The sequence below is a fragment of the Pseudopipra pipra genome, chromosome Z, assembly GCF_036250125.1.
Source record: "Pseudopipra pipra isolate bDixPip1 chromosome Z, bDixPip1.hap1, whole genome shotgun sequence".
In the NCBI taxonomy this organism is placed as follows: domain Eukaryota; kingdom Metazoa; phylum Chordata; class Aves; order Passeriformes; family Pipridae; genus Pseudopipra; species Pseudopipra pipra.
Window position 1 is genome coordinate 24,456,251 of NC_087581.1, and position 288,358 is coordinate 24,744,608.

A 288,358-nucleotide genomic window follows, 5' to 3' on the forward strand; every position below is an offset into this window, starting at 1 on the left:
ATGATCCCTTTCACTAGAAAATACCTTTCTTTTACTTGGTGACTCCAGAGTCCTATATAGGATCCTCCCCATGATGCTCAAGATAGGCCCACTGAACTTGAATAATGGAGGCAGTGATTCTGGGAACCCTTCCATTTAAAGACTCCATCAACTGCCTGTTTTAGTTCAGAAGCAATGACATGACTGCAGTCTTTCTTGTTTCCATGACCTGCTGAGTTGAAGAGCAGGTGAGCTGCTGCCTGCGTCTGGTGACTGAGAGAAAAAATGTGGCACAGCCCTGCCTTCTAGTACCTGATGTGTGGTCAACCTAAATTGCTGTAGGACCAGCTCATCTCTACACCTAGTACAGCCACAGTCTTCTATCAAGGGCATATTCCTAGAAGGTAGCAGAGGAAAATGCTGCCTCATCTATCTAGTTTACCAGCACCAAACAACACCCACCCAGAAATCAAAATTTGGCCCTATATTTGATAAGGCTGTGTGCTAGCAATGACCGTTCTGAGTTTCTTACTCACATTCATGCCTGTAGCAACTCTTATTCCTCCTTGAGCACCCTTGTGACAAAATGAGACTGAAAAAGCTAAATGAAGAAGCAGCTTCTTCCTTCTGGCTGTGGAAGAGAAAATGGGTTGATGGACAACTTGTTAGTCTTGTTTCTTCTGGACAGTGCAAGTTCCTTTTAAGTGATGGCAGGTGTACAAAAAGGTTATTGGGAATGTTAATAACAGGTTGGCAGTGAAGGAAAGGTTCTGGTAGCTGTTGATAAGGAATCACAGAGGTGTCTTTTGCTTTTGCATTTTCCCAGTATATCCTCATTTGCAAAACCTCATGGGCTTCTTCACAGGGAGCTTTATAAGGGACTTGAAAAGAAATAGTCCCTAGAAATATCCAGCAGGGTCTTACAAAGTATAGGAAATAGGGAGAAAAAAAGCTAGTATCAGAGGTATAAATATTGTCTGAAAGATGTTAGAAGAGTCCAAGTGGCTCTTCTGGTAACTGGATTGCCAGAAACAATTGGCATAGATTGCAATGGGTGTTTCTTGGATGCTCTTCCATCTCCAAAATCTGTGCAAGTGCTCTGGAAATGTTGTGAGGGTGAGGACTCATACTCTTACAGTCTGGACAGGAAATGCTCTTGCAGTGTTTTGACTTCACTTGTTGTGCCTAGATGACACGGAGGAATGCATGAAAATGAGAAATGATGAAGCAGAAGTGGGGATAAACGCATTAATAAATAGTGTTTTGTATCTTAGAAGGTTTTTGTATCTTAAATAGAATCTTTGCTCAGGTTCAGAGGGAGGAACATGGAAAAAACATCTTGAATTTTTCCCTCAGTGTTGGCTTGTGTTCACCTGCCCCGGCTATGCTTGAGCTGTGAGCAAAACTCTTTGAGAAGAGGGACCCTTCTAAAAATGGGAAAGTCCTCTGAAAAAAGAGAAATGTGCCAATGAAGGAAACATGCTACAAAACATACAGTGTCCTGACAAGTTACTCTTGTGGCCAGTCTGCACTTTCAGCTACTTTTCTACATAAATTTCTCACTGAAAACTTTATCAGTTTGATCACATAAATTTTCAGAAGTAGGAAAGCTTGATGTTTATGACTTTGCAGCACGGAAAGAATAGGAGAAATATTGAGAGAAAAAGTTTTCTCTTCTCTCTTGGACCTCTATGTAAAGATTTCAAGCTTACGGTAATCTTCCCAGCATTAGTCACTGGGAATTAGTATGTCCTCTCCAGCTGGTCTAGATGCTGGGTCACAGTATAAAAACTAAATAGACTTCAGTAGAATGCCTAAAATTCATTTTCTTTTTCAGATACTTTCATCTCACACATTTCATTGCGTTTTTAGGCTGGCAGGTTTCCTGAGGGCAGCTATGGTTTAGATTTACAGTTCCCTGGCCAGTCTGATTCTGAAGAAAAGTTGTAACACCTGTAATGTAATACTGTTTCCTAAACGAGTGAAAAATGTAGTGGTCTGAAAAGGAAGCCTCTAAACTCCAATAATCACAATATATCACGTATCTCTGCACCCCACTGTGGCAGCCAAGAAACAGTTTCAATTCCCTTTCCCCTGTCTCCACCCACTCATTTTAAAGAAACCAAACTTGTCTCGTCATGCTGGAGACTTGCCTTTAATTTTTTTTTTCTGGGCTTTCTCCTATTCAGGTTAGGCTGGAGAGACTCTGGAATTTTTGGAATAGAAGGAAAACAACTGTGTGACAATGCAGTGCCTATTCCTTACTACTTAAAATAACTAGATATCCTTGCCATGTCCTGCCAAGCACTGGACAGCCAGATTTTCCCTATTCAATATTTATGGGCTCTCATATATGTGCTGAGGGACAGCAAAGTGTGGCACAAACTTCACTGAGAATGATGCAAAATTTAAACTTTAAGCCTCCAAGACTAGGTGATCAGAAACAACACCAAAGGGTATTTTTAACAAAAGGACAGAAGTGTCAAAGACAGAAATGGTGAGTCAGGAACGTGAGGAACACCACAGTTTCCTCTGAAAAGGTTCTTGTGCTTACAGTATATTTTGTTTAATCGTCATATTTAGAAAATGCTCACTGAAATAATGACTACTGTTATTCTCCCTACCCCCATTAGTTTTTATAAGATCCTTTATGAGCTTTTACATTTACTGCAGCTTTCTAGCTTCCTTCTTTTCAGTTTTCCACATGCCTCTGTAATTCTTGTTACTAGACCATTTGAAAGTAGGAAGTTAAAGCTATTTCTTGGAAAGTGCTTTCGTTAGGAGATTGGTCACTGAAATGTAAAGATTGTGTTGCATATCTCTTTTGTGTGAATGAGAGGTGTAAATAAATTTATAATGGTAAGTAAGAAAAATGAACAGGCCCAAAAATTCTGAATAACTGCTTGGAATTTCTGATATTGATATACATGTTTTTGTACAGAGACATTCTCTCTTCATCAATGGCAAAGAACTTTTCAGCCTTCTAAGAGTGTATTCATTAATAATAATTCAAGCTGCTGCTGGTAGAAATAGAAATTACTGAATTGTAGAAGTACTTTGAAGCTCACATACCACATTTCAGATCTGATTACTTTCCCTACTTTCTGTACCCTTATTGGATGCTTAAGAATCACAGAAACTGTGTGAGGTTTCTAAACTAAAGCCATTTAACTTTTAGTGCAGAAAAGAGCTGCTTCCATAAGAAGCAAGTTAGCAGCTTACTTTAATCTTCCACTCATGCTGTTTTTCTGTGTAACCCCAAAACTAGCTCTATATCAAGCTTTAAGCTCATTTAGATTAGCTTCAGATCTGAAACTACACTTTGAAGGAGCTTATCATGTATAATTGCTCTTCAAACCAAGCAAAAAAGGGAAGGACAGTGAGATCGCAAGTGACTTCACTCACTGCAGTGCATAGGGACCTTGGGCCAAGGCTAGATCCAGTATATTTCTTCATAGCTGGTTCTTCTTGGCAGCTGCAGCTGATGCCAAGGGAATGCCTGTAAGCTGGTAAGATCCATCACCTTAATCTGTTCCTAATGCAGGGCTGACAGGTTTAACCACTGCCACCACCCTCTATGAAGCATGTCATTTAAACAGTGGCTTTAGTGTCCTTCATGCTTTAAAGAAATGCAGTCCTGCTTCGAGCAGGAGACCAAATCTGTTAACTCTCTGAAGTCTCTTACATCCTGGATTACCCTGTCACTTCTAAGTTTTGGTCACTTTGTGGTGCAAGAAGCTAAGGTCAATTAGAAGAACAACTGGACTCTCTGCCTGTTTGAATATAAATCTATGCACGAGACAATGAAAAAATCATGTCTTCATGTCCACTGTAAAATACTAGACAAAATTTCTGAGAGATGAGAGCTGTAACATTACAAAATTTCAAGACACCAAATTGCCATAGCACTACTCCAATGCCTTCTTTTTCGTCACAGTGGGCATGACTTCTCTCCCTCTGTGCCCCAAATGGCAGCAATATGAGCAACACCATGTCTGATAAAGATCAGGACCTCATGAAGGGTTGGGCCTGCCAGCATTCACTGAATATTCAATCCACACATGGTTTTTAAAGCGACCTAGCCCCATTTCAGGAGCAGAAAGTTTAGGGAGACCTGAGATAGATCAGATACTTCACAAACTTAAGCTTCAAAGGATATCACAAATATGCAGATATTATTTGCTTCTGTATTTGAGTGTTTGGAGATCCACGTCAAGAGAGAAGTAGCAAGATGTCACCCCGGTGAGGTGGGGTGGTATCAGGCTGGCCTGCCTTTGTTCTATCTCATTTAGAGCATGCTTGCACATGCAGGGTATTTGGGCTTGACAATACAATTCTCTTCATCTACCTTAGGCATCTACAAACCCTGAAATAACCTCTCTTGAATTATAGGAGAAATAGATGGATAACATTCCGGAGCCTTCAGTGAAATATAATACTTATTATTCCTAGAGTAGAGAGAACAACCCTGTAACTCAAATACAGAAGACTTGAAAGAGATAATGATTTTTCAGGTGACCTTTTATTTAATAAATTATTTTATTTTGTTATCAACACAAGAGCAATGTTAAAAAATTAATGCTATTGAAAATGATTAACAAGCACCTGTGACTTAGTATTGTGTAAACAAAACAGAAGTTGGACTAAGAAAAAAATCTACTTTAATCTGTGCTGTTTAACAAGCATCTCCAAAGAGCTCATTCCAAAAAAACAGTTTTCACAACTGAGTGTTCGGGAGTGCGCTGTCAGAGAGAATGCACTGAAATGCAGCATTGTTCCCTTAGGCTACTCTGCTTTCAGTATCTTGTGCTTGCATGGTGTCAAATGGAATTGCTAGGAAGTGCTGGTAGGCTGTCACCCTACAGCTTGTATGGAGTTTGTCCCACAGACAGAGGAGTGGGACCTACAGCAGTGTTAAAGGGAGGTGAAGATCCCTGAGTAAAGGAAACAGCAGGGTATGATCCATCCTGTTACGGCTATTTGGCAATAAAACCAAGCCCAGGATGTTGACCACATACGGTTTCATTCTCCAGGCCGTAGTTCTGGCATCATCGCTAAGGGCATCCCGGGTAGGGTGTGGAGAATTAGCAGCTATAGACCTAATCATGGCATTCATAAGTCCCTCTGGGCACTGATTGCTCTTGAAGATCACAGAATCACAGAATGACTGAGACTGGCAGGCACCTCTGGGGGTTGCCTGTTCCAACCCCACTGCTCAAGCAGAGCCACCTATGGCCACTTGCCCAGAACCACATATAAGCAGCTTTTGAGTATCTCCAAGGAGGAAGATTCCACAAGATTCCAACCTGTGCCAGTGCTTGGTGACTTTTCACATAAAAAAAAAGTTTCCTCATGTTCAGAGAGAACCTCCCTTGTTTCAGTTTGTATCCATTGTCTCTCCTCCTGTCACTGGACACACTGGAAAGAGTCTGCCCTCCTCTTGTTTGCTATCTAGTGTCCACGGTGTGATTGGCTGGGGAGAAATGAGTATAACCCCACCAGCCTCCATGCAAGTGAGGACTGTTCTTCAAGAAGTTAACTTGCTTGGGCTTCATTACCAGCAAATATAGTTTAAAAAAAGTTGTATCTGTTCACTATATAGCTTGAAGAAAAGTTATCCAAACCTCTTTACAGTTCTACCCACATTTCAGACAGGATTAGCCACTGCTATTAATTTGTTGTTCCAAGGAGACAGTAAAAATTTAGTTGATGTTTGCAAGGTCTGTGTTTTTACCAGTAAAGGAAATGGATACCTTGTTTAGAGATAGAAGATAACAGCTTGCTTCCTCCTGGCTTGCCTGTCTGCTACAGCATGGACCTGACCTGGAGCTGAACTCCAGACTTTGATTGAGTTGCAATGAGGGTTTTAGCACCTCATTACGACTAGCTTTTTCCCACTCATTGGAACAGGATGCCCAGGCTTAAGTCACTATCCATGGAGGTATTTAAAAGATGTGGAGATATGGCACTTAGGGATAAAGTTGAGAGGTGAACTTGGCAGTGCTAGGCTAACAATCAAACTTGATATGACAGGTCTTTTGATGATTCTATGATCCTATGAATGTCTTTCCAAGGACTCAGATGGTCAACATACCTGAGGCAAAACAGTCTCCGGTTGTCATATTCTATCAGCTTCTGTGGCAGTGTGAGGTGGGTTATCTCAGCAGCCAAGCTCTTGTCTAGATGTTTGCTCAGTTCTCTCCAATGCACAAGAGAAGAGAATTGGAAGGACAAAAGTGAGAAAAAGTCATGATGAGTTGAAAAATCCAAAGTAATGCTAACAAATGCAAAGGCAATCATTTGCCACCTCCCATCAGCACACTGATGTCCAGCCAGTTTCCAAGCCTCTGATATTTGGAAAAACTCCCTGTCCAGTTTTATTGCTGAAAATGATGTTTTATGACATGAAATACCTCTTTGGTCAATTCGTGTCATTTATCCTGGCTGCGTTCCCTACCAAATCCTTGCTCACTCCTAGCTGGTTCATTGAGAGGGTGGAGAAAGAAACAGAAATTCTTCATCCTGTTCAAGCACTGCTTAGCAGTACCTAAACATCATGGTGTTATTATCATTATTTTGGTCACAAATCCAAAACACATCACCTTCCTAGCTGTTGTGAAGAAAATTAATTCCATCACAACCGGCCCCGCTACTAGCCGGAGAAGTTGCCTAAGGCACCAGAACCACAGTTTGGCTCTGTGTATCTTCAAGAGCTCAGTAGCATGGCATGTAAGACAGGAATCCCATATGTTCATGTCTGCAGAGAATCAGTCTGGTATTTTATTAAATTCCTAGGCAGTGTGGAGGTAATGTCACCACAGACAACTTTATGTATATTTAGAATAATTATCTTCAATCCAACTGTAAATAATATTCCAGAAAACAGTGTGTCCAAAGTAGGACACACATGAAAAGGCATGAACTCTGACTTTTAATGCATTGCATAATATTCTCTTCAGACAGATATGCTGTGTTACCCTTGATTTTACTAGTCAAGGGTAGTAACATCTTTGTCATCTTTGTCAACTCTGACTATTGCTGTCTGGAGTCATCAAACAGCATCACAATAGTTGAAAAAAAAAAAAAAGGACAAATTTTAATCCCAAGTGTGGCTAGTGATGTTCTGTATACTGTTTGTGAAAGGTTATCTGTAAAATCCAAAATGTTGTCTTTGACAACCTTAAGCTGCTTGTTAACCCACTGTGTTGCTGCTGGAATGAGCTGGGCCTCAGTGCTAGTAAAGTACCCAGTTAGTTACTGGGAAAAATGTGGCAGAAGGCCAAATAAATTATAACTTATCTGACCGAATCATAATCATGCTGGCTAGTGTAAGATAAAACAAGCCCAAAACAGGAGAAGACCACAAGCACCAAAAATCCGAATCAGAAAACTATCAGTAATCCATGCTGTACAGATTAAAGTTGGAGAATTAAGACTTTCTTTAATTTCTTTATCACCAAAACATCTAAGATCAGAGAAGTTTATTTCATCTGAACATCTCCACTCCATAGGTCTTTTCCAACTTAAACTATTCTGATTCTGTGATTCCACACACTCAGGTCAGTATAAAACAGTGTCATTTGACTATGGAGTATCTTCTAGGAAGGCATTCTGTGGGTGAAGCACTGCTTGCTTTGATAATTCTCTCCAGCAGCTAAAAATCACCAAAAAATGAGTTTTCTTTAATATTTTAACATTGCTGCCTTTATCCTTTAGGCAGACACTGTTGTGACTTTCTCTACTGAAGTAAAGGACTTTTGAAAACCCAGTGGTTTATTTCCACGGAGGTATTGGTAGACTGTAATTAAGCTTTGTCTCAATCTTTCTTTTTCTCTATAACTTAAAATCATTAAAGACTTTAGGAGGAGATCTCTAAATTCTTGCCAGAAGATGCTTCCTCCACTCCATCAGATTGTTTTATGGCTCTTTTCTGTACCCTTTCCATGTCTGAAGTTTGTATGCATGCCTGAGTGCTGTGTGTGTTAACTTCAGAACAGTCCAGATGCCCAGTATCTAGCTCATCAACATTATGCTCAGAGGGAAAAAAATACTTTCAGCTGCTACCCACTTTTCTTCTTTATCCATTAAAGAACTGCAACAACATATTTTGTCTCTGCATTGACAGATGGATTTCTGTAGTGCTGAGACTCTTCACACTGCCATCCACACTGCAGCCCAGTTTTCATGACTTGCAGACCTTTTTATGGCCATGACCATGCACTAAATGGCCACATCAAAGCATATTTTGTATTAATAGTTCAAATTTTCCAAACAATCCAGGTTGCATGAATGAACATGCATACATATTTGTGTGTCTATAAGCAAGTATCATTTATATTATTTATATATTATGAATTTATGTATTTTATAGATATGATGTGCTATATATTACATATATGCGTCTTACCATACCAAAGAGTCCCATGGTTATTTGCCACCATACCAGTTTATGTCATGCACAACTGTTATGAGCTCCCGTGCCTGTGGATCTCTGCTAGACATACAGCCTGATCATCTGTCAGAGGCAGCTCTACATATGAGTTAAGGATCTATTGGAAGAGCTGGACTGTCATAACACAGAGCAGAAAGATGAAGTGGCAGGAGATGACAAAGCCCATATTTTTAGTTAAAATTGAATTCTACTGTGCTGTAACTCGGAATTTTTCAAACTTGCAGACTTAGCTGTTTTAAAGTCAAAAAGCTTAGCAGAAGTGGCACTCACACCGAGGCTCTTGTACATTGTCTCCTCCATCATTTGTTGAGGCTACAGTTCTAAAAGAATGTAACTGAACATATTATAAATGTTTAATTCCCTACAGCCTGTTCAACGCAGTAGCAATGTGAAAGTCATCTCCTTGCCACTCTACTGCTCTGCCTTATTTTTCTCACTCACTTTCCAGTCCTTGCATCCAGCCTTAAGATTTCATCTTCAGCTTCTAGAAGCTGCAAAAATCTACTAAGCCCTTCATTTTAACCAGTCACCCCCTATCTTTTGCTAGTTGGGATGGGATCTCATACCTGCAGACCTGCACATATTTTTGCTTGAACAGCTCCATTATCTCAGACCCACACACGCACACCTCTATACAGGGTCCAGCCACTAGAGGGGACAGAGCCTTACACTGGTGTGAAAGCACCTCAGATAAGATTTTTTGAAATACCTCTTTCTGAAATGAGGCCTGTTCTTTGGGAGAAAAGCAGTTTAGACAGGAAAACAAAACCTTTTTTTTTTTTTTGAGACTTTTAGGTTGATGACACAACAGCTTGTCAAGAGAGGCAGGCATATGTGCCAAGGTGTTATTCCCCTTCACCAAAGGCAAAGCATCATCTTTCTCTGAAGGTATTCTGCTGGGAATGGAAACAGTCATGTTTACTTTGATGAAGCACTTTCGATGCTGGGAGACAAAGGAGTGTCACACAAGAGTTGGTATTAATATTCAACAGTCACTCACTTTACCTCCTGTCTTTTGAAGGGTTGTAGTTAGATCCTTGCCATGCTCCAAAAGCTAAACCCCTTCCTGATTCTTTACCTCAGCTCGGTTTGCTTTCTCTCTCACACAAACAAATAAACTTTGTACACAACCAACATAATGTATGCAAAACTTTTAATGAACCTAGTGAGAATTTGTCATGGATGTAAAATAACTAATGATTCCTGCACTGCGTCTCTTAACAGTTGCTTGGTTGCTCCCATTCTGTGTGCTGTGATTGTGCTACTCTATAACCTCTCTGGCTTAATTTGTCTGGAAGGACACAAGCATATTCTGCCATTTATTAACTGGCTGGAGGGCATCTGAGAGTTTTGTAACTGAGTAAAATAAAGCTTAAACTACAAAACTTGGACAGTTTAGCCTGTGATTTGAAGTCATTAAATGGGAACTCCAGGGGATGCACCAGCTTCTGTAATGGCTATTGAAATGCTGTTTTGGGGAAACATGTCAGATCATGCAGTCAGCTACACTTTAGCTGGAAATGATGAAAACAAAGAGTATAGAATTTACATTAGTGAATACTGGCAGTATTGGTGTGACTACAGTTGTGTGGGGATATGAAGCTGCAGTGAGGGTAAAGAAGCATTAACCAAACAAACTAACACACTTTGCAGTTCTGTCATTCATTTCAATCAAGGTAACATGATGAGAATTTCTGTGATGCTGAGGGATTGTGATTAGACTTTCTGTGGTGCTGTGAGTGAACTGATTTTCAGGCTAGGAAAACATAGATTTATTATCTGGTTAGTAACTTCTTGAATATACAACATGTAAAGCTGTAACACTGTGCCTTAAAAAACATGTTAAGTTGAAAATACTGCTTCAGCTTGGATCTAACAGTGCTCTAATTCAAGTACGCAATAGAAATATTAATTAAAAGACCTCAATGGAAAGAAAATAAAAAAATGTGCTAAGCTCCTTCTTAGCACGTATCATTGCTACAGCTGGTCTAAGAGGTAAGGGGCTGTTAAACCCAAGACAGTGAGGGACAAGGAGAAGGTGTTTCTCTATACACTGGGGGGAAAAAAGATTGCCTACAGTAATTGTCAGAGGTGGCTCCTGTAGTCATCATTAGCCATAAAATAGAAAAGACACAGATCTAAAACTCTCCAGGACATGCCAGCCTTAAAGGACATTACAGGTAGTGATTAGACAGAATTGCAGGCAACTGGCAGCATTGCAGTAGCCAAGGAAAATTTTCATCATTAAATGCAGTCTTAACAATGTGTTTCCTGTTTGATCTTTTAGTAAATTTCTTCCATTATCATGAAACTATGGCTTTTAAGTGTTCACTTATTTGCAAAACTTAAATGCTGTTAGGGCTAAAAGATCAGACACAAGGCATGCCATTCCCCTTGGAATGGATGCCTTAGAAATCCCAGTTTGAGACCATTGTCATAGTCACCAGCATATCCTAGATCTCCGAAGGCTAGAGGTTATATCTAGCTGGAGATAGGAATGGTAGAGTTTCTGCATAAAGACCTTTTTATGCTGATCAGCAGAAAGTGATGACATTCACGAGCATGGATTTAATGTCAATGCCTCAGGAAACAGACTGTGATGGGTGAAGTACCAAAGCTTGCACAAGCCATGACCTTGTCACATGAACAGTCACACTACATTTAGCAGTACTACACAGAGAAGGCATTGGTAAGCATGGATACATATTCTGAGAAGTGTTCTTTGTTCTTAAGACACAAATCCGCTTTTTATTTCCTTCTTCCCTTGAGTCTGTAGGGGACTAGACTCTGTAAAGGAATATTTTGTTCAGTTGCTCAGGTGCTATAAGTTTCTATTAAATTTTCAGGTTCTTACCCTTCTAATAACCTCAGGCCTCGGTTGTGATGCTGGGGATTAAATCGTGCACAGTCTAACGTAAGTGTTTAAGAGTGTCTAGTACACGAGACTAAACATTTTGCAACAAGATATGAAATAGCTTGGTAAGTGTTACTTTCCTCCCCCACCTCCAGGGCTTGGTAGTTCACGCTCCAGGTATTCAAGGCTCAACTCCACTCCTCCCTGGCTGTATAACCTCAGCTAAGGCTGCTGTAGAAGCTGCTTGCCAGTGACAAAAAGCTGTGTGAATGTCTGTATAAAATAAAAAATAAGTTTAACAAAGGTAAAATTATAGGCTGGGGATCAAGGAATCTCAAGTACACAAGAGGAAAGATAGCGACATGAGCAGGAATAAGATTCTAAATGAAAGAAATTGAGAGCTGTTTTCCAGATTATTGGGTGTCCTTGGTATTGATGGAGCTGGTAGAAAAGATATTGGGTTGTGCTGTCAAGGGTTTGCTCTAGGGAGTCACAGCAGTGAGTACTCTTCCCCAGATGTGGCCTACTAGGCCAATGAAGGCTCTTTGGATTCGTTAAAAGAGATGGTGAACATAGCTTTGTCTCATAGCATATAAAATCATAGCTGTATGACATGTGCTGGTCAGCAAATAGTTGCAGTGTACTTGCAAAGTTGTACATATACTCTTGCAGAGCCTGACTACAGACACCTGAACAAATGAACCTGAAAGAAGGGTGACAGCAGCAAGTGACAGAATCTTCTCCATAAAACATCACCCCCAAGCCATTTCAGCACTGACAGGCTGTATATGAAGCCACCAGTATACATGGAGGACATTTTCACAGAGGCATTGGGATTTACCTGGTACAGAAAGCCCAGAGTCCCTTCCTGGGTGGCTTTGATAAGGGCTTTAACTTTTATACCAGATATTCTGTGCCTTGCTTTTTCTGATTTATTAACAATATATAAATGATCCAATATTTGGCTACTGCCTTTAAATCAAAGGATTTTCCATTCTAAATGACAAGCTTTGCATTTTATGTAGTGTGGCTTAGGCTTTAATAAGCCTTTACTATGTCCATATATCTTACCAACACTCTAGGAAGAAGCTTTTGTACCTATTATAAATTACTTTGGCAATGGAATGACCACATCCACTGACATACTTGAGAATGTGATGCTGCTACCCCAGGTCTTGGCAAGCACACACAGAGAGGGAAGCATTTGTATTGCAGTCACACCAAAAAGGGAAGGTGTGGGCTAGTGGTGGGGGTGCAGTTGTGGGGGATGAAACCTCCTGAATCCAGCAATCTCTGCTGTGACCAAATCTCTGTGAGCCATGTGAAGGTGTTCAGCTCTTCTTTCTCAATTTTCTCATCCCTCAAAAGGATATTTTAATTCTTTCTTCCCTGGAAAGACACAAGAATTGATCAATTAATGTCTGTAAAACATTAATCAATGTAAAAGAGAGAAACACTCTGTAAGTGCTGTGGTTGATTATCACTATTCAGTCTTTCAAAGGAGCACCAAAATACATCTAGCCTTTGAGCTCAGCTGGATCTCTGGATTGAAACTGAGAACGGTATCTTAAAAATTCGGGAGATATTGTGTAACAGTCTCTGCAAGCACAGCAGGTCAGTATTTGTTGTGTGCCCTGAGCTGCGTTTGCCTTGCTCTCAATTCTTTTTGCTTTGCCTGGGAGTATATTATTACATTATCAAGAGTTAAGGTGACTGGTCATTTTACCCATTTGTTTCTAATTTCTATGTATTCCTCCTCATTCTCCATTAACTCAAATATCAGAATGTTATTTTTGAAGCCACTGAGAGGAATGCATTACAGCTGCATTCTCCCAGAAGACACCTGTTTGCAGAAGTCCCTGACAGGAGTGTTTGGCCCATATGAGCAAGGACTGTGGAAGGACAAAAAATCATGAATGCATACTGAGCAAATCCCAGCAGTGATGCCTTTTCATCCCCTGGCAGTGATAAATTGATTGCCAAATGTCTTTATCTATCCACAAGATATTAAGACCATTTCTGGTAGCTTATGACAGTAATTGCTTCTTTGGCCTGTTTTGTACAGGTACATGAAGCAAATTTCTCATCTTCAGGCCTCAGATTGTGGATGTACTGGAGAGGGTTGTTCTGCATTTTGTGGGTCTAGATCACCTGTGATGTGGATAATCTCACCTAAGACTTTTCCCATTGGAATCACCCTCGTGAAAGCTTCCAAGGTCCAGTGACTGGGTAGCTTGAGAAAAAGTAGTGTGAGTTTGGGCCCCTTCCTAATTGTTGTTTTCTACTGCAATTATATGTGCCCAAGAAGTTATTAATAGGGAATGGATTGCTCATTCTGCTAGCTGAATGTCACCACCAAGATTCTCAAATCATGAATGTTGTGATCCAAAAAGTCCCAAAGAACCTTTGTGGGAAGAAAAAGTCATTACTTAACTGTAGTTGGAGCTAGTACTGCTAATAGGCTCCTTCACAGAAGGAGAGAATGGAAAAGTTGAATGGGATTGCATGGTTTCTAGATCACCTCATTTCATGCAACACTCCAGAAAGTTTCTAAGTAGCAGGAGATGCAAAGTACAGCTTTATGAAGCTTACAGCAATCCAAAGCCTCCAGGAAAACCCAGAGGATGTCCACAGACCGAAGGGCAAAGGCTGATGCCATATGAAATTTAACAGCCCTCTGCAATAAATGCAGTCCCCTGAGACTGCTTCTGCAGAGGATGGGATATCCACTCCTTGCAAGAAGATGAATCTAAAGTCTCTGGAGGACTATGTGGTTCACTAGGAGCCAATGCAGCAGGCTTAGCTCCTTGCATCCCTACAAACGGTGCTGTCAAAAAATCTCTCTCAAGCACACATCAAAGATGTTCCCAACAGCCTGGTGCACACTCCCCTGCTCAAGCGGCAGTCTATATCCTCATGTTCTCTATCTCCAGCCAGCTGTGCCTCTGTCTCCTGTTCTCTCTCTGATTACCCTACAGGTTCACCAGCAAAGACAAATTACTTTATCTGGACCTCAGTTTTGGGTCTTTTTCAGCATCCATCTGGGAACTTTGCAGTAAGTGTCAAAAAAATAGATCACTTTGTATTGTTTCAGTTATTGTAACTGAGTAAAATGCATGGTTCATCTTTAATTTATAAGTAAACATGGCACTAATTTTGAATTTAATTAATTTCTAAGTCAAATAAAAATGCCTCATACTCACATCTGTTCAACTTTTCCTGATTTGATGCCAAGCTATTGTTACATCAAACTATTTCTGATTTTGTGCTGGGCTTTTGTACTTTAGATGATGATCTACTTCTTGTTTTAACGGGTGTCTATTTTGATGTTAATACATTATCTGACACTGCATTGCACCATCTACTCCCCGAGGCTAAAAAAATTCCTTGTTTACTTTTCAAGAAGTGTTTTCAACTTCATATGTATGATCACATGACCACCCTGACCTTTCTTAGTGCTCTAGATAATATGTCAGTTTAATGAAAGAATAAGTTTTCTTTGTGATTTATTTTTTCCTGTATTAGTTTTCTTAATGAACCAGGGTGGATCTGTGCAGCTAGATCAAACTTGTGCAGCTTTTACTGATTTAAATCATAAAGAATATAATGTGGGACAATACCATGTTTTAAGTAGTTTGCCAGATGGCTACATGAACTGGGGTGTAATTCAAGTGAATCCTCTGCTATTACTTGCCTCCATGTGTGTGTTTCATGAAAGATCATTCATACATTATCAGTGGATAAAAGAATTAGGAAATTTTCCATCAGATCCATATTTAGCATCACAGATAAATTCTCTTTTTTTTTCCTTTTGCCCTACCAGTTAATAATTTTATAAGCCTTTTAGCTAAATGCCAAATCACTGTTCAGTGACAAGGCAGCTGGTCTTGCTTATGGAAATATACTCAAACATACTTAGGTCTGGAAACAAACTCCGAAATCTTGTATGAGTGAGGTCTTCGGTTCATTTTTCCAGACGTAATCCAGAGGGCACACAGACACACAACACTGGAAAAAAAAAAAACACTCGAAGAACCGGATCATTTCCATTTAGGGTAGAGGTTCAGGTCAGAGCCCATTCCACCCAAAGTACTTCACCTTGTCTTCACCTCTAGCCGGAGCACAAACAGGTGGGGTTTTTCTTCAGAGAAAGATTATTGCCCTTCTCATTGAGAACATGTGCCAGGGCAGAAAGAAACCCAGGTGTTTCTCACCGATGAGACTTAACAGCTTTTTTCAAGAGATGTCAGTGCTTGTTCTGCATGTGAGTATCAGGATTCTGTTGTACAGCAGTATTGAGTACTCTGAGAGAAACTCAACAGGCACTTTGCCCACTGGTTGCAGTGGGTTCAGCCTCCTGTATTCATCTCAGCTGGCAGACCTTGTCCAGGAGGGAGAACCTACACTGTGCACAGCCCAGTAAGAATTGTTAGGGAAGGGCTGCTGCACTCACAGAACCAGCAGTACACCAGTCCAGGTGCCACCCATATCAGTCCAGGTGCCAAGGGGGAATCCACACTGCCCCCTCTCCAGCTTCAGACAGGGGTGAAACCTAATGCACTGCCAGCCTTACGGCTGTGCACACCATTGTCCCTCTACAGTCCAGGGCTAATTTTGGACCTGTTCTAGAACATCATATTCATCAAAACTTCATGCTGGTGGAAGAACAGGTTTACATACATTTTTGCCTCTATCTACCTTATTTTGTGCTTCTTTAGCACAAAATTAGTCCTAAAATTATCTATTTTACTCATGGCTGAATTGCATATCTGCTTTTTTCTTTAGGGCTAGGGACACATGAAAGTTGCTTTGTGCTTCTGCTTCCCAAAGCATATTCCATTCAGATCTGTGTAGAGTACAAGTTCCTCATAGCAGAATGAGTCTCTTAAAGCAATACTGAATGTGGTCACAGACAATAAAACAATAGTCCTATTTAAAGGGCTGCTGTGGTAGCTCTAATATCAATAATAATATCTTCCATCTTCAGACATAGAAATATTGGTTATGAAGTCCTTAGGACAGCCTTGCCTTTACTGTCTCAAAAGCAATGGTGACATTAATGGATGGGAAAGGTAGGGTAACCCACACTGTGCAAAATAATGCAGATGAAAAACATCTGAGTGCTTCCCTACCCCCAGGAAGGATGCAACCTGAGATAGGAACATGTGTGTGCTGATTTAGAATAATATTTCCTTCCTATGTTAGTCTCTATGAAAATGCAAACAGGTGTTAGACAGCTAGTGTTACATTCTGACAAAAGCTATTTCAACAACATGCCTGGCCTTGCCCCAGCTCAGGGACAGTGGAAGGAGCCAGGAGAGATGGAAAATAATAAGCAAGCTCCACCTAGTTGTGCTCTGCAGCTCACCAAGGTTTTAGGGATCGTTTTCTTCCCTTGCTTTGCTCCTCTCCCCTCCAGTGGATAACACTGAGTGTCAGCGGCTGATCACAGGGAATGGAATGACACTTTGGGCTATGCCAAGAGCTGGAAGCATGCTTGCTGGCAAAGCAGAGGTGACAGGGTACTGCTGGGGCTGTCAGCCCTACCCTGCTGCCAAGAAAAGGTGCCAGGGAATAACCCCTTGAGTTCATTTACCTGCCCCAGGGCCAAATCTTGGCGCCCGTGATGTGTCTGAGCAGGGGAGCTTGGGAGCACGTTTTTCATAACACACTTGCATCAGTCATGTAAGGAGAGAGGAGGAGAGGAGGGGCAGATTGCCCAACTGTACACTGGCAAGCAAGGGGCCAAGCAGGAGAGGCGGTGGCTCAGCAGATGTTTGGGTTGTCAGGCTGGCCTTGCCTGGCGTCAGGGCAACACCTCTGTGCTTGTTGGGGAACAGATGTGTGTGGCTCCAGACCACTCAGGTATATGTGTTTGCCAGGAGTACATGCTGGAAAAAATGGAATACAGCCCACCTGCCTGCTTTCTCAAGCCTTATTTAGGTAATCCAAAAATATGCAGCCATAAACATAAGACAAATGCCAAAAATTTAGCCTGTTACTCTAGTTTTTAATTTTTTTTGCCTTTCCTTGAAAGGTAGTTGGCCCTCAACCAGAACAAGGAGAATCCAGCCTGCAGGCTTCTGGTATTTATCAACACAAAACCTTTTTGGACCCAGCATCCAAAACCTTTCTGTGCATTGCTGAAATTATTCAACCCAATAACAACATGCATCCATGAATTCCACTGGTGAGGATTAAACGCTGATAAAATGGGGAAAGTATGTTGCCTTGTGCACAGTAACAGCAGCTCATCACTTAGCAATTCTACACCTAGACCACTTGCAACATTCAGAGTGGCTTAGAAATATGTGGTCCTGAAAAGTGTCTTTTTCTACTTGCAATTTCCTATTAAAGGTATATTGGGGAAGGAAGGAAGGAATAGCGTTGCTATCCCAGACCTATGAGTGTAAAAGGACCAAAAAGAAGTTCCTAGTACTGCAACTGGTGAACGTTGGATCTGCTAATGGATTTAATACAGCTCTGCATTTACATAATTTAGCTGAGAACAGAATTTAGCCTTGTTATTTTATTACATAAAAGTGATTGGAGTCCTGGATGAATGTCTGAACACTCAGACATTTTTTCCCTGATTATCTAGGGCAAAAAAAAAGGTGAAAAATATAGTGGTTTTATAATTTGATTTTTTTTTAACTCTAATTAAAATTTTTTCCTTAGGAGTGGAGAGAGAAAAGGTGCCCAATTAGAGTCCATTATAATTCTCACAGAGATATAATTAAGCAGGAAGATCAATAAAAATCTCTTCTTGCTGGACTGTTGCCACTTGAGGGACAGACATTTACGAGTGAGAAAAAAAATCCTTTCCCCAGGGAGTACATGATAGTGCTTTTTTTGGTAAAAAAATTTCCCTTGATTTGTCTTTCCAGTGGCCATGGTACGCATGAAGAGTACTGTCCAGGGTTTAAGAAGAAAAACAGTTTTGCTGTTACTGAAAAATTGTGTGAGTGTATACAGAAGTTTTTAATTAAAAGTAAATTCTATAGGAAATTGTTGACTTTTCCAAAGCATACCAGAACTTTTTCTGAAGTGTTTTATAGAAATTTTATTTTTAATATATTCTTGTAACAACTAGAAATACCTTAAATGGGTGAAGGCACTTGTTTTCACAGCCAAGTTTGGTGCTCTACCTGTAACAGCGTGCCTTGGATGACATAAGCATAAATACACAGTTCACCATCTGCCAAGTCCCTTCATTCCTAACATATATTCTGAAAGTATGTTCTTTGGAAAGGGCTAGAGTAGTTCCAGTAATGGCACTATGGTGTCTGAAAATGCACTTTACCATAATGTTCTAGGCAACGAAGGCTGAATTACAGTGAAAATCCTGGAGAAGTGCTAAGACATTCTCTACTCATGGCAAATGTGTTCTTCCTGATTAATGTTTTTATAATAAAATACTATGATGATTAGGTCATTAATTTGAAAAGTCCTAAAAGAGCTGATGCTCCGTGGCATCATTTGTTAATGTCTTTTCTTCACTGTAAAAATAACCACAACGATGACAGCAGATCTCTTAAACTAAAATGTTAGTTTCCTTAATAAAAGATAACATAATAATGTACATCAGGACATAATAGTGTGCATCATATCCAACGTTACATTATTTCCAAAATTACTTTCTGCTATAAATAAGATTGGCCAAAACATAGTGCTGATATACTTAACAATCTTAGATGCCTCATCAAGTAATTCCTATTAACTGCTGTCTGTATCTTTTTGCTTACTATTAGTAATCTATTGCCAAGGAGTCCCTTCTAACCAAACTATGCTATGATTCTGTTCTGCTTTGCTGCTAAGTTGGAGGTTATGGAAATTTCACAGAGCAGGTAATTACCAAGCAGATGAAGTTACCTTCAGAGAAAGGAACAGAGAAAGAAAAAGACAGAAGACTCTGGTAATCTGCACTTCAAGACAAATAAAAGATGTGTTCTGCTGTTCCAGTCTTTAATGCTTCACTGAAATCCCTGAGGGGTATACTACTGGCCCTTTTGATGTTTGCTTGTAGATCACAGCAAACAGAAAATGTGTGAGTAATGAGAATGATCAAGGCTCATTTGAACACAAAGATTGTTGTTGATGGAGACTGTGTAATACCACTTTTTGGCTGTGACTACAAATATCTCATGAATACTTGAAGAACTGGGTTGCATCATCAGCACTGAAAAAAACGCACAGTGCCTGCATTTGCTGTCTTCTCCTTTTTTTTTTCTTTTTAATTATTGTTGCGGGTAATTATTTGTAGAAAAGAGGAACGTGTGGAGAAGGAAACATGAAGGAATTAACATGTAGGTAATGAGTGCTGTGAGGCAGTCCTTAGCACTGATTGTTCTTTCTCAGACAGGCTAGAGACTGTGGTATAATCTATTTTAATGTTGTTGGGTTGTGGCTTTTTGGGTTTTTTTGGTTGGTGACTTTTTTTGGATGGTTGGTTGATTTGTTTTGTTTTATTTGGAGGTTTTTGGTTTTTTCCAAGCTGGATCAGAAGCAGTGGTAAGGATTCACTCGGACAAGAATATGAAAAGTTGCTCGCTGTCTTTGTGCTAATGCCAGTTGCCTTGTGAGTTCAACAGGACTCCTCTAAAATGTAGCAATAGAAATACGTTATGATTTTTCTTGGTGAAACCTATATAAGGATTCTAGTCCCCAAATAAAATGCTTGTGTTTGGGGCAAGGAGGTAGTTTGTTTTCTCCTTTTATTTTTTCTACTACCACCTGTTAGAACATAATGGAAGTGTGTTTATTTTGAGGGGAAATCTAAAAAATTAAAACACTGTAAAAATCTAGGTGGAGCAATTCAGCAGTAGCCCTAAGGTTGCAGCATTTACAGGGATGAATCCTGATCTACACACTTGGTTTCTGTCTGTTTATTAACGAAGTTTAAGTTTTGAGAATTAACTTCTCAAAGTTAAGGAGAATTTGATAGTTAAACAGAAGGACATCTTTTTGTGCCTAATATATCTAACTTCTATCTTTGTAAAGATTTTTCAGATTCACAGGTTTTACAATCTTAGATATGCATAGAAAATGTGGTGTGGCTTCATGAACAAGGCCCTGGAGAGGCTGAGGTCCTGCTCCAGCCTGTGACTTGCTTGGTTTGGATAATGCAACCTAAAGTTGACTGTGAACCCAAGCATACATTACCTAGTCTCCTGAGGACAGTCAGTTTGGTCCCTTATTTCTCCCACAGGGTTGACTGGATTTATGCTTACAATTCTCACTTTCTGGGACAAGCTACAATTATCCTGATGGAGAATGTGGTCACTCCGGGGAGTGTTGCAGCTGGTGCGGATTAGAAAATCCTCTTGAAACCTGCCTTAATGGCAAGGAAGAGACACTTCTACTGCTGTCTCCTAAGAATGGAAAACAAGGCCACATGGTTCAGAGCAGAAGATGTAACTTACCTTTCTCCTTTGTTACAACCAGAATGTTCTCATCCACAGCCCACAGGGACCATCTCATGTCTGCAATCTCTTCACATCTGACCTCCTTGAGCACCATCAGCCTTCATCACTCTCATCTGACCTGTTCGTCTTCATTTCTGGCAATGCCTTCCCTAAGTAACCTTGCAGTTTTCAGGAGGAGGTGTAGGATAATGCATTTTTAATTTGTTTGGATGAGTGTGTGTAGTTAAGGAACCCTTAAATGTAGTTAAGTAAAAAAAAAAAAAAGTTGGTTTAGGTAAAAATTTATCACTGCAGGTTTGCTAAACACACAAGTTGTGCGGTAAGGTCAACACTCTGGAGGGCAGGAATGCCATCCAGAGGGACCTTGACAGGCATGAGAGGTGAACTTCATGTGTGAACTTCATGTGTGAACCTCATGAAGTTCAACAAGGCCAAGCGCAAGGTCCTGCACTTGGATGCAGGCTAGTTGGAAAACGAACTGAGAGCAGCCCTGAGGAGAAGGACTTGGGGATGTTGGTGGACAAAAAAACTCACCATGACCTGGCAATGTATGGCCACAGTGTAAAAGGCCAACCATCCTGTGCTGCACCAAAAGCAGTGTGGCCAGCAGGTTGGGGGAGATGATTCTGCCACTCTAGTCTGCTCTTGTGTGACCCCATCCAGAATACTGCATTCAGCTCTGGGATCCCCAACATACGAAGGATTCAGACCAGCTGGGGTGAGTCCAGAAGAAGATCACAAAGATGATCAGGGTGTTGGAACTGCTCTCCTATGAAGACAGGCTGAAAGTGTAGTGTTTGTTCAGCCACGACAAGAGAAGGCTGTGGGGAGACCTTATAGCACTTTACAGTAACTAAAGGGAGTTACAAGGGAGCTGAAGAGGGACTTCTTACAAGGACATGTAGTGAAAGGACAAGGGGGAATGGCTTTAAACTGAGAGGGGAGGTTCAGATTAGATATTAGGAAGAAATTCTTTACTATGAAAGCATTCGGGCACTGGAACAGGTTGCCCAGAGGAGTTGTGGCGGCCCCATCCCTGAAAGTGTTCCACACTAGTTTGGATGGGACTTTGAACAACCAGGTCTAGCAGAAAGGATCCCTGCCTATGGTAGAGGGGTTGAACCCAAATGTAAGGCGCCTCCCAACCAAAACCATTCTATGATTCCATGATTGGAAACATAGTTGATGAGCTTACAGGAAAAACTACAGTCAAAACACTGTGAGGATGTTAGACAGAAGAGAATTTCATGAAGGGAAACTGGGATATGACCTTTCAGTCCTTTTTTCTTAGACCTTTTCATGTAGGTAGATGCATTATTGTTAGGTAGAGTTCTAGTTACTCTAATGTCAGTTTGCTGTGTTGTCACCTATGTCCACACAGTGGTGCGGCATCTAGAAATATATGAAGAGTTAAGTTCAAGTGTGTGCTTCTTGAGATAAAAGGGAGAGAAAAACATGCTGAGAACAATGGGAACAAGGCCAGTACATCATCAGAGTATTTCCCGCCCTGCTCACATGAAATATAAACGGAAGAATCAGCAAGTAGAAGGCAAGAATAATAATGAAAGGTATGTTCAGTACAGTTGTATTTTATTTGCAGTATGATAACTAAAAGAATTTGGAAGCATCCTTTTTTGGAAAACAGCAGATCAGGAAAGCCTCTTGTCAGAAAAAAGAATCTGAACTCTTGAACACAGACACCTAAATACACAACTTGCAGTCATCCCCAGGCTCAAACATTTAGGTTGCCTTTCCTCTGACAGAGAAGTTAATGAGCTAATAGCATAAGCAACTAGCCTCAGCAGATTATCTATTTAAAAGGCTGGAAATGAAAAGCTTAACACCATGACTTTGGGAACTCATGAAAATACCATTAATTACCAGGACCATCTAGTAGCTGGTTCCCTCTGAAGTTTCCCTCAGGTTAGCTGGCACTTGGCCCAGGGCAGTTTTACCCAGTAAAGTGATTGATTAGAGATCTTGGGGCCGAAACAATCTCAACCTAATCTCAAACTTTCAATGGCTAAGGAGGCTGGCTCCCTGGCATTGAGCCGTGCCATGGAATGTGGGTGCTCAATGGGCCACTTTTGGTAAGCAGTTGCAGAATCGCTAATGGCTTACTTTTTTACTCAATAAAAAACACATGAATGAAAACTATTAGCCCTTATTATCCTCCTCCTTCCGAAGGAGGATAAGCTTAAATTATTATTTTTTCCATCACCTTCACTCTGATAATTTGAAAATGGACTCGAGAAAATTTGATAGGGACACATTTCTCAAAAATAACTGAGTGTATAGAAGTCTTGAGGGAAATTGAAAGTCGATTACAGGAGAATTTTCAACTGGTTTCTCCACTAATAGCAGAGAAGAAGTAAACTTCAAACGCTACCTTTTGGGCTGTCTGGCCATCAGCTGTTATCACGTAGGTAAACTCGAACCTCATGTAGTCTCATTTCAATAGTACAGGGAGTAAAGGAGGTATTCCAGAAACACAGAAAGAATCTGAAGGCAGTGCTGTGTAAAGGGTAAAGGGAAAGAAAGTTAATTATTGTATTTATTTTGCAGAGACATAGGACATAAGCCCATACAAAATCAGGTTTACTTCCTTGTTCTATTGAACTTCTTTTAAATGCAAAATAATAGGTATCAGAAGCAAAATAACACTTCATCAGATGATGCTTCAGATGTAAGACACTATATACAGTGTGGAATGTCTGTAGCTTTTAGACTTTACTAGCACAGGTTTTTCTCACATTGTTAGGTGTGAGCAGGAGTTGCATTGTTATTTCATGATATTATACTGCCAAGTGCTAACCTTTCTCAGAGTAGAAAATGCAATTTTAGGGAAAACAAAATGCTTCTGAAAGCTGGTCATATGTCTTTGAGAAAAAAACCCCAACCATAGATATCCTGTTGCACTTTTCCAGCTCAAGGACATAGTTAACCTTGAATATAGCTGATCTAAGGCAAGACATCTCCTGGGGCAACAGTGTTCTTTTTCCTCAGAGGACTGGGAGCTAATGATCCAGTCTCCAAGATCTTTGGAGAAAGGACCCACCTGCAGCCCCTAGTCACTGCTGACTGCCCCTGCTTTCTGGGGAGCGTGGCAGCCTAAACAGATTCAGAAAAAATCTGATTGGCCTGTTACATTTATAATTGAGGAGGGAAGCTTGGAGGTTTAAGCTACTGTTTCTCCAAAAATTTCAAATGCTCTGCCTCTTTCTTGTGAAAGGACTAACTCTGTTATTGCCAAGAATTCTGTGCAAGATTTGAACAATCTGGCATTCTTTTCTGTTAATGTTCCAGAACTTTAAAATGGTTTGACCATTTCCAACACACAGACAAGCTTCCGTACGTGTAAATGGGCTACTTTGCTGGGGCATCAGAGCTGTGTAACACTTAATACTCCTGTCTGTGGAACCTGGCAGCAAAGAGCTGCACAGATCTAGACGTTCTTTACTTTTGCCAGTTTTATGTTGCACTCATCATGAAATACTCAATTGCTTTTACTCATGCTTATAAGATTTATCTTTCAGCTATATCTTGCCTGGGCTGAGTTAGGTGGTCCAGCACATGGATTTGGATTTGAAGAAGGTTTGGATTTGAATTTTGAAGCTAACCTCAAACTGTGCCTAAGGAGTGCCAAATGGAAACTCACACTGAGATTCAGTGATATTTACCGAAGCTACACAAGCACATGTTCTCATTTAGGTCAGGATTAAATACCAATGGTTTTCATAATTTTTAAGGAGATGACTTCAAGAATAGAAATGATGATGTTGGTGCTCAGTTGAGATGTAAGGAAACTCAGGACTTGTCCTCAAATAAGGCCCTTGAAAATGTTGTTGTGAGCCGTAATGTGAAAGTGTGTCCATACAGTGTATTCAACCATCTTCAGTGATTGTTCCAGCCTTTTATATTCACTTTGATAGCAGGATTCACAAAACAGCTCTCAGTCTTCAGTGTTTCTGCTAGAGAAAAAAGAGTCTGTCTTACCCATTTTAAAAAGTGCTGTCCTATCTGGCTCTTCAGCCAGAACATCTGAATCACTCAAGTTCCCTTAGTCTCTTTTTTATAAATCCCACCCTCTCACCAGCTCTGCTCTGTGAAACTCAGGCATGTAAAAGAGTTACAAAATAAGACATAGTAAATAATCTTGCCTAATTTCACTCTTTCTTTCTAGGCAGTCAACACCTGGGACTTTTAGACATTGTATCAATTAAAAAAAAAAAAAAAAGAATTATTCTGTCCTCGGATGCTGATTATGAATGGCAGCACTTACCAATGGGCAACAGAAAAGTCCTCATGTCTCGATCATATGCATTCTTTGTATCCTTAGAAAATGCAGTATCTCCTAATCCTTTAAATAAGAAATGACCTAGTTCCTCTAAATGGGATCATTAAGAACTCAAGTGTTCTAGGTATAAATTCCTGTTACTACTGTGCACCTTAATTTACTATCATAAGTGAATCCCTTTCTGTTGCCAGTTACTATTCAGCAACAGCAATTGACTCTTGAAATTATTCCCACAGGTTTGACTTTGCAAAAGACACTGCAGTTTACACCTTAGTTCCCTAATTAAAGACACAATGCTCAATAAACCTTGAAGAGCTACCAGTTGTAAGTTAATCTCACCAAATCCCTGTCGACATGGGTTTTGTTGCCTGATAAGTGACCGCAAATAAGTCATGCAAGGAGCGCAGAATGAATATTGAAGTCATATGCTACTGAAGCTGAACCAGTAAGAATCGACTAAAGAAACATACCCTGTGTAGACAGGGCCTTAACAATTTGTTGCGGCTCAGTGCGCAACATCTCAGCACACTGTTTCACCTCAGTGAAACACCACAGGTGCTGCAATTACAGGTACCAGCTGGGGCATGAAATAGCAGGTGAGGTTGGTGGAGGAAGGACAAATGGATTTTAGAGAACTTGTCATCCTTCTCCCTTGCTGCTCTCCTCTCTGCAAGCACAACTTGGCCAAAAAACAGCTCTTGTCAACTTAATCAAAGTCCTGGCCGTGACAGTAGTTCAAGAGCAGAAATTTTGTTCTTGTTGTCTTTTTCCCCCCCTGTAGATTCAAGCCCTTAAAAGCAACCAAGATTATAAGCAGATTTATTATTTATTTGACTATAGCAAAGCAAAGCATTTTTATGACAATATGCACTCTGCCTTGTATTTAAATTGTTCTCTTATCAAAGTGTGGCTCTCTGAAAAAAAAAGACGCATAATTTCACAGATGCTCCAACTAATAACACAAATATTGTAAGACTGATAGGAAGAATGACTGTAGGTGAAAAGTAGTATTAAGCAAGCGTCTCAGTTAAGGTTATTGTGCTTCGATGAAGTGTGCTCTTCATTATGTCAAATGGGAAAAAAGTTCTTGTGGAATTATATCAGAACTGTTATTCTACTTTTACTACTTTATTTAAGCAGAAGCTTTCAGTAATGAATTAACATTTAAGCATCAAGGAAAAACAATATAATTCTAAATAATCCATAATTTAAATAATCCACCTCTTTTGTACCAATCCCTTTACCTTCTGCATTAACTTTTTCATGATAAAAGGACAACATAAGAAGGGTTGCGCTGTCTCAAAAGGAGAGTGCATCAAGCTCAGCAGCCCACTCCAATTTTCCAGGAAAGCATAAGAACAATACAAGCATATCCCCCTGCCATGTCCCCAAGACTCTCCCATTCTTCACTTATTTTCTGCACAGGTAATTTCCTTAGCCAGATGCGATTTACTGAGTAACCTTCTGTCTTCTAAAGATTAATCCCATCTTCCTCTGATGAAATGCAAATGTTTTGTAACCACAGTTTCCTTTGGGAAGCAGCTTCATGCATCAACCTCCTTACTGAGCAAAAAACATATTTCATTTGTTTTAAACTTGATTCCTTTAATAGTCTGTGATTTCTGTACTGAAATAATGTTGTCCTTAGGTCCAAGAGAGTCTATGTAATGGGTCTAGCTGAGATTTTCCCCATAAGAGTCCTCACAGCACTGTACTTTGCATTGGTAGCTACAAAGGTGTTGATAACACACCAGTGTTTTGGCTACTCCTGAGCAATGCTGGCACAGCACCAGCACTGTTTCTCCAAAATTCTAATCCCCATCAGCAGGCTGGGAGTAAGCAAGATCCCACAACTAGGACGTCTAACCCAAAGTGACCAAAGGGATAGTCCAGAATATGACATCAGCTCAGATATAAAAGTGAAGAAAAGGAGAAGGAAGGGTGGGGAGCAAGGATGAATGTTGGCCGTTCTGAACAACACTATGCATGCTGAAGTCCGGCTTCCAAGAAAGTGGGCAGACATTGCTTGCTTATCGAAAGCAGAGAATAATATTTTTTCTCTCTTCCCTTGTGCTTTAAAAACTATCTTCTCTCAACCTAGGGGTTGTTTTCCATCTTATTTTCTCTCCCCTGTCCTGCTGAGAAGGGGGAGTGATAAAGTGGATTTGTGGGCACCTGGCTTTCAGACAAAGTCAACCCGCCACAGTCTAGTGAAGTATTTTGAAAAGATCTGCACTGAAATTTCATGGATCTTGTACAAGATCTTGTATCCCTCCTATGCAGACTTTCACATCTGTGGTGTAATGTCTACCTGGTGGCTGCTTACACATGCAGAGCACTGCTATGCTGGTACAAAAGTTTACAACAGGGTAGCAGAAAGTAAGACCAACCCCAAAATTCTACCTGTGACACTTGCTAGCACTCCACCAGTTCCATATACCGATAGGTTTCAGATGTAGGGCATGGCTTATCCATTCGTTTCCCTGTGTCTGGGACTAACCATGAGCAGCACTTCAGTGCGCTGGCATTATCCTCCTCTGACACTGAAAACAGCACACATCCAGCAGGTAGGGGTCTGCCCTTAGGTGGATTAACTTGCTTGGTTAATCTTAAACACTCTCACGAGATGCCAGAGATTACTTTTATTTCAGCACCTGATCACTATGAAGAGAAGTACAGCATTACAATAGGTAAAATACTAAAATGCTTTTATTCTTTAAACCCCAGGAATGAGGATCTGTGATGATATTCAAAGGTAAAATAACAAACAGAAATGAAAATACTACATCTCCAGATGGCAGTGAAGTTCATTTAATTTGAGCACCTGAGGCACAAAATGAAAAAGCAGAGATGGATGTATCAAAAGATGACTGTAATTCTCTCTTTACCTCAGAGAGGCTGTTCATTAAAAAGTCAAACAATACATCCTTAATAGTAAAATAACAAAATAGTCACAAGCATGACATGAGCCAAGTAAGGAATAAATGGAAGAGAATTATGCCAAAAAATCTACTTTGTGTCTAATTTGCAGCAAGATTAATTGAAAGAACAATCACAGGAGCATCACATCAGATCTTTGGCTTTGCTGATAGTGGCCACTAACATTCATGCATCTGCTGTCTTTTTGCTCCTTACAGTTTTCCCTATCCATGCTTGGTAGGTCAAAAGCATGTTTTATCTGTACTGCAGGAGTACAAAGCTGGCTTCTTCCACTGCGCCAGTACACAGACATGTGCAGTCCCACTTCTGTGGAGTCTCAGCTACAAACACCAGAGGAGACAATAGAAACAGGGACATCAAAGACAAACAAGGTCAGTAGGTAGCGTGTGAAAAACACAGGGACTTTTTCCCTGTGTCTGGAGCAGTGAACTGCTTGCAGGAGCACCAAGTACTGCTAACTGATATGAACAGAAACTTACTGTGTGGTACTGGGAAAAGAGCAGGGGAAAAGATCAGAAGAAAAGGGCAACTTTTTATAGGTTGTAACCAACCCTAGGTCTATAGATGCAGGGAAGTCTGGAAAGTCCTGTCTCTTGTGGTGGAGATCCATTACGCAAGTCTGCTTGACCAGCTGATAGAGGGGCAGCTTCCCAGACAGAAAAGAGCAAGGGAAAACATAATTATTCTTCCGGGTCCAGCGTGTATGTAACTTCTCACATATTTGCACAGTGCATCTGAACAAGCATATCAGGATATGGGTAGGGACTAAGGTTGTCCTTATATCCTCATAGGAACCACTGCTCTTGCAGACCTGAAAGACCACTGTTTAGCTGGGCTCCAGGAGCACTGGAGGGATACTGGCAGGACATGTTATCTGATGCTATGTGTCAGTGAACCGTCATGATTACACTCACGGGGCATCATGCAGCTGCATCCCCTCTGGCACCAGTGCCACTGCCACCTCAGGGAGCCTGGCTGCTCTCGGAGCTCAGAATCTGGGCTACTACACCTCAGTGCTATGGGTTCTTTTGCCTGACTTGGTCCAGACCCTCAACCAGGAAGAAAAGGCTATTTTGCACAGGCATAAGTGACCACTCATGGTGCCTTGTTACGGCAGAGGCTCTGTGTTCTCCTTCCCCCTCCTGCAGGAGAAGGGGTACTCCAGTCCTTGTATGCAGAAGTAGGCTTATCCTTGTTTAAAAGGCCAAAAACAAACACAATTTCTGCTCCTAGGGATTGACAAGGAGTCACCTGTCTGCTGGTCACCCAACACAGTAAAGGATGTCACTTTTTCTCTAAGAAGCCAGAACAAATCTATTGTCTGAGGTAAGCATTTTACATGCGACTGCCAAATGAGCATTTTACATGTGACTAACTGAAGTTGGCAGTGCATACTACTTTGCTGAAGGATTGTACAGTCTGAATAGTCTGTTGTGTTGTTTAGAATCAAGGACATAACTGCACACAGTTTGACACCTAATCAGTGGTTCATCTTATCAGTGCTGGTCTGCAGCAGCTGAACACAGATCCCAGACAAGAGTTTGCTAACTGCCCACCAGCAATTGTTGAGTGATAACACATGCAGTTCCCCCGTGTTTATGCAGATACTCAGATTTATCTGACCGTTTTATACCCAAAAGCATGATACACAGTAATTAAAATTAAAAATGCTTTGACAGTATAACCAAATTAGAAAGCTGTAAAAAGCAATAATTTCAAAAAATACAGATCAATAGATAAACCAGAATGTTGCAACAGAGAATATTTTAATACAAGACTGTTGTCCTAGTTAGGACAGCTGAGACCAGTTCATCATGGTATGGGTGTAACCCAAAACTACATATTCTACAGACTTCCATGCCATTTCCCAGAGATTGTTAGCAGTAGAGGCCTGTAGATGTTCCTGTCCTCATACCCTTTATGGAATTCCCTGCTCTGAGGGAAGGACTGAGCATTCCTGCCTGAACGGGAGAATATATAAACTTGGAGTTTCGGAACCTTTTTACCACTCGTGGGATCCAGAGGAAGACTGCAGCTCACCACTCTCAACCAGACTGCAGCTCACCGCTCTCAACCAGACTGCAGCTCACCACCCTCAACTGGACTGCAATCACCACTTTTGACCAGACTGCAACAGCTCTCCCACCAGCAGGTTTTTTCCCCTCTCCCTTTACTTTGGACTCGGGGGGGGGGGGCAAGAAACACCACTTTGTTCATGCCCCAGGGTGCTGGGTTATACATTTAGGTTTTGTGGGTTAAAACCAAATTGTTTGTCTGTATAATCGTACTTATTGTATTATTTTATTAAATTGTTATTCTGAATTATAATCTCTCTTTTGAGTTGAGTTCATTTCCCCTGCTGGTTAACTTTTAAACCAGCACAACAGTTAATGCAAAGCAGCTCTTAAATATAGGCTCAGATTCTGACTGGGAGGAGAGTAATTTTCAGAACTATAATCAAGGGAAACTGTGAGATATTAAAGAGGAAAAAAGTCTTCTAGCTAAATAAGGAGTAAAGGGAAAAGAAAGGACAGACCCTTTCAGCTGGAACTAAAACTCCCAAAGAGGTGAGGGGGTGGGGAAACATGCTGCTGTTCAGAGTTTTCTACCCCATGTCTTCTCCAGAGTGGAGGGGTGAGTGCTAAAGCATCAGGGAAAAGTTGGAGGATGCTTCAACCCTGCCTCTTATGCAGAGGGGAATAAGGTTCAGTAAGGTCCCACCCTCTCCTGCTTTACTCTGTAGCCATGCAGTGCCCCGTTTTGTGCCCCCAAAGCCAGGGAAGCATAGTGCCTCTGGTTCTCACACAGTTTTGCACCAGAGGCCAGGTGAGGGCAAACTCAATATAAAAAAACCCCCCGATGACTAAGCCACAAATCTCTGAGATAAATCCCTTCCACGTTTCTTCTCTTAAGAGTTTGCAGCTATTTACTTCACTGAGTGAGCAAACACCTGACCCTGAGCCCTTTAAGCAGACACTGTGTCTCAGTGATAGCTTTGGAGCATGTCTTCTCTGCTGCCGGTTTACAGCCAACCATCAGTCATGCTGCCTGTGGGTGCAACTGTCCCTCTGGCTTCTGATGTCAGACTGGGAGCTATGATATCTTCAAGGCAGAGAAAAGTCTTACTAAAGAAGTTTGCAAAGCTGAAAGAAGCATTATTGACTGTTTGAAATAATATTTTCTCCCACAGTAATAGCTGTACTTTTTTCTCTTTCTGTCTCAGCTATGGACTGTGAGGGCTAGGAATGACAGGTGGATTCAGGAATGGCAGCCTGGGAGAGGATTTAATGTCACTCCCTGCTTTAATTTCCTGCACATGGGAAATTGTTCCCACCAATGCAGATTTTTGTTCCTAAGACATTTTTGTGTTCTCAAAAATGCTGTCAGTCAACAGATTCATTTCACCTCTACAAGTCCTGTTAGAGTCCTCTTGGGCTTTCGGTGCACAGTTCTGTCCAATAACAATGATAAGGAAAAGGTAGGTATTGTAAAAAATATTAACGTAATTATATTACAGAGAAAGGTAACTTTCTATGACAATTAAAACAGTTATCTGAGATGTACTCACTACCTGTGCACTCAGCTGTGTGAAACACCTTCTTATTCCTTCTTCAAACTGGCCAAGTTCACTAGGACAGGTGTTGTCTTTCTGTTGTTGCCCCATGCTGGCATACATCCTGGCAGCTTCAACAGGATGACTAGATTTACTCTGGTCACTTGTAAAAACAAAACCTACAAGAGGCTATGAAGCTCAGAGCTGCCTATACTGAGCAGCAACCTGACTAAATAAACAAGTGCAAAATCTGACTTTCCCGGCTCGGTGTGCTTAATCAGATGGTTCTTGGAAAAGCACAGCTTTTGCGGATGAAGACAGGAGTGCTGTGTGGCCATTCATGGAGAGGTACACTTGTGCAATGCTTGTCAGGGCTTCTCTTCAAGGAATAACTTATATCTGCATTGGATTTACCAGGAGGCAGGCTGAGCGTATTTGTCCCTCTTGGGAACAGCCTGTACAAAATGCACTCTTTCCTTTCCAGAACATACAAATAATTCATGCTTTTTTAAAAAATCAAACCCAGGCTTTATGGTGCTGGTCTCTCTCTCCTGCAAAATAAACTTTCAAGGCCACAGCATCTCTTAAAACTGTACTGATGTCTTGGAAGTATAAATTTTTGTTTGTTTATGTGTGCTATCAAACACATGAGGACTGACTGATCACTGCATCAACTCTATTGGCACTGGACAGCAAATTCTTAGCCCTGGATGGAGCTTTGTAGGTGTAACTGCAAGACAGTAATGAATGTTTGGGTTCACTAACCCTCATTATTAACATGATTATTTTCTTTTGCTAGTAGAAATGAAGGGTATTTTTTGCCTTGCACCGCAAAAGCTTGAGTTTGCAAAACGCACCCTCTGAGGTGACATGACAGTAGCTGAATATGGCAAGCTTTGTTTCCTTGGTGGCAACATGACCTACTGTCTGCTCACTGTTATGCTGAGGTCCAGGAGCAGCATTTCATTTTGGTGATTGCTCTGGGTTCACTATCCTGTCTTGAACACAGGGCTTTCCAACAGCTGCAGCATTTTGACTGTTCTTGATAGGTAACACATGAAGGGGAATTTTTAAATTAAATATTGCAACAAAACGTGTCAGTCAGTGGCTAAATTCTTCTGGAGAGAAAATGCTAACCAAGGTCACATTGCTGAGACTCGTCTGTGGAGTCACATGTGCCTACTGTGTGCCACAGAGTGTTCCTAAGCTCCAGAGTCACATCTGGTCATAAGTATGCAAATATTTATGAGGGGGGAATGCTTTCAAAATGCATTCTATCGTTGTCATACGTTATTGAAAGAACTGAAATGGAGGTGGCATGGGTGGGGAGGAAGTTAATTAAATGGACAGTAAATAGCTATTAATGCTTGCATTCTAGTAATGCAATTCTACTAGTTTAAACCCAGTATGTTATCTGTCTTTTGTATCTCCTGCATCTACTTTCTATTTCATCTGATTTTCTATTTCATTATAAATGTATACAACGCTCTGAGATAAGGCAGCTTTTTCGTCTTTGACAGGAAAACATTCAGAAGATAGTTGGTGTTTTGGGGTGTCATTTTGTTCTTACTAGCATAAAATAAAAACTGGTTTGCTGCATAGAGTTTTCAGGTCTTGCTGAAACTACAGTAAGGATTATGCATAGGGGCTGCTGCAATTTGTCAAGTGTGGTCCATTTCACAATCAGTAGTCAGGGACCACATTTTTTTCAGATCTCGGGTGAAAAGGAGGGCTGCATTGTGATGGCACCTGGAAGCTTCATCTTGCAACAATTTATGCATTTATGCATACTACTGAAAAGTGAGAAAGGAAAAAAGATAGCGTTTTTTGCAGAGAACTTAAAACATCCTGCCACAGGGATGGCAGGAAGACAGATATGATGAGACAGCCTGAAGAAACAATGTCAGGGAGCCTGGTGACTTATTCCAGGCATTTTTTTTTAATGTGTTTTCTAGGACACAATTGTTCTAGTTTTGCTCACCAAAAAAAAAAAAAAAAAAAAAAGGCTCCACATGATGCTGCAAAGAACTTCTTCAGAACTATTCATGCAAGTTAGTCAGTAGAAATCAGCCCTTGCCTTTTTATGGAGAATTAAAACAAGCAGGGGCGTCTGAAGATATTTTCTGAAAAAAAGAAAGAGAAGGTGAGAGGAGAGTAAGATAATATTGAATAGCTGCCCTTCAAATCACGAAATCCTTGAAATTAGCCCCTTCTTTCTTCCCACTCAAGAAATTGCCCAATAGATTTTGGCCAAAGGTGATGCATTAGGGCTAGCAAGGAAGACCATAGATGGTACTTCATGACACCTGACTCAAAGGTGTTAAAGAGTGATTAGGGAATAGCCACCAGGGAATGAGGCCTTCACTGCTCTCTAGTGCTGAATGGAGAGAGAAAATAGGACCTAACACACAGCAGCCCATTGTATGTGTCCTAGATTTTGCTGTTAGTGACTCAAAGGTGGTCTTGGAGGGTAGCATGAAATCAATCCCATGCATGCCTCTTCCAGGGGGCTTCCAGTGGGCTTCTTGCAACCAACGCTTCAAGGTAGGGCTAGACCCATAACCCACACTTCTACTGGTCTGGGGAATATGGGTTTGGACCTAATGACTAGTGATTACGCTAATTTTGGGATATTCACCTCAAGATGCTTTATAATGAACGGCGTGCATCTTCAGAAATTGGGCCTATGCAAACATTTCAGACTGAAGGAGACAGAAACACAAGCCAGTTCAGAATGACTGCAAAAATCCAGGTCAGTGATTCAAAATACTGACTGTTCATCCTCATTTGTAAGTTTACCATGAAATCAGATATCTTGAGGACTTTCACTTTTTGCTAGTTAAAAGCAGTGTGATAAGCAAATTTTTTTGGTGCGTGTTTATAAGGCATTGAGCTTTTACACCTGCATGCAAAACAAAATAAATATATTTTGTTACTACTTTGAACTATATAGCCACTTCTATTAAAAGCTCCATGCAAATAGCTATCCTTTGTGTGTCATATTTTTTTTTTCCAAGGAAGATTATAAATAGTGTTTAGGAGGGAAACAGAGTATTTTGCAAATGAGCCCAGATGGAAAACTAACAGATGGCCTAGTACTGTATTTTGTATGTTCAGCCCTATATTTAAATTAAAAATTTTCATAATTAAGATGAAGGTCTGTAACAACACTAGCTACTTTTCCTGTGACAGCATCATATATCACATGTATCACAGGTATGAACTGCAGACTTTTCATAAAATAGTGGTAAAATATATATACAAATCTTGCTACACTACTCATTAAAACAAAGCAGAGGAGTAAAACGTAATTCATGGAAATCAGAGAAAAGGAAAAATAAAAACCTTTCATACAAATATACATCATATGATAAAGATGTCTACTACCATCTGGCCTTTTTCCCCTGTAAATTGAATGACTCACCACCTTACTTGGAAGGGAAAGGAGAAGGATCACATTTGTTATGTGTCTTCAGCCAAGAACCAGAAGGCCAGTAGGATTTTCCTACTGCATTATCTAAATGAAATGAGATTCTTAAATTTTAATAATTAGAAGATTGGGAAAAGATAAACTGTGGCCTTACACAGATATTGTCATCTGAGAACTGAATCAAGAGAAACGATTTACGTTATATTTTCCTCCCATGAATGTAGGTGTTACTGCAAGAGATTGCTGCTAAAGGCTGTACCTTGTACATGGTCTAGCAGGTCAGGGGATAGGGATACAGCAGGCAGAGCAAGGGCTCTTTTCTCAGCATGCAAACTCAACCTGTGCTGTCTACCATCCACAGCAGTGATGCAACACAAGAGAGATGCAACAGCTACATTAACAGCCAACAAGCCTCTCTACATCAATGTTGATGTAAACAAATCACATGTTGATTTTTTTCATGTCATCTGTGAAAGGAGGTAAAAGGTGCTCATTTTACAATAAGTAAGCAGGTTCCACTGAAGTCAGTTGCAAGTTGCACTTGTTCTCGGGCCACACAGAGTTCAGGAAGAGCAAAAAAGGCTTCAGAGCGTTTCCTTCTTCCTGCTGTGCTCTCTGAGGAAGTGTTTTCCCCACTTGTCCCAAGTCAAGAGCCAACCATCCAGCCATAACTTTGTGGTAAGCGGGACTGCCTCTGTACAAGACACAAACACTACACAAATCTACCTGCTAGGTATATTTAGTTTCATCAGTGTTCAGCAAAAATGACACTACCAGGAGACCTTAGGCTACAAGTCAGCAACTCACTGGGCTTATAAATCATTCACAGTGGTAGAAAATATGTGCTTTGTTATCAGATAGCTTCTTCTATTGCTCTCACAGTCATATATTGCTCTCACAATCATAACATGTAAGTTATGACCAGCTCATTAGATAGTGTGACTCATAACTATCATGTCTCATTTTCCAGTGCTTCCTCTCCCTGTGGAGGGAATCTGATGTGCAGCAAAGTATCTTGTTTTGGTAGGGAAAATACTATTTTTTTCATATTTTGCTGTGTATACATTAGCAAAGGAAAGCCTGAAGCTGCATGCCTTGTGCTGGAGCAGAGCAGGGTATCTTGTGATAGTCATTCCCACATGTGGGAGGACAAGGAGCACAGGTATAGGTCAGCTCCAGGGACAGCACAGACAAGCTTGCCCCTTTTGAGGGGCAAAAAATGGCTTGAAAAACACAGGCATATACACGAAATTTATAAACTTACTATTTTGGATTAACTACTCTGAAAACAGAGAGCTCTTAGGTTTTCATGTTGCTTTCATCAGCCAAGCAAGAGGCTGATTCCTTGCTAGGCAGTTCTGTGATAACGCTGTCAGTCTCTGCTATTCTGGAATTTTCTGTGTAGATTTGACATTTCTGGCAGTAAATCTTAAAGTGAAATGGCCACTTATTAAATTCTTCCTCCCTGCTTTTCCTCCTGTGTGCGTTGCTGATCAGTGGCTGCAGAGACATCTGCTGGCTGTTACAATTTTTGAGTATGTATTAATTATAAGGAAGACAGAAAATTTCTCAAATAACATTTAAATTCTTTCATAGATTTCTGTCTCCTGACATTTTTTTAATTCAGATTTGGCTGATTTATGTAAGAGAGGAGTAAAAAACTCCACTTCTTACAATAAGGCATTACTCCCCACACACTGTCCTGCCCCCCACATTGACACTGTTAAAATTTAAACCAATTCCACCTTAAAACTCCGAAATTATCAGCTAATTTACACCATTCTGCAGCCCTGGTAATAGAAGGTACTGAAACACCAGTGTGATAATCCAGCAATGTGCAATGTAATCTGGGTTCCCAAGGCAGGTGAATTTCCCTGTGAATCAGTTCTGCACAGAGATTTGTCTCTTCTATGCTTAATTACACCTGTCCAAATATTCATTTGTTTATCATTGCCAAATAAATTTTGTGGGCTGTTTGTGTTCCCAGAAGGCACATTTCCATATTGAGCATTTCTCTGAGAATGAAAATGTCTTAGTCATTAATTCAAATGTGACAAACAAAATAGTTATTATTCTCTTAATTGAAATTACATGTTTATAAAGAAACTATGTGGCTTTTAATGTAGAAGACTTGAAAATCCAATTGCTTCTGAAAGATGAAGGAAAATATATTTTCACTTGAGTTTGCTTTGTAAATTTTTGCTGTGTTTTGTTATTTTTTCAGTTCCAGAAACCTCTAAGACCCTGCTATGCACATTAGCCACTGATTTTATCCCCACAAGGAGAAGATGATGGGCTGTTTCCTCATGCACACTTCCTCAGCTGGAAAAGGACAATTCACAAGGACATGTGCCCAGAAGGGCTTTAAAACAAATGTTATTGTCTATGGCACTGTATTGGGTCTGGCTGAGATGGAGTTCATTTTCCCCACAGCAGCCCTCACAGAGCTGTGCTTTGCATTGGTAGCTAGAAGGGTGTTGATAACAGTGTTTTGGCTACTGCTGAGCAGTGCTGGTAGAGCATCAGTGCTGTCTCTCCATCATTCTGCCTTCCCACCAGCAGGCCAGAGGTGGGCAAAATCTTGGGACATGACCAGGACTACTGAGTCAAAGTGATCAAAGGGATATTCCATACCATTCGATGTCTGCTCAGAAGTAAAGGAAGAGGAAGGGGGGTACTGATTATTTACGATGTTTGCCTTCTAGAGCAACTTCTATGCAAGCTGAAGCCTTGCTTCCTGGGAAATGGCCCACTGCTGATGGGAAGTAGAGAATAAAATCTATGAGGTTTATTTCCTTTGCTTGAGTGAGCACCCTTTTGCTTTTGCTTTAATAAACTGGTTTAGCTTGACCAACAAGTTGTTTTCCATCTTATTTTGTCCCTCTGTCATCCTGCTGAGGAGGGGAGTGACAGAGCATCTTAGAGGCTACGTGGCTTCCAGCCAGGGTCAACCCACCACAGTCACATTTCATGGAAAACTTGTAAATAAAAGGCTGGACTTCAGTGCTATCACTCTGCATATGGAAATGCTCCAGCAGAAGCCTAAGGGCTCCACTACTGGTTGAGTACACCTGTGACTGCAGAGAAGCACAAGGGCATGGTAGACAGATTCCAGCTGCCCAAGCCATGCACAGCCATGCTTTTCCTTCCTGTTCTCAACAGCTTGTTGCACAGTGAGGAACCCAGCTGGCATGTGAGCTTGATGCTGTGATACTATTTCTCAGAGGTACGATTTTTAACAATCCCTCTCTCTCATAGCTGAGAAAGAAGAAAGGAAATGTCAAAATCTCCTACTAGTAAGACATATGAAGAAATTCACGATGGGAATTACACCTAGCTCACATTAAACTGAAGAAGACAACATTAATGGCTGGACTAGATGATCCCCCTGCCTGAGACTGGTTTTTTTTCCCAACCTAAAAGATTCTATAATCCATATAAACACAAGGTCTCTTAACAGTTCCACAGAGATTGTGTGCCAGACCATTGCCCAGAGGACCTATCCAGGAGATGGGCTATACCCTTCGGGTAAACATAACGGATTTACCTTTTTCCCTATCCCATAAGTATATCCTCCTCATGGATGTAGGAGCATGGTCTTTCTGTGACTGCTGTTCAGAATAAAATCACTCAACACTTTTAATAGTACTCCAGTTCAAAGGATCATCACTGCTAAGATGTCCTTCCCCTTGACTGACACTTCTGTAACATTTATGGTGGTGGACCGTCTCTCCCAGAGCAGGCTGAGGCAGAGTGTGATAACCATGGGATTACCTGTGATGTGGAAACTTGTTCACCTCAGTCTTCAGAGTAGTCTTCCATGACAGGGCTTTTATCTCAAGGACTGCTCAGATCAGAAGCTGGATTTAGATGATCATGTTAGATGCAAAACAGTATTTTGAGAAATGTGTGCTCAGGCACTGTAAGTCCCTAAAACTGGTTAGCAGAGGGGAGGAATTGCTAGGTAGTAGCTTTTCCCCAGCTAGATTCAGAAATGGCTGTTTTAGGGTAGGTGTTTGAATACTCACTTTCACAGAGACTATCCCGCTGCTAACAGACCCATCAGATGGAAGACTGTCAGTGTGACAAATAAATATGCGAGGGAAAGATTGAGGACAGCTGCAGATTTTAGCTTAATGACCCCAACACAATTGCACAGAGAGGCAGGGAGACCAGATATTGCTGTGTGCAGAAATTTAAACATGGGAGAGACGTAAGGCTCAACAGCAGGTGATGAGATCTGGGGAAAGACCGTTTCCTTCTTTTTAACCTTGGGACATCCTTTCTTAAAGCATTCCCCAGCTGCTTCAGTTCACAAGTAATGAAATGGTCATTTTCACACATGATACTTTTCCCAGAGTTCTTCACAGGTGAAAAGTTTCAGTTGCTACTAAACCTGGAGTTGTGTGCTTGATCTGGGAAGAGGAGGAAGGTGAGGATGAGAGGAGGATTGTTTCACGGCTTGAAGTAAACAGCAGAGCTCTGAAGCATCTGCCTCACTCCTTTTCCCTTAAACTTGCACATCCTGTCTGAACCTCATTGTCCATTTGAGAAAGCAAATCTGTCATGATGGTCATCGTGTTTTCTTGCAAGGAGAATTTTGTTTACACATGGAACCTGTATGCTGGTAAAAATTTCTCTTCCCTAAAGAAATTGTTTTATTCTGTTTTGTCTTGAGCATGTCTCAGGGTATTTTTAAACATCAAATCTCGAATGAGTGGTTTAACTTATTAAAAGCACTTTAACTAGTAACAAAAGAGGAGTAAAATCTAAGTGGATTATTTCACAGTACAACATGTAACACAGATGCTAATGGAACCATGATGCTACTGCCTTTTGTTTCTGTTCACCGTGATATCCCTCACCTTATGTAGGAGTTTCTGCTCCTTGTGGAAAACAGAAAAAGATTTTTTTAAACTTACTTTCAAGTATGGCTCTATCTGAATCACTTTGTTTCAGGAATTGAAGTCTACTGCCAGTTTCCAGCAGGAATTTATATCAGGATATGTGATTGTGAGCATCTGTCAAGGTTAGCCAAGGTGAAGTGAAAGATTCCTCTTCTGCCCCGAGGGGAAGGTTGTACTTTTGCATTGGGCAGGACTGCCTCCAGTCTTGCAGCCAGTCTAAAATTCACCAGGGCTTGACCCTGCTTATGCCTGCTGCAGCTGACTCCATATATATATATATATGGATATATAAACTCTGATATACTGAAATGCACTGACTGGTGTTGGAGGCACAACCCACTGTTACAGGCAGGTTTGATAAAGATTCCCTCTCCTGGTGCACTGTTTTGGGAGCCTGCAAATACCAAGTGAAATCAAGGTAGAGGTAAAGACACACTTGGAAACAGCAGACTGTGTGACTGCTGAGCAAGTGAGTGAGTAATTGTCGTATTCCTCAGGTTTGCTTGTGGGCTGGAGGGTTGGAGTCTGTTCACAGAGCTTACGATCAGTGCAGGGATTAGAGCAGAACTTGACGCACAGGCCTGCTCTCTGCAGAATGGTGACTGTTGCTTGGTGAGAAAGTTTATGCCTTAAGGTTTTCAGTTTTCACACAGTCACGGTGGGTATTGCTCATAATGGAAATTCAGCATCAGATCTCGAACAAGCAAGTCACTGAGACTGAAACTGCCACAGCATTGGGCATAAATGCTGGCTAAGTCCATCATTTCTAAATGCTCTAAAAACAATGTGACATGCAAAATTAAGCACAGAAAGATTTATGCATCAAGTATTTCCCCCTGTTTAATAAAGATGCAGTGAATATCCAAGACACTGCAGTTCGGATTATATGACAGGTTATGGTACAAACAGAGCAAACTTCAGGAGAGATACTGAGATCTGTTTTGTTTCCTGAAGCAGAACAATGGATCAGTGGAAATGTGACAGGCCTACTGTGGCCAGGAAATGAGGGTTACAGAGGAAACTACTTCTGTGGATGTACTTTACAGATCTTTTTCAGATTCTTAGAGCAGAATGAAACTTGTTCTCTCCTGTTGTTATGGGAGAAAAAAATTCCCCAAGTTAGATCCTGAAGTCCATTTTGTTTAGTGTTTTGGAATCTTCCTGAGGAAAGGCTAAATAAAAAGGTTAATAGGACAGCAGGATTTTACCCAAGTTTTAATACAGCAATGTTGAGGATGACCACAACCATCTGAAAAAATTCTTACCCACCTTAGTCTGGGACAGGCAGCTAGGTGAGTGGCACTGCACAAGAATTCATGTCCTCTTTCCAGGGTCCTCGGGGAATGCATACACAAAGCTTTTCTCGTTTCCTAAAATAGTGCATTCCTGGGATGCTGACTAAAGGTTCTGTGAGGAGCGCTGGGGTCTCACAAAATTCAGCTGGCGTGACTCAGACTGCCCACTTGGCTGAGGCTGCTGCCACCTCCTCTGCCTGCTGTGCTGTGCTCCTACAGCCTGACTGGCTGGGGTAGCCTCAGAGGGCAGATCCATGCCTCTTCTGTGCTAGCCCTACCCCTCTTCTCATATTTTATGGTGGGTTGCAAGGGTAGTTAAGCAAGGCAGTGTTTCTATGAAATAACACTGCTCCAAAGACACTGCATTTTACTCTTGCTTCAAGTCACATTTTCGGTATTGTCCTTGATGGACACAGCTCCACCACTGTGCCTGAAGGAATCCCTGTCCTGACATCTTTTGTAATGCAAGGCTTTGGGAACAGACACATAGCAACTTGAATACAGTCCCTGATGGCTAACACCTTGGTTAGCGGACTCCCCAGTCTGCAGTAATTTGCACAGTTTGTTGTAGGGTTTTGGCTCTGCTTCTGCAATAGATGTGTAACTGAATTGTATTCCTGGCATGTCAGATAATTACAGCTCTCTCCCATAAAGATGTCTTAAGGTTTTCCAGGTACCTGAGATAGACATCTTAGACAATCTTTCTACAGATAGCTCCTAAATCAGGCCCGCAGAAACAGTTTTCTAAGTCCTGTGTCATAGCAGGGTACTGGAGTTTATAATAGGTAGAGATTAAATAAACAGGAGCAAGCTGTTACCTTGTCTTTGTTAGGATATTTTCGAACAGCTGGGATGCAGGCTTTTTAAAAGCTGCCATTTTTACCTTTTCCTTAGAACTGATCTTTCAGTCTGCAATAAGGAAAAAGGTGATGATTCTTATTTCTGCCTTGGGCAGCATTGTCTGTCTCTAGGGCCAGGTCCTGCTAGAGAGAAAGCTGGGTACAGCTCTGTATCCCTTAATTTTCCCTTGTTCCCACACAGTGAATTATGAAGGAGCACAGCTGCCCGCAAAGCACTACTATTACAATGCTGCAATCAACTAGGTAGTTTGAAGCTGGAAAAAAAGCAGTCACCCCTGGCTTCCCATTGTTCCTTGGGCCTTGTGCTTTGCCCAACAGGTTACTTTGTGATTTTGCACTGTTTCTTGACAAAATATACTAAAAACTTTAATAATGAGCAGTCAGACCATCTCTTTTTGAAGGGCTTTTATTCCTATTTTTGTAGGGGCCTCACAGTTATCAAAGTGATGTTCTTCCTGCTGTCTCTGAAACAGTGCACTGCAGAATCATTACAATGTGGTCTGTATTTTAGGGCAGGAGATACTGACAGAACTTCAGCTACAGGTAAAAGCAGTGAAAGGACAATATCCTGTTTAAAATTAGATTTGTTTGTACAACACAAAGAAAAACCCCATTAAAAAGTTAATAGGTATAGCTGGTTCTAAACCACTCTAGTATGGGTCTCTTTCTTTTTCTTGTGGAAACTGCTTTTCTTAGTGAGCTGCAGTGCAGTCACACACTGCACTGCTGTACCCTTCTCCTTGTGCAGACGTCCTTGTGTGTTGAGCCCTTGCTACTGCCACACAGAAGAACAGAGTCAGTGCTGATCTCTTCCTTCTGTCTTCCTGCAGTGCTTCAGCTTTCCATGTTTTTGGAACTTTTTCCTTCTTGTTTTTTCCCTCTTCTTACACTTCCAACACTGAACCCTATTTTGCGATCTCTAGGTTTCAACTTCCTCAGCTGATTGTTCCTTCTAACACTATTTTCTACGCAGAAAGGGTCGAGTTGTGTTTGTCCTGTTTTCAAGACTCCTGGCATTCTCTCTTGTTCCGAGAATCACATCTCCCTTCTCTGCTCATCTTTCCCCTTTATTGTCTCTCGGAATTCTTCCATTGAAGAGGAGTGACACCAGCCTCCTCTCCATTTCTCTGGCATACTACTTTTATTCCCTTCCTGGCATCAGATTTAAAATGTACCTACTGAAGCAAGCGTCTCAGCTTTTTAAAATCTAGTCTTCTATGCAGAGAAATCTAATAAACAACTAAAATCATCCTGGTTGTTTCCTCCTCTTCCTCCTCTTATTTTTCTTGAAGCAGGTAAAAAACCCATTTATATAAGTTTATGCCACAACTGAAATGTTTTATCCTAATTCCTAACTGATAAAGAAATGTTGAAAATCTACCTTGATAGGGAAACAAACATAGATCATATCTACTCTAACTCTCAAAAGCAAAGTAGTAATAGTGAAACAAAATTATTTTTTAACCTCATGTTTCTGCTGCATTTATAAATCAGAGCAATAATACCATTTTAGCATTGAGAGAAAGGCATTACAAGACTGTTTTCCTCTCTACTTTATGACATACTTCAATGCTGAACCAATTGTAATTAGCAAACTACCCAGTGAAAGCAGTCTTTTCTTCAGTTTGCAAATAATGAATGCACTAGCTTACATTCTGACAGATTGCTTTGCTCATAAAATTTTGAAATATACTTTGTAGACATATATAAACTCATTATTTGTCTACAAAGAATTTGCTTCAACTGTCCGTCGGTTGAATATCCCTTACTAGGGGGTCAGCAGCAAAAAGTACAAGAAAATAATTTTATTTTCTTACTCAGAAAGCAGAAAAGAGTAGCAAACCATGCGCAGCACTGTTAAATATGCAGGTATTAATGAATACAGCTATGAAAGGCCACTTTCAAAAAATATAATCTGTGTAGGAAAGTGAATGTGACAGAGTCATTGTGTAACTCAAGATTTAAGAACATGCTCAACAATAATTATACCTTCTTTTCTTTTTTACCCCCCTTTAGTGACATTATCTTTTCTCTGGTCTGCTGCCCATCTCTGCTGGACCTCCCTTGTTTATTATAAAGTAAACTTTGCAGGATGGCGTTTTTGGATGGAACACAGAAAAAGCACTCTTTGTATAATAAAAACACTGTGAGGGAGTCATTTATTGGATTGGCATGTTGTTTTTGCTGCTTGAATGGCAGATTTACAGGCCTTTGCTATGTAGGTATTTATTGCTGAGATGGGGAGGAAACTGAATCATAAACATGTCGGTGACTTTGAATAAAAGCTAAAGAAGTGCTGAGGTCATTCTAGAAGCTTGTGCTTGCAGAGTGCAACAGAGTGTTCAGCAGAAGACAAATACTTTCCTTGGCCAGCAACACTAGAATCTGCTCAATTAATGTTATTAACTATTTTTTGTTTCTATGTTTCTACAGAAAAACAGTGCTCTTCTCTTCCAGCTACTTTGTCTGCAATTTACCTTTCACAGAAAGATCCTTGGGATTACAATTTGAAAAACTGTAGTGGCCAAAGTGTAATTGAGACCTCATCCCACTGCCCAGCCAAAAATGTTAGTTTGCATAATTAACTCTCATGTTGAGAGGCATAAAAATCCCCATATTAAGTTGCTTACCCATTCCAAATACTAGTGTAAGAGGTGGGATTGGAACAGTAACGAGAGGAAGCCCATCAAAGTCAGTAGCTGCTCTACACTTCATGCTTGTGTGCCTTCTTGGGGCACACTTCTCACCCACCAAGATGTGTCTCCTGAGAGAACCTTGGCTGCTCAAGAAGTAGAGCGCAGCCGTTTCTTACAGCACGCTGAGTGAGGAGTCTAGGGAGAATGCTAAGGATTTTGATCAACATTAGCCCTACATGAAGTAGACATGGCTGCTTAAAAAATGTTTAAAAATCTACAGGTTGCTAATACCACTGTAGGAAACTAGATATTTTGCCAGTAAACATAAACACCTCCAAATATTCCCCCATGTTTCTACCAGGAATATGACAAAGTTCAGGGCTACATGTTACTTTTGGGTTCTCAAAGCCTTTGTAGCAGAACTCATTATCATCTTATGGTAGCAGATGTTACCACCAGAGGGAAAAAATAAAATTAAAAGAACGTTAATTTTTGCTTAATTTTTTAAATTGTGATGTACCCACATACAAGCATCTCAACTAGTTTTAGTAAATGCTCACAAGAATACTGAAAAATACTGTGTTATGAGCCAAACATTGAACCTCATTTTATACAATAAGGAGAATAACCCTCTCTGCAAACACAGGTCAGCAAGATGCTTTGGGTATCTTAAGAAATTATTCAACCTTGTATGTATGTATTTAGAAGACAGTGTACAGTATGCTCATTTTGTATTTACTATCTGATCAATGTCCACCTTCAGCCTTTCTTATTCCTGATGTAAACCTGATATAACCCTAAGGATTACTATTTCTGTACATTCAGTATCTTCACGTTGCCATAACTGCACTGCAACAACAATAAATTATTTACTTTATTCAGAAGTAATTTACTAAAATTTGATGTATAAAACCTAATCTTCCACTGTTTTTGTTTGAAGGTTCTGTATCCCAGCTCTTCCTATACTTGTACTAATACAGGAGAACAAATACACGTTTCAAATAAGGGATTTCTTTCACCTATCACTGAAGGTCTGTTTCTACCTTTGTCCGTTTCCTCTCCAATGTTGCAAAATTAACCTCTTCACGCTGACTTCACCAGCACAGGGCAGTCCTGTCCCCATCATGTCACCAGGGTAAGACTCACATGCCAGAAGCCAAGATTACACAAACATAGTATTTTAGAGTTCCACACCTAATTTCAACGCACTTTAAAATCCAGTACTTGTGCAGCCTTCACAACTGGTAAAGTCACTGATGAAGCATGAGTTGTGAAGCTCATGTTCTCTCTTCGTGGCTGAGACCTGATGTGTGTGAATAGTCACCTCAACCAACCTATTCTTTCAGACTGGAGAATCTTTGTAATAGCCCTGCTTTGTGCAGGGTCTGGATCAGATGACTTTCAAGAGTGGATTCCAGAATTTGCACAGCAGTGGAAGGGAAAGACCAAGTTCTTGTGATAGGCAGGATCATGGTACCATACTACCCTTCTCCCACCTGTGTCACCAGACTAGGCTAAACTGACAAAGCTATTCTGAAACCAGCAGCAGTAGGAAGTTTTAACTGTGTAACTCAAGTGCCTTCTGTTCACTCTATGAAAGAAATACTTTATTGAATTCAGTTCTCCTTCCGAGGAGCACTCCATGCTGTAAGAGATAAAAAATAAAAGCTATAATTTATAGCTTGGCTATAAATGAAGCAATGGCTTCATGGCCTCCTTGAAACCAGTATTAAAAATGTACTAGTCGAGATTTGCAGCAACTATCTGTTGTGTATGATATGTAATCTGCATTTACCATAATGACTTTGAGGAAGCCTGTTTGTGTGACAGTCAGGTAAAAGAAAGCACAAGGAGAGAATTTTCCCCGTTGCTTCTGCCTCAAATCAGCCCTCTCAAATCCCCAGCAGACTAAAATAAGAAAGAGTCAACATAAGTTGCTTTCAGAACCCTGGGAATGTGAGTTTTCCTGCTGGAGTGATAATTTGTTTTCCTCCAGGCAGAACGTATCATTCACAATTCCCAGTACTGGTGTGTTTTCAAAATCTCTTTTTAAGGGAAAAATATACCAATTAGCTCAGTTTGTGATTTGCCAGGTCTTAATCCATCAGTGGAGATAGGCAGCTCAACACCTGTAAAAGCTGGCTTGTTATGTAAAAAGCTGGATGCTGGACTCAGAATCGTGTTATCAAGGTTCTTAAGCTCTACCCATAGGTCTGCTACTGTGTCCTAGGAAATACCTCTTGTCTCTACCTCTGACATAAAAATAATCCCTGTACTGCCTCCTGAAGCATTGTTGAGACTTAAGGGGTGCTTTATATAGAAGTGCCTCTCTCAACTGAAAAGCTTGGTGTGCTCAAACCAAGCTCCTGAAAGCTGAAGGGTAGTGTGGCAACCAGTGAGAAGCACAAGAAACACTAATGCTACATCACATGTCCAGCAGGATTGCTTCCAAGAGCGCATAGGTGCTCACATGACCACAAATGTGTGTGTCCTGAGCTAAATCCAGCCTACCACTCCCAACTCAAGCCAGTTGCATTCTGGCACTGAGATGATTCATATGGTCTGTGTCAGGCAGTTCCTTTGGACGGCAGACAGTTACATGGTGATGAAGTTGCTCCAAATATTTTGTGTTTTGAAAGCCATGGCCTTCATTTGGAGTACAGGAGGCTGCATTCAACTCCTCTGTCTACTGAAACTGACTTGAAAGAGCTTGGTATGGAGTGTAGGTGTATGCTTTTGCAAAGATCGGCCTTTGAGACTAGCTCTCTCCATTAAGAGAGAGTAAATGGAAAAAGGTAGGGAAAACATGGACTTCTAACTCAGTGTCAAGGAAAACTAAATGAGGGCACCACAGGCAGTTGCTTAAAACTGATGAACAAAACTATCTCTGATATCTACATGCATAGCTATTTTGAAGGTTGCAATCAAACAAAGTGTAGAGATTCTGTGGTCTATTCAGAAGCATTGTTCTACCTTAGCTACTGCCCATTTGCAACATTAGATCCAGATACACCATAGGAACAACCTATGCCATGTTTTCTGCAAGCCACTATCCCAGAGCACCCAGGGGCAACTGCAGAAAGAGAGAATGAGAAAGGCATGGGGGTAAGACTTCTTGCTGCACACCACAGCTTGGCACAGCAGGACCCATCGGCAGGCCTGCCTCATCAGGTGGCCAGACACCTGCAATCATTGATCAGATGTCCTTCAAATGCCCTCTAGTGGCCGTGGCTCTGCCTGGGACCACGTCCCCTTGGTACAGATGGAAAAAAAGTAACACTTTGCATGCACATGCAAAGCATCACTTGAAACATGTGTGGAAAATGCCAAGTGCCCAGTACCCCCACTTTTGGTGCTGCTGCACACAAGGTAGCGTCCAACAGTGTAGTTTTCTGCTCCACCAAGCAGAAGAACTAGTTTGGGAGGAAAGTAGCGTTCCAACACTGATGGAGGTTCAGCAGGTCCTCCTTGTGTTTGCAAAAGATACACTGCTGTTTTAAAGACCACTGTCTGAGGAGAAATTTTCTCTTCTTAATCTTTGCTTAAATGGAGACATAACACTCCAGGCAACAGAGGATATGAGGCTCCATGTCTTCCCCTGAAACAACATGGTCAGAATCCAATGAGTAAAGGATCTACTATAAACATCTCTGGAGTCTGCCACAAACTGAAACTCTGCCACTCTTTGAACAGTGAGGTTCTGTTGCTGAAGGTCCTAAAGGGTGACTGGGGAATCTTGTGCAAGAAGTGCAACTCAGTGAAGGAATTCAAGGTACTCTATGAACTGCAGATTTACTTAGGGGAGTCAAAAGGGAGCGACAACCCCCCACCTTCGCCGTCATCATCGAGCACAAGGCTGGTTTCTGAAGTCTCCAATATGGCTGTGCAGTCTCCACTTTCAGCTGAGGGCTCTGTCTAACCTACAACTGAAGTTTTTAAAGATAGTATTGGCTTGGCTTCTGTTGCAGAGGATCGTGAGAAATCCAACTGCTGTGATTATGAGAGTCAGCACAATTGATGGGGAGGACAACTGGACATCCCTCTGATAATTTCTCTAGATTTCTCTTTTTTCTTTTTTAATATTTTTGACCTTTTAGTATCACACAGCTGCTATTTTTGACTTGCAGACCAGTATTTACCATCTGGTCCATTGTTACCTCTTTGTTAGATAATGTTTGGGAGCAACACAGCTCCTGCTTGGTGGGTCTATGACTGTAGAGTGCTTTTGTAACCCTGGGTTTGGCGTTGCTAACTTCTACACCTGCTGCAGACCTCCCTAAATTATTTGTCAAGTAATTTCAAACTTGTGTGTGAAGAAGGAGAGTTATAGAAATGCTGCCTCACATCTTGGTTCTCTGCAGCTGTACTGAGAGTGTAAGCTGTTTGGGGCAGAGATCACTTCTTAGAGCATTTGTTCAGCCTGTGGCACAATGAGATCCCCGAGACCTAATATTTTCCTGCCCAGAAAAGCAGAGAAGAAAAAATGGTGCTGCATCCTTATGTGAAGACTGCCCTGATCTATGCTGTGTGTGGATGTATAAATTACAACAGATGATGCACTTAGCAATTATGTTCTTTGCATACTTAAGCAGGAACAAGAGCTCCCAAACTGCCAATATCTCTCTCGATTCTCACCAAATGGCTGCATGTCACACGGTCACACAGCAAGGGGGATCAAGGAAATGAGAGAAATGACAGAGGAGAAAGCTTCAAGTGGGGAGTTACATCTCTCTCCAGTAGGGAAATGAACAACAGAATCTTTTGTACAAAAGGTTGAAACTCACTTGCTTTGCAGGCCTTTTCTTCTTCGAGGGAGTTTGGTTTGAGCAAGAGACATTTTAAACTAGCTCTGGAAGATGAAAAATGTCTTCAGCTAACCATGCCTCAGAGCGCACAGGCTGAGGCTGTTTATATTGTGGGCTGCTTTTTTAGCCAGCTCCATTTTCTGCCCTTCCTTTTCTGTCTCCTGGATCTTCACATAAAAGAAGAATAACTCCCCTAAAAAAAAAAAAAAGCCACAGACAAACAAAAACCCTAACAAGAAAAACCAAAATAAAGGATACTCTTGTTCTTCTGGTAGACCACCTTACTTCTGAGAATTTCTGTGATTCATTCCATATGCTGAATTGCGCCCCTCTGCTTACACAAGAACCATGCAAGACAGTAGGCAGTAGGGCAGAAGATGTTACCCTTCCCCACTGTTGGACTTCCTACAAGCTCTCAGAAAGTTTGAGAGTATAGGAGCTGTGTGTGGTTTATGACCCCAAAAGCTGGCTTCTCCTAACAAAGAGTTACTCCTGCCCTTAGAAAGCTTCACACTGACATTCTGATGAAGGAAGACTGCAGTTTCTACAAGTGTTGATAACTAGATAATGTTTTACATCACCTGTGACACAGTCTTTTTTGAATCGTGGCATCTGGCATCTGCTGTCTTTTCAGCTTTTCTGCAGACTTCAGGAGAAAGAAATTCTCGGCTTCATCTGCATGTGAAAATAGGTTGAGACCTCCAAACTCAAGACATTTGGAAGATGACAGAATTTGACATGAGTCAGCATGATTGGCAGGTCAAAGCATAAAGCTGGCTCTTGCAGCTCAAAAGCACATGGTAAATTGGTGGAATTGTAAAGCTCATAGTGACACAGACTGTGTGGTACATTTCTTGATATTCCCTCTCTATACAATAACCAGAACAGTTATCTGATAGCTCAGATTAATCAGACAACATCAGGGCTCAGAAAGGGTGGAAGAAGACAGAAAGGGAGGTGACTCGACTCTGACAGGTAGCCAGTGAAGCAATGAACCCAGGTGTGAAGTCACTTAGGGCAAGATTTTGAAATGACACACCATGTGGGTGGTGCTGCGCTCTGTTCGAAAACTGGGACAGAATTTTTGCAGTGGAAACAGCTGTTTACTGAGTGATTTTTAAAATCTGGCTCTTGTTTAGCTGTCTCCATGGGAGCTGAGCTTAACTGAAAACTTTGCCCTGACTGGCCATGCCGAGCACTTTAAAACTAGTCCTTCTGCTCTTTGGAAATCGCATCAAATGTTATGTTCTACAACTAGCTGAGATTTCTTTGTTTTCAATGGGAAACTTTCCGAAGTACTACTGTTCTGTGTCCTACATTTTTTTGTTGTTGTTGCTTTCTTTTTCAGCTGACACAAACGTCAGTGCCTGCCAGTCTGTTCCAGGCTCTGTATGCCTCTGTGGTTACAGCCTGCTAATTCCTTGGCTTACATGCCAGAAGGCAGAAGTAGCTATCTATCACTTTGCTATTTGTTGCCTTTTAATCCTGGTCTGAATGAATGTGTGCATCTTTCAGCCTGAGTCCAGAATAATGCTAAAATTCAAGTCTCATCTGCAGGAGGAACTCTGACCACCAAAAGCCTCAGCCAAATCTGGGGCCTTGTTGTACTCCTGTTGTGCAAATAAAGCCTGTATGTTCCCTGCAGAATAAACAGACAATATTGACATGGAGCAGCAGGAGAAACAGAAGGGATGAAGTGTTGAAGCCACTTAGATAAGGGTGCACAAAGTATGGATAGTCAAGAAGGGGACAATATTTTATCAAATTACTATCCCTGTGTTTCACAAACACAGCTGGACAAGCGTGTTTGGTGCATACCATCAACTTCAAGAATCAGTGAAGGGTTATTAGCAGCTAGTGATAAAAATGAGATAGGGGATTTCAAACACAGGGAGAGGAGCATATAATAAAAGTCTTTTATAAGGCTGCACCCAGTTATTTATCAGGGGTGGCTGCCATTTAAAAAATGAACTCTTTTGGCAGAATGCTGTGATGGGAGAGGTGTCTGGACAGAATACCTCCAACACCCATATCAGCTGCACACTGCCGGGAAATGTGGTTGGTGCTGTGTAGTATATTAATGCATTTGGATGCTCTTGCCTGCAGCATAGGAACATGAAAGCACCAGCAGTGCAAGCTACATGATTATGATGTGACTTTAGGGCACAATATAAAATCCATGGAAATAAGCTGTTGAATGTGTTCAGCAGTCTGAATCCAAAGGGCCAAGGCATTGCAGCAGGTAGCAATCTAAATCTGTCTGCCTATGAAACCTTGGTCTTATTATGGGCAAGGAGTCATTTATTGTTTCAGTGAAGCTGAGGAATGGTGGTAAATAGGGACCCAATGCCAGCTGGAGAGTATGCAGATAATTCTGCTTTCATATAAAAGGTGTAAGGCTGGTCTGAACCACTTGACTGCCTGGGTAGAGGACAAATCTCCCTGTTGTTAGCTTCCTGTTGGCTTCCTGCATCTGAAATATGTCTGCTTCTGGGCAGTAAAGTCAAAGCTAAGTGTTTGACAAAAACAGGAGAGAGACTCCTCCTGCTCTCCATGAATGCGTGAAACTCCTTCTGCACCACTTGTGTCTGTTCAGAAGAGAGAAGCCAGCTTCTCCTCACCATGTACCTCAACAGACTTCATTCCTGTGGTAACCCCGTCTTTCCATTTGCATGCAAAGTATGATTTGCACTGCACTGAACACTGTTTAGATTGGCTATTATGTGATAAAATCATTCTGGCGGGGGGGAGGGGGTAAGCGAGGGAAATCTCACCTTGTTTTGCTTCTGCTGTCTGAGTCCTGAATGGGTTTCGGCGGGGGGGAGGAGGGCGGTTCTGCGGTAGGGGAGGAAATTGAGACACAAACGAGAGAGGAAGGACCAGCAGTGATTGCTGCTAGGGAAAAGAGCCTTTTGTTGGATAAACTTCATAATGTTTTATGCACTCTTGTTTCCCCATTTATAACAATACTGCCTTAGATGTTGTCCCTGTGACCAAAACCTCGACTGTAGGAAAGGGTGTCTCTCCTCCTGTCTCTGAGTGATAGCAAAGACAGGCTGCACGCTCCACAGGGCAGATGGTGTCTGAATGGCTTTTTGGGGTCTGCACTGTGCCTACTGTCAGGAGCCAAGCCTAATACTTTAAAAATTGAGCCCTTTCTGTAGGAGATGCTAAGTTTACTGTTTCTTCAATATATCCTTGATGTAGTCCTGCTAAATATCTTTTTTGTGAGTGAATCATAACAAAAGCCTGGTGTAGATTAGAAGCTGGGCTCTCGTACTGGACATTGCTAATAGCCCTCTTCTGATGAAAGTTTTGCTGTGGGTGGCTTGGTTCCAATTTGAAGATTTCCCCTCCTGTTTCTTCAGTATCTCCAGGATAGGGAGAGGAATGTGCTCCCTGATGTGCATTCTTTCCCACTGCTATTTCTGGCTATGCTCAGTCTGCTTCACAGTGACTGGACCAGTGTGTTTAGTTAGTGAATAGACTGCTATGGGAGATTAAACAGATTTCCCTACAGTGAGAGAACAATATCTTGTGATCATTCCGTGGTTGGTTGGTTTTTGGACGTTTTTGTCCTTAACAATTTCACAATAATGGAGTTTCACATGTCTTAAGCTCAAATTCATAAAGTTCAAAACATGCATCTGGTTTTGTGCAGCTTACTATTACAGCAAGAGATCCACTTCTGAAGATGGATATATAGAGATGCTATGGAGAAATATGGCAATGTGACATGAAACCCAGCACCAAAGTTTGGGGAGGAAATCTCTGACACAAACACTGGCCTCATGCTTCATCTTCATGCCTTCCTGTATTTAGGAAGGCCATTAGATATTTGCACATGGGACCTGAGAGCTTCCTCTGTAGATTTCATTGGAATAGATGCAAGAATGAGCCTTGGGGACTAAGAGGGAGCAAACCTTCTCCCATGATAGAAAGCCATGGAACAAAGAGTGAAAAAATTAATCCCTTCATCTTGAGATTTACCACTCTCACCCTTTGGGTGGCTGATAATGAAATTTTGCTTGTCCCCCTCATTTTGCTTTTCCATCTGCAATTTTGTGCATGTAAAAAAAAATCCTATCTGAAAACCCTCAGAGGGCACAGCTCTTTCCACTGATCCATCCACCAGTGGACTATATATGGTGCCTTCTGCTCTCAGAGGACTGCATCTTGTACAAGAAAGGTGGCAGAGCCTGCATACCACCTCAGTCTGCAATGTGCTAGTGGAGGAAGCTGTTGAACACCACTTGAGCAGCAATCAAAGTGTGAGGAGAAGGCCTGTCCTGCAAAAGTCCCAGAAGCAACCTCTGTGCTTCCCTCCCTGGGCTGTCCTCGTGCACAAACACCTGCTGCTGTTTCATCCAAGATAAACAGGCACCAGTGCTGTACAGCCAGGATCAAACCAGATCATGCATTCTCCCACATACAGTGAGGAGGATGACTCGTGGGTGATGGCAGGTCTGCAACTTAAAAGCTTCATTTAAAAATTGTTAAGACTGTTCTTAGTCAGCTGCTAAAACATCCTCATGAGGACAGTGGCAATTAGGAATTAATATTTTTATGAAACAGGAAAATAGTTTCAACCAATGCCCAAAAAATAGAATGCAAACTAGTCAGAAGGTGGAGAGATTTATTTTAATGGCCTCTCTGTTCCTCTTTGCTCTTCTCAGGATATAGCTAGCACCAAAGAAAATCATGCATACAGGAATCAGCCAAGTCAGTCCTCTTACAGAAATTAAAATCTCCTGTCCCCGTAGTGTAAAAGAATGAGGGGCTGAAGTGTATAATCTAGGGTCTTCATCCCAAATCATATGACGATATTAGGAATTATATTGCAAAATTATTGGTACTACAGACACACAAGAACAATCTCCACAGTAGACCTTACAGACAACAATCTTTCTTTACCTAACTGAGATGCAATACAACAGCAATAAGGTAGCTTTGTGGATAAATAAACACGTCCATGCCCTGAATTAGCAGGGAAAATAAGGTTTGTGCATATACAGTAAAGTAGGCACACATTGCAAATTTCTCTCTATATATTCTGTTAACACCCGGAGAAATGTACTTCTATTTAAACCAACTCTGGTGCATATGACAGGAATTCTGCAGCTGTCAGCGGTGTTATGTACTGCAAACACCACACATCCATTGTAAAATCGTGCTCATTATAAGAAGTAAAATACAGTACCTGAGTCTTAACGGGCATACTACTAATAAAAATGGATTACAAACATCCTTGTTTGCTGAACAATTATTCCAGGGAAGAGACTGATTTCAGATCTTGCCTCACTGACTGAATGACAGAACAGGTATTTGCATGTAGTGTCTCTGACCTGGTGAAAATGTTAGAAATTTTATAAGTTTCTTTGGTTTTTTTTTTTTTGCTTTAGCTATGTTCAAGCACAACTCTAATATCTGTGTTATTTCTCAGGAAAAAAAAAGAATATCAGAAAAATTTAATATAACTTATTGAATCAGAAGTCTGTATAATCATAAAATTCTCCACATTTGAACATGATCCATTTTTCAAATGTTTATCATTGAGGCTTTGCCGATAGGGCTGTTAATGAAAACCCTGACTTTGTGTAATGGGCACACACTTTGGTGATGCAGTGGTGTTTGATTTTATGGCAAGCTTCAGTTGTAGGCTGCTTGAACTCCTTAAATAAGCTCTTACTTTCTGCTTAGCTGTTATGTGCAGAAAATGTATGAAATATTTCAGCCTTACCTGTGTCCAATTCTGGCCTCTACCTACATCCAAGCTGTCAGCACTGTGTACCAGACAAGCCCTGTGCACATCCCACGACTGGCAGCCTCATTTCATAAAATCACAGAATGGTTTTGGTTGGAAGGAATCTTAAAGATCATCTAGTTTCAATGCCACTGCTGTGGGCACCTTCCACCAGACCAGATTGCTCAGGGCCCCATCCAGTGTGGTCTTGAACACTTCCAGGGATGGGGCATCCACAACATCTCTGAGTAACCTGTTCCAGTGCCTCACCAACCTCACAGTAAAGAATTTCTTCCTAATATCTAATCTACATCTATCCTCTTCCATTTTAAAACCATTGCCCTTTGTCCTACCACTACATGCCCTCAAAAGAAATCCCTCTCCAACTTTCTTTTACTCCTTTTTCTTCAGCCTCTCCCTTAAAGAGCCCTCTTGTTTAGGCAAAAATATTGAAATAGTGTGTTCTGTTATCCAGAAATCATATGAAACAGGACAAAGAGCAACTTAACTGTACAGTTTCAAGGGGAATGTATCCTGAAGTCTTGCAAGTTATCTCAACAAAGCCTGCTTTAAAAGCAGGAAATATAAAAACCCAAGCCTGATATAACAACAGTTGATTTCAAGGATTCCCTGTTGTTCCCTATGAGATCTAGATTCTGCCTGAATTTAATAGTGACGTTTCTTGTTGTGGGACATGTTTGGAATTTTTTCTAAACTTATACCCCAAATGTGTTTCAAATGAGGACCATTTCACCCAGGGTCAAGAAAAGTGCGAGGAATTTCCTTTAAAAGGACCATTTGCATCTGGAGGAGCAAAACCATTGAAAACAGGAGCGAAAAGTACATTTCCAGTGCTCACTGCCTCCCAAACAAGTGAGATGTGGCTGGCAGTGGATGGTGGGACCATTCATCTCATGGCCAGTGCCTCAGGATGTTCCCCATGCAGTCTGCAAGCAGGCTGCCGTATCCATGGCAATAGGCGACTCAGCTGCTAACTTTTCAAGGTACAGAAAAGGGAATTACATTATTTCATTCTTGATGTAATGGCTGCCTGGTTGGACACTTACAGCTAGTAAACAATAAACTTTGGGTCAGTTATTTCTTGGCAGCTAATGGCCACCTGTGCTAAAACCTGTCAGTTTCTGAAGTAATTCATTACGTGACAGAAAATGGCCTTTACATCAGTCATGGTATCAACACAAAAGTTTTGTTCCAAATGTAATCAGCTTTATGATACTAATGCTGCTTCTAAGTGAAAACTGGAGTTGCCTAGTAAGTGGAGAAATGCAGTGGACACATAGCCTAACTTTGGTACTTGCAGTGAAAGACTCAGCTTGTGTGGACTGCCAAAAGCCACAATTAGAAGGGGAGAACTAGTTTTATCTTTCTAAACAGAACACACTATGTCCTTTACAGCTTATATTTTTTCTGAGGATCTGGGGAAAAATGGAAACACAGGACCCCACTTCAATACTTACCACATTGATTCCACTTTTACAAAATTATGGATGAAGTATACTTCTTACCTGTAAGAAGCCGTAAAAAGAAAAAGCTTTCCCCACAGCCCATGTATGGTATTGGTAAGAGCACACGTATGCAGTTCTAGTCAGAAAACATTAAAATGACAAGAGTAATTTAATATCAAAAAGAATCTATTTTCAAGTTTTAGTATGTGCCTAATTTTTGTTCTCACATGCAAGCTATAAATGGCAATTGGTTTGTATACATGTGAAAATTTGTAATAAAGAAGTGCAGGAAGACAGTCATCCTCTCTCCTCTTTCTTCTCCCAACACCTTTCTTCTGCTTTGTTGAGGAAAATATTGCACTTAAATTGAGTTGTATACTAAATGTATTACTTTTTTTATCATTTGAATCAATGGAAGAGCTTTCACCATTGTAGCCAAAGGTGAAGTAGCAGGCAAAACTCTCACTCCCTGAAAGTTTTGGAGCAGCAAAGGAGGGATCTTTACTTTTACATACAGAATGGCAGGATGGAAAAAGAGAGGGATGATCATGGGAGAAAGAAAAGGAGAAGAATTATGAGGTAGCCACATTGGCAAATGGAAAACAGTTGGTAATTGGAATTTCATTACACAGGGAAATTAAAAGATTGAACTTGAAAGTAGAAGCCAAAGGAACAAGAGTGTAGAAAGAATTAGAAAAAAAATTAAAAGACTGAGATTGAAGGGGGTAAAATACTGCTTTTATTGCCTAGTGTAAAATGTGTATTAATGTTTCAATGGATGCCTAAATTCTAAGACATCACAACGAAGGGATAAAGGGTGGAAGCATTATATCATACCATACTTTTAAATGAATCCAGGACCTCTTACAACACATTCATATATACATATATACATATATATATATATGTACATACACAGAGGGAAAGATAGAGAGTGAGTGTGTGTGTGGGCGTGTGTGTGTGTGTGTAACAAATACCTGGAAATTCACTACCACTGCAGAAATTCCTGTCAGATTTACCCACTTCTGCAGAATTGCTTCAAAGTCTGTCTTGTCCTTACTAACAATGTCTCCAATGCTCACGGTTTCTGAGGTGAAAATGGAAAGGTGAACAGTACAGGAATCACAATGTCTTTCGAAATTTGCTGACAGCCTGAAGAAACAATAGAAAGGTATGTACTACCTGAATTCTGACATCTGAAGTTAATACCCTGCATCTTATTAAAAATAAGGACAATAGAAAATTAAATATATTACCCCATTGTTATGAGATTTACTGAGTGCATAATTAAACTACTAAAGCATTTCTGTATCTGCTACAGTGCATTGCAAACTCCAGAAGACCCTCTATGAAGACAGAACTGGTTGCAAGGGGAACACATTTGAGACCTGGTGGCTTACCAGAACAAAGGTTGGCAATTTTTGTCATTGTGCAATGCTGTGCCCTGGTCACTGAAAATTGTGACCTTGAGAAGATATAGTCACACATATCTGCAAACTCACGCTCCTTGTGGCCTTTAGGGTGATTCATCAGATACTTTTGCAGGGAGACTTTAAAACAGAGAAAACCTACTTGGACTTGACATCTGGTTTTATTTCCTTCAAAAAAGAAGTGACTTAAAAGGTCCTCTAATGGAGGTATATGTCATCCCACCGAAAAAGAAAATGACTGAAGCGAATTACAACAGTTATTATGAAAGTATGAGGTCAAGAAGTGCCAGTGTTGTGCAAATGACTTATGTGCAAGTCATTTAAAGGGAAAGTTTTGACTGAAAAAGGAACAATGGAATGATCATAAAATGTCATCTTTTTGAAACTCAAAAGACCTACTTATTTTTGAGCACAGATTAGGATTAATGTTTTATAAATTAAAGAAGAAATACAGAGGTTTTCTCTCTAATTATTGTTCAGGGGACAACACTGAAAAATAAAGTAACCATTGTTTTTAAAGCAAAATTGTGCTCCACACAAACTAGGCATATAGAATCATATCTTGTCTGTAGTGCTTAGTGATAACTGGGCTTTATCCATCTCTACATCAGACAAAGTTCAGGCCATGCAAAATTTCTTTTCATAAACATCCTACAAATGAATGTATCCAAGGAGAAGAAAATGAGTGCATGTGCAAAACTAATTCTTGCAATTGAGGTATTTGGGTTAATTCCATGTGAAGATGGTATAGTTGGGCCATCTGTACTCTACAAATAAAAATTAATCCTAAAGTGGATGAATCCCTCAACATCTTTAAAAAATGAAGATTTTTTTTTTTTATGTTTTGGAGACTAAAACTGGGCTCAAGCTGTATTACCTAATGGGCATTATGCACTACCTAATAGGCAAAAATGTGAGTAAATTTGAAATCCTCCAAGTCACTGTACATTGTTTCTAGTGGCAAGAACTTCCTTCTCTAATATCACTGATAGCACCAGTATCACAAAGTAAGTAAGTAGCAAGTCATTTCAAACAGCAGGTAATGACCGTATTGGTCTTTATTCTCACTTGTGCCAAAACCCCTTTCACACCAGCCAGGGAGACTAGAGAGTCCTAAAAGCAGCACTTTCCCAGGTGTTGAGCAACCTTAATGAACATGAAAATTAAACCCATTATTTGAGAGAGGGAATGATAAGTCTGGTTGCCAATAACCCTCACACAGATGTCTCATTCACTGGGAGACAGAGATTCATCTTAGCTAGGAGGGGAAATTATTCCATTAGCTGCAGAAGTCAGGGAAAACCACTTCCAAATAAGGTGGCACTGTGTCCTTGGAAGGAAGGAGAGCCTTTCTCCCACTCCCCAGTTAGTTTTGCAGATAATAAAAAGTTGTGGGGGAAAAGAAAAGAGAGAAAACAAAAAGAAAGAATAGTTCTTTCTAAAGCTTGAGCACTGGTCATCTGAAGGATCTACTAACTCTGCAAGATAGTGCACTGAGCAGACAAGTGCAGCTGAAGATGCCTGCAGAGACAGGAGAGGAAAAGATAAAAGAGGAACAGAGCTGACAAAAGCTGAGAAAATATTACTAAAATAAAGTTGGAGGGGAGAAAGAAGCAAAAATAAAAGGGAGAAAAATGAGACTAAAAAAACCAAAACAACCAAACAAATAACCCTACAGTCTCAAAACAGATGCCTGCAATAGGAGTTTTGGCTCCAATATAGTACAAGTCTGAGCCTAAGAGAAAACAAAAAACAAGACACACGGGGATACTTTCTCTTTCAATTTGTCCTTGTTTGTTCCATGTCCTGATTTTACTTCTAAAAAGGGAAACTCTCTGGCTCAGAAAAAGCCTTAAACGTTCTCTGCTGTTGCCACTTACTCTCTCATCTCCCATCCCCATTATTGGAGTGTTTTCACTTTGACTATCCATCTTTTCTCTATCATCAAGTAGCTACATTGAGTGCATAACCTGGGCACAGTGAGATTTGGGGGCTGGCACTAGGGAGAAAAGGATGGCAGTGACACTTAAAATCCACAGTGATCTCAGAGGATTATTTCCCAGAAGAACTGCACATGGGCATTAGACACCTCTTGCACTGAAACATTTTCTGGTTGTGCCTTACACCCAGAGTACAGAGGCAGTAACCTCGGGTAACTTGAGCAATGCTTCACTAACCTGGTGCAGTACAGCTTCCATGAAGGTCTGCTGTTCCCTGCAGCCTCCACTGAACCAAGCCTGGCCCCACTGGCACTTCAACACCCCGCTCCACTGCTTTGCTCTACCTACAGAGGGGAAGGGGAGCTCAGTCTTGCACGGTTCTCCAGGCTGAGTGTTTGCAGACTCTGTTTGAGAAACCCTCCATATCCGACCTTGGAAAATGTGCAGCACTCTTCTACTGTGCAGGTGTCCCGGCTGTGAGGGTGGCCCAAGGCCATGGGGTTTAGTGTGTGAATTATATTCCCCACCCTCATAAAGGACATGCATTTAATGGACCATCTGTTTATGGTCTTCTCATGGTCTACTAATGTTCCTGGCAAAACCATGGCTCCCGCTATGTTTTAGGTCCTTTTCCCTCAGATTCAGTAATGCACTTAAATGTGTGATGTCAAAATCTTGATACAATAGTATGGGATAGAAAAGGCTGCAAGCTAAAGGGGAATTATACATATATCTGAGATGATAGCAGCTATTGTTTCGCCTAATGTCTACCCAACCCTAAACTGATGCAGCAGATGGAGGAAGGGAAAGCAGGTTACTTGCCTGCAATATAAGTGTACTGACAAGCTTTGCTTTGCCAACTACCTCAATGACTTGCCATGCTTCTGTTACAGTGGCTTCTAAGAGGACATGAAATTGAAGTTTAGATTGTGATTCATAAGTGCTTCTTATATCAGAAGAGTGTGCTGAAAAACAAGTGTAGCTGCAGGTATAAGTCCTCAGGTTATAAAATAATTATTTTGTAAAAGGCAAAATATTTATCCTTTGGATACAGAGAACAAACAGTAAGTCTCGATCAGAATCTCGTAATAAGAAGCACCTTGAAAAACCCCATTATTTGTATAATCAAGTTATTTGCTCCTCTGTGGCTTTAAAACAAAGAAAATTCAAACAAAAATTGCCGTCTTTTATTTGCTTCCAAATTAATGTTGCCATTTGCTGTTTTATGACTTCACATGCTGTTTCATTCTGAGCTTTCACATAGCACTTGTGAGACTGGGCCATCTTAATTTTGCTAATGCATACTTAAAATCAGATATAAGAACTTAGGAAACTAGGTGTTGAGTTCCCCCAAATACATGCCTCTTAAGGACTGTCCTGGAAGCACTGAATCAGAGCAGTCAGAAGTCAATCCTGCTTTCAGTCCCACTGGGCTGGATTTGAAGAAACAACTTTTTTTTAAACCTGCAGAGTTTACTACTAAACTACAGATTTTTCTGTGACTTATGTGTGATCCACAAATTTGTACCTGTTTTGTTGCAGGCTGCACATAAAAATAATTTCTACAGTATTTCTTATTACATAGCAATAATTACACCAGCAAACATTTTAATTTCAAAGGCGGGCATGAGATAAGATTAATGAGGGCCAAAGCCATGTGAAACAGGATGAGATTCAGAGTTTACAAGATATTGGCCTAATACACCCTAATACACTATATACTGTTGCTTTTTTACCTGACAGAGTTTGTAGCTAAGCATGTGCAATGAACACAGTTTAAAGGTGTGAAGATCTGACTAGCCAGGAGCCAAGCTGTTTTAAAATTGTCTTGCTGAATACCTTCTAAAAAATACACCACCCATATTCAAATCTAGACAAGTCTATGTGTGGCTGGTTTAGGCAAGAAGAAAATAGTTTTGCCCCACCTTGAATTTCTGCTTTCCAAAAATCACTTCCTTTCTGGTGTCCTGTACTGTAATCAAACCAGCTGTGAACCCTGTCCTCACTGACCACCACAACACACTGTCAGGTAGGGGATTCCACGTCTGCATCGAAGCAGTGATAATGCCGGCACAGGGATACAGCTGCAGCACCAGGGCTTTAGCTCCAACACCTCTCGTCACACCTACTTGTTATGGCCCAGAACAAGGACTTGCAAGCTCCACAGTTAACACTCAGGCTTCTTGTCTGAGTTATTAGGATTTTTCTGCTTCTCGTGGTGAAAGCAGCATAATAGCTAACTGGGCTTGTCATTCCATCCCAAGACACGCACACCAGCATGTTTACACAGGAGCTGTGGGATGGAGTAAAGAGCTGAAGGTTGCTTCAACTTGTCCCAATAAGTTTCAGTGGTTTTGGTGCATTTTGGGTGTAGCAGAAATGCTTGTACCTCTTTGACCTGCACCAGAAGTAATCTGCTGTTCATTTAAATGATACAGTTCTTTTGTGAGATTATTTGAAAAATAATTACAAAGAAACCTGTGCTTGTCTGGGATCTAAATCACTCACTAGCACTGAAATGAGTTTTTGGTAGGTACCACTGCCTGCCTCACCACTGCACACCCCCAACAGCCCCCTCACATGAGGGAGCATGACTCAAGGACTCGTGCCTTCCTACCTGCTTTCTCATGACCACCATTTCCTTCTCCATTTCTAGATCTCTGCTGGCACTCTACACAACCTGAAAGGAAAGATGAAAAGTTGCCACGACAGGACAAAGGTTCAGGGATTTCATCAATGCTGGTAATATACCATGGCCCCTGTCTCTGGTATTTCCCTCTCATTACTGTTGCTTTCACTGATCCTTTTCATGGCTGCCCTTTCATCTGCGTCATTGTCAGCCTTCACCACTGTCAGCCTTTGCAGACATGGTACCAGTCACATCCTTTGTGCAGCCAGTGCACCGGATCACTAACTTCCTTCTCGAGATGTCCTTGTCAGGCACTTTAAATTCAAATTAAGTATGCCTTCACCACACCTCCCATCTATGAGCGGATTCTAGCAAGTCCTGTGGTACCAGCCAGGTAGGCTGGTAGACATAGATAGACAATTGTAGGGAAGCAATTCATCCTGATTCTGATCCCCTGAAAACACTGTTCCTGTTTTTACTGTGTGTCACATTTAGCTCCTTTGTGTATGTTTTGAAGATCTCCCTATAAATTAAAAAAAAAACACAAAACCCCTGGGATTAAAGCATCCTACTTTTCCAGTCCTCCAGCTGCCGTGCTGCCATTGCAAATCAGTAGGTCACAGTTCTGTATTCCACGCATCAACTCAGTAGCGACAATGGAGCCAAATGGAACTCCTCTATTCATTTGGTTTCTGTGGTCTAAGAGCTGCCAAGTATTTGACCGCAACTCTTTGGCTTGTGTCTACAGCCTCCAGGACCCTGACTTGGCTTGCATCCAGCTACTAGCTGAGCCTACAACAGCTTTGCTGCTGCAGACAGCACAGGCAGTGTGCATTGCTTTGCTGCTGCAGACAGCACAGGCAGTGTGCATTTGTCTCACTAAGGCCACAGGCACATTACTCTCAGGCTGGATCTCCAGTACTCAACAGGTCTTGGGGAAAACAGGAATTCATTGAGGGATAGGTTCGTTTTTGCAGAAATATCTAACAGCTGTTTTTTAATTTCTGTTGCCTTTCCCACATAATGATGATTTCATCTAGGGACATCTATAATAACACCGAACACTGTGAAGGAGCTTTCAGAAACTGGGAGACCTAGCAGAGACAGTTTAAAAGGCACACTAATCCACCAATCCACAGTTCAAATGTATTGAACTGTGAAAAAGTAAAAATTATTAAACTGATTTGAAATAGTTTCTAAGTCAGTGGAGCATACTGCAAACATCAGCCCTTTAGTTTTATAAGAAGTGTGCAGTTCTCCATCACCCTCACCTTGGTTTGCATCACAGAGCATGGATCAGTCTTCCCTTGGATGAAGCCAAATTAGAAGTTGCACGCCAAGAGTTCACCTAATGCACTCCTGCCCCAAATCAACCTAGGGGAGCAGAGTCCAAAGCAAAAACCCCACAACCCTGACATGTGCATGTTGTGTATGTGGATCCTTCGCACCAGCTGTTTCACATTGTAGAACCTCTCTTAGAGCAGTAGAAGCAGTCCACACCACCTTATAATGCAAACACAGCTTATCACAAGCTCTTTTGTTAAGAAGCTGAGAGTATAAACAGAGCACTGTAGGAGTAACCCTTAGCATCTGCTATCCAAGGGGGAAGATACAGATAGCTCACCATCTGATATTACTGCTACTATTAATTATAGTAGTGCCTAGAGGCCTTTGATAGGCATTAGGCCACTATTATATGGACTTCTTGGACCTAATAAAGCAGCCCCTACCTCAAACAACATGAATAGAAAAAATATACTGAGCTACAGACTATTTGTAAAAGGAGCAAGACAGAAATTACTATTGTGTTATACATTTCTTCAGACTAGGCAAAATGGGGTTAAAAGTGAAAAATTACTTTGGTCTAACCCTCACCCAGATTCAAGTCTACCACTAAACTGCTGGCACAGTTAGCTCATCTCAGCTGAAGCCAGCCTTGAGAATGTAGAAATGTTGGAGGTTAGGAGCCAGGTGGGATGGCCAAACTGGGCAGGGAAACCTCCTGCAGCCTCTCTCTGCCAGCTGCTGTTTCTGAAAGCCTTTGCCAGGAATCCTATGCCTTTCTAAGCTCTAAATCCACCCCTGACAGCAACTGAACGTCTTTGATTTGTATGAATAAATTTCAAAATGTCCTGTGATTACAGCTTCATAATATTCTGGAAGCAGATGGCAGGCACAGATGACACTGACTGTAGTTGTAAGTGCAAATAGGAGGTGGCAAAGAGGAGCTGGGAGAGACAGAGTTGGTTTAGGAAAACTGTGAAAGAAAAGGAGCTCTTATTTTGAGGATGCAACCAAATGATGAAAGCAGGTAGGGAGGATTCAATTACCACCAGGAGAGAAACATAGGGCTCTGCTTCTTGAGCACAGTACAATGTGTGCTTAAATATCTTACTAAATAGAAAAGAGAGGGATAGAGAAAAAGACATTAATACACTCAACTGCCCTTGACCCTTAGAAGTGAAACTCTGCTCTCCCAGGAAATAAACAGCAGTAGTAATTTCAGAAACTAACACTCAGCGCCTGAATAAACACACACAATAAATCTCAGCTCTCTCCTTACTTCTGGGCCAGCTGACAAAGTTCACTAGTCTGAGATAAAGCTCTTACTTTCCTAAATCATCACAGGAAACAAAGTATTTATCAGCTGATCCTGCCAATGTTTTAAAAATCATCATAGCCTCACTGCAAACCTTGAGGTGATGTTTACTTTATTAAGATGCAAACGGGAATGTGAAACCACCCATGGTGCTAAATGAGGTTCTTACAATGTCTCTTCGGAATACTTTCACTCTCACTCCAGGCAGCAAGGAGAGATTATTTCCTTCTGTTTACTATCTAAAGAGTTAAGTAATAGAGAGGAAATCTCTTGCAAGTCACTCAGTGCATCTTTTCCCTCTCTCTACCCCATCCCCTTCCCAGCTTTTTTTTTGAACATAGCATACATCAAAGTAAAAACTGACATGCAGTTCCTTGAAGCTCTCTACAATATGCTTTTCAGTTTTGGAAATTTCATTTTCTACCTTATGATGATTACATGAGAGAGGATAAAATGCTTGCTTTGGGGTTCATCTTAGACAGAGATATAATAGACTTTGCAACTTCCCACTGCAATGGAACAAATTCTTCTGTAGATGGGCAGGGGGGAGTAGGTGGTTTAATTTATATTTGAGCACATGGATATGGGTGGAAATGCTATATAGAGAATATATGGAAGAATGAAAAGGTGGAGAAAGAGAAAAAAAATTGGTGGCTTAGCCGGTGAAGTACTCACTTTTGTTCTAGCTGCAGTCTGCCCTAGTTTGTCAGTCCCACTGAGCTGCAGCTGTCCATATACACACACACAGAGACACACCCATAAAATCCCAATTATTAATAAATAATTCATCATATTGTACAGTTTTTCCTCAGCTAATTCCCAGGAGTGAGACAGCATGAAGACTGAATCTGCCTTGTACCAAAAAGTTTGTTCTTCCAGGTGCACAAGACAAGACAGAGATAATTTCAAGCATGCCCTGCTGTACTGTATTTCTTGTTTGCATTTTCTCTTTGTGGGACACTGTTGTTCAGAAGGGACCACACTGAAGCTGATAAATTTACCTTACTTCCAGTTGCTAAGTAGGAAAAAATAGCTTTGTGTTGCCCTGATTTTCCTTTCATGAAGTTTATAAAAATTCCAGATTGCATCCATACCTAAAAAGGAGAAGGCCATCTGCTCAAAACATCTGGCTTATACATGTTTTCACACCAATCCCTGAGTAAAAGATTCTGCTCAGGTGTGCCTATCAACAGCATGAAGTGCTTTGTCTCTCCTTTAAAGACATCTTTTAAATTACTTTGGTGTCTCAACATGCAGGTCTACCTTCATGCATGAATAGCCTTCCTCTGCCTTGTCAGAGTGGGGAGATGTCAATTCCAGAGATGCTGGGGCAAAGCCTGATGGAGAGCACTGTGAGGTCTGGGAAGTGGCTGGGACCAGGACACTCCTTTCCTGTGCAGTGCCACTCATCATCCTCCGTCATCCCTCTTGCTTGCTCTGGCTTGCTCCGTTAGCCCAATTAGATAACCAAACTGTTTCTTAGAGACTGACAGTGCAGAAAGCAGACTTCTGAGTACAGTTCCTCTATACCCCAAATGTGCTCTTGATCAGAGTAGATCAATCACTGAGAGCAGAGAGCAAACTGAGGGACAGGGTAGAGCAAGGTTAGGCAGGATGACATCATGGAAAATTAAACTTCAGGTTCTCCTTCAAGGCCATAGCCAGTAGGTTCATTCCGAGTACGAAGAGCTGACATTGATGTTGAGCTCCAAAGTGGGCACTCAGCTAGATTGAGTGCACCTAGATCTGACAGACATCTGTGCAGGCATTATCTAGGTAACATGGTGACAGTTACGAGCTAGCTTACCACCTTGTCCATTTCACATGACCCATGATCTTTTGGAATTTAGCGACGCTCCTTGAGAGTCTTTGTAGTAGACGTGGCACTTGCACTTTGTAGGCTGGTTGGTCTGCAAGACTGGAGCCCTTCAGTGTGCTGTTTAGCTTGGCTGACGGCCACTACAACCTGTGCTCTGGCACTTTGGGTGACCCACCTTGGTATTTTGTCTGTACATTTGAAGGATTTCGGTTATGGTGGATTGATTGCATTTTTGCGTTTATACCCCAGCACTGATCTCTGGCTGTTGGCAGACTGATTCCTTCCCACAGCTGTTCATCCAGCATTCAGACTTACATCCTGACAGTAAAGATTGAAAGACCTTTCTTCCAGCTACTCCTACAAATAAATAGCAGTATCATAAGGAGGCAAGAGCACACTGAAAAAACTTAAATCAACCCCACGTGCAATCAAGTTGTTCACACAGCAAAGCCTTACCTGACAAAAAACTTCTTTGTTTCACTTGCATTTCACCAGCTTCTCTAGCATACTCAGTCACACCTTAGGAGTGGTGGGAAGAGGAATGGATGCATTTGTACAATTTTAGCACCTACAAAGCTGGCAAATTTGAGGAAGTTTCACAAGTAGCCCTGCTACAGTGTTGGGAAAACACTGTCAAACTCCAGGCACTGACAGAGCCAAGTGTTTATCTTAATGTGAATTGTCCCCTTTATCAGCTTTCCTAGGGATTGCAGTATCACCTTGCAAAAATTGACAATGTCACCTATGCCGATTATTCCAGGGTTTCCACTTGAACTGTGGTACTGAAACACAGAGAAAAAGAGGTTGTTTCTGGATATCAGGACATCACTAAGCTTTAACCTGTGACCCAAAAGCTGTTTGACACATATTAGAAAAAGTATTGGGTGTACTGAACCTTTGCCACATGGAGGCTTAGGCTGCTTCTGAAACACAGCTCAGTTCAATTTCAAAATATTATAATTTTACCTCAAAATAATTGGACTGTAACTTCTAGTAATTCAGGAGCTGTTTTACACACCTGAGCTGTCCACGGGGAAGGAATGGGATCGTTAGTTATGGAAGGTCATCTTATTAGCCCCCCCATCAATAAATTCTACTGACACAAATCATCCTTAGCTCATATACATTTAGCTTTTCAATATCCTTTTTATCCTTATAAATAAAAGAATTCTCCAAGTGCAAGCATGGCCATGGACCAGGCAGTCCTGAGGAGTGGTATCAGCCTAACGGTTTAGGAAATCCAGACCTCAGTCTGGTTAACTTTTTTAAAAATATGTATCTACATTTCCTGTAACACTGACTTTTGCATCTCTTTAAAGGTGTGGAAAGGCTTTCAAGAGTTTATTATAATTCAGCCAACATGAATGCCGTAATGTCCTCAACTGCCTGTTTCTTTCCTTTCAATGACAACTTTATCTGTGACTCTAAAACTCTTTGCTTTTCAAAATTGCATTTGTGCTCTTTCCCTAAGATTTTATTTGTGGCATATTATGAGCAAACATGGGGAGAAGAAAGGAAATTAACTGTGCAAGTTAGTCCTTGGCTTTTTCATCCTGCCTCAATGTGTGTCTCCTCTACCTGAGTGCAGCAGCCTGGATTTCTCGTGGTTCATTTCAGGTATGTAAGCTGGCCTTGTATTCATATGTAAATCAACTTCACTGATGTAGCATTTGAACATACGTATCTGGTTTATTAAAACAGTTTACTTCTAAAAACTTGAATGTTACAAAAGCAGTAAATCTTCAATATTAAAATCCCACAGTATACAGCCTAGCTAGAAAGGAAAAATCTCATGCTGATTAGTCTAATTGTCCACTAGTAACAGACATATCTCCTTTATTCTGATGTATTATTAGAATTGTAATGGGAATTGTCTAAACAGCCTCTTCTTGTTTTTTCTTTTTTACAGCAGAACATCAGCATCACTACCTTTTTTTTTTTATGTATTCCCTATACTTTGTATAAGGCTAAGAGAAAGGAAATAATGACTACTAATTTCATGTTTCATTCATTAGAGGAGTATCTGCCTTGAATGACTTCCTAATAAAGTAGAACGGAAGCTTTTATCTTTGACAGGAATTAATGAATAAGCAAGACAGCTTTTGAATGAGCAGAAGATCACCAAATTCCATACTTTTGCATTAAAAAACCCCAAATGTATACATTAAAAAAAATTAGTGTTGAAGGTCCATAAAATGTGAGACCAAGAAAATGTCATCACTTTACATTTTATTTTCCTGTCTATTCTGAATTTCCCAAATGTTGTTAGTTTATTTATGGCTGCATTGTTCATTTGGGATACCCTATTATTAAGACGTAGTCTGGCCCAGACCTCCAGTTCCATTTTCATAGTTTAGGTGGTATTTGTAATGGTTATTTCAGCTTCTGTCTTCATAGGCAAGCTCATGTCCATCCATTAGTGCTTGGGGTAAGCTTGGAGCATTCATTGAGTATTGTTAATTCTGTTTTTCCCAAGGCTGGCAAAATCATTATATGTTAGTCACACTATTTCCATGCATTTTATTTTTCTCCAATGACCTATGCTATTTTTCTTTGATCAGAGTCAGCATTAACAGGCTTCATAGAAAATCTTGGCAGTAAAGATCATATTGTACAACTGATTTCAGACTAGTCTTGTGTGAATGATTTGTAAGAATCCACTTGCTCTGCAGAAAGGTGGAGTAGCTATTACCTGGGCCTTTATTTTTATTTTTTTATATAATAAGATTTGTATCAATTAATTAGTGGCCAGTGAATTTTAATCTTCCCTTAGTGGGAAGTTACAGGCTAGTTCTATGTTGGCCTTCTCATCTTGAATCATGGCCTGCAATCAATACAAGCATAACTCTTGGTTCAGCCTGCAAAAATTGACATTTACATATACGCATTTCAGTAATAAATAATTGCTTTTTTCTCTTATTCTGTGGTATTCAGCTTAATGACAGCCTATAGGATTTACTATCTCCATCTGCAAGTCCTATACAGGCTGGATAATTTCAATCAATTTCATTAGTTCTGTGATACCTCCACGACTAAGACAAAATCTTTTTAGATGTATGCTATTGAATAGTTCAGTACAGTAACTCACCTTCTTTAACAGGAGTTACCACAGGTTTATTACAATTTATCTGAAGGCAGGAAAGTGCTCTTTGCCCAGCAATTGAAGAAGGCTCTGTGTGTGTGTGTGTAACGTCTTTTTTCACGTCCTTTTCTAAATTTCTGCAACAACTCTTGATAGAGGGGAGAATGAGGGGAACAATTACATCAGACAGCAGGTGGTTCCATCAGGTTGCTCTTCAAGAGGTAGACAGAGCCATTGCCAAAGCATTCACAATGACTCTTCCAAACCCATTTATTGTGATAGCCTAGAGAAATATCACAGCTTATATCTAACATCTGAAATGTCAGGCCAAATAAAACGATGGAATAGTAAGGCCAGTAGAAAGAAACTGAAATATAATAATGCCAGAGCCAATCTAGGTTGCAGAAAACTAAGCCAGAATGGAAATTGGAAGAAAGCTTATCATAGATTCCCCAAATGAGGAAAAAGATTCATTCTGATATTTAAAATATTTATTAGTGTTTCATCAGTTCTTTGTTGGTGAATGTAGTGCTATATAGGCTGTTATCTTCAGACAATTTAAGCTTTCATTTGTTATGTGTACTGTAACTTGTATTTTGGGGATAACCCATGAAACAACAAACAATGCACTATGCATCACTCTAACTATTGGTAATAATATCCAGCATGCACGTATTTTCCTTCTTCATTGTGAATATGATAAAGTTAATCCAGTCCTTTCTTCATGAACCACTGTAATACTCAAAGCAGAAGCACAATATATTCTCAAGCATAAGAGTGCTGATAGAAAATCTACCATGCAGAGTTAATTCAACATAATATGTCAGTCAGTGGGTTGTGTAAATAAAAAGAAACTGTGAGAAAGGCACTTGTCGCACTGTCAGAGTCATGCCTGACCCAGCAAATGACATTTTAAAATGCAAGGAGTACACTGTAATGACAAATCACCCTGTGTAATACGTAATAGAAAGGATACCATCAAAAATATTTATATTATTACAATACAAAATAAAAAGTGTCTTGTTTTTCATGCTGTGACTTCCAATCCTATTGACAATCCACAATATATGATGCAATAATGATTAAGGAGGAAGAAGCAATAATTAAAACAAAAATCACAAGGTAATGGCAGATAACATTCAAATGCAGAGAACGGTGGAGTGTGTGCAGACAGAGAGAATGGGCTTTGCCCACACAGGAAGGAGACGCACAGGCTGGACAGCAGACATGAGCTGACTCGCAGTGCACATTCTGTTTCCAGGAACAATGTTGTTTTTCAATCTGGCAAAAATTCAAGACTCCAAAACACTCACACCATTTTCTGAAAGACTAAAGTTTTGTATAGCCTTATGCAGTCCGGCCTGTGGTATAAACATGTTCAGTCCTTCCAGATCATGTAAAGGAAACAGCTCACCTAAGCTAATTCATAGTGCAGGCTCACATTTTTTTCCTTCAAGTATTGTGGAGGTCAGGCTAATACAGCATCTTCATACCGTCTTACAAAAGAAATGCAGTTGCTGAGCATGCCTCACAAAAAGCATAATCAAGTCTATGCTTAATTCATAGCATGGATGTAATTTAGCTCAAGCTTCATGATACTATATGCTTTTCAGTCACAACTGTCAATGCCCAAAGCCAGTTATTCAGTTACACCTGGAGCAATGATGAGAACAGGTGTGTTTTATTTTTCAGTAGTGCTACCCCTGAAGGGAGGAGGAAGCACTTTCTTCATGGTGGTATAATGGTCACAAGCACACAGCATTGCTTGGAAGCCCTGAAGAATTCTGACAGACATTGATCCCTTTTGCTGGTGATACAAATTCCTTCATTGGACTTGCATATACTCTTACCAGATTTGCCAACAGGGTAACCTTGTTCATAAACATCTAATAAAATACCCAAAAAACATGGAAAATATTTCCATTGTGATTCTCCATATCTCTTTCATGAATCCTAAAAATAAACAAATGAATAAACAAATAAATAAATAGCCTGGAAACGCATGTTCTCTTCTGGCATTTAAAAGCACAAGGGGAAAAATACCCATTTTTTAAGATGATACCCTTCCAGCTATTGCCATCTCACCTCCTATTGCATCATCAGTTTAACAGCTTTCTTCACAGTTGTTAGAATTAATGATAGAATCATAAGCTCAAATGAGCTAATGCTTTAATTCTCAGAGTACTTGGGGATTTAGGCACATGCTTCCAGTTAAACACATGCTTATGTCTTTTCACAGTGCCACATCCATCACTTCTGTAAGCAGATATGCCTTCATTAGAAGAAAATAGATTTGCTTTTAACAGAGAGGATTTGAAGCTGCTCTTATGAGTTTTTATATCAGCTTTGATTTCTAGCCCAAGCTGTTTTATCAAGAGTGACTGGTAAAACCATCATATGTCACAACTACGTGGGAAGGGACAGAAAGAGTAAGCAAATAATCAGGAAGATGTGACTTTATAGATTTACAGACCACTGTGACAGGGAAATAAAACCACAGTTGAAAAGTCTTTGTCAAAATCTCCACATTTTATGAACTGGAGTGGATTGAACCTCAGTTTGTAAGTCGAGCTCCACTGACACAGGAAGGCACAGAAGGAGATGCGTCTTTCAGGTTAGAGGCCATGGATCATATTTGTCTTAATAAATCAAGACAGAAAACTCTAACTTTATTACAAGTTTGGAAACAAGTTCAATTCTGAACCTGGGATTAAAATCAGAGCAGGGTCTGCTGAACAATATTCAGCTCGGCTCTGATTGCTTTTGCATATTCTGATCTTGAATCCAATCAAAAACTCATGCTGTATTACTGGTGTATGCTATAATAACATTTACATGTCATTTAACAGTCCCAAGATTATGTCTAATACTGTCTGATAAGTGTCCAGGTAACCCTAATTCACCATATGAAAATAATCACTGATATTAATGAATCTGTGTCTGCTGCCCCAAAGAGATATTTCCCATGCTTAGTATCTGTAGTCTTTGGTAAACTATTCATATTCTATCTCTTCTTGATACTATTGAAAAGTTTATTTACTGACATATATATGCCAGTGTTATCTGCATTCAAATGCCAGCTGGACAAAACATTGGCTAGAGAACACTAATTCAAGAAGAAAAAGGTTAGGTGGTATCTCAGCTTGCCCAAGTAGGAAATATTTGCATTTTTGTATTTTCAGTGATAGTGCACCCAAGGTAAGGTATTAGTGGCCATGTAACACTAATCTTATAGGTTACTGGGAAATACTTGTTATACAGTGCTATACTATGTCAGTATTGCAATGTAGCTACTACTCGCTTCTCTACAGAACTGAAAATACACAGATAAAATCCAGTATTTGCTCGAGTTCAGCATTCAATTTTTCTATTAAATTATAAAGAAAATCTTTTATTTAAAGCCAAGTTAGTTTTGTCCATTGTTATTGATACATAGTTCTTCTGTCCAGGGGATAGAAAAAATTAAACACTTTTAACAAAATAAGTGTCTTGGTGCCTTTTAAGATATGAGTCCTTTAGACATACAGTTGATAAAAAATGTTGTCATTATAGAGATGCTAGTCACAGTTCAATAGACAACCTTTCAAATGAGTCTCTTTTCTTGGAAGGACAGAGGGTGAAACCAGTACTGATGGCTACACGCAATCTGGATCCGGAAGCATCTGTATGAAAGCAGTTCTATAGATACAAAACCCATGACTTGCCAGTTGTCACAAAACTATTTTGCCTGAATATTATAGGATTCCTCTCTGCCATTTTCCCTCTCAGAAGCATCAATGACTCTTTTCTGTTTTGCGGGCTTTCTCAATAAACACTTTTGGCATTAGTAACTTTATGCATGTAAGTGAAAATCAGTTCATGTTAGAGGTCTCCCTGGCAGGTTCCACGGAGGACTAGTACTTTAGGCAGGAAGTGTTCTCCATTAACTCTGGTCAGCATGTCAGCCACACATAGCCACTTCATCACTCCCTCAGGGTCAAACAGGGAGAGAAGAACAAAAGCAAGAAAATTCAAGGTTTGAGATAAAAATATTTTAAAAAGGGAATGAATGAGTTAGAAAGAAAACAACAATAAAACAAGAATAAAACAAAAGCAAGTGATGCAAAGAAGCCACTTACCTTCCACAAGCACACTGATACTGATACCCAGTTAGTCTCCAAGCAATATCTACCTTCAAAAAAACCCAAGCCCTTCTCATCCAAGACATTCTAAGGCGTGGGATATCCGTTCGGTCAGTTTGGGTCAGCTGCCATGGTTATATCCTACCCCAATATCTCACGCTCCCCCAGTGTACTCCTTTGTGAGAGAGAACTGGGAAAAGAGAAAGCCCCAATGCTGTACAAGCCGTGCTCAGTAACAACCACAACTCAGATGTGTCATCACCACTGCTTTCAGTCACAAATCCATAATATAGAACTATCTAGAAGAAAATGAACTCCATACTTCCATCCCACTCAAACCCCATTGAATATGTTTACCATTGTATCTGTACTCTGCATATTCGATCCTTAGCAAGTATGGGACCTGCAGTCTGATCACACAAAGCAGAACTGCTCTGGCTGCAAGGAAAGAACACTAGAACAGATTCTTATTGGAGAATCAGTTTCTTGGGCTGTGAACATCATATAAATAACATTTTCTACTTCTATTATAGGTTATAAATCCAGGAGTGGAATTTTTCTTCCCCTGCTCCGCTGTGGGAAGAATGGAGTTCAAATAGGGAAGGGGGAAGGGAGTCAATTAGCTTTACAAAGGGTCTAGCCAGCAAGGCCACATTCCTAGCTAATGGCCCATTGAAGGCTGGAGTGAGGGGGGGGAAGGAGTTTGGGATTTCGGTAGCTGGCCTGGCTCACGTGGGGAGTTGCTGGCCACCCTCACACAGGACAGGTCAGCTTTTGCTGAGTTCTCGCTCTGGGACGGAGACGGGGGGTCTTGTGTGCGTGCTTTTGGAGAGGAGGCCTGGAGACCGGTCTTTCTGGCTTCCCGCCCTGGTCAGCCCTGACTGCTGGCCTCGACCTGCAGGCAGGCTGTCTTTGTCTCCAGCCCGGACCCGCTGCGTTCTCATCGGAGAGTTTTTGTGCTCACCAGGAGAAGAAAGGAGTAGTCTTGGGACACCGTCATCTGAGGACAACAGTGAGTTTCGTGGGGGTGAACTGTTTTCCTTTCCCCCTTTCTTCCATTGGGAGAAGGGTCCCCATTTTCTTTTCAGCTTCTCCCGCGATCCGAGACCACCCCCAGACCCCTCCCCGTGTGGTGACCGCCAGAGCCCGACAGCGCCCCCTGCAGGGCAACACAGAGAACGGCAGCTCTGCTCCTCCAGCGACACAACAGCGCCCCCTGCCAGCCGTGGTTAGAACTGCGCTACAGACAGAGAAGTGTTCATTCAGACTTTTTCTTTTGTTTGAAGGGGACTTCTGGGTACAGGACTATTGTTTAGTTGTTTTTATGTTCTGTTACTGTTCTTGCCAACATACATATATCTTTTAATAAAGATATTTCTTCTGTTTTTTCCACACTTCCTTGATTAAAGCTCCTTAATTTTGAATTTACAATCGCTGAGAGAGAGAAGTTTGGTCTATCTCATAACTCATCCTCTTTGGCAAACATTCCAGTCTCTTCAAACTGAGACAACTTCCTTAACCAGATTTTTATGGGCGTAGCATTTTCCTCTGAGAATTATTTTTTCCCCAGCTAAATGAGGCAAATATTTTTAGCATTTGATATTCAAAATCATGGGTTTACAGTTTTCCTCACACTTCCATCTTTCTTTCAGGAGAAAGGAATGCACCTCTTCCATGAAACAGGAAATCCACAAATGGGCAGTAAAACTTCTAGGTTGGAAAGAACACAGTTGTTTGAAACAAGCAAGCAAAATGCTATTAGCAGTCCTCATCCTTCTTGATAGATGTCTTGTCAAGGTGGTTGGAGTTTAAAGGCTATCTCATTATTCACCAGCATTGACCAAGAAGACAAGGCAAGGACTGGAGTGATTCAGTGGTCCTGCCTCACTCCACATTGTAGTCTCCAGAAAATGAAGAATTTCTCTGCCTGTTCAATGCTCCCTGCTTCCATGGACTCTATAGTATAAGGCTTTGATCCACAAAAAGCTTCAATTCCATTAGTTCATGGGTTTTAAATATACACTCAATGAGCTGTCCTGAAAATTGGTATTCAAATGAGTTACTCTAAAACAGTATTGTGGGTTAACCGTAGTAGGCAGCTAAGCACCACATGGACACCTGCTCGCTTCCTCACCACCAAACTAGTTTTATGGGGAAAGATAAAAAGAAAGAGCAAACCGAAGAAAGTTCATGGGTCAAGGTAAAAAACAGTTTAACAGGCAATGGAGAAGCGGAAGAAGAAATCTAGAAACAAAACAAAGCAAGTGATACAAAGACAATTACTAACCCCCTCCCATGCTAGATAGTGCCCCACCAGTTCCTAAGCAAAAGACAGCTAACCTACCTAACTTCACCCTTCCCTCTGCTTCATTGCTGAACACAACAAAATATTGCATGGAAATCTCATTGGTCAGTTTGAGTAACCTGCCTGGTTGTGTCCCCTCCCAGCCTCTCACACATTCCAATCTATTCACTGGGGGCAAGAGTGAGCAGAGAAGGCTTTGATGCTGTGCAAACACTGTTCAGCAGTACCTGAAATGCTGGTCTGTTATCAGCACCACGGGAGCTGTTAGGTGAAAATTACCTCCACCTCAGTCAGACCTAGTACAAATGCTTCAGATCAGTGATTGCCCCAGGGCAGATCATCTTAACTCTGGCCTACCTGGCAAACACAGGAGTCTTTTCAGTCTGGCCTTTGACAGTCTCCTTGCTTTCCACTGTTATCATATGTTACATTTTCAAAACAAAGACAAATGCCTTTCTCTCTCCATGGAGTGACTGAAAGATAAATTGCTTTTGCAATGAACAGATGTAAATTGCTTGAAATTAATTTTTCTGACATAGCCTGGTCCTGCTTCCCTGAATAGGATCTTCCATTTCTAATGGAAGCTCTTTATAGGGATTTACCTGTAGTGTAGCCATTTCCAACTATCCTGTCTTAATAAAACAGTAAAATTGGATTGATTTCCTATCTTCAGTTCACTGATCATAGCTTTGACAAATAGGCTTAACTTGTTCAGTTAAGTTCTACCCCAAGTAATGTGTGCTTGATGGGAATTATTTCACTGTCACTGAAATTCTAACCTCAGTTACAGTGACAAATTCCTTTGAGGTCACTGGAGTTGCAGTTGGTCATATCAGGCCTAGTGCAATCCTTAATGTTTACCAGAGCTAGCAAAGCCTCAGTAGCCCTGGGCAATGTGATGGCTCAGGGTCTTGGGTTTCTATCTGACTGTTTATAAAATGACAGTTGCCATGGTATCTGAGCACCTCTGGAAAAGCAGCTTGTTGCTGCAGGCCTACAAACAGTCTAGCTGAGCTCTAAAAGTACTATCATGCCAGGGCTGTTCAACAGCATGTAGGCACTGGCCTGAAAATAAAATGAGTTAATTTGAACTCGGCTTCTCTGTAAGCTGCAATTTTGAACTTCCCGAAACTGATAAAAACCAAGAAGCCTGGTTCCTTGTTTGATGAGCTAGTCCTGTTGCAAAAAAAAAAAAAAGAAAGCAGAATGTTACCTGGACTGCCAGCTGTGTTTAAGAATGAAAATTACCATATCAACTCTCTTCTGGGTTGATTCATTGGCAGCAGTATACATTCAGGTGCATGTTATAAACACTATCACAGCACTGGATCCCTTTGGAGCTGTAGGCACAGCATAACCTATCAAAGAACCTCTGAACAGGCTCAGGCATGACTTGGAAAGCAAAGTGCTCAGACCTGTCAAACCAGCTGCAGCCTAGGCATGGATACACACTTAGAGTACCTTATGAGGAAGACTCAGATGCTTGAATGTAAAAACTGGACATACATGAGTGCACCACACAGGGGGCCTATGCACAGAGGACTGAATGACTGGAGAGCAGCTCGTCAGAAAATGTGCCACAGGTCTGACTAGACTATGAGTTGACCACACACCAGAAGTGTGCCCTTGCGAAAAACATCCCAGTAGTATCCTGGGTTGCATTAGGAAGAGCATTGCCAGTAGGTCAAGTGATGAGTGAGTTTCTCTCTGCTCAGCATTGATGATGCACGTGCAGATGCTGGGTTCAGATCTAGGCTACACTGAACATCCTGGAGTGAGTCCAATGACAGGCCACAAATGCAATGAAGGGAATAGGGCATCTTTAACAGAAACAGAGGCTTAGAGAGCTGGAACTGTTCTGCCTGGCAACGAGAAGGCTCAGAAGGATCTTGTAAATGTGCAGAAATATGCAATAGAGGAGAATAAAGAAACCTGAGGCTCTTCCCAGTAATATCCAGTGAAGGGAGAAGAGGCAGTGAACACAGATCAAAATAAGACATTCCATTTAACCATCAGGAAAAAAAAATATTACAGCAAGGATGATCAAACACAGGTTGACCAGAGAAGATGGTAATCTCTGTCCCTGGAGATATCCAAGCCAACTGGACACAGCCTTGAGCAACTTGTTGTACCTGACTCTGGTAGAAGTGCCCACCAGCTTCAGTGACTGTGATTCTGTTGTCCTCATGGGTTGAATGCTTTCATTTAGTTTCTAGTTGCCTAAATTCTTCTGTGTTAAGTGACTTAGCTATTCTGTTCTGACTGACAACCTGTAAAACAAGGGCAATACTTGCTCATTTTCTAAAAATTACAGAGAAAGGTCAAAAATGCTAGTTAATATCATATTTATCCCAATCTGTGAGTGAAATTTTACAGTGGAACAAAATTATAATTATGGTCGAGTATTTGCAAAAGTTAAGATACCTGCTCAGCATATGAAATGAGGTGTAGCACATAGAGTTATACTATGTCCCATGATCAGAGAGACACTGTAAGTCGAATATACTTTCTGAAAAGGTTTGCAACAGAAACAGTTGAACAGTACATGAAGAAAACTCTTACTTTACATCACTACAAGAAAAAGAACCTGCTGTATATCTGAGGACTGTGGAAAAAAATCATCCCAGCAGTGGTGAAGAACTAGGGAAGGAAAAATGGCTGAGTTTAATATAAATTTAGCTAGCACATTTCTACCCAAACTCATGAACGTATTTTCCCTATTGAGAGTGGAAGTCAGTATATTTAACTTCATTTTCACTGGGTACAGGTTAATCTTTAGAGAAAGCTTAACAAGTCTCGCATCTGTATCACTTCTCCTTTCAAAAATCTTAGACAACTTGTGTAACATCTCTGAGACAAACATCTACAAGAATTGTTTTTCTCTGTTGAGGAAGCATTTCAGCATGATGCATGCTCAATTTTCAGCACTTGCAAACTTGCCAACAGAGCTTGTTTATACATGCCCCTTCCTCCAGGCACCACCCAATCTGTCATAAACAATGGAAATGGGATGAAAGTCTGCCTGTTTTCACCTACTCAGTTTGCCAGTTCAATTTAAATCACTCTGCAGGAGTGAAACCTTAAATAATCAACAAAAATGGGAACATCTGAGTTCTGGTCAGCTTTGAATCTCCTCCAAGAGCTTCTAAAGAAACTGTGCTTTTAAGCTCAAGTATCTCCCTTCTGACTGAAGAAGGTGAAATAAGACATACGAATGATTTATCAGCATCTATGAACAGATCGCTTATGGAAATACTATAGATAATGTAACTGCAGCTACAACAAGAAGGACATGGACCTGTTGAAGCAGGTCCAGAGAAGAGCCACAAAGTTGATGAGAGGGATGGAACACCAGTCCTATGAGGATGGGCTGAGAGAGCTGGAGTTGTTCAGCCTTGAGAAGAGAAGGGTCTGCAGAGACCCTATAGCAGCCTCCCAGTACCTAAGGGGAGCCTACAAGAAAGCTGGAGAGGGACTTCTTAAAAGAGCATGTAGTAATAGGACAAGAGGGGATAGCTTTAAACTGAAAGAGATTAGATTTAGATTAGTTATTAAGAATAAATGTTTTACTATGAGGGTGGTAAGGCACTGAAACAAGTTGCCCAGAGACATTGTGGACGCCCCATCCCTGGGAGCATCCAAGGCCAGGCTGAATGGAGCTCTGAGCAACCTGGTCTAGTGAAAAGTGTCCCTGCCCATGGCAGCCAGTCTGGAACTGTGGAATCTTCAAGGTCCCTTCTAACATAAACCATTCTACGATACCATTATTTTCTCTGGTGCTATGTCGTTACTTTAGGCAAGAAAACTTTCCCTTTGAGAAAGATTGTAAGATTAGGCCCCATATTTCTGTGACTAATAGTCATTAAAAATGTTGACCCTGATTATCATTTTTAAGGACCTGGCCTTAGTTGCTTATTTAGGCATTGTTTATTGTTGAGGACATGGTCACCCCTTCAACAGCTTCACAAAAAAAGAATGGGCCCTATTAGACTCAGCACAATATTTCTTCTTTTCTTTTTTTTTCTAGATGGTTTTTTATGCTCTGGCTTTCAGGGTTCTGCAGAATTAGGGATATATTTTATAAGGCTACATCTCTGTCCTGTGCTTAAGCAAGCCTTGGCAGTGAAGCACTCACTTACACTGGGGAACAAGCTGGCAGGACATATTAGCAGAGCTTTAAACTAGATTTGGCAGAGAAAGGGGATGTTCTACTTGGTATTGGTAAGGAACCAGGAAACAACAGCACTTTACGGAACAGCAGGGAAATAAATACCTATAAATCATCCCAAAGGAATCAAAGAGGGCTCATCCCAAAAGATGAAGAAGTTGACGCCCAGCTGAAGTGCCTCTACACCAATTCTCATGCAGCATGGGTAACAAGCAAGAGGAATTGGAAACTGTGGTGCAATTAGAAAACTATGACATAATCGCTGTCACAGAAACATGGTGGGATGACTCACGTGAGTGGAGCCCTGTAACTGAGAGTTACAAGTTTTTCAGAAGACACAGGCTGGGAAGGAGGGGTGGGGGTGTTGCGCTCACGTTAAGGAAGGGAGAGATTGTGAAGTGCTGTTTCTGAGTAACAGCCATGAAAAGGTCAGGATGCAGTAGGTGAAAGCCAAGGACAGGACCAACTGTGGGCTGCCTGATCAGGGGGAGCCTGTTGATGAGACGTTTTGCTTCAGATACGGGAAGCATTACAATCACAGGTTCTCATTGCAATGGAGAACTTCAACCACCGCGACATCTGCTGGGAAAGCAACACAGCTGGCTCCAAGCCATCCAAGAGACTCCTGGAGTGTGTAGAGAACAAATTCCTGGTACAGGTATTAGACAAACTAATGAGAGGTGAGGCATTACTGGACCTGGTGCTCACCAATGCAGATAGGCTTATCAAAGGATTTAAGACAGAAGGCAGCCCAGGCTGTAACAATCACCCTGGTTGAGTTTGTGATCTCATGGAGCTTCAGCCTGGCAAGGACAAAAGTCAAGACCCTGAAATTTGCAAGAGTGAACTTCTAGCTGTTTAAGGAGTTAGTGAATGAGATACCCTGGATAACTTTCCTTAAGGACAAGGGGGTTGATCAGAGTTCGCAACTCTTTAAGGCAGTTTCTCTTAGAGCACAAGAGTTCTCTATCCCAGTGTGTAGGGAACTGAGCAAGGCAGGCTGGAAACCAGCATGGCTGGGTGAGGATCTGCTCTTCAAACTGAGGAGTAAGAAAGAAATGCACAGCTGGTGGAAGCAGGGACATGTGACCCAGGGAGACCACAGGCATATGGTTCAAATGTGTAGGGATGGGGTCAGGAAGGCAAAGCTAAAGCTGAAACGGCTTTTGAAGAGACGTGAAAAATAACATGAAGAAAAATAACATGAAGAAGGGATTCTGTAATACATAGGTCAGAAAAGGAAGGCCAAGGAGACTGTATCCCCTCAGTAAGTGAGAAGGGTGAACTGGTGGCAAATGGAAGACTGAGATACTCAATGAGTTCTTTGCCTCTGTCTTCTCTGTCAGTCAGACTTCCCAGTTTCCCTCAAGTCCCTGATCCTCTGAGCGGGTGTGGGGGGAGTGAAGCCCCTTGCATTATAAGCAAAGAACAGATTCAGGATCACTTGGTAAAGCTGAATAGCCACAAGTCTATGGGATCTGGTGAGATACATCCCAGGGTCCTGAGGAAACTGGCTGATATTTTTGCCAAGTCACTCTCCATCGTACTTGAAAAGTCATGACAGTCAGGCAAAGTGACTAGAAAAAGGGAAATGTCACTCGACGCCCAGGCTGAGACATATGGGCTTCTTCACCTTGGAGAAGAGAAGGCTCCAGACAGACCTCATTGCAGCCTTCCAGTACCTGAAGGTGGCCTATAAAAAGGAGGCAGAGGGACTTTTTATATGGGCAGATAGTAACAGGACAAGCAGCAATGATTTTAAACTGAAAGACGGCATGTTTAGATTAGATGTTAGGAAGAAATTCTTTACTGTAAGAGTGGTGAGACACTGGCACAGGTTGCCCAGAGAAATTGTGGACACCACTGAAAGTTTTCAAGGTCAGGCTGGACGGGGCTCTGAGCAACCTGATCTACTGAATGGTATCCCTGCCCTTGTCAGAGGGGTTGGAACCAGATGATCTTTAAGGTCCCTTTCAACTCAAACCCTTCTATGATTTTATGATCATTGTCAGCATCTTGGTACTGTTGTGAACCTGAAATTATAAACTAAATGCCTAGTCTAATGAGAAGGAAAAATGATGAAAGAAAGATTTCTGTTTGCCACTTCTTAAGTACAGAGCTTAACAGACATTCTTAAAACAAGATGTAATGCCCAAGGAAATACGTGCTGACATATTAATTTAAAAATATTGTATATTTTATATGCACAAACAAGGAAGCAGTGCCTGGATGCTTCAAGAAGGGCAAAATGAAAAACTGATTCCTGACTCAATACTTGTTCTACCACTATTTAATTAAACAGTAGTCTGGGCTCAGTAGCACATCATTTACCAACTGTACTACTTAAACACAAAAGTGCTCATTTTATTATACCACATCAGTTGTTATGAAATTTTAGAGGATTTTTTGTTAATTTTCAAGTTTTGTGAATTTGTCAGAAAAGGTACTAACCCACAGTGGAGTATATACTGTAGTTGAAACTGTGGGAGTGGTAGTATCAGTCTCATAAAATTACTTTATTGTCTTTTTTTTCAGAGACTTCTGATGAACAACTTATATTCAGATGGTGCTCAATGTCATTAATACTCATTCTTGTGCAAAATAGTGTGCTTTTCTGTAGTCATACTAGGTTACATTTCCAATCATAAAGCTTAAAAGGAAAATTGTACCCAGCTATAAAAACTTCTTTTTCCTATGCAATGACAGGTGCATCAGAAAAACCAAAATGACATGGTGGGTCAAAAACTATTGTTTTAGGCATGTTAAGTTCTCCCCTTCATTCAAAATTCTTAGGAAAATGTTACAGGAAAAATGAAATTAGAGAACTAACTTGACCAAGAAATCATGAGAACTTTCTGAAGCAATTTCCCACGCATTGTCCAACTGTGGTTTGTAAGCTAAAACGAAGAATGTTCTTGCTTAGAGAGGGGATCTTGTCTTTCCTGTCATTTCTATGAGCTAGAAATATGAGTCTGAAGCATCAATTTCTTTACTCTTACTCACAGAGAAATTGTGAGACAATACTGTACAAACAGATGAATGAAAGGAGAATACTATGAACAACTAGATTATCCTTTTGGAGAACATCAGGCATTGCTGGCAGAAAAATATTTGTTGGAATGGTGTTAAATTCCACTTTTTATAGGAGGACAAATACAATGTTAGGCTCAGAGCAAAGCATTTTTTTAGTGCATTTCTCGTATATAGATTTCACATTCATCAGATATCATTCTCCATTACAGAATTCAGAGAAACATTTCTGTTAGGGATTTCAGGATTCCTTTACTACATATGACACAAGAAACTTATTAATGTATTCTGTAATGTGCAATAAATCAGTCTGCCACAGATTAGAGGAACCCCACCACTAGGACGGTGGTACCATGACCCCGGTTGTGATCATGGCAAAGGTGTCATCTCATTTCCCAAGAGTTCCTTATTTATCCTCATTGTTCCTGGCTGCAATGTGTGCATCAGAAGAATCTTCTCAAACAAGAAGCATGTAAAAGGAATGTTAATAAGAGGTCAAAAAGTATTTCTCAAAGAACTTGTTTGAAACCAGACCATTTGAAAATTATGGTTTTATCTCATTAATATGCATCATCTTAAACACACAAATGCTGGCAATTTATGGGTGGAATGATAGATTCCACTTTGAAAGATGATTATTTTTATTTGGAAGCGGCTGAAGAGGAATCTGGTTTGGGCAAACCCAGTGCATAATGGGGTTTGCTTCAAAGGTAGCAGCTGTGAGGACTGCAAGATAGGGGAGAATGAACTGCTGAGAGGGAAGCAAGGAGGCATGCTGGATGTGATCATCCTGTGATGCATTCTCCCAGCAAAATAGAGAAGGCTATCTTTGCAAGGAGTAGACTTTTTGTTTAAGATATGATAAAGAAAAGCCAATCAAACTTGAAGGGAAGGAACCTTTATAATCACATCCCTGGTTTCACTCATATTATCATAGTGATCATGAAACAAAGAGCAGATCACTCTTCCAAAAGGATCACTGCGGGGAGCTCCTAAATCAGTGGACCAGTAGAGAAGCTGTCATGGTAAGAAGTCTGTCTTTATGGCATACTGGAGTTTATACCAGCAGCTCACGCAAATTTCTGTTCCTAATTATTGTACTTATGTGAGTTCTTAGACAAATGTTATCAGGAAGATACGGAGCATAACTCAGCTCCAGCTGTTCTTAAGGGAGACAAAATTTATTTCTACCAAAGAATTTTAAGTACAGTAGTGAAAAACAAAGCACATTTACATATTTATTTTTCAAAAATAACAGCATAAAGATATTTTGTAAACTTCTTACAGCAAGACATCTCACATTCTAAAATTTCTTCAACTTTAAAACTGAGTTGTAAAAATCTACAGATATTTCCTAATCTTACATAAATATTTGCTGAATAACATGATTTGACTTCCATTATAGAGAATCATACAATCCTATTGACTGCCTTAATGACTTTTCTTAAAAAGTATCTATCCCTACTGAAGGTTCTTCCAGTTTAGGAGGAGAAAATGACCTCATCTAGAAGCATTAAAAATGGGTCTGTATGTCATATGTTATATATTTAAATGAATTTTTAAAAGCTCACCCAAATGAGTTAATTTGGTAACAAATGCACCTGCTTCATTTGGGCTCCAAGATGGAAATCTGTAAGCATGATGAGTGTTACATACTGCAGGCAACCTTATCAAAGTACAAAGACTGTCCTGTGTGACCAGCAGTTCTACATGGGCTCATCTGAGGCTGTAACACTGCTTCCACTTGCAAATTTGGGTGACTGGTGTCATCTATGACAAAAGAATTCAAACTCCAACAGAAATATCTCGAAATAATTTCAATTATCTTATTAATGTAAGCTGTTAACCTCAGATGACAGGTCAGCTTATGTCTGTGTTTTAATATGCAGTATCTGTTTTAGTTATGTCTAAGATTGTCACTAATTGGAAGTAGAATTTTCTTTGGTGGTTGGGTTTTTTTGGTTTTTTTTTGTTCTTTGTTGGTTTTTTCGTTTGGTTGGTTTAGGGGGGTTTTGTTTGTTTGTTTGCTTGGTGAGTGGTTATTTTTCAAACTTGACAAAGTTTGTCAGCTTTAAGCCAAAGACAACCTCCTATAAATTCACACTTAAATAAAAAATTCAGGAAGAAACTCTTGTAATTTCTAACATAATAGTCAGAAAACCAACATAGCACATCTTATTGCTAGATCAGGCTTCCAAGTATCTGCAAACAGAAATATGAGACAATGCCTCCCTTCCTGGAGTTCAGTGGCACTTCTCAAACACAGCACTCCCCAGAATCACACTGCTATTCAAGTGGACAAAGAATTCCAAAGCCTTATTTCTCTTCAGTGAAAGACAGCAACTGCAGTGTATGCTGCAATACTGTATCAAATTAGCCCTAGTGGTATCTAGACACGTGAAACTGGCTATGTGCTCTGCCTTAGTTTTAAGACTGCAGGTTAATCTACCGAAAAAAACTTTCCAGGGCCAAATGTTCAAAAAATGAAAGAATTTAGAACCAAATAATTTTAAACAACTAATTAATTAAACACAACTTTTTAAGCTTGAAGAATACTTGGAAGCAGATGAGGGGTTCTTCATGCATACTTTTTGTTCCTTATTTTAGAAGATAGTTCAGAACAGATAGTCCAGTGAAATAACTAAAAAAAAAAAAATCCTTGCAGCAAACGTAATGTTTATTTTCATCTATTTTGGCTCACCAATAGAGTTCCAACTCATGAAGATTTTCAAAAGAAAATATTTTAGGAAGATCATTTTCTGTGGAGTTGTTGCAATTTTTTTACAGTATAGTTGAAGCTTGTTGGTATTCATCCAGCTTTAGAGTACCAGCAAATTTAGCAACCTTGGAAACACTACAAGAAAGAAGATCTTAAGTATAAGGATGTTTGCTTCTATAGGATTTCACTTGAAACATAAGGAGACTTAAACCTTTTCCCCTTCATTAGATTTGTGCATATTGCTTTTCAAATGGATCTGCAGATGAGTGCACCACCACTAAAATCCCTGCTGGAGCTGCTGTGAAAGACAAGTGATCTGTTGGAAAGATTTTATTAATTTTATGGTCTTAGATAAGTAAGAGGCATTACAAGTGTTAAAGCAGAGTAGTCATTAAAATTACAGCTGAGACATGATTAATTATCCTCTCCCTGTCACCTGTGCTAGTCTGTCACCTTTCTCTCTGACCTGTTTCTGTTCTTATTTCCTCAGCACTCTGTGGATAAAATTTGTATTGGTGACATCAGTGATGCTGAGATCAGAAATTGGCTCTTTGCCTCTATTTTTCCATGCCTTCCCTCTAGTTTGCCTTTCCCTGTGCTCGTCTTCAAAGATGCTTCACTGCAGTCCTCAGTGCTTTGCAGGTATCCTTGACTACAGCTCACATTCCCAGTCTCTGGCCAGCTGGAGCCGGTCTGGATAAAATCCAGATCAAAAGCAGGTGGCTAATCAGCAAATCAGCAACTTACTGGCACACAACAGAAGTGACTCAGTACTTCTTTATCCCCTATTTTCAGTCTTAAATTTGGCCAAAAAGTAGTTGTGGGTGGTGGATCTTAAAGACAGTAGACTGCTAGTCATGTTGAGCTGTAGCAATTGGGGGGAAAACAACAACAACAAAAAACAAAACCAAAACCACGCCCTAATAATGGCTCTTCTGGAATTGAACAGAGTTGCAGACTTGCTCAGCTACATGGCAAACCCGCATAGCCTGATATTGCAGCTGATTTGTAATGTGCTTTTTGGAGATGGCATGAAAATAACTTTGTAATGCAGAAATCTATGACTGAACGGACAGCATAACACCTATGGGATTAGAAAGAAAAAGTGTGGTATTTTAACAAACCTTTAAAGACACTAATTGCATAATAATGTAACTGTATCATGAGATTTGTACTCCATTTATATATAACCCATCTGGAGTAGGTTCTAGGCACAAAGCAAGCTGCTATGAGCACAGTGATTGGAACATGTTTACAAAGCCCTGCTTGTATTTGAAATCAAAGTACATCCTCCTACAAACATTTGCACCCCATGAAGTTACTCAGCAAATTGTTACAAAGATAAGTCACTATTTATTTTCACTATCTATTCTTGGAAGGCTTGTTTTCTAAAGAATTTTTACTAAACAGAAACAAATTTAAAACCACAAGTTTTTAAACCTAGCTGTCAAAATTCTTGTTGATAGTAGTTGTTTTACAGAACGGCTTCAAATTATCCCTTTTGTTCTCATCAAGTAATTAATGCAATTATTGAACTGCAAGGAGAAATTTCCCATATCAACACAGATTCAACATTTCTGCCAGTTAGACCATGGGATAAAGAGTTGACCTTTGTGTGCTGTCCAGCTAGTGTGCTACTAGTTTCTTTCTGTCACGGAAATTGCATGCTGTCTTTGTGCATTCAAAGTGGGGATTATCTATCTTGCAAGAATTTAGGTGCTTGGCCAAATTACATTTGCAACACAAGAATATTATTCTCCACAGTATAATTGCAGACATAAGGAAACACTGCAGGAGAAAATTCACTACTGTGGCTTGCTGAGCTAGAAATTCTACCATCATGTGTCAACACAGCTCCATATGCCAGGAGTACATAATAAGAAGGCCAGTGTTACCCTGAACATGAGTATTGGTACAGTTTACTCAGTCTAGCATCCAATGCAATTTAATGCTGTTTTCTTTAATCCAAGGTATAAAAGTATTGAAAGCAGTATTTCTCAGGAAAAGAAAAATATCGTAGCTATGTACAGTATAGTTCCATAATGCTTTGGCAGCAATTCACTTGCTGTTATCCAAGTTAAAAATAAAAGAATTTTCAAAAAAGAGAGACAAAGCCAGATCACACATGTACACTTTCAGAAAAAAGTAGGGAAGGTTCCACCCATGGCATTTCAATTCCCATCTGCACTAACATCTTTGCCAGTTCTTGAAACCAGTGCTTTGATTTTCCTGAGGGTCTCTGTCAAAGCCTGGCCAATATAGCTGCAGACCTCCGTACCTAACTGGTTTGTCGGTTGTACCACTGTTGCATCACACAATCCTTTTCTACTCACTAGTGCCTAATAATAGCTGCTGTTTTTTGAGTAAAATTACACAACAATGTAACTCACCTACATGTTGAATAATGCTTGCCTGGAAGAAAGCACTTTAGTAATGACTGAAACTTGAGATCTCTGAAGGTGGAATTCCTTATTCCTCAATTCAGCCTCTCACAATTGCAGCAGCATTAAGGTACTTGTTTCTTAAATTAGTATAACACTGTTTTAACTGTAACAGAAAATAATTGTGTACATGAGCCATGGCACCATGTTAATAAAAAAGTAACTTGTTTACAATCTCTACAAAGTCTGCTTTATCCATGAGATCACCCTCTAACCAACTACAATCATAAATGCTTCCATTTGAAGTCACTTACACAGGATGTTCCAAAAACACCTATCAGATGAAACAATGCATAGAAATAAGTTTTGAAGTTATATACCAGCTATGAGGAAAACCTGCTGCAGCCATGAGAAGGGAAAAGAACTGGCTCAGTCAAATGTGCTTCCCACTAGCTGCAGGAACCTCCATTTCACATTCCTTCACCTGAATTTTTTTCCATCAGTTAGTTTTAACTTGGCTTGTTTCTTATTTCCATTATGGCTTTTTCTCATTGATACCACCTCCTGTGCTTCCTCTGGTCTTCACTGCCTTTCCTCAGCTACTCCCTCAAATAAACAAAAGTAATTCTTCTTCCAGACAGACCATGCATACCAGCCAGGAACTTACTGAAGTAAGCTTTCTGGTTTCAGGTACCTATGCACATTTAAAGGCAGATTAACAAACCAAACCAAACCAAACCAACAAAAAAAAAAGACAACAAACCCACAAAAATGAAAACCCAAAAACAAACCCACAGGAATTAGGTATAGGAAAGAAAATGAGTATTTAGAAGGAGCAACATTCTTTATTGGGATCCTTCATTCTTCAAAACGGCCAAATTTGTCTCGTTTCATGGGTGAGAGTACAGGGAGCAAGGAATAGCAATGATTATATTAATGATGCCAATTATATTAATGAGCCTCATCTCTAGATTTGGAAGAGTAATATAGTATCACACCCTGTGTTATTCTCTGTGGGTGCTGACTATACAGTAGTAAGACCCACTGTCTCCAGCGTATTTAGGTTGTTCCTCAGCAGTCCATGAGTTTTTGATAACTGGCCTAGAATGGGATCTTCCTGCTATTGCCCCTACTTGTGCATATGGTCCGATTCCTCTATTCCAAAATTCTTCATGTTGTGACAAACACAGGTTTTTCATGCCAACTTGCCAGGCAACATGAAGAGTAGAAGTCTGTCCAGCTAACCAATCAATTTTTAAGTGGGCAATTTCTACTTAACTTTTGGGACGGTTTCTGAATCTAACATGCTGCTAGTGCATCTAGGGTTAACCTTCCAGTTTGGATCTACCCTCTGCAAAGATTTGTGCCAGACCTTTGCTCTCAGGTGCTCATGGGGAAAGTCCTCCATGTAGTGGCTTCAGAAACAGACATGGCTGTGCAATCTCTGTTTAGATTTAGCTCCTTCCTAGATTCTAAAATGCAACTTGTTCAGCCTCTTGGAGTGAAAAAACCTGGCTTTTGGCCCAGACAGACAGTAACTTAGAACAGCAGACTACCTGCTTTATCTGGGATAAGACAGCAATAATCACTTGCTTGAGCAATCTATACAACTGGAAGAGTCAGTTTTACTTCCCACTTGCATAACCTTGGCTTATGAGGAAAGAGTTAGAGATGCAACGGAGTAGCAGAAACAAACAGGAGCAATAAAAGTACCAAGTCCTTTTCTTCTCCTCGCTGTCCTATGCCATGACAGAAGTAGCAAGCTTAGTCCCTTGCAAGCCCTCCCTTACAGAGGGGAGAGAGATTAGAGACATAACTCTAATCATTACTTCAAAACAATTTTCCTATTGCAAGAATCATTATCACTTCTCCTCAAACAAGAGAAAGTTATGATAATAAATCCCAATTTATTAACAATAACGCCCCATTCTTTTCTAATTACAAATGAAATAACTCAGTTTGTTTACAATGGTGCAGGATAATGAATGCTTTGCTAGAGATTCCCATGTCTTTCACACCTATTTCAGGCCTTACACAACTTTGTCTCCAGTTAAACTGTCCTAGCTTGCCTTTTTTTTTTTTTTTGACATTACATCCCTTACATGTAGGGCTATAATAGCGTATTTTTTGTAACAGATTGTATTTGTTTTCTTGTTCTGCTGTGTTCTCTTGCACAGCACTCCAGTACTGGTTTCCAGTTATCTTTTAAATATGACTTTATTTGGTTACTGGGGGGATGTTTGTCTTGTTACTCTTCTATCTCAGATTGCTTGCATCTACCTGCTCACAAATTTGTTTTCTTTCTTGCTAATTATTCTTAATGCATCCAGTCTTAGCGGAGGTTCAGAAGTTCAGCAGCAGAAAGTAGGTTCTCTGTGGTTTTTGAAAGGCTTCTGAGAAAGTTCAATACAATTACGCATCTGTGCTGCTTACTGGTCTGTACACCTCACATACTAACACACATGAACCTAAATGTCAACGTACACTTATACCCAGCTGTAACTTTTCATAAAAATCTTACTGGCTTCCACAAGCACCCAGGCTGACAGCTTCCTTTGCTTGATAATTTGCTTACAGCACTGGGGCCAGTGAGAAGGTAGATGGCAGTCAGGGGCAAAAGGTGCACAGCCATAGTACTTAATGTTATCGTTAGCACACATTAGAATGGACAGAGGCAATAGTGAGACAGGGGATTGTGCCCCTGATACCCTTAGAAAAATCCATTTGTCCTGCTAAATAGGAGGTAAATACAAAAGGCCAATAAATAATACAGGAAACACCTGAAAAAATTATGAGCATTATGGACAAAATATCAACCTAGTTTCATTCCCCAAGATATTAATATCAGGCTCTTCGGAACTAAGGAGTGTAAGCTTACCTACTTCATGGCCTTCCCTGGAGTGGAATCACTCTGCTTTCTAAAGTTTCCAATTGGAGATGATCCATTTAAATGTATCCCTTTTTATTTACTGGAATTAGCAACTGCACTAGAGTCAAACCCCTCTCAGACAAACATCTCTCCAGTATAAACCCACAGTTGCCTGATTATTTATTTTCCTTGATAGTTGCATCTTTTATCCTGAACAAATGAATTCTGATGCATTAAATACATCTACTTTCTTCCAGATATTAGTATATTAAGATTCAGTGGCCTCTTTCTCCTCATTATATTAATACTTTTCAAGTACTCCTAGGTCATTTAAGACTTTTCATGATGCCCCTCCAACTATTTCAGATAAGAAATTAGGACAACTTTTCCCCAGATTCCCCCACCTTCTGCAGGAATTGATCTGACAGGTTTTTTGCTTTATTTTGTTATTACTCTTAGCAGGTCTTTCTATACAAATTTATAGTAGAAAAAATCCTCATTAATTTTGAAAAAATATCCTAGGTTTTTTTAGTAAGTGGTACATTTTCAGAAATCAAGAATGGCTGGCTAACTGCATATGTTTTATACACTCTAGAGAAAGTGAAAGTAGGAAAATAATTTCTGTTTCCTGACAGTTGATAACAGAAGTATTTGAAAACCATTGACAGAGGCCTGTTACACAGAATTTAACTCTTCTGAGTACCTTTTTACCAGAAATTGGTTATATTCACACAGTTCAAAAGCAGTATCCAATTCTGCTCCTTTAGCCATAAAAAGCATTAAAAAATCAATTTTGTAACCCTATTAACAGCTTTTCATTAAAATATAATTCTGATTATTCTCTGTCTTAGGGGTGAAAATAAAGCATGAGGCTAGATACATCAATGTTTGAGACAGTTAGAGGCTTTCAGACTCAAAGACTTTAAAAAGTTCTAAAAATCAACTGGACGGAGAAGAACATGTTTTGAATGTGATAATGGTCTCACGTATATTATATTCCACCTGAGTATTAAAGAGTGCATGGAAAGAGACATAGGGCTCTGACTCATAAGCATTGCAGCAAACTGCTGCAGCAGTTAAAAGACATTACTAACACACCGACCAAACAGCCAAGACAAGGGAGCGTCCCAGCCATCGTGATGTAAATTCTCTCCAGCAGGCTACATTTTCTCTTCAAGAACAGCACAGGGTGACTTTGTGAAGTGGGCAGTAACAGAATTTCCACATCCCTAGACATCCACAAAGCCTCACTGCAAAAACCATCACTCTATGCTTTTTACTTAAGAGGTTCACACCTCAGATATCACAGGTTAAACTGGAACAGCACTGTCAAACTTAGGCCCAGTAGTTTATCTCCACAAACATTTAAGAACCTAATAGGCCAATTCCAGGAACATGTTGTCCTGGTTGTACATAACAAGTTGTTAGTATGATTTATGGGAGAGGAAGCCTACCCATGGGGTAGTGTTCTATTTAAATGCTTTATTTCAATCTACTAGAATTTGTGTCACAGCTGCAATGGGAAGAGTGCTATTTGAGCCTAGTAGAACCTTGAAGAGCTTAGCAATTTTTCATTGGAGGCATCTAGCAAAGCTGGGAAGAATAGTCTGTGTTGAGCCCCAAAATTTTGTCTACTGACAGGTTTTTTTCTGCATTTATACCTAAGTTTCTGAAACTAAAAAAACCTAGATTTTACAAGGGATGAAGACAGTATGTAGCTACAGCTGTTTTGAGAACTTTATTTATCAGAGAGTAACTATCTCAGCTATCTCAGCTAGCTAACTTATCATTTTTTGCACAAGACAAACTGCACAGTATCATTATCACCACACCACCATGAAGCTGTCAGGCACTTTGTTGTGAGTTAACTGAAGTACATGAGTCAGGTAGATAAAACATCATGTATTAAAACAACACTTTGTAAGTGTTGTTAAGTTTAAAATGTACAGGTTACTGAACAAGATGGCAAAGGCCAAACAGCCCCTAGTTATCAGACAGACAGCAAGCAAAGTCAGTGCAATAATGAACACAAAACCCTTGCAAGCTAAGGTAGCAGAATTTATACATAATACACGAGGAAACATGCAAATAGTCTGAACAACTCATTAGGGTTTCTGAAAGGAACACAGATATCTTTTTAACACAGAAATGTTCCTGACTAAGCTAGGCTGTGAATTTATGATTATTTAACTGTGTTATTAATCCCTTGTATGATTTCCTGTTTATGGCTGGATGACCGTTTCTTGAATCAGCTGTTTTGTCAAATTAGATGCCACCTTCAACCATCTCCAACATCACTACAGAACGAAGTTTTCTGTAATGTCAAAAACACAGCCTGTAGCAGCATTACTTTGGTAAAATCTGATGGGTTGGCTCATACTCTAGAATCATAGAATGGCCTGAGTTGAAAGGAGCTTTAAAGATCATTTAGTTCCAACCCCCTGCCATGCTCAGGGCCACCTTTCACTAGACCAGGTTCCTCGAAGCCCCATCCCATCTGGCCTTAAACACTTTCAGGTATGGGGCATCAACAACTTCTCTTCTTCTGGTGCCTCACCACCCTCATAGGAAAGAATTCTTCCTAATATCTAATCTAAACTACTCTCTTTCAGTTTTAAACTATTCTGCCTTGGCCTGTCACTTCATGTCCTTGTAGAAAGTCTCCCTACATCTTTCTTGTAGGACCCCTTCAGATACTGAAAGGCTGCAGTTAGGTCATCCTGAAGCCGCCTCTTCTCCAGGCTGAAAAATCCCAGTTCTCTCAGCCTTTCCTCACAGAAGTGATGCATCAGCCCCCTAATCATCTTGGTGGCCTCTGGACTCACTCCAACAAGTCACGCTGCCGGTCACGCTGCCTTTGATGCAGCCCAAGAGGCAATTGCCTTTCCAGTCTGCACGTGCACTTTGGAAGATCACATCCAGCCTCTCAATTTACCTCAACAGTCAAAATTAAGCTGATTTATCTGAATTCCTCTGTTAAAGTGCGGTCACGTGAATTGCTATGTCAGCAGATCACTGGAAGCAGTGACTATAGTGAACAGCAGTGGCAGAGAGCTGACATCTACTTCTTCCATTGGCATTACTGAATCTAGGCCTGTCCTGTACACCATCCCATCATGAATGATTCATTTTGGCTTCCAGATCAATTGTCTAAGGCTAAACAAAAGCAAATTATTCTTATGCCTTAACTAGAGTGAACACTAAATTAGAAAAGGTCTGCATATTGACGAGGCCAGTATATTCTAGCTGAAATAAAAACTCCCTATCTTAAATCACGTACCTTCCTTCTCAAGCACCATATTTCATGTTCATGCATATGATTTAGTGACGAACAAGTACAAATAGAAAATAAAAATATCTCCAGAGTCCTACTTACCTATAACAGCACGAACAGAACAACCTGAAGGCTATATCTTGCCATTATTCTGAAAGTTGAAAAGCAGCAGAGATGGTCGCAATTTATTCAGGCATCTGATAGCCACTAGAAAAAAGTTACTCATCCCAGGTCTGCTATTTGCCTTTGGTACTTTTGATCAAATTGCGTAACTGAGAAGATAGCAGTCACTCATCTGGGAAAACTGTGTTATAGCACACAACAAAACTGCCCTTGCACACTAAAAACATATTTAACAAAATACTGAAACAATCCTCTCTTAATAGACCACTTCCCTGCCCATTTTACTGTTTCGTTTTCCCTTATCATCATACTCACTGATTTTTAATAAAATACATTTTTGAGATAAGAAGGCTAATGAGAAGTTCCTGGACTTGTCTCAAATGTTCCACCTTCATGTAGGAGAGAATCTCAACACACTCTGCTACTTCATACAAAATAGTTTTTTCTTTGCTTGACTTATAAAACTTACCATTATGTTCTAATTTTATTTAGTTGTTATTGTATTACGTCAAAACAGACATCATGACTGAAAAGTTGCAAATATATTCTACCGCTCAAGAATTTAAAAAAATTATTATATTGATATAGCCTGTGCTTTGCTTATGGATTCACAACCTTGTTATCTGAAACACAAGCACACAGTGAATAGGTAACATTATCCCAGCAAAATACTGTGAAAACAGAAAAAAACCACTCTACACTTTCTCTTCAGAGAATGAGAGTTTCTTTTTTGTCTGTGGTATTTCATTTTTTCACTTGTTGCCAGGAAAAGAATATCCCATCTTTCATGCAATGAATTTAAGTATGAGGGAAAATGCATATCTAGCTCAGATTAAGTCATGTTAGCAGCAGTTAGAAAATTTATGCCAAATTCAGCCTTATTTTGGTCCCATTTGGTCTTAAATATGCTTATATCTGGGCAAAACCAAGTCTGTAATTCAAGAAGATAAGAAAGTACTCATAAGGGCCTCTCAAACTTTTTAAAAATGGTGAGCAGTAGTTTATACAAACAAATAGTTCTTAGGTATTATAATTGCACCTTGTAGTCACTATGTATCACACTGGCATAAACAACATTGATGAAGGAAAAAAATATTCTGGAAGAATTTTTTTTCATTTGCATTATGATAAGTAACTATAAAAAGGAAGAAGGAGCAAAGTACAAAAACAATCATGAGCAAAAAGAGAGGAACAAAAACTGGATTAGACAAAAGAAAAGTGCACAGAGGAGAAAAGAGCAAGCTATGGCAAATCCCCCATATTAAAAAATAATCTGAGGATTCAGGTTTTTGTAATTGTGTCCTCATGACAGCCACACTTGATATACAGAACAGGCATAAGATTACCCTGGAATGTAACTGATTTATACAAAAATTTCAGAGCAAGTCACACTTTCCAGAGGCCCCCAATATTCATTGCCTTAACAGATTTCCTTTCTAATCCAACAGCATACTGCAGAGTAGAACATACACTACATATATATAATAGATGCCATTCTTTGAGTAGTGGCTTGGCTTGAGTGTTATTAGAAGAAAAAAAACCACTGTCATCTATACTCACTTTTTCACTTTGACTAAATTGAATCACCATAGTCTTCATAATCATACAGCAAATAATTTTTTCCCCAATCTAGTACATTCACAACCTTTGTTACTTATTGGATCAAAATTCTACAGTGGTAGTTTTCCTTATGTATTCCACCACTGCCCTGCAATTAGCATGATGCTAATAATAATTGCCTTTTGCAATCGGATATGTCTGTCACGGATTGGCCTCATAAGCCACCAGCGCGCCTGTAGCAAATGTGGATAGAGCCTTCCCAAATCTTCGTTCGCGAAGCCCAGCCATGAAATAAGGAATCCCAGAATAAGTTAATCACCATAGATTTTACCTGTGTCTGGTACTCGGAGGCAAACTCAGGGACTGTTTAAAGATAGGTAAATTCACATTTGCAGTAGGAGCACTATTAACCACAGGAAGAATAGCAAAATCGATTCTCTGAGAACTTCAGGCTTCACTTTAGAACTCTGGGTTTGCCCCACTGAACAAAAGTTGTTTGACCACTTCCAGCAGGTAGTTTAACAGGACAGGAATAGCCAGAACTAGAAAACAAATTATCTTATTAAGGCACACGAAAAGATAACGGGATGCCAGAATCAGAACAGGTTAGCACCCAGGAATGAATGCTTAATAACTGAGGACACATCAGAGTGCCAAAGAAATCCATTCTGTGCATGGTTCTCTTTAATAGTCTTTTAAATTTCTTCAGTAATGAGTATGTTCACAAAATCTGCATCTGACAAAAAGCTAGTGGGATTTGGTGAGCACCTTACAAGAGTGGATTGGAATGGAAAATGCTGTTGAGAAATTACAGAGAAGCTAAAAAAATTAAGATAAAATTCAATAAAATCAAGTGTAGAGTTACAGTCTTGTAAAAAACCACACACAAAACTGAAAGTATCTGCTTAGGAAGAACAACAGCAGCCTGAAAAAAACAAAGTGAGAAAGAGATCAACACCACTGTGTACTTCTCCTATCCCATAAAATATGACATCAAACCAAACTCTAGAACTTTATCGACTACAAAATAAATAGGAACAGTAGCACATTATCACTGCAAGCCAACCACCTTTCTCACACACAGACTTTATTCCGGAGAGTATTCAGAAGGCTCTTTTGACCAAGGAGATTGTTATTCCCCTCTAACTAGCCTTGAGAAGATCTCAGTTTAGTATTATCTTTTCAACATCACACTCACAAAAACACCTTGAGAGTTTAGAGCAAATCAAGCTACAGGCTCTATCTTTTAAAACTGTGAAGGCAGATAGATGAACATGTACGTATCCAGAAAAAAGGCTGAGGGAAAAAGTGCATTGAGTACCAAGCACATTCATAAAAGTTGTATTAGAACATAAGTTTTACTTTTAAATTTAAAAGTAATTAATTCTTCCGTAAGAGAAGGAAAACCTCAAATCAGCTTTAACTTTGTTGTCAATCATAACAGGCTGAGACACATCCCTTCAATGGAGTATGGCACACTCATATCATTACATACTGAAGAACAACAGACAGATGAAGAGTAACCTTCCCTCTAGGATTCACTTCCTTCAGGAAAACTACTGTTCCAAATTAACACACAGGTCATGAGAAGACTACTGGAGGTCACCTAGTCCAACCTCCTTGCTCAAGCAGGATGCCCTGGGGCATGGTACTCCTGATTTTGTCCAGACTGCTTTTGAATATCTCCAGGGAAGGAGACTCCTCAACCTCTCTGGGCAATCTGTTCCAGTGCTCAGTCAGTAAAGAAGTTCTTCCTCATGTTCAGGTATAACTTCCTGTGTTTCTGCATTATCTCTCATCCTATTGTTCAGTATCACCAAGAAGAGTCTGGCTCCATCCTCTTGACATCCAACCATCAGATATTTATACATATTGTTGTGATCCCCTCTCAGTCATCTCTTCTCCAGGCTGAATAAGCCCAGCTCTCTCAGTCTTTTCTCATAACTGGGGTGCTCCAGCTCCCTCATCATCTTTCTCACCCTCCACTGGACCTGCTCCAGGAGCTCCATGTCTCTTGTCCTGAGGAGCCCAGAACTGGACACAGCACCAGGGTTGAGTAGAGGGACAGGATCACCTCCCTCAACCTGCTGTTAGTGCTCTTCCTAAGGTACCTCAGGACCCCATTGGCCTTCTTGGCCACAAGGACACACTGCTGGCTCGTGGACAGCTTTTTGTCCATCAGGATCCCCAGGTCCTTTTCCACAGAGCTGCTTTCCAGCAGGTCAGCCCCCAGCCTGTACTGGACCCTCCATTTGCCTTTGCTGTATTTCATACAGTTCTTCTCTGCCCATCTCTCCAACCTGTTGAGGTCCTTCCAAAGGTCTGCACAGCCCTCTGGGGTATCAGCCACTTCTCCACCCTTGTGTCATCAGCAAACTCACTGATGAGGCCTCTGCCCCTTCATCCAAGTCATTGATGAAGAAATTAAACAGTACTGGACAAGTATTGACTTTTGGTGGATCCTACTAGTGACAGGCCTCCAAGTAGATCCTGTGCAACTGATTATGACCCTCTGGGATCTGCCATTCAGCAAATCCTCAATACACCTCACTGTCCACTTGTCCAGCCCACACTTCCTGAGCTTGCTTATCAGGATATCGTGGGAGATAGCGTCAAAAACCTTGCTCTAAGTCCAGGTAGATAACATCTACTGCTCTTCCCTCATCCACCCAGGTACTTGCCAATCATAGGTTCATTAAGCATGATTTCCCTTTGGTGAATCCATGCTGACTAGTGCTCATCACCTTCTTGTCTACCACTTGCATAGAGATGGCCTCCAGGATGAGATGTTTCATCATGTTTCCAGGGACCAAGGCAAGGCTGACTGGCCTGCAGGTCTCTTGGTCCTCCTTCTTGCCCAGTTTGAAGACTGGGGTGACACTTGCTTCCATCCAGTATTCCGGCACCTCTCCTGACTGCCACGACCTTTCAAAGATCTGAGAGTGGCCTCAAAATCACGTCTGCCCGTTCCCTCAGCACTCATGGGTATATGCCATCAGAGCCCATGGACCTGTGGATGGCAAGTTCGCTTCTTTATGATTTTCCTGGACACGTGAAAAAAGTATTTTTGTTCTGTTATTTATAGAGAAACATGAGCATATTGGAATCTTCTAGCTTAAACCCTTTTTCACTTGCCAGCAAAGCTAAAGCAGCTGGACTTCTAGGAATTGGTTGAGACACTAAAAAATACTCTTTTCTGCTATTTCTGCTGAAGTGGCTGGAACCTCTGACAGACAGTTGGTGGCAAAGAGAGAAATAGCATCACTAACTGTTACAGCAGGGGTTTCAGGGTGGTAATGGTGAGGTTGCTATAAACATCTGCAACTCCCTAATGGCAATGACCTTCTTTTGGTATAGGTGTTTCTGCAAGAGTTCCAGTTACATCAGTTTCTAAACCAACTTAATTATATTGCTATCATTCCTCACATAAACAAGCTTTAGTTGCACAACAACGTATCTATGTAGTCAAAGCGGTATCTTTTCTCATCGTGGTACTTTTTCTAGTTTGAAAATTTTATGTGCCATTTTACTCTTCTTGGCAGCATCCAAAACATTAATTCAAGTTCAGGGCCTGCATCTTTTTTTCCCTTTGCTAAGCTAGATAAATTAATAGGGGGAAAACCAATTTATCCTTTAGCATGGGATTATTCATCACATTTAAATATACATATACACGAAGCTTCAGCTACTCAAGTCTCATAGGGAAGCCTTATTGACCCTACCAATTAAGACTTTCATGTCAGTTGACCGTGCGACCCTTGGAAAAAAAAACATATGCGTTCCCATTCCCTCAGTACAGGTTACAAGGAGATTAAATGGTACTTCATCAAAATGCAAAAAGCCTTCAGACTGACACCAGCAACACCCATGTTCATGTTCTCCCAAAATTAAATTGGATGCTGCAACCTTCCCAAAAATAAACATAATAATTAACTAAATATATGCGTTTTTATCCCAAAGTCAAGTGAACATTTTTTCTTTTGCCTGAAAGATTTACTTAATTTTTTTTTTCTTCTCTGTATGCTTTCTACCAAAAAGAATGGCTTGACCTGATTTAGAATGGTTTGAGTGCTGCTGAGTCCAACAAGCAGTTGAGCTGTCTTGAAAGGAAGCTTCCCCTCCATTATTTAATGTTTGTTTTCTCTTCTGCAGGCAGAAAAGGCAAACAGTCCTCAGATTTACTCTGGGGAATAGAGGAGGAAAAACAAACCACAAACTCAAATGGCTACCTAATGAGAGTTTCAGTAAGGTATTAAGAGGAAGAAAGAAAAAAGATTAAAAAAAGGATCTCTTTACCACTTTCATTTTCATTAGCATAATTTTCCAAGAATGTTAACTACATTCCTTTATCTCTTAGACACCGGTTTGCGACTCATAGCTTAAGACAAAGCTAAAAGCAAAGCTATAAATTACACATAAAAAGATTTACATAATGACATAGACTATTTTGTATACACAGATTTGAATGTTTCAGTTTCTTTGATTTTGTTCCCAAGTAAATATTTTTCACAGACAAGGGTGAACTGAAAATGTAGTCTTTGAAACTTTTTATTTTATTGACACTTAGTGCTGTCCAGTTAGCTCTGATTCTTACACACTTGTCTTTCCGCATTTCGGTAGTTGACTTTACATAATAAGTAAGATAAAGCGAACGACTAAGTTGGAAAACTACAGAAACAGCAGTAATTAGGATTGTATTGCCAGCATTGTAGCTTGGTGATTACTGCTCCTATTCGAACCATGAAAAGTGCTCCAAGCTAAACACCACGTAAACAATAGCTGTCACTTAAAGACCACAAGGTGTATTTGGTGCTCCCAGCACTGCTTCAGGTCCTTAATTAATCCACCTGGCCACAGCAGAGAAACTTCATGTTAAACTCGGTCACCTAAGCATCTGTAGTAGCTTCTGATTTTAATATTGAAGTTCCTACGAACATTTTTACTCCGTAGTAAAAAGTGAAATTCACAGTAAGAGAGATACACTAGCTTCAGAAGAGCAAATACCTCCCATATGACAAGATCTTAAAAAAAAAATATAACTACACGCACGGTGGTCTGGCTGAATTTTTTTTTTGTCTCTAAAACTGGTATTCAACAAAAAAACCCCTTTAAACTGGCGGGCCCAGTACTTTAATGAAGTACTCAATCGCCTGTTACACGAACAGCTAGCTTGTGCAAACAACGTGAGAGCTCTGCAGCCCTGCAAACCAGGTAAACGATGTACACCATAAAAAAAACCCAACAAAAAACCCCAACAAAACCCAAACAAACAAAAAAAAAAAAACCAAAACCCCCAAAAAACCAAAAAACAACAACAACAACAAAACCAACCCCCCCCCCAAAAAAACCCAAAAAACCACGACCACCACCATCAAAAACAACACAAAAAACCCACACAGAAGTACGGCACCAGCACGCGGAGCTGGAAAGTGTACTTCTATATCAGCTGTAAAAACCTCCGCGGACGAAAGCAAGCAAGACGGAACAAACATAACTGCACTATAACGAGAGATCTCTCCTCTCGGTCGGCTTTACGGTCTCCGCCGACACTCAAGCAGCTGCCCCAGGAGGGTCTGCGGGCAGCCCCGGGGCTGCCGCTGGAGCCGCCGCCCGCATGAGAGACCGGTTCAGCTAGAATGCTCTCGGCATTCCTTCTCTTGTCCACGACAGCACCCTCTGAGAGAGAGGACGGCGGGCGTCCAAGTTTTTGTTCCCGACTTTTTTTTTTTTTTTTTAAAGGCAGGGGACACCCGCCCTGCACACATACACACACACAGAGCCCAAATGCCAGGTACTGCAGACCTCAAGCCCATCAGCCTGGACCCCTGCCCCCTCCTTCAGCGGGGCAGGGGCACGGCGCAGTTCCGGCACCTTCTCCACCTCTTCCCCAAACTACTCCCGCGAGTGCCGCCGGCGCCCTGCCGCCGCCTCCGCACGGCAGGCGCTGCTGCCCCTCTCTCCCCCCAGCAGATACGAGCTGGGGCGCGGCGGAGACACACGGGGCACGGCGCCGCACGGCACGGCACAACCTCCTCCCCTGTCCCCGCACCGCGGAGCCGAGCGGAGCACACACCCCCCCCCGGCCGCCAGGCTGAGCGACAGTCGCCGCGACCAATAGAACAGCCCTTTCCGCGCAGGGGGGCGGACACTCCCTGGCCGGCGGACCAATGGGAGCACCGCTTCCTGAGCAGTGGCGTCCGCGAAGGGGGGCCGAAGGAGGGGCAGGAGTTTAGGAAGAGGAGGGAATGGCTGTCACCAGTGAAGTCATGTTGGTAATCTAGTCCCTCGCTCCGGTTCCGGGCTCGGTGACTCACCGAGGGGGGAGAGGAGCGATACCCAGCACGGCGCTCCGCCCGGGCGGAAGGTAAATACAACTTACAACTCGGTCCGCCCCCCGCCCGCTCCCCGTAGCCGGCACGGTCTTTCATTGTCGGCGGCCGCGCCGGCTCGCACCGTGCCCACCTTCCCTCTCTCCGTCTCTGCCCTTCCCCGCGCACGGCCCCGCCGGTCCCGGCCGCCGCCGTGCCACCTGCTTCCTCTCCCCACCTTCCCCGGCGCCTGGCCCTCCCGAATATTTATATGTCCCAGTGGGTGGAGAGAAGAAAGTTTTGATCCGGTATTATTTTGGAATAATCGTGATGCGGATCTCCGGGGCGGGAGCGACAGAAGCCCCGCGGCGTCGCCGGTGGCTGACTCGTGAGTCAGCGGCACTCTCGGTCTTGCCGCCCAGCGAGCGTGTCACGGGCTGCGGGCGACGCGGGCACGGCAGAAACAGATCGTGGGGAGAGACAGCCCGCACGGACGGGCCGAGGGGGCCCCGCCGCGCCTGCCGGGGGTCGCAGGGTGAAGTTCACGGTGTCCGGAGGCGGCAGAGCGCGGTGCGGCGGGGCTTTTTCTCCGCCGTGGCACACGCTGGCGCAGACCCAGCCGAGGAAGGGGAAGTAGGGAGGCACGAGCAGGGAGGAAGATGGTGCGCGAGAGAGCGGTCTCGCCTGCGAGGAGAGTAGCGGCGTTCCCCGGCAGAGCCAGGGAGGCCATGATCCGGATCATCTCCCTGCCTTTCTGTCACAAGCACTGCACACAGCGGGGAGGGGGGAGCAGCGGGGGCTGGGACTTCGGCCGGCAGACTGCGGCTCCTGTTGCTTTTAGGTCTCCTGTTTTTAACTGTGCAGTCACTCCTGCTGTAAAGGTGTCGCGGTTCACTTCCCAAAATAGCGTGTGTCGTCGTAGCCCTCCCGTTTTCCCTGCAGAAATCCCGCCCTCCAAGCGGAGTAGAACAAAACATGCGCTACAATTTTGGAATCGCCTGCCAAGCAAAAAAGCGTTTTATTTCCGGTGTGCGCGGAAATTTATTTTTTTTTAACCGGGCCGGGCGGGAGCGAGGATGCACGCGCGCGGATGCTCAGGTATCCGCAGATCGGCTGCACCTATGTCGGGAGAGGGGACGGCGGTGGTTGGCACCTGGAAAAGTTCTGTGCCCTGCCGGAGGCGGGGGCGGGCGGCGGGGCGCTGCTGCAGACACTGCCGGGCGGGGCCAGTGGGCAGCGGAGCCCGTCCAAGGGCCGCTGCGGGGCAGAGCGGGGAGGCGGCAGCGGGGGCGGGGGGTGGCCTTTCCCGTCCCTCCGCCTGTGCGAGCGGCGGCGGATCAGGAAGTCACCGCCGCCGCAGACAGGCGCACAGACATGTTTGGTCGGCGTGACATGGTGGCGGAGGGAAGGAGAGGCGGGCAGGCGGGCCTGGCCCAGCCCTGAGGCATGACCCGGCTGCCCGCCCGCCTGCCGCCTCAGAGGTACGGGGGCCGTGCTCGGGCACCGCAGCCGCTGCTTCGGGGATGGGCGGGAGAAGGCGGCAGCGGGGCTGCATCTCCAGGCAGGGGCGTTTTACAGCCTGTCGACCGGGGAGAAAACTTTCCAGAAAGGCCGGGGGGGGAAAACAGGGCCCTTCTGGTTGTGCGCGCCCGCCCCGGCGCCTCTGCGGGGAGGCGGCGGGTTGCCCGGCGCCGAGGCCTGCGCGCCGCCCGCCCTGCAGGGCCGGACCCCGCGGGCACAGCGGTGCGGCCGCGCACGGAGGGAGCGGCCGCCCTCGCCCCGCCGCCCCCCGGGGCTCCCGGGTCGCGGGTCCTTTGCCGTTGTGCCCGCGGTGCGCGGCGAAATGGAGTTTCTTATGTTGTCTCCTCCCCCCGCCTCCCTTTAAATTTATGATGGTGGAACAACAAACTGCGCACGGCTGGAAAAGTTACAGCTCTTCTAAACTCCATCTGAAGTTACAGTTAACCGATTGGTTTGTTTTTCCTTCCCCCCCTCCCCACCCCAAGCGTGAGTTGTGGTCAAGTAAAGGGAGTGGCTAACTGTCTGCATGACTACACAGATCACCCAGAATTTTTTTTTTTGGCATCTGCCGTTTATGTTTGATATTCAGACTTAGATGTTAACGCCGCTCTTTTTAGGATGTATTTTTATGAATATTTAAATATGAGTAGGTAAGTAAGTAACTAATTGAAGAATTGAAGAGATAAGGTGGTTGATGATTTTTCGTTTGTTTGGATTTTTTTACCGTTTAAGTATTCTTCGTGCTTTCAGTAAAAAAAATTGATCTGGGGTCTGTGACACAGTGTTGTTCCGTTTGCATTCTTTTCCTTTTGGCTTTAGTTTTCTTGGTTTTAACCAAAGCCCTTAAGGCTCAGACGATAAACTCTCTACCGGAATTTAATTCCTTTGGTAGTATACCAGTTACATGTTCGGGGTGGAGCAATCTCTTCTGTATAAATTACTATTGTTGTGCAAATACAGGCACACTTTCTCTTTGGGAACCTAATTGCTCTATTACTGTCTTTGACTTTGTTTCTTTTGTCCTTTTGTTATTCTAGGGAAAAAAAGTTGTGTACCAGAAGGATAAGGTTGCCTTAAGGCGGGTTTTTATGTCCATGTATATCAGTAATAGAAAACAAAAAGACTGTATGGATAATGAGTATTTAAAAATTAAAGAGTATCATACAGAATATGTGGACTTGCCAGAGGTGAGGGTAAAGCTTCATTATATGCAGTCGTTCTCTCATGAGTTATGTCTCAGCTTTAGGACTGGTATTTCTGTGGTGTTTCATAGAACGTGTGCCAGAAGACTCTGTTCAAAGCAGTCTTAGATCTTTTCTTTTATTCATTTCTGAAGTGGTCTGTGAGCGTTTCTTGTAAAATTTGAAAAATGCTTTCACCAACATCTGAGGCCTGAAAATTGACAAGAGAAAACGTCCTCCAGCTAGCATACTTACACATTAAATGTATTCTTGACAAAGGCCTGTTTGAAATTACTATCTGCAGGTATATTTTCTCAGGTTTTGTTAGACTCTTGAAGTTAAGGTCAGAATGTGCACAGTAGCAACTTAAAAAAGTGTCTACACTTTTACCTGTTTTTCACAGTCCTAATTAGTAATATTGCTGTGAATTAGTGATCCTTTTCAGAAGCAGACTTTTCATATGACTGAGAACATTTTTGCAAATTACTTGTCAAAATGCCTGTTACGTTTCTGTGTGTTTTGAGCTGCAGTTGAAGTTCTTTATGTGTAAAGAGTGTTTCCTGGAGCTCCCTCACTTTTGAAGTGTATCTGAGTAGTTTTTATTTTTTTGATCCTCTAGTGGAGTAGGAAACACAATATTGTGGCATAAAGATCACCTGCCATAAAATTGACAACAGAGAAAACTCATGCCTTATTTCCAAGATAAAATAAGGACGAGTGAATAAGGGAAAGAAGTAAGGCTTAACACAGCTTTGGTAGTTTGTAAATGTAGCAGAATAAGAAGAATAATGCTGAAAAGTTTCTTTGTTTCTGACACATGTAAAGTCATAACTTCTCAGCTGTAAAAATTTTCCTGTTTGTCTCCACTTGGCAGAGATTATTTCCTATGTATCACTTCAGTGTTTGAGTACCCAGATGCATCATTTAGAGGTGGGGCCTTTGAGAAAATGTTAAAAATAAGTTTGTTGTTACAGAATTAACACATTTTTCATCTTTTCATTGGTATTTTACAGTAACTAACTTGTATTTAAACCAATCTTCTCCCTTCTTTCTCCTCTTCTTCCCTGTTTAAGTAAAGGCAAGGCCTTTCAGGAATATGGTGCATTCCTTTACTTCTGCCTGCCTCTCATTATGGCTTTTGTTTTTTAGAATTAAATGAGAAGACAACATTCAATAATTGTGATTAATACCTGTAGTAAAGCTCATGGTATGAAAACTTAAATCTGTGACCACTGAGTGGTGTCATATATCAGTTTTCTATGCCTGAAAGTGGAATTGACATATGTAGCAAACATGAGCGTGATCTTAGACATTGCCTGATGGCAGTTAAGAGTTCTCAGTGCAGCTATCTGCTCTGTTTTCCTCCAGGCTACTGTCTTCTGCAGCAAAGCCATCAGAAAGGATCATATGTCTGTGCTGTAGTGTCCGGCAGCATAGCTTAGCTTAACTTGAGTGAACTCTGATTTGTGATTATGCCTTTTGACAGTCTGCAGTACATTCACCTCCCAGCTCTTAGGCAGTCATTTTTTGATGCCAATTTTAGCATTTTGTAAGAGGGTAGGCTGTAAGTTAGAGTAGTTGAGAAAAGTTGAGCTTTGTGAAAAGCTGGAACATCTACACAGCAGAAGTAAGAATTTCTACAAGAATATTTGAAGATGGGGAGTATTAGACTATCGTCCTAAAGTAAACTCCATGCATGTGAAAAGGGATCTTACAGTACTCCACAATGAAGTTTCTGGTATAAGCACACCACTCATTTTGCTAGCCTTGCTGAGGTGCATGCAACAGTTTTTGGTAGATAGCTAGACAAGCAGCTAAAGCAGTGTGCAGAGTTTTTTTTTTTCTCTGGCCTAAATGTCTGGATAAGTAATCAAGGTGCAGCATTTCTGGTTCTGTGGTTTGTAGTTTAAACTACAAATTCCGTTACAGAAGGTTTTCAAGTTACAGTGAAGTTACTCAGATGAGTATGCAAAGGCAGGATCTCAGCTGTTAGTGTGTTTGGCTTCTCTTATGTGAACTGAATATAAGTTAGTTGAAGATTTCACTCTTCACAGGTTTTTTGTTGTTTGATGTAAACCTGTTTATTGATCAGATGACAATAGTAAAAACATGATAAAAGTTAATGAAGAACGTCCTGTGAGGTTGTACAATACAAAATACAAAGCAATAAAAGTTTACTTCTAAGCATGATAAGTTATTTAATGATGATGAGCGACTGTTGTTACTAATCAGTTCTTTTACTTTGAATGTATTAATTTGATTAGCAGATTAAGCAAGTAATACAAATCAGTGACAGTATCATTTTATACTTTCTGTGGTAGTGTAATAAAGGTAGCATATAGCATATCACAAGTACTTTAGCCTGTAGCATATCACAAGTACACATATCTTTTCAAAACAACCTGTGAATCATGACCAGTTGGAGGTGTGTGGGAAGAAGTAGACTGTAATTATTTTTCCATGAAGACAAAGTTACAGTCAGCTTTGCAGTATCTCTGTAGCTGTTGTGTGGGTCCATATTTCCTTTTCATCAAAGCTAAGTGGTACAGTTTCCTTACTTTCCACTATGTATCTAAGGTAGGGGATCTGGCCAAAACATTCTGGCTGAAGTTCAGTTTAGGCTGACAGGAAAGGCAGAAGTTATATTGGATGGTGAAGGGAACTAGCTGGAAGAATTATAAATTCTTACTGCTCCATCTGTTCTTAGACTCAGTGTGTGCCCTTTCAAAGCAGTCTGTAATCCCTAGATCTGTTTGGGTGTACAGCTGGTCTTGAATTCCAAAGTAATGGAAATGGTTTGTTACCTGCTGTGTTTTAGTTTGGGATCTGCTAATATTGCATATTTTCCTCATGCAAAAAAACCCCATACTTTTGTTACCTTTGTGTTTGTAGCAGGTTTCTACTAAAATATATATGTAATAGACACACTGAATTGATGGAGACCCTGTTGTACATTGAATTAGCTACATCTACAAAACTTTCTAGGTGTATATGAAATGATAGTGCAGAAACATTTATGCTTAGGGAATGTTATTTCAGATTCTGTTTAGGATATTGACTGTCCTAAACCATTTGATCTTGAAGTAGTTGAGCAAAGATCCTAAGTCTCCATCTTCAGCTCTTGGGTTTGTGGCACTTCTTTGTATTTGGATCTGGCTAAAGTTACATTGACAGTTGATAGATGCTTTTTCCCCTTCCCTGTCTCAACTCTAATTGTGTCCAGAAGAGGTGGAGAAATTCTCTCAGACCATGGGAAGAGCTGTGTGATTCACCACAGCTAATTCAGTTGCCAGTAGTTTCATTTGGGACTGTTTATAAAAGAGATTTGGTCATGTTGATTTAAATGAAAACTAAGAAGTGATAAAGGCTTACAGTTCAGGAAAAAATACATCCTTTTTGAAATCCTGTGAATAACAGTGCTCTCATGAGGGTTTTGAGAAAATTGTAAGATTGGACACTTGCGAAACAATTGAACAATATGTAATGCATTTGAGAATGAGGGCCAGCAGCCTTGTCATTTGGAACAATAAGATGGATTGTTTGTTTTTTCTTTATTTTACTGTAGCCTTTGTAATCTGTTGGAAACATTTACTTTTTTTTTTTTGCCCTTCTTCCCCCTCACTTTGTAGTTCTAACAGGCACTACTCATTAAAAAGCAGTCCAAACAAATAGGTCAACACTAACTTTGGCAGGGAGTTGGCTTCATACTGCTTTTTTCATTGCTGGCACCAGAATTTAGCCAAACTAATACCAATGCTATCTGCATGGAGCCTGGCCACTGTTGCACCTATTGTCCTTTTGTAGATTTTTGCTTTGACTTTAATGAGACTTTGGTAAGGACCTAGAGGAATTAGATACCTAGCTCTTACTGAATTTTAATGAGAGCAGGGTGCCTAATTTCCATGGGGTTTTTTATACAATCTCAGACTTAATAAATGCAAACTAAGCTATTTTTGAAACATGTTAAATCATATTAAAACAGGTACATTCTGGGAGCAGATCCTTAGTTGAGAGGGCCATTTATGATGTGTTCTGGCTTAGAGCAGTGAGTGTTGTTTTAATTTTGTGGACTACTATTGCCAGAGAAAATTGCCTTGTCTCTTTATTTCCGTGGCTGTCTTCAGACAGGATTTATTACTTGCAATTAAGTAGTATTTTCCAATGGTTTATGTTCCTCTGATATAGATCTTATAAATTACTTTTTTTTCATGAAGTATGTTCTTTGACATACTGATCTCTGAATACGTGTGTGTTTAAGACAATTCAGAATTATGTGAGATGGGGTGAATTTGTCTTCTCTCGAAGAAAGATGGTGAAGGAACTTGGTCTGGTGTAAGTGGTGCAACATTCACCTCTGGTAATTATTGTTTCTAACAGTTTGGGCACTTGCTATTCCTATTAAAAAGAATTTAAAAATTTTCAAATTTGTGTACAGAACATGTTTACTGTGTATGTAAATGGCAGTGTAACTAGTGAAGCTGCAACTGGACCCAGTTTTTATGGAAACTAGCAAGTTGATTTTGAAGTAGAGGTGAATAGAAGTGTAGATTTTGATACTCGTTTTAATGCATAGATGTAGGTAGATGTCATTTGTGAACTAACATTTTTGGATACTATATGCTGATAGTTTTGTAATTTATTGTGCTGTGGTTCTGTATACATTTTTCTGGGGTGGTGGTGGTGGTGCTAGGTATCTGCCTTGTTAAGTGGATTGAATTTGGCTTATAACATGTAGAGCAACTCAGTTGTGAGAGTGTCAGTCTTAGATTTTGCAATGTATTGTGATGATTGACTCATGTAAGAACTATTTGTTGTGTGGAAATGTGTGTTGTCCTTCATACAGCTGAACAGTAAGTCTCTTAGAGGAAGTTACGGCATGGTATTTGCAGTTGTGAACATTTGATAACTTGATTCCTTTTGTGGTCGTGTTGTGGGGTTGTAGGGAACTAATTATTGACTTTAGTGTTTTGAACTGAGAACCTTCACAGGCACCTCCATGACTTACCTTGCAAGAAAACAGGGTCCCAAGGTTTCAAGTCATAGAAGCACACGATCATAGAATATCCTGAGTTGGAAGACACCACAAGGATCATCCTGCACAGAGCAGCCCCAAGAATCACACCATGTGACTGAGAGTGTTGTCCAAGCGCACCTTGAACTCTCTCAGGCTTGGTGCTGTGACCACTTCCCCGGGGAGCCTGTTCCAGTGCCCAACCACCTTCTGGGTGAAGAACCCTTTTCCTGATATCCAGCATCCAACCTTCCCTGACACAACTTCATGCTATTCCCTTGTGTCTTGTCACTGTTCTCCAGAGAAAAGAAATCGACACCTGCCCCTCCACTTCTATCATGAGGAAGCTGTGGATTGTAGTAAGGTCTCCCCTCAGTCTCCTCCTGGCTGGACAAGCTAGGTGACCTCAGTTGCTCCTCATACAACTTCTCCTCAAGGCCCTTCACAATCTTCATTGCTCTCCTTTGGATGCTCTGTGATAGCTTTTTGTCTTTCTTATACTGTGTCACCCAACACTGCACACAGGACTCAGGGCTGCCCCAGTGCAGAGCAGAGCGGGACAGTCCCCTCCCTCGACCGGCTGGCGATGCTTTGCGTGATGCCCCCCAGAACATGGTTGGCCCTCCTGGCTGCCAGGGCACTGCTGACTCATATTCAACTTGCCATCCATCAGGATCCTTAGGTCCCTTTCCATGGCACTGCTTTCCAGCATCTCATTCCCCAGTCTCTATGAACATCCAGGGTTTCTGCAGAATCTAGCACTAGAAGTTTTTTTGTTAAACTTCACATGACTGGTGATTGCCCAGTCCTCTAATTTGTGGAGGTCTCTGTAGGGCCTGTCTGCCTTCGAGGGAGTCAACAGCTCTTCCCAATGTTGTGTCATCTGCAAACTTACTCAGTCCTGCAGCCAAGTCAATAAAGATGAGCGGTGTGTGCTTGGAGCCCAGAAAGCCAACCACATCCTGTGCTGCATCAAAAGAAATGTGGCCAGCAGTTCCAGCAGTTTGAGGGAGGTGATTCCCCCCTCTATTTGCCCTCTGCCTGGACACTACCTGGAGTGCTGTGCAGGTCTGGGGTCCTCAGCACAAGAAACACATGAACCTTTTGGAGCAGATCCAGAAAAGGGCCATGAGGTTGAGGAGGGATGGGTGGAGCACCTCTCCTGTGCAGACAGACTGAGAAAGGAGCGGTTGTTCAGCCTTGAGAAAAGGTTTTGCAGCCTTATTGCAGCCTTCCAGTACCTTAAGGTGGCTTATGAAAAGGAGGCAGAGGGACTTTTTATATGGGCAGATAGTGACAGGACAAGCAACAATGGTTTTAAACTGAAAGAGGGCATGTTTAGATTAGAGCTTAGGAAGACATTCTTTATGGTGAGGATGGTGAAGCACTGGCACAGGTTGCCCGGAGGAGTTGTGGATCTTCATCTCTGGAAGTGTTCAAGGCCAGGCTGAGTAGGGCTCTAAACATCCTGATGTAGTGAAAGGTGTGCCTGCCCATGGCAGGGGGGTTGGAACCAGGTGGTTTTGAAGGTCCTTTCCAACCTAAACCATTCTGTGATTCTATGTTGAAGAGTGCTGGGCCTAAGATAGACCCCTGTGGAACTCCACTAGTGACAAGTCACCAGCCTGATGTTACCCCATTTACTGCAACTCTTTGTGCCCGACCTGTGAGCCAATTGCTCACCCATCACATGATGTGTTTATCCAGCTGTGTGCTGGATATTTTGTCCAGGATGCTGTGAGACACAATTTCTAAAGCTTTACTCAAATACAAAAAGTTGACATCACCTGGTTTCCCGTGTTTAACCAGGTGGGTGATCATAAAAGGAAATTAAGTTTAACAAGCAAGACTTTTCCAGCATAAAGCCATGCTGGCTCTGACCAGTGACTGCATTATCCTTCAGGTATTTTTCAATACCTCTCAGAATAATCTTCTCTGTAATTTTGCTGGTGACTGAAGTGAGACTGACAGGTCTGTAGTTTCCAGGATCATCCTTCTTTCCTTTCTGAAAAATTAGGATGTTAGCCAACTTCTGGTCAACTGGGACCTCTCCAGATTCCCAAGACTGTTCAAAAATCATTGAGACGCGCCTTATGATGTCAGCAGCTAGCTCTTTGATTAATCTCAGATGTATTCCATCAGGCCCCATGGGGTTATAGGGGTCCAGCTGGCGTAGCAGATCCCTCATTAACTTCAGAGTCAGCTGGGAGTTTATCATTATCACAGCCTTGGTCCTTCAGCTCAGGGCACTGTGACCCCCCCTTTAGACCATCATCGGTGTGGAAGGCAAAAAAGCATTACACTTCTCTGCCATGTCTCTGTCCCTGTTTGTGAGGTGACCATCCTCATACTGTAACAAGCATGCAATCAAGGAGGGCATCTTTCCTAGTCAGCTCCCTTAGTACCTGAACCACGAAGTAGCATCCAGCTGTTTTAGGAATTTTCTGGACTTGTTTATGCCAGGTGTGTGGTGTCCTTAGTTAACATCTGGCAAGTTGAAGTAACCCATAAGGACAAATTTGGAGGTGTCCCTTAGTTCCTTGAAGAATTGGTGTCATTGTCTTGGCTAGGTGTTCTACAGTAGACTCCCACAATGACATCTGCCTTATTTTTTTGTCCCGTAGTCCTAACCCAGGGGCTCTCAACTGTGCCATTGCCGGCTGTAAGCTCCATACATTCCAGCCCCTCCATTACAAACTACATCACCCCCCGCTTCGCCCACCCTGACCTAAGGCGCATGTGACCATCCATCATGGCACACCAGTCACAGGACTCATCCCATCAGGTCTCACTTATGCCAGTGATGTCATATATCTGGGACTGGGCCTATGCTTCCTCTTGCTCATTCCTCATGCTGTGTATGTTGGTATAGAAACATCTCAAGTATGGTTCATTGTAGCCAGCACCTTGTGAAGCAGATTGATCTTATTAGCACTCAGTTCCTCAACTTTTGGCTTGCCATCCCATTGCTTATCACTGGCAGACCTGGTTTTGCCCTTTCCCTCCTTCCAACCTAGTTTAAGGCTCTGTCAATGAGTTGTGCTAGCTCTCATGCTAAAGCACTTTTTCCCCCTTTGAGAAAGTTGTATCCCTTCAGGTATCAGAAGACCAGGTGTTGTACAGACCATACCACGATCAAAAAAACCACAAATTCTGCTGATGACACCAGCTTTGGAGCCACATGCCCCTTGGAGGCAGCAGACTTCCCTGTGGTTTTGGTCCGGTCTGTATAGCAGGCCCTCCGTTCCCCTTAGAAGGGAGTCATCTGTGACAACTACCCTTCTTTTTTTTCCTAACTGGGGCAGTTGTGATGAGGGGGTAGGCTGTCTTGCCCCAGGTGGCTCCTCCTTTGCAGAAGGACCTTTGTCTACCTCATGAGTTGACTGTCGTTCCAGTTCCAGGGCCTCATGCCTGTTGTAAAAGGTATCAGTCCTACTTGTCATCTTCAAGTTTTCAGGAGGAAGAGCCTTCCTTCTGCTGTGAGCAGTAACCTCTTGACTGACTGTATCACAGGATTCTGAGTCCACCTGCGTCTTCACCTCAGTGGAGGTTTGAAACTCCTGAAACTGTAGCATCTCTGAGAGTTATATGTCAAGCTCTCGCTGATTCTCATGAATGCTGTACAGCTTGTTCGCTCTGTCATTTGGCTCCTTAATCTGGCGACACAGCTCATTGACAACAGCACATCTTCTGTGAAAGGAATGATTGTCAGTCCCAGCCTTATGGAGAGGCGTTAGGCACTCCTGGCAACCTGGGTCGCGGAGAGCTACATCTACCATGAGAAGATCTGGCTGACTGGAGGCTTCTGACACTGCTGTGACTGGTGACTGGTGCAGTTATGGGGAAATGAGCTCTGAGGCATGTCAAAACCATACTTGTGGGAATGGTTACTTGTAGTAAGACTGCGCTCTTCACCAACTGCTGGGTGTGTTCAGAGCCCTGCCAGTGTGCCCTGGTTCCTCTCACTATCTCTGGGCCCCTTATGAGAGAGTGGGAGCAGCCGCCATTCTTGCTGGCTCCACTCACACCGAGTCAGCTGTTCAAGGGCAAGCTGCCAGCTTCACATGGGTGTTGGTGCTCTCCTGCGCTTCCCCTTGCTCCAGCCGTGCTTGCTGCGATCCATGGCTCCGCACCAGAGCTGTTGGCCTTGGTGAGGGGTGACTGGGAGCAGCATAGCCATATTTAAATCTACTGCTGTCACTGCTGGTGCTCTGTGGGTCTCTCGGGCAGACAAAAAAAAGATCAGAAAACAGTCTTGATAACCCTCTTAATGCTTGTTTTGCTGCGTTACCGTGAGTTTTATAAGTATGGATTTCAGGGCAGTTGTCGCTTTTCAGGGAGAGATTTTTGAACACATAGGTCACAGAGGCGCCCCACTGTCTTGCCTGCTTTTAGTAGTGCTGTGCTTGACCCCATATGACGTGTCTGATGTTAGCAAGTTGGTTCAACTGCCGTTGTTTCTGGTAGATGTTTCTCATAGCATACCAACTGGGTTTTTTTGTGAGTAACATACAGACATCCAGAAATGGACGGGGAACTATCAGGATCTTTATCCTTCTGTTGGGCTTGTAGAAGAATGGGCAAGCCAATGGGCAACATTAAGGATCATTTAAGCATTTTCTGCTGATGACAGCGTGCATGTGTGTGTGTCTGTGAGTAACAATTGCCTGTAGATTTTATTAAATTTTTTTCAGTGCCCCTAATGTCACATAGAAATTGTGGTTTTGTTTTTGTTTTGTTTTCTTTTGTTATTAGACCTATTCTGCTAATTGAAAGGAGACAGAAAATAGATGTCCACGCCTACAGACCCTGGCACCATGCCTCATCCTGGTCCTTCTCCTGGACCAGGACCTTCACCTGGACCGATTCTAGGACCTAGCCCAGGACCAGGGCCATCTCCTGGCTCCGTTCACAGCATGATGGGGCCAAGTCCTGGTCCGCCCAGTGTCCCTCATCCAATGCCAACAATGGGGCCTACTGATTATCCACAGGAAGGCATCCACCAAATGCATAAGGTAATAGCTTACAAGTGAACCTTATTTCCCTAAACTTCTCTCCACTGATCAGAAAAACGACTTACTACGTTTAGAACCTGCATAACTGCTATTACACATTGTGTATCACCTGCAAAACTTCAGCTACACTCCTACTTCTGTCTTTATTACTAAATATTAGTCACATATCAGATTAAACAGAGTTTCCTTGTTCTTAGTGGACTAGTTTGAACTATAGAGTTAATAGTTTGCAAATCTTCGTTTGTAAACTGTACTTCTTAGTAAGATAGATATTACTAGGGAGAAAAAATGAATTACAGTGTTAAAACCCTAAGGTAGACTATTCTAACCCTAAGGTAGACTATTCTAACCACTTTTTTTTCTTTTTTTCCCTCTTGTCTATTTGTACATATCATGTGTTTTTGGGATGGTTTTTAGTTTTGCATGAAATTGTTATTCTTTAAAAAAAACCCCAAACAACCAAACAAACTAACCACCAAAAAACAAAACCTAGTATTTTCATCTCTTAAAGGGTTTGTTCTCTACAAATTTGTTTACTCTTCCATACTGAAAATGTGGTTTAAAAATGAAGACTCCATCTTATAAAGGATTATGAAACTATGTCATGTAAAACGTGAATAATTGGACTTCAGTGGTGGTTGTTAAACACTTAAAATTGCATGTGTGCTTAGACTGTCATTAATCTTTTTTACTTTGAGGAAATACTTGCTTGTGTGGAAATTCTTCTGTGAGAACAGTCTCTTTCCTCTTGTCACTTTTGTTTGGTTGTGTACCAGAGATTTAGAGTTTAGAAGAATTTCATTTGCGATGTTGTTCTACTCAGAAATACGTATTAGCAGCTTACAGAGTCAACATATTGAAAACCCTTTGGTAACTCTTGTTGATTCCACTTGGAATTGTTATATGCATATAGAGAAATTTATAAGAATAGTTTTAAAGTAATATAAACACATTTTAATTTTCCTCATCTTATTCATGTTGACATTTTCACATATGAAGCAGTTTCATTTATTAAAACAATGTCCAGTCAGGAGGGACATGACACTACTATCTTTTACGTGAAGAAGTATATATTTTTAATAGCACAAAGACAGCTGAAGGAAAGGAGGCCATCATCCAGCTGCCCATTTGTACTGAACTGTGTAATCTCTTGAGAGTACATGCAGTAACTACAACTTTTTCATTTGAATCTTGAAGCTTGTGATTTAGCTGTTAGCCAGATTAGACATTTGCAATTGGCATTTCTTTGGTTTTGGGGTCAGTTACAGCCCAGCTTTCCAGATCTCTGTCTTCAGACCTCATAGCCAGGGTTCCTACACCCTTCAAATTCTCTGATTTCTTTCTGTTTTTAAGTGATTCCATACCTGTAGAAGAAGACAGTGGCACCAGGAATTTTCCATAGAATGGTTGAATGCCCCACACATTATGTTTTTAACTGATACATCCTGTTATATCAGCCATTTAATCCTATGTCAGAATTAGAAACAAACCAGCAAATGTCATCCCACAAAGGTCTTTCAGAGACTTCAGAAGGCATCTCACAAGGTTCTGTGAGCCAGAGTAGAAATTCTCCCACTGAGGTGGCATTGAAATGTTTTGAAAAATGCTCCACAAAGAGTCTGGATAGCTAATTCAAAGATCATCAGTCAGTATAGCTGTAATAAATTACTTTACCTTGACTGTGATATTGGAACAAAGACTGTAACTTCATAAGTCTCGCTTCACAGCCTTGCTGCCCTCTAAGATTGCCCATTCACAGGTTCCAGCATGTCTTCATGTGTATGACTGAGCAAATGAGTCTGTTGAGGTGATAGAAGTGAAAAAAACCAAAAAAATTAAATTAAATTTTGGTTATTTTTTCAGTCTAGATGAATTTTCAGGTCTGTTTCCCTGTGCAACCCCAGAAATAGTGTATTGTGATGACTGATGGAAGGGTCTGTTTAAGAAGTGCTGTGGAAGGGGGCTTCCAGACTATTTCAGTGTTGTTCCAGGTAATTAAAAAACTGGTTAGCCACCTGCATTTTGACCAAATACATGTTTTTTTTCTACTTGGTGCTATGTAAACCAGTTTGACTTTAAGTCATGATGTAATGTAACACTTTGTTTTTTCTAGTGAAATGGAGTAAAAAATGGCAGATGGCACAAAAAGTGTCCCAGTTACACAATTACTTGTGGGGTACACATCCAGTATATGCAATGGGATGTGGTTCTTTTAAAATGAAAAAACGAAGTAGTGAAACAACTTTGTTCTGTGCTAGATGTTTGTCTAGCTTAAAAACAATAATATGATGCATAAAAGTTTTAAAAAATCTAAAGTATCAATCAATAGCTGAAACGCTGAAACAAATTGATATTAATAAATCCTAATTCCCAAAGTATGTTTACTTAATGACTGTTAATATGAAAACTAAGTACTGTGTATTCACTTAGTAACCAGAAACTCTCCACAGGAAAATTTACTATAGATTTACATAATGTAGTTTGGATAGAAACAATAAAGTAACTATTTTTCTTGATAGTTTCTTAAGTAGTCTTTTGACTAGCAGTCAAATTTTCAGGAAAATACTTACAGTTCCAAATTTTACTGAAGAGTATCTTGGATGCATGACAACTACATTTAAGGAGAAGTACTTAGGAAGTCTCTGGGGGGTACCACTAAATGGACAAACCATAACGGTCTCAGAGAGTCTTTTGAGGAAAAAATACTTGGAAGCTGGAAGATATTAAAAGAAAGCATTGTTACATTGGTTGCTCTAATCTTGCTTTTCCTCAACATCCACATGGAAGTTCCTCTGGGGGCAAAACATCAGGTTATATGATTTTAGTCTGAACTGATCAAGCCTTTTACACAGTACCCCACAACATCCTTCTTTCTAAATTTTAGAGAGATTAATTCAGTAAGTGGATTGTTAGATGAATGAGAAAGTCATTGAACAGTTGCATCCAGAGGGTAGTGGTCAACAGCTCATTAGGGACAAGTGATATCCCTCAGGGGCCCAGTATTACTTAATATCTTCACTGATGACATAGACAAAGGGAATGAGTGCACCCTCAGAAAATTCGCAGATGACAGCAAGATGAGAGGTGCAGTTGTCACACCTGAAGGATGGGGTGCCATCCAGAGGGACCTGGACAAATTTGAGAAGTGAGTCACGGGAATCTCGCGAGGTTTAGTAAAGACCAAGTGCAAAGTGCTGCATGTGGGTCAGGGCAACCTCTGGTATCAATACAGGCTAGGGGGTGACAGATCAAGAGCAGCCTTACTGAGAAGGACTTGGGAGTGATGGTGGATGAGAGGCTGGACATGACCCAGCAATGTGTGCTCAGAGCCCAGAAAGCCAGTTGTATCCTGGACTGAATCAAAAGCAGCATGGCCAGCAGGAGAGGATTCTACCCCTTTGCTCTGGTGAGATCCTGCCTGGAGTGCTACATCCAACTCTGGAGTCACCAGCCCAGGAAGGACAGAGTGAGTTGGAGTGAGTGCAGAGGAGACCACCCAGATGATAAGAGGGTTGGAGCACCTCTCCTGTGAGGAAAGGCTGAGAGAATTGGTTTTGTTTAGCTTGGAAAAGAGAAGGCTTTGAAGTGAACTCATTGCGACCTTCCAGTAGCTGAAAGGAGCCTACAAGAAAGGTGGAGGGGGACTTTTTACAAAAGCATGTAGTGACAGGGCAAGGAGGAATCATGCCAAACTGAGGGTAGGTTTACATGAGATAATAGGAAATTCTTCACATGAGACTGCTGAGGCACTGGAACAGGTTGCCCAGGGATCCCCCATCCCTGGAAGTGTATGAGACCAGGTTGAATGGAGCTCTGAGCAACTTGGTCTAGAGAAAGGTGTCCATGTCCATGGAAGGAGGGTTGGAACTAGATGATCTTGAAGGTCGCTTCCAACCTGGGCCATTCCATGATTCTATGATACAGCTTTCTGTATGCTCTTACACAGTAGCTGTGTAGTAACTGGTTAGTTATGTCTTAGTTATGACAAAAGTATAGCTTTTTAAGTTGCAGGGTTCTCACTTGAGGGTGGATGTAGTACTGTGAACTCTTGGTTTATTTTCTCTTTCAATTAATTGTAACCTGATGATAATCACTTCTTTTATGAATTTGTAAAGGGGTGTAAATGATTACTGACTGCAGAAGAATTACCGTGATGTCATGGACAATATTACTGGTTTTGGTGAATGAGAGAAAAAGGGAGAGAAAAAGTTCTTCACAAATATGGTAGTTTTTACTAAATATGTTAGATGTTCCATTAAAACAGAAGGCAAATGGTTTCTCATTTCAAATATTGTTGGCTAACAGATGTATGCACAGTAGGCGTTCTGAGAATCATAACAGTTCTGCTGTGATTCTGGAAGTAACACCTTATTTATCGGCAGGCATGTTCCATGCATTGTTTTGTTTGTGTCTGCATTAGTGAATAAAGAAAGGAAATATCAATGTCAACTTCGAAAAATCAAGAGAACTCATGTAAAATGGTGATTCAGTGATTTGTAAGAGGTTAATGGAAATGTTGGCCAATTCCCTACTGCAACGACAGTCAGACTGGTTGTCCATCAGTGATGCATTCAGTTATGCTGTGTAGTTATGTGGCAGTTACATGACAATGCATTGCTGTTTGATCTCTGTAATTTTGTTTGTTTTACAGATGATCTAGAAGAAATCTAGTTCAGTACTCAGTTTTTGATTTTAAGGCTGTTTTCTTGGTTGGTTTTTAAGAAGGGGGATGGAAAGAAAGACACTGTAATTGGACAGTTTACCTGGAAATAGGTCAAACCATGATGCAGTACTACTGTCTGTTAGAAGACCTTTGTTACTAAATTCAGAGTAAAAGCACTGTAGGCAGAATGCTTCTTATGCATTAGACATTGTGTAAGTCTGCCAAGAATGTAGGTGTGTGCTTGCATTCAGTTGAAGTTCATCCCTCACTCTATTTTCTAGAAGCATTGCTTATATATCTGGCCTGTTCAGTGCTTGTCCTTACTGGGACCAATCAAAACAGTAATGTTTACTCAAAGTTGAGTATGTCTTACGTTCCTGTTCTCCTTTTGTCATATTAAAAGAATAAAATAAAACAAGTGTCCCAGTGGGCTCGTAGTGCTTTATTGGTATCCCAACAATGTCATTGTGGAAGATAGCTTTAATAATTTATAGAGGACTGAAGAATTTGCAGAAATTACATTGTGTGTAAGGTTCCTTCTGTAATTTTTAACCTGTTACATAGATTTGAAGTTATCCTCTGACTCTGTAACTATACAGTGATTAAAAAAGTTACAGAAAATAACTGTTTTTCAGTTCTTTTGGTCCACTGCTGTTCCCTGCTGAATTGTCTTCCCTATTTTAGATGTTTTGTCCATAATCAATAGAAGTGCTTTTAGATGAAATATATTCTTGGAAATACCAGTCTCTGCATACACTAGCAACAGTATGATCATTAAAACTAATTTTGTCTTCAAAGAAATTTATGCTATCTTCATATTTTGTAAAAAACTGATTAATGAGTTCTAATGAATTTAGTTTTCATTTTTTTCACAGCATAATTTTTGCAAACACACAGAAGCAACCCCCTTTCTTCCTTTATTTAGACTCCTTTCTATAACATTTGAAGCATTTCAGTTTTCTACAGTTTTTTTAATGTGGGTAAAACTTATCTTACAAAACCCTGTCCTTTTGATCAATTCTTTCCATAGAAGCATTCCTTCAATTCATGTCTTATTGTATGATCATGTTTCTTTACCTCTCTGTTCCTGTTCGATTTTTTTTTTTTTTTTGAGTTCTCTTTGTGAAAGGCCCCATATTTGTTTTTCTCTTCACTGCTGTTCTTTGTTAACACCAGCTCCTTTCCCCACCCTCTGTGTGCTGGTACTTCTGATGTATGCATGCTGTGTCCCATCGTAGTCCCATCCAGAGCTGCCTGGATTCACAGAGGTTTCATGGCTGTCACCTATTAGTGCCATGAAACCCAGCAGTCACACCACAGATGTGTCCAGCTAGAGCCTTCTGTTCTGGAAATCAGATCAAATTTCCTTCGCAGTTTCCTTCTCCTCTTGGTGGCTCTAAAGATTTAGTCCTTGACACATACCATGACAAAATGTATCCAGCTTTACAGGTGTTTTGGTTTCTGTACTACTCAGCTAGCGCAGGCAGAATGTGAACTCAGTGTTCTCTTCTGTGTTGGTTATCTTTGTAAGTCGGGGCAAAGAGAGGGAGGGATCTTCATGCCTCAGAAAAGGGCATTGGGATTTATTTGGTTAGCGAAGTGGAACTATTTTTAATGTGTCAGTCATCTGTCTCAATGTTTCTGCTTCATATCCCTAGTTCTTGTAATCAAAAATAGCTTCTTGAGTAGTGCGTGTTTTTCAGATACAAGTTCTTTTCAAAAATATTTTTATACTGTCATGACAACTAAATGATTTAATGAAACATGAAAAATCCATTTAACTTCTCCTTTTTCATAACTTTCCCCCTTTTAACCCATAGTTCTGATACAGAAAAATTATAGTGAAATCCTTAAAAAATGTTGATAAACAACAACAAAAAGAATTCCATATGTTTACAGGTGCTTTCAGTCAAATCTGAATATTGTAATGGAAAGTAGAAAATTTATATGAAGGGTTTACAGATTGAAATTTAGAATTATTTTTTACTTTGTAGAAGGCATGACCTATCTTTAGTTCTGTTTAAACTGAGTCATGTGAAACAAATTACTCAAAAATAAGAAATGTGTCACTTTTTTTTTCCTGGGTTGACATAGCTTCTTGCACTCTCTTTTGGTTAGCTCTCTGTATTTTCCACTGTAGTAAGTTATTTTAACTCTCATTTTATAAAGAATTCTCAATAAATAAGTGTGGATTTAGATGAAACAGACAGCAAGATCTCCATTAACAGTAGGGTTTAGTAAGAGCAATATTTAGTGTGAGTTTGTGCATGTGTTAGAGAGGGGCAGAGCTGCATATTTCTCAAGAGAGTGATGTCAGGCTGTTCCTTCCCAATGCAAAGCCTTGCAGAGCTCTAAGTTAGAAGCTTAAGCTCTTCCTAGTTAGGGGTATGATGTAATTTTTGCTTTTAGGTAAAACTTAATTATTTTCTTAAGACATCTTCTTTATGTTGTTATTTTCCCCCTATTTTCACTTTCAGATTCCTTCAGTTTCTGTAACAGAGCCTTTCTTAGTGCCCAGCATGCGTTCAGCATGTTTTTTGGGCACTTGGACCTGTTTTGCATTTCAAGTACCCTGGGAACTGTAGTTTTTGATGAGTGAATGGGGTGACAGGAACTACAGGGAGCACAAGTATTGTTTTCTCTTCCTTGACTGCCTATCCGTTTTTTGCCGGTAAAGATGAGGTTGTCTCCTGCAATGTTCTCCTTGTTTTTGAAGAGAAACAGTTTTTGGGACATTCCAGTAGAGCAATGACTGAAAGGGCAAAGTTTGTGCTAAAAATAACTCAAGCGAAGCCACAGGCTGTACTTTCATAAGTTAGTGTGTGTTACACTGCTTTGTAATATGAGCCCAATACACTTTGTGTGTTTGTATTTGGACAGTTTGCCTCCCTGCCATTGCCAAACAGTTCATAAGAAGAGAAAAAAAAAAAAAAGGTAGAAAAGAAACAGGGAACAAGCAGTCTAATGGTGTTCTGTTTTTCCTCAGATGTCTGATTCCAGGTTAAAAGTTTTCATTGTTTTTACTCTTCATGTGTTTGTTTAGATTTTGAGTTAAAGTCCTTCAGATTTTTATAGTGGATTGATACATTATCTCTGTATAAATACTTATTTTGTTTTCACAGTCTATTGATGGCTTGCACGAAAAAGGAATGGTTGAAGATGTTCATTGTGGCTCCATGAAGAGTATGCGACCTCCTCATCCTGGAATGGGCCCACCTCAGAGTCCAATGGACCAGCATAGCCAAGGTTTATCCTTACTGTGCATGCTGTGTGATTTTGGGGTCTCTTTGCTCCACAAAGAGTCTGTAGTTGCATGTAACAGATTTCCAATTATTTCCTTTCAGCTTTGCTTGGAAAGGCTGAATCCCTTTGCTTTCTGGCGCATCCATCAGTCATGTGGTGGAAAATAGCTGAGGTTCAAGCCCGTGACTGGGACAAGTAATTCAACAAAATCTATCACAGATTTCAGTTCACATCTCTATAAAAACCTCCATCTAGTTATCTCCTATCTTATGTGACTATCTTAAATGTAAATGTATTAAATATGATTTCTTTTAATGCTTTGGTGAAGAAGTTATAAGAGAGAAGAACCCAAGCAAACCTGGAGAAAGTTCTTTAACACTCTTTTAAAGTGCTGATCAAAGTTCTTTCCAATGTTTTTTATGCCAGAAAATAGAAACTCTTTTTAACACATTGCTACATGCCTTCTTTGTGTGTTATAGTCTGCAACATAAAAGGACATGAGCCGCCTGGTATGTTGGAAACACCTGCTACTATTAATAAGTTCAGCAGATAAGGCTTTGTATATTGCATGGTTAATTATGTTACAGCAACATCTGAAGAATCCCAAATGAAATTAGGCTCTTGGTGTGACACACTACACAGATCTATTAAGAGGTGCTCCTTGTTTGATGTATTTACATGTTTGTATTACATAGGATAAGAGAAATGTTGAAAGGAAAAAAACAGCTACAGATCAGCAAAATGACTGAGCCTGAACTGCTTTGTGACTTTTCAGTGGGATGTGACTGAACCACTAGTCTTTAATTGGTCAGCTGAATCCCATTCTGGGACCTTGATAATTAGAAAGTAAATTTTTCATTAACCCTTTCAGTATCAGTTAAGTAGAATAGAACTGACTTTGCAGAGGCAAATTCTTCATCAGGTGAAACTTTCTCATTGATTTCAACAAGATGCAAGCATGATCATCTGAGAGAAAAATTTTTACTTGGCTTTGCATTCAGAGGACATTTTACATGTGATGAAATGAAGAGAGCATTTAGTCTGATGATGAAGATGGATCAAATTGAAACATGTGCTGAAAATACAAGAGCATGAATTGCAAACGCTTCAAATACAAGCAGCTTCTGAGTTGTTTTCTTATCTGTGCTGGCTGAGATTAGACTTCCAGGTAGTTTTGCTCTGCAAAAAGATGACTGTATTTGTAGCAGCTCTGTCAGGCTAAAGACTGCAGATCCCTGCTCTCTTTTTGGTGTATGGTGTCAACTGTTACAAGGTAAATAGACATTACTGTAGAGTTGTAATGGGGAGCAGGCTTTTAAAAGAAATGGTCAGAAAAGCCCCCACATGTTCTAATATTTCAAATACTCTTCTTGACATCATAGAGGAATGTTTTAGCTTTCTTTGCCTCCATGTCTCCATTTTTTTATTCTTACACAATTATCTTTTCCACAAAAGATGGTGATGGCACTTGGAGCTGTTTTGATACCAGTTGGGCAAAGTCCCATTTGCTAACCTTGTATTTTCTCCCCGTTAGTTTACAGATCCAAGACAGAAAACCAGGTTCCTTAATAGACTTTCAACCTACTGGATACTTTTTGTCTGATATCCCACAACATTAGGGTTGTGTAGGACACTTGTGTTTTTATAAGTTTTGTAGAAATATGCAAGGTGGTAAAAGAGAGTGAGTTTAACGATGCCCACACTCATTGGGAAAAGGACAGTATCAGTTCTTTGAGAATCCATGGAAAGGTGCCTGGTAACTCTTCAAATCCTGACAAAATCGTTAGTTGTGTATGGTACATTATTAGAAAACAAGATTTACTATAAGGTTCACTTCCTTAGAAATGTGTGATTGTTGAGCTTGCAGTACACAGTTATGTACAATTTCTAACAACATACGTGTCAAATAGAAATTACACCTTATTAGTTCAAGGTCCATTTTTTTCGTGGCTTATTGTTTGTAGGCCTCAAGCTGAAGTAGATAAATATGCACCAATTAATATTTTTTGGGTGTTTTGGGGAAAGTAGGTGAAGAAGTTTAAAACCTCAGGAAATGGATCACTCTAAACTTTGGCCATTAGTTTGGAAGCATAAGCGGAATGGCCATTTATCAGTTAAATATTTTTCTAGGTAAAATCAAAGAACATTGTCTTTTAATTTTATGTGACATTGTCTATAATTCAGGTAATTGAGAATAGTTTTATGGAAAAATCACAGAATCATAGAAACATAGTATGGTTTGGGTTGGAAGGGGACCTTTACAAGTCATTTAGTCTAACCCCCTTGCAGTGAGCAGGTACATCTTCAGCTAGATCAGGTTGTTCAGAACCCCATTCAAACTGACCTTGAATGTTTCCAGGGATGTGGCATGTACCACTACTCTGGGGAACCTGTGCCAGTGTTGGACCACTCTCATTAAAAAAAAGAAGTCTTCCTTTTAGCTAGTCTGAATTTACTGTCTAAAACCATTCCTCCTGTCACTGTAGGTCCTTAAAAGTCTCTTTCCATCTTTCTTGTAAGCCACTTTAAGTTTTGAAAGGTCACAATAAGGTCTGCTTGGAACCTTCTCTTCTGCAGGCTGAACAATGCCAACTCTCTCAGCCTGTCCTCATAGGAGAGGTACTCCAGACCTCTGATCATCTTCATGGCCCTCCTCTGGACCCACTCCAACAAATCCATCTCTTTCCTGTGCTGAGAATTCCAAAGCTGTACGTAGTACTCCAGATAGGGTCTTAGAAGAGCAGAGCAGAAAAAACCTGCTGGTCATGCTGCTTTTGATGAGCCCAGGATGTGAGTTTTCTTTATGGGCTACAAGTGCACATTGCCACGTCATGTAAAGCTTCTTGTTCACCAACACCCCCAAGCCTGTCTTGGCAGGGCTGCTCTCAGTCCCCACATCCAGCCTGTATTGGTACTTGGGATTGCCTTGACCCTTGTGTGGGACCTTGCACTTGGCCCTGTTGAACCCCATGAGGTTCATGTAGTCACAATTTTGAGCTTGTCCAAATCCTTCTGAATTGCATAAAGTCAGCCTTTAGATTGACATTTACTATTATATATTATGTAAATATAATATTACTATATTATTTTATATGCTGATCAAACAAATTTACTATTATTTTTGAAGAGATCATAAGCTAAATTAATTTATTAACATGTAGACAGGTGTGATAGAGTACTTAGTGCAGTACAGTATTTGTACAGTTGTCAGGATAAAGGATCCTGGCCTGTGAATGGGCTTCTCTATTCATTGTTAAAGCTAGTAGCAGTAAATGATAGACACAACCTTGACTGACTGATAGACGTTAGAGTTATATAAAGGTGCTTGGCTTGTCACTGTATATCACTAGGTATCACTAAGTAAAAGCAATATAATTTACACTAATATATTAAGCTAGTTAAATGACAGATTATAAACTTAACTCTAATTAGATGATAATTATCTGATTGTGGATTTTCTAGTTAGTCTTTCAGAAAGGTTCTGTTTTGGTTCAGTGATGTTCCATATATTTGTGATCTGGAAAAAAGTTTAAAATCAGTGCTGATAGAATTTGCAGATAGCACAGGGGTTTAGCAGTAAATAATGAACAAGTTGGTTACAAAGGCTGATCAGAACCTGAGGAGAATGTGCTTATTTTTCTAGCATAGATTTTAGCACAACCAAGAACATTGTATGTCTAGGAGCAAGGTAGTTTACTGTATAGTGGTATAAACTCTTATCACACAAATGAGAAAGACTGAAAAGAGTTTTGGTTATTTTATCAGACTTAAAAGAGTATTGTCATGTACAGTTTTTCCAACCATGAGATGGAATGTACTACCTGCATACAGAATCAGGAGGCTATTAATTGAGGAGTTGCATCATCTTTTCTAATGAATTAGCTGAGGGCTGTACTTTGGTATTGTATTCTAGTATCTGCAGTTCAGAAAGTTATTGAGAATTGTTTAAAGTAGCATCGAATATTTGAAGCATCTTTTGTGTGAGGAGAGACTGAGTGAGCTGAAACTGCATAGCCTGAAAAAAAGACAACTTGGAAATATCTGATGGGACAGAGTGACAAAGAGGAAGCCAGAATCTTTGCAGTGAGTATCAGTGACCAAAGAAGAGAAAGTGGGTACAAACTGAACACACGAAATTCAATTGGGACATATGAAAACACTTTTTTACTGTAAATGTGACTGAATAATACAGTGGGTTGCCCAGAGAGTATGTGTAATTGCTGTGCTTGGAGATAGATAGTCAAAACCCAACAGGTAGCTGACCATTTGAGCAGAGGATTGGTCTGGGTGGCCTTGAGTAGTCCCTTCCAGTCTTAATGATTCTGTAAAATTGCACTTTACTTAGAAGACAAATAAAGAAATTACTTGAAACTTGGAAGGTGGGTTTGTTTTTAGGTTTGGTTTTGGGTTTTGGAGGTTTTGTTTGTTTGTTTGATTGTTTTTTTTCCTGGAGAATGTTAAACTCTATTTTTTATTCTTTTTGAGAGAGAATTAAAAGAAGATTTGAGCAGTCTGCACATTCTTGGATGGTAGAAAGGCTTGAAATAGATGGAACCTTTATCTTTAAGGGAGAAAAAAGTGTGTGTGGAAGGGGAGTTGGAGGGGATAGTGTAATTCGGTTCCTGCAAATTTAAATTAGGTGAATTCAGACTGTATTAAATATCTGTATCTTAATGAAGATAATTTAACCTTTTTGGAGAAAGATGACCCAAGTATTTGTGGTAGGTTTTGTGTCATATGAAAGTTACATCAACACTGAATGTCTTTCTCTTCTGTTCAATAGACCAAAGGGAGAAGTTTGTTTAGACGCTAAAAGTCTAGTCTGGTTTAGACAAGTTAGGTAGACTGTTGTAGCTGTAAGGGTGCCTTTTTGACAGAAATCTGCCCGTTTACAGGCTCCAAGATTCTGAGAAGAATTAGTAAGTTAGAGTAGGAAACAATGGAAAGAATACGAAGATAGATAGTCTTCATAAAATGCTCCAGTTCTTAGAGATTTGAGTGGAACAGTTGTGATAAATGTGTAGGCTGCAGTCCTTCTGTATGCAGTTTACAGTTGGAAATGATCACAAAATGAGATTTCATTTAAATGTCAAATGTTGCAATACTAGTCTTTTTAGTATTTTTTTAAAAGAAGAAAGTCTTGCAAAAGATTGTCTCTAAGTAAAAAGCAAGTTTTTTATAAAATATATGCTCAAAATATGGGTGATAAATTAGAAATAAATTGGCAAACTGCCGTACAGTTGTAGGTATGATTTATGTAAATCAAGCATTCAGTTGTGAATGAACAGAAAGAGAAAATTTTGGAAGTAGTGATTCTTATGGTTTATGTTAAGAAATAATTACCCTTTTTTGAGGTGAGATGAGTGATGAGAAAATCAGAAACACTTCAAAGCTAAATCTGCAAAAATTTTGTAATTTTACTTAAGTTCTTTTGCGCTGTTTGAATGGCAGTTACTGTTCTGAGATGTTTGCCTTTTTTTAACAGTAATTACTAAGTTAAGGTATGCAACTTCACTTCGTGGATTTATGTTTTCTTGGTGCTCAGTGAGATGCTAGTCATGCAGAAAGAAAGTGTTACTAGCTCAGAGAGATTGATACATTTTTATTGCATACTGCAATAGGATGATTTTCAGGAGTCTGATGTTAATTTATGGGGAAAATACTATGAATTGGTATCTTTCTCCTCAGCAGTTACTCCTTTCCACTCCTAATGCCAAAGTGGAGAAAGGGTAACATTCCTGACTGGTTTTGGTGGCAAATTTTCATTTCTTGAAGTTGCACATGATATCCCTGTTAAGTCTTAAAACCTTTCTTTTGATGCTAATAGGTTAAATGGAAGGAAAATCCATAGCTCCAACTTCATATTTAGCTGTTTAAGTAGTAAACTTACTGCATTTAACTGAATCTGAATTGTGTTAGAAACTGCCTTCAGGCTCTGTGAATCAACTGTGCTGAAATTCGCAGTATTTATATGAAAAATATGAAATTTATGGTAAATTCTTAAGCTGTTAAACAGTTATTCAGAAGATTAAAATAATGGTTAGACGTGACTTTGTGAGAGGACTGGGAGAAGTTGCAAAGAGAAGCCAAATATTTATATAAAATAAAATATGTTTTAAATAATTCATAAAAATATATAAATGGACTGAAGTTAACAATTTCTGTATTTTTCCAGGTTTTGGAGCAAATTAAATGAAATTACTGTGATATAGCAGTGAAATACAGCCCAATTTGAGTTGTTTGGCTGTCTTTCCCTGCTGTTTGTACATGGAAACATAAGGGCTGCAGAAATTTAAGATTCTGGGACTTGATCTGTATTTATTTTTTATCATCTTTCAGTATGTATTAAACTTCTTAAAAAGTTTAACTTACAGAATTCATTAAGATACTGCTACTTCACAGGCAGTGTTCATTGTCCTTACTTAAATTAGTTACACTTTCTCTTCTGAATTCTTTCTGCCTTCTAAAGATGAGAAAAGATCTGTCACCTTATTCATCTGCCTGCCAGTGTAAGACCTCTCAACAATTTATTTCTACAGTCCTAGTTTTAAGTGACTTGCACACATGTGACCTTTCTCTTTGTTCAGAGTTTCACAAGAACTGGTGTTAACGCTGGCCACACTATAGACAGGGAAATGGTGTATTTTGCTTACCTTAAGAAAGTTTGTAGCCTCAGTCCAATAAGGAGGTATTTTCCACTGTGTTCCAAGATGTTATGCTTTCCTGCTGTGTGTTGTGGAGATGTATTTGGTTCCTTTTTTGTTGTTTATACTAACTTCAGTTGATGGTTGAAGTGATTGTTAAATGAGTTACATGACTATATTTCTTCAATCCCATTTGTATCTTCCTAATCCACTAATTCTCTTACAGTCACATTCTTGAGTAAAAATGTACCTTTGCTGATGGTTTTAGCATAAAAACGTGACATATATGATCCTCAGACACTTTCATTGTTTAAGTCTTAATTTTTAGTGGTGAGTCAAGATCTGTGTTCAACGTTCTGTGTTGGACTGCTAAAACCTTGACTCCTTCTGTGTCATACTCATTACCAGGGTCTAGAATTCATTCAGATGTGTTCTTTTCTGTTTCATTATAGCATTAAAAGTGAAGAAAAAGGTCTCTCAGTTTTTAACTCTCTGGTTCTTTAGCTTTAAAACAGATAAGAAAGATGTTACTTGTTTCTGTTAACTAAAGTGAGAAAGCAATTAGAGCAGAAGCTTTGCATACAGTCTTCCCTCCAAAAATGCTTGGGTTTGGTAATGTGTTAGAACTAGGATTTCTGCCAGAGTTAATATTGTAAAGAATATGCATTGTTTATGATGCGCTGTGATGGCGTGTTGAACAAGTTGATACAAAGGGATGAAAAGAGTGATTATGTTGCTGATTATGCATACAGTTAAGAAAACAGAGGGTTTTTTACTGCTGAAAACTTGAGACTGATTTCTGATGTAGCCTCTTCTATGACCCATTGAAGGATTGTGGAGAAGGCAGACCAGTCTCTCCTCAGAGGTGCATAGCAAAAGCAGAAAAGTAATGGTCACAAATTACGTGAGTGAAATTCTGATGGGACTTAAGGGAAAGGAAATTCAGAGTGATTAAGAATCACTGTCATTGGAGGTTTTCAGAACTCAAAACAAGAGAAACCTGTTTCTGGAGAAACCTGGTACAGCTTTAAATGATAGGTTGGACTTTTGGGCCTTCATTTCCTGGTGTTGGGTGACTTCTACTCTCTATATTTTTCAGAATTATAGGTTATGTATTGTCCTTTACAAGTGTATAGATTTCTTCTGTTGTGCAATGTTGTGCACATTGTCATTCAACGCTTTTGCCATCTGAAGGTTAAATTAAACAATGATTCATGCAGAATAGAAGAGAAAAATTTCTGTGGAAGATGTAGAAGAAGGGGTGCTTGGCAGTTCAGCAAGTAATAATTAATTAGCTAGGTATTTAAAAACCTGCTGAATATTTACTTTGGAAATTCATGTGTGCCACAGAAAAATGCATTTGAAAATCTTCATAGCAGATGAAAGCATGTTTGCAGAGTTCGAAAACCTCTCTGTCTTTGCCTGTATATTAAGCATTCCAGTGGACTGTGTCTTACATTTTTTTCATTTATGGTATATGGTTGTTAAATTCAATTTTAGTGGATCTTTATGTGTGCGTGCTCAGCTGTATTAGAGTATGTGTAATAGGACAGGAAAAAAGCAAGTAGGATGAACAATTTATTAGGACAAGCGTATGGCTGTGTGTATTGTCACACTGTCTTATGAAAGTTCTCAGACTGTAAAGGAAAATTTCCATATAGCATAACAAAATTTACGTTCTGTAAATGCCACATTTTAACACCTTTACAAGAAGTTTGGAAGGTTCTGACATATTTTATGGGATTTTTTTTTCATTCTTCCTCTTGTCAAGCATAGTTTCCTGTTGTTAGGAATCCTAATGCAGAGGACTTTGAGGGAGAGAGAAAGCGTGAGTAATAAATATATATCTAGAAAGCTCAAAAAACTTCTGAAAGCTTCTCTTTGCAAAACATGGTCTCAGACTTGTGCCTCAGACTGTCAGAACTGAAAACAAGTACTCAATATATTACACCACTCTTCTAAATTTTTATGGTCCAGACGAATTTCAAGATCCTGGGTCTGACATCTGTCAGTGATTAAGGAATTTATAACTTGGGCAGTAAGACTTGAAGAGGGAAAGAAACCATTCTTTGAAATGCAGTTTAGAAAACAATGTAGTTTGAATTAGGTGCCATTTAAAGTTAATCCTGAGATTTAAAAATGTAATACTGGACAAACATTGAAATAAACCCCATTTTATACTATAAAACAGTAATGTAGTTGTATTTTTTGTTGTTGTTTTTGTGGCATAGAGGTTGTTTTTTAAAGCAGTGTGCTCACCAAGAGGGATATGTAGGTTTTCCTCTATTTTCTTTTAAAAATATTAAGAGATAAAAGTAAGTTAGTGGATGGAGATGAATAAATGGAATAAATTTACAATTATTTACCATACCTTTTATCATCACCAATGGATGTATAAACAATTTTTATATTGAGCTAGTAAGTAGCTTATATTAGAAAGTAATTATAACTTTCCTTTTTTTTTGAACTCCTCCCCTCACTTTCTCCTTTTTCTCTTAAACTGTATAATTTTTCATACCCTCACCAGACTCTTCTTCCTTTCCTGTCATCATCTTCTTTAAATTGAACTCACTCTGTTTCTGTCTTGTCTGATCTTTCCCCATCACAAAACTATTTTTTTCCTACTGTACTTCCATCTTGTTTTCCTTTTTTAGAAGAACTGAAATCCTCTCTTCTTTGTCTATGTTATATTTACAACCTTTACTTGGTTACATTTTTATCCCCAGGCCTCAGCATCAATTAGCACGAATATCAGTTCTCTAGGACTCTCATTTCTCCACTTCTTTAAGTTCTAGTGACTTACAGCTCCTGTCATCCCAGAAAAGCTGGAACTACTTTGGGGTTTTGCCTATGTTGCCTTTACTGAAGGATCAGTAGGAACAGTGAAGCTAAAGAGAGGGCAGAATTGCTTTCTTCCGTGATCTGGACCACATATAGATGAAATTGATCTAGTTTCACTTGAAAGTCATAGGAAGAGTGAGGGAAGGTTTACTGTAGATTTGGTGTCACAGAATGTGGCATGAACTTAGGAGTTCTGTGATCTGTAGCTTCCTAACATGGAATATGTGAATAAGCCAGAAGATTTCTAGGGGGTTTTTTATTATTTTTGTAGACTTTTTCAATTTTTAAGAACATTATTTGTGTTCCACAGTATCAGAGTGGAAGTGGGTAAATATCATTACCTCTTTTTCACTCTTGGTGGACAAAAAAAACCATACTTGCTATCCGCTATGCATCGTGAAGCTCAAGCACGTACATAGTAAGTGTAATTAAAATTCAAGTGCTTTAATATTCCAGAACTCTGCTCTTCTGGAACTTTATAGAGTAGCATAGTCTTCAGCAGCTTCTTCAGAGGGTGATTTTTGTGCTTGCAGTTGATGTCCCAGTTGTTGAGCACCCGGATGGCAGAAGGTATCGAGCATTCTTTGTCTGGCTCAAAGCTTTAATCTCTATACATTAAAGAGCAATTGTATAGAAAGTGAATACAATTTCTTTCTGTTTCTGTATGTTGGTGAGTTTTGGCCAAGAGGGCCTGTAGAAGTGAGTGGGTATTCCTTAATGTGTGTCATCAAAATAAACTTAGAATATTAAGCTGTAAACTAGGCAGACTTCACTGTATGTGTTCCACAAGGAAACATTTATCCAGAATTCTAGTAAACAGTACTATATCCTTATGCTTCTGTGTTGTATTTCATGTTGTAGTTTGTCTTACTCCAAATGTAAGACAAAGGGTAATTGTTATTTTTAGGAAATATTGGACTAAATAACTGTAGTTCTTTTCAAAGAATAGCTCCTGAGACTTGATATCCCAGGGAACTTCAGATTGCACCTTGTCATTGCAGAAAATACTACAGCTATCCTGACTTGAAACAGACATTTTTATACTCTGGGTACTGTTAAGAAATTTGATGGAATTTAGATTGAACTAACAGAAAGGTAAGTTTGTGATTCTTTTACTTGTTCTAGGTTATATGTCGCCACACCCATCTCCACTAGGAGCACCAGAGCATGTGTCCAGTCCAATGTCTGGAGGAGGTCCAACACCACCTCAGATGACTCCCAGTCAGCCAGGACCCATTATACCGGGAGACCCACAAGTTATTAATCAGGCTAACAGAGGGCCTTCCCCTTTCAGCCCTGCACAGCTGCATCAGTTGCGGGCTCAGATTCTGGCATATAAAATGTTGGCTAGAGGTCAGCCTTTACCAGAAAACCTCCAGCTTGCTGTTCAGGGCAAGAGGACCCTGCCTGGCATTCAACAACAGCAGCCTCCCAGTGCCTTCAACAGACAGTCTGGTAAGTGAATGCCTGGTAAGAGTCATTGCTCAGGTAATTCTTGAAGGTCTGCCTGTGGTAGATTTAGAAATGGGTACTGTACAGGGTTATAATATGGGACTGTACTCTGGCATCAAAGTGAACAGCATGGCCCTTGATTTTAAGCTTGAACAAGTGCATAAAACACATCTATTATTAATAGGGTATTGTCAAAACTGAAATAGAAGTTATTTCATTGTGCAGTAGGTCTGTCCTAATTGTGCTTGCCAGAATGTTAATCATACTTTACTTATAGCAATTTCACTGTTTTTCTTAGAGTGAAAATTCAGTCTCCTGTCTTTATGCAGGAAAGTAGATAAATAATCTGGAGTGAGTTGCCTCATTATTTAGGTTGTTGAAAGTAAAACAAACCTATCTATAGTGTGCTGTCAAGTGAAAGACATAAGGAAAAGAAAGTGTCCTTATTTTTTTCTCCTAATGGTAATAGATGTTACACTGAGGTAAGCAAGCACATTGCTCCTAAGAAAACTGTTACATTAATCACCCTGCACCTGTTAGTTTCAGAACACTTCCGTTAATGAGTTTGCATTAGAAGTTGAGGGTTAAGATAATACTATTTTCTTTTAAATAATTGTTTTAATGATTTCACCATTCACTCAATTTTGGTGGATATGGCTTTGCTACCAAATAAGTTGGGATTTTTTCATAAAACATGATTTTAATATGCTTCATTACATATATTTTTTCACAATAAAAGCTACTTAAATCCTTATTTAATGAAGAAAAGTACTAGTTGCCTGAATAGACTGTCACTTTAGAAAGAAGAATGACTTTTGAATACTTGAAAATGCTTTGTGTCTTAACAAATTTTTTTTTCCTCTGTCGAATTGCAGGTATTGGATTACATGCAATGAGTGGTGCTGCAGCTGGACCAGGGTCTGCTCCAGGGATGCCTGGACATACAACCGCCATTACCCCTAAGACTTGGCCTGAAGGTATAGTGGGGAAAAGGTGCAGGGGAAAGAAAAAACAAAAGGTAAAAAGGCACGCAGAAAAATAGTGTAACCTTTACTGTGTCTAAGATTTTACTCAAGGAGAGTCTAACTTTTTATTCATCTGTGAATAACCCACATGAAATTATTGCAATTTTTGGACAGGCTGAAATGAAGCATCTTTTTGCAATCAGAATGAAATATGTAAGCTGCCTGTGGGACAACCAGAAAACCTACTTGATAGTTTCTGAGCATGCTTAATTGCAGCAAGCTTGTCTTTCATCTCTAGTCATTGCTACTGTAAACAAAAGTTTTCAAATCATGATGGAATTAGGCTGCTTTCTTTTTTGTTGTTGTTGTTTGTTTGTTTGCTTGTTTTGGAATCAAGTAGCTTTGAATGATCAGTGTAGTCTTGGAGATCAAATGAATAGTGTAGCCTTTTACCCCTGTGTGATAATCAGGTTTTGAACCAAATCATTCAGATCAGCTTTGGGTTTACGGACTGATTTTGTTGCTTAAAAGTAGAGTGGAAGAAGTATTGCATTTAAAAGAATTAGAAATCCTAGTAATACATAATGTTTGAAGTTGTGAAGGATATTTTAGAGACATTTGAAAAAAAGTGTAGTATAATATAAAATAATGCAGGCTTCTCATATGGTACAGGTGTTATGTACGTAATGTTTCTTGTGGGTAAATCTAAAGTCAGTGGTGACTCTGTGATAGTTAATGTCATAACAAAGTCTCTGTCATTAGTTGGTAACTTAGGGCAACATAAAAAGAAAATGAAATAGTAGTATGTAATCAGAAGTAGAATTGCTTTTCTTGGAGTACTCCCAATGAATACTTAAAATTTGAGTAGAATAATAAAAAGGGGGTAGGTGTTTCTGGAGAAGTTCTATGTATGAGTTTACGAGGCACAGAGCCTTCTAGCTCAAATGCTGCTGCTAAGAAATGCTGGCAGATACACAGAAATGCTAGATGGATAGTTGTAGCTAAATAATCCAATATGTCATCATAATATGTCTGTCCTGTTTAACTACAAGCCGCTTAGTGCTTGTCTTTTTTCATTACTGTTTTTTTTAATAAGAGAAAATTTGTTTGTCCTTGCTATATCTTTTTGGAGGTTTTATTTGATATATTTTTAAAGACTGTGCTTATGTCTTCAGATTTATTTGTCACTCATTACACAGTCATTCAGCTTGCATGATTCCTTGAAAACCGAGGCTGCACAGAGGCTTTTGGTGGGGTTGCTTTTTTTCTTATTTTTTATAAGCTGAAGTGCAGTGTTGCTAAATACAGAATCTACAGCTTGTGTTCGAGTTCCTTTTCTGAAGTTTGATTCAGATGTGTGAATGACAAATGGTGATCTTGAAGAAGTCTTTTCATGCAGATTTTAGGATGCTGGGTTTGAATTAAGGTTGATTACAAGATTGAGATGTACTTTGTAATTGTTTTCCCTAGCATTAAGTGACTATGACTCCTCAGAAAATTAAACGACATTTTTATTCTAGCAATGTCTGTTGTTAGTGAATTTGTGAACATCTGAATACATAGGTAATTTGTCATAGTGGCATACTGAAATCTATGACCCTTAGTGTCTATAAATGACAGGTACTATTTTCGTGTTAACTGAGGTGTTACTTTTCAAGACAATTAGAGTAATTGAATTTCTAGTACTTGAAATAAGTACAATTAATAGGAGATCATAATGAAACGCAAGCTATTTATATCTGGCAGTTACTTCCAAATACAGTTGTAGAAATTTTGGTATGGTTATCAAGTTCTGATAGAGCTCTAAAATCAGACCTACTTCTGCTTGTTGCCAGGCTGCGGTTATATTATAGATGCTTTCTTCTAAGTGGTGCAGGGATAGTGAACAAGAGGCAGAACAAGGTCTAGCATTTGCAGGAAGTAATTTCTATAGCTGTTTTATTTCTTATGGAATTTAAAATCCTCAGGAATGGCAAAAGAAACGGTATTCATTGTAAAGTTTCAGGTGTTTTGTTTTTCTTCGGGCCACTTCTTGCAGTGTATGGTATACTTGCATTTTAGTATGTCTATTTTAGAAACAGAATGTAGTCTATCTCAGTGTGCTTTTTCTGGTGATATTGAATACTTGCCTTACCTTCATGTTCTGTCTTCAGAAATCATCTGGATTTTGTTCCTGCTTTCCATAGTTCATGTTGTGAATCAGTACTGTTACTGTTTCAGGCCAAGCCCCAGATATGAGTGTCTCCAATGCACAACAAAAGCTTCCAGCGCCCGCCCCTAGTGGGAGGCCTTCTCCTGCCCCCACTGCCACCCAGCCTGCTGCCACCATGCCTGGGCCCTCTGTACCACAGCCACCACCTGGACAACCTTCTCCCATTGTCCAGCTGCAGCAAAAACAGAATCGCATCAGCCCTATCCAGAAGCCACAAGGATTGGATCCTGTTGAAATACTCCAAGAACGTGAATATAGGTAAAAGCAAATAACAAGATTAAAATGCATATGCAGATTCTTGTTTTCCACATCCTCAACTGAAACTCCTTGCAATCAACTCCTGTAGTGCCAGTAGTGTAAACTGAGTTTCTAGAGAGAAGCTGTGTCACAGAGAAGTACACAAACCACAGACCAAACAATGATTTAATTTTTCCCCAAGTTACGGACTGGTAAAATGTGCTGGCAGTATCATTGCGAACCACTTAAGTTTAAAACAAGCTCAAGGGCTCTGTTGGGTTAGTGTATTACTTTGATGGTGCAAACAATGAAAGCTGGGAAATCAAAATCCTTGTAGTCTACAGAGAAATCAATGTAGTGCAGAAAGTTTTCAGTATTATAAACAAAAGGGAAGTTAGAAGAGAACAGTGAAGGTCAAAAGGCTGATGAGTTAGTGGCTACAGCAAAGTCAGATTTTAGTAGGATGATGTGGTTGGCTGGCGACCAAAGAATACATATAATAGTAAGAAAGCATAGGCAAGATTAAAAAAGGTTACCAGAAAACATAATTTTTAAAAATTACCACCTGAGTGAACTAGATAGATGGTGGAGTGTATTTGTTAGGAAGTATAAAGGATGACATTTCTTTTGGAGTTAAAAAGGAACTTCCTCCCTCTTCTAATCAACAAGCTTCTTAAACAACTGACTTTGAGAATCTACTGGGCAGAAGGATTTTGACCTGCACTTAAAATATGTTCCCGATGATCATTAGTCAGAGGGAGGTAATTGCACTTAGGGTATTTACTTGTTTTGAACTGATGATGCATCTTCCAGTTACTTCAACAATGAGTTTCTAGGGAAAGGTAGCCAAGGAGGATGGTGATCTCACAGAAGACTGGTTTAATGACTTTTTCTTTATGAAAGTAAAACACCACGAGGTATTTTGGAATGTCCAGAATTGAGGCCTTGATTCCAGAAAAACATTTTGCATCAGATAATGCTTAAGTAATTTATCAGCATGTTTTTGTTGTTATTCTGTCAGTCTTACCCTTATACCCTAGGACTGAATTGCCGTAACTGTCTCAGTCTGAGCAATCCCTATTTTCTAGCATCTTCTTCAGAAAGCTTGTAGAACACACCATTATACGGTCTACACTTGCTCTGACTGAAAAATTGTAGCACTAAATTCAACAAAGGATCATTTGACCAGTATGATATAACCTCAAATTGTTACTCCTCCTGTCTTTCCAGCCCTGCTCTGTTGCACTATTTGTGCCAATCTATTATGCATTAGTATGCATAAATGTGGGAAAGTGAGGAATGACAGAAAATAGTGGTGATGCTTTTACTAATTTAGAGAACTAGTTGCAGATACAGCATATCTATCAGATTCTAAATACACTGATCTTGGCAGAGTAAGTGAGATGAAAATTTAATAGGGATTCTGCAGCAGAAGGGTTTTATATTTTTATTTTTTTATGCTAGCATGTAGATAAAGGTCTAAGCTTTTTTGATGTTGAACAACAGTGGTATTTGGTTTTGCTTTGAATACCAGAATATGTAGAATTCCTTGAAGTCTTTACATTAGTTAAAACTGTAACATCAGACAAAAGCTATGAAAGAAGCAGTTTAACAGCTTTGAATGGTGTTTTATTTAGGTTTAATATAGGCAAGTTTAATTCAGAAACATGATGCATTCACAATTTTTTAATGAAAAAGGCGTAGGAAAAAGCCAATATAAACGTTTGTATTCTGAAACCAGTGAGGTTATTGAAAGCTTTATGAAACAAGTGGCTCTTGAGATCTCATTGTAAAATGTTTTGATAAAGGGGCATTATACTTGGAAGTACTTTTTTCTAACTACTTTGAAGTACTTAGAAAAAACTGTTTGAATTACACATTTCCATGAAAAGACAGAATTATCGTGTAGGTATTTTAGAGATGCATATTTCAAATGTGTAGATAGACCCAAAGGGTAAAATTTTGGTCTACTGCCTTATTATGACAAAGTGTGAACTTCTAGTTGGATGAACTTGGGAATTCTTGAAAGTTGCAGATTAGATGTACTCAGTGAATGTACTGGTTTTGGCAGGGATAGAGTTACATTTCTTCACAGTAGCTTGTATGAGGCTGTATTTTGGATTCGTGCTGAAATATGTTGATAAGACATAATTTCTAGTTACTATTCTAGTTACTGCTGAGCAGTGCTTACACAGTTTTGAGTTCTTGACACCTCCCCATCAGCAAGGAGGCTGGGAGTGCAGAAAAAGTTGGAAAGGGACACAGTTGGGCCAGCTGACCCCAACTGATGACAGGGATGATCTATACCATATGATGTCATCATGCTCAGCAAGAGGAAGGTTGGCAGGGGCCCTGAGCTTAGGAACCGGCTGAGCATTGCCAGCCAGTGCGCAATTGGTGGAGAGCAATTGTTTTGATTTGCATCATATGTCTTTCTTGGGAAACTACAGGCCTATCAGCCTGACCTCAGTGCCTGGTGAGGTTATGGAGCAGATCATCCTGAGTGCAATCACACAGCACCTACAGGATGGACAAGGGATCAGACCCAGCCAGCAGAGGTTTAGGAGGGGCAGGTCCTGTCTGACCAACCTAATCTCCTTTTATGATCAAGTGACCTGCCTGTGGATGAAGGGAAGGCTGTGGATGTGTCTACCTGAACTTCAGCCCCACAGCACACTCCTGAAAAAGGTGGCAGCTGACGGCTTGGACAGGAGCACCCTGTGCTGGGTTAGGAACTGGCTGGAGGGCCGGGCCCAGAGAGTGGTGGTGAATGGAGCTGCATCCAGTTGGCAGCTGCTCACTAGTGGTGTCCCCCAGGGATCAGTGTTGGGCCCAGTTCTATTTAATATCTTTTATTGATGATTTAGATGAGGGGATTGAGTGTACCATCAGCAACTTTGCAGATGACACTAAGTTGGGGGGTAGTGTCGATCAGCTGGAAGGCAGAAGGGCTCTGCAGAGGGACCTGGAGAGGCTGGAGAGTTGAGCTGATTCCAACGGGATGAGGTTCAACAAGACCAATTGCCGGGTCCTGCCCTTTGGCCACAACAACCCCAGGCAGCCCTACAGGCTGGGGACAGAGTGGCTGGAGAGCAGCCAGGCAGAAAGGGACCTGGGAGTTCAGATTGACAGGAAGCTGAACATGAGCCAGCAGTGTGCCCAGGTGGCCAAGAAGCCCAATGGCATCCTGGCCTGGATCAGGAACAGTGTGGCCAGCAGGACCAGTGATTCTTGTACAAGTGATTCTTGTACTCAGCACTGGTGAGGCCACAGCTGGAGTACTGTGTCCAGTTCTGGGCCCCTCAGTTCAGGAAGGATATTGAGGTGCTGGAGCAGGTCCAGAGAAGAGCAACAAGGCTGGTGAAGGGACTCAAGCACAAGTCCTCTGAGGAGAGGCTGAAAGAGCTGGGGTTGTTCAGCCTGGAGAAGAGGAGGCTCAGGGGAGACCTCATCACTTTCTACAACTACCTGAAAGGAGGTTGTAGCCAGGTGGGGGTTGGTCTCTTCTCCCAGGCAACTATCAGCAAGACAAGAGGGCACAGTCTTAAGCTGTGCCAGGGGAGGTTTAGGTTAGATATGAGAAAGAAATTCTTTGCAAAGAGAGTGATTGGGCATTGGAATGGGTTGCCCAGGGAAGTGGTGGATTCTCCATCCCTGGAGGTTTTTAAGATGAGACTTAAGTCTCATCTTTTTAAGATGAGACTTAGTACCATGGTCTAGTAACCACGGCGGTAGTAGATTAAGGGTTGAACTTGATGATCTCGGAGGTCCCTTCCAACCCAGTTGATTCTATGATTCTGTGGTTCTCTTTTTGCTACTTTTTTCCTCTCTTTCCTTACAATGTAGAAAAATTATTATTTTAAATTATTAAACTGTCTTTATCTCAACCCACAAGTTTCTTTCATGATTTCTCTTACCCTTCTGATTCTTCCCGCCATTGTACTGGGAATGGGGAAAGAGTGAGGGAGCTGTCTGGTGGTGATTAATTGCTGGCCAGAGTTAAACCGTCAGTGACTTGAACATGGTTTTCTGGACTAAGAATGTGAAGTGTGCTGCTGAAGAGACAATAATTTAGTGCCAGATCATGGGCTGTGTGATAAAATGTTAATTCTTGATGTGTTTGACCATTTCTCTTGTTGTATGCACACCTCTCTTGTGCTTAACAGCAGATTTTGTGGGAGGATCATGCTACCATATATACATTTTCATTTCGTAAGGGATCATGTATATGATTTATATGTTAGAGCATGTTTTACACACAGAACAATATTGTAAACACGAAATATTTTAGTTTTAGCTAAACTTTTGTAATTTTCCAAAATTGCATTTAATTTTTTTTCAAGTGATAGCTATTTGTTTTTCCTTTCATTGTTACAAGAGAGTTACATGGTTTGTTTCTAGAGAGTTACATGGTTTGTTTCATCAAACAATTAATCGGATAGGCATTTAGAAGTACTTAGAAGTTTATATTAGTTAATCACATGTTAAATAGACCAGTACAGATGGAGAAACAGTAATGCAGCTATTAAAATATTGTGGAATCTGAAAAAGCTTTGAATCTAATGAAACATCAGCAGGCTGATTTTTCTCCCTGTAAAGCCTTGATCTGACTATAAAAAGGGCCCCAGCATATATTAACAAAGAGAAAGAAAATGGAAAGCTAATGTTGCTGTGAAATTCACATAGTTGTCTTGTGTTGTTGTGAAATGAGATTATATGATAATTGTTGTTAATCTGCCTGTGACTAAAGATGGATAAAAAGAAACATAGATATTTAAAATTCTTATCAGTATAAGAAGTTTAAATGATTCTTTTGTGGAGAGCTGTTAAAATTGTGTTCCTTTAAATCTGGTCGGAATGAAAAATTCGTACCGTGCTGTAGTTGTTTGACCCTGGCTGGATACCAGACACCCACCGACGCAGCTCTATCACTCCCTTTCTCAGTTGGACAGGGGAGAGAAAGTATCACAAAAGTTCATGAGCTGAGATAGTGACAGGGAGAGATCGCTCAGCAAGTACCATCACAGACAAAACATACACAAATTGGAGATGCTAATTGAATTTATTACTAACAAAATCAGAGCAAGATAATGAGAGGTAAAATAAATCTTAAAAGCACCTCTCCCCTACGCTTCCCTCCTTCCCAAGCTCTTCCTCCTCTCTCCCAGCGGGAAATGGGGATTATGGTCAATTCATCACAGGGTTTCTCTGATGCTGCTCAGGGAGAAGAGTCTTTCCCCTGCTCCAACCTGGAGTCCTTCAATGGGTGACAGTTCTCCATTAACTTCTCCAGTGTGAGTCTATCCCACGGGCAACAGTTCTCCATGAACTGCTGCCATGTGGGTTGCTCTTCCATGGGGTTCCTCACAGGGTCACGAATCCTACTAGGAAACATGCTTCAGTGTGGGCTCCTCTCTCCATGGGTCTGCAAGTACCTGCCAGGAGCCTGCTCCAGGGCCCATGATTTCACAGCCCCGTTTTGAGCATCCACCTTCTCCAGCATGGGTCACCTCCATGGGCTGCAGGTGGATCTCTGCACCCCTATGATCCTCCATGGGCTGCAAGGGGACAGCCTGCCCAATAACTTTTTTTCTTTCCTTCTTAAATATGTTATCACAGAAGCATTACTGTTATTTCTGATTGGCACACCCTTGGTCAGTGGCACATCTGTCTTCGAGCTGCCTTGCATTGGCTCTGCTGAATGTGGGGGATGGTTCTGGTATTTTGTCACAGAAGCCACCCCTGTAGCCCCCCTCACTACCAAAAACTGGCCTCAAAAACCCAATATGCATGCTTTTATAAAACTCTCCTTAGTACTTTCTTCAAAATAAAGTGCTTTTTTTTAATCTCAGTGAATAGCTGTCTTAAAGATAATGATGTCTTTCATTTAAAGTTGTTCTATTTTGTTGAAAGCCTTTTTTCCACCTTCTCATTGCTAGATAAAAAGTAATACACTTGGTAGTGTCCTGTGTAGATTGTATGTGATTTCTTTCTGTTACCTGCAAAGTATCTTCTTGCGTACCTTCCTTGCTTACTGCTAGGCATTTCATGCCAGACAGGTTTGAATGTAGAACTATAACCTCTGCTGTTGACCCCAGTTAATGAGGAAGGGATGTGCATCACTCGTTTTGCAAAGAGGTCTCTGTGTAGATTCCCTACTGCTTTCTACATGACGAATATAAAATTCTGAACTGCAAAGATTAATTAAGTACATCCTTTAAATGGTGAGGTTATATCCTTCAAATAATTACAAAAAGCATCTAGGAAAATTTTTTCTTTGGATTCTCTTTACCTAATAGCTATTAGCATTTTTCCATGAAGATAGCAACAGTCCAACACACTGCAGTGATTCTCTTTAAAGACTACAAGGTGGCTGTTTGGAGAAACACCTCAATGTTTGTTACAAAATTCTTTTAAAAATCCTACTGACTACTGGAGAAAACATGATTACTATTGCTACTATTGTTAGTAGTTTAGAAGTATATATTATATACTAGGAAAGTATGAAATTAAACTTCAAAATGTGTTCCTTTTTTTTGTTTCATGTATGTAACCCATCCAGCTGCCATTTTTCATTATTCTTCCATACATACTCCATAGATTTTCATTAGTATTCAAAGGTTTTTGTTAATTTTAATAAAGAACTGGCCTAGTTTTCACTCAGAGTTTTCTGAAGTAATATCTCTACTGACTTAGAAATACTGATTTTTTTTGTTCCTATTCCTTCCCCCTTCTGGGTTTTAAAAGGAGGGTAATCACCCACAAAGCATAGAAGTGTTGTCGTTTGTAGTGCAGACCATTTCAACATATGAAGGAAAACAGTTGAAGGAAAGTTACCCTGAAAATACTAATCTGCCTTATAATTTAATAATGAAATTTCATGTGCATTTATTTCTGATCAGCTTTTTTATAAATTCAAATTGAGAAAACCAAAGAAAATATTAGCACTGTGAGGGATCTTTTTTCTATATGGATGAGGACTGCGTAGTGTGATGATGGGACATAATAAACACACTCTATGAGCTTCGATTATGTTTAGCCATATCTCAGGAAATATGTGTATATGGATTTTTATTAATAATTTTTATGACAGAAATGTACAGCCCAACCCAACTTCAGCAATTGCTTGAATTTCTGCTGTGTAAACTTTTACGTTAGCAGGCACTTCCACATATTTTTAACCGAGAGTTAAAGTAACAAACCAATTCTGACAGAACTAGTAAGTCAGCATTTCAGTTCCATGTTTGTTTGGAGGTCACTTTTACTGCTAGTTACCTAAAATCGTAAGGTGTGTTGGAAGAACCTAAATTAACTTTTTTGTGCTCATCCTTATGTATAGTACAAGAAGGAACACTCAATGCTAAGAAGAATGAAAAAAGAAATTGAAAATTGAAAATTTCAGTTGCTTTACTAAGTTCACAACTCAAAAGAGAAGTTTGGAAAGGTTGTGACCGCTCCCATAGAGTTTCATTAAAGTCAGGGAAACTGCGACTTGTCTATAACTGGTTTGTAGGTGATAGTTTCAGGAGAAACCTTGCAGCTGTTTGGGAAGGAAAAACAGTAATAAATAATTGTTGTGATGCATGATTGCATCCATGTGTGGAGAAGCAACAGGTAGAGCACGCATCAGCGATTTAGAACAGCATTCTTCTCTTACATCTTGGCTGCTTTTATATATGAATGTACGCTGCAGAATCAGAATCATACCACAGAATATACCACATTGGTACATTTAGTCTGCAAGAAACCACTTAATTCTCAAGACTCTGCATCCTTAGGTGCACTAAAATCTGTTCTTACTGACTGGAATGCCCAGTGACAGATGAAGTTGTACGAAATGTGAACTTTTTTTAGTGTAGTACATATACTGGAAATAAGAAAATAAGCCAGTGTCATTTTCTGAATGAAGACTTCTGCAAGAATAATGGGTCTGGACAAATATTTGCAGTTTTTAATGGAACTTTCTCTAATTAGGAACTGACTCTTCCTGATTAATTTTTCAGTCTCTGTGAAAAACATTACTAATGTAATTCTGCTTCAGTTTTTTGCTCTCTTGAAGACAGCAACTTTCTGTCCTGCAGTAATGCAGCATTGCATCTTTTTTGTTGTTCCAGGAACTTCAGAATTCTTCTGGTAATATTAAAATAGAAAAAAACCCAAGTTCTGTCTGTCTTGTCGATTACTCTCTCCCTCTCTCTTGAATTTGCAAATGAATTCAAAAAAAGCTTGTAAAGGAGGAGTTTGATTTATAGTGTAGCAGTTATGTAGCTGTGAATACTAACAAACTTGTCATTTGTCAATAAAATAATGAAGTAGAATTCCAGATATTAAGGGAAGTGCTCTCCATGTCATCACTGACTACGCTGTGCATAAAAGATATATCAAAGAAGCTTGAAAGCAGAATCTTGAATAGTATGTGTAAAATGAAATTCCCAAGTTTCTTTTCACGTACCTAGTTTTAGTCAAAATGAAAAGAAAGGCCAAAGGGCATATTCATTATTTGGTAATTTTCAAAGTGAAAAAGAATACCCAATGTCATCTTTGCAAAAACCTGTTGGTTCAGACATATAAATGTTGAAGATAATTTGTCTATTTTTACAATATAATTTTTACCATAAAATTTTAGTAACAACTTGCATATTTTTCCTGGTATCTTATCCAATTTTCTATTTGATTAGGCTTCAGGCTCGAATTGCTCACAGAATCCAGGAATTGGAGAACTTGCCTGGTTCCCTGCCCCCTGATCTGCGAACCAAAGCTACAGTGGAATTGAAGGCACTTAGATTACTGAACTTCCAGCGCCAGGTAATGCCTTTTACTTGAGAAAAATTTCATAGCAGTCACAACCAAACATGTTTGTGTAGCAAAGAGAAAACTGGAAAGAGATTTTGCAGCAGTGCTAAGCCTAAGAAGATTTTTCATGAGAGCAAACTTAGCCAACAGCCAGGTCACAGAAATGTTATATTTTATTTTTTAATAAACTCAAATATTTTTTTGTTAATAAAAATGCGCAAGTATTCTTTTTGCTTCCTGCTTTATCACAGAATCACAGAATATTCTGAGTTGGAAGGAATAGCAAGGATCATCGATTTATCTTCCGGTCTGAAGTGTAACCATAGAACTGTGTCTTTCGTAATGAACATAGCATTGGCACAAAAACAAAATAAGAGCTGGACAAGCTGCAAGTTGATTTTAGCACAGATCTCAATGGATGTTGAGTGCACGTATCAGCAAACAAATCTCAGAAAAGGAATCACACTGCCAGACTCTTCTGGGCCTCTTGCTGTTGGCTTTTACAGCTAGTTTGGAAGAACAGAGAGAGATGCAGTTTGGCAGGTCAAGCAAAATACTTCCTGATAGAAGCCTTGGCAGTAGTTATACCGTGATGTCCAAGTCTTCCTTCCTTCTGCCCTTGGCACTCCTTTGTAATGAAGTTTTGTCAGAGGTCAGATGAAAAGCAGCAGGCTTTTCCCTGCTCCACTGCTGGCAATACTCTTCCAAGCCCTTTATATTTACCTCTCCCACCTGTCTTCTTTGCAGCTGGCAATGAAACAAGTTGTCAGCTATGTTCAGGTGCAGCGCTAGAAAAAGTGTTATGTATCTGGTTCATTTGTGTTTTATGTTGATGGTATAAGATCTTGGCTGGCCGTTTTCATTGCAGCGGGACAGTTGTTTCCAGCATCTTGTAAATTGGGAAGAAACAATGATTAAGAGGGATTAGCACTTTTGGCCGTTCTGTGGAAGCTTAAGATTTCTTTAGGATTTCTTTAAGATTTATACAGCTTTTGCAACTGTATAAATGCTGTATCTTTTCAGAACTGTAATGAAAAGGGAAGAGGAGGCTGGGATATGTTTTGGACTGTTATTGTTTTATTCTGCCATAACAGTGTTTAAAGTTGTTTCTCCATGTATTAAAAATTATTCTGGTTTTTGAGTGGTTTGGGTTTTTTTCCCCACTGGTAGCTGAGACAAGAGGTAGTGGCCTGCATGCGTCGTGACACAACACTGGAGACAGCACTGAACTCCAAAGCCTACAAACGAAGCAAGCGCCAGACTTTGAGGGAGGCCCGCATGACAGAAAAGCTTGAGAAGCAGCAGAAGATAGAACAGGAGAGGAAGCGCAGGCAGAAACACCAGGTATTTTAACTTAGTAGGTGTTTGCCCCATGGCAAAAATGCGCCTTGATTTGTGATGTGGATCTTCCCTTTCACATATCTTATTTACCTTTGGAGTTTTTTGACTGATAAGTAATAAAATTATAAGTTATAAAATTATAAGATTGGAACTTCTTTATTTCTGACGTCAAATCAGGTGCTATGTCAAAGTGCCTGCACTAACTTGTTTCTCTTTCTAGGAATACCTGAATAGCATACTGCAGCATGCTAAAGATTTTAAAGAGTACCACCGATCAGTCGCTGGGAAAATTCAGAAACTTTCTAAAGCTGTGGCAACTTGGCATGCCAACACTGAACGAGAGCAGAAAAAAGAAACAGAGAGAATTGAGAAAGAAAGAATGAGGAGACTAATGGTAAGGAGTAGAGGAAGGAGTATGGTTATTTTAGTTAAAATTACGTACTATATCATTTTAATATACTTATACAGTCTCAGTCACACCCATGTATTTCCTTTGCAAAGTACTCTGTAATGCAAAAAGTATAAATCTAAAACTGCCACAGTTTGTTTATGTATGTTTCTATTGATGGTAATGAATGTGATATTGTTCAATTTAGCGTATGGCTCCTTCTTCTTTAAGATTTTTGTATAGGAATAATTGGAGTTTTTTAGTGACGTGAAAACTTAACACAGCAACTTCTGAATAACATCAGCTTAATCTCATTAACTTCATATCTTAACACTGTTATATAGTTGCAATGGTATTGGTCCATTTTACAAATAGTGGACTGTATTTTAATTCTAGGTTTATAGTTTTGAAGATTCCATATGATTCCATAATTTGTTCATGGTGTTGCTCCACAGTTTTTACTTAAAGCTTTTCCCAAATGTAAAAATACCTAACCAATAGCGATAATGCTTCAGGACCATAGTCGTTCCTATTTTATAATTTTTCCATCCTTAAACCTGCACAGTATCAGTTGTATCATTGGACAGAGTAATATGGGTTTATGTGTAATCATGTCTTTGCGGAACACTGTGGAAACAGTCAGGGGGCTGCCTGCATTTCAGGAGTTAAAATAATTCCGGAATTTAAAGTGTAGACAGATCAACGTGTACGCACAAATACATTAGCGACTGGGGTTGGAAAAATTGCTTCATGACATTGTTCAGATCTATTTTAACATTTTATTAAGATTTTACCGACATAGATCGGAAAGGAAATTACTTCATAACTTGGTGGCAGAAAACATTGAGTATCTAATAGAGGTGCAGATGTAATGCAAAACGCTACTTCCTGTCCAGAATCTCTTCCCACCATGAACATGGACTGAACAATTTGGTTTTAAAAATCACAAAATGAAATGTGGATATAATTAAATGTAGAAATGATAAAAACCTTGAAATAAAAGTTCATGTAAAATGTAAATTAAGGACCTGCGTAAGAGAATAACAAATATGTAGACCCTAGAGCATTCTTGAAAATTACGTAGTAATCAGATCTATAGATCATGGCCAGTCTTTGCAAACGAAGATTCGGGAAAGGTCTCTACCCACGTTTGCTACAAGGGCTTTGCAAATGCGGGTAAGGCCTTCAAGCCTATGCAATGGACTTTTTAGGTGAGATACAGTGTGCGCTGAACTGACCCAACCTTTAATAGAGATAATCACCAGCAGTTTGTCTAACCTAGCTCATAAAAATGTTAATTATTGGCAAAAAAAGAGCTAATTTAAAATAAAAGTAATATTGGTATTTTAGAAATATTTTTGTACGTTGTGAGGTTGAGCTTATATCAAATCAAATGTGCAGTATGATAAGTAATAAAGATATCCACTGCTGGAAAGTATGAAATAGATTTGAATATCAAGAAATGGTGCAGTACACCAGTGCTTCCAGATAATCAATGCTTTCTCCTAAATAGCCTTCACCAAGACTCTGGTTAATTTCTTACCATACATTCTGGACTTCACAGCATTTTCACTTTAGTGTTTTGCACCTGATGCTCAATTAAATCCTTCTGCAAAAGCAGTCTATGTTTTATGTTAATGGGGTTGTTTTGCCTATTTAGTTTTAGTCCAGTTGTGATAAATTTTAAATTTGCAGATGTGTACTAGCATTTTTTTTAAAATGTCATCTGCCCTCATGCCTGGTATGGTTTGTGACAATGTGCTGTGTCTAAAACTTTTTGCATATCTTTTCAGGAATGTTGAATTCATTCCACAAATTGACCTTCATTTTCTGTGATTAGAAATGATGATTGTCCACAGCTCATTAATACTAATAGATATATATATATCATGTGCAAAAATGGGCATTGGTATAATTTAGAAAAATACTGTCAAGACAAACTTAAATGTATAGAAGAAGTACCTTGTCTAGATTACAAAGACTGTGTATTCAGTAGTATTAGTAACAACATGATAATGATAATTTATTTTTTCTGAAGCCTTGGGTTTTGAGCATGGTAGTTTTGGTGACTTGAACATTATAACAGAATTTTGCAAGCAGTTTTGCAAGCTCAGTTTGAACATTACAGCTTTTCTTGCTGTCTGCAGCTCTTGTGTCTCTCTAGAAAGGCAGGAGATCTCCAAGAGTTTTTTGAAGTATTTCTTGCTTGTGTTTGGTTTTTTTAAGGCATTGTATACTTCCCTTATTTGTTATTTTAGCCAAAATTGGGAAAGGCACCTCTGCTGCTTTCTGTTTATTAGATATAATGCTACATTATATCTTTGCAGCACATTAAAATAATATTCCTGGTATGTCTTACTTCTAACAACACACACAGTTCCATAAGGATGCAGGAAGACTTAGAGATAGGGGTTATCTGGTGAATCATGTTTTTGAAAGTGACCTCTGTCAGAGGTGAAATAACACCAGAGTAGAATGATGGTAGATAAATACGCCCAAAATAAAATTTTCACAAGATGCCTAAAAAAATGATCTGTATTCATACTGGAAAATGGGCTAAATGCAAGTTCACACCCAGCTCCCATACGGGTTCTTCCTTTTGCTGGGCTACCCGTACTTCATGTCTTTGAAAAGTCACCTCTATAGGAGACTCATCAAGCATCTCTGTTTCAGGACATTGCAATCTGCCTGATGGAGCATTGATTTTATTTTCCTCCCTTGCCTGTTAAAACTGCTGTAGATTTTTTCAGTCCTGAGGGTAGGAATTATGTAGAATTATGGAGTCTCTGAATCTCAGAGTCACTCAGGCTGTGAGGGAGCTCTTTAGACCGACCACCTTCTCAAAACGGTGTTAACATCGAGTTCCAAATGGGTTTCTCAAGGCTTTTTTAGTCATGTCTTGAAAACCTCTAACATCAGAAATGGCAAAACTTCTCTGCCTGTTCAGGTCCTTCTGAGATGCAGCCCAGCCCTCGAGCATATTGACTGGTATCCCCCAGTTTCGTTTCATCTGCGAACTTGACTGGAGTGCCCTCCATCCCTTCCTCTGTGTCACTGACAAACATGTTAAACACAATGTGACCCAGGATAGACGCCTTTCGTTTCCCTTACTGTTTTCAGATGAAGTATGACCCTCTGCCACTCTGCGGAGAGGGACTTGGGAGTATTGGTGGATGAAAAGGTGAACAGGACCCAGCAATGTGTGATTGCAGCCCAGAAAGCCAACCATATCATGGGCTGCATGAGAAGAAGTGTGGGCAGCAGGTTGAGGAGGGTGATTTACCTCCTCTACTCTGCCTGTTGGAGACCCCATCTGGAGTACTGCGTCAGTGTCTGGCATCTCCAGCATACGACAAGATGTAGACCTGTTGGAGCGAGTCCAGATGAGGGCCATGAAGATGATCAGAGGACTGGAGCACTTCTCCTATGAGGAAAGGCTGAGAGAGTTGGGGTTGTGCAGTCTGGAGAGGGCTCTGGGGAGACTTGTGGCAGCCTTCCAATACCTTAAGAGAGCCTCTAAGAAAGCTGGAGAGGGACTTTTTACGTAGGCATATAGTGCTAGAACAAGGAGTAATCGTTCTTTGACACTGTCCCCCACAAGATTGTCCTGGAGAGACTGGCGACTCATGGTGTGGACAGGTGCACTGTATGGGGGTGAAAAACTGACTGGATTGCCAGGCTGAGAGAGTGGTGGTGAATGGAGTTACATCCAGCTGACAGCTGGTCACCAGTGGGGTTCCCCAAGGCTCAGTACTAGGGGCAGTTCTGTTTGATACCTTTATCGATGATCTGGTTGAGGACACCCTCAGTCAGTTTGCAGAGGACACCAAGTCAGGCAGGAGTGTTGGTCTGTTGGTGGTAGGAAGGCCCCACAGCAGTATCTGGACAGGCTGGATCAGTGGACCAAGGCCAGTGGTATGGGATTCAACAAGGCCAAGTGCCAGGTCCTGCCCTTGGGTCACAACAACCCCAGGCAGCGCTAGAGGATGGAGGAGGAGTGACTGGAAAGCTCCCTGGTGGAAAACGACCTCATAGTGCTGGTCAGAAGCAGCTGAACATGATCCAGCAGTGTGCCCAAGTGGCCAAGAAGACCAGTGACATCTTGGCCTGTATCAGCAATAGTGTGTCCCGCAGGACCAGGGCAGTAAGTGTCCCTTTGTGCTCGGCACTGGTGAGGCTGCCCTTCAAAAGCTCTGTTCAGTTTTGGGTACATTGAGGTGCTGGATTCTGTCCAGAAAAGGGAAATGGAGCTGGTGAAGGGTCTGGAGCACAAGTCTTAGGAAGTGCAGCTAAGGAAGCTGCGGTTAATTAGCTGGGAGAAGAGGGAGGCTCAGCAGGGTCCTTAACCACCTGAAAGGAAGTTGTAGCAAGATGGAGATTGGTCTCTTCTCCCAGGTAACAAGTGATAGGACAAGCAGAAATGGCCTCAAATTGTGGCAGGGGAGGTTTAGATTGGATTTTGGGAAAAGGTTCTTCACTGAAAGGGTGGTCAAGCATTGGAACAGACTGCCTGGAGAGGTTCAAAAAACATCACTCAAGACTTGCGTATCTACTAACTTCCTCACCCTCACTAATACATAAACAGAAAGCTGTTTTCGTTGAAAGCAAACAGACTTTCTGGAATCACAGAATATTCTAAATTGGAAGGACCCACAAGAATCATCGAGTCCAGCTCTTCAGTGAATGGCCCATAGAGGGATCAAACCCATGACCTTAGGGTTCTCAGAGTCACTCAGGTGTGGTGCTTGGTGATATGGTTTAGTGGTGGACCTGGCAGTGTTGGGTTGATGGTTGGACTCCATGATCTTGGAGGTCTTCAAACCTTAGTAATGATTCTGTGATTCTTTTGAAGAAAGTATGTTTTGAATAGGTATTAGGAAGAAAATCTTTGCTGTGAAAGTGGTGAGACGGGATGCCCAGAGAAGTTGTGGATGCCCCATCCCTGGAAGTGTTCAAGGCCAGGTTGGATGTGGTTTTGAGCAACCTGGTCTAGCGAAAGGTGTCCTTGTCTGTGACAAGGGAATTGGAACTAGATTATCGTCAAGGTCCCCACCAACCCATATGATTCTGTGATCTGTTGATACAAATGTATGACCCTCTGGGTCTAATCATCCAGCAATTTCTTTACCCATCTAGCCATCCCTCTATGCAGATCATACTGACCTAAGATAGTACTTGCTTATTGAAATAGGAGTTGGATAGTGTTTCTTTGGAAGCATGTCTGTCATGACTGACATCTATTTTGTATTTCCAGGCTGAAGATGAAGAAGGCTACCGTAAACTGATTGATCAAAAGAAAGATAGACGCCTGGCCTACCTCTTGCAGCAGACAGATGAGTATGTGGCTAACTTGACTAACCTAGTATGGGAGCATAAACAGGCACAAGCAGCCAAGGAGAAGAAGAAGCGAAGGAGAAGAAAGAAGGCAAGTAGATACAGCTGGTATTTTTAAGCCATTTCTTTTTCAAATCAATTTTAATGTTAATAAATATAGTGGTGCCCAGTTGTCATACACATACCAACCAGAGTGTTTAAAAAATCTACACTGCCAAATTCTTAACACTGAGGGAACTCATCTCTCTCTCTCTCTCTGTTAAAGTATGTATATGCTATTGTAAACTCAAGGTGGGCAGGAGGCAGGAGTGTAAAATTCTGAGCTGTTAACATCAATTTCCTCATAACATTAATTTGCTCATAAACTTTCTACAGGAGAAATTGGGACAGATGTGTAAGTTAGGATTAATGTAGCCAAAAAGGGTCCTGTGTATCAAAAATACATCCTATGAGGAAGATGGGAAGAGTCTGATTTGCTTAACTTCGTGCAGGGCAACTGTGTTACACTTCTGCATTCTGCACTGGACTCAGTCCATTTTGTAGGACCATTGGAAATGAATACAGAGAAAAAACATAGGTGGTTTTATTATAGTAAGTGGGTAATTTGACAGTAGGATTGTTCATTGTGCATTTTTAACCTTTAATTGAAACTTTTCAAAATTACCTTTCTTCCTATGAAATGTTTTGCTCTGCAAGAGAGACTTGTTGAAACTGAACCAGTGCAATTTTCAAAAAAATAATTTTGTTTGTGAAATAGTCATTAAGGAATGTTTTGACATTTTTTGTGACCTCAGAGTACCTTTCATCTCTTGCAGAATGGGTAAGAGGATTTTTATAATCAACTTCTGTGCCTGGGTTGCTACTAATTACCAATTGAAATATAAACATTATGTTTACAGGGTTTACTAGCAGCACTCAAAATATGCTAGTAAAAACCAGCATATAAAAAATACTGATTTGGAAAATTAATGGCCTAAAAAAATAGTTCATGTTTTCTCCTGCCCTCTCAAAAACCTCTGTAATTTTTTTTGAGAGTATGTTCTTAACATAGAAACAATACCCTGTGTACAAAGTTAAAATGTAATTTAAATGAGCTTCTTGACCTGTGCTACCAGTGAGAACAGGCCTGGTTTAATGTATGGAGTGCGCAGTAGAGATAGTAATTAATGAGACACCATGTGGAATAAATGCACTGCTCTAATGAAAAGTAATAATTTCTTTAACAATCTACATTTGTGGTATGGTTCTCCTTCTATGTCAGTTTAGTTGAAGTATGTATAAAAAACAGAGTATCTTCTGGCCACATAAATAAAGACATAGTTTTCTGTCACTGAAGTTAAAGGGAAATATGCCCCATATATATATTCAGTGTTTATAAAACCTAAAACCTAAAGGAAAATTAGCAAACAAAATAAATCTCTGCTTTCTCTTGGTCATCTGCAGCTTTTTGTTTGTAGTTAACTTCTTTCCAGCTATCATCTGCTCATCTGTGAAGGATATAGGAGTTCACACAAATATGACCATTTATTTTAATTTAGAATTCTATGAATTTGTAATTGCATGGTGCAGAACTCATTGAAGTTAGTGAGCACAGTGTCTTTTTTCCAGGTCACGCCATTTAGTCCTTACGCTTTTATGTTTTGTAATCCATGTAAAAGTTTGATCTACTGACACCTGTAGTTAATATTTTGCACTTACAGAGAAATGACAAAAGAGAGTTCTTAGGATTTCCTCTTTGAAATGGCAATGAGGAAGTGAATGGTGAAGAAATACTTCTAATATTTGCCAGACTGACATTATAGAATATCCAAGAGAACCCTATTATTACTAGAATAAAATTTGAGATTAGTCCATTCTCCCTGTGGGATACAGTTTCTGGAATCTTTGATAGATTTTCCCTCTTTACTTTTTCCACATTCTTCTAGTTGCATTTTCTATCTTCAGCTTCCTACAGTAGTCATGGATTAGAAAAAAATATTCCATATGCAATTTTCATCTGATAGGCAAGTTCAACTTGCTGTGCAGCCTTTCAGTATGCAGCCTGTGCAGTAGATTTCCTGTTATTATTGCTTGTCAAGGATTAAATTGTCAATATTAAAGATATATTTACATAGTCCAAAATAAAAGTACAAGATATCTGTCATTATTTACATTTATCTTCTTAGTGACGTATGCTTCTGCTTTCCAAAATTGTTTTTTAACTATAGGTTGTAAATGTTTTTGTTCTCACAGGTTCTAGTCTTTGCACAGTGAACAGCACTGATGCTTACTGCTTTTTTGTGATCCGAGTTGGAAGGTTCTTTGCCATTGCCTGTAGCTAAGCTGTAATAATCTTTATATATTAGAGAGCAGTCTCATGTGCAAAAGAGTGGGCCCCTGCCCTTGTTCGTCCAAGGAAAAAAATATTGTCAGTCAATGTAGTGTATTCAGCCAAGGCCAGATATGTGCTTTCATAACTTACTCTACCCTTCTGTTTATTTGAAGTCTTCAGTTCTGGTTCCTTTCATTGTCAGTAGACATACCTGCTGCCTAGAAATGCTGAAGCAAGCAGCCTTAAAGCTCATATTGTTATTGTTCCTACTGGGTGTCAGCTATTGTGTTGATCAGAACCAATGACATTAGTGGGGCCTGGTGAAATGTTTATAAACCTCTCCTGTATGTTAAAGAGTGTTACACTTCATAAACGTTTTAAAGATTTTAGACTAGAATTATGCCTAATCATGTCTCCATTTTTGGTAGTACTAATGGAAGAGTAGTTAACAAAGATAATTAGGCATGTGCCCTGAAGTGTGAAGGCTGTGTGAAAGAAATAAGAATAACATTTTGTAAAATGAGGAATTGAATGATACCTGTTGCTACATGTTCATTTGAAGTTCATGCCTTGGATAATGGACTTCAATGGCAAAGAAGAAGGCTCAAGACTTGATCTGAACCAGATATTAAGGATTATCTCAATATTCAGAAGTCCAGCTATTCCTCAGATAAACTTCTTAAAAAAGAAATAACTAGATAATCTACATTTATCACATACATTAACAATACGTGAAAGTTGTTTATCTCTAAAACACAGTTTAAGAGATCTGTTCTTGTTGTTAGCATGATCTGTTTACATTGGTATCCAAAATAATACTTTGCTGTAGTGCTGTAAACTCATCACTGTGCAATAAGCAGAAGCTCTATAATATCCTTTCTTTCTCAGAATTGTTTGAATAAAGAGGCAGACTATGTCTTTGATTTTCTCATTTTTAAGTAGGGTAAATGAGGACAGACTTTGAGGAAGATACTACTTATTTCCTAGAGGTGTGCCTGGGAAGAAAAAAATTGTAGCTTACTCCAGTGAAGAACTCTAGGATTCTTTTTGTTTGTGATTTGAGTAATTGCTGTTTTCACATGATTAGGATATAGTGTAAAACATTCCCAAAATTCTCCTTCTAATTAGTTGTCAGACCAAAAAAACCCAAAGTATGTACCCAAGATAAAAGTGCCCTGCATGAATTTACAATCTGTGATGTCTGCCGACACTTTCAAAACAGAGATTAAGGCAGTTTAGAGGAAATTAATAGTAAATCACCTGAAAATAAATACATATTTTATTTGCATTAGAGCAGTGTATAAGCAACTGAGCTATAGGTCTGAACCAAAAAAATCAGTGGGCCAGCCACTTCTTAACATGCAGATTTATAACACTGACTACAGGTGTGTAGGTACTCTCTTAATACTAGTAAATGGTTTATGTTTAGTAGTAACTCTGTGCCTATCTCTATCCATATCTGTCACACCTTAAATAATATGAATCCTAGGCTGTTCAGAAACAAGTGAAACATATTCATAATAGAGAATGCTGACATCATATAGCGTATTGTTTCTGTACCTGTATTCTGACCATGATATTTTTCAAATCTCCATTTGTTGTAGAAGGCTGAAGAAAATGCAGAAGGAATGGCATCTGGTCTTGGTCCCGATGGAGAGGTATGAATTTTACAAGGGCTTTTTTTTTGTTGCTGTTGTTGGTTTTTTGTGATGGTTTTTTTTTAAAAAAACAAGTTCCTGGTGATTGTTTTGTGTATCATTGCTATAACTTTAAAAAAAAAAATCACAACCACAAAGGTTATAAAAGCTGTTATTTTTAACCAGGAATAAAATTACCTAGATTACATTTATGGTAGCCTGTCACTATTTAGAAAGTTGAAGACTAAAAGAAAAAATATAGGGAGTCTATCACTGTGTATGCTGAAGTCTCCCTCTTAACTGTAATCTGCTTAAAATAAGTAGTTTTCTTACAATCTATGTACAGACAATTTACTTCCTCATACAAACTCATAATCACCATATAGTCGGTCTTCTCATCTTTATAAAAATACATTGTTGACATTGCATGTAATGACCTTTCAGTCACAATCCAGAATATAGTATTATGATGGATTAAGACATCTGAAAATGCTTTCTTCCTCAGAAGCGAGAGGAAAAGAATAATTTTTCTGTGTCATTCTTTGAATAATATTTTTCACTCAGTAACAGAGCATATGCTAACAGAACTATTCTGTTAGTGCAGTTTTTGTATTAATTTTTCTATAAAGACTTTAGAATTGTATTTATTGTTTTACTTCTGGTCTTTTTTGTACTTGCAAGCGATACTTACAATATAGTTAAAGAGTTTTATCGGAATACTTTAATATACATATGGTTGCACAAGGAAAATGCACATAACATTCCCATAACTTCAGTATTTATGGAAATGGCCTAAGTTTTATTCTTTGTCAGTCAGTGTATTTATAATTGTTCAGAATTAGTATTTGTTGCTCATGAATGTATGTATTTGGGCAAGATTCTTCAGCAGAAACAGTATTAAAAGGCAAAAAGGTTTCAAAGTAAAAAATAGGTGATTAAACAGGGCAAAGAAATAACAGAAAAAATAATTATACTGCTCTGGTTTTGTTAGAGCACCAGAGTAAGTAAAAGATTTTGTTTGTGCAAGTGCTTCATCAGCTTAGTTGAATAAGCTAGGACAGTGAATCTTTAAAATAGGCCTTTACTAAATTGCTACATCCTTGTTTCTCAGTAAAAAGCAAAAAGGTCATAAGGTCACTGTATGTTTTCTGTTACAGGTGTCCATTGGTATAAATAACAGGATTAAATGCCTGTAAGAATACATACCTTGTATCTTGATTCACAAAAAACAATAGTGTATTCTTTTCCATGCTGGTCTTACTAATTTACTTGGAATACTCTGATATGTTTGTGGATGTCACGTAGAATATGTTCCACACAGAAATACTGTGACTCAGTGATTGCTTGATAGTCACGTGCAAAAGTGTGGCTTGTAGTAACAAAACTTTACTGGTTGTTCAGAACTGGAATTTTGAAAGTCCTGTTAGTTCTTTTTGTTATGTAATGGCAGGCATGAAGTTCAGTTGCTTTATGGTATAAAATTTCATTTGAATTTTTAGCCTATAGATGAGAGCAGTCAGATGAGTGACCTTCCTGTCAAAGTGACTCACACCGAAACAGGCAAAGTTCTTCTTGGACCAGAGGCACCAAAAGCAAGTCAGCTGGATGCTTGGCTGGAGATGAACCCTGGGTAAGTAGTTACCATACCAAGTAGGTTGTTTTTTTCTATTTGCATTGATATTTTTCATATGCTTTTTTCTTGTTTACCTATTCTGTTCTTTATTTTATGTAATGTATTGAACCTCAATCCCTCCTTTTGTTAACTGTAATTCATAATCTTTCTGTCATCTTTGTACAGCTATGAAGTTGCTCCCAGATCAGACAGTGAAGACGAAAGTGGCTCTGAATATGAGGAGGAGGTATGTATCTTTAAAAAAAAGACTATGACAAACAAAACAGTAAAAACAAGTACTTATTTCATGTGGCATTTTCCTGTTTTTCATAAGGAAGAGAGGGGAAGTGATAGCAGCTGTGTAGGTGCTTTAAGACTAAAACAAACAGGAAAATTAACTGATTTTGTAGTTCTCCATTCATAGCAGATGCTCTTTGTACATGCTGTAAATGCCTAACTGGTAACCATGGTTAAGAGTAATACTTTACTCTTGACTGTTAATAATTGTAAACCAGATAATTAAGCAGATTCCTATATTAAAATATATCTCAGAAAAGACAGCATTGTGGCTTTGTTCTGAATAAATTTAACACCTTTAAAGTTTACGCATTGGAGGTTTATATGCAATTCTGAATAACGTGGTTATTATTTATATACTATGTTTATTAAAATGTTGGGAATTATAGCAGGGATTTGACATTCAGACTGTTCAGGGTAAGCTTATTTGGTTCAGTACTTTAATGGTGTTTTAAATACTATTGTTACAAAAATTCTAAAAATAATTTTGAAATTGACACACACAAAGATCCCAACCTTGCAGGGTCATAATATTAGGTACTATGAATAATGAATACTGATACTTACATAGCACTTTTCAGATAAGTGCTTTCTAAAAGGAGAAGTAAGGAGTAGAGAAGATCCATGTTCAATCAACAGCCTAGTAGCAGAACTAGGTAGAGAGTTCAGGTCTCATAAGTTTAGCTGTCTTTACAATACTAGACCAGATGACCTCTGAAACTGACCAGACTGTGTGATATGCCTTTGTTGGGCTAATTTCTGCTAATGTAATTCTGTATGACTTTCAGTATTAATATAGGAGAAGAGGGCTTCAGATTTTACAATCTTACTTTTTTAGTGAGATTTTAAATTGTTGGCAATCTGTTGCAACTGTAGCCAGAAGACAGACTATCTTAAAAAGAGTAAAAATAACTGGGTTTAAAAAGTTAAGAAACTAGAAGCCTAAAATAGTAGTCCTTGACAGTTTTTCAAGCTTTATTAATTTATCACACATCTAGAATATGATATAAAAATCAACATGGTATTAGAATCCTGTCCTTGAACATGGTACTCAGAGAAAGCCTTTTGAAAGTAAGATCATTAAAGGGGAAATAGTTTTTATTTCAAAGTAGCATGACTTTCTGTTGTTTAATATATGTCAAAAATTAATCATCTTGTTATGCTGCAGCGCAGTTTCATTGTAGAGTAGATGTGAGTTGAACTTTGTGATTCAGATGTGTGTCGTAAAGCATTGACCAATGAAAGTTACTAGTATGTGAATGCCAGTTGAAGGTATGACTGAGGAACATATTGCACTTCCCAGCACCTCTGTTCTCTTTCTGTATTCTGTAGGATGAGGAGGAAGAGTCAAGCAGATTAGAAGCAGATGAGAAGATACTCCTGGATCCTAACAGCGAGGAAGTTTCTGAAAAAGATGCAAAGCAAATCATTGAGTGAGTGTTCCTTAGGTGCTGGTTTTTGTTAAGAATTGTGATTTCTTACAGTGGCATTTCCCAAGAGTAACTTTCTCTAGATTACAGTGAGTTGTGGTAGCTTCTCTGGCATGAATATCTGCAGAAGGAGCATGATCATTTAACTGTGTACTGTTTATAAAGAATCCTGCACCCTTTGATGTACTCATCTCAGTTGAGGACTTTCACTGTTTCTTTAGACATACATATGTAAGCTATGGTCAAAAAAATATTTGTTTGTGGGAATTCACCTGAGTTCATTTTCTGCTTTCCAGGACAGCCAAACAAGATGTGGATGATGAATATAGCATGCAATATAGTGCTAGAGGGTCTCAGTCCTACTACACTGTTGCTCATGCAATCACAGAAAGGGTGGAAAAGCAGTCTTCCCTTCTTATTAATGGCACACTAAAACATTATCAGGTGAGAAATCATTAAAATACTTAACACTTGGAATTACTCCTAGCATTTCAGTGTGGTATTTCAAGTGGCAAACTGAAAATTTGTTAAGATATACAAGATCTCTACTAGGTTAGAATTTGGGAATATGGACAAAACAATGACAGTTATCTATCATGGATGATGTTTCATACATACTGCTTGAATAATAATACCAACTTTCTGCATATACCTCTACCTTTTTTTCATTGCATATGAATAATATATTGATTTTGCTATCATTCTCATTGAGCTGTAATTTCAGTTCTTATTGTTTTAATTTGTGGTGGATTAACAGCATTTTCCTTCTTCAGTATTTAGAAGTTTAGGATTTTATTTTTTAATTAAGATCCTAGTACTTCAGTGCAGTGATGATACAATTTGGAAATAAGAAAAATAGTTTACTGTGGAGGTTAGTGTAACATGTTCTTTACCGACTTTCACTGGATTTAGTAACTAGGAACTTCTGTATCAGACATAAGCTGGATTCAGGTGTGATTGAAAATGTCTTTGATGCGTGTTTTCAACAGTTCTGCATTTGTACAACTTTGTAGGAAACTAGACCTGCATTTTTTCTCTAATCAGAACATTATTTCTATATCCACATAAAATAAAGAATAATGATGCAGACACGATAGTTTTCCTATTCTTGATTCTGAAGCTACTTTGTAAGTGGGACATGCAGTGGCAGTACAAATTCTGATCAACTGCTAGTTTAATACATAAATATGAATCGGTCCACATGTGGGTAAAGCCAGTGAATTGGCAGCATTGTTTTGGAGACTGTCTCCCAGGGACAGCAGAATGTTACTTGAGGCACATAGAGTTTTCTGTCTGAACTTCCTCAGGACACTTAATTTTCTGCTCACTCCATGCATGAGACACACCAGAAGTCTGGATCTTAGAAGCAGAAACTTACTTTGCATGTCCATCAGTAATGTGATATACACATATGTGGAATTCTCTCTGATAAGGGAATAGTGCTTTCTAGCAGTACCCTTCGGAGTGTGAAATTCTGATACGTAGACATTGCCAAGCTACAGTACCCTGGCTTCCTTCCAACTCTGGAATTTTATGCACAAAGCATATTTGGATGAAGTTGTCCTACTCTGGCGTATGGAGGTTTGGGCAGCAGGCACTAAATGGACATGTGCTACAAGTGCTTTAGCATACCAATAATGCATTTGGCAAGGATGAGGCTTACATGTTTTGCACAGATTTGATGGTGTTGGTTTTGAAAGATTTTAATTGACACAGGCAAATGGCATACAATACACTCAGAAAGTTTTAGCATTTGACAGCTGAAATTGAAGAACAAACTCTTGCAGTGGTGTTTATCAGCCTTACATGTGAGTGCCTCTGTTGCTTTGTCTGCAGTACTAAAACCTCCTTGTATGAAATTCAGCTTTGTTGTGAATACTTGGCTAAACAGGAGTGATGATTTCCCTGTAAAGGTAGACAGGGGGCCCCATTTTTACTGCAGGAAATGCAGCATGTATGTAAACAGGGACATCAGAACACTGGTTCTGTACTGCTGATGTTAGTTACTTGTGTGAGTTTTAAATAACTGAAATTATTATTCTTCATTTCAGCTCCAGGGACTGGAATGGATGGTTTCACTCTATAATAACAATCTGAATGGAATTTTAGCTGATGAAATGGGACTAGGAAAGACAATACAGACTATTGCACTCATTACTTACCTGATGGAGCACAAAAGACTCAATGGCCCCTATCTCATCATTGTACCCTTGTCGTAAGTAATGGATCTCTTTCTAGCATTGGCATCCTGAGCATTGCAGATTGGTTTATTTGGAACGCAACACACTGACAAGACCAGAAAGCTGATAAAGCGCTTGATTCTACTAATTTTGGCGAACTGGAGTGGTTTGAATTTACTCTAATTCACTCTTAAGCCGCTAGAGGGGGATGTTTTTTCTTTCCATGCATGCAGTTTTCCATTCATCTTTTAACTCTGATATTAAAAATCTGTTGCTTAATTCTTTAAACGTCTGCCTCTTCATCTGATACCATGCAAGCATGCTTTAATGAGGTTGGATGATCTTTTAAGTACTATATAGCTAGCCCTGGATATATATAGCCTCGATGAGTGATATTCACACTTTTGTCAGGTGTCCAGATTACAAGTGTTTATTGTGCTGTCCTCCTTTGGCTTTTCCTTAGTTTTCCAAGATGATGCTTGTTTTATAGATGACTTGTAATGCAATTTTCTTTCTCCAAAGGTATGGTGTGGGTTTTAGTGATCTGGATAAAAAAATGCAAGGCACTGCAAAACAAATGTAGGAGATTGAGGGGTTGTTTGCTTCATTTTTCTGTAAGTGACTTGATTGATGTGCAGAAGCTCCTTGGCCTTTTCACTAGCTGATTTGTCCTCCAGTTGTGCTGCGCGTGCAAATCTGTTGCAGGATTAGGAATAATTTGATTTGTGGTCATTTCTTGATTTCTTTTGAGGTGTCCTGCCTTCTGGCAATGCTGCAGTAGCAACTGATTGACTAAGATAAATGCCACAGCTGTGCCTAATTGTATGAATATGAATTACGAGCTCTAGCGTGAAAAGAAACATCTGGGAGAAGATCTATAAAGTAAAACAAAGTTAAAAATAAAGCAAAAGTGTTATTAATGTCAGTTTTTACATGGATACAGTAAAAATACCAAATTTCTCTTAAGTACTCTGTAATGATTTTTTATGTTTCTAGAAGAGGGAAGCTGAAACTTCTTTCTTGCATACATTTCAAAAGCTGCCTTTCTCTGCCCTTTCTAAATAGCTAGTATTGCTGCCATCACAGGTCCAATAAGAAGGGGAAAAAAAACCACAAGCAGCTGAAAAACCACGAGGTTATTTTTTGCTGTTGTCTTCTGATGGTTTTGGATCATAAGTAGTATAAAAGAACTTACGAATCTATTTTTCTCTTCAAAGTATTTTGTTCTTTTTCTTAGTATGTTCCAAAATACAAAGGTGCATGTAAACCACTACTCTTACTGGTTTCAGAGAAGCCCCTGAATATAAACTGAAAGAGTGTTTCACACATTTTTTGTGCTTACTTCCCTCTGAGATGCTTGTATTTTATTACAGTATATAAAGTGCATATTTAAAAATATGCTGTTATTTGTGGTGTTGGATTACATAAAATGTGTTGAAAAGCTGGCAGCCACTTGGAAGCATTTATGAGGTTTGACCTGCAAATGATGAAACATGTTACTTTTTTTTTATAATCTCTTTGATAGGACCTTATCCAATTGGACATATGAATTTGACAAATGGGCTCCTTCTGTGGTGAAGATATCTTACAAGGTTTGATTTGCTTTTTATATGACAATAGAATTAAAGGAATGAGACTAGGGCCAGTTTTTCTACTGTCTCTGCATGCATTTAGTCTGTTTGCTCATTAGGTTTTGTGATGTATGTCAGGGCCTAAGCATGAAATTAATCACACTTAAGAAGACTGTAATAAACTGTAAAAGACTAGAGGAAAATTACTGTAAAAAACTGTAAAAAATGCAGAATAAAATTGTTAATTATCATATTGCAAGGCTTCTGGTGAGACTAATACAAATGGTGACTACTTCACATTTTAAACATAGCTGAATACTTTCTTGTTTGCCTACTGTACTAGTGATATGGCCAAACAATTTGTAAGGAGGCTAGACCATTGACTACGTATTTTCATGGCCGCCATAAACAGCTTTACAGTCTAGCAACTGTTTAGGGAAGGCACTGAAGAAGTCTTGAATGTATCAATGTATTATTTACAGAACTGTAGGATTACAAGTTGATGTAGTTACTAATTGTCTGCTAATTCAGAAAAAAAGTATTTTCTTCATCAGTATTTTCTTCATCTTCATTAACTTCTCTCTCTCTTTTAGGGTACACCTGCAATGCGCCGCTCACTTGTTCCTCAGCTTCGAAGTGGAAAATTCAATGTTCTTTTAACTACTTACGAGTACATAATAAAGGACAAACATATCCTTGCTAAGGTAATAGACTATCCTCTCTTTACAGCAAGACCAAGACACCTTCCAATGGTGCATACCACAAAACACATTTTTGTTTTATAGGGAAGGTCCCATTGTTCTGTCTTGCAGTAAAAGTTAACCCTTCTTGGTCACAGCTCTTCCCTGTGTGAACAAAAGGAATTCCCTGAATGTGGCCAAGGGACTTTGTGCAGTTCTGTCTGTATACCTGCCTGTCCATGGAAGAACATGACTGTTCTCACTTCTGCATAGTATTAACATAGCCCGAATTTGCAGCAGTGACTTTAAATTTTTTCTGTTGTTTCTGACCTGAAGCTCACTCTTACTAGAGCTTTTCCAGCTATGTGGTGACTTTGTCACTAAATAGTTACCAGTATCATGAATTTGCTATTGCTCACTGACTGTCTACAGGTGTGCCTCAAGTGTAATGAATTAAATTGAAAACTATTGTACTGTAAGACTATTTCATGTACACACAAAACAGACGAGGGAAGTATTTTGCTATACAGAGAAACCATATGGTCCTCCTGTCCCATTGTTGTTAATTTTCACTTTTATTTCTGTTACATACTGCATAATTAGATTACTTGTTTGTCCTCTCTAATACAAAAGCAGTGCATTTTCTTAATATAATTCAGAGTGTTTGAAAACAGCTAGAGACTGCAGAGTGTTTCTTTTCCTCTGGTTTTTCCCACTCTTGCTGAAAGATAGGAAGGACAGCCACTCAACCTGTCCTGGAAAATGGAATTAGGTAGCACCTATGAAAGGACAAACCAAGGCCTATGTAGTCATAGGGTCAGTGTGGCACTTGGGTTGACTATCCATGTTGTAGTACAGGTGGTAAGAGAGAGCAGTATCTTTCAATATCTGCTGTGACTGCATTTAAACTTTCATATTAAGAAGTAGAAACTTTAGTTGAAAATGCAGTAACTGAGATGATTGTAATTATCCTGCTTTGTTCTCAATTGAAAATATAGGATTAGCTGAAAAGAAGGTAAGTTCAGGGTTGCTGTTGTTTGTGAGCATACTTCATCTGAAAATGCTTTGTCCCCTTTCAAGGTTCTTGTTTGGAGACAGATTTATTTGGAGTTATTGTGGTCTCTTTTTTCCCCCGCAAACCATCTTCTGGCCTTGATTCTCTTTCTCAGAAATGGAAAGAATCTGCTGTTTGCTGTTACCATTCCCATCAGAATTCAGCATCAGATTGAGCATACCTAGTTTTTGTCTCTGTGTTTGCTGCTTGCAAGGACAGTGGTATTTGCATAATGCTTGATTTGGCTTTCCTCACAGCTGAGAGTGACTAGTGTCTCAGGCTTGAAATATTTTTGTTCTACACCTGTTGGGAGAAATTGGACAATGTCTGACCTGCTGTTACTTTGCCAATTTTTCTTCTTTTTCCTTCAGATTCGGTGGAAATATATGATAGTAGATGAGGGCCATCGAATGAAGAACCATCACTGCAAGCTGACTCAGGTCTTGAATACTCACTATGTGGCCCCCAGGCGAATACTGCTGACTGGGACTCCATTGCAGAACAAACTACCTGAACTTTGGGCTCTTCTCAACTTCCTCCTCCCAACCATTTTCAAGAGCTGTAGCACCTTTGAACAGTGGTTCAATGCGCCATTTGCCATGACTGGAGAAAGGGTACTGTGGCAGTTTTTTTTAAAAGATCAGAAACAAACCAGTTTGAAGCTCCTCTGACAACAGAAAGGAACTTATACAGAAGGATTAGTGTTTTAAATCTCTCCCTGGTACTTAGGGAGTTAAGATAACTAAAAGTCTGGTATTTTTTATGGTACCAGAAAATTTTAATGTCACTGTAATTTTTGACTCAGAATCAGTTTGATCGTAAGATGCAAATAATTACTGCACATGCTTAACCTTTTATGTGAGAGATGACATTGCCTAATATACTAAGTTGCCTTGTAGTGACTTTTCTGAACTTCTGTAGGTGGACTTAAATGAGGAGGAAACTATTCTGATCATCCGTCGTCTCCATAAAGTACTTCGGCCCTTCTTGCTGCGAAGATTGAAGAAAGAGGTTGAGTCTCAACTGCCGGAAAAGGTTTGCAATGATAGGAGTTTTGGAAAGGGTTTAATATTCCTTTTTAAGCATTGAATAGCGTTCCTTTTTCAGTTTTATTTTTCAGAAGAGGACTTCTTTAGCGTTTGTTATTGCTGTGATTGGTTTGTTTATAACTCTTCAGAGAAAGCTGGCCACTGAGGAAGCCTGAATACCTGAAGTTTCTGAATTCTCAGGATTCCTCACCAATCTTACAGCTTTAATTCTGTCTGTTGTCATCGTTTTAAGACATGCAGCCTCTTCCCATAGAGTCTGGTTTCAATTTGTGAGTCAACCATAGACTGAGGATAAGACTCTCTGTCCTGTCCCATCCTCCTTGCACTCCTTGAACTTTGCTCCCGTGGCTAGTTCACTGAAATTCCTAAAGGATTACTTGACTTTATGAAACAGGCAGAATTTGGTCCTGCATTATCATTCTAAAAATTGTGTGAATTTTCTTTTTGAAATTGCACAATTTTTTTTAACTAGTAGCTTTTTAATTCAGAACATAAAGTTATCTTCTGATTTGAAAGGTCATTGTTTTTATATCCGGCCAATAAAAACACAGTGACTGTAATCTGGAAATGAGGCAATGGAAAAAGAAATGGATTAAATTTGGTTATGAAATCTTTGTATTACTGTGTTTAAATCTAGTGTGCAGTTAAAAACTACTGTAATAAATACAGTTTTACAAAGCTGAACACCATGTCAGGCTGAATGTAGGGATCATACAGTACTTGATTAATTCACTGTGTTTTAGTGGATATTGAGAAAATGGCATATTTCTATGACAACCTAGGTAAGCATTATGCTAATTAGATAACTGTGAGAGATGCTTATTTGCTGCATATACAATGATGATATTTTTATAATGTTTAACTCAATAAAGTCAACACAAAATACTTTTTTAATTACATGTTAAACGTAAAGTAAAACAAAATTAATTTTTAATTCTTTTTTTAAATTTTAAAAATTACAGAATGAGGAAAAAAATACGTTGGGTAATCCTGCAGTTACATTCTTAGGATCCAGCTGTCTCATGATAGTGTGACTCACAGATAATCTTTCGAGATGCTCACTGCTGTGCTTGCAGTTGGATTGCTGGTTACAGAAATTTTATGTGGTGTTAGGGTACAGATAAAAGATCAGTAGTTGCTTTGTTTTGTGTTTTCAAATGGCAAGAACTTGCAATTAGATCTTACTGATACTGTTATATTAGTGTGTTTATGGTTGGGTTTTTGTTTTACACTAGGTGGAATATGTGATCAAATGTGATATGTCAGCTCTTCAGAAGATCCTGTACCGTCACATGCAGGCCAAGGGAATCCTTCTTACAGATGGTTCTGAAAAAGACAAGAAGGTACAAAAGAAAGACTAAAATATGTAGGAAATACCGTATTATGATTAAACATGTTAACAATATTATTTCTGTTTTATAAAATCAGTATGTAGGCTCGTACTGCAGGTTTCTTATGGAAAAAGAAATCTCTGTCAGGCACGCTTTTCAGTTACAAGACTGCAGCTCATGCTTTCTTTTCACAAAGGGAAGATATTACTTGTATTCACTGTAGTTGCAGTGCCTTTCTGCAAACAGGGAATGTTAGAAAAAAACAGCATTTCCTTTGACCAAATTAATTCAATAATGTACCTGAATAACTGTGATTGTGGCAGCAGTGGCTACAGAAGGTCGTTCATCTTGTCTTTCAGAGTGATTGGTTAAGTCTCGTTTCAGCCAGCTAGGGCTGTACACTTGCGTTCATACTTAGTGGATCTGTTGATGACAAAGTTCTTTAAGAGAACTGTATGATTCAAAGTCATGTAGTTAGATTTAGACTATGTGTTAGTAAATGTTGATTATGCCATCATGGGACTTCATCCAGTCAATGCAGTGTAAAGAAATTGCCATTCATCAACTTTCCACATTATAACAAATGTGAAATACTGTAGTAAATGTGAAATATCTTGAACAGGCACTGCAGAACACCTAGGGTTTAACAGTTTGGGTTTGCGCCTTCTTGTGTATATGTTGCTGATGCAGTGCAATCAGCACATACAGTCTTTCCATAATCCTTTTTCAGATTGCCTTGGTACAGTGGGTGACTTTCTATTCAGTATCTTATTTTACCCTCCTAGTTTTGTGCAGTCAAATTGTTTTCTTTGCTGGTTCTTAATTAGAAGTCTAGACAAAACTGGTTCTTTTCACTGGATATTGGAACTCATCTTCATACTTCGAATACCTTTTAGACATTAATTTATGTTCCTTTGTTGTATTTTTTATGTAATTCTACAGTTTAATTTTCTCCGAAAAATTTCATTTTGTTTGAGTCTTCTTCCCTTTCTGATCTCTTTCTTTCACCTGCTTAGAAGCTTCTGTCAATTTTGTCCTACCTGCTTCTCCACCCAGCTTTACACTTAACCAGTTCAAATTGCCTTTCTTGTCTTCTAAACACTTGCCTCTCCTTTCTCTCCCCAAGGGGCTACAATTTTTCATCTCTTGCCACCCTCTCTTAAATAATCTTTTTCTTTAGCTGTTTCATCAAGCTCTGTTATCCCTGATACCTGTTGACAGCAGAGGGAGGTGGTTGTTAAGACCACTTGGCTTCAGTGATCAAACAACTACTGTGTTAGGAAAAAATCCTGTCTTTCTGCAGCTCTGGCCTGGACCCAGCTGAGATAAGAGAGAGTTCATTAAGCTGGAAAGCTCTAGAGAATTACATTTATAATAAATATGAACTGCATTTTGGAGCAAATTGGAGAGGATTTTGAAAAGAACAAAACCAAATTTTGAATGTGTGGAGTGCCCCCTTCAAATGGATGTCTGCCATAGATGAAAGTTATGATTTCAGCGTACTTTCCAGAAAAGACTAGAATATTACTAGTATATATTATGACAAGTAGTGTATTCTCCCCTAGTTTTATGATTTGAAATTGCTAATTGTTTTTAAAGTCAATTTGAATTAGTCATACAATAATCTTGGAATATTGCTGCCACTCTGATTACATTTGGCATCTGGAAGTGGCAAGTCCTTGGCAATGTTACTATGATAAGACGTTCTCAAACTTTTATTCACCAGTTGCAATTAGTTGTAACCATACACTTTGGTCTAGCACAACAGCCTGATGTGTGTCCTGGTTCTACAGAAAGGTTAACTGTAGTGTAGATTTTGAGAATATACTTCTTTTAACAATAAGATGACTCATGAATTTGGTGATCTTTAGCTTTTTAGCACCTGTGGCCCTGTATTTTACTTGGCCTAGAATGAGAAACCCATTATGTTAACAGACTGGAGAAGATACTGTGGAGTTGAAAAGCAGCTAGCTAGAGTTGTTTCCTGTTAGAGGGTTCAGACCAGATGGAGTTTGTATGGATTCAAAGTAAACGGTATAAATAAGGAGGACAGTGGATGCTCTGCTTCACGCCATGAATACTGCGGGTAGAAGCATAATGCACTTTATGGATTGCTTCCGGGTCCTCCTTTTTCATTGCAGAGCATTGTTAGGACTGGTGAATTTATAATAGCAAGACAACTGCACAGTACCTTCTGGATTTTTGTTGTTTTGTTTGGTTTGGGGTTTTTTTTATTATTTTTGGGGGGGTTGTTTTTGTTCGTTGGGATTCTTTTTTAATTAGTGATGCAGTGTTCAGGTTTGGGATAAAAATATTTTCAAAAGTTTTATTCTTAAGCTAAGAAATTAATAATTCGTTTTGTATTGTTTGTACCCATAGGGAAAAGGTGGGGCAAAAACTCTAATGAATACTATCATGCAATTGAGAAAGATATGCAATCATCCATACATGTTTCAGCACATTGAGGTAAGATTGTCGGGTTTGATTTTGAGGGTTGTATTTATTCAGGTGGCTATCACAACAGAAAACTGCTGTAGAAGCTTATGTGTGTGGGAGGGAACATCTCTGTCCACATAATTTTTACTGGAAAGGACACATTTGAAAAAAACAGCCAACAGTCAACAACTCCCAGCTTTTTATTTTTAATCCAAAGTATAGTTTGAAAGCATTTAATCTTATGGAACAGTGTTTTTAAAAAGTGAAGGTTTTTTTGTAAATTTAAGATATTCCAGAGCAACTTGATCTCCACATAGACTAAATTTGTGATGTATAGACACTAGTTCAAAATGTCATGTGTAGAATCTTTGTAACTGCTAATTAAATCTGTGTAAGACTGCTAATCTTTTACAATGTCAATTACATTGTCCTATTCCACCCACCTTGTTTTTTCAGAAAAAATGTACTATCTATATAGCATCTCTCAATAGGACCTGAAGTACATAAATATAATATATCTGGAATTATAGAAACTGTCATAAATATCTGGAATGAAGCTATATATATGAATGAATAATTAAGTTCCTACTGTGATGTATTATCATTGTAGTTTTCACTCTTTGTTCTCTTGTATGCTGGTTAAATAAATTGAGTAATTTGCAAATGGATCTTCTAGTAATCAGTATAAATTAATTAGAGTTCTGCTGTATTTGTAATCTGGTAAAATGCAGAAGTTACTTCTGCAGACAATGAATTTCAAATAGTAGTAGAGGAAAACATGAAGCAGAGCACTGGGGCTACAAGGTGGTTTCCAAGAGTAAAATCATCATTAAGCTCAAACCCCAACGTTCATATATTTAATTTAATTTCAATAAGAATGCAAGATTTTTGGTTCCTGTGTAATTTGTAATATGTTTATTGCTTATAACTCTACAGGAGTCCTTCGCTGAACATTTAGGCTACTCAAATGGTGTCATCAACGGGTAACTGTTTCAGTTTTTCCTATGTTGTATTGTGTTGTATTGCAGCTAATGATCACATCATTTTTCTGGACGATGCACGCTAGCAAACTCAAGCAAACTTGTAGAAAGGCAGAAGAGGCACAGGGCAGATATGTAAAGCAAAACACACTAGAAGTAGTGCTAGAAGTCTTACAGGATCTTTTCATGATCCTCCATCTCTTTCAGGATAGCCAGAAGAAAAGACTATCTTCCTTTCCCCTTATTTTGAAATAATTTAGATACCATCTGAAATTCATTGGAATGACTCTTCAGAAGTACGAGTTGGGATTTTCTTCTCCCTCGTTACTATTGCCTTCTACTTTTTCCTCTTTACCATCTGTATTTCAAATTAAAGTAGCATTTTTTGCATAATCTGAAGTGAAATAAATTTACTTTTTTTTTCTTGACACTTTGTTCAGCTGTCAAGTTAAGGGATGCTTTCTGAACAGGTGTGCACCATCCACCTGTCTTGCTTCCTGTTTAGGTGTTACTGACATTTCTTCTTTTTTTCCCCTTAACTACTGTACCAGACTATTTGTCTCCTTAGTAAGTATACCAGAATACTTGTCTCTTAAAAAGTTTAGTCTTTTGCTGATTACAGTTTTATGCCTATCAGAAGGCTATGTATCTTCTAGACTTTATACCATTGCTAATGATACATCATATTTTGCAAGTACAGACTCAAGGTTAGAAAAACGTTGCATGAAATTTATTTTTGTAAAGTGTATCACTGTGATGCTGATTTAGACATCCTGTTTACTTTTATTCATTTTCTCAGTTATGGGTTGATTCAGTGCTAAGAACCTGTTTTGCAATCCTTAGCACAGGAGACAGAAGGGCAGCTAATCAAAGCAACTGAACGCTGTTCAGGGTCACCAAGGTTATATGGCTAAAGAGTATATCCTCTGTCCAACTCCTTTTATTACCTCTGTATATTAGTTCAGTTAGCAATATTTCACTCCCATGTGCATAATAATTGATTGGAAACAGTTTCCAACATGTGCCTGATGAATACAATTTGCAACTACAGTTGCAGTTGAAAGTTGTTTTCAATACCAGTTGAAGACAAAACTAGGAGGTGAATGATAAAATGCTTATCTAGGTAAGAAATAATGTTTGTTTTGATAAATAATGAAAATAATTGAATTTCATAAAGGAGGGTATTCTGTGTGATTGAAAGTCTGCACAGTTTTTGTAATTGAAGAAAAATCAGGAAAACGGGAATTCACAAGTGTGTTTATTTTTTTATTTTAATCATCATAAGCAATTTTAAAGAAAGAAAGGTGCTGTAATCTTGTTTGGATTAAGTAAATTAGTCTCTTTGTTATGGTCTGACATGATAATGACTGCAGACTTTTAAATGTAGGCTCACTCTGGCATTTACTGTGCTGTTTCTCTCAACAGAGCTGAACTTTATCGGGCTTCAGGGAAGTTTGAGCTACTCGATCGCATTCTACCAAAGTTACGAGCTACTAACCATCGTGTGCTTCTTTTTTGTCAAATGACATCACTAATGACCATTATGGAAGACTACTTTGCATTTCGAAATTTCCTTTACTTGCGTCTCGATGGTAAGCTAAATGGAAAAAAAAGGATAATTAGCAAGATAAGTAGCATTCTTCATTAGTTTGGGCATGGAAGCCCTGGGTTCTCTTCATGGTGTCTTCCTAGCACACCAGTGCTCTGATGTGACTATACAAAAGTGTAAACAGGTTCAAAAAATTACTTTATAAATCTGCAAGGATATTTATCATGAAATTATGGCAGTAGACCCTTAAGCTGCAATTTACTGGAATTTTCCTTATCCTTCCAGACAAGGTACTGAGCAAGATACGTTTTTGTCTCTGTTCATAGAGTTAAGTAATTTTCCCTCGCTCTTTCAGTATTTTCTTTCATCTGTTTAACCTGAAGATTATTTGGTTAGGGGATTGTTTTGATGAGCGCTCAGGTCTGTTCATGAAATGCAGATTATGTAGAAATTTGATGCTTAAGGGCTCATCTCTTTTTCACAAAGGGTTTAAAATCCAGAGTCCCAATCAGTCATCACTGTCTAAGTTGTCTGAAGATATTCTCGTGATAAGAGATGGTAATGCCACTGCTGTGCCTACATTCCAGTGGAATTCATTGATTTTTATCAGTTTAAAGTTCAACTGCTATTCTCCACAGTCTGAATTTCAGGGATGGGTAAATCAGTACCTGTAACTTTCTTTGTGAATTTCCCAGGAAAATCAGGAGCCTTGATTCCTTCATATGTAGATAAGTTTTACTACCTTTGAATGAAAAGATGATTTAGAAATATTGTGGAGTATTGTTCAATATCTTTGTTCAGTATATTTATTGACTGTTCAGTATGTTTATTGATTTTCTAGATGAGGAGATCAAGTATACGCTCAGTAAATTCACGGTGACACCAAGTTGAGTGGGAATGTTAATTTAGTCTGCTGGAGGGTAGCGGGGCTCCACAGAGGTATCTGGACAGGCTGAATCATTGGCCAAGGCCAGTGGTATGGGGTTCAACAAGGCCAAGTACCAGGTCCTGCCCTTGAGTCACAACAACCCCAGACAGTGCTACAGGCAGGGGGAGGAATGGCTGGAAAGCTGCCCAGCAGAAAAGGACCTGAGGATGCTGGTGAAAAGCAGCTGAACATGATCCAGCAGTGTGCCCAGGTGGCCAAGAAGGCCAGTGGTATCCTGGCCTGTATCAGCAATAGTGTGTCCTGCAGGACCAGGGCAGTGATCATCCCTCTGTCCTCAGCACTGATGAGGCCACACCTCGGGTCCTGTGTCCAGTTCTGGGGCCCTCAGTTCAGGAAGGACATCGAGGTGCTGGAGCAGGTCCAGAAAAGGACAATGGATCTGGTAAAGGGTCTAGAGGATAAGTTAAACAGGGAGTGGTAGAGGGAGTTGGAGTTATTTAGCCTGGAGAACATAAGGCTGAGAGGGAACCTTATCATTCTCTACAGCATCCTGAAAGGAGGTTGTAGCCAGATGGTGGTCGACCTCTTCTACTGGGCAGCTAGCGACAGGATGAGAGGACATAGTCTTTAAGCTGCACCAGGAGAGGTTTAGGTTGGACATTAGGAGGAATTTTCTTCACAGGAAGGATGATTAAACTTTGGAATGGATGGAATAGACTACCCAGGGAGGTGGTGGAGTCACCTGGAGGTGTTTAAGAAAAGACTGAATGTGGCACTTAGTGCCATGGTCTAGTTGATGTGATGGTGTTCAGCTAAAGGTTGTACCTGATGATCTCAGGGGTCTTTTCCAACCTAGTTGATTCTGTGATTCGTTCTGCAATTCTGTAAAAGGAAAATAGGGTATCCTCCCTGAGTTTTAAACCTGTTTGCTGCAGAATGTCTTTGTCAAAACTGTCCTAAGAACATACTAGCATGCTAACAAAGCCCTCTTCACACCTCTGGCCTGCAGGTGTTTTAATGCTTCCATTCAAGAAAGATTAATTATATTACATTTTAAATGTTTTAAATAACCTTACATCATGTGTTTTTAAATGAATTCTTTTTCATGCCAGGATGTTTACAGCAAGATGTGGTATGGTAAATACACCTCCTTGTTTTAAGATTTTCCAGGTAGTTCATTAAATTAGATGGACCATTTTTCTTCTTTTCCAATTTTGTAATTATCTACCATACTGGAACGCAATCTTTATGTAGATTCTATCCAGCTGTCTTCTCATTTAGAGTGTTTTCTACCCAATTGATGTGGGTACCTTACCCAGTTAAGGGGTTCAGTGGGCCAGCAGTTTGACTGTGTGGTTGTGATGGCTCTGGGTGGGATGGAGCTAACTTTCCTCCTGGCAACCCATATAGTGCTGTGCTTTGCATTTGTGGTTTAGCAGGGTTGCTAACTCTCCAGTGATACCACTCCAGTGTTTTGGCTATTGCTGAGCAGCACTCCAGAGTGTCAAAGCTTTCTCTGCAAACCACCCCTCCATCTCGGAGGCTGGTAGGCTGAAGGTGAACTGGGACCCAGATGAGACAGCTGACCAAACTGACAAAATGGATGCAAACAGCAATACAAGCTGAGGGAAGAGGATGCAGGGACATTCCTTGTTGTGGCATTTGTCTTCCCAGTTACTCATTATGAGTGCTGAGATCCTACTGTCCAGGAAGTGGGTGGACATCTGGCTGCTGATGGGAAGTAGTAAATACATTCCTCTTCTTTCCTTGCTGGCATATGCACCTTTCACTTTTATTAAGCTGCCTTTTTATCAGCACGGGAGCTTTTCTGTCTTATTTTCTCCCCCTGTACTGTTGAGCTGGAGGGGGTAAGGGGATGTATCTGCCAACCAGCTCAAGGTCAACCCACTGTAATAATAAAAAAAGCTTCATCTTCTGTACATATATCACCCTCAAGATAGGACATTTTAAGAATTTTCAGTCCTTTGGTATTAATTATGACTCTGAAGGCAAACAGTGATATTTTGATAAATCTCTATATATGTAGCTTTTAAAAATATTTAATGCTATTACAGCCAGAAGGCATTAATCAAAGCTAGAGGTCTTTTCTGTTTGTGTATAGTAACTTCAGTTGAAATTTATGTGAGTCATGAAAATGTATAACAATGTTAGCCGACATTTTAAGATTTACTTTTGAAAATTCAAGATAAATACTTTTAAAGAGAGATTTAGAAGTCCATCTCTTACATGTGATAGGCAGTTGACTAAAACATTTGTGGACAGTGTTTATTCTGTGTGACATAAAATGTGGCAGAGGTGTCAAAGAGCAGTGCACAAAAATTACCCTTCCACATGTACTTTTAGCAACTGACACTGTATTTATATTATTTCAGTTCACATCTTTTTATGGGATATTCATATTTTTTTCTTTTCAGGCACAACAAAGTCAGAGGATCGAGCTGCTCTGTTGAAGAAGTTCAATGAACCTGGATCACAATACTTTATCTTCTTGCTGAGTACAAGGGCTGGAGGACTAGGCTTAAATCTCCAGGCTGCTGACACTGTTATAATCTTTGATAGCGACTGGAATCCTCATCAGGTTATTTTTATTTTCTTATCTTAATGAAATGTGCAAAGAATTCATGATTCATTTTTGAGTTGCTTCTTTAAATAGGAGATGTAACCTGGAATGAAAGGAGAAAAATCCAGGTAAGTCATAAAATACTGCTTTGAGAGGAATTAGTGAGGCAAACTGCCACGATCAAGAAGTGTTTTAGTTTGAATCACTGAACTAATTCTGTGTCTGCATATATATTTTATCTGAGTTTCAGGGTATCCTCAGAGCTAGGAGTGTTACAAATGTTCTTCATTTGTATAACTGTGCTCATTCTTTAACCCTTAGGACATAATAACTAACGCTGCCTTTTCAGCCTTCAGGAGGTAGGTTGCAACACTTCAGTAAAGGTTGTGCTGAATGCTGCCTGTTTCATGAAATCGGTAACCATGTGAGTGCAGAAGGTCTTGGCCTGAGATACATTGTTGGTGTAGTGGTTAGTACTGAGAGAGGGTCACCAGGAAAAGAGGGTATCAGACCACTTTGGCTTATTTAAAAAAGCCAAAAGATGTAACTGAAGTATGTCTTTTCCACCTTTTTTGTTCCCTTTTTGTTTTTAAGAATGGAAGTGTACTCTTGGAGTACATAGCCATGTGTGTGTTTTCAGCGATTTCACTTATCTGTGCAAATCACATCGTAGCCAGTGATGTGTAAAAGTAAGGGAAGAGAGACTAAAAAGAGTTTTACTCTCTCTATGTGTTTTCCTAACAGGACTTGCAGGCACAAGATAGAGCTCACCGAATTGGTCAGCAGAATGAAGTTCGAGTCCTGCGACTGTGCACTGTGAACAGTGTGGAAGAGAAGATACTTGCTGCTGCAAAGTATAAGCTGAATGTAGATCAAAAAGTTATTCAGGCAGGAATGTTTGATCAGAAATCTTCAAGCCACGAAAGGAGAGCCTTCCTACAGGCTATACTGGAGCATGAAGAAGAAAATGAGGTAAGGTAGTTAGAAATTATTAGAAAGAGGATGTTTCAGGAAGTATGGAGTAATTTTTTTTTTCATCATATACAAAGATTGTCATTTCCTTTGAAATTAGAAATGTCATCATATTCTTACCATCAGACAAAGAAATAGCTTAATTTTTCTCTTTTTTATCATCACAGTAATAGGTTATAATGTAATGGTTATGAAGTAATGGTTATGATTGAATCTTAGTGTAGAATTAGGCATTGTAACTCAAAACCCATTCTGCCCTTCATAATTTTGGCAAATAATTGCATTCAGAAAAGATTTTTTTCCAGAACAGTTCCTAAATCCTATAAACCAGTTCCTAAATCTCATTTATATGTAGGTAATTTGATTTTCAGACATGCTGAGCAATTAGCACTACCTAGGTTCAATCATGAAAAACCATGCCTATTGTGCCTCTTCCGGAACCTCGGTAAGAGTTAAGATCTGCTCTGATGTGCTTTGGGCTTAGGACAATCCAGCAAAATAACTGCTTCTTTTGGGGGCTGTGTCTAGCCTGGACTTCTCATCACCACTTCCTCTTCAAGAAACAATTAGCTGATTAAAAAGAGCTGTCAAGTCTCCTCTTACAGTAGTGGACAGTGAGGTTACAGAATTACTCACTGTATGTCCCTGTCTGTTCATTGTCTTGTTCTATGGAACTGTGAGTTTGGAATGATGAGCCTATTCTTTTGCCTGTCACTGCAGATTCTTCTCTTAATTTGAAGAAAATTCAGCATTTGAATGAAAGCAGTATTTGGGGGAAAGCAAATAAATGTATCAGTTGTGCTGATAACACACACACAAAATCCTGTTCTGCGGTGACATTTCTCAACTAGAAAATACCTTGTAGTAGTTAAAGACAGAGAGATTTTGAGACTGATTTTGCCTCTGAATATGCCTTGTATGTCTGAATATGGTGCATACTGAAAGAAAGAAGGTTCTATAGCCTGTGTTTCACTGGCATCCTCCATTACATGGTGTAAAGTTTCAAAGACTTAGGAGTTTCCTTCTTCAATCATTAATCCTTTTGTGTAAACTCTGTCTTACGCATTTAGAAAATGTAGTACCTCATTAAGATGGAATTTTGTATTGTTTTAGTATTTTCCTAAAATTAGAGTGATAAACATTATCAGTAATTGTCTTTTATTTGTAGTGTCAACGCAGAAACGCGGTGATATATATGTACCATTTTTGATTAAGTAAAACCGTAGTTCTAAAGCAGCCAATGCTATCTATATTAGTAGATAGATTAACTTGAAATCAGCAGAAATATTGAGTAAGCCTATGTTTTGTGTTTTTTTAATTGATGTAAATTTGTTTATTATGTTTTCAAAGCCCTAGAAAATATTTATCTAACTGGTTCTGAAGTCAGGCCTGTAGCTCAGGGACTACTTGACTTGCATTATTTCATAGATAACTTCAGAACAATCTCCTTCTTGTGTGTTGTTCAGATACATTTGGTCTGTAATCCTGAAGCAAGCAGATTTGAGCAAGGCTTGTTTGCCATAGCACAGCATCAGTGTTTAAAGTAAGCATTGATGTTGGTGTCTGACTTCTAACAGCAGACTGAAGACTTGAAGGAATACTTCTGTGTGAACAGAGACTATGCAAAATTTGCCTAAACACTAAAACTCTTGAGGGACTAAGAGGGATTGAATTTGCACCATCCTGCACATTGCTTCTTCATTGCTGCAGCACTGAAAACAAATTTGAGTATCGTATGAGAGATTGACTAGAAAAAGTAAATCTCTCAGCTAAAAGTTAATATATCAATAATAATATCAACCATATTAAAACAACTTTGACTTGCAAATATATACTAGCACATCTAAAAAAGAGGTTGTGTAGCGATCACCTAGTTAAATATTCCCATGCTAAGCATGCTTTAAACTTGTCACACTTACATGTAGAGCACTGTTTGTACTTTCTTAGTGGGTTTTGTAAGTTTAGCATTGAAACTCCCTTATTTTTCTTTCTTCTTTTTGCACTGTTTTTTTTTCAGCAGTGCTAGATAAAGGAAAGAGGTAATTTCTGTGTATTTTGAAAGATTTATTGGAATAACAGCAGCGTATCGCAAGTGATTAAAAGTAACTTGTTTATGGAGTAATTTTGTATTAGCACTGGTGTTTATTTTTAGTTTTTTCTTCTGCCAAGTCTACCTTATTGGCAACAGGATTGTTCACACATCCTGTTAACCACAGATAATACAGACACAGCTTCTGCTGGGTGATCCCTGATTTTTTTCAGATCAACAATTACTTTGAGGTGGTAGGAAGTGTATGAAACTTCCAGGATGATCACATTCATAGAAGAATCTTTTTTTTCTCTCTGTATGTAACCATGTGACTTCCTTTTTTTGAACATTGAAGGAGAAGTGAGTAGAAGTAAGAAGAACCAACTATCACTTTCCAATTTGCTTTGTTCATGTTAAATTATGTGTTCATTAAGGTACAAAGGTGTTCTCTGAGAATTGCATCAATAAGAACTGGGGTTTTTTTTCTGAGTTGTAGAAATCCTACCACTGGAGGGAAGATAGGTGGATATATAAAGGCCTTTTTTCTTCATTTCAGAAAAATAATAGCTACAGGATATTAGGTTTTTGGGGTGTTATATGCAGCATCCTATACTCCCATTACACTGGATTCAAAATATGAGTTTTCATGAAGAATTATAGGTCTCTGGTGTATTGTGATAACAGGTTTAGAAAACCCTATGAAGGAATCACTGTAGTTTTACCATTTCGAGTGACCTGTTTTCTGGGCTTTCATAATAATTCAGGGAGGGAAACTGAAATTGTGGACTCTGATTGTGTTAAAATGGGTATCATAAGTATTCAGCTTTAACATTTTTCATTGAACGCTACAGTTTTGGATTGTTTTTCAAGTGTCTGTTTCTGTTTTTATGACATAACTGATTTTGTCAAAGTAAAATTTTCAGATCTCAATTTGTAAGCAGACAGTGGATAAGAGAAAGGGATTCAGCAGTGTTATTTTCCAGTATAAAGACGTATTTCATTTTTTTTCGTTTAATCAGGACTTCTTCATTCTCCGTGCTTTGGCAGCAAAGACCTCAAAATGTAGAATAGTATATCTGGGGGAGCACTGTAGAACAGCAGAATGACAATACATTTTAACCAAAGCACTGACTATGCTTCTGACCCAGGAAAACCACAACCCAAATTTTCCTCTTTGTGTATCTGTTCATTTCCACATTCTTGAATTAAGAAGGTAGTAATAAGTCCCAGTTGTCTCTCTGATTGTTATTTTTGTGTAACTTCTGAATAGCTGAACATTTTAAAAGTTTTAGTTTCACTTTTGAGTGTTTCACACGTGTTGTCTGAGAGGGAGGGTCAGTGAAGCTCTGACTTGATGGAGGCTGTTACTTCAAATTGCATGTAACTTCTTTCTAATAATTTTATCCATCTTTTTAACCAGGAGGAAGATGAAGTTCCTGATGATGAGACTCTGAATCAGATGATTGCTCGACGTGAGGAGGAATTTGATCTCTTTATGGTAAGGATGATGTGATTATAAGTAGATTATCTTCTCCAGTGTTTTAACTAAGGCTTTAACCTTTTGTCATTAAATTTTGGAAAACTTTATTGGAGGAATATGCTTTATTTACTTGCATTGTTTATCTGAGGAAAGAAGTGTAGTCTGCTTAAGCACAGTTCCTCACACGACAGAAAGACTCAGAGATCCTTGCTGTCAGTACAGTGAAAAAGTGACAATCTGGAGGAAGAATCTGACACAACCTGAGAAATTTGTAGTGCGAAAACTGTAGTCACAGTTTGGCTTGCTAATCCTACAGCATCCTTTTGCTATTCAACATTTTTCCTTTTGGGCTTTGATGTTGGCAAGGACAACTACAGGAACTTAACTAGATAGCAAATTAGTAGACTTACACTGTTGTTTTCTTGGTGAGTTAGCTGGAGTTTGCTGATGGTTTTGTCAAGGGCCCAGTTACTTGCATCTCTGCTGCTACAGCTGTTGAACAGTTACCAAAATAGAGCTAGTGACAGTAGTTCAAATGTAAGCCACTCATTTTTATTACTACTTCCCTTTTTTGTTAATGCTACTGCAACACTGATGGAATAATTACTAAAATGTCTGTATAGGCATGGCTCTTGCCTCATTGAATGTTATCTCAGAAAAACTGGAATCTCTAATGTCAGGCTGCACAGAAAATGAGTGGTTACAGACACCTGTCTTTTTAAACTTTGAGTCAGTGATTCGGATGTAAGGTGATTTACGTGACAGAAACCAAGAGGTGGCCTTTCAATCCAAAACTCAAAAGAAATAGTTTCATCCAAATTATTGACTGAATGTACCCTGATTTCTGTGAAAGTAGATTTGTTCTGGTAGTAGGAGAACTTCTTAGTATTTCTTCTTCAGACTCAGAAGGGAAGAACTAATCCTTGAATTGAAAATAGCTGATGAATTTATGTCTATTAGCAGGAAATTTTTAAAACTTTATCTTTTAGTATTAAATTTGAATTGTGTGGATGTAATTTATGTTTTTCATATTAATTGACATGGAAGTTTTTAGGGGAAAGTAAAGAATTGCAGTAGGTAATAAAAATTTGAAGAGGCAAAAGTAACATGCTTTGAAGGCCAGAGTTTGAAAATAGTAAGATAGAAAGAATGAAGTTAAATATTTATGGTTAAGAAATAATTTTAATTGTTAATAAAAAATGGTTTTCATAGTAGTAAACTGTTTAATTATGAAAGAAAAATCTGAAAAAAAACTTTGGCAGTCAGGGCTCTTTGTCTTCTTTCTATCAATATTTCAGGTCTTGTACAGTCAGATAAAAAGCACAGGCTGTATTCTCCCTACCTTAGTGATACCTGTGTCTCCCTAGAGATAATACCTCTGAATTCATGCATGTCTGTGTCTTGGCTAGGGTTGTAGAAGGATGATATGTCTAGTTGGCCTCCTGTGTTAAATGCAGCATCATGCACACAAGGAAGGGTTTACACATAGTTGAAAACATTTTTTATGAAGGTTTACTGGCCAAAGCAGTAGCCTGCTACAATGCTACAGCCAATTCTGATGCTAGTCTATTAATATTTTTTTTTTCAAATATGAAAATTAAATACTTGGTCACCATCTGTTTGTTTCCTCTGCTTAGCAACTAATTACTGAGTAATAAGTACTGTATGACTCTTGAAAAGGCCTAATTGAAATGGGTATTCATATTACCTGATTTGAGTACTTAAGAAAATGCAGATGCAATTCACAGAACCATAGGAAGCTTGATCAGCATATAGTCAATAGAGAAAGGTGCATGCTTCCCCAGGAGGATTATGAAGTATCTCACTGGTGAGTAGGTCATGGGAGTCTATCCTCAGTATCCATATCTGTTTTCTGAGGTAATTGCTCACCACACTTGAAATTAATTTATATGCTTATTCAAAATTTTAAATTATTTATATTTCAGCTGAAAGTCTTAACATTACCTTCTAATGTTCTTAACACTTTATCCAATGTTATCTGGTATTTTTGTGTTTTGATTTTTGTCTAGTACAGCAGTATGATCAGGAAAAATTCAGGTTTAAGCATGTTGGCTTTCTGGCACTGTAAAGCTTGCACTGTAGGCAAGCTCTTCTCTGAATTTATTAATTCTCTTTTGATTCTTCTTTTCTAATACGAACTTCTAAATTTTCTTCTTCTGATATTCAGGCACACAAAACTGTGTGTTTTCAATTATTCCTTTTAGTTACATAATACTAACACCTTTTGGTGACATCGTGAGGGAATGATTAGTATTTGCAAATACAATAAGCCTGTGCAAATAAGGAAGAGTGTTTTAATTAACAGAACACAGCAGTGTTCTTGTGATCTGCTTTTTGTCACTTGGCTGCTTCGTTGTCTTAGTTACTTCAGTGAAAGCTAGTTGTGGAATAGTGAATATGACTGAAAATTAACAAACAAGTGTAGCTTTTTCTTTTTATAGTTGCATTTTAGAAGTATTTAAGAGTATCATGAAAGGGAAATACCTGTGAAGGACTTGTTTAACGTTTCAGATATCAGTAGATAGGTAGACATTTACATGGTGTGCTCAATAATTGCCCTTAAAACTTTTTTATCCTTTCTCGATTCCCATTGCAGCGTATGGACATGGACCGTCGCAGGGAGGATGCCAGAAACCCTAAGCGTAAGCCACGCTTGATGGAGGAGGATGAATTACCATCCTGGATTATTAAGGATGATGCTGAAGTTGAAAGGCTTACATGTGAAGAAGAAGAAGAAAAAATATTTGGTAGAGGATCCCGTCAGCGCAGGGATGTGGACTACAGTGATGCTCTCACAGAGAAACAGTGGCTGCGGGTAGGTTGTGCCTTCTAGTTGATTGGTTGGGTTTTTTACATTTGAAATTTAGTCATTTGGGGTGGGGTTTATTTTTTTTGCTTTGAAGACTGCAGCAGGGAAAACACAATGTAGTAGTTAGGCCTAAAATATCCTTATTATCCAGCTTTTGCTGCTGTGTTGAAGGCATAATAAGTTTCGAACTGCACTGCAGAAACTTACATCAGTGTTTTTAAGTGCTGAATCAGGGCTATGGTAGCATTCAGTTGGAACTATTCTATTGCCATGGATCTTGACATATTTCTTACATCTTTAGGCACTTTCATATGTGTCATCTTTCAGATACCCAAAGCATTCTTTTGTGGTAGTGGAGACTAGTAATCAGTGTATATTACAACTTTCTGTGCTGGAGAAGCTGACTATGTTTTTAAATACCTGAATTTAACCCTTTTAAGAATTTGGAAATTTTCACATAAGTTTCCTTTCTCTCAGGCTATTTCATTTCCAAATCTTAAGCATTCCTTGGCTCCACTAAGATCAAAATACCTGATAAATGATTTAAGACTTTAAGGCCTGAAAGCAAAGATTCTAAACTTAACTCAGACAAAATTTGTGGGTTTGTGGTACTTAAGGATTCTTGCTGTTCTGTGAAATACACATCTAGTGAGTAATAATGCATGTGTCTTTTCAGAGTGGGAGTAAATATAGGAAGGAGCATGATGAGGATTGATTGTTGGAAAGTCTTTTCAGAACAAGGAAATTTGATAATATTCTGATTTCGAAAACTTGTAGATAAAGTATTTTAAGAGCAAAACGAAGCTACATGGTTTGACAGAGTAAGTTTTATTGTAGAAGAACAACAGACAATACCAACCTGAATATACAGTGTAGTTTTTGTGTATAATTTGCTAAAGATAGGTAGAAATCTTAACCTACTTAGTTTCAAATGTGATGTTGGTGTGAGTGCATTGTGTAATACTGTGCTAGGAGCTAATCTGGATTGTGCTGCTTTGGGGAGAAAAGCTTTGAATGATACATCAGCTGTAAATTTAAGCAAGTCTGTGAAACTACGGGAGTTTTATACTTGGCATTTTCAAGGAATGTACATCTACTCAAGGCCATTTTAAACTAATTTTTTTAAATGATGAAATACTCTGGCTGTGGCAACATAGACGTTAGCTTTGCCTTTTGTGTTTTGTGTCTTGAGTTGGCTGTAATACTTGTGTTAAGCATTTTATTTTTAAAAATGGCAACTGTAAAAGAAATCATCTGATCCCTCTTCCTTCTGCAGGCAGAATCATCCAGTCCCGTGTCGTTTAATAGTAGTTCATCTGACCTGTTCTTCTAGGCGTTCCTGAGCAGTGAATTTAAAAATCCAGAGCAGAATGTTTTTAAGTGTTTGACTTTTCCTTATATTTTACCAGAATTTTCCTGTTGGAATTAAAGCTAATTGGTTCTTGTCCTAATCACTGCTCATGCAGAACAGGCTACTACCTTTGTTTTTTTTTCAACATTTTGTGTCATAGAAGAGTTGTCACCCTGTTCAGTAAATTCATAAGATTAACAACCACTGCTTATGCAGTCTTTCCCCATAGTTCCTGTTTTCTAGCTTTTTTGATTATTTCCACTGATTTCCCCTAGTTTTTCTGTATATAACTGGTGTCTTTCTACGGGTTTGGTTGAAAGCTAGACATCAGAATTCCAGATGCAGCGTCATTTGAATAAGGAGGAGGAGTTCTTTCACATAACTTCTAGGATACTTACACCTCATAATCCAGTATTTCATTTTCTTAACATGAAAGGTATTCACTCATGTTAAATTTTTGATCCAGTATAAGACCTTAGTCCTTTTCTGTGGATCTACTTCTTTGCCAGCTTTTCAAAATCATGTTTCATATAGTCAGTCTTTCCTTCCTGGTGAGAAGATTTAGCATACACCCTCACTGAATGATATCTGAGTTTTCTTCACGAAAATTACTCTGAATTTTAAGCCTATCCTTAGGTAAACTTCTGGTCAGCTTGGTGTTCTTTTGAGATTTAGTGGGCATACCTTCTATTCTGTGTTTCTGAAGACAGTAAAAACACTGCAAAGTGCTGGACCATTTTATAAAAGAGTCATTAGAGAATACTCTGAAAACAATTTCTTAGCAGGTCTCCATATACTTGATAGTGGTTTTTTTCATTGTTTGCTTCTGAGTCTGTTTCATGAGGCCAAGTTAGAAACCTTGCTAGTCAAGATGGTATATACACTAACCCTTTTTCACCGTGGCTTGTTTTTCTGTTGACAGAAATTGTTCTCCCTTCTCTCTATTGTGTTGTTAAGCATGTTTTCAGATTAGCTGTTACCTAAGTCAGATTGCTTCATAGTGCACGCACTAACTCTACTGTATACATAGTTTAACATGCTTTCAGGTGTCCCTGAGAGTGTGTTGAAACAAATACAAGAGTAGGAACTGCCAACACTTTTTAGACTCCTTTTGATGGAATTACGTTTATAGTGTAACACTGCTTATGCACATTCAGAATAAAACTCCTAACTGGGTAGATAATGAAATGTAAGCAAAGTTTTCTGAGTTTTTTAATCTTATTTTTCATGTGTGTAAAATTGAGTTCTTTGTCACACCCATTGGCCATTCAGCAGATTCAGCAGAATCTTTTACATCTTCTTTGAAGATGCATTAGATTTTTCTGTAATGACATCTCTAGAATATATATTGTGTACAAGATATTCAAGGGAATATTTAACTGTATAAACATTAAAAAATGGTGTTATATAGTTTATAAACACTTGTATCTTGTGGCTTTGACACTGTAACCTGTAATAGTCTCATGCATATTGCATGAAAACTGTAATTAATTGTTTAATGTTAACTTGGATGCAGCAAACTACTTATATCAGTAGTTTGCTGATATAAGATAGAAGCAGTAAGTTCTGAATTGACTAATACTTTAATTCATAAGATACCCTTCTAACTGTGTTCTACATCATGCTGTTCTCCAAAGATAGGTCTATTGTTATTGCAATATTACAGAAGGAGATTTGTTTACCAGCATCAAGGGATGCCCCTTATTTCTTTCTCTTGCTGTGGCTGCTGTTACAGCTTTATAGCTGTCTTCTCATGGGGTTTTCTGAATAAAACTTTGCATTTCTGACCAGTAAATTAGTTTCATAATATCAATATCTAGTCTTCAGCTGTCTCTTTTTCTTTTATGTCTTATGGAGTTGACTAGATCTTTTCTAAGAAGTTTTGCCTCATTCAGCAGCCAAAGCTCTGACTGTGAAGATAACTGCTTACCCCTTCTCAGTTGGACTCTGAACCCTCTGCTGACACCCCCAACACTGAAAAGTGTAGTTCAGATCATGGCAGATGCCCACAGGATCCGCTGTACACTTCAGGGTCTGTATGCATGCATGTATACTGACAAGTATGTCAGCTCCCTTCTTGCTAGGAGGTCAAGTACCTGAATTTGGAAGCAAGGGATGAAATAATTACAGAAACCATATAATCATAGACAGTATTTAGTGAGATTGTGCTGCTGCCCCTAACAACCTGTAATTCACTGACAGCCTCCCAGGAAATTTCTGAAACACAAACAGGCTTCATCACTAGCTGTCGCTGCAGCTTGCTGTTCTCTAACAGTTGGCATGACAACCATACTTCCTTAAAAAAAAAAAATCTGTAAGGGGGAGATTGCTTCCTGATTCTACAAAGCATTTCTATGCTGGAAGTATTTCATGCATTAGCAGGTTCTGTCTCTGCATGATTTCTAATAGAACTACAAAATGCTTTACTGGATCCCATGGCATATTATTTTCTAGAGGGGTCATCTACTAAGAAATCTATTGCCTAGCACAGGTTTCAAGAAACAGAGGATTTTTTTTGAGTAGTTACAAGACCCTTAAGACAGTTGCATCTGGTTTCAGCTTCTCATTCAACTTAATTGCTGGCTAGGTGATATGAATAAAGTTTTAGTCCCTAGTTGTTCAACTAATTTGAAATAGCTTTGCATGTTGGCCAGGGAAACATATCTGAGTACAAAATCAGCAATATCTCATTTACATCATGCAGAATTGCAGAAGTCATGCTTGTTTAGTTGATCTAAAAATTGTAAGTGAAATTCCGACATTTGGTTTGTAATTAGTCAGTCTTAGTTAAAGAAAACCAGTACTGGCTTTCACGCATACAGAATATCTGATGAATAATCTTTAACATAATCATGACAAATTTTATTTGTTTATATTTACTAACTGAGGTTATGTTGTATAATAAATCAAACTATCTAGCGGGAAAATTGTTGGACACGTTTTCAAATATTTTCTCATCAGACAGAACTTTGCATAACTTTTTGATTTTACACACTCTCTAATAGTATGTTAGGTTCAGTTTGGTAGCAGAGAGTAAAGTTGGGCCAACTTGTGGCTACAACTTGGTATAAATCACTAAAAGTTTTTCAAGTAGGTTTGTGTTTTCTGAGAGACATTCGCTTTTTTGTATACAACTTTAGAATCAGTACTAGGAACATAATTCTAAGACCTGTTTTTGTAAACTGTGATGGTGGAATTTGATTTTACAGTAGTCTTTGTTAGATACTGAAATAGCTGAATGGAAAATTAGCATTACATTCTATAATTGTTTTAGTCTATATTGGAGGCTGAAATTCTGAGAAGGAGAAAAAAATTACCTTTTAACCCAGTGCATAGTTTATCTGAATAGTTCATGTACATAATACCCCTGCACCCCTGTTTTTTTCTCTTCATTACTCCTTTATACCATTTTTGGTTACAATTGCAAAGTTTCCTGACTTGCTGCTAAACCTGTTTAACTGTCAAGTAAGTGGGTATTTGCCCACAACATTTGAAGAAAGTTACATTCTGACCTAAACTCTGCTCTGTAGTATTGAATTGTAATTCCAATTGAATTTGTTAAGCTGTAGGGGAGAACAAGTCACATTTAAAAGACTGTCACTGGAGGGTTACAAAGTCTACCGTCCCAGGATGTTGTCTGTTTTGTGACCAGCAATCATCAGAATGCCCCAGGTACTCTTTTCTAGTGTGCAGTTTGAGGCTGATAAGTTTTATGCATGTGGAAGCTGATTTTTTGAAGGATTAGAAAGTTGGACATGACTTTAAAGCCTTATTTAACCAAGTCATGATTATGTTCTGCCTATTACTGTGTATCTTTCGTGTCCTTTTCATGAAATTCAATTCAGAATCTACTTATGGAAAAAAATAGGTAGTTTTAAGTTCCAGTGAAATTAAAACTAATGAAGCAGTTTAGATGAAATATGGGGTTTTCTTGGCTTTTTATGGATGAGAGGGAATTTAAATGCATCTGCCTGATACCTTCAGTTCTCTATTTTGACAAGATAATTTTGTTAGTATATAAAGAAAAGGGCCTGGTTTACACTCTGGGTGACTTTCTCAGAATGTGGAATCAGGATTGAGAGTATTAATTTGAGAGTATTAATTTTGGAAACCAAAAAAGTAATTTGAAATGCTTCTTCAGTATTTTTGAGATATTCTTTGCAAAGTAATTTTTAGTGTTTGAAATACATTCTCTTTGTGAGAAAGACCTCAAGTCAGGAAATCTGAACAGCTATTTACAAGGAATACCAATCAGTAAAACATTGCTGTATTTTCATAGTATTCTTTTTTTTTGAGTCTGTGATTTTGACTATACAATGTTATATGTAAAGTACCATAACAAATATTTCAAGTGGAATTGTGCATCTATTCCCCTCTAGAAAAATTGGAATAGTAGTGAGTGACATGTAAGTCCCTTTATGTATTTTTTAAAAATGTGAGGAGTATTGTTAGTATTAGACTAAAATAAACTGCATTTTCTTTAAAATAGCTTTAGTTTCTGACATACCAAGTTTATGTAGCCTGGAAGTTGTAAGCTAAAACTCTGGGTTTCAGGTTTTGATGTATTATTACTGTTTTGAGTGCAAATTTTTTCCTGAAAAAAAAAGGTCCTGTGGTTAAGATGCCAGAAGTACTGTTCAAATCAGCTGCCTGGAGAAGGGGAGAGTGAGGAGAGACCTCCATTGCAGTCTGCAGCTTCCTCAGGAGGGGGAGCAAAGGGCAGGACTGATCTGTTCTCTCTGGTGATCAGTGGCAGACCCAAGAGAATGGCCTGAAATTGCGTCAGGGGAGATTTAGGTTGGATATTAGGAAGAGGTTCTTTACCCAGAGTGTCGTTGGGCACTGGAACAGGCTCCCCAGGAAAGGTGTCATAGCACCAAGCCTGACAGAATTCAAGAAGTGTTTGGACAATATTCCCAGGCACATGATGTGATTCTTGGGGATGGTTCTCTGCAGGGCCAGAAGTTGCAGTAAGTGATCCTTGTGGGTCTCTTCTTACTCAAGATATTCTGCGATTCTAAAACTAAAACCTAAACAACTATTAAATAATTCACAAAATCTACAAGAAAAGAAGTCTGCATTAAAAGTGTAAAATATTATTGTTGCTGGGGCATATGGCAATGGAACGAGAAACAGCAAACATTTTAATATTTGACTCCACTGCTATGTTCTCTGACATACTTTGACAGTAACAATGATGGGTAATATGCAGTAGCTAACCTTTTGTCACCTATTGATTTTTGAATAAAGACAAAAATTTTTTCATATGTTGAAAAAAGTAAATTAAAAATAATTAGTTAAAAAAATAGATGTTGCATTTGCAACATGGGTAAGAAGTTACCCATACCTTTCCAAGTGTATATTGTGGCTGAAGTATTTATTCACTCTAAGCAAACTGAGACCTTTTTTGTAGAAGGCCACCTTCTAAAGGCAGACCTGAGCAGGTGATGGGAAGCTTCGTGCTGAAGTTTTTCATGCAGCAGGTGTGACAGGAAAAAGTAATTCTTCTGATGGATTGGCATATGTATGTAGAGCTCTTCTCTAGCTCCAGCTCTAGCTCTAGCTCTTCTGTAGAAGTGATAGCAATTTGTGTCTTGTATATAAACAATATGGAAGAACTAACATAGCAAATATGGAAGAACGGGGAAGTTTCAGACTGATTTTCTCAAAAATTACTCAGCATATCCTTAGGCATGTCACAAGTGGCAGTTAGCTTCCTGAGTCATCTTGAAGTACCTTGCTTGATGAGTACAATAGTGTACTTCCTTACTCTAGCAGTAAAATTTTAATCTTAAAAAAAAAATCCCACAAAAACTTTGCAGTAAGCACAACCATATAATTTTGTCCTGTACTCTGAAATCGTCATGTTTAGAGTGTTACAGTTTATGGTTTCATGGGTATCCATTATGTATCCTTTTCAGTTGCATCTGACCTTTTTAGCTAGAATTCGAGCTCAGAACTAAGGACTTTGTTGCTGCTTACAGACTTACTTTAGTTTTTGTATATGCATCTGTAGTATACAATACTATACTGTACATTATTCTGTTGGAAAACTTTGTGTCTTCTTAGCTCTCATTGGCTTTTTTAGGAATCTTCTTTGTTTTGTTCAGTTAGTATTTGCTCAGGTAATAGTTATTGCTTGTCAGACTGTGATTCGCATTGCAGTTTATCCCAGAAGACCAAAAAGACATTCTAGACAGGTACTGTTCATGTTAGATTTTTACTTTTAGGCTGTGATTTGCATCTTAAAGGGTCAAACTGTACTGTAAGTCCTGCCACAGTCAGGTAACTGCAGCTTTAGAAGCATCCTGAAGACATGGAACTCACTGCATCACTAAGCATCACAAAATACTGTTTGGGTATAAGGTACATAAAAGATACACGTAACTAAACTTTTCTCAGCAACTTATCCAAAGTTTGACTTAGTTGCATTTCATGTAATCTTCCTCCACATTCTTCTAAGTTATTAAAAAACTACATTGGAAATGTCACAAGGGGCTATCTCCTACTGTTTATTCTTTAAACACAGTCTATTTCTATAAGCAAATTTTTTTCCTCTGTTGGCATAGGAAGTGAGTTTTCTAACCTTTTACCATATATGTTTCTCATACCGTACTCTCTTATGTGCTTCCCATTCTTAATTGCCTCAGAGTACCTACATTAAAAATGATAGATCTCTAAACCCAATTTCCCATGCTATTAGAAAAATCCTTAACTTGTTTTCTGTGAATAAGAAGATACAAGAATTCTATGAACATCCACTAAAAAATAATTAAACTATAATGGTTTCTGAAACTGTTCATTTTTTTGCGAGATACTTTTATCTGTTTTGTTTTGAGGTTTTTTTCTTGATTTTGTTCCCATTTAGCTATGTTCCACATTTTAAACTTGTAATAAAAAATGACTGCTGAGAATGTGCGAATGTACTTAAATATAAGGGGGGAGAAGAACATATGAGAGAAAATATTTAATGGGATGACTGTTGGCAGGAGCTGAGTTTACTTTAACATGCTTAAAGATGCCAGTTTAAGCTTTGTACTATAAGCTTCTCATGTTGCACCATTAAATGCAGTAGTGTTTCAGGATACACATAAAATTTATTCTCACTTGTAAAATAGAAGTCTTTTGTTAGTCTATTCATCCATTGATCAAAAAGAAAGAAAACTTTTACTATTTTTTCTGGGCAGTTCAAAGGCACCACTGAATATCTGTTTACTTGAGAGCCAAATAATTCCCTTATTCTAAGGCTATAGATTTGGCTCAAAATTGATGATTCCACACTGGAAATCTGCTAATCATCCCTTTGTGTTTTAGTCCTCAGCTGTGTTGTTTCCATAGTAGAAGAAAAAGCATCTTGTTCTTTATAGGAAACATTCTACTAAAACATGGTATCCTGCTGTATGTTGCCAGATGTTGTTGTTACTCCCCCTGAGTATGTTCCAGAACAAGAGTTTGTCATGTCCACTTACCTTTTCCAGTGCTTAGCATTGTCAGTTTTATTTTTACCATAGGAAAAGATGCCTGTTGCCGCAAATGTTTTCAACATTCACTGCAGGTAAATGTCCTGGAAAGAGCCAAGACTGTGGTTTCTTTTTGAAGAGCTGATCTGGTGAGGGTATAAACCCTGTCTTAGAAGAAAAAGGAGACAAAGTTCTTTGGATGCAGAAGGGCTAAGCCCTGGAAATTATTTTTTTTTTAAATAAATTTAAAAATCTATTAATTTCCATTCTTAAGGATTGAAATTTGAGAATTTTTTCATAAAGAATAAAATCAAACATGAGAAGTCTGTCTTTAGTTGTTAGCATTTGAGCTGCAAAACATCAGCCACGCTGTTAGTCTACCAGGAGGTGACATTGCAAGTAAAGATTTCCTACCATCTTTCATGACAGAAGAATGGCATGTCTTTTAAACAAGGTAAATGATAAGGAAAAAAGATAAATTAACATTGCTCAGAATTACTCAGAAACCTGCAACAGTAACAGTATTTTGTGAAATACAAGGTAAACAGCAATAGGAAATACTTGTCTCAGAACTGGGAAGAAAAGTCATTCTATGCACTTATTGGTGGTCAGATATAGATGTGTTTCTGATTGTTTTTTTTGTGCATGATCTCCCGTGTGAAATAAACAATGTCTTACCTGACTGAGAGACAGTAAATGCCTGGAAGTTTTTTCCATGGTTTTGGATCTGGCCTTTGTTGTTGAGTATTTTCAAGACTTCATTGCAACGTGTTTTCTCCTGTTCTATGACATTTTATCAGTGAGCCTGAGCGGAATGTAGGTTTTACCAGGAATACTACTAATTGTCTTAAATATTGTTCATAATTTCTAAACTAATTAATCAGCTATTGTAGAAAGTCATTAAAAATGGAAGGAAAAAAGTAGTCTCAGAAGGCAGTAGAATGATAGGTCCTTCCAGTAAAAGATTTATTTTAGATCCAAAAAGGAAGATCTGGAAGCAAAACCCTCAGTACAAACTAAGCTATAACAAACTTGAAACTATTTTCCTTCTAAACTCTGAGATGCCAAGGTAGTAAAGAACATCTTCTGTTGTAGGACACGGAAGTGTTATGCTAAATTCCACGCTTGTTATTTTAAAGGAATTTAGGAAAAGGCAAGAAAAGTAATTTTCCTCACCTCCCCCTGGCACCCATCAGAAAAGGTAATTTTCTCAGGCAATTGATTTTCCTTGCCCCCTGTTCTAGGGAATATAATGTCCCTGGTTATGGAAAAGCATAACTCGATTGCCAATTCTCTCACAATACCTTTGTCAGTATACTGTCCTCTACACTCCTGAAGTAGGCTTTCATGAATCAGAATTCTGGACAAGACAGAAAAATGCTGATAAAAATTAAAAAAAGGGAGACACCTTCCCTTTTTACACTTCCTCACTGAATAACACCAGTCACTAAATGCTCCAGAATCCTGTCTAAGCAACAAACATGCATCTCTGTGAGAGTGAGCAAGATAAAGGGGAAAAAGTGAGGCATCTCTGTCATGGTAGATTTTACTTTAAGGTGAATTGCTTGTGAATCTGAAGCCAGGAAACGTATCTGCAGTATTTTCATGATAGTCTTCCAGTGTCTTTCTTAAGTTAGTTACATCTTATTGTGTCTCTCGATTTTACTTCTGATCATACCTCCAAAGATACCTGCAACTGTTTCCAGTGCCAGTGCATTAACACTATTTACTTTTTGAGTCATCAATATGTGAAAAGGCTATGAACAATCTGAAGGCAATCTCAAATACTCACTGTATCATGTACTTGAGAACTGCTATTTTAACATCCCTTTCAGAATAAGTTTGTTTATCATCTGGCAACTTTCCTGCGTAGAATGTCACAGGTCTGTTATAAATTGTCCTCCAGTCTTGAATGAGAGCCTTTTTTCACTGTGTTCAGAAACAGGCTATAATTCTAAGTGACAAGAATTCTTAAGCAGATAATACAGCTTTCTAAAATGAAGGGGGGAGTATTTGGGAAACACAAAAAGGCAAAAAAAACAACGACAACAAAACGGTTCAGTGATAAAGAGTCAGAGGTTGATATGGATAGTTTCTGACATAGACTGTGTTTAGATTTCTCCCCCATCTTTCTGCTGCTTCTAGATGAGATTGGCTTGGACAAGAGGTTGTTTAAATGCAGTCTTCTTAGCAAGACATTTTGAAAACTGTAGAAGATAGTTACAGATAGTTCTGTAGAACTTTTAAGGGTGTGGCTGAGTAGTTGTAGACTACAGAATATCAAGATTAAATATTAGGATATTTGACCTTAAAAAATTTGACCTTAAAAATTTTCAGCAAGAAAACACTGAAGATAAAAGCTTTGGTCCTATTAATACTTTAAGTAGATAACTTTTTTTTTTTTCCAATGCTATGCCCTGTTGCTGTAGTTGAGACTCTTTAATGATAACTTACATTCTCGCATGGTTTTACCAGGTCTTTTTGGCTTCAATCTTTAAATCAAAATGAAAAAAAAATTACTTATAATTTGCATTGTTGCTCTCCTTAATGTCTAATTAAATATAGGCAACTGGAGCTTCAGTGCAAATAATTTTCAAATGCAAAACAGAAAACAATCTATCTTCTCCCACTTCTTAAAATACAAATTTTGGTGAAGTGAAGATGCAGACCTTAATTGAACACATGGCTGAAGGACTCAGTGTCCATAATTGCTGAAAGCTTATCTGAGAAGACCATGTGTTACGAGTTGATGTGTTTTTGCAATAATTACATTGTATTCAAGTTTTTAAAGAAAACAATACCTTTGTTTCTACTTAAGTGTTGGATGGAGACTTTCTGGCCTATTCCTTATGTGGAAGAGAATGAGTCACCAGCAAAAGCGAGGAAAAACTGGATGTAGTCACGAATTCTTTACCTTTGGCAGATTTTGGTTTACATTCTGTTTTCATTTTGTCCCAGCAAAACCAGTCTGGTAAATCTGTTGTGCAGTAATATCCAGCAAGGAGAGGAAATTCAATTAAAATAACTCTTCATCAATCCTTATAATTGTCTTCAGGTATTTCGTCATTGCGCTGTTGATAGAATATCTTAAGCCCTTTCATCTAACTGTCAAGAGTTATGGTATTCTTCTTCACAGTCTTTATCTGTAGTATACTGACCTCTGTGCTATAGCATAGCAAGATATATCTGCAGTGTAAAGGAACTTTAGAAAGCCAAGAAATAATTCTAACACATGGAAATTAGAAGCAGTCCCAGACATAGGAATGATATCGTTAAAGAATAAACAAGAAAGATGGATTTTGAAGAGATCATTTTAAGAACGTGAACATCAGGGTGTTCAAAGTTGAAGTCTTCATTTGTTGCCAGATTTAATCTGAGAAAAAATATAAAATGAAGAGTGGTAGGGTTTCAAATAGAGGGGGAAAAGAACTTCTCTTGGAATATCAATGGAATTTTCCGAGAAGGATTATATTGAAGAGAGAAATTGGTAGGGGCAGGTAGATGTCATTTTAGTGCTTTCAGTGTTTACTGTTAGCCATCCATAGGGTTCTTCTCTTTTAGTATGGTAAATGGGAACTTTATTTTGCAAAGCAGTTGTCTGTTGTTCATTACTGCACTGCTGACATGTTTTTTGGTTTTAAGTGCTTAACATCCCTTAAGCTTAGTCATAGCCCTTAAGCTATGACTTGGCCATAGTAAGTATAGTGCCCAGTTAAGTTATTTGTTGTTCCCAGAAAAGCTCGTTCTTTTAGAACCTTTGCATGATTGGTTTAGTATTTATGTTCAGGAAGCTGGGAAGGTAATTTTTTTTTTCTGTTCACCTATGTTTTATCTGCTTTCTGTGGAAACATTGGGTTTAATTAGCATGCTAGCAAATCTCTTCACATGATAATAGCTCTCTTCCAACTTTGCCAGTTGGAAAGACACAGGGCACTGATGTTTGAAGGGAAGGGGCAAGTTCTCTAAATGTTCATTTCATTATGATAAAAGTGAAGAGGGACACAGGAATAGGTCTCATGTCCTGTTTCCCATTTGTCTAAGCAGCATCAATCAGACTTATTACATGGCTCCCTGCTACTTCTGGTTTATGTGTCCAGTTTCCTTGACTATAAGTAGTAGCAGTAGCTTTCACTGTGCCTCAGCTTTCTCACAACCATACTGTGAGAAATCAAAGGAAAAATAATTATATATTACAGTGTTGTGCCATCTAAATGAGACAGGCTTGGACAGCAAAACTGATTTTTATTTTAAGATGAGCACCTCCATTGATTCACTCTGTGATCACACTTGAGTGAAATTATATTAAAATTAATATAAGGCTTCCTGTGAAATTATATTAAAACTAATATAAGGCCTAGTCAATTGTTGACTTGCAGAAGGTAGTCCTGAAACAAAACTCAGAGCTGTAGCTCTTAGTGCTTGTTTGAGTCTATAATTCTGAATTGAAAAGGTGTTCAGTCATGGTGCTGTGTCATGCTCTCCAGAAGTTAAGAATACATCTGTAATGTCCTGTCCTTCAAATGGAGAAACAAAACAGTTTGCATTTCATCCTTACTTTGTTTCTGTGGTTCTCATGTAGTGTATCCATATTCACTAAGAATACTTTCACCTCAAAACTGCTATTTTCCTTTCTCAAGGGAAAAACATAATTGCAAGCAGCAATAGGAAGGCAGACTGTCTCAGAAGTAACTTCTACTTGCCTTCTTACAAATACATTTTTGTGCTTAGGAGGTGGGGGCTTCTTTTTGGAGGAACACAGTTTAATTTCCTTAATCCATGATCAGTGTGCTCTTTCTTAAAATTCTGGTGTCCTGAGAAGCCAGTGCACTCTTAGCTCTTCAGCAATGAAATTGTTTCATGCGCATGGACTAGATTACAGCAATAAGAGGGAGTCAGAAAAGCAGGAACATTTTGTCAGTATGGAACTTAACGTGGGGTCCTCCAAGGTGTATTTGCCTTTCGTGAGGCGCTCAGCAACTTGCAAAATTTGACATGAAATTTTTACAGCTTTCTTCCAAGAAAATGAGGTTTCCAAATATTTTTTGTAGTGTTTTGTCCAGTTTCCTAAAGGGAAGGAAAGTGTTAAATTTTTATTTGTGTACCATTTTCCTTGACTCCCTTGCTGTTCACCTCACTAATCCAGAGGCGTTTGAGCATGGGAGATGTCTGTGTTATTTTGCACTCTCACACAGCCCATCATCTGTCAGGAACTGGAGATTTGTGCCTAGGATTTGTATCATTATCATACTGATAAAGGTTTGGAAGGGCATTGTCTTTGGTGTAGCACTTAAGCCCTAGAAAAGTAAGCTTTTCTAACAAAGAGCTCAGTCAGATGAATTAGCTTAATAAATATTTTGTTGCTAATACACACATGCTTGGATCATATGTGTAGACATATGCACAAATCATTGTCTGCTGATAATTCATTTATGTGGTACGGTTTTAAGCCATCTTTTGAGGCAGAATAAATCATACAGGTTTAGTTTTAAATATTACTGTTTATACACAAAATACAAATCTACCACTTGACAACTAATGTTGAGAGTCATAATAGCTACATTTTTGTACTTCTGGTAATGTCACACTGATTTTCAAGTGGGATCACTAAAGTCTTAAATTAAGGAAAACTGTCCGAGTTTACATTCACGCACAGAAGTTTTGAAAGCTTAGTATAAACTGACACATTACTGGTTCAGTTGAAAGTTTAACATCTGTTTGCAGATCTGTAGTTTGCTAAGAATTAATTTGCTACCTGCTAGTTACTAATTTTAAGAGTGCAGGAGTATAAGTTACTTGACTTGGGTTTTATTTTTATCCTTTGTCTTTACTACATAGCTATATATAATATTAAAAAAAAAAAAACCAAAAGAACCCACACACATACACACCCAAAAAAAAAAAAAAAAAACACAAAACACGTTTTTCACTTTTATCTTTTCTTTTTGTGAATATTTATTTATTTTCAAAAATATTGCCTACTCCAAGCAAGAATTTTATGCAGAAATCTAAAATGAGATTTTAGTAAACTCTGTGATGACAGGACCACTGTGAATTTTTTTGGTGGTAGAAAATCTATCAAGCAAGCAGAAATATAAATACATTGTAGTTAAGCGAACACCAGTTTTGTGAAGGACAACAAAATGCTACCAAAGTTAACAGAATGATAACTTGGTTTGGTTTAGGGTTTTTTTTCTAATTTTTTGTAAATGAGAATGTATTTTTTTATCAGTTTCAGTAACCAAACCTGATCTGTTCACTGCAAAGCAATAGGAATACATTTTCTGTAATAAATGCATCTTTAAAATGCATGCAACCTATTTCAGTTTTCAAATCATACATGAAATTTTCTAATTGTGCTGTAATTACTAAAATGCTAACAAGAATCAGTAACTGCTCAGCTAAAGATCTAACTTGAATGCCTAGAATAATAAGGGGAGAAATATGATAAGTAGTTGTCAATATTAAAAAGCAGGCTGAAGGAGGAAGGCTTCGGGCCTTGTAGTAGGTAGAATGAAACAGCAGATTTCAGTATCCACAATCCTTTCAGTATTAAATTTTCAGTAAAATAAAATTACTTGTATATGAAAACATAGCCTTTCCCCAGCTCTCTTTTTTTTCCTGATCAGCTGATGAAGAGACTAGCAGCTCGCTGCTTTGCTGGCTTGTTAATTTTATCCCCACTAACTGTGATTTCCGATAGCCGGCCTGCTGATAGTGGTAAGGTAAATATCCTTTTTCATTGCCGTCTTGAAGATTCAGTAGAACTACATCACAGGCATGTGTAGGTGTGTAACACATCAAAAGTCAGTGTTCTCCGTGTTTCAGTGTACAACCGAGTGCTTGAGGAGAGCAGTGACATTAACTGTTGACAGCCTTTTGCATACTGTATTTATTATTAGCTTTTGTAGCTTCCAAGATATGCCGAGAAATTTCCTTTTCTTAATCTTTGTTAGCCTCAGTGGTTTATAAAAGCGCATGTCCTGCTTTATCCAGATGAATATTAATGAATTTGTGTGCAGGTTTTTTTTTTCCTTCTCTTTTCTTCATAACTCATTAGATCTCAAGCCTCCTTCATAGTGTTTATCTGAACGCTGTGGAAGCATGATGTAAATTGTCTTTTGATTATTAAGGCCTAGTTTCAGGCTGTCTCTAAGGATTCTGCGTTTGTGTTTGTTCTGTGGATTTGCACATCGGAGGATGCATAGGAAACAGATTTCAAAATCCCACTGGTATTTTTAACATGCCAGGTTGTTTTGTGTTGTGCATTAGGTTTTGTTCACGAAATGTTTTTGAAGAGACATTGTACACAGTTGAGAAAAATTACGTCTGGGTTGTAATCACTTTTTAATATTGATTGTTGTGCTCACATGATCATAAATATTAGCCATGTTTGATGCTGTGGAGAAATGAAGGTAATTGCTTTAGGATTAGAGCTCTTTCAGCTGCAAGAAAGGATTGATTAGCATTTGCATGTACTCAAGGCAATATTGAGGCAAAAGCAACAAATATCAACATCAGTTATATGAAAGCATTAATCAGAAAGCCTTAATTTTAAGATTTTTTGTTTAATTTTTATTTCAATTCTCTTATGATCTGGTATTTTTTATTTCTTTTCTTTTGCTGGCTTTTTCAAATCAAGAAAAGTTCAGCTTCTTGCTTTATAACATGGATCTGACAGTGTATGTGAACAGGTTCCCTTTATTCCTAGTTTGGTTTTTCGTAGCAATTTTTTTATCCCTCTGCGTAGAGCTGCTGTGTCTGGTTAAAAGCATACATCCAGGTAATTGAAACAACTGTTCAATGTCTGTGACTATGTGTGCAGTTTGGTTTTTGGGGTGGGTTTTTTTTCATTCCCATGTTGTGAGTGCTTTTTACAGTAAACGCTGTACTGTCAGTGCTTCTGCCTACCTCCTGGTTACTATTCTAGAAGAAAATGATACATTTTAGAGGTGGTTTTAACAGACCATTTAAAAGTTGCTTAAAACATTTGGAAGAGAAGTTGAGTTGTTACTGCATGAAGTATCTCTGTGTTGTTTGTATGCACAAAGAATTGTGTGTGAGGTGGCTTTGGGAGCTAAGCACAATTTAGATTATCCCGTTTGAAACATGTGATACCAAAGTCTGTTTGGCGTGGAACTATATAACCCAGAACTAACACTGATATGAAAAAATTAATGTTTGTTGTACACTTACTGAGACAATACTGCAGGCTGTGATTTGGTGCGGAATTCAAGGTTCAGATGAACAGTGCACCTATTTAGAGAAAGGACAGTGGGATTCTAAGGACAAATTAATGTTCAGTGTCTCTTTGGTTGCCAGCAACTCAGTTTCTTGTACTCCTGTTTATAAATAAACTGAACATTTTGAGTTGAATTATCGGCATCCTGTGGAGTTGCATTGGGTTTTGTTGTGGTTGGTTTTAAATACAGTTTTTACCTTTGCAATATCTGTTTTGTTTAAAAATCATACTTTTTGAATCCGTGGTTGTCAGGCAATTGAAGACGGCAATTTGGAAGAAATGGAAGAGGAAGTTCGGCTTAAAAAACGGAAGAGACGAAGAAACGTGGACAAAGATTCTGGAAAGGAGGATGGAGAGAAAGCAAAGAAAAGAAGAGGCAGACCTCCTGCAGAGAAGTTGTCACCCAACCCACCTAAGCTGACAAAACAAATGAATGCTATCATTGATACTGTGATAAACTACAAGGATAGGTGAGCTTAGAGATGGTCTCTATCTATTGCATGTCCTCTCTCCCTCTCTACCGATATTGATCTCTGTGTTTTATAACAGTTTCATTTTTTTCAGTCTTCAGAAGGACTTGCTGACACAGCTTTACAGATAAGTAGTTCCACTTAGGGCCTGATCCTGGAAGTCTCAGACTTAGGATATTTTAAGATTCATCTGATAGAAAGTTGTTGAAACACAATTACAAAAAGTAAGCATAGAGAGCTCCTGCTTAGGAGTAAAGTCATTCTGCTCAGAAGGTGTACTTAAGAACATTTAGCTTGAGTGGGATTTTCGTTCAATGTAGTGGTGCAGCATGTGTTGAGATTAATCTTTTCAAAGACATGGCTATCAATGCAAGTTTACATGGGTCTCACCATGACCTGAAAGACTGCCCAGAATGCCTAGGGTACGTATCAGGAGTGTCAGAGCTGCCAAAAGAAAAAGTACAGAACTATTGAGCGTAATACATTGTCCACAGAAGAGATGGATTCTTGTTTGTCAAGCAATTCCTATTTTCAGCTTAAAAAAATGCTAGATAGCTGGACCTCAGGAAAAAAATATTCCTTCTGATCTGAAATGCCATCTGAAGACTTATGTTTTGCAAGTTTTCAGATCGAAAACATCTGTACTTCATGGGCAAGAAATTGAGAATTAGTTCATAACATCTTTGAGTCAAACTTGATTGAGAAAGTTATATTTTAACTCAGCTTCTGTCTGTCAAAAATCAGTAGATCCTTCTCATGTACTTGTCCCATCTTTGCTATACAGTGAATTACTTAAATCATATAAGCACCTTTTATAAACTAAATTAATAATAAATGCATTCAGAGAAAGTCAAGAAGTGTTTGCATTAGGTGACCTGCATAGGTGTAACAAAGTAATTTTTGCCTGTAAACAACTTTCAGTTTGTGACTTTAAATGGCAACTTGCACTTTGCCCTTTTTTGCAGCTACTGTTCTGACTCTACCTGTACAAGGATGACTTCTGTGGTACTTGGCAAAGCACACACTACTGTGATGCATGACTCTTTTGGCACATAACTGTTACAGTGAACCTTTCTGTGATCTGTGGGCTCTGTCTAGAGCACATCCTAAAGTTTGTTGGAACAGCATTCACAGCAACAAATATGATGAGGAGGAAGCTGACTACCATCTCAGTGTATTTGGTTGACTGTGACTCCCAACTAATAAAATAGCTGAGAAGGGAGGAGTGTTTAAGTTCAGGTATTCCAGTCAGGGCTGCAAGGATTTTGCATTCTCGGCCTTGAGCCTTGTCCTGAAGCTAAGCACTTCTTATCAGGATGCCTATTTCTTACTTTTAAAATAGCAAGCGGAAGTTACTTCTGCTAGCCTCCAGTAGGGGATAGCTACTGATAGTAACTGATAGTTACTAGGGAGGTTAAAGATTTTTGCCTGACGTTTGTGCCCCAGGAAGTTCCTATTTGATTTCTGTCAAAAAAATTAACCACTGATCTATTATGTAGTTACAAGGCATACTGTTCCCTCTCCCAGGAGCCCACATCTATGCAAGACAGATTGTTCCCAATTTAAAAACTGTATGAAGCTCTATTCTGTAAGGAATTAAAGATGCCTGTTAAAGTGAGGTATTCAGTGCTATGAGCTATACAGAGGAGTTCCAAGTTTCTGCGTTCTGATTTTTTTGTGAGCTAACATCAAACCACTCAATCCTGTGAAAGCTGGGACAGAACAGAACTGCACATTTAGGCATCAGGAAACTACAACGTCTTAAAACTCTTTGGAGCTAACTTTGCTTTACAGTTCAATTACTATTTTCAGGATTTGCCACTTTAGAATTAAGTGGATTTTAGGTGTTGGAACCCCTCAGCTTTGTTGGGGGTTCATGTTTGTTCAGCTCTGGGCTTTTGTGTGTGTGAAAGCAATTGGGGCAAGTATAGAGGGACAGGTTAATTGGAAGAAAAGTAGGCCATGAGCTTCATCTGGGGAAAAAAAATGGGTTTTCTTGTATTTAGTATTTGAATGCTTGAAGTCATCTTTGTCTTTAGCTAAAATTTTCAGTGCTAATAGATGATTCATCTTTTCTTCATGGTAAGTCCAGAGGGCTGATTCAGACTATGGAGAACTGATTGTGTCCCAGAAGGTGGTCCAGTGATACCTATCCAAAATCTTACTGACTTTGGCCTGAGTTACTTTGTCAAAACCAATTCTACAATCTTTAGTAAGTTTTGTTGTAGTTTAAAGGGCAGCATGCAAAAGAATCAAAGGAATACATTACTAAACTAATAAGCCTCTGCATGCTTTAGCTCATGTTTTCCCTTACTTTTGAGAAATACAGAAGTACGTCCTTGTAAATACAGAACGACTTCTCTGTTCTTATTAAAATCTTTCTTTAAAAGAAAATTAAAATCTGTGGTGCTCACAAAAATCTGGAGTACCAGTTGGCTGCTTTTCTGTGGCGACGCTGTATAATGTTGCTGCAGGGAAGGATTCTCCAGTGCTTTCCTAACTGTCTAGTACTTACTCCACTTCTGTTGTAGGCAGCTGGGGACAAGTATCATCCTTTCCTTCCTTATTTAAGAACCATCCAAAAAGATAGGCTGGGTTGTCCATGTCAAGGAAAGCTAAAGGTTACAACAATACAAACAATAAGCTCTAGGAAATTGAAGTTTGAACCACATGATTATTATGTAAAGGTCAAAACGCGTTCAAACAGACATATTAGCAACATTTGAGGTAAATGTTCAGTGTGGAGAAATACAGCATATGATTGTCTGAAAAGGAAATTCAGAGGTAGTTATCCAGGTATTTGTAAAGCTGAATTAAAGAACTCCATGCGAGAGTGGAAGTTAGCATTTAGGTTGGTTTGCTGTTTATCTTTGTTGTGTCGTCAGTGCAATTTCAACCTTTTATTTAGATTTTTTTCTTATGCAGTGCAGTATAGCAACTCAGCTACTTCCTTTTATTCCCATCATGAATCCCAAAATTTTAATGAAACATTACGTTGACAATGTGTTTAATAGTTCTTAGAGAGCAATTTTTAAGTAAAAGCTGATTTTCTTTGGATCTTTCTAGAGAGCTAGGAATATACTGAAGGAGAGAAAACTGCAGTGAGATTTGACTTGACCGGCAGCCAGCATTAGTTTCCTGAAATTATGGTACCTGGGGTGTGTCCCATATAATAAAGAAAATAGTTAAAAAAGAGAAGAAGTACAAAGATGCAAGGCGCTGTGAAAATGTACGACTTGGACTTTTTAGATGCCTTTGGTGTGAGAGTTGTTGAGGTCCTTGTCAAGTTGACTATACTTGCATCTTGCAGCCTGTTTTGCTTTGGATTCCAGTGTTGGGAGATGCACTTCAAGCTTTTCTTCGTGTTGGTAGGCATTTCTTTATCTTATCTGTATATTTGTCCTTGTTAACTGGAAACAGATAGTGACACCTCAGTCTGAAGAACTGTAGGGTTTATGCTGCAAATCATTAAGTAAAAATCACTATTGAGGTCACTTTTTAAAGGCACCTTGCTTTTATTACTCAGTTTTCAGTATCAAACCATAAAACATGCCAACTGTAGATACAGAGCAGTACTTACAGATGGAGATCCTTTTTTACTCTTCTGTACTGCTTTGCTGTCATAGGTAAAGCTGAATTAGTCTATGTTTCATCTTAATGGTTTAGAATGGAGAATAGGTTTAATGAAGCAGAAGTAAGAGAGAAGATATGGTCAGCATGCTCTGACTTCTAGTCATCTGATCTAGTGAAAGATGTCCCTGCCTACCCACAGCAGGGAAGTTGAACTAGTTTATCTTCAGAGGTCCCTTCCAACCCAAACCATTCTATGATTCTGTGAGTTTGGTAAAGCACTTTTTAGGGCATCACAGGAAAATTATAAGCTAATATGAAAGAAAGAGTAGATTAATGAGTAAGCTCACTAATCTGAGTGAAAACAAGCAAAAATATATAATTGAAGGCACTGTTAAAAAAGGAGCTGTTAAACTGGAAAGAAGATACCACAAAAGTTCTTCAACCATTGGTGTTGGCTTACATCACAATATATTTATTATATTTATTAAATGAGGAATGTCCTAGCCAAAATCTAAAATGTTATAATATCAATATTGGCATGATACTCACAGCAGACTGGACACAGTTAAGTCTGGAGTAAAAGAAATGGCATGAAATACAGTACCTCAGAGTGCATTATATGGTACTTACAGACTTAAAATAGGGAACTTCTCTTTTGGTTCAAGTATCAGTTCAAATGGAACTGAAAGAAAAATAATTACCTGGGCAGAGAAATTACTGATCAAAGCCAACTACAATCCATCAGTATTGTCCAGCCATAAGAAGATAGGAGCTTCACACAGACACTATTGCCTGTGTGGATGTGGAAATACTCATTATAAGTGTGTGTCCTTGTATGTGACACTGTTAATGCTTCTGAGTTGCTGTATGCTTTTCCTTTCAAAAAAGATGAGTTTACACTGTGACAAGTGTAAATAATTATTTCAGTGATAAGTAGCTTGGGAGAGCCTTGCAAGAGGAAACAGGTTGGTTTGTTTATCCAAACATAGCACAATCTTGAGAGGGGAAGATGATTGCTCTCAGTAAATTCACTGAAAAGAAGGGAAGCCTAAACACAAGAAGAGTCTAGAAATATGTAAAAATACAGGATGGTGGCCACAATATATGAGCATATATAAGCAATGCTTATATATGAACATATATAAGCATTCCTTAGTTCATACAAGTTATTAATTAAAAGTTGTGGAACCTTTCCGTATGAAGTAGTGGGACAGAAATAACTAAGTAGATTTAGCCTTGGATCCTTGATTGAAAATCTTACATACGATTATTTACAATACCAAGACCTTAGATTGAAGGTCCTGGAAGCACCTTTCCAGTTACACATTGATCCCAGTTCTCCGAAACAAAGTATGTGCATCATCTTTGCAGACGACTTTTGCAATAATACATATTAATCTGAGATTTTTGTTGCAGTTATTTCTTAAACTAAGATTTAGGTACCTCTACAGCCCTGTAACTTGTTGTAATCTTGCAGTGTAAAACACCTTTTTAGAAGAGAGCAAGTTGGAATGCATCAGTCCAGCATTATTGTCACATGTTTTTCCAGTTCCGATGCTTTTAATCTGTCTTTCCTTCCCTCTAAAATAGAAACAATTATTGTAGACTCATGTGTGTAATATTTATGTTATGCTTTCAAAAAACAAGATCACAGAATCACAAAATGGGCCAGATTAGAAGGGACTGTAGTGGATCATCTGGTTCAACTTCCCTGCTCAAGCAGGGTCATCTTAGAGCACATGGCCAGGATTGCATCCAGATGGTTCTGGAATATCTTCAGTGAGAGAGACTCCACAACCTCTCTGAACAGTCTGTTCCAGTGCTCAATCACCTGCACAGGAAGTTCTTCCTCATGTTCAAGTAGAACTTCCTGTGCATCAGTTTCTGCCCATTGCCTCTTGTCCTGTTGCATGGCATCACCAAATCAGTTTGGCACACAAAAAGTAGTTTGCATGTTCAGTAAAATGCTTGAAAGCAGGAACAATTTTACTGGATTTTTTTACGAAAAATTTTACATTTTTCGTATGCCGAATTTGAGCCCCAGCTGCTGAGTTTTCATTATGCACATGCAGACTTAGTCTCCCAAACAATCTTTTTCCTCTTTTGAAGTTTTATGTCAGAGCAAGACAAACTGTTAAGTGTTAGTTACTTTTTCCGATTGTTAAAATTAAGTGGAGAAAATGAATGATACTTTGTTCCAGCAGGACTAGGAATGTGATTGACCTCATGGACTGTCAGCACTGGTGAGGCCACACCTCGAATCCTGTGTTCAGTTTTGGTCCATTCACTCCCAGAAGGATACTAAGGTGCTGTAGTATGTCCAGAGAAGGGCAACAGAGCTGATGAAGTATCTGGAGCACAAATCTGTTGAGGAGCAGCTGAGAGAGCTGTGGTTGTTTAGATTGAAGAAGGCTGAAGGGGGGATGTTAGCACTTTCTACAACTACCTGAAAGGAGGTGGTTGCAAGGTGGGGGACAGCCTCTTCTGCCTGGTAACAAGTAAGAGAACAAAAGGAAATGGCCTCAGGTTGCCGCAGGGAGGTTTAGATTGGATACTGGGAAAAACTTCATTGAAAGGATGGTCTGGCATTGGAACAGGCTGCCCAGGGAAGTAGTTAAGTCACCATCCCCAGTGTTGAAAAATCATGTGGATGTGGCACATAGGGACATGGTGTACTGGTAGACTTGGCAGTGCTGGGTTAATGGTTGAACTGGATGATATTAGCGGTCTTTTTCAACCTAACCAATTTTGTGAGTCTGTGATTCATAGCTTGTAATCATTCAGCTTCCTTACAAACCCACTGTTCTCTTCTGCCTTGCCTCAGAGTTTGATGTTTCCTGTCTAGGTGCCGGTTTGATGCTACCCCTAGTTTGCATTAGCTTTGCTTAAATAGCAACAGCTGAACACAGGAGTCCCAGGATGCTGATAGCTCTATGTCATACAGAGTGATTTTCATTTGTGCTCTGCTTACTGTTTGCTCTGTTCATAGATTTAAAGTAAGGACTTGCATGGTGTACTGGTTAACTTCACAAAACCTCCTCCCAGTATTGGATAGCTGTTGACTGCATTTTAATAAAGCTGATAAGAAAACTGGAAGGTGGAGTTGTTGTGCCTTTTTCCTGCTTGGCAAGAGGCTACACTTGTCTGTGGTGCTTAGCATTTTGATCACTGCATCATTAAAGCCAACATGTTTAAATTTGTGCCCATAGTACTCTAATTTTGATGACACAGCTCAGGGAGAGAGTATTTTTCCTGTATGTGAAATGGATTTTATTCAGACTATTTTCAGCTGTTTTCTCAAGTTGCCAGTTTTTAACTGTTGTAAAATGAAGAGTAGTATAATTAGCCATCACTAATCTAATGAATAATTAATTATGCCAACTGATACTCTTGGATATTCAAACACACAAAGTAAATAATTCTTATTTATAGCCAAGCCCAGGTTATGGAGTACATAGCCATATGTCAAACCCAGGAATTATATGTTTAACTTTTTTTGTCCACTTCCATTCAATGATGGGGACAAGTCCACCATGTATTACTGCAGTCAGTTCCAAAAAGGAACCATTAAGTACATTTAATGAAAATTAGTAATCTCCCTACATAGCTGGTTTACTGTTGTTGTTAAATAGCAAGGAACCACCTCACTATGTCAGCTCTTCTAATTCTCCTCTCCCACACTCATTTGTTTTTTTTTAAATGCATTCTTGTGAGTTGCATTTGATTTAAAGTTATACTTACCAAGGCATGGTTCTGATTGTGAGCATTCAGGCAAGGGTGCAGAACGCTTCATTCTACCCACTCAAAATTGAATTTCAGTATTGTTAAAAGTTTGAAATTTGCCAGAAGTACAAGAACATGTTGAAGTTTCGCCTTCATAGTTGTCTCTCCTTTTGATTTCAAAGGAGAAAGAGTACTAATACTTCTGTCAGGTCTGTGGCAGCTTATTTCTGGCCAAATACTGCTAGGGAAAATAAATACAAAAAGAGCCTTGTACAAATGACGTTCCTGCATTTCATTTCACTGAAGATAATACTGACTAAACAGGTGGAATTATACGCTGGTATGCACCTTGTAAGCAGTTTGACAAAACTGAGAGAAAATCGAAACACTGAGCACAAATATTTTTCTAACCAAAAATATTTTTTAAATGAGAAGTATTTCTTAATGATTTTTTAACTTGCACAGCATGCAAGTATTTTTAACATGAGCAAACACAGGACTAGCATGGTAAACTGATGCAGTAGCAGTGAACTGTCACTCACAGTTCTTTTGCAGTCAGGTCTTTTAATTTATTCTGGTCCTTCTTCCTTTCAGCACGTAGCCTGGTAGTTGCTAGGCAACCATAAGTGATTTTTACTGCGCATGATTTCTATGTGGTAGTTGTTGTGGTTATTATTTTCTAATTACATAAGCGGGGACAAGGATTAAAATCAGAGTTGTATTAATAATTACCAATTTTCTCCTACTGTATCTGCAACACAGCAGTTTGAGATTATGTTAGAAAAGAGCACATTTTTTTATAGTATGGATGCACATATACAAAGAGAGTGTAAGATAAACAGTACTTCTTTGTGAGAGTAGGTTCTATAAAAAGGATAGAATAAGCTACTATTGATCTGAGTAGACAAAATCATGCTCTAGTGTTCTGTCTGTTGTGTATTTCATGCCCTTAGTGCTTTTGCTTTCATTGCCTTAGAAGATTCTCAGTAATTAATTATATCAAGCAAAAGCTGGAAGGTTTTCTCTGACATTCCTAGTTAGTAAAATGTGTGAATAAATCACAGTTGGCTGGTTCTGTACCAAAAAATATAGCTGTTTAATAATTTATTACTGTTGTATTTTTAAAATAAAATACAGTATGAAGGTGATTGTGTGTATATAAAAAGAGAACAAAATACAGCCATGACATAAAAAGCTATAATCATCAAGAGCTCTTTCAATAGGACAAATATACTAACCATGTTTTAAAATTTGATCAAAATTATTTTATTAGTAGCTGTTTCCTTTATGCTGAAGTCATTCTGTTTGGTATTAGATTCTGAACTGCAACTGAAGAAACACCAGCTTCAATGGTTTAGTAATTTTACTCATATAGATATTTCTTTTAAAGCTGCTGAGATTCAAACAGGGCATTGATAACTCAGTCCTTCTGCATAGCCAATCCCCATTCAAACTGTGCAAAGGTGCAGGAAGGTAAATTACAGTGTGCTGTGTAATGATGCAACAGGATACTGCTTTGCTTTTCCTCAGGATCAGTGCCTTGCATATATAAGTTGTGTACTGATCACTTAATGAATAGCTGAATTCCTCCTGGACTTTTTTTTTATGATCATAAGTAGTCTGAATGTTTCACAGATATAGAGCTTCTTTCACATCATTTTATTCTCGTTTTACAAATGGAGAATAGGAACTTAAATTTCAAGATACCATTTGGGCACCAGAGATCTGATTTCTGGTGTTCTTAGTGTTGTATATGTTCAGAACAGATTTCACTGATCTCAGTTGCAGCTGTGACTGCTCAACATTTCCCTCTATTAATAAAATAAAATAAAAAAGGTCCTCAATTTGCAAAGAAATAGAAACACATTGATTTAGCCAGTTGCACAGTGTGTACTTAATGCATTGCTTTTCCTTGTATTGCTTCCAGTTTCACTTTGGGAGGGCAGTCTGTGATGAAGACTGTCATGTGGCGTGACAGTCACGCAGGTCATGAACAAGATTGGTGCCTTTAAATCCGTAGTATAAACACTTTGACAGGAGAAGTATGAAAGTAATGAATTTGTGACTCTGTACCAAAGATGGCAGGTGCAGTGGCCAGAATTCCAGAATTCTTTGCTTGCAGGAGAGAAATAGTAAGACTTGTCATTTTATGATTTGCTCTGTTTCAGTAACAGGGTGCTTCCCAAATAAATTAGATCTCTTGAGTGAAATTGCTAGTAGCTACCACTGAGGTGTGAGTGGCATCTTGGAGTATCTATCCCAAGAGCTCTTTGGGGTAGACCTCACTGTCATCTTTCCTGGCTGAGATGCACCGTACACCCACCGCCTTGTCTCACCCTGCAGCAGCACACCCCGGAGTGCCCTCAGGCATGTGCCGTAAACTTGCTGGGATCGAGGAGTTACTGATGAGCAGGCAAGGGGAGCGGCTTCTGCTGCTGCAAGTCAGACAAAAGTTATCAGGATGAGACAGAGGCTTTTGGTTTCTCAGTCTGAATTGTATGAAAAAATATTCTAGCTGCTAGTTGGTGCCCAGGATATTGGTGGAACAACACTAATTAGCAGTCTGCAGTTAGAGCATTTACGCTGTTGTCCCCTCTGATGCAAGGAGCACCATTGTCCCAGGACTGTGCGGAGAACAATAAAAAATTGTGAATTAGGTGAGCACCAGCTAGTTAGGAAATGAGGAAATCTGTTTATTCCTACTTATTCATTATTCTCTTAGTTACATAAGAAAAATAGTACCTTCTCAAATTCTAGTGTTATTTCAGGCATTAAGAAATGCATAAGGTATAGTAAGCATTCATTACTTCCATAAAGGGCAGAGCTGTTATGTGCTTTTTATCGTCCTTATCCTCCACTGCAGAATTGCTTCAGTTAACTTTCAATTCAGTTTTAGTGTAATGTGTCTCATAAGATCCTACAGCACTCTGGAGGATGACTGTGAGAGAGAAGCTGAGGTGGAGACCAGGACTTGGCAGCCTTCTTGCCCAACTCTGTGGTATTCCTGAGTTACCATCTGAAGATGCAGCTGAGAAAACAGGGCGTTTTTGGAGTAGCTGTGAGAGAAGGAAGCATTTGAATGTGAACTGGGAAATGCTCATGAATGCTATGTGCGGTGAACTACCGTTCTTCACAGCAGAGCTTTTTTCTGCTCCTTTGTGAGAAAAATGACAGGCATGCGGGGAAAAAAACCAAAACAACTAAGTCCATAAGTACCTTCAACACATTTCCTCTCCAGGTGACTTACAGTCATGTATTATATTGGAAACCACAATTAAGAAGATTTTAAAAAGACCCTCAACTTGAAAGTGTTAAAATGGCTATTAAAAAAGGATAAACTATGTGAAATATGGGAATCTTAGAAATTCTGAACACCTATAAGTAAGTGATAGGCAATGTTCCTCGAGTATGAAAGTTTTATAAATAACCTATCAGTTTATTTCAAATGACTGAAAGAGTACGAATTGCAGTAGTGATTTTCACTATAGTTGCAATGATCTTCCCAAAAGCCCTATAGTAATTAATAGAAAAACTAGACTAACATCTCGTTAGTCCAGTAGCAGTCAGCATATAGTATAATGGAAATCAGTATGAACAAATGGTGTGCTATGATGAGGAATTACAAAGCCAACTATAAAGTGATGAAGAAGAAGATAAACTGAAGAGTGACAGAAGGGACACTTCTGATCAAATCCTGATCCCGCTTCTGTAAAGCTTATACATAATGATCTCAAATGATGATGATAACTTAGGACAACACTTTTAAATTGTAAATTAATTATCTGTATCAAATTTAAAAATCAGGGGTCAGTTTCTAATTATTTGAAAAAAAATTATTTTATTTGTTTTTATTTGTGTTTATGTGTTTTTTGAGAAAGTTGAAGTAGTTCTTTTCATTATGGTTTGTTTTTCTCAACAGTTCAGGACGGCAGCTAAGTGAAGTCTTCATTCAGCTCCCATCTCGGAAAGAATTACCAGAGTATTATGAATTGATTAGAAAACCAGTTGACTTCAAAAAGATAAAGGTAGGAACCGCTTTTGGAAGTGGAGATTTCTCTTTTTGTTTTTATTATGCAAAAATGTGGGCATAAAGACATCTTTAAAATGGCAACATGAATATTGCATGTACCTGTATTTGTGGCATTAATTTTAAACATTGTTACACACCATTTTAGTAATTTTGTTTAGTGTATATTACAGTGTCATTTCAAAGTCAAATCAAACTGTAGCAGTGTGACATGAATGGCACTCTGCCGCAGACCGAAGAGGGGATGGGACACAAAGGTGGGATGCAGGTAGAATGCTTTATTCACGTGTGTATGCTATCTTTTATCAGCTTGGGAGGGGAAAGGGCCAGAACATAGGGTGGAGCATGAGACAGACAAGCGGGGGGCCAAACCAGGATAGGGACACATGGGCAAAAGAGGGAGGAACCAGGGAGAGAAGGGGCGGATGGAGGCTGTCCCCTCTCTGCAGCTTCTCCAGCCAATCTGCAGAGAAACAGAGGAGCAGGGAGGTGGACAGGCCAGGACATGCCCAGGAAATATAAATTCTGGGGAAGCATACAATGTGTATATACATAATAACTGTAAAGTCTGTATCACAAAGTCCGTTCAACCGCTGTACATCTCCTTCCACTCCTGAGATTTTCCCCATTCCTGGTCCCTCACAGCACTCTCAGAGATGACATCTAGTGCCTTTTTTGCAAAGACTTGATTTTGACTTGGTGAAAACACTGTGTTTGTGAAGATTTAGTGGTTCTAGGGGAATACAGTCAACCCTAAATTTAAAATCATAGAATCATAGGTATCTTGAGTTGGAAGGGGGACCCGAAGATCACTGAGTCCAACTCCTGGCCCTGCACAGGACCATCTCCAAGAGCCACACTGTGTGCCTGAGAACACTGTCCAAATGCTTCTTGAACTCTGTCCGGCTTGGTGCTGGGACCACTTCCCTGGGGAGCCTGTTCCAGTGCCCAAACACCTGCTGGGTGAAGAACCTCTTCCTGATATCCAGTCCAAAGCTCCCCTATCACAGCTTCAGGCCATTCCTTCAGGTCCTGTCACTGGTCACCACAAAGAAGATATCAGTGCCTGCCCCTCCTGGTTCCCCTCACAAGGAGGTTGCAGACTGCAATGAGGTTTCCCCTCAGTCTCCTCTTCTCCAGGCTGAACAGACCAAGTGAGCTCAGCTGCTCCTTGGATGGCTTCCCCTCTAGACCCTAGCTAGCATCATATCTTGGAACAGCCAGGTCGGATCCAACCAGTTTAGTAGATGAGGTTTAGGCAGCATGTTGCATGTTAAGTGATATCATAATTCTATAACTTTCATTTGTGTCACAGCTTATTTTGTTTCCTTGCTAGAAAGAAGAAAACTGGAACTTCTTGTACCAAAAGAGCTCCATTTTTCTTCCTTTTAACCCTTCCAGTTCATATAGAAATTGCTTCTTTTTTCTCTGTTAACTTGATGCATTTTTTGAGTAATATGTTAACATCATGGTTGAAGACTTTGTTTTAAACAGATACTTGTTTTGATGCTTAGGTAAAATTTTTAAAGAGAAATCTTTTCATGTGTTGAATCAAATATTAAGTCAGTGTCTTGTCTGCTGTTTTTCTTTCTACACCAATACTTGTCTTCATTTCCTCAATAAATGCAACAGGAAAGAATTCGCAACCATAAGTATCGGAGTCTTGGAGACTTGGAGAAAGATGTTATGTTGCTGTGTCACAATGCTCAGACATTCAACTTGGAGGGATCACAGGTCTGAATGAATTAATTTCTGTTAAACATACAGGTTTTCCCTACCTAATGTTTTTAGTGCTTGTTGATTATTATTTTTGTAAATAAACCCTATGGTTTAATTCTTACATCAAATAGAAAAAAAATGCCCACATTGTTAGAATCATCCATGTTAGAATTCACTGGACACAGATGCAGTGTGTGTATGCAGAGAAATTGTTTTTTACTTTAATTCTGAGATCAGTTTTTTCTGCTCTGTGTGTACTTTAAAACTGCAGTAAGACAATTTGAATGCATGGTAAAAGGTGATGTGTGTAGAGTAATACATCAACTTAGATTTCCACAGTGGATCACAGAAGGAGCAGATGTAACAATACAGCTTAGGACAGGATGTTGAGGAAATACTTCATGGTGAGCTCTTCAGTTTTGCTAATAGAAGATACAAATTCAAGGTTTGTCCAGTAGTAAAGATGTGTGTATGAAGCTTTATACCCTCTGAACCCTCTGGTTTTTTTCAAAAATTTTTTTTTATTGTTGAAAGGTCAGTGTCCGTTTTTAGAGACAATAATAATAAATCCCAGATGAGTCTCAGAGGTTTAGAAGGCAAACTCATCTCAAATAGATGTTGTACACACATGAATGGGCTTGGTGGTGTGAATTCAGAACAGGATACTAACACAGAAGGATACTAACAAAAGGGAAAGACTACAAGATCTGGATGAGAAACTAGAAAGTTTTCTCACCATACAGTGAAACATAGTCTTGGGTGATTATTTTTATAGACGAGGTTCAAAAAGTGTAATGGCAATACAGTATTAAATTGAAGCAGAGAACATGAAGACAGCTCCCATAATGTGCAAGAGGGAAAAAAAAAAAGATGTTAACAGAAGCCTAAATAAAAGTAAGCTGAAGGGTGATGCTTCCCATACTAATGCATCCTTCAAATTTCTAAACATTAGTGATTCCTTTAGCTGAACTGAGGAGTTTATATTAAAATTTGAGAATTAAAAATGAGTATGCAATTTAGGATTGTTGGATTCAGCTCATAATTTTGTTATTATTTTTGATATCTAGAGACAAAAAATGTTTTCTGTACATGTGGTGTTTTTACTGTCTTCAGTTACATGAAAACAACCATAAATAAAGCAACTGAAAGTATCTCAATAAGACAATTAATGATGGTAGAAAGCTTGGGACAAAGTTTTGTTACATGTCCAAATGTAAATTTTCACTCTACTGTTAGTCATAGAGCAGTCAAACAGCTATAAATATCTAATTATAACAAGTGGGGAAAAAAAGTGAAGGAAAGTTAATACCAAAAAGTGTGGCTGAGACTTCAGAAAATGGTAAAAGTTGATAGAAAAGGTAAAAAGAGGTAAAGAAAAATCAGTAGTGAAATGGGAAAAATAATAAAATTATTTTCATCAGAGTGACTGAAGTTGCTCATGGGATATTGGTCTCTTGTTAGACAAAGGTGGTAAAATTGGCAGTAAGCCTGAGTAGATAGAACTGTCAGTAGATATTGCTACTCTGTTTGGAAATAGCTCAACATGTATCAGAGTGTTGTAGTATTATTTTCTGCTCCAATGAACCAACATTAATTACCTGACCTAGGGTTTTTATATCATGAAACCCAAATAACAAACATGTAGCTAAGATTTTATTTTAGAATTTTTTCCTCTGTGAAGTTCTCACACCATTCATTTTTATTTCCCCTGAGTTGCAGGACACTTCTGCAGTAGTCCTCCAGTTTTCAGGGCTACCTTGCTACCCTGTGTTCTTTCTAGTAGTTCAGGTCTTAGCTCTGACATACCAATTCACATCAGTAAACTAGATTAGTTGTGTATGCACTCAAAAACAAAGGGCTAATCGAGGTAGTTGTTTAAGCACACAGTGACTGCAAGTGTTCTCTTAGTATGATGGATGCTGCTTTTCCTTGAAGCAAAGCAGTTACATCTGAGATGGAACCTTATGAGGGGTTTTCAGGGATAGAGCGACTTCATGGGTTAAGGCTCTTGTCCTCAATGCAGCCTCAGTGTTTTGAAAAGTTTTTTGTGTTGTAATGGTTGAATGAAACAGACGCATAGTTAAAAATACTTTATATCTCTTGAAACAGATATTTGTCATGAATGTTGTCATTTGTCATGAAGTTCTGTTGTCATTGCTTTTCCCTTTATGAAGGGATTTTTTGGAACCTGTTGGGTTTGGATTTTCATCAAAATAATAAAATTTGCACAGCTTTTCATGAAGCAGCTCCAGGGTTTTTTGTGTATCAAAAGAGATATCAATATTAAAGATAATTCCATATTAAGAAGGTTAAAATAATTTTTAACCCCCCTCAGTTTACTTGGGAAATTCTGTTTGAAAGTCTGGGTCATAGTTATTTCCTAAATATGTAGTGAACAGCATTAAAAAAGTACAATGTTGTACATTGCCTTTAATTCTTTTTTCTTAGAAAAGTGTTTTGTCTGAGAAAGAACAGAAAGTTAGTTGAAAGAGCCATTCCTATGAACAATTGAATACTCTAGGCCTATTCATATGAAAAATAAATGGTTCTCAGAGGAACTTGGCGGCTTCTCTCAATAGCTGACTTGAAAAGAAGTAGTTATAAGAGAAAGTCAGTTATTATTTGACTTCGAGGAAGGAAGCTCTGGAGTCTCACAGCTCACTAATGTCATAAGACAATATGAGAACAGCCTTTCCAAGGCATTAATGATTGTTTTATTTATATATAATTTTATATATATATTTTACCATGATCAAGGGCAGTCAAACATCTCATAACAAAAAGTACAGCAGCACTTGCAGAATGGGGAAAAGTCCACAGTGAGAGGCAGTTTTTCTGAGAAGGACTTGACAATCAAGTGAAAAATGGGAATTGCATATTCCATGTAAAGTATTCTGAACAAACTTTTTCTAATTTGGTTTATTGAACCTACAAAATATTGGAGCAATTTTATCAGGTTTAGCATACAGATTGTATAATGGCAGCCAAAAATCCTCCTATTATCTTTTTTACAAATACCAAGTGTCCCTTTATACAAGAAAGTATGTCATTTAGCCAGAGGAGTAGTATGACAGCCAAGGTTGTTGACGATGATAAAATTAAATGCAGTCTTTGAGTCTGTACTCTTCTATTAACTATTCTTAACTGTTTAGTGCTGAATTGTCCAATGCTTGGCTTCTGATACTTTACGAAACAAACTGTACACTGTCATTTGTTTGGGTGATTACAAAGAACCAGATACTCAGCAAGACAACAAGATTTTTAGTGTGTTAATCTGAGAAATGTGTTACAAGCCAAAAGAATTCCTCTCACTCTTGACAGTCCCCTCATACTTGATGTTAAAGAGAAGATCTGATGTACCAAAGATACTTTGGAAACTACAGAACGTTTGAACACGTTAGGTTTAGAGCAAGCCCTGATTTTGTTTTTCAGACATCTTAGATCTGAGAGGAAGGAAGGAATGAGCTGCTTGGAATAAATTATTTTCCTTGTAGCCACTTTGGATTTCAGAAAAAAACCCTAAAGATAATTATGTGAGGGTTAGCCATTTGTCATTATCAACTGTATTGCTAGACTATAATCTGTTTTTTAATTAAGGTGCTTACTGCTGAAGTCTGTTCCTTTGGTAGTTTTTCAAGGTTGTTATGATCTAATGAAAATCACAATAGCTCCCGTGGTAATAGAAATTATAAGAAGAACATTCTAACTGGACATTTTAGATGTAATACATTGTGACAGTTGTTTGCAGCTCACTACTGACAAATTTCTTCATTGAGAGCATGAAGAATTAATTGTACATTTGTACATTAATTTGTACATGTTGACGTTTCTTGTACAATTCATGTAACAGGCACTTTTAGTCAGTATTTGAAAAGGCCATGTACTGTGTGGTTTGCACTGAAAATTAAGATGTATGCTGTGAATTTTTGATATTGCTTGACTTTATAGTTGTGACATAGATTTGTATCTGTACTGTAGATCTATGAAGATTCCATTGTTCTTCAGTCTGTGTTCAAAAGTGCGCGACAGAAGATAGCCAAAGAAGAAGAAAGTGAGGATGAAAGCAATGATGATGAAGAAGATGATGAAGAAGAAGAATCGGAATCAGAATGTGAGTCCCCTGCTAAATACTGAAAAGAAAGTGTATCTGAAGGTGGAAGGAAAGGTTTTCCCGTTGTCTGCATGGAGACTGATTGCGAGGTTCTGTTTTCCAGTGGTGGAAGTAATTACTTACTAAGTTTGCTGCTCTATGTTTTAACATTCAGTGTAAGTCTTTCAGCCGAATTTTCTGGCTGTACTTTTTAGAGTACAGTAAACTGTTTTTAAGCCAAAAACAAATCACGGAAGTGCTTTGTGGACTGGCTATGAGTGTTTATAAAGCTTTTGTGTCCTGTTCATGTTATTTGTAAATAGAAGTACCTGGAAAGGCCAGAGACAATCTTTTTCCATGGGTGGTCAACCTTTGGGCATGGTGCGACATACAGAGTTCATCAGCTGGTTGAGAACCACATGATATTGCAAATACCCTTTAGTGTGACAAGGACTAAATGAAGCTCCAATTGTTTCAGGACACTCATTCAGTCCCTGCAGACTTGGAAATATGATGAAGTGGAAAAGCAGGGATCCCTTCGTTGCACTTTGTGCCATCCAGTACATTGACTCAAACTCTCCGACTACCTTTTCTCTGGTTGAAGAAGCTGTAATACTTGGCTCTGAGCTACTCTTCCAAGTGTGTCACGTGGATGTGCAAAGCATGCAACTTTAGTAGCTCATTTGGAAATGAGCGGATATTCTGGAATCAGAAATTTAAAAGAGGTGTCAGCTCAAAATTTGCTGGTCACCTCCACATAGCATTTCTGTAGTTTAAAATAAAAAAAAGACTCAAAGTTTGTACCAAGGCTAAACATCTCTGTGGCCAAGGAAGAAAGTATTTTTAGATGTGTATCTTCTCACAGGACCATATACTGCCTGTAGACACTGTGCATTCTGAGAATGAAAAGAAAGGGCACATGGTCAACTTAAAGTTAATCTTTATAGTTTAATACAAGCCGTTGTTAAAACTATCAAGAAGTAGAGAAATCAAAGCAAATAGCTCTGTTTCATTGTTCCACAGTCCATATAAGGTCGGAGGGGAATATCTTTCAACTTGCTACCAGAGGTGAATCTCTGTGAACAGAGACAGCATTTAAAAGTTGATAAGTGAAAGTTACATTAATGTTGCTGTTAACTTTTTGCAGCAAAATCAGTGAAAGTCAAAATCAAGTTAAATAAGAAGGATGAAAAAAGTCGGGAGAAAGGAAAAGGCAAGAAGAGACAAAGCCGAGCAAAAGCCAAGCCTGTCGTGAGTGATGATGATAGTGATGAGGATCAAGATGAAAATGTAAGTTTTGTTCAGTGAGACTGTGGAAGTGGTTACAGTGATTGCATCTCTGCCCTGTCCTGCTTGCTGTCAGAATTCTCAACTATTCATGCTTAAGCACATGTTTAATCTGTAGTGATCATCTTGAGAGATTTGGGTGGGGATGTTAACTGTATCTGGGTGTGCTTATGAGATCTGGTCCCAGTGCTGGAAGACAAGAAGTCTAAGAAGTTTGGAGCTTATTTCTTCAGGCTGTTACTACATCCCTTGAACCTTTAAGTCTCATGGTCTGTTTGCTCTTGTCCACAGATGAAAAACTTATAGCTTGATGGGTTTTCTTTTGGTGGGTGCTTCTACTATTTCAACAAATGAAAATAGATGTGTTCCCATTTGTTTTTAAATGTCTGGATAGAAAGAAAGAGCTGGTGTTTCCTGACTCTCTGTCTTTCCTTCTCTTAAAGGAGTCTACAGCAATTAGCTGAAATGTCATGAAATAGAACTACTAGATAACATAGTAGCTTTCTTAAGGCTATCTTGATTTGTCAGTTTAATTGTCTTTTTTCTTCCCTGTACTTCCTTTTTTTTTTTTCCTTCTTTTACAAATTCCACAGAATAGCTGGAAAGAATTTCTGACTTGTCTTGTGTCTCTTACCTCTAGGACCAGTCGGAAGCAAGCGGAAGTGATGATGAGTGATCCATAGGGTTTATTTTCTTGGCAGAACTGACCCCTTCCCCTTCTCTCCTCTTTTCTTCTATTTTACACCCAGTGAATTCTTTTTGTCAAATAGACATTGGGTTGCTTCTGTATTCTCATTCTCTAAAAATTAGCTTTAGGATAGTGCCAGACAAACATATGATATCATGGTGTAAAAAAGAAAAAAAAAATGTAACATATTGTGACCAAATAGGCCTCAAAAAACAACAACAAAAAAAAACTTCTGATGGAAAATGGGGGATATTAGTATATTTCTATAGGCTAGTTTTGACTTCGTAATTATTTGATTGTGCCTGGTTTTATCATTTGATAAGGTGTTTCTCAGTGGCCTCAGAAAGACAGAAAAATAAATAGTCTTTTGTAGCATTGATAACCAGGAGAAGTCATTAAAAGCCACTGGTTATTTTATTTTTCATCAGGCAGTTTTCAAATTTCTAATTTGTTCTGTATTGTTTTTTACACTGTGGTACATATATGCAACTTTGTTTAATAGCTCATAAATGTTCAATAGTTAGCCTTCATCCACCTTGTCCCATATACGTTTTTCCACTTTACGCTTGACGATCTTCAGAAAAATGCTTTTTGAATTGTATCAGATTTATGTCTACTGTAAACTTTGCTTAACTTTTTTTTCCTCTATTAAAAAAGTTGGGTTAAAAAATGCTATTGAATATTGCAATCTATATAGTGTAATGTATGGCTTCTTTCATCAGACTGATCTTCTATGTTACCAATGTGGATTATCACCTTTTCCCTAAAGTGTACTTAATCTTTGCTTTCTTTGCACAATGTCTTTGGTTGCAAGTCATAAGCCTGAGGCAAATAAAATTCCAGTAATTTTGAAAAGTGTGGTGTTGGTGCTTTCCTAATAAAGAGATAATTTAGCTCAGTAGATGCGGCCTTGTGTTATGAGTTCCACACAAATCTTTTTATAGGAGGGTCAAGGGCAGGAGTGTCTCCTGTAAAATTCAAGTACCTTAGAAGTATCTTCTGAGATGGAGAGAAGATACACAAAACATACTAAAATAAGAATAATAAAACTGAAGTAGTAAATACCTTGAAGTAAAAGCATAGTTCATTACTTAATTACAATTAAAATAATTAAACAATAAATTAAAAATTTCTTTTCTTTTAGGAAATGTGTGTCCATATGCCCTGATGGGCATGAATACAATTAATTATGCAGGCAGCCAGCTCACCTAGAAGTCTGTTTATTTAAAGTATTATCTTGAGGTAACAGGGTGGTGATGCAATAAGATGCGGTAGTGTAAACATTTGAACTACATATCTGCAGTTAATTTTGCTGTTCTGGATAATCCAAACTTCTTAGATTTGAATATATATTGTGTAAAAAATGTACAAGCCTAAGAGCCTATTTGCAAACAGAACATTTCTGTCTGGTATGAACTGCGTGGTTCTCAGAGTGTGTCTACAACAAATCTCTTCTTACTGTGTTGCATTGTTGTATTGGGTCTGGCTGAGCTGGAGTTCATTTCCCCACAGTAGCCCTCACAGTGCTGTGCTTTGCATTGGCAGCTAGAAGGGTGTTGATAACACACCAGTGTTTCGGCTACTGCTGAGCACAGCATCAGTGCTGTAACCTTCCTTCCTCAATCAAGGGCAGGATCCTGGGAGGGGACACAAGTAGGCCAGCTGACCCAAACTGACCAAAGCAATATTCCATACCATACGATGTCAGCTCAGATATAAAAGCTAAGGCAAGGAGCAGGAAGGCAGGCATTCATTGTCTCCAATGGCTGCCTGCTGAGGAACCATTACACTTGCTGAAGCCCTGCTTCTTGGAAGTGGCCACCCATGTCTACTCATGGGAAATAGAGAATAAACCTTGTTACCTTTCGCTTCGCTTTTGCGCGCACAAGCTTTCACCTTGCTTCTGCTTTAATAAACTGCCTTATCCCAACCCATGAGTTGTTTTTCATCTAACACTCTCCCTTGTCTGGCTGGGAAGGGGAGTGAAAAGGCAGCTCGGTGGGCACCTGGCATCCAGCCAAGGTCAACCCACCACAAGTGTGTTAACTGCTTCAGATTTTTGTAGCTCAGTTGAAAAGTGATCAGTAAGTTTGTCTGGTGCCCATTTTTGTATATTGGCCCTGCACTGAAGTATGTCAGCTTGGCTTAGTTTCAGCAATTTCAAACATAGTATACTTAGTGTGTGCCCCATCTGAATGCAAGACCCTGTATTTCACGGAGAGGTGCCATTGATCTCAGAGGCTCACATTGATGAGACCAGTGTGTGAAGCAGCTTTGCAGAAAATGACTTGATGGTCCTGGTGGACACCAAGTTGAACATGAGCCAGCAGTGCATTATTTTGCAAAGAAGGTTAGCAATATCCTGGAGAACAGTAGGAGGGGTGTTACCAGGAGGTCCAGAGCGGTGATCCTTGCCATCTCCTCAGTCCTGATGAGATGTATCTGACATGCTTTGTCCAGTGGTGGGCTCCCCAGTAGAAGAGAGACATGGACATACTGGAGCAAGTTCAGCAAAGGGCCACTAAGATAAAGGACTGGAGCACATGACATATACAGGGAGCCTGAGAGAGCTGGGACTGTTCAGTGTGAAGAAGAGTAGGCTCTAAGGTACCTTGCTGATGTGAATTAATACCAGGAAAGGGAGGGTGCAAGGAAGGCAGAGCCAGGCTTTTCTCAAGATGGGACCAGAGGCAATGGGCATACATTGAAACACAGGCAGTTCCCTCTGGACATCAGGAAACACTTTTTTACTCTGAGAGTGACTGAGCCCTGGTGCAGGCTACCCAGAGACCTTATGAAGTCTCCCTTGGAGATAGTTAAAAGCCATCTGGATGTGGTCCTGAGCAACTTACAGTTACTGAACAAAACCAAAGCTACTTTCAATTTTAACAGAAATGTTGGGTCTTCTTACTTCAGTAGGTGGACGTACTTGAGCAGGGGGATTGCACCAGAGGTGCAAGGCAACCTTAGCCATTCTGTGATTTGGGATAGTTTGGTTTGGAGAGACCATTCTGTTGTCAGTGACAGTTTCACAAGACCATATAAAAATGTTATTTTTTCACTGCAAAGTGAACTGAATTCTAGCATCCTCTTATGCATGACAAAAAACATCTGGCAGGAGGCTTCAGTCACTGCTGGTCTAGAGTGGATTTAAACTGGCAACTTGGATAAGAGAAGCACAGGATCACATTACCCATCCCCAGAGCGCCAAATGACTTTGCAGTGACCCAGTTTGATTTATTTTTCAAGAACTCATTATTTACAGATGAGTGTTTAGCTGGAGAAGAAAAATTAACTAAGAAAACCCAACATTTCTGTTAAAATTGAAAGTAGCTTTGGTTTTGATTAGTAACTGTAAGTCATATGAGCATATCGGTTTGCCTGAAGAGATATTTTTGAATTCTTAGCTGCAGTTTGTTTTATTGGGTTTAAATAGTGTCAAAATATTTTCAATTTCCCCTCTGAGTTTCAAAAAGAAAGCCCACAATTATTTTTTAACATTAGAATAAAGTAGATTTATGTCTGTAAGTCATGCCTATACTCCAGTGCAATTGGTCCTATTATTTTGCCTAGGATTTGGATTCACTTCTACCTAGAGTAATATTTTAATTGTTATCTTGCTGTTTCTCTGTATGAATTTACTGCATTTTTCAAGATAAATTGGTTTTTTTGTAATCTCAGCACATCACTATATGAAGAAAAAGGTACTGGGAAAACTGTCATTTGTAACCTTCCAAATTGTTTACAATAAAAGAAGAGAAAATCTTTACTTAAGGTATATACAAATCTATGTTAAAGATGGAAACACTTTCTCTTTTACAGAATTCCCCTTCTAGTACAAAGTGCCATGCAAAACACTTGAAATACCTTTTGGACTGTACCCAAATAAAAGCACAATGCTACAATCTATAGTGAGGGAAATTAGCTCGTTTTCTACCTTAATTTCGGAAAATTGTACAGTAAAATTGGAAACTGCATAGCTTGAGCACTGAGGAAGACAAGTGAAGTGAAGTAAATAGCAGGAGGCTTTCTCAATGCATCTTTCTCCTGGGAAGTAGGCAGTAGTGTAAGTGGGCCAGAGGAATTTAACATTTAACAGCTTTGATACGTTCCAGATGCTATTAATGTTTCTTTTCCTTTCAACCTGAAAGAAACAAAGAAAATGCAAAACCTTTTACTCATTGATATAAATAGCTTCCTCCTTAAATATGTCTGGTTCTCAATGCAAAGTACTTTTCACTCCCTTAGCTCTTGAAAAATCTGGCGATTCAGTGATTGTGGAGGCAGAGAGGCACAGCAAATACTGCCACAGCTTCTGTGCATGCTGAGACAAAGGCATAGCTGATGGAGTGGTAGGGTTCAAAGTTTTGTGCAGTTACTGAATTTTTGGTACATGCTTAGTGCTGTCAACTACCTAAGCATTAGTAGCTTTATTCATAATGCCCAATCTGCTGTCAGTTTTTCATTAACACTTGGGCAATTGGATTTACTGAACACGTTGTTTAGTCTAGAAAACAGGACACAACATGTTAAAAACAACATTCATTTTTGTAAAGGGATTTTTAGGCTGGTCTCTTGTTTTCCCATCTGCTCATCCTCTGAAAAGTTTTTAAATTCCTGCAGTTTTTGAATAGGGACTTGAACTGTAAGCGGAAAAATGACTGTAAATCTTGTTATGTAGGTTCACAGAAGCAGCTAGCAAAAATGATTTATGTGGGTGAATTAACCTTAAGGAAGAAGGGGAAGTAGGTTCAGGGTAGGCAAAGAGGTGAATGATATGAAATTTTGACTCCTTTACAATATAACAGTGTATCATTCTAGGAGTTCCTCACGCTAATCTTGCTGTGCTGTTGAAACTAGACAGCCCATGCAGTGGGTACAGAACTTCAGAACTGTATAGTCATATGTATTAAGGTTTTAGACACCAAGAGCCATGTTTGTGCAGGGAGTAACTTCGTCAATTACATTAAAATGAAAATGCCATGAAGGATTATCCAGATGCAGCCTGCTTGTTCTATACGAGGAAGGTCAGTTACTTAAGCATGATATAAAACAAAAGTTAACTGGAAGTTGGCGCATCACTCTCTTATTTCCGCTTAACAACCAAGAGCTTAAATGAGTGCAGGTTGGTGCGGGCGTATGACCTCATGCGGAGGTCACACCTGCTTTCCAGACACTAGTCCTTGTCTCTCCGTTGGCTTTACTCGTGAGGATTGTGAACGTGGCAATGTTTACCATATTTTTGGCTCTATGTTCACACAGAGATGTGTGTGTGCTGAAGAACATGCTGAAGTCTCTGTCTTGATCTGACACTGTTATGTGGTAAAATAGTTTTCTTACTCTGTCTTTGTTATAAAGAACTTGTATTTCAATCCGTGTGGTGTTTTACTTCTCTCTTATTTTCATGACTACAGCAGACACAGTAAGAACAAAATTCGTATCCAATTAGATGATGGCAGCTTCTGTTTTCTTCCCGTCTATGCCAAGTTGCTGTCAAAAAGGCTGAATCACAACAAAAAACTGCAACATGAAGTTCTTACAATTTCAAAGGGACTAGAAGACTTGTATTGGAAATTATACACAAGACAAGTACTGTTTTCATGACAACTTCCAGCTTGGGCAGCTGCTTCCTGGGTTTGTGTGGGCTTGGTATTCAGTGTCATATTTTCATGCACAATCCATTGCTGTGATGACATATACCAATGCTTTGTTACATTTACCATTTTTTGAGATCGAAGGTTTTAAGCTATGTATTGCATCATCTGCCGCCTGTAAATAGAAACTTTGCAGAGGCTGTTCTCACACCAGGAGATGGAGATCAAAATCAAGAAAGGACCCCAATACTAAGACATGAACTCACTGCAAATGAAAGAGAACTATTTATATGCCAAATATTTCTCTGAAACAGATGTGGCTTCTGGTAGAGGTGAATTTATACCTGTTCATGGTATTTGTATTATGGTTTATATTGCATTTTATTGTAGTAGAATCTACTGTGTGCATTCTCCGTTTGGGCTTCCAGCGTAGTTTCTCTTCGTCACCTTCCACTGGAATACATTTTATGTGTATTTGGATGCCTTACAGACTCAAAAGAAGTTAGTGCTTAATTGTGCAGCATTACTTCCCATCTTCTTTGTCCTTCTAACATGAAATACAAGAAGGAGGAAAAGGGAGTTGTCTGACCATTCATTTCAGGCTTCTCTTTTTCTGAAATCAGGGCACCTTGTTGCTGTTTGTGCTGGTTGTCTGCTGGTGTAACCCTAGGGACACATCCTAGGGGTGCTCCTAGGATTTCTTGAAGTGTCTTTGAGCCGTTCTTAAGGTCAAGGAAGAAAGCAGTGAAGCTCAGCATGTCTGACATTCTGCAGATGTACAAAAGATGGTAAGTGTTCCATGTCACTGCACTTAAGCACTTCAAAGCAGTAACTGGGTTTTTAAAGCTCCACAATTAATTTCAACTGCATAAGGGGCAATCTTATCAAAATAAGAACATTTTATTTCTGCTTTAGGAAACCTTATTAGACCAATTTCCATTGCTGCATCACAGAACATAACTTTCTGTGCTGTTTCTTCATGCCATCCATCTATCCTACTCTTTCTTTGTGATAGTAAAAACTTGACTAATGGTCATTTTGAGTGATTATGGGGAAATCATTGACTCTGGAGGTTGGCCAGTGTGACATCCATCTTCAGTAAGGGTCAGAAGAAGGATCCAGGGAACTACAGGCCTGTCAGCTTGATCTTGGTGCTGGGGGAGGGTTATGGAACAGATGATCTTGAGTGCAATCACACATTAATGTAATGTCCTGTATATTACCTGGATGTACAGGACATCCAGGTAATCAGGCTCAGCCAACATGAGTTTGTGGAAGACAGGTCCTGCTCGACCAACCTGATCCCCTTCCCTGAGCAGGTGAGCCACTTAGTGGATGAGGGAAAGGCTGTGGATTTTGTCTACCTGGACTTTAAAGCCTCCCATACTGTCTCCCATGGCATTCTGCTGGAAAAGCTGGCAGTCCGTGGCTTGGACAGGCACGCTCTGCTGGGTAAAGAACTGGCTGTATGTCCAGGCCCAGAGAGTGGTGGTGAGTGGAGTTACATCCAGCTGGTGGGCAGTCACCAGGGCTCAGTACTGGGGCCAGGTCTGTTTAATATCTTCATCAACAATCTGGACAAGGAGATTGAGGGCATCCCCAGCCAGTGTGCAGACAACAGAGTTGGGCGAGAGTCTTGCTCTGCCAGAGGGTAGGAATGCTCTGCAGTGGGATCTGGACAGGCTGGATTGATGGGCCGAGGCCAATGGTGTGAAGCTCAACAAGGCCAAGTGCTAGGTCCTGCCCTTGGGTCACAACAACCCCAGGCAGTGCTACAGGCTGATGGCAGAGTGGCTGGAAAGCTGACCAGCAGAAAAGAACCTGGGGATGCTGGTCAACAGGGGCTGAACATGAGCCAGCAGCATGCCCAGGTGGCCAAGAAGGCAAATGAAATCCTGGCTTGTACCAGCAATGGTGTGACCAGCAGGACCAGGGCAGTGGTGAAGGATCTGGAGCACAAGTCTTAGAAGAGCAGCAGAGGGAGCTCGGGTTGTTTAGCCTGGACAAGAGGTGGCTCAGGGGGAACCCTATTGCTCTCTACAGCTACCTGAAAGGAGGTTGTACTAAGAAGGGAGTTGGTCTCTTCTCCCAAGTAACTAGCAACAGGATAAGAGGACATAGTGTCAAGCTGCATTGGGGGAGGTTCAGGTTGGACATAGGAAGAATTTCTTTACTGAAAGGGTGGTCAGGCATTGTAAGGGGCTGCCCATAGAGGTGGTGGAGTCACCATCCCCAAAAGTATTAAAGAAACAACCAGACATGGCTCTCTGCCTTTCCAGCTGTGCCAAGTCCTATTGAAAGTTCACACCTGAAAGATATTGCTGGAAAGATAAACATGAAATTTCAGTACACTTTTTTTTAACCTTAGTAGTACAGAAAACTACAGAAAATAAATTTCTGTGAAGGTTGCATTCACTGCAGGTGTAAACATTTTCAGGAAGGTCACACATTTATTATCTTTTTCCTCATGGAATGGATGACATATATGGAGCTTACAACTGGCAGTGACACAGTTGAGTCTGTTGTAGACCTTCCGGCCAGGATGATGACACCAACAAATTATTCTTTGAGGAACTAAGAGACACCTCTAAATCAACTGTCCTTGTTCTTATGGGGTGCTTCAACTTGCCGTATGTTAACTGGGGACACCACACTCCTGGCACAAACAGGTCCAGAAGATTCTTAAAACATCAGGTTGCTACTTCATGGTTCAGGTACTAAGGGAGTCAACTAATAAGGATGCCCTCCTTGATTTTGTTGCTTTTGCAGAGAGGGTCTTATGAGTCAAGTGGCAATTGCTGGCCTTCTTGGCCACAGTGACCACAAAGCAATCCTCTTGCTTTAAAATCTCTGTTGGCAGGAGGAAAAGTGACAGCAAAACTTCAACTCTGGACTTGAGGAGAGCAGAATGCAGGCTGCTCGGGTCACTAGTGAGGAAGGTCCCCTGAGAGACCACTTTTGAAGGTGCTGGGGTCCATCAGTGCTGGTCACTTTTTAAGCACCACCTCCTAAGGGCACAGGAACAGGCAATGCCTAAATGTCAGAAGTCAAGCAGGTGAGGCAGAAGGCCAGCTTGGTTGATCAGGAATCTTCTTTGGGAGGTAGAGACAAAAAGTAAGGTGTATGCTCAGTGGAAACAAGGTCAGGTGACACTGGAGAAATACAGAGGTGCTACTTGCCAGTCTATGGAGGAAACTTGTGTAGCCACAGCTCAGCTGGAGTTGAAGCTGGCCAAAAATGTGGGGGACAATAAAAAGAGGTTTTTTTAATATGTTAATAGCAAAAGGCAGTGCAGAAATAACATCGGCCCGTTACAGGATTAGGATGGTCAGCTCACAAACTGGGACATAGAAAAGGCAGAGGTGTTTAATGCTTTGTTTGCCTTTATCTTCAACACCAGTGATGGACTAAGGACCATGGCTGTGAGAATGATAGACTTCCAGTTGATCCTGAAGTTATGAGAGATCTGCTGCTCCAGCTGGATCCCTATAAATCTATGGGGGCTGATGAGATTCATCCGAGGATACTCAAAGAGCTGGCTGATGTCCTTGTGAGGCCTCTCTCAATGATTTTTGAGCAGTCTTGGGAATCTGGAGAGGTCCCAATTGACTGGAAGCTGGCTGATGTCCTAATCTTCCAAAAGGGCGAGAAGGATGACCCTGAAGACTACAGGCCTGTCAGTCTCACTTCTGCGCTTGGTGAAGTTAAGGAGAAGATTATTCTGGAAGGTATTGAAAAACACCTGAAGGACAATGCAGTCTTTGGTCAGAGCCAGCACGGCTTTATGCTGGGAAAGTCCTGCTTGTCAAACTTAATTTCCTTTTATGACAGGGTAACCCACCTAGTTGATCAAGGGAAGCCAGTTGATGTAATCTTTTTGGATTTCAGTAAAGCTTTCAATACTGTTTCTCACAGGATCCTTCTGGACAAAATGTCCAGCACACAGCTGGATAAACACATCATGTGGTGGGTGAGCAGTTGACTCATGGGTCAAGCACAAAGGATAGTAGAGAATGGGGTAACATCAGACTGGTGACCTGTCACTAGTGGGCTTCCACAGGGTTCCATCTTGGGGCCTGTGCCCTTCAATATCTTCATAAATGACTTGGATGCAGGACTGGAGGGGATACTAAGCAAGTTTTCAGGTGATACAAAACTGGGAGGAGCTGTTGACTCCTTCAAAGCACAGAGGCCCTGCAGAGGGCTGGGCAATCACCGACCATATGACGTTCAACAAAGGAAGGTGCTGGGTTCTGCACCTGGTATGAGACAACCCCGGATGTTCATACAGACTGGGAAATGAGATTCTGGAAAGCAGTGCCACAGAAAAGGACCTGGGGGTCCTGGTCAATGGCAAATTGAATCAGCAGTGCCCTGGAGCCAGGAGGGCCAACCGTGTCCTGGGGGGCATCAAGCAAAGCATCGCCAGCCAGTCGAGGGAGGGGATTGTCCCACTCTGCTCTGCACTGGGGTGGCCTCACCTTGAACATTGTGCGCAGTTTGGGGCACCACAATATAAGAAAGATATTGAGCTCTTAGAGAGTGTCTAAGAGCCACTCTTAGAGGGCCACAAGGCCACAAGGATAGTGAGGGCCTTGAGGGGAAGCTGTATGAGGAGCAGCTGAGGTCACTTGGTCTGTTCAGCCTGGAGAAGAGGAGTCTGAGCGGAGACCTCATTGCAGTTACAACTTCCTTGTGAAGGGAAGTGAAGGGCAGGCACTGATCTCTTCTATGCGGTGACCAGTGACAGGACTGGTGGGAATGGCCCAGGAATGAACCCAGGAAAGGTTCAGATTAGATATTGGAAAAGGGTTCTTTACCAAGTGGGTGTTTGGGCACTGGAACAGGCTCCCCAGGGCAGTGGTCACAGCACTGAGCCTAACAGACTTCAAGAAGCGTTTGGACAATGTTCTCAGGGACATGGTGTGGTTCTTGGGGATGGTCCTGTGCAGCGCCAAGACTTGGACTTGATGATCTTTGTGGGTCCCTTCCAACTCAGAATAGTCTGTGATTCTGGGATATAGTCCCTGGAATAGAAACTAATTTAAAGCAGCTCTTACAGGTGAATATGCTTCTCTGGATGGGGCATGGGGATTAATAAAGAAAGCAACCTTTGGGTAAACCCAGCTGTGTGAGTGGGCAGCTCATCACCTCTCAGCTCAAGTGAGCTTATCCGTCTCATCCCTGCCTATGGCACCCCTGCTGAATTCACAAAGTAGCCTTACTACCTGTTCTACCTGTGTCACTGTTTCTCTGAGTGCTGCCTGTTTCCTTGAGTGTAGGCGTGTCCAGGGGTGCAGGGGAGGCACCCAGGGCAGGGAAGCCCAGGGGACATGCGCTGGAATCGATAACCTTATTGGTCACAAGGTCACATGGTTTTAAGGGATAAAAAGAGCGCCGGGTTTGAAATAAACTCTCTCTGATCACCACCTCATCAGGGAGCAGACTCCATTTCTTTATTATATAAAGACCCAACGCGACACTTGAGAATGTTTTTTTAATGGCTTAACAACTGTTTGGTAAGAGATTTCTGGCCCTGAGGAACAATCCTGTTACCTTGCTGGTTAGAGACAGTCATGGCTGGCTTCCTCACTGCCTTCCGAGAGTTCACAGCATTCTCCCTGGAGAAGGCCATCTCACTCTTTCCCTTTCTGTCGCTTGCTGCTGTAGCCTCCTTTAATGTAACTCTACAGGATCAGAGTAATGTCAGATAGGTAAGGTGAATCATAGACACTAATCCTACAAAATAACAAAGGCATCAACTACACTGTGTAATGGTGTGTCTCTCACCTCCAGCCACCTCACCTGCCTGAAGCCCATGAAGTGGTCAACCAGGGGCTGTTCAGCCTCTGGACTTACTATGCAAAAAACAATCTCTAGTTTTACTAGAGATTAAACTAAGTGACCTTGCACAGTAAAATATTTTTAACTCATCCTAGAATTGTTTCTATCCAGAACAGGGTGAACAAATACAGTGCCAGATGGTGACAGCTTCGTGGAATGATAATTTCGAACTCAGAAAAATACCTACCATAAGGAATTCACACAGCTACCTTTAAAAAAAATTGATTGTTCATATAAGACAACTTTGCACTTTACTGCTCAAAAAGAGAGCAAAAGGTCCTCTGAGAACTTGCCAGGAGAGTGTCTCCAGCACATCATGCCTCCTAACTTCCTGTCATCCTTCTCAACCATCAGCCCCCACCTCAGTCTTATGGTATACTTTGAAAATAAGCGCTGGGATCCATCGAATTATAGCTCTGTTTGAGTGAGCACAAGGTCTAACAGTATGCCATGTGATGTCACTATTTGACTTCACTATAAAGTTCTGTCTTGAAAAATGCTATAAACATGGAATTTCAGTACACTTTTTTAAACCTTAGTAGTAAGAGAGGTACAGAAACTACTATTCTGTGAAGGCTGCACTCACCGCAGGTGTAACCATTTTCAGGAAGGTTATGCATGTATTATCTTTTGCATGTTCACTGGAGGGCCTGTTTTTCCCTCTAGTTTTGCCTGAAAATACTCTCTGTCTCACATAAATGTACCAGCCGTCTTCTGATAGCCTGTACACCTAGCCTGTCCATGTCAAGGTTTGCACTGGACTCAACTGTATCAAAGGCAGCAACCCATCAATTGTGTATTAAGAGATCCCCTTTGCAGAGGATTGAATTTTGCCTTTAAGTTTTTAGATAGCAAGGACAAATTGACTTTCATAAGGGCAAATCTTGGGAGACTTCTAAGGGAAAATGAAACTCAGTAGGTGAGGAATGAGTGGGAAGTTTAAAAAATACCTATTTTCACGAGGGAGAAAGTAATTTTTGACATGTCTACTGAAGCCTCTCTTGCTCTGTGACACGGAAAATAATTTCACTGATGACAGGCCTTTCAGACATGCCTTCAGAGGGCTGTGAGGAACTGTGTTAGTTTGTGGAGCTTCTGAGGGCCACCTCTGGTCACATGGTCTTTCCATTTTCCAGCAAGGAGCTTCTTCATCACTTCAGGGGAGAGCTCAGGGAAATGTGCTTTCTCAAGCAACTGATGTCGAACAGACAGGTCAAGCAGCCCTTGCCGGGGTACTCCAGACTGGGAGACAGGCAGGCAGAATTAATACTAAATTAAATCCCTGGTCCTGTTTATGTAAGTATTAATGCTTGCATAGATTATTGTAAATTGCCAACAAAATGTTTGTTGTGGGAGATACACAGCTGAATTTTCATCTTTTGCCTGTAAATGATCAGGTACCAATGAAAACCTTTCCAAGTTTGAATGGAGAAACCACTATTGTAGGCTAAAAGAATATCTCTCTTCAGTCGTGGATCTTTTTAGATGTCTAGTTCATCTCAATCATTATCAGGTTTGCATCGAGGATACTGTCCAACAGGAATTGAGTTATGCTGTCAATATCTAATGTAAGCCAGCAAGGAAATGACAAGTAGTAATTCTTGTCTGAATAAATCCAAGCTCAACTTTTATTTCCTCCAGCCTGAACTGAAATTAGGCTACCAGGTTTCAGATCTTAATATTGCTACTTTGAACCTTGTAGTAGCCTGGTTTTATTTTCACTGAAAAATACTTTCTTCTAATCCACATCTACATGACTGCTTCTACTTTCATGTGAATAGCTATGTGGCCTAGGCAGAGCCTAGATTTCAGCATCACAACAGGAATTATTTTAGGAGTACTAGTAACAATAGGATCTACCTGCCAATATGTAGCAAGTGGAAAACAGGCTGGTTTTAATGCACCAGTGGAAAGAAAGGAAAGTCGAGCTCACTGACATTTTCATTATAAAGAGTAAATAGTATAATTTATTAAAGGAATAGAAATGTTCCTGTACCCTTTTTCATTTGTATCTCTGTAGCTCTAGCTTGCAATTTTTTATTAAACTTTTGAATCTGCAGATTGGGGCTTACAGTGGTCATGGCCAAACACCTCAACAAACTGTCCTTCAACATGGTAGTCACTGAAATCCTGATGTGGAAGAGGAGTGAATTATGGCTAACTTAAAGAGAAGCTTATATTATCTATACAGTCCTTTCTTCTGGGTCATTTATGGACTCATACAACAGCTTTGGAAGAAAACTGTCTCTAATGAGAGTTAAAGCTTGTTTTGGGCTTGAAATATATCCTGTCCCAAGATGAGCACTGTGCTCTTGCTAGCTGACATGCTTCAGTAGAATTTCACTGGATCCCAAAGCTCCTGTCCAAAGTACCCCGAGGTTTTAAAAAAAATATTTCAAAGATATAAGAGAAATGGGAAAAAATAATAGTTCATTTATAAAAATGCTAGAAAGAACAATCACTTAGACTCTTTACTGAAAGCCATTAAAAATATAAGTTGCTACAATTGGAAATAGAAATATTTACATGCATATATAAACCCCATTACTGAATCATCCTGCTCCACTCTGGATACCAGATTTGCATCCTTTCCTTCCCTCTATTTATATTTTTGCTAAATGCCATACAACTTAATTTCCCTTCTCAGGCTTCGATGAACTTTCACAGCTCTCAAAATTTTGACTGATTCTTCTCATTGACCTCCTTTCCTCCAAATCATCAGAAGGCATTTGCTTTGATATGATGCTGGTTCAATATGTCAGGCTTTTCTAAATGGCCAGAAATCCTTTGCTGCTACAACTCCACACACAGAATGCTGTGTTTTTCATTGGAATAGAAATATACACACTGGGAAGAAAAACCAAAACAAAAAATCCAAAACCCTAAACCAAGCAAAAAAGTCCACCAAACCAACAAAAGCAAACAAACACAACCCAAAGAAAGAATTACAGCAGAACTGCCAGAGACATTTACATAGTGAACATTAGGACATGCAAACTAAGAGACAGGATGCTAGAAAAGATAAGCAGTCCATCAGCTTCTTGGTTTTATGATAGAGATGATCTGGAGTTTAAGCTCATACATAGCAATGGAGTATATTTATGCCCTCTCAGGACATCGAAAACACAGCCCAAATTTTGGTATGTTACAACAAAAAACATTAACAAACTTACAGGAAGAATGTATAAAACAATGACTACTGCATGAGGATTGGATTTGATTAATGACTATGTACTTCAGGCTCTTTAAATTTTTTTTCTCCTTGTAAATTAATGCACTGTAACATATTACTGGTAGAAATTTAGTCATAATTTGGAGTCTCTGAAACAGCCTTTTTGAAACAAACCCCTCTCTGGGTGGTAGCTGTATGTACCAACTGGCTGACTACCACAATCCAAAACTTTACATCTCTCTGGTCAAATGGACTGCATAGATGCAAATTGCTGTTCAACAGGTACGAAGAGCTGAGTTGTCTTTAAACATCAGTTTTTAGAGCCTGCTTCCTTATTTTCATGAATACAGTGCCTGTTTCCAGGGAAATCAACCTTTAGCAGAGAGCAAAAGCCAGAAGTATCAAAACTCTAATCAGCAGGGAAGTGTAGAAGTCGCCAGGGTCAGTGTATGGATAAAAATCAAATTTAGGGGCTCTTAATTGCAGATTTTTCAGCTTGAGTTAGTCCTGGGCTGTTGCTGGCTACTTTCTTTCTTCTCTCTGTTGCTTGTCCTTGAGTCTGGAAGGAAAAGGTTTTCTCATTGGGATTTTCTTTTTCACTGGCAAGACAGCAATAGTAATCATAGTGCCAAAGCCAGCCTGTGAAATATATTTAATTCTTAGCCCAAATAGAAACGTCAATGACTTCTCATTGATGCAGACTTCTTCCTTTTAACTTGTAGCATACAGAATGCAAACCTTGACTTTGTTTCCGAAAAACTCAAAGCCACTTCACTACATCACTCAAAGCCACTTTACTGTATCAACAAAAGAATTAGAAAATCATTTCTTTCCTTACTTGCAGGTAAAAGCAAGCTAAAATATTTCTTCCATGACAGAATTCCAGCTGGTGGTTGACCAAGAACCAGCACAGCAAGGCTGACCACTGTAACCTACAAATCTCTTGAACCTTTTATTGGTACAGAAATCTGAAATTTCAGACAAGGAAGGGAAAGACCACCTTTTTCTGCTCACATGCTCAAAAGACTGTAAGCAGATAAAATCCCTGAGGACATCCCTGCCCAGGACCAGCAGCCTACACATGGATGTGGGTCGCCACCAGCCCTGGAGTCTCACCCCATGTGACTTGGTACAGTCTGTTGAATCCTATGATGGGATCCCGCTGCATTCAGCAGGATCTTCATTCTGCCTGTGTCTTAATTAGTTGGCCTAATAAAGTTAGCTGACATTCAGATCTTGGAAGAGCCTGCTCAGGCTGAAAGAAGTTCCTTCCTGTCCAAGTGACCTGGAGTCTGGAAAGAAGTAGATCTGCTGTTTCCTTTTTCTTTTCTAGCTGCAGCAAGTCATTGAAATAAAGTGCTTTGTTTGTGGCAGTATTTCTGTCCCTTAGTGCCAACTGAAGCCTTTCCGGGAGGTCTGTAAGATTTTTTCTGTATAAAGTTGTCTTTCTTGAATATTTATGCTTAGAGGTGTATATATAAAATAATTAAGAAAATAACTTAAGTCCATAAAAACTTGTTCTGTTAGGAGCCACGATAGTCCTGAATTTTCACTATGTGTTTCTGTCCAAGTTTGGTCGGAGGGCTTGGTTTTGATTTTGTACGAGTTCAGCTGAATTGTTTAATCAGGCATCTCCTTTTGTTCCCCTTATGCTTTCTTGCAGCCTACCATTTCTCCTACTCTGTCCTCTTCTTGCAGTTTCCCATGAAGTGGCTTTGGGAATTAACTCACTTAGTTTGGCATCTTTGGTCAACATCACAGCCTAGGGCCAAGCAGGCTTAGTGCTAAGTCCCTGGAGCATACACTAAACATCACCACCAGACTGTGACCCATTGAAAGGCATCATTGCATACAGGCCCCTTGTTGGTCCTGTAAGAGGGAATTATACCTCTAGTGCAGCAAATTATCAGACAGCCTTGCTTTTGCCATATCCCTGTGTTTAGGCATTTTCATTCTTAGCACAGATCTTAAAATTTTCTTTCTTTGCCATACAGAGGAACTGGCAGTGTATGAAAGAATGCTTTTTTAGCAGTTAAAGAATTAAAAGGCAGAAGTATCCAGTCCATACTTCCTTCCTGGCATTTCCCCAAGCTTTTCTTTATCTATTCAATTCAGTTTAATAAGGAATTACCTTCCCACTAGAATTGCATATGATGGTTCAGTAACCTACAGCATCCTATTGAGCTTCTGGTTTCTGTGTCCAATAAGGCTTTCTTTAAGGAAGCAGCAGCTCTTTTCTGCTGATCAGGGCATGCAAGCTGAAGGAAGGCTAATTGTTAAAGGAATTTCATCCCCAAGATAAGCAATATTTTTGGTCAGTTGAAAAAAGTAAAACTAAAATTTAGCCCCTGTGTTAGAGTGTCTGACTGATCAGCTGTCAGATGCAGGGCGCATGCAGAAGTGCCTGTGTCCCAGAGTCCAGTCCATATGCCATATGGATGCCTTAATTCTTCTAACTGCTCTGTATCTCTAATCCATTTTTTATTAAATCTATTGTTCTTTCTAGTCTACAGTCAACTAGATTTAATAAAAATGCTGAGTTTATTGTGTAATGTGATCTCAAGAGAACCCTACGCTGTCTCTATGGCAAAGTTAAGCCAAATAAATCCTAAAGTTGTTGTTTGAACACAGATGACAAAGAGGTTCAGAAGACTCAAAGAGGTTGTAGCTATCGTGAGCATTACAAGACCGACATGAAGAGATTGACTTCTAAGAACAATGGATTACTGAATGTCATTCTTCCACCAATCAAGAGCTTGGATGACAATAAATGCAACTAACAGAGGGAGCCAACTGAGAGCAGCAATTTGTGCAAAAGGACACGAGCTTTTTTCAGAACAGCATAACTCTGTCACAACAACAGCAGGGACACTGACGTGAGCCTGTGTCTATGAAGTAACAGGCTATTCTCTCCCAAAGAAAGTGTTCTTTATCTACTGGTTTTTTGCAGCAGTAGACTCAATGTTGAAGACATTTCCAATGCAAGAACAAACAAAGGTTCCCAACACACGTGATCAACAAGACATGGAGCAGAGGTGTTCAGCTGGACCTGAGGAAACTAGGAGGAATTGATCAGGGATGTGAAGATCAGAGACAAGCTTGGCTGCAAGGACCCTGAGATGGTGGAGATTAGGATCCTGAGAGGATGGAATAGGGCAAACAGCAAAACCATCTTGGACTTCTGAAGAGCAAATTCTCTCCTGTTCAGAGATCTGCTTGGAAGAATTCCATGGGATAGCAGTGTGAAGAGAGGAGGAGTCCAGGAGAGCTAGTGGATATTCATCTCCTCCTAGCTCAAGAATGGTCCATGCCAACAAGCAGAAACCAAGCAAAGAGGGTGGGAAGCCACATGGTTGAGCAAGGAGCTCCCAACTAGACAGATATAAAAAGGAGGTGCGTAGGAGGTGGAAGCAGGGACAGGTGACTCAGACTGAGATACTGTCTCACTGTGGAGGGATGGATTCAGGAAAGCCAAAACTCTCCTGGAAGTGAATATGGCAACATATGCGAACAGCAAGATGAAAGGTTTCCACAAGGACAGCAGCAGCACAAATACCAGAGAAAATGTGGCCCCACTGCCATGAGCAGGGAGCCTTGTGAACTGGGACACAGAATACTCAATGCCTTCTTCATCTCTGTATTTACTGGTATGCCTTGTCCTCAGTAATCTCAGGGACCACTGGAAAATCCAGGGCAAAGTACTTTTACTCCCGGTGGAGGATGATCGTGTTATGGAATATATAAACAAACTGTATCTACAGACTTGCATGGGCCTATGAAATGGACACACAAGTGCTGAGGGCACTGGCCTATGTCATCATGGGCTGCTTGCAATCATCTTTAAAGGCTGTGGAGGGAGTTGTGATTAAGAGAGATCCTGAGGACTAGAAGGCAGCAAGGGTCTCTCCTGTCTCCAAGAAGGGGAAGAGGAATCTGAGGAACTACAGCCTGTGATGTCTCACCTCAGTACCTGGGAAGGGGGTGGAGCAGCTAATCCTGGAAACCAGTTTTGGGACAAGAAGGAGGCTGCAAGTAGTCACCAGGGACTTGGGAAGGGGAAAACATGCCTGACAAACCTGATGTCCTTCCACAATGAGGCAACTGGCTTGGTGTGTCTATGTACCATAGGAGAGAAAGACTGGAAAGTAGTTACTGAGAGCAATGGCCATTAAAAAATTAGGTTCCTGCTATATGCAATAGATTGAAGAAATGTTTATGTAGCATAAACTTGCATGCCTGTTGGTTAACTTTTACATTAGCGCTGACAGCTGCTTGCTGTAGCAGATGAAAGTACAGCGCTGCTGCCCTCTTTGTGTTTCTTTCTTATTCTGGTACTGGGTCTCCATTAGCATTTCTGGAGGAGTAAATACGTTGATTGGTAAAAGATGACTTTCTTTAAAACATTTGACATGAGCGTGTTATCAAGACATCAAGAAGAAAATGTGAAGATAAAGGAGGTGCTGTTTGTCACTGTCTGCATCTTCAGACACCCACCACTACAACAAATCTACTTTATTTTTAGGAAGAAGGATAATAGAGCTGGCTGCCACCAAGTGACATCTCTTTTATGCGTGGACTATGTTCAGCAACTGAGGTGAATTTTACTGTAAGAATCGACAAAATATTTCTCATCTTTGACCGCCTCCTCTTTTTCTGTTTTGGTCACTGTCCCTGCCAGACAAAGAAAGGCATAAATATGAGTGACAACTAGCCACAGATAGCCAGACTGGGACCTGTTCTGCTGCTATGTTTCTGACTGAAGCTAGTATTAAATATATTAGAAGAAAAGCTGTCACTAACAACTCAGCACAAAAGATTTTATTATTTTTATCATTCTCATGGTGATGGCACAACGATTTTTTGGCTAGTAATTATTCTTTGACAGCCATCTGTAGCAGGATGTCATGCTGCCAATATTTGTTATGCAGTACATCCATAATCCTCTTAAATTACTGATTTCACTTTTCATTTGTGGCAATGGATTCCACATGGGTTTGTTACCTGCGTGAAACCATTTTCTGATATTAATATGAAATGCTTTTCTTTTCGTTCATGTTCTATTATTACAAAGGCCAATTAAAGAAAGAGCTTTTCCCAGACTTATCACTCTTATTTTACCTTTCTGTGGGTCCCTCTTGTTCATCTTGGGTGAAATCCTGCCTAAAGAGAATTACTGCATTACTTCTTTGAGCCAAAACCACATATCTTTTCCCCTTGATTCTTGAGCTACTGACTTTCTCCTTTGAAAGAAACTTTGCTTAACACCTCAGTGTTATGTCACTCCTTTTGTTCCTCTGTTACTGCTATATCTGTCTTGAGCTACAGTGAGCAAAATCAAATGTTTTTTATAGACCGTGCCATTGCTGTATTGTTTGCTTGGAACAGAAAAGATGAGTGCCTGGGTGGGAGGTAAAAAAAGATAGATAATAAGGTGAGATATATTAGGAAGTATCTAAAAAGACTAATATTTTCAAGTTCAAATTTTGATTTTCAGTGGATTTCTGAGGTATTACCTTTATATGCACCTAATAATGGTGTGTATACCTAATGATGGTGCAGTGGAACACTTTCTGTGTTTCCTTTTGAAAGTTTGGTCTGTGCAAAAGCCCATCAAAGTCAGGTGTTTCTGACAGATTTCAATGGGTACAGGACTTCAGTTCAAATGCCCAGGTAACATCGACATTTCTGACTCAGTGATGGGCAACATCAAAGGCACAAATGCCAGTAGCACTCTAAAAGCTGCAGGTGCCTCACACTTTGGGAAGTTATACCACAGCTGCTCCAAGGCGTATTATGGGAAACATAGGAATCAGTAAAGGAAAAGCCTTCGCCTGGAAATGATGTATTACAATATGTTTTCAAGAGTTGGTTTTATTGCATGATATTGCCTTTGTGAAACAGTAGAAACATGTTCCTTGTAAGTACCAAACTCCCAGATGACTGGCATTTATCTTTCTGTCACCTATGTTTTTAGGATGAAGAACACCTACCAAAGGAAGAAGATGATAACTTGAAATGTTTTGTCTTTGTAGGTGGTTTCAGTCCAATTAATGAATTAGGTTAATTCTGATTTTATAATTTTTATCATTTATCACATTTGTCTTTGTGACACATCCAGGCAACCTAAGTAGGACAAGAAAAGCGATATACTTCTCTGTTTTTCTAAGCTGGTCCTGAGGTGACTAGCCATTACATGTTTACCTACCACTTTCTATTCAAATAGTAACTATATCTTTGGCCTCAGCTGACACCAATAAATCTTATGCAGTGTAGTGGTAGATAAGACATTTGACAGACAGAGGACCACAGCTATAACAGCAGTGAAGTTCGGTAAACATCTGAGGGCAAGACCATGTTACACAGTATGGAGGACAACCATTTTCTATGAGGTAGAACATTTTTAATGAGGATATATATGTTCCTCAGGCTACAAGTTAAAGAAAGAGAAGGAAGGATCTCCTCTGTGTGTGCTGCTTGGGAAGCCTCTGTCCCGTCTGATGTGAGTGATGCTCTCTCTGCTCTGATAATGATAACCTAATGAGGAGGGATCAGGATCACAGTGTTCCAAGATTAGAAAGCTATGTGTTTTAGCAGGGACATTGGTGGGAAGGTTGTAAAATGAACAAGATGAAAGTGATTGCCCAATGTGTATCTTTATTTACAGGTTTGTCTTCTAGAGTGGTTCCTTTCTTGAAAATTTATCTCATAAACTGCATATAAGTCATGGTCATCTTAGGCACCACATCCTCTTGGAATCTTTTTTTTGTTGATTAGATGCACAAAACAGTATTAGTCTTAGTTTTGATGTGGTTTCTGGGTTTGGATTTGGTTTTGTGTGGGGTTTTTTTGTTGTTCTTTTTTTTTTTTATTTAGGGGAAATGCCACTCCAAAGGATTTCATCCTGTGCAGTGAAATATAGCTGGATTTTATTACCTGCTATTATTAAATCCTAACCTCAGAAGGTACTGCTATGTCACTTACAGTGAGTTCTTGCCTGATGCACACCCTACAGTTCTGAACAGCTACTCTGTATGGAGTCTTGCAATTTGTCTCTAATGAAAGCATTGCCTTCAGAAAAAAAAAAAATCCATTCTTCACCAGGAGAGAGCAAGAACTAAAGGACCCACCCTTTCTTAAGTGTTGATTCAGATATTTAACCTTTGCACTGGTTACAGCAGCATTACCTTTACCTTCATAAAAAAAGAAAAAAGGAATCTCATGTCAGTGAGCTTAAAAATTCCATTTTGATTGAAAATTCAAGCAATACCTTTCCAGGGTAAATGTGTATGATCTGAAACTACTAGGCTGGATTCACTCTTGGAGTACAGTTCTGCTGAACCCTGCTGAGCAATACTGGTAATGTAATAGCCTCACAGACACATACTGCCTCATCTCTTGTCAGAACAAGTTATACCCAAGGCTTTAATTCACACTAACCCAGCTAAAGTTTGGCACAGCTGTACAATAGTCCTTAGCTGTTGCCCAGTCAATCAGATTGTAATTTTCTCTGTTTCTGTAGCATAAACTCATTGATTAAAACCTCAGTTTGTGTCAGCATATGTCCAATGTAAACATCTAGTGATTTTGCCATTAGAAAAGTTGATCTGCTGATGCATCTATACCAATTGAAAACTATATCTTTCCCTTCTGATGCATGGAGGTGAGAAGGGGAAGAAAGTGTAATGGCACTAACATCCCTCTGAAAAATTATTAACATGCACTAATGCAATTGTGAAAAAAATGAAGTTTAACAAAACACAACATTATCACAGGACTCATATTTCATGCATTGCAAATAATTATGCCTCTTCTTTTGCACTAATCTAACAACAGAGAATGATTATTCTGTGCTAACAGCCAGTTGTATTAACATTCTCCCTGATTATGTCCACAGACATACATAACAGCATGCTAAATACAGAAAAGACTTGCACAATGTTTTAACTTAATTTGATCTGTTTAGTGTTAGACTCACTTTTCAAACTGAGACAGGTAGACCAGTCCTGCTCTCATTAAGCTTAGTGATAATCTGAACATTGATTTCAAAGGAAGCAGCAATGGTCCTGTGGAACATGAAATTTAAGATGAAAGTGGTGATGAAGTAAGGCTCTCATTCTGTCTTGCCAGTCTCTGCAGTGCATGTATGAATAGAAGGTAGGTTACATAATATGTGTGTTACTAAGGAGAGAAAATTATGCATATCCACTTTCTGATTTGATTTCACACCCATCCTTTATAGCGTTGTTTGATAGTGCATGAAAAGATCCTAGACCACATCCTCTGTTTATGTAACAGGCATAAAACTGATGACTTCCAAAGAACTGTTCTAGCATAATGTTCTCTAGGTGGGGACATAGGCTGTGAGGTATGCTGCACTACAGACAAATAAGCATTGTTGTCCTTTACAAGGAAATAGCTGTATGTTTTTCTTAATACAGGATTAATTTTCTTGAAATCAGTACAGCTTTTCACAGAGTCACAGAATGGTTGAGGCTGGAAGGGACTTCTAGAGGTCATCTGGTCCAGCCCCCTGCCCAAGCAGGGCCATATGAAGCTGGCTGCCCCAGGTGTTTATACACACTGATAAGGCAGACCCTTTAGGGTTGTGTGCTTCTTTGAACAGCTTGCTGTGTGGATGATGTGTGACACTTTCATTGTTTTGTATTTTCTGGCAAGACAGTGCTAATACCTACTGATATGAACCAAATAATTAAATTAGAAAACCACTAAAAATTCCGTGGGTTTTAACTTTGAACATCTCTCATGCAGATGTTTCAATACTATAATCTAAGCAAAAAGATTTACAGGATGTCTTTCTCCAACAAGTTTTGAAGTGCTACCATATTTTATGAAGAATTCACTCTCAGTTTTGGTTCTATTACTGTAAGCCCAAAATAAGCAGACTGATCCATTCCTTGCTTTTCTCACAACAATTCTATTTAAGAAGCTAAGCACTCATATAAGAGCAAGTCCCTAATTTATGTGCTAATTGCTATTATGACAAAGAGAGTTGCACTATTTGAAAGTCACCGTCCTACCTCCCAACATATGAACAAAATTTTTGTTTGAAGATACCACTTTTTGGATGCTTGTCTATGAGTGGACTCAGAGACACTGCCCTTCCCAAGGGATTCACCAGAAGCAAAGACATTGAAAATGGCATGGGGACTTTAGAGCAGTTCTCCCAAATGCCTAAAGCAGTTCCCTGTAGCTCTATCCTACTCCTGAGACAGCATCACAAACAGATGCCTTGTACTTGGCTTCTGACAGCAGAGCAAATCAAGGCCAAGTGGTGTAAAGTGTTCCCATTATTTCTTTCCTGGCCGTTGTCTCTTCTGTCAGTCCCATTAGGCTAGATTGCCTGGAAGTGTTGGAGTGATGCAAGCTTGGCAACACCCCCTCCTTGGCAAACAACCACTCCAGTTGCTGTTTGAGTTCTCAGAGGTCCCCTTTCCAGGAACAGGTATTCAGTTAATTAGTTGGAGAGATTTAAATACAGGATCGGACTGCAGAAATGGGAAAGCCCACAGGAGAGTCCACAGGGTGGGTACAGCTTGCAAAAAAAGCCCACATAATTCAGTTCTTCAGGGCAACAACTGCTGCTGTGGTTTAACTCCTAGCTAGCATGGGTGGACTGAGAACTGTTCCCAAAACTTTAATGCGCAATCAGTTAACATAAAGCAAGGCTAAAATGAGCAGATAAACGTTTCTTTCTTGAGCCAAGCAGCTGCTCCAGTTATCCTGTACTTGGTCCAGCCTCGTCTCTCTCTCTCTCCCAACCTTCTCTGTCTGTCTGTCCACCACTCACTCCAGTGTCCCCAAGAACTTAGTGGCTCTCAGTCCCAAAGAGGGCACCAAAAGAGATCACATTTGGGTGGCTCCCAGGCCTGCTCACCCTGTCCCATAATGTAAATGGCATTTTAGCAGAAAAGACAACTCTTATGGTGGGAGTGTTCAAAGCATGGGCACAGGCACTCAAAAAGAAAAAAACAAACCAAACCCTGAAGTGCTAAAGCCTGCAGATCTTCTGTTTTTCTTCAACCAGACAGTAAACTTTGTAAGGAACTTTTGAGAGCCAAGGTGTTTATCCCAGGAAATATTTAATTATGATAAGAAGAAAGGAAGGGAGGCTTTTCCTGAAGCAATAGTGGGACAGGGGACACACAGGCACATAGTATATGATACCTTTTAGATGCGAGTGAAAGGTGGATCCTGGAATCACTGCTTCTAACTAACAGTGTTTGCCATTTATCAGCCAGTTTGTCCAGCCCAGTTTGTCATACTGTCCCTGGCAGGATGCCATCTGATATTCTCCTTCAGTTATTGTCCACAAATACGGTATATTTCTGTCAACTTCTGTCATGTTTTGTTCCCTGAGGTGGTGAAATTATGTTGTGAGTTATGACACAGAAGTCAAATCTTTATCACAACTCTCCCATAAGGTACTATTTTTGCTGGCTAACCAGGGTCACTGATGTAATGCCCGTGGCATGGTAACAGTCTTTGCTACCACAATTGCAAACTGCTAGAAGGTCTCATATTACAAATCCTGTGGAGTCTACAATAAGCATAATCTATATTAAAATTGTTAAATTGTTTAAAAAATTGAATTAAAATAGTTTTCTTTCTAAATTGCTAGATACAGACTGATTGAATGCAGGAAGTTGCTGATTACCTTAGGTAATCAACTAATATTGTTTCAATAACTGCTGTTTTGCAAGTTATTTTCTATACCTTTTTACTGATCTATTTCCATGTGCAGTATCAGCCCCTTTATTTGGCTCTAAGATCTTTACTCATATTCTGATAGGTGAGAAAGAAATTACAGCAATCTGTAGAGAATGTTTAAAATACTGAAGACCAGCAATTGAAGGCAAAATCTAAAAATTTTAGATATCTGCACGATTCTGTACCCCTAAGGTTTCTTCAGAATAATTTGCATCAAAGGCTAAAAGCAATCCTATGTGTAGGTATAAAAATCTCAAAATACCTATGTGGAAAAAAATGATCTTTTTTTCTGTCAAATGTCATCTAAATTCCACCTGTACTGTAGTCTACCTGGTCTCTCTGCATTTCACTTTAAATCAGATGAAAAATAAATGATGTGGCGTTTAACACACACTGATGAAGGAAGTAGAGTTACTTCAGTGGATATTCAGTTCAAAAAAAGAATGGAGCCAATTTCAAGAACTTACTTATCCTGGGCCTAGGGAAGGTTTCTGTTTGCTGTCACAAAACAAACCAAATTAGATCAATTTCCCCTGCTCTTATTAGCAAGGTTGCTTTGTTAAGTTGTGAAAACAAAAAGAGAACAGCCCAACAGAAATGTGTTACTGCTTGGGTTTTTTTCCTGTGTGAGGACACTGATGGGACTGTCTCAGACCTGGTGATGTGACTGTAACATAAATTGCCACTGTTAGGTTTTGAAATCTCTACAAAAAACACTCTGTCGCCTTCCTCTAGCAGCATGATTCGCATTGATGCTGAAGAACTGACCCCTGCGAGGCTGAGCTACCGCAGTGATTCACATGTGACTGCAGCCCCCCAGGCAGCGAGGCAGGGAACCTGTCCACGTGCACCTGCTGTCTTCCTGCTGGAGTAGCTCTGCTGCTGGGAGAGACTCTTCACTTCTTCGTATCTGCAGGAGCCAGTGAGACCTCAGACCTGACACACCTACTGCCTCACATAGCAGGCAGAGTAGTGTTAATTACATTAATCAAAGAATCCTCTTGGAACATAAGATAATGTTTTGACATTGTGGAGATGACAAAGCTACTTAGCATTCAGGCTGCCATCCCACAGTCCTTTCCTATCCGCATAAATCCTTGAGTGTGAGCTTTGAACACGTACTGTGATGCATGGACTTACCTGTTCTGCTGCACAGACAATTCAGTTTATATTTAAACAGAGTGGGTATGGAATATATTTAATCTCCCCTGTTTACTCGCACTGGCCTCTGAAGTTGAAGACCTGCTTATGCAAGCACTCTGTAGGGAGAAGGAGGAGGCTGAGGTGCAGGCAGCTTCTGTAGCCCATTCAGTTTGTTGACAATAGGGTAGTTTTGATACCCTCTCAGATGCAGACTTTTTATACCCACCTCCGGAACTCTGGTATTGTGACAGCCGTGGTTTCCTGCGGAAAGCTACAGTGCAGCCAAGTCTGATCTAGCTGTCTCTGCATCTAGACACGGCTGACCTAATTATTCCAGGCGTTTGTGCATCTTGAAGCCCTGCTGGTCACAAGTGGTTAGTAATGTAATGTGCAAATGAAGCTGGCTCCCTACCCCCTTGCTGTTTTCACAGGCAGCTCTTACCATGGCATCTCCACTCTCTCACCCTCTTCCCCAGCATGCACCCTGGTCTGTGGCTGTCATACCCACTGTCATTCTGTATTTTTGGTTCTTTGCTACTGCATGGCTGCTTTTAGACTGCTTACAAACACAGAGTATCTTCCCCTCCATTTTAGTTTTACAGTCTTCTCCACTGTCTGCTGCTATGACTGTTAAAATAACTCTGTTGTGAAAGCTATTCCCCTGAGCTGTGGGATTTGAGCAAATGGTTTCTTCATTGAATAATGTATTTTTGCACATTGCAATACTGTTTGTATAAAGGGGTCAGATGGAGGATGGTGGGCAATAGGCAGATCACCAATGAAACACCTTTTCTTATCAAGCTCTGCGTGTGCCTAGGGAGTGTGAGACCTAGGTTCAGCATCTTCCTCTGATCCAGGAAATTGCTACAAAAGTTCTGTGATAGAATCACTGAGGTATTGGTGGAGCTGAGACATGAACTCTCATGTTCTATCTCTGTGACTAGTGTCCTAACCACTTGCACATTGCTGCTTGATCTGTAACTAAACATGCCACATGAAGTGAGAGGATTCGCAGCAGAGAACAATCTCACCACCCCTGCAAAAGCCCTGCCTCAAAACCGGAAAAGGAGGCAGAAGTACATGGAACATGTCCCTTGTCCCTTGATCTCAGTGGTTTGGAAGAAGAAGGATCTTGCCTCTCTCCTGTTCTGCTCACCCTTGAGCTTAGTGCTGTTGCCTCTACTTTTGTTATACAGATGGAAAATCAAGTATTTTAGATTATTTGGAATGCAAAGTTTATTTGGTAAAAAGGGGAAATGTTCAGGTTTCCACTTCACTGTTAAAAAAAAAGGATCAAGTGAAGAATGAAATTGTGGGACTGGGTACCATACTCCCTGTCTGACTCTCATCTCTTGGTTTGCTGTGCTGTTACTCTCAATGCGCTTTCAGATCTCTTTCTCTTTTCCCCCTTAGAAATGTGTGTTGCTGTATCCCCTTGCAGGTGAGCTCTGGGAGCAAACTGAGGATATAGGGCAAGTCAGTCACCCTGTTCACTCCCTTGTACTTCCATAAGACAGCTATGGACCAAAGCTAGGACCCACCCTTTTGCTTTGTGATTCTTTTGTAATAGCTTTGTGATCCATGAATGCATTGTGATCCCTAATTGCTTTGTGATTTGATTTTTTATTTCAGTGTCATTTCCTAACACCAATAGTTGCCCCACCTTCTATGAGACTCACATGTTAAACATTTTTCTAGAAGAAAAATGGGAGCATCCACAGAAATATTTAACTACCTGCTTCATGGTTTTCACCCTCTCTTTTACAAATTTTTTTACTGTTTTTGTTGTATCATTATAAGTTTTTCTCTCCCAATATACTTGTGACCACCCTCCCACATATTGCAGGTGCCAGCTTATCACCACACAATGCCTCAAGCTTTTGGATTCTGAAAGCGGCAATACCCAGAACTGAGCAATCACAGGAGAAGTTCTGGGGCTGGTTTGTTTATTCATGCAACTATTAAGTTTCTGGCACTTAACAGTTCATGCTGCAGGAAAAGTACTGAATTCCTCGCCCAGGCTAAGGCTCAAAACAAACAAACAAAAAAAACCCCTAAGTTTAAAATAACAGAATATAACCATGTGTTTATGGGTTTTTTAATATACTGAAAAATGTGTTTGCCTAGAACCTGACTTAAGTTTTGTACCTGGGTCCAGTGGTATTACACAAAACAAGCAGACCCTTTTTTTCTTCCCCAATTAGAATGTCATCCTTTTCTTTGTTTAGACATTTTGAACTGAAACTGAACTAAAATAACCTGAACATCCTCCTAGAATATCATTAATAAATTACATGGAGTCACAACATATATCTGAAAAGTTTCTGGATTCATTCTCCCCTTCCTCTTGTCCTCTCTTTTCTTTCCCCGTATCCCAGAGGCAGATAACTGCAAATGGAGATTTTCAAAGCAGTGCAAAGGATTGATTTTAGTCGCAGATGCATGTCTAATCCCATGCAATGCTTTCAGATCTCAGCCTTCACTTCATAGTCATTGGCTGGAAAAGGCTGCAGAGTTAATCTGTGAACTAATACACATGTCTGCTAAGCATTTTTTTTCACCACAGTCATGTGGGCACTGTGCATTGTGGCCCAGGAGGGCTGGGGATCTAATGGGGGCTCCTGCAGGTCTGGCTACAGAATCACTGCAACCCTCTGCAAAGTGCTTTGGTTGGGACTGGTGAAAGCCCCCATCTCTGGGCTCCCAGGCTTTCAGGCTGGGATGATATGCATCCTAAGTCTATGTGCATCCACCAGTGCAGTCATGCTCCCTGGAAAAAAACAGGGCCTGTAATGAGCCCAGTTGGGTTCCCGAGCACCCACATCAGAGTCCTCAAGGAGTAATTTTTTCTCTCACTATACAGCTCTGCACTGGACTGCTTCTCCAGCACAGGCTGCAGTAAGCCTCCTCAAGGAGCCCATGCACCCTTCAGCTTGTGGCCCTGCTAAATGGCATATGTAGCTCCCACTGTAACCTGCCCCTCTGACAGTCACAGTGTCTGTAAGAGCTCCTCTTAAAATGAGCTTTTGTTGTATTTTCCTTGGAGGATGTTAGTGGGCTGCTGGGGAGTCCTTGCTTAGCTGCATGCCCTGGCATGGTGATTTAAAGCTGCAAAGTCATTGTTAACACCAGAGCAGCGTGAGGATGGCCCTGTGATGAAATAGGAGTTATGTTGCCTGTTTTGAAGTCTGGCATTTCATTATCACTAATAATGTCATGAATCATGATTATGCCTATTGTAGAGAGGTTTTGCTCTGATAAAGGAAAGCAACAAATGGTATTAGCCATTTGGTATACCATGGTATCCACATTAGCTGTGGGGATATTACAGCGTGCATAAATCTTGCCTTTGCAGTCTGGCTGGTGTGCAGGTGATGAGGGATCCAAGCAGAGACTGGACCTCTGAGGAGGGTGCCCAAGCCCCAGGAGAAGAGCCAGGAGAGACCTGATGGAGGCAAATGGCTGGAGAGGGTCCTCCCTTGTGCTGTCAGGGGGATGGCCTTGCCCGATTGTCTCTTCAGTGGCTGTGCCACCCCAAATCCCAGGGCAGCCCTTAGAGCAGGGTGCTGCAGGGACTGCTGAGATGGTGGGACTGCAGGCAGTGAGTGGGCATGCAAATCTGTTCCTGGGTTAGCCTTCCCAGGAAGCTCACAGGCTGCAAGGAAAGGCAGCTGAAACAAAATGCTCCCAGAGGCCACTGCAATAGTGATTGGATCCATGTCCCCAAGGTCTTCTCTTGCTTCTTGCAGTGGACAGATCCTAGACTTGAACTTGTGGGCCTCCCTGTGGGGCCAGAGAAGATAGACACAGGGTCCTCAGGACCAAGTTTGGGTCACCACCTCATGACTTGCTGGGATGCACAGAGCCATGAGACAGAGCTTAAACAGCAAGGGAAGGAGGAAAACCTGGTGTCTGTTTCCCACCCAGCTCCCAGTGCTTAGCATGTTTATAAGCTCATCAGTGTCCTTGAGGTTTCTATGTTCGCACTCAGATGTGTTTGAATTCTGCCAGAAGGTCTAAAGTTACTGTAGGAGAGGGATTATTCACAGGCAGAAACACCTGGTTCCCCTTCAGAGTTGTTTCCTTGGGACCCAGGCTTAAAATATGCAATTTGCAGCATCTGCACCTTGTTTCCAGATGAAAGGAAGCAGCTACAAAGCTGTGGTGGGTAGAGCACAGTTGAATGCCTCAGCGGCTTGCCTCCCTCTGAAATGAAATGCCAGAGACCTCAGAGATGAGCCCAAAGCAGGAGTGGAGGCTTTTCCATGTCTTTTTTGCACATTTTTTCTCCAGTGAGGGGCCACAGGTGATGTGTGTTGTGGTGCAAAGACACACTCAGCTGCTACCATAGCTTTTATTTTTTGAGTAGGTTTTGACTGGTTTGGGGGGGTTGGGGGTTTGGGTTTGTTTATGGTTTTTTTGGCAGATGTTTTCGAGTTGTATGAATGTATGAGAGACGCTTCTCTCTCTCCTATGCCTAGGTGATGGGAGTTTTTACATGGATGAATCACAAGATGCATGATGTGCTACAGCCAGAATTGCAGACTGATTATCTGAAAAAGGGATAACTTGCAAATGGCCTTTATCACTTTAAAATATGTTTAAGAACAGCAAAATGACTGTGTGAGTGATTTCCAAACTGCTTGACAAAAGTCTCGGTATTATCTTGGAATGTTTTTTCTTGATGCTTGTCAGATGTTAATTAGGGAAACAAACGGGCATTCACCAAAGATGTCTGTATTTATTTCAAACTTAATTATGCTAACCTAGAAACAGGAACGGACAATCATCCAGCGGCTACTCATTGGTTTGTTGTTCAGCTGGCAATAGATAACCATGCTGCAGTATATTTTTTTAGGATATAGAGATTTAGAACCATCAACTCAGGCTTGCTCTTTAGTGATTTTTTTTCCTTCTTTGTGGAGAGATTTTACCTCAGAGTTTGGAGAAGGCATAATCACTCACTGCGAGACAAGAAATTATTTTACAAGAACAAATGCTTGTTGCCATGGTTTCCAAGAAGGAGAAAATCCAAGGTCATTAACTGCAAATGTTTCACAACAGTCAGCACCAAGGATACTCCCTCACCTCAGCGAGTAACCTTCCCTTGTCTGTAGGTATATTCCTCCCACCTCCATTGGTATGCAGCTTACTGCTTAAGCCATAATAACATTGATAAGAATGAGATGTGAAAAAACTGCTATGTGTCTGGAAACAAACAAATTCAAGTCTGGATCTACAAGCCTGTGGGATTTCACAGTTGGCTGCTTTCTGGCTCCTCTGTGCATCTCCTGGAAAACCTGGCCCACCTACTGTGTTTGCTGACCAGGGAGTTGCAGGTGCAACCAGAGGAAACACATGGACAGGCTGGCACATGGACAAGTAAATGGAAAAAACACCAGAGATGGGGCCATACATCTACAGTTATGCCAGAAAAAAAAAAAATGTCAAAAGCTACATTTCATGGGTTGTTCCTCTGGGTGTGAAGTAAAAAAAAAAATGTTTCTTTCAGTGAATGAGATTTATGGCATCATAACTGCTCCTGAATGTCTCAGTACTGGCCTGTGTGCTGGTGACAGTAAAAAAGACAGCTTCAAGCACACGTGCAAAATCCAGGTCCATGACCCTTCAGCATTCCATCAAAATGCCAGCAGTCTTCATACTGCTGTAAAACTAGCATATCAACACAGTGATTAGATGAAGATTCTCCTTATGTTGGAACTCCCAGGACAAATTAATTAATAGATAATACTATTCAGTTGTTTGTTTGAAATCACTAATTTTCATTCCAGCATGAATTTACAGAGGCAGGTACGTGAGCCTTTTGCTCCTGTTTGTACAAATGCAAAATATGTGTACACTTTACTCCATAACAAAGTACAGTTTACTAATCTTGGTTCATGTGAAAAGTAAATGCAACCATCTAAGATGTGTCTAAAGCCTTATTAGTGTAGCAAGCATATTTCTTGCATGATGGGATGTATATGGTGCTTCAGTCAAGAGTGCCATAAAGTAAATGACCCTTGAGTACTTGCTAATTTCCCTTTCTGACAACTTAAAAACAGAAAAAAAATATATCAAAGATCAGAAGTGACAAGGGCAACAGCTACATTTAAGTGACAGAAATAATGTTTTGTAGTGGATCATCCACTGCACTATGTGCACAACTGCAACTCAACTTGCTAAGCCACCATCTCAGCAACTGAATATCTTGTGCAGAGGGAAAAGTCTTTGTTATTAGAGCACTGGAGAGTGTATAGGCTGCCAATGCATCCAACTCCTTTTTTGATAAGATTCCTGGGGCCAGCCAAGAATTCTATGAGTGGGACTAGACCTTCTGCCGCTAGCTTGCTATTCGAATCAGAAGAGATCGATGCACAAGTTAATTACAGAGAAAGAGAAGCACAGATGGAGATTCAAGGGCTGAATTTTACAAAGGATTTAAGGACTCAAGCTCTGCTTAAGTCCTGCTTTCAGCATCTAAATTCCCAACTATCTTCCAACTATCTTCAGCACAACTGCCACCTCTATGGGAAGCCTACTATTTTCATGGCATCATGGTTTTTGTCATAAAACTGCCTAAGTGCACAGAGCTGAGTTTCTGCATTTGTGTACTCTTGTCTCAGTGTATGTAGTTCTTTAATTCACTAACACATAACTCCCCTTGGGTATTGAGATGTCTGAGCCTAGCTCCCAGTCTTCAGAGACTTTTATCAGAATGCAAATAGAAATTCCACAACTGATAAATAATTAGAAATGTTTCTCATCTGGTACCAGCAAAGGAGTCAGTGCACCCAGTAACTGTGACCCTGGCCTGGAAATCAGAATAACAACACTCTGTGTTGGTCTACCTCTGACTCATTATCTGTCCTTGAAGGAATCATGTTGACCTCTCTGTGCCCTGATTTTCCCAGCTTTGAAATAACAGTGGTATGTTCCCACACTGAAGTTATCAGGTTGGAAAGTGCTAACAGTTATTTCTCTGTGACCCCTTTGTGAAAGCCAAGGGACATCTTCTATAGGAGTTCAGATGATGAACCATCTTAATTTCATCCTAAAAATGTCTTTTGATCTGTCTGATCTATGCTTGCAGTCTCAGGTCAAAATTGTTGAGTGAGTCAGATATATGTGTTTTGACCTGTCATATCCCTCAAAACGATTTTTGTTGTGGAAATCTACTTTATATAAGTACAGGTACTTTAACTGACTGTGTGTATTCATAACATCTGTACTGGACTTATTATTTTAAATTAAAAAGGAAAAGAAAAAGAAACATTAAAAAAAAGAAAAAAGAGAAATCATAAATATATTCAAAATATGTTGCTGATATATTTTGGGTTTTAATTATGTTACCTCTGTCTGTGGATGTGAAATACTTAAAAATGTGCCCCTCTGTCTAAAACCAAGCAATTCAATATTGAAGACTAGGTCATATTGTTCAGCAGTACCAGAGCATTCACATAACTTAGAAATCTTAAGAAACAAAGAAGACCACAGTCTCAGGCTGTCTCTGTAATAAACCAACAAACTATTCTGACCTGTGTATACAGAAAATATTATTTTGGCAAAACTTTCCTTTCCAAACTCTAAAAGAAACAAGTTTGATTTCCTTAAGGAGTCTGCAGGGAATCTATGCTAGGCATTGTAATGGCACCTGCTATGCCAGCACAGCCGGTAATTTCTCTCCCTCTCCTAGTCCAAGATCAAATTCCTGCAGTTTTCCCTTGCTACATTTCCTATCTGTTTTCTGCTCATTAAATCATAACTTTCCATATATGAGCCTGTACCACAGTCTGATGCAAACTGAGCTGAGGAGGGGAGTGACACATATAGAGACCATAATCACAATATAATGTTGTCATTTAATGTTTAAAATACCATTTAGGTTGTATCGGTCTTTCCCTTCCACCTTGTTCCTATAGAAGTTCTCATTTTTCAAAGTCTTTATTTTCACTTTTTCTGTCATGTTTCTCCTTTTCCTCCTTTTTTTAATTCTTATAAAAAGTTCTCCATTTCACAACTTAACCTTCCTCTTGGTTCAGTCTCTCTGCTGGCATTTTCCAACTGCAAAATTCCCCCTTCTCAACATCTGCACAATCCATGGCGCTCCCTCTGCCTTTGTCTCTGCATATTTTCTCACTGTATCCCAGCTTTTCCCTCCGTTTGTCCTCAAGACCACTCCATCCTGTCTGCCCAGCAGCATCTCTCATCTCTTCTCCAGACCCCCAGCCTCTCAGCTGGTGCTCACTCACTCAAGAGAAGAGGGCTCATTGGAAGAAGACATTGAGAGAATAAGATGTGCCCACAAGGCTCTCTTGTCTGCTCTGGCTCCAGTATAACCCAACCAGCTTTCTTCTACACTTCACCTGGGCTGTAGCCTAGCACAACATTGGTCAGTTTTGCGTCATCAGTCACTGAATTGATGAAGAGACATTTTCAGTTCATTTAAAATTAAGCATGTAAGTGAACTACTTCATCTCACTTAACTAATGGATGATATTCCAAGTCTAATAGTCACCTGATATGCTATTTGAGTGTAGAACTGATTTTTCTCTGGGGAGGACAGGAAGAGAGCAGGGATACAAAAAACAAACAAACAAAAAAACCTGCAAACTTTCCAAATCAAAAATTAAACCCAGTCCAGGTAAAGGTTTATGTGTGTATATAATAACAAAATATATGCATGTAAAGAAACGTGTAAGTAAATTTTGCAAAGAGTATGTATATACATACTTTTAATATTCTAACTAATCATAATTTGCTTACCATCTATACACATTAATTTTCTTGTGCCAGTTACAGCTGTTTGCCAAAATTACTCTACTATCAAGTAAGCAACCATCAATATGGCAAGTTAAAAAGAAAATATCTCCCACAGTTTTACAGTAAAAGTAGCAGACTACACCTCCCAGCACAATTCCCTATCTCCAGCCACTGTGTCAACATGCAGTACAGAAATAATTGTGGTTTTCTTCATCCCACTAATTTACTCCTGTTTGCCATAATGGAATCGAAGAGAACTCTCCAGATACAAATATTTTGAGCTTAACTTCAGGTGAGTTTTTCCTGCTGATGTCATTTGCATCCTTTAGGCTATGAGATTTTAGTAATTTAGATGCCAATTAAATTCATGCCTTCTCTGGCCCCACTTTTCTCCCCTAGTGGTGGCTTTGCAGAGAACTTCGCACATGTATGTACACAATGCATATGCAGGGAAGATGCTTTCGTGAATTTATCTGTATTGCATTTGAAAGTAAAATCAAAGGACATGAGAAATAAGCTGGGTCTGCTAATATTATTGTAACAATCATTCACCTATTCGTGTAGGGGAAGGCTGGCAAAATGCCATGAAACAGCCTTATACTAATAAATATCTTCTGATGTAATAAATAGGGAAATGTGTTTTCAGTTCCTGCTTCCTACATCAGAAAGACACATCATGTGGACCAAATCAAATTATATATAAAAACAAGGAAGAAGGAAAGAGCCAAGTCTATCTGCTTTATGTCATCTCATAAAAAAAGAAAAATTCCCCTACTTCTGATCAACAAAGGTCAATTCAGATGAGTCATATTAATAAAACCATAAATCCCCAAAGTTATTAGTGTAATCTTTTCATATTTGTTTTCCAACAATTTTGTTAACTGAAATTCAGCTGATTTTAGAGCCAAGAGACAAAATCCTTTTGTGCTTCACACAGAAACATTTTGAGAGTACTTATTAGGAAGCAGATGAAGTTACCTGAATATAAAGCAAGGACAAGAGGAGAACCCATCTGTAACCATCGCCTGTAATATCTCATGTGAATCATAGCCTGGTAAAAAGGGCTGTTTCTGTGATCTGGGCCCTGAGCAATCTTGTAGAGGTATGGAAACATCATCTCATTAGTTGACTTTAAAACTTCATGTCAGACCTCAAAATCTTATTGTACCATTTTATCCCAAATGGTGAATTTCTGGGACGTTTTCAAGATTTGCTCTTTCATGGTTGTTTCAACCAGCCACTGTTTGTTCTTCTAGCAGCTGGTCTTTTAAAATTATCCTTCTTGCCCTGCTGGCCATGCATACATGTGATTCTGGGTCCAGAATTCAGGGAGACTGTGGTCACCAGGGAAGGAGTGAATCCACATCTCTCCTGCACTATCCCAGCTGCCTGGGCAGGTTTGATGGGGGATATGAACCTCTGAAGGGGTGCCCACCAGTATTAAATTAATTACTGAGAGGTGTAAAGAGCACCTGTAAAAGGCTAGAGGCTCTAGATGTTGCTAGAGAGCATTGGCAGGAGCAACAGGAGGAAGCTGTAGAGTAATTATGAGTCTCTGGAAGACAAGCAAGGTGAGGGAAAATACAGTGGGGTACATGAAGCCTTCAGCAGTGCAGATCTACAGAGCCCAGGGAGTTGCCTGGTTTTCCCAAGCAGAATGATTCAACCCTTTTTTGGGTGGTGAATGCCCTGCCATTAGCAATAGGAGAAAGAAAGAGTCAGAAGTCTGCATAGGAGCTTTTTGAAAGCAACTTGGGTGATGCTGCAGTTTGGATCAGAGGTCCGTCAGGACTTTAATCGTCTACAGATAGAAGGGATGCCCAGTGCAGGCATTGTGAGCAGTGATGTGGCCCCTGAGTGGGGGGGCTGTGAGCCCTGGGCTGTGAGCTGCTCCTCTGAGATAAGCAGCTGTGGGCAGCAGGGTTTCTGCAGAAGCCAGGTGAAGAGGTCTGCTGTCTGGTTTCCTTCTTTCCAGGCGTGTCCTTTATGCTGAACATGCGAAGAAAGACTGCTAAGAGCAGAGCTGCCCTCTGGGTGCCCCATGGGAATCCCACCCCACTGCCACATTTTGCTGCTTTGTGGTCTATTGCCTATGGGTACAAAGCAAAACTCATGGCCCAGACAATCTCCTCTTGTCTTGTCCTTCTACAGGCAGCTGTTCTCTTCTTGGCTTGCAAAGCACTTAAGCTGGCATTTATCCTCTGTAACAAAACAAGAAATGTGTCCACCTTGGCCTCTGTCCAGCATTTTGTCCAGTGGCAGTGAAGAGATCTGTGGTGGGTACAGCTGAAGGTCAGGCAGTGGGGATGGGGAGAAAGGCCGTTTATAAAACATTAATTGCACTGTAGCTCCCTCATGCCTTTCCTCTTTCTTTCATGCCTGTATTTCTAAAAGGCCCATAACCACCTTATTGTTTCCATCCCCACAGAAATTCCATTATTTCTGTTGCTCTTTCTTTAGTACTTAACTGATCTACAAACTGGAAGCTATTTGGCCTTTAGTGCTCCCTTGGAAGCATTATTTGGTTAATGCTTCATCAGAAATAGAGACACTGCACTTGATTTTATACAGTTTGAGATTTTTCTCTATCTGACCCGCTTTCTTCTGAAGCAAAGCCTCAGTTTGAAATGCCGAACTGGAAGGACACAAAGACCTGATGCAAATGGATACAGTATAAGCCTGATAAAGCTGAAACAAAACCAAACACAGATTCTGGTTGTCCTTCCTTTTTACTGCAACTAATAAATTTGCCTTCTGCAGCTTTTCTGCTGTCTTTACTCTTGCCAGTTCGTAAGACAATTGCCTGTCATTTGGGGAAACAGTGTTATGACATAAATGCTGGATATGCACCCCTTGCTGCCACTGTATCAAACTTCCTGTTTCAGACAGAAATCAGAGAAGGTTTATATCACATCAGCCTCACATCTACCTTTTTGCTATGCACACCTCCTCTGTTTCTTGTCTGCAGCCTGCCACTGAAGTGTTTTATGCTGAGCTGACTAAATGACTGTTCATCAGTTATCTCCCCTCAGAACACTAAGGTTAAGAACACTTGTTAAGAAGATGCAGGATTCCTCAAGATGCTCCATCTTGGCTTGAAACCAAAAGCAAAGGGAGTTGAATAATTAGTGTTGGACTGTACATCCATGTGAGCCTGGAGAGACAGGGCTGAGTATGGAAAATCACATCAGTCTGTATAAACATTAACAGCTCCGTCGTATTTGTTGGAACAAGTTCACTGAGGTCATGGATTAACTCACAAGGTTTTTCTATTCCGTAATTAATTTCTATTTAACAAAATGTTAAATAAACATGTATATAAGTGTGTTTCCAGGACAAAAATACATAATCTCCAGGTTAAGAAACTAGATTCGGGAAAGCCTCAGGAAATGAGAGCCTTTGTTCTTGGACCTTTCTTACAGTATCAAACAGATGATTCCTTCTACTCTAACTTGACATAATTTCTTGTGAGATCTTAACACATGTACAGTGAAATGCTTTGTCTACAAATCTTAGTTTCACTACTAGCTAGAAAATGAGCTAAGTTTTCAGGAAAACAATATATAATATCATGAACATCCTTGGCAAATAATCTAGAAATTGATGCTTGCTTGGTTGGTGTTGGTCTAAGGTTGAGTGAAAACACCAAACACTCCTGTGCGTTTTTAATGGCTTATGTAAACAAGGTTAGCACTTGCATCCATATTGCCATTCCAATAAGCTTTCAATTAAAATGGATGTCCTTCTACATTAAAATCTCAAAGACAACTCTCCAGGAAAGTGCCTATTTCTACTTTCAGACTCCCTTCTAGTTACTGTAATGACTCTAGATTAAGACGTTACGAACCCGAAATGCCAACGAATTTGGCAAGCAGCCAGTTTGGGATACACAAGTGAATTCGGGTATGCATAAAACTGTTTAACTTAAAATCTCCCATGCTGAGAAGAGAGGGAAAACAAATAGCAAGCCTGCCGTGCAATAAATCCATTTCACTGAGTTATTGCACACAGAGAACTGGATGCCTATTTATCAGTTTCCCTTTAAGTATTACATCTACTTAAATTCACATTTTTTTCCTATGGCCTAATCTTCTTACAGAAGCCATCATTTCATTCTGCTTTATTACTATTAATGATTACTATTACTGTTCCAGCAGTCTGGAACAAGGCATGAAGCTACCAACACTACTGGAGGATGGGGACATGATACCTGTTGCTGGAATGAACAACTGGTTCCCGTAGAGAGTTTGCAAAGAAGGAGCTCTGTCACAGCCCTCTAAGATGGACTGAAGAGGTTGTCATCCAAAGGGGCCCTATCACAGCGCCCTGTAATTGACACTGGTTTGTCTGAAGTGTTTCGCCTACAACTGAAGTGAAACATGGTTAAATACCTCAGCAGCATGCTAGAGGGATTCTATTGCCCCTAGGACAGCAACTCAGCACTGCAGAGGGACCTGGATAGGTTGGAGAGTTGGGCTGATTCCAGTGGGATGAGGACCCAAGTGCTGGGTCCTGCACTTTGGCCACAACAACCCCATGCAGCACTACAGGCTGGGGACAGAGTGGCTGGAGAGCAGCCAGGCAGAAAGGGACCTGGGAGTTTGGATTGACAAGAAGCTGAACATGAGCCAGCAGTGTGCCCAGGTGGCCAAGAAGGCCAATGGCATCCTGGCCTGGATCAGGAACAGTGTCCAACAATCACTTCCTTGGCCAACAGGTCCAAGGAAGTGATTCTTCCCCAGTACTCAGGGCTGATAAGGCCACACCTCGAGTACTGTGTCCAGTTCTGGGCCCCTCAGTTCAGGAAGGATATTGAGGTGCTGGAGCAGGTCCAGAGGAGGGCAACTAGGCTGGTGAAGGGACTCAAGCACAAGTCCTATGAGGAGAGGCTGAGGGAGCTGGGGCTGTTCAGCCTGGAGAAGAGGAGGCTTAGAGGAGACCTCCTCACTCTCTACAACTACCTGAAAGGAATCTGTAGCCAAGTGGGGGTTGATCTCTTTTCCCAGGCAAGACAAGAGGGCATGGTCTCAAGTTGTGCCAGGGGAGGTTTAGGTTAGATATGAGAAAGAATTTCTTTACAAAGAGGGTAATCAGACATTGGAATGGGCTGCCCAGGGAGGTAGTGGATTCTCTGTCCCTGGAGGTTTTTAAGATGAGACTGGATGTGGCACTTAGTGCCATGGTCTAGTAACCACAGCGGTAGTGGATCAAGGGTTGGACTTGATGATCTCAGAGGTCCCTTCCAACCCAGCTGATTCTACAATTCTATGATTCTATGATTCTATGATTCAAAGTATAGTTCAGCTTCCCACAGCAAACTGCCTTTGCTCCACAACCATGGAGTAGTTGTCCTTTGGAATTGAAGAGGACTATTTTTTTTCAGGGATTGATCTCAGTGAGTCTTCATGTTTAGTCTGTCTCATCAGTGTAAGCACCAGTATTTGTTTAAAAGTAAGTAAGGTGAAAATGTAACTAAGTTATAATGAGCCTGATCTGCTGTTCTTTCATCTCATGAAGTTAACAGGAAGCAAGATGTATAAATCACAATTTAACAATTACTTCAACAAAGATCAGGTGTGTATTTACTTTGTATGCAAAATATATGCTTTTCTGTCACCTTTTTTATCTTTATAAAGGCTAAAGGGTAAATTCTGAGTTAGGCACTTAGAAACATCCACTCAGACTTCAGCATCAAATTTATCACTGACATAAGCACATCACTACATGGTTTTAGGGTGCTGCTGGTTTTGTGTGTAGTTTGACATGTGTCTAGTCACAAATAGAGATGTCCCAACCTTACTGGCAGTTTTACTCCTGGAAGCTGAGTTGATACTAGTGAGTGTGCATGTGTTTGGTAAAAGTTTGCCAGATACATGCCTGAGAACAATTTTATCTGCATTATGAGTAAAGGAGGAAGGAAAAACACAGCCTGCCAAGTTGATGCAGCTGTGTTGTGTACTGATTTGTCTTTGTGCAGATGAATTATACAGCCAAGGAATTTCCAGCTCTTGGCATAGGCTGCTAAAGCATGGATAACCTTAGCATTCCTTTGCTTCCAGCAAGGATCAACAACTGTCCCATCTTCATGGACTGGAACTCACAGATTGGAATGGATTCTCCCTGAAAAAAAAAAAAAAAAGGATAGAGAAATCCTTTCAACATTAAGCAATTAGCTCTCCTTCAAGAACAGTGCCTCTTGCAGTTGACTAATCTTCATGCCTTGGGCAGAAGAGGTGAAATCTGCTTCACATTGATTTTCTGGCTCACCTCTGGCTTAAATTGGTACAAATCCTTTTAAACACCTTCAGTAATCTAAATATTTGAGGGCAATTACTATCTCAAAGAAGAAGCTTCATTAAAATCTACTCATCAAAGACTACTTATTTCAGAGTAATGTTTGAAGTTAGTGTTTCCCCTTAGAATATAGTGGCCATGTGTCCAATAAGTAGTGAAGCCTGAATGTTCAGGGTGTCATACAGCTGAGGCAAAAGGCAGCTCAGTCTTGCTTGTTGTGATGTGTTCAGCTTAGCCTGTGCCATGTTTTGGACAAAGGAAATACTACAGTCACCTAAAACCTTAAGGATTGTAGAAAAATACCTGTGGGCAAATCCAGAAGAATTCAGCCAGTCTTGGAACTTATTCTCAATTTGATTTGTTATATCCACTTCATAGATTTGAGGACTATGCATGAAGTTAAAGTATGTGGCACCTGTGCTAATCTTTAATTTGCAGATGAAAAATCAATTGCAGAATGCTCATAGAACAAAAATCTCTCTGGCTCATTGATGTCAGCAGCAACTTGAATGTTGCTTGTTCTAAATATAGGGATTTTTTTTTCCTTTGTTAGAGGGGCCCCATCTTCTGATGATGATACAAAGAAAAGCATCTTGTATGTTAACACAGTGCCTGAATTCCCAGGAAACTATTTAGATCTTGGATGACTAGGATGTTTTGTTGAACAAGTCACACTGACACACTAATGCATGCTAACAACCCATCGAGTTCATAAAGTTTGAAAAAGCACTAACAAAGAATAGATGATGCAAGACAGGGAAAAAAAAAGAGGCAATTGGTTTTTCTCAATATAGTTGATAGATGCTTGGAAATTAAACAGGACATACTGCTGGAAGCTGAAATCTTCCATTGTCCTGCTGATCTCTCCCTCTGTTTGCTTTCTCTTCCCTATTATAAATAGAATGTAATGTTGGAGGAATTGGTATAGTCAATAACTGGTTGTTGTGTTGCTGTTCTACTGAAATCTTGCAAGCATTTCATGTTTTTTTGGCCTGCTTAGGATCACATATTCATGTGGAAGAGGGGATATAAGGAAGGCAGAAAAACAATCACTCGTCAAGACCACTCAGGACAGAGGCAATGCCCAAGTTCTTCTCTTCCACACAAGCCTACTGAAGCCTTCACAGAAGCATCTGAAGGGATGAACCTTGATACCAGGGAGGGATTTGCTCTATACTACATAGCTGTAGTCTATATCCAGACGAAAATCAGTTTAGCGATAGGACAGTTGATCGGCTTACCAGCCAAGGGAGATGCCTTCTCACTTCCATTCTACTTCTTAAGGCTGTAATTGTTACCTATTTGGAGACTAAGTCGGTAGAAAGTCAGCAGGTGGAGTTTGCCAAGCAAATTCCTCTCTTCTAAGAGAGGTGTGGACTATGAGGCAATTGTGAATTTGGGTTTTGTTTCATTGTTTGTTTGTTTCTGCATGTGTTGGGTTTTTTTCCCCCAGAAATAGGGAAGAGTTCAAATTAAACAGATTCAGCTTGAGAATTTGCTGAACTAGATGGAAATAATGACTGAGTCGGAAATGTTACCCTACAACTCAGTTATTTTTGTTCAAAAAATCTATCTGCTAGTTGCATCACGAAATAGAGAAAGTTGTCCCAGTCTACTTAAAAAATGAAACAGGGATAGACTTAGACTAGTTCAGGGCCTCAGCCAGTTCTGACAGTGTTTGGTGAAAAACAGCTTTATTGAAAACTCCTGACAAACACAAATGTCCCAAGCTGCTTGTCTATGTCATGTGCTTTTTAAACATTGCTTCATAACTCTATATTGGTACATAGAAGTCCACTCTGTTCTTGCCAAAACCTTTATACTTGATGTCTTAGCATCAAACCCTCTAATTAGGCTGCTTGTTTCAGAGACAAGACCCATGGTTGCCTGATTTCAAGGCAGCATCATAGGAGGTAGCACTCTCCAGATGACCTTCAAGGGTGTAATCTTTGTGACTGCTTGCTAATATACATTCCCTTCTGGTAGCTGGCTGTGACATCCCACCCTTAAGGGGAAGGAACATGCAAGATTTGTAGATGCTCATGGTTGAAAGGAATGACAAAAGTCAGAGGATCCACAAAAATTTATTAATAAATTACACACTTGGCATGGAAACAGGTATGCTGGTTCCTGACCTTCTGTATAAGCACAGGACAGTGGGTTTAGAATAAAGGGGTAATGTGGAAGAGAAGAGAGAAAGGAAACAATGAATTAAAGGAGAGAGAAAGAGAGAGAGAGAAAAAGAAAGAAGGAGAGTGAGAAGGAGAGAAAAGGAGAGAATGAGAAAGAGAAAAAGGGAGAAAGGGAGAAAGAGAGCACCTCATGTGGGTATCTTCTTATATCTAAGTTTTCCCCACCCTGCAGATAAGTTTTTTACTTTCTATGCAAATCAGTTATCATGCACAGTCAGCTCTTCTAGAGCTTTCTGAAAATGGGTGGGAGGGCTTCAGGGGTCTTGGGTAATCTTGATTCTTCCCTACAGTCCATCCTCACTTCTTGGCCTCATTCCTGCACTAGCACTGTACTGTTTGTGCTTATCTCCAGGAGCCAGAACAAGGATGTTTGTCCCAGAAAAGTGCTGCCCTACATCCACATGGCCCCTTCTCCAGCCACGTCCTGTTCTTTCTCACAGTCTTTTACTACCAATAATCTTTGGTTGTTGTTACCAACAATCCTTGGTTGCCTCCATAGCTATCTGGCTATCATTTGAGACATACACATTAGCTCCTTAACTTCTAGTCTTCTACACTGGCTTACTGAGACCAAACCTCTGTTTATTCCTTGCTTTTTTCTTCTTACTGATTATTGAAAACCATACACAGAACACTCAGCAGTGACAAGCTAAACTAAGCAACTAATGGAGGTGCAGTCTAATCCCATCTGTTCTGCAGGAGGCTCCCAGTGCATCTGGGTGAGATCCAGGAAGGGGGTCCAACAGTCTTGCATCCCAGTCCCATGGCTGCACAATGCTGTCCTTCCTTTCTACTGTCTATATCTCCTTGGTTACCTAATATGAATCTCAGAGCTTTGACTTAAACATGCTTAAACATTAGCAACAGGACACTCTGGGAGGTTGTTTTAATGGCTGTTAACCAAAACTTGACAGCAGACTTTCTCTACAACACAGTATACAAACTAGTGAATCAAGACCTTTGAATCCCTTATCCTACCAGGAGTCCTCCCATACGTCTCTTCTTCCCTTTGCCCCTTTTGTAGGATTAATTCTTTGTTATAATTTAAGTGGTTACTTGTTAGTTAGTAATACATTCCCTTGCTTAAATACATGAATACACATATTGATGTATACAGATAGCAGATGCTAAACTTTTTTTAGTTTTTCACTTCATGAACCTCTGGCTGGGAATACAATGCAAAACATTCAGGGCAACAAAATTGTGTGCCCTGTGTGGAGCAAAATCTGGTAAAATTAAACTAGAAGGAACTGTTCTGATGCTATTTTATTCTACTGGTTTATTCAGCTACTCACTCTAGGCAGGAGTGGATTATTTCTTTTAATGATGATCATCAACATGGAAGACAATTTGTTCTTCTCACAGAAGGGACTCACTGATCATAGTCAGGTTTTCCACTTTTCCTCGTAATTATCAAAAATAATGATAAAATAAGACAGTACTCTATCTATGACTAGTTATTAAGTAAACAATAGTAACGATACTAAACAAAGAATAAACACTGTACATCTGACTTAAATGGATGCTTAGACCACAGTGTTGTACGGGAAATGTTGGAAAATATGCGTGAAATGTTCACTGAAGTTAATGAAGTTATAGCAGAATGACTAAACTTGATCTCTGTGGCTGAAAACTATGGCAATAACTCTATCTTTAGCAGAGAGTAACCTACAATAAAAATCTCACACATGCTACCAGACAAATATTTAGAGTTCATACACAGAGAGGACGAACATACCATGTTTTCTCTATTTCTGACAGGAAGCACTCAGTCCATGTTAAGCATCTGTGTCAGTGAAACAAGCACCAGCACTTCATATAAAGCTAAGATCCTACTCTTGTTCACTGAAGTAGTGGGGGTATTAAAGAGTGCAGAGAAGCACAGTTAAAAGTCAGTACACAACAGAAGCTGCTGTAGTGGCTGAACCTGTCAAGGTGTGTGCAAACAACCACAGTGCCTTTGGAGAGGGAGCCATCATAAAAAAGGTCTCCTAAGCCCTTTGGGTGACCCTTCTGGTTTCTGTGGCTTTGTTTCTCAATAATACTTAGAGGAAATATGTTTTAATTACTTATAAAGCCACTGGTGTGACGCTTCTTAGATGTGGCATAGAAATACGTTTTCTGCTACCAGTCTCTGATATCAAATGTTTCAAGTGATATAATCCCCATTGAATTCATCAGGTGTAAATTGTCAAAAATGTACAGCAGTTTCTGTGCATGTTGTTAACCTTCGATTCCATGGTTTACTACTCCAAGCATATATTCAGATCTTCTGAATGCCTCCTGAGTATACCCATCTTTCAGTAATAAGACAAGGACCTATGGCCGTGTTTAGAGGTTATAAATTCTTCCTGGAGAGTTAAAGACATCTTGAAAAACAGACTTAGTCACTTAGACATACTAATAGACATGTTTGACTGACAGTGCTAAGAACAATCAAAAGAGTTTTTTAAAGGTGGACATGCTGCTTTTTCCTAAGAATTTCCTTAGAATATGTTTTTCCCATGCTAGTCTAGTGTTTTATTCTCAGGATTTTTTCATGGAGCAGAAAAAAAAATCTATATAAATTTTACTGTGAATATCACTATGACTTTGTTCAAAATGTCAAGACTGGACTTTTCCATGGGACAAAACTGAAATATCTGTCGTGGGTTGAGGTGGCTTGGTTTTTGGTAGCAGGGGGGCTACATAGAGTGGCTCCGGTTAGAAGCTGCTAGAAGTTTCTCCCCCAGTGAAGCCAATGATAGCTGGCTACAGGAGGGACTTCCCCCTGCTGGCCAAGGGAAAGCCAATAATTGTGCCTCTGTGATAACATATTTAAGAACAAGTTTGTTGTGCAGAAGTATTTTCCAGCCAGGGGAGAGCTGATCAAAGCTCCCGGGCGGCCCTGCCACCTCCCCTGCCGCGGGGGAAGGAGGGTGATGGCAGCAGCCTGGCCCGGGCCTCCCGGCACCTAGCCCAGAGCAGGCAGCAACGTCCCAGCCAAGCAGCCCGTGCTGCTCTTGGCAGTGCCGGCCGAGCTGAGGGGCAGTCCCTGCAAAGGGGCGATTGGGGCCAGGGCCAGGGCCAGGGCCGGGGTGTGCAGCCCCATGAAGAGCAGCCTCGCAGTCCCTGTGCCCGCCCTGCAAGCAGCCCATGCTGGAGCCCATCCTGCCCAAGGAGCCAAACAGCATCAACAGCACCAAAGTCCCAAGGTAAACTGCGAGGGGGGGAGAGTGCCCCACAGGCTAGGCCAGGGCGGCAGAGTGGCCCCTGCTGGCAGGCACTGCCCTCCCTTCCCCCCTGGCCAAGTCGAGCCAGGGCCTGGGCTGGGGCAGTCCGCCACGGTGCAGCTGAGCCCATGCTGGAGCAGACGGATGCATGGAAGAAGGCCGTTACCAAGTGGAAGGCCCAGGATGGAGCAGAGTCCTTCAAGAGACTTGTGGCCTGTGGAGAGGAAAATTCACACTGGAGCAGGTTATTCCCAGGTATTCCCATGGCCCTGTGGGGGATCTACATTGGTACAGCTCACCCTATGAAGGACCACTGGGATGCAGAAACCTCCTCCCTGCACTTCATGGAGAAGTGACCCTCGGGACAGTAGATATGAAAGAACTACTGCCTGAGGAGTGGACCCACGTTGGAGAGGTCCATCAAGGATTGTTACCCATGGGAGGGACCCCACGGAGCAGGGGAAGGACTCAGAGCTGTGGCTCCCCTGTAACCGGTGGTGAGGACCATGGTGGAGCAGGCTTTCCCCCTGCAGCCCATGGAAGAGTGACCTACAGGACAGCAGATTTGGAAGACCTGTTGCCCGAGGTATGGACTTGTCCTCCTGCACTGCTGCAGAGGGAGGAGGGAGAACATGGAAGGAAGGAGGGGTGGGTGGAATGTGTATTTAAGACTGTTTTATTTCTCACTCTTTAGATCTTATCCTGCTAGTAATAAATTTTAGCATTAACCCCATGTTGAGTCTGTTTTGCCTGTGTGACCTCTCCCAGCTCAGAGCAACTTTAGTGGGTGCCTAGAATCCGGCCCAGGTCAACCCAGGACAATATCAGAAGTATAATTATGGATTAATATTAAATTAAACTGGGTTAAGTATCTTTAACTATTAAATACCTCTGCAAGTTAATGTCATATTTCAAAATAGTTAGGGTGGGCCTAAAAACGTCCCAGGTCCCTGATTTCTGCACAAAAAGCTGAAAGGAGGATGTTCAGGTAAATAACCCTCTTATTACATTGACAAAATTATTTCAGGGATCGTTCTGCTGGAAAATTTGACCGGGATTTATCTATGCAAAAGGTCTTCCATAGCTGTCCAGCTCTATCCAATCACAGATAGTGAAATCTCAAGGATGGAGAAAAGACTACAGTCTTGTGTGAGTTTGCTACTAAACTTTACTCATCCATTCATTTTGCAAGCTTTGATAACATAGACTGAATGTATAGTAACTTTGTCACTACCTCCAGAAAGGTTAATGTACAACGTACTCTGTAGAAACATGGAGATTCAATAGGAAAGGAAAATATTCCGGGATATGTAAAACAATAAATTATGACCAAGCTCTTTCTGATAGCTTTAGGGGAAATTGCAGCATGTAGGCTTTGCTGACACAGGGGCATCACTAAGACATCTGCGAAATACTTCATTGCTTAGCGGTGGCAGCCACGAGGTATCTATCAAGTCAATAATGTGTGTGGTCACCTAAAGTAAGGCTACACTGAATAGGACATTGGAGGCCCTCTTCTGCCTTTACCAAGGTGACACACTACTGCCAAGCAACAAAAGTTTGGCCTCATGGACTCTGTAAAAAAAGGCCATTTTAGAACTAACTTGTAGTTTGCTCTCCACACTTGATTAATGTATGTTACTTGATCTAAAGAAAACCTCACTCTTTTCCTACTACTGATGATTTTTCTTCTAAAATGAAGTTGATAGAACTTATTACTCACTTCTTCTGAGTCCCAGTATTATAATGTATAAGTCAAGGCACTCTAATCTGCAGACTTAATTTGCATGATCTTTGTTTGCATTAGTACTGGTCAGAAAGTCGTTCATCTCCATTTCTTCACATTTCACAATTATCATATATTTCTTCTTTCTCTGTAGTCTGAACCGTTCCTTTTTAAAGATTGTCTGAGCATTTTGCAGAACATACCTTTTTCTGCTCAGATGGTTTGGTTTTGTTTTTTACTCTCCAGTAGTTCAGCACTTCTGTGTAGTACTGAGTTCCAAACAACCTCCAGGGAACAGATAATAACACAGAATGGCTTACTTTAATCTTTATTTGTCATCATTTGTTTGGTTCCTGTTACAATGGTGTGCTCAGGTTCTTCCTGAATAGCCAATAAACTTTTTGTCTATGTCTTCATGGTCACAAGGAACATAATTTTCTTCATGTTTTGAGGCAGAACGTGCTTAAACACATCTCCAACATACTGCAGCTATGTGCTAGTTCTGCTCAAGGGAGCAATTTCATAGCACAAAGCCAGACCAGGCAGCCTTTTCATACTCACACAGTAGAAAACCTAAACAATCCATGCTATCTGTTCTGAACACTGTGTTCTGACAGTTTTCCTCTAGGAGCTAATACACAGGAATATGTCCAAAAGTCACTCAGCCTAACCTCGTTGAAGCACCATGCAGGTCGGATGTGGATTTGGCTGGGTTCTGGAAATGCTCAAGTGTGAAAGGAGAACAAAAGGATCACTTTCTGGATTTTTTGAACAGCCTGTTGGACCTGCATCCAAGAATGATGAGACAAGTGGCAACTGTTATTGCAACAGCATTTTGCTAGCACAAGCGCCATCGTTTCATTTCAATGTTTACCTCACAGATATGTTTGGTAATGATAAAGTGTAACTGTTCTGTTACCTCTGATAGTTCAGTCACACCTAAATAAATCAGTATTTTTGTCCTGAAGTTCTTTGAGCCTAATAGAAAAAGTGGGAAAAATCAGCATATCCCAGTTTGGTGTGGATACCCAACCTGAAATATTACAGGTGTTGCTCCACCTGAACTGTGTGGAATACAGATGAAATTGGACTGTAAGATGTTGAATATTAGTTGGAGGAATAATGATTGACGCAACAAACTGGATAAATTCTGTTAAAATCTGGGTAAATTTCTAAAATGGTCTGCTAATCTGAAGCTATGTAGTATGTGCTTGTGATCAGACAAGCAATGTTATAGAAGTATCTTAATATACTCTATCTTTTCTTGTAACTTGAAAATATTTCATCAACTTTTTATTACTGCATCTGAAAAGATTAGTACCAAAAGGATTAAAGGATCTTAAGCTTTATTGTGAGCACAAATATGAATGTCAAATAATGCAAGCACAATTACTTGGATCAAGAACACCTTGAGTATTAGGACTTCATAAACTATGACCTTTTTTTCCCTTTTTTGTTATCTGTTGATGGAAGCTTTGATGGGAAAAACCTGAAACACAACTTCAGTCTATATAATTCTGTCTCTCTTCTTAAAGGTGGCATAACTGTACTTTCCTTCACTGAAAGGCTTATGTGCTGGAGGTTTTAATTAAAGACTAAACAGCAGAAAAGCTCACTCTAAGTTGTCTTGCACAACCTAGCTAGCTGACTTTCACTGAAAGTGCAAAGATCCTCTGCACTCATTGAAGACAACACAAGATGTGCAATGTGGACAGAGAAGAAAATTTTAATCCACAAAGCATTTTCATTTGATTACATTCCAAAAAAAAAATCTATAATTCACAAAAGTAGTTTGGTCAAGACAAAAATAAGATCATCTGCTCAAGTTGATGTATCCCCAGATGAAAACACCTGACTTTGCAAAAGTGAATTGAATGGTCTCAAACAACCCACATATTATCTGCATGTTAAGTTCAAGTTAAGAGTTCTGAAATTTTCATTCCTTTTCAGTTTAGTCATCTATTTTAAAATTAATCTGGAGAACACAAAATGCAAATTCTTCTGTGCTGGCTTTCAGCTCCAATGCACTCAGAGAGGAAATTCCATGTTCTAGGAAAGCCTTTTCCAAAGGCTTGAATCCAAAGTCATCTAAAAACAAACACAGAGCTGTTTAAAGCACAAAACAAGGAAAGTAGCTCTTAAAAATAATCTCTGTACTGTGTTTTGTTTCCTGAATAAAATTGTTCTACAATGAAATTTCCTTACCTTAGTTTGTATTTAGAATTATAGAATATCTCAACTTGGAAGAGACCCATCCTCGACTCCATCTGGAGTCCAACCCCATTAAGTCCAACTCCAGTTTCCAGGAACTATTGTCATTTGGCATCAAATGGACTTTATCTGTTAGGTCTCTATCAGTTCTCAGACAGTTCTGTCTGCTGGTTAAATTGGATGCAGTGCAAATAAGTACTAAAACTCGTTAAATATTTCTGTTTGACTTTTATAGAGAAATAAGATACTTCTACAGATGCAGAAGTTTGTACCAAAACTGTATTGGAACTCCTTGATTCTAAAAACTGTTAGCTATTAAAGTTCACATCTATCTAGAAATTTCTTCTAGAAACTGATACACATGTCGTTATTCACAGAAGGGCTAATTCTACACTTCTTCTATTACAAAATGTAAAGATGTTCTCATATGCTTTCTCTATCGTGTCTGTTGCTTTCCCTGAACTAAACTCTTCTTGTTGAAACATGTACAGCACTAAGGTCATACTAAATGTCAATAGATGGGGGTACTTGCATTGAAGCATTTAAGTTATCCACCTCCCAGAGAAAGAGGTGGAAAGTATTTAACTGAAAACTGTCATGCTCCACAATAGTGAGTCTCACTGCTGTGTAGAAAGTACCATGCAGGAAAGCTGGAGGACAGAGCTCCTCTCAGTCTATGGGGAAGAATTTAGGTTAGTGATTACAGCTGCCTGGCTGTTTTCAGTTGCATTCTTGGCTATAGGAGTTAGTATGTCAGAGGAGAAGGCTAAGCCTGGATGGATCTTTAAGAACTTGAATAACGTGTTAACAGCGTGTATGAAATGCACCTTTTCCTCAGCTCTGACACCACTGATAAATCTGTTGATCTGTGAAACCAAGTCATGAGGGATTCATAAGAGCTTTGTCATTGGATAACTCTGTCCTGGAGAGAAAGACAGCATAGATTTGAACCTCTACACAGATAGAAGTTAGACAGTGCCAAGAAATATCAGTTTGACTGTGTATATTGTAGCCTGTAGCTAGTTTTAATTTCCAGAAGTCCTGAAAAAAATGGTTCTATGTTTTGATTTCTATGCATTTCTCATCTCCATATAAATTCTGTAATGCATACCAAGAGTCAGCTGAAAGAACAATAATTAGGGAGAGAATAGACACACTTTAGCATGGTCGTGGCTGGATTATATTCCCATGACATCTTATGTGTAAAACAAAGTTCTGAAGCATTTCCTATAGCTGACAGCTTCAGCCTCAACACTGTAACAGGCAACCAGTTAACACAGATAAACACACCACTCATTTCTATCACAAGTTTTTCCGTGAAGTGCCTTTTTTTTTTTTTTTCCATATCAGTCTTAAATAGTAAAGACTTAACCCAGAGGTCACTCTTACCTTCCATCTGTTCTTTATTCACTGCCTTCCACTTACTTTCTTCTGCATGAAAACACTAAAACACCTATTTAAATCATAAAATTGTCAAGGTTGAAAGAGACCTTCAAGACAATCCAGTACAACTGTCCACACAACACTCACTGCTACACCTCTAAACCATCACCCAGCACTGGATCCAGATGCCTCTTGAACACCTTCAGGGATGTGACTCCACCACCTTCCTGAGCAACCTATTCCAACATCTGACCACCCCAACACTGAAAAAAATTTTTCTGATATCTGATCTGAATCTCCTCTGTCTCAGATTAAGGCCATTTCATCTGGTCCTCTCACTACAGGCACTGTAGAAGAGACAGGCCCACACCTCACTACAACCTCCTTTCACATACTTGTAGAGAGCTGTGAGGTCTCCCCTGAGCCTCCTTTTCTCTACAGACTAAATAAAACCAACTCCCTCAGCCATTCCACCTAAGACAGGTTTTCTAGATCCTTTATTAGCCTTGTTGCCCTTCTCTGGATGCACTCTGGGATCTCAGTGTCCTTTTTAAAGTGAGGGGCCCAAAACTGGACACAGTACTAGAGGGGCATCCCCACTAGTGCTGAGTACAGGGGGACAATCACTGCCCTGGTCCTGCTGGCCACACTATTGCTGATAGAAGCCAGAATACCATTGGCCTTGGCCACCTGGGCACTTCTGGCTTATATTGAGCCAGCTGTCAACCAGCATCCCCAAGTCCCTTTCTGATGAACAGTTCTCGAGGCACTCCTTCCCCAGCCTGCAGTGCTCCCTGGATTTGCTGTGACCAAGGGTAGGACCCAGCACTTGGCCTTGTTGAATCTCATACCATTGTCCTTGGCCCATTGATCAAGGCTGTCCAGATCCCTCTGCAGAGCCTTTCTACTCTCAAGCAAACCAACAGTTCCACCCAGCTTGGTGTTGTCTGCAAATTTACTGGGAGTGCACTTGATTCACACATCTGAATCGTCAATAAAGATGTTAAACAGGACCAGCCCGAAAACTGAGCCCTGGGGAACACCACTGGTGACCAACCACCAACCAGATTTAGCTCCATTCACTACAATACAGCCCGGTTTTTCACCCATTGAAGAGTCCACGCACCCAATCCACAAACAGCCAGTATTTCTAGGAGGATGCTGTGGGAGACGGTGTCAAATGCTTTACTGAAGTCTAGATAGACTACATCCACAAGTAAATATACTAATTCTAGGTATTTAACTTAGTAACCAATCATTTATTAATAAAATAAATTTTTTTGCTAAAATATTTCAAGTTGTCAACCTATTGCACAAGTTGAATGGGTATATCAGTACATGGACTTCGCTCCAAGTCCATAGAATGGACTTTCCATTAAAAAAATGGAAAGTGTGATTAATTTTGCTTGGAAAAGGGTTTAGAATTTGGACTCTTGTTGCATATGTGTAGTAGTACAAAAGCACTTCTTTAAGCTTCACAGGTGACACCTACTATGTAGGAACAGGCACACAATTGATTGTACTTTATAACAGGAGCTGACAACATGCCAAAGAAGCAAGAAGACTGGGAAACTGGTAAAAAAGGAGAACAAAATAGTTCTTGAAGTCTTGCTGGGTAGTAAAAGCTGCATTGATCTTTGAAGCCCACATGAGTCAGAATATTTCAGCCAACAGGATGAAAGATTTTTCTGTGAGAAGACCATGCTAGCAAGAACTGTTCCCCAAGCAACTACTCCAAGTGTCACAGGGCTGGATCTATTTTACAGTATTAAGATCACACTCTGAGCCCACAGCAATAGCACTGTAAGTGTTGATTTCCTGATGGTTTGTGGGATGCAGTAGAGCATTTCTGTCTCCGCTTTTCTGCAGTCATGTTCCTTTCTCCTTTTCCTTCTCCAACCAGGGCCTTGGGAGAGACCTAAGGAACCTTACAGTAAGTCAAGAGTGCAGAGTTAATAATGGTAAAAGGGCAATGCCCCATCCTACATGGTGGGTTTGCATTCACTGAAATAAAAAGGCCTCTCCTCCTATTCCAGATAAACTTGCTTATTAAATACAGATTGACAGAAAAAATATCCCTCTGTCTTGGTTTATATCCAAAACAGTCACATCATGCCCCCTACTTCTCTCAAAAAGTCCCAGATCAACCGAAGCAAATCTCTTTAACTGCTACTGTAAGTTAAAAATTAAGTGGGGAGTGGAGGAAGAATTAGTTCTATTTAAGAGACTATCACTCCATAACATCTTTCATGGATGTACTATAGAAGTCTTCCTCACAGCAGAGCTACTAGCATAAATAGCAAATAAATCCAGTGTAAACAGCAAATTAACTATTAATAATGAGATGGCAAATTAATAGAGTAAGGTCAATGTAATTGGGTACAGATTCACAAATCTGTGCAGCAAAAATATTTCAGAAATCCAAAGCTACATTTGCATTTTTCCATAATTCACAGTCCAGCAGAATATGTCTTGCTCCTAAAATGGAGAACTTACTGACAATCTGAACTGTCTTTCCACTACTTGATGGAGTAGAAAAACTGACATCTGTGACAGTTTCATTTGAGGAATAAGTCCATATACTCACACTGGGGCTAGGGATGCCCTTTACTCCTGATGACCCTGTAGGAACATTTCCTTTTAACCTTCATGTCCTCTGCTATATTCAACTCCAGGTGAGCTTTGACTTTTCTGAACCCTTCTTTCTACAGTCAGGCACCATCTCTATAGTCCTCCTGGGCCACTTGCCCCCCTTCCACCTCCTGTACACCTCCTTTTTATGTCTGTGTCTAGCTGGGAGCTCCTTGCTTAACTATGTGGCCTCCCGCCCTCTTTACTTGGTTTCTGCTTGTTGGCATGGACCATTCTTGAGCTTGGAGGAGATGACCCTTGGATATCCACTAGCTCTTCTGATGGCAAGGAATCAGAAAAGTCAAAGTTGTTCTGTGCCTTCTCTGCCTCAGCCTTCAGGACTCCCAGGTCCCTGAGACCAAGTGGAAAGCCCAGGGCACTGTCCTCCTTGATGGAGTACAGTCAGGTTAGGAAGCATTTAAGAAGCTGGACTTACACAAATGCACGGGTCCTGATGGGACGCACTGAGTGCTAAGGGAACTGCCTGATGTTGTTGTCTGTGGAATCTTCACCAGTGAAGGAATGCAAAGCTAGAGCTTTGCTAGAGCCAAGCCTGCTTGGAGTAGGGAGGATGGACTAGATGTCCTCTCTCATATTAGCCTTCAGCCTCTCAACTTCTCATCTTTTTTTCTTTCTGGGCAGGGATGGAATTGTGAGCTCCTGGGTGTCCCACAGCACATGGGTTGCATGAAGCAGGCTGCTCAGACATTGCCTCACATAACTGCCATGACAGCCAATGCCCAAGCTAGTTGACGAAAAGGGAGAGGGAAATGCATATTTCTTTCCATACAGGTCATAGACCTTAACTTGTAATGTAAAGCCAGCAATGACAGAGTTAACAAAGATCATGAAAGCAGCTTTTTCAGAGCCCAGACCAGTTTTCGGCTTGAAAGCATACCATAGGTTTGAGGAGAGTTTTTCACTATTGGACAGGATCCAGCATCTCACCATCTATGTTACGGTTTGCTCAAAGGCAGGCAGATTATGAAGAAATAGCAGACACATCTGTGTCAGCTACATTTATCCATCTGCTTTTTATTTATCAACTTGGAAAGTAAATCACAGACATCACACAAGACTGCTTTATACGGATTAGTGCAAATACTTTGGCACTAACAAACATACATATAGAAGTTTTTCCTTCTCAATGAGACATTTAAAAATTACATTTCCAGTGGATTTAATTACAGTTAAAAGCTTTTGCCATGTATTCCAAGCTATTGCAGTGCCTACAAGCTTCATTCAAGTAGTTCTGTTCCTCTCTTGCCCAAGTAATTTTTACATCAGGCTATTAAAAAGCATTACCACACAGTGGTCTGAAATACAGCATGTGTCTGTATGCCCCCGTTCTACCTTTGCTCAGGTTGGCGTTGGTACTGCCAACATGTGAAGGCAGAAGGCTAGTGTGGATGTGGGGACTGAGAAGGAATAGCAAACAGGAGAAGCAGGGGGACAGAAAGTACAGATCCATAACACATTTTCTCCTGTGACTGAGACCTGCACCAGGCACCACCAGAAACCTCGTCAAGCCATACTGTTTATAAAGCTACCAGGCGCTTCTCTGTGATCTCGTTATGCTATTAGCCTAAGCACACATAACCTCAATTGTCTGGAAGGGAGAAACCTTTCATTTCTGGTTTAGTTCTGTGGGTACTACCCATTTGTTCCCATGACAACATTGGTTAAATGATTTCTTCTCCCTCTGTTTTTTTGTTCAGATCTCCTCCTTATTTCTTGTGTATTTCTCTAAAAAAGTCAAAATCTCTTAAGAAAACAAAGGTTTTACTATACTAAGGAAGTCGAAGTAATCTATGTTCCCTCTTCCTAGTCATTTTGCCAATCCTGTCCTATACCTTTTTTAGTTTAGGTAAATCTTCCTGTGCACAGCGTGCTGAGTAAATGTCTCCAATGCCTTGTATAATGACATTAATGTGTTCTTATCTCTACTGGAATTGATTAATGCGTCAGAGAGTTTTTGATCTTCTCCAGTACAGAGAAGCTGCATCTTTGACACTAATGCACAGTGTGTTCGGTTCTCACTCCCTGGGTCCTACATAGAGTACATCTGGAAGCTCTTTTAAAAGGATTCTAGTATCCCTGTCCCCATTTTACAAAGACAAATCAGATGATGAAATAACTTACCTAAGGCTACACAGCAGATTGATAGACAAAATTAAGTGAAGACTATATGCGTGCCTTGACCAACAAATGTGTTGTCCTCTAGGCCACAGACTGCAAAGAGAGATCAAATAGGCATTTTTAATCTAAGGGCTAGAAAAAATGAAGTTAAATATTACAAGTAAGGAGAATGGAAGACCTTTCCTACTAAAAAGAAAAATTTCATCCCTCTATGAAATTCTCTGGGGTTATATCCATAACACTTTTGAAAAAAACCACAGGAAACATGCCATAGCACAATATTGCTTTGTACTCACATGGAGTTTTTCATCTTTGACAGGTCAGAAATAATTTCCAGCTTGCAAGGTGACATGTAGATGTATTATGGGCTCAAGTAATATTGCCTAGGCATGGTTCTGCAAGAGTTAAATTTTTTACTTTATCCAATGTGATTAGCAGCAGCTGCTTACATGGCTTTTCATTAAGTACTCAAATGAGTGCCTGCAAGATTTTAGTCAAAAGCCACTGGGAACTGGAACTTTAGAAGCCTCTGAATTTGAGACCTCTGCACCAAACCACTGTCCTCCACTAGGTTTCTTAAAATGTTGCCATTGTCACCTTTCTCTAAGACACAGAGAAAGCCTCAGGGGAAGGAGATATTACATACAATTTATTGCTTAAAGCAAGGCATGAAAGAGTAACCTTCACTGAGTTCAGATCTTTAGATCTTATAAACATGTTATCCTGATTAAAGAAACACAGAACTGTTGAGGCCGGGAGGTATTCCTGAAGATTGCCCAGTTCAACCCCCTGGTCAGATCAGGTCAGCCACAGCAGCTTGCTGAGAGCTGTGTCAAGTAAGGTTTGCATATCTCCAAGGGTGGAGACTCCACAACACCTCTGGGCAACATGTTCCAGTGTTTGACCACACTCACGGGGAGGGGGGTGGGATGGAGTGGAAGGTTTTCTCATGTTTCAGTGAAATTTCATAAATCTCTGTTTGTATCTGTTTCCTCTTGCTGCTCCACTGGATGTGACCAAGAAGAGTTTTGCTCCTTTATTTTTATTCTCTATCCACTATCCCAAGCTTAACATAGTTAAGATCCTCCTGAGTCTTGTCTTCTCTGGGCTAAACACATCCAGCACTCACAGCCTCTCCTTATATGACAAATGCTTCAGTGCCTTCATCATCTTTGTGGCCTTCACTGCACTCACTCCAGTACGTCCATGTCTCTTCTTCACTGAAGGGCCCAGGATTACGTGCAGAACCCACATGTGCCTGAACAGGACTAAGCAGAAATGAGGACTTTTGAGTGACTGTGAAACTAAACTAGCTCCTAAACATGCATCGACACAGCATGAGACACTGAATGAATGAGTTCTGTTTACAGCAGTATTTTTGGCACTCGTATTATTGCACCCTGCAAGCAAATGCAGCCAAGCTCCATTTCCTTTCCTTGCTGTATTTCAGCTGCTTCTTCTTGCCCTTTCTTTGCATAGACATTTCTAAGCCACACACCACAGCCTTCTCACCTGCAAATAGGTGTCCCAGGGTTACAATAACATGTACAGTGAAGGCACCTTCCTCACCTGTGATTCGCATCATCACTTTGCTGAAGTGAATGGGACAAAAGTTTGTTGCAAGAGTCTTCACTCTCCTGGACTTGCCCACTTTACTGAGCTAATATCTGAGAGGCCTCAAGTGCATATTTGCCTGGCTTCTTGCCACAAGTTGAGTCATAAAATGCACTTACAGCTGGCCAGGTGAGATGGAAGAAGATGGATAGCTACAAAACCCATGTAATTCATCCCACTGCACTACCTTGTTTCTCTGTCCATCTTGGATGTGGATTAACAGTCACATCAATCAAACTGCTTTGGAAAAATTTTCTGCATAGCAAAGACTTTAAAAAGTCACTTGAATTTTTGTGCTTTTGAAGGATGAGGGAGCATGAAGGAGTTCTCTGTACTATGTCAGCTACCAGCACTCTCCGTCCTAATGTCATTCATGTTCTTTAGATGCGTCTTTGGAGTTAGTGCATGTTGGCAATTAACATGCAAGGTGTAAAGAGGAAATTGCTGTTTCCAGTCTCAGCCATATTTCTAGGTGTCACTACCTCATGTCACTGACTTTGTATGCTTCACTTGGATTACATCTTGCTGACACTGGGCCTTCCCCTTCTCCCAGTCAGGATGAACTGAATCTATGGCATAAGCCTGAGGATAAGAACTGGTTTAGTCCTTACTGCAACCCTGCAACAGCATCACTGGTAAGCTTTCTGGCCAGTAGTATTTCAGGTTGTTCTAGACAAGCATGTCACCAGCACTTATTCACGGTACTGTAGTTCAACACCAGAAATAACCTGAAAACAGACATCCTCTAGTTTATCTCTGATATTTTAAAGCTTAATCCACAAATTCTTTTTTTTAACCCTGGAAGTCTCAAAGCTTCTTTAGATTTACCCATAAGCTAGTTCAGGATAGAAAAGGTGGAGCCAAACTCACAAAAGCTTTTTTTTCCCCACGGACATTTGCTGCTATTCAGTCATGGTCAAAATCAGAGGCACTGTCACCTTTGCACTCACACACAAACAAGATTACAGAGATAATCAAAGCATGACAAAACCTTGTGGGAGGGAGAGATTGCCAGGTCCATCAAGAAGAAACTTTTCTAGATAATGGTTGTTACTCAATGCTACTCAGCGGCTTTCAAAAAAAGAAAGTGGCTTCAAAGAGTTTAAAAGTCTGCTGTAGGCATAATAATCTCTCTACTACACATCTTTAGGAACAAAGGGAAAAAAGACAATTTTTACAGCTTTTTCTTGTTAAGGAATTGTAGCAAAAGGTTAATGTTTAAAAATACACTTTTTCAGCAACCAACTGACAGTAGCTAGAAAACCAAGATGTTTAATTCCATGTCTGGTAGTCACTGCGTGGTGCAATGTATTTCCAGTCATACAGAGGAACCAGTTCTGTTGATGTGGAGGCAGTTCTGGGGGTAATAAATGGGTTCTGCAACAACCAGCATGTTGAAAAGTCAGACACCCACCCCAAGACCTATCAGCGTCCAGTGAAAGTTGCTCCAATTAAAGCATCCAGAACCACTAGCCTGAACTTTTTTGAATTAAAGTGTTACCTGGTCTGCTGGGGATGTTAATACAAGAGACAGAGCCAGGACTCAAATTAATCCCAGACAAGGTTGGTTTAACATGCCAGAGAAGTGATGAAAGCAAGGAGTTTTCTCTGCCTCTCTTACTGTGATCACACAGAGACATCCAAATCATCTGGTGGATTACCTGAGGAGTCCAGCCCTCTTTGCTCAGAAACAAAGATGGGAATTGCTAGTGTTTATATAACACTAAAGCACTGTGTGCATTTAAGTAACTGAGCTCTTTCTGTTCCTGCTGGTCTAGGGATGCGGAGAGTGGCAGGTGTGTTAATTTTCATCTGGTTCTGCTCTGTGTTACTCAAAACATTCCAATACAGGCTGAGCAAGAAAACGAATGTGAGGAGGCTTATTACTGCTCTTCTCTTCATGAATAAGTGTATATCAGCAGAGATATATGGGGTGTGGGAGTTGTGTGGGGCTGCCCAAACATTCCCCATGTGGGAGATGGTACCACAGCCACCAGCTGAACACAGCAAAACAACAAAGCCACAGGGAGCCCTGTCAGTAGCAAATCCAAAGCAACTAAAGATGGTATGGCAGAAGCCAAGCTGAAGCAAATGGCAAAGCTGCCCTAGGTTTCTGCAGAATATAGTACCGCCAGGGTGGTTGGTCTTCACTGGGGTGTTGGTGATCAAGCTGGAACTGCAGGGAGGTTCTCAGCAAAGGGAGGGGGTCCAGCTGCATTGGGGGCCTGGCTTTCAGCCTGTGACATGTGGGAAGGGTGTGGACAACAGCACTCAGTATCAACGAGGCCTTCCATAAATGATTAGAAAAACATTTTTGCAGAGGTCGCAGGAGTGGCATTTCCACCTTCCTAGTCCCTTTATGAAACGCTAACCACAGTATTCAGACAGGCATCTTATTTCAGGAGACATTTTTTGCCATAAGTAGCTTCTGAGAACATACTGAACACAGGGACATTCTGTAGGACTTCGCAGTTTCAGAGCAAGATGCAATTGTCCTTTTCCTGAACTGTATCAGGCTATCACATCCCCCAAAAAAATTCGTTCATTGAAGAATAAATTCAGTATCGTGAACTGTGTACGAACAAAGTTGTGAATAGCTCACAGAACAGAAAGCAGAATGCATTCTGAATGTTTGGCAATTACACAAACATCAGGGGGTTTTATTGGAACGATAAAGATTAGAATATTTGTCTCTATCCTTTCAAATTTTCTTTTTAAGAATTCTACAAGAGGAAGTAAAGCAGATGTAAAGCCCTAAAGATGCCAGTCAGAACATACCTTGTGAGTATTTCATCTAGACAACCAGTGATACTGTGTCACTTCTGGTGTTAGCTCTGATTTTGGGAGTTTATGTAACTCCCCAAAAAGGACTGAAAAATGTTCATGTGAACATAAAATGTATAATGCAGATATATTGCATCAGCAGAACATAAATGTATTCAGCTATGCTAGATAATTTAAAATGAGGGAAACATCTCAGTGTTTCTAAGAAAAGAAAGGAAACTACAATTCCTGCCTATGGGTAAAGGAAAATTTCCCACTTTTTCCTCCATTCTCTGCATATGCTCAGAAAGAGCCTGCAACAGATAACAGGAAATGGTTAAAAAAAAAAAAAAAAAAAAGGAGAAAAAAGGAAAACTTCACAGGACTCCAATGGTATGCTTGAAAGTTTTTAGTATCTTTTCTGCATACATTTGGTAATACAAATTGCTAGATACCTAATATGTGATACATAATACTTGATTTCAGGTACAGATATTTGCTTGGTGCAGGGTAAGTGATCTTCTATTTGTCCCTCACTCCCAATAGAAGACTGGTAAACATTCATTTAAAAAATATGGAAGTTTCTGTCTGCAGTTTTAGTCACGGTATCCTACTTTACTTTGTGCTCTAAATGGAAAGGTGTCATTAAAGAATACCACTAAAATTGTATCAGGCATTCATGTGCCCAGCAGTATTATGAAGAGAGAGCCAGGTCAGTATTTAAGTACCTTGCTGGGGACATCCTGCTACTGCTTGGAGAAGAAGTACCACTAACCCATACTTTCTTCAAGCTTGTCTGATTTACAGTTTTTGTAAGTATAGTGCCTTGTCTTGAAGACTACATACTTAACACTTGCATCAGTTTGCAATTATGTATGATGAGTGTGTAGGATGAGTCACCCTGGACACATACTTGTAGACAGTTAATACCTTCAGCTATATCCTGTTTGGTGGCATGTCATGCTACCCACAAGGATCATGCAGAATCACATCCTTCGCAGCGGATGATGTTTCAAAACTGAAAGTGTGTGTGTGGTACAATAAACCTACTTTATTCTACCGTTTATCTACATGGTGTACTAGGAGGACTGACCTTCCAGAACAGCTTTTTCCTGAACATAAAGAATTGCAGACTACAAATCTCAAAAACCAGAAGTTTCCATTGTGTCTATAGCCACCTGTTAATTATCTACTGGGAGTAAAAGCTCCTTGCCTAGTGTGGTGTCCCACCCTTAGGGGGAAGGGAACAGATTTGTAGATGCTCATGGTCAAAAGGAATGACAAAAGTCAGAGGGCTCATGAAAGTTTACTAAGATTTATTAATAAATTACGCACTTGGCATGAAAAGGGGTATGTTAGTCTCTGATCTCCTGATATATGCACATGGCAGTGAGTTTAGGATAAAGGGGTAGGGAGGAGGAGAAGAGAGAAAGGGAGATATGAATTAAAGAGTGGAAGAGAAAGAAAGAAAGGAAAGAAGTGGGAAAAAAAGAGATCAGCACTCCTGGTTCCATCACTGACCCAGCTGATGGGCTGTCCAGAGTCCTGGGGCATATGTGCACTCGGGTGTCGTGGGGGTACATTTTTGTAGCTAAGTTTTCCCCACCCTGCAGATAAGTTTCTCACTCTCTATGCAAATCAGTTATCATGCACAGTCCATTCTTCCAGAGCTTTCTGAAAATGGGTGGAGGGCTTCAGGGGTCTTGGGTGGTTTTGATCCTCCCTTATGTTCGATGTCAGTTTCTCAGCCTCAATTCTGTGCCAGCTCTGTACTGTTTGTGCTTATCTCCAGGAGCCAGAACAAGGACATTTGCCCCAGAAAAAGTGCTGCTCTACCTCCATATGGCCCCTTCTCCAGCCACATCCTGTTCTTTCTCACAATGTGTTATTACAACAATCCTTGGCTGTTATTACCAACAGTCCTTGGTTGCCTCCACAGCTATCTGGCTATTGGTGCCTGAGACATACACATTAGCCCTTTATCTTGTAGGCTTTTACACCTAGACTTCCAGAAATGTCTGCAAACCTGGGTACAGTAACTGTCTCTTCTGTCTTGTCTTAACAATTGCAAAGTGAACAATGACACTGCAGTATAAATAAACCTTATTCTAGCAAGATTTTTAATGTCTTTATTTTGATCTTCTTGTTTCTAATACAAATAATTCCATGGCAGGTAGTAACAAAGTCATCTTCAAATTCATCCCTAAAGTCAGAGATCCTTCCTGCTTCACGGTAGAGAATTGCAGTGGAGATTGAACAGGTTCTTAGAAAAGTCATTCTGAAAAGCAATGAAAAAAGAAAGAATCCAGACCTCTAAAGCCTTAATCCAGAATATGAATCAGACTCAGCCTTTGTTTTCTCTCACAAAAGACAACTAGTGATATCCTCTGGATTATCATTGCTTGGCTTTATTGTTTAGAGAAAGAAAATCTCTTTAAAAAAGAGATAGATGTTACAGGGTCTTGACTTTTAAAGAAACTTAGGTTCAGTAAAGTATTAACAAATTAGGTAGCCAGTCTATCTTCACAATTTCCCTACCGCTACCAGGAGCTGCATTAAAAACTTGCTGGTGTGCATTTTCTCTGTCAGACATAAATTTCCTCCAACCTGTGGATGTTAAAAATTATACATTTCCCCATATGCTGTCTGCCAAAAGTGGGAGTGATACCAGACAGTCACCACTCCACTACAGAAAGCAATGCCAGCCTTATGTTTAATAGGATACGAGACAGTTCAATATGCAATGGCTACACTGTGTGTTGTGATTTGCTGGATAAATAGACCACTCAGCACAGCTGACAGTACAAAACCAGCCTGTGCAAAACCATGCCAACTGCAGCTGCACCCTTAAGTACAGCATGCACGGACTTCACCGCTAACAGACTGAAGACTGATCCAATTTAAGGTTTGCTGTATCAGCAATCCCTTCCAGCTAGCAAACTTGTTCACTAGAATGATTTATCAGAAAGGTAAACAAAGAGAAAGAAAATACTGTTGACAACTACCCATTTAAAAATGTGAATAAATATTGCAGAACAGTTTGCTTCTGTGTTTACCCTGTGCTGAACAGAACCATCAAATTAATTTGAAGATTAAACCTTCTGAAAAGCTTTGCCAATCAGGCATAATCCTCAATATAGCTGCAGGGAATAAACCAGTTTCAGTGTTCTCCAGCTCCTCTGAGAAATACATACTTATGTTTCATGGTCTGCCTAAGTCATTTCTGACAGCAAAACACCAGCTTTAAGGCTCTGATTCAAAAGCTATTGAAAACAATTGGTAACCTCTCCATTGACCTCAATGGATTTTGGATCACAGCCTGAATTTTACACTTTTCCAGGGATTTGTGCTATTCTGGGATGATAAAGTATAACAGTGAAGATCCTAAGACATTTCTTGCTCTGGACTGGTCACTTTCTCCCTGCAATGTTGCTGTAGACACTGGCACATATTGTAAGAAAGCTGTTTGATTTCCATCTTTATAAGACTCTTAAAACTTTCAATCGCCTTCCAGTCACCAGCCAGGTTGAGTACATCTCAAAGCTAGATCACTAGGATATATTCCCTAGAGCTGCTGATAAATTAAAACAGCAAGAATTTCTGGGAAAAGAGACCTATATGGGAAATTCATGACAACTGCTTGATTCATTCTCAACCAGTATTTGCTGTCTCGACAAAATAAAGAATCATGATGGCAAATAAATTTATCTATAGACCTAAACTAAGAACCTGTGTACCCCTCTCTTTCCAAATGTTTCCAAGAAAAACTGTAATTACACTTTTCTCTTCTATAAATCTTTGTTTATTTCTACTTTTCCTAATTGCTGTATTGTACAAGACTTATTATTGCATAAAACAATTTTTCATAATACCTTTTAGAAAAAATGTTTAGCAATAAATCTCTCTGAAAACTGCTAGACCTTTTACTAGAAAGCAATTAACCTTATCTAAATATCTCTGAAGGAATATGGATTCAGTGCCTCCAAAGCACAAATCTTCCCTTATCTTATCACTTCAGCTTTGCTCTTTATGGTGAGAAGATCCATTCACTCTACATGTCTGTAACAAGGCTGTCACTTTCTACCCACCTCACAGCACATCAAATACTGTTTGAGGAAGATGTGTTTATTCCAGGACCAAAGCAAATTCAAGGAAATAGACAGATCCAGAAGAACTTAGTTATAAATACTACATCATGTAAATACTACATCACCCTGTCTCATCACCCAGTGAACATCTTTCATGCCACCACCTCATAAAGCAGAAAGTATTACTGCTGTTGTTGGTCTTAAACTCTTAGCTGTTTGAATGTAATTTGAGAATAGTTATAATTATTTCTTTTAAAATAGCAGGGGTCTTCAGAATATAAGTTATTGGTAAATAACAATGCTTGAAAGGAAATTGAATCGCTTGGCCTCAAAGGTTTTCTTGGTGACTAAATAGCAATGGCAAACAAATACAAAACCAAGAGCTCTTGTTGGATTGAGGATTTTTGGATCATACATACAAAGAAATGGAAAGATAAGGATGAAGGCAAGAGGGAGATCTCTGTGTAGACTGAGGAAAAGCCAAGTGGTTTTGAACTGAATGATGGCTGAAAATTTTTTTGTGGTTGGAAGCAAGAAAATGTAATGCATGTGCGTGTTATGACTGCTGGTCCAAAATTGTGAATGGTATGCACTTTTCACTTCAGTAAACATGGTATCAAATGTCTCTCAGCACTGATTCCTTCTCTGCCTGAGGAGGGGAGTTCTGAGCTTTAAATGCAATTCAAAAATGGTATGGAGAAAGAGAAAATGGTGTCCTTCTGAGTCCTACAAAAATTGGCTCCATGTTTTCCTGTTTTCCAGACTCTATAGCACTGACATACTTTCAGAGTCTGGAAGTTTCATCCAAACTATATATGGACAATCTTCAAAACTGATTTGAATAGTTCACAAAGCATGGGGGACTTTGTTTTACAGTACCTAATAAAACCACAAGCATACGTTTTGCATGCTATCCTAAATCCTCAGAAATATATACATACTAAGATAAGTGAGATTCTAGTGTGCTCTGCTTTTAGAAAAATCAACTCTTTAGCTGCATGGTGGAACTATTTTTCAAGGAAGAAACATGGAAAATAAAGTTATTAAATATTCAAGGCTAGGAAAAAACCTTAAAGGTAACACATATTTTGACAGCATCCTTTTAAGTAATATTTGTGCTTTTCCTTGAACTACTTCATCACTTATTTACAAGCCATATTACAAAAACCGTAAACCATATGAAAGAGCAATTTACAAGCAACAAAATCTGTATTAGCATCTGAAAAACTGTTTTCTAAAATATCAAGACAAAAGAATATGCAATGCATTCTTTTCCAATTTCCTGCTCTTCCCTCTACTTCCCCACTACCCTCCTTGAAATACGGGAAGAAATATTCACAGAAAATTTTCATTACAGGCCTAGTTCTTCAAAGCACTGATTGCCCTCTGATTTTTAAGATTGATTTCTCTATGATGTCCCTTACCACACAAAACAGTAGATATTCCTTATGCATACAAAGAGATTTAGGAACTATTTTCTCATGTTTTCTTAGTTT

The 288,358-nt window shown here is 39.7% G+C and overlaps 1 protein-coding gene and 1 long non-coding RNA gene across 7 annotated transcripts; one reads left to right on the plus strand and one right to left on the minus strand.

Moving 5' to 3' along the window:
* Positions 1-19,540: 19,540 nt before the first annotated feature.
* Positions 19,541-20,988, minus strand: LOC135407728 (uncharacterized). The gene is made up of 3 exons (XR_010426993.1): positions 20,708-20,988; positions 20,448-20,619; positions 19,541-19,883 (listed from the first exon to the last, which is right to left on the minus strand). It is a non-coding gene; the product is annotated as an uncharacterized LOC135407728 (long non-coding RNA).
* Positions 20,989-102,900: 81,912 nt separating this feature from the next.
* SMARCA2 (SWI/SNF related, matrix associated, actin dependent regulator of chromatin, subfamily a, member 2) lies at positions 102,901-222,220 on the plus strand. 6 transcript variants are annotated; one of them, XM_064641635.1, is made up of 34 exons: positions 102,901-103,055; positions 115,468-115,727; positions 123,513-123,636; positions 134,244-134,573; positions 135,446-135,547; positions 137,756-138,005; positions 146,663-146,789; positions 147,948-148,121; positions 148,339-148,512; positions 153,761-153,931; positions 157,756-157,809; positions 159,288-159,418; positions 159,587-159,647; positions 161,030-161,130; positions 161,424-161,571; positions 163,179-163,342; positions 164,833-164,899; positions 165,472-165,582; positions 166,984-167,226; positions 167,534-167,647; positions 168,897-169,004; positions 171,372-171,458; positions 172,365-172,411; positions 173,834-174,000; positions 177,282-177,445; positions 178,172-178,399; positions 181,849-181,926; positions 184,526-184,744; positions 202,041-202,258; positions 213,474-213,579; positions 215,214-215,315; positions 219,279-219,411; positions 220,538-220,680; positions 221,318-222,220. In XM_064641635.1, the coding sequence occupies exons 2-34, from the start codon at positions 115,503-115,505 to the stop codon at positions 221,351-221,353; spliced, it is 4,707 nt and encodes a 1,568-aa protein (XP_064497705.1). In that variant the 5' UTR covers positions 102,901-103,055; positions 115,468-115,502; the 3' UTR covers positions 221,354-222,220. The 6 variants fall into 6 exon arrangements, with proteins under 6 accessions (XP_064497705.1, XP_064497708.1, XP_064497706.1 ...); XM_064641636.1 differs by lacking the exon at positions 102,901-103,055 and adding an exon at positions 104,334-104,480; XM_064641638.1 differs by lacking the exon at positions 115,468-115,727 and having other exon boundaries at positions 102,910-103,055.
* Positions 222,221-288,358: the final 66,138 nt, after the last annotated feature.

What these genes read in the sequence shown, in the direction of transcription:
- SMARCA2 (XM_064641635.1), top strand. Translation starts at nt 115,503, where the DNA reads ATGTCCACGCCTACAGACCCTGGCACCATGCCTCATCCTGGTCCTTCT. An exon ending in TTGCCATGACTGGAGAAAGG is followed by an intron (nt 167,227 to 167,533) that starts GTACTGTGGCAG and finishes GAACTTCTGTAG; the next exon opens with GTGGACTTAAATGAGGAGGA. An exon ending in TCAAATGGTGTCATCAACGG is followed by an intron (nt 172,412 to 173,833) that starts GTAACTGTTTCA and finishes TTCTCTCAACAG; the next exon opens with AGCTGAACTTTATCGGGCTT.